The sequence below is a fragment of the Cottoperca gobio genome, chromosome 2 (assembly GCF_900634415.1).
Source record: "Cottoperca gobio chromosome 2, fCotGob3.1, whole genome shotgun sequence".
NCBI classification, from domain to species: Eukaryota; Metazoa; Chordata; class Actinopteri; order Perciformes; family Bovichtidae; genus Cottoperca; species Cottoperca gobio.
The window spans coordinates 1-242500 of record NC_041356.1 but is presented as its reverse complement, the minus strand read 5'-3'; the positions used below and the strand labels follow the sequence as shown (position 1 = coordinate 242500).

At 41.9% G+C, this 242500-nt stretch overlaps 5 protein-coding genes, 30 non-coding genes and 9 pseudogenes across 36 annotated transcripts; 39 read left to right on the top strand and 5 right to left on the bottom strand.

The window, feature by feature from the left end:
- Nucleotides 1-36161: 36161 nt before the first annotated feature.
- On the bottom strand, nucleotides 36162-41655 carry LOC115021323 (chloride intracellular channel protein 4). 2 transcript variants are annotated; one of them, XM_029451695.1, is made up of 6 exons: nucleotides 41541-41655; nucleotides 40404-40513; nucleotides 40024-40149; nucleotides 39832-39938; nucleotides 38193-38374; nucleotides 36162-38055 (listed from the first exon to the last, which is right to left on the bottom strand). In XM_029451695.1, exons 1-6 carry the CDS (start codon nucleotides 41580-41582, stop codon nucleotides 37894-37896), a joined length of 729 nt encoding a protein of 242 aa, XP_029307555.1. In that variant the 5' UTR covers nucleotides 41583-41655; the 3' UTR covers nucleotides 36162-37893. The 2 variants fall into 2 exon arrangements, with proteins under 2 accessions (XP_029307555.1, XP_029307547.1); XM_029451687.1 differs by having other exon boundaries at nucleotides 41429-41634.
- A 22059-nt stretch (nucleotides 41656-63714) lies between these two features.
- Nucleotides 63715-130175, bottom strand: LOC115021769 (double-stranded RNA-specific editase 1-like). Its single transcript, XM_029452417.1, has 11 exons — nucleotides 130059-130175; nucleotides 115293-115340; nucleotides 89556-89630; nucleotides 85962-86896; nucleotides 84757-84871; nucleotides 81140-81308; nucleotides 80593-80747; nucleotides 80300-80468; nucleotides 72009-72190; nucleotides 71405-71583; nucleotides 63715-64793 (listed from the first exon to the last, which is right to left on the bottom strand). The coding sequence occupies exons 3-11, from the start codon at nucleotides 89623-89625 to the stop codon at nucleotides 64617-64619; spliced, it is 2151 nt and encodes a 716-aa protein (XP_029308277.1). The 5' UTR covers nucleotides 89626-89630; nucleotides 115293-115340; nucleotides 130059-130175; the 3' UTR covers nucleotides 63715-64616.
- Nucleotides 130176-132403: 2228 nt separating this feature from the next.
- On the bottom strand, nucleotides 132404-148716 carry slx9 (SLX9 ribosome biogenesis factor). Its single transcript, XM_029446365.1, has 6 exons — nucleotides 148102-148716; nucleotides 147657-147777; nucleotides 140423-140491; nucleotides 135027-135201; nucleotides 134564-134629; nucleotides 132404-134462 (listed from the first exon to the last, which is right to left on the bottom strand). Exons 1-6 carry the CDS (start codon nucleotides 148300-148302, stop codon nucleotides 134336-134338), a joined length of 759 nt encoding a protein of 252 aa, XP_029302225.1. The 5' UTR covers nucleotides 148303-148716; the 3' UTR covers nucleotides 132404-134335.
- A 2303-nt stretch (nucleotides 148717-151019) lies between these two features.
- On the bottom strand, nucleotides 151020-176538 carry LOC115021826 (1-phosphatidylinositol 4,5-bisphosphate phosphodiesterase delta-4-like). The gene is made up of 15 exons (XM_029452526.1): nucleotides 176514-176538; nucleotides 175179-175337; nucleotides 174511-174739; nucleotides 173225-173354; nucleotides 172834-173065; nucleotides 171073-171274; nucleotides 169861-170005; nucleotides 169097-169249; nucleotides 167024-167191; nucleotides 154143-154299; nucleotides 153706-153822; nucleotides 152671-152849; nucleotides 152446-152578; nucleotides 152127-152276; nucleotides 151020-151129 (listed from the first exon to the last, which is right to left on the bottom strand). Exons 1-15 carry the CDS (start codon nucleotides 176536-176538, stop codon nucleotides 151020-151022), a joined length of 2289 nt encoding a protein of 762 aa, XP_029308386.1.
- A 4961-nt stretch (nucleotides 176539-181499) lies between these two features.
- carm1l (coactivator-associated arginine methyltransferase 1, like) lies at nucleotides 181500-218350 on the bottom strand. Its single transcript, XM_029447439.1, has 18 exons — nucleotides 218333-218350; nucleotides 216831-216849; nucleotides 216176-216348; nucleotides 214795-214942; nucleotides 213097-213245; nucleotides 201895-202006; nucleotides 196902-197027; nucleotides 196665-196804; nucleotides 196481-196585; nucleotides 192974-193084; nucleotides 188635-188812; nucleotides 187028-187118; nucleotides 186131-186212; nucleotides 185650-185735; nucleotides 183181-183270; nucleotides 182945-183082; nucleotides 182718-182807; nucleotides 181500-182314 (listed from the first exon to the last, which is right to left on the bottom strand). The coding sequence occupies exons 1-18, from the start codon at nucleotides 218348-218350 to the stop codon at nucleotides 182299-182301; spliced, it is 1872 nt and encodes a 623-aa protein (XP_029303299.1). The 3' UTR covers nucleotides 181500-182298.
- A 5328-nt stretch (nucleotides 218351-223678) lies between these two features.
- Nucleotides 223679-223751, top strand: trnak-cuu (transfer RNA lysine (anticodon CUU)). The gene has a single exon. It is a non-coding gene; the product is annotated as a tRNA-Lys (tRNA).
- An 8625-nt stretch (nucleotides 223752-232376) lies between these two features.
- On the top strand, nucleotides 232377-232449 carry trnak-cuu (transfer RNA lysine (anticodon CUU)). The gene has a single exon. It is a non-coding gene; the product is annotated as a tRNA-Lys (tRNA).
- Nucleotides 232450-233373: 924 nt separating this feature from the next.
- Nucleotides 233374-233482, top strand: LOC115022389 (uncharacterized; annotated as a pseudogene).
- Nucleotides 233483-233602: 120 nt separating this feature from the next.
- LOC115022363 (uncharacterized) lies at nucleotides 233603-233721 on the top strand (annotated as a pseudogene).
- Nucleotides 233722-233841: 120 nt separating this feature from the next.
- On the top strand, nucleotides 233842-233960 carry LOC115022395 (uncharacterized; annotated as a pseudogene).
- A 349-nt stretch (nucleotides 233961-234309) lies between these two features.
- Nucleotides 234310-234428, top strand: LOC115022368 (uncharacterized; annotated as a pseudogene).
- A 120-nt stretch (nucleotides 234429-234548) lies between these two features.
- On the top strand, nucleotides 234549-234667 carry LOC115022296 (5S ribosomal RNA). The gene has a single exon (XR_003833873.1). It is a non-coding gene; the product is annotated as a 5S ribosomal RNA (ribosomal RNA).
- Nucleotides 234668-234785: 118 nt separating this feature from the next.
- On the top strand, nucleotides 234786-234904 carry LOC115022334 (uncharacterized; annotated as a pseudogene).
- Nucleotides 234905-235024: 120 nt separating this feature from the next.
- Nucleotides 235025-235143, top strand: LOC115022342 (uncharacterized; annotated as a pseudogene).
- Nucleotides 235144-235263: 120 nt separating this feature from the next.
- LOC115022408 (uncharacterized) lies at nucleotides 235264-235372 on the top strand (annotated as a pseudogene).
- Nucleotides 235373-235492: 120 nt separating this feature from the next.
- LOC115022359 (uncharacterized) lies at nucleotides 235493-235611 on the top strand (annotated as a pseudogene).
- Nucleotides 235612-235732: 121 nt separating this feature from the next.
- LOC115022309 (5S ribosomal RNA) lies at nucleotides 235733-235851 on the top strand. Its single transcript, XR_003833875.1, has one exon. It is a non-coding gene; the product is annotated as a 5S ribosomal RNA (ribosomal RNA).
- A 120-nt stretch (nucleotides 235852-235971) lies between these two features.
- LOC115022483 (5S ribosomal RNA) lies at nucleotides 235972-236090 on the top strand. Its single transcript, XR_003833899.1, has one exon. It is a non-coding gene; the product is annotated as a 5S ribosomal RNA (ribosomal RNA).
- A 120-nt stretch (nucleotides 236091-236210) lies between these two features.
- Nucleotides 236211-236329, top strand: LOC115022275 (5S ribosomal RNA). The gene has a single exon (XR_003833868.1). It is a non-coding gene; the product is annotated as a 5S ribosomal RNA (ribosomal RNA).
- A 120-nt stretch (nucleotides 236330-236449) lies between these two features.
- LOC115022479 (5S ribosomal RNA) lies at nucleotides 236450-236568 on the top strand. Its single transcript, XR_003833897.1, has one exon. It is a non-coding gene; the product is annotated as a 5S ribosomal RNA (ribosomal RNA).
- Nucleotides 236569-236688: 120 nt separating this feature from the next.
- On the top strand, nucleotides 236689-236807 carry LOC115022473 (5S ribosomal RNA). The gene has a single exon (XR_003833896.1). It is a non-coding gene; the product is annotated as a 5S ribosomal RNA (ribosomal RNA).
- Nucleotides 236808-236928: 121 nt separating this feature from the next.
- Nucleotides 236929-237047, top strand: LOC115022467 (5S ribosomal RNA). The gene has a single exon (XR_003833894.1). It is a non-coding gene; the product is annotated as a 5S ribosomal RNA (ribosomal RNA).
- A 120-nt stretch (nucleotides 237048-237167) lies between these two features.
- LOC115022463 (5S ribosomal RNA) lies at nucleotides 237168-237286 on the top strand. The gene has a single exon (XR_003833893.1). It is a non-coding gene; the product is annotated as a 5S ribosomal RNA (ribosomal RNA).
- A 120-nt stretch (nucleotides 237287-237406) lies between these two features.
- On the top strand, nucleotides 237407-237525 carry LOC115022302 (5S ribosomal RNA). The gene has a single exon (XR_003833874.1). It is a non-coding gene; the product is annotated as a 5S ribosomal RNA (ribosomal RNA).
- Nucleotides 237526-237645: 120 nt separating this feature from the next.
- On the top strand, nucleotides 237646-237764 carry LOC115022458 (5S ribosomal RNA). Its single transcript, XR_003833892.1, has one exon. It is a non-coding gene; the product is annotated as a 5S ribosomal RNA (ribosomal RNA).
- Nucleotides 237765-237886: 122 nt separating this feature from the next.
- Nucleotides 237887-238005, top strand: LOC115022448 (5S ribosomal RNA). The gene has a single exon (XR_003833888.1). It is a non-coding gene; the product is annotated as a 5S ribosomal RNA (ribosomal RNA).
- Nucleotides 238006-238125: 120 nt separating this feature from the next.
- Nucleotides 238126-238244, top strand: LOC115022440 (5S ribosomal RNA). The gene has a single exon (XR_003833886.1). It is a non-coding gene; the product is annotated as a 5S ribosomal RNA (ribosomal RNA).
- Nucleotides 238245-238363: 119 nt separating this feature from the next.
- Nucleotides 238364-238482, top strand: LOC115022437 (5S ribosomal RNA). Its single transcript, XR_003833885.1, has one exon. It is a non-coding gene; the product is annotated as a 5S ribosomal RNA (ribosomal RNA).
- Nucleotides 238483-238602: 120 nt separating this feature from the next.
- Nucleotides 238603-238721, top strand: LOC115022416 (5S ribosomal RNA). The gene has a single exon (XR_003833882.1). It is a non-coding gene; the product is annotated as a 5S ribosomal RNA (ribosomal RNA).
- A 121-nt stretch (nucleotides 238722-238842) lies between these two features.
- Nucleotides 238843-238961, top strand: LOC115022352 (5S ribosomal RNA). Its single transcript, XR_003833878.1, has one exon. It is a non-coding gene; the product is annotated as a 5S ribosomal RNA (ribosomal RNA).
- A 120-nt stretch (nucleotides 238962-239081) lies between these two features.
- On the top strand, nucleotides 239082-239200 carry LOC115022282 (5S ribosomal RNA). The gene has a single exon (XR_003833871.1). It is a non-coding gene; the product is annotated as a 5S ribosomal RNA (ribosomal RNA).
- Nucleotides 239201-239321: 121 nt separating this feature from the next.
- On the top strand, nucleotides 239322-239441 carry LOC115022323 (5S ribosomal RNA). The gene has a single exon (XR_003833877.1). It is a non-coding gene; the product is annotated as a 5S ribosomal RNA (ribosomal RNA).
- A 118-nt stretch (nucleotides 239442-239559) lies between these two features.
- On the top strand, nucleotides 239560-239679 carry LOC115022329 (uncharacterized; annotated as a pseudogene).
- Nucleotides 239680-239800: 121 nt separating this feature from the next.
- LOC115022316 (5S ribosomal RNA) lies at nucleotides 239801-239920 on the top strand. Its single transcript, XR_003833876.1, has one exon. It is a non-coding gene; the product is annotated as a 5S ribosomal RNA (ribosomal RNA).
- Nucleotides 239921-240040: 120 nt separating this feature from the next.
- On the top strand, nucleotides 240041-240159 carry LOC115022227 (5S ribosomal RNA). Its single transcript, XR_003833853.1, has one exon. It is a non-coding gene; the product is annotated as a 5S ribosomal RNA (ribosomal RNA).
- A 120-nt stretch (nucleotides 240160-240279) lies between these two features.
- Nucleotides 240280-240398, top strand: LOC115022177 (5S ribosomal RNA). Its single transcript, XR_003833841.1, has one exon. It is a non-coding gene; the product is annotated as a 5S ribosomal RNA (ribosomal RNA).
- Nucleotides 240399-240518: 120 nt separating this feature from the next.
- On the top strand, nucleotides 240519-240637 carry LOC115022289 (5S ribosomal RNA). Its single transcript, XR_003833872.1, has one exon. It is a non-coding gene; the product is annotated as a 5S ribosomal RNA (ribosomal RNA).
- A 120-nt stretch (nucleotides 240638-240757) lies between these two features.
- LOC115022128 (5S ribosomal RNA) lies at nucleotides 240758-240876 on the top strand. The gene has a single exon (XR_003833825.1). It is a non-coding gene; the product is annotated as a 5S ribosomal RNA (ribosomal RNA).
- A 120-nt stretch (nucleotides 240877-240996) lies between these two features.
- Nucleotides 240997-241115, top strand: LOC115022078 (5S ribosomal RNA). The gene has a single exon (XR_003833814.1). It is a non-coding gene; the product is annotated as a 5S ribosomal RNA (ribosomal RNA).
- A 120-nt stretch (nucleotides 241116-241235) lies between these two features.
- On the top strand, nucleotides 241236-241354 carry LOC115022632 (5S ribosomal RNA). The gene has a single exon (XR_003833930.1). It is a non-coding gene; the product is annotated as a 5S ribosomal RNA (ribosomal RNA).
- A 119-nt stretch (nucleotides 241355-241473) lies between these two features.
- Nucleotides 241474-241592, top strand: LOC115022566 (5S ribosomal RNA). Its single transcript, XR_003833918.1, has one exon. It is a non-coding gene; the product is annotated as a 5S ribosomal RNA (ribosomal RNA).
- Nucleotides 241593-241712: 120 nt separating this feature from the next.
- LOC115022511 (5S ribosomal RNA) lies at nucleotides 241713-241831 on the top strand. The gene has a single exon (XR_003833905.1). It is a non-coding gene; the product is annotated as a 5S ribosomal RNA (ribosomal RNA).
- A 121-nt stretch (nucleotides 241832-241952) lies between these two features.
- On the top strand, nucleotides 241953-242071 carry LOC115022453 (5S ribosomal RNA). The gene has a single exon (XR_003833889.1). It is a non-coding gene; the product is annotated as a 5S ribosomal RNA (ribosomal RNA).
- A 119-nt stretch (nucleotides 242072-242190) lies between these two features.
- Nucleotides 242191-242309, top strand: LOC115022056 (5S ribosomal RNA). Its single transcript, XR_003833808.1, has one exon. It is a non-coding gene; the product is annotated as a 5S ribosomal RNA (ribosomal RNA).
- The last annotated feature ends 191 nt before the right edge of the window (nucleotides 242310-242500 follow it).

Below are 242500 nucleotides of genomic sequence, written 5' to 3'. Positions count from 1 at the left end.
GCGCAGATGAGGATGGGCTCCTGCTGTCCTCCCTTACGGTATGCTCTTTGTATCAATTCCATGTACTTCATTTTTTTTTCATGCTTATCTGTGATTGGCCAAAACACGTAAAATTGCGGTCCTCACTAACCAATGATCAACCAGAATACATTATTGTCATGGCTATTGTCCAATGATAATTTCCAAACGTGAGTGTGAGGAGTGAGGCAGTAAAGTGACATACATACATACAGCAAGTTAGAGAAAATTACAATGTGAAAATTGCAAACTACCTTTAAACACATCACTACAACATTTTATTTTATTAAGGATTTTTTAGACAGAGTCAATATTTCCTTTGTTCAAAGAAACGTTTCCCTTTTTAATCGAGCAGTAGATAGCTACCCAAGATAGCCAACGCAACAGTTAGCTTGTTGTAGCAGCCCTGAAAGACTGTAAGCTAACGGCGAGAATGGATTTCGACTGGGTGGTGCGGCAGCGGCAGCACTACATGGAAGTTGCTCCCACTGAAACGTACTGGGTTCTGAGCCCTCGTAGGAGTGACAACCTTCTAGCGACACACGAAGTTCATGCCCACGCAGAGCCCGCAAGGTTTGTTTTTAAGAAATCCTGTTTTACTGCTTATCCAAGGCAAGTCTGAGCCAGCCCTAACTAAAAGCTTTATCAAAGAGGAAATTATTTAGCCCGCTCTTAGATGTGGAGAGGGTGTCTGCCTCCCAGATGGAACCTGGTTCTATAGTAGAGGAACTTGATAGCTGAAGGCTCTGTCTCCCATTGTACTTTTAGAGACTCGAGGAACCACAAGTAACCCTGCATTTTGGGAGCAAAGTGCTCTAGTTGGGTCATAAGGTACTATGAGATCTTTAAGATAAGCTGGAGCCTGACCATTAATGGCTTTGTAGGTCAGGAGAAGGAGCCAGTGCAGAGCAGCTAATACAGGAGTAATATGATCCTGTTTCGTAGTTCTTGTCAATACACGTGCCGCAGCATTTTGGATCAACTGAAGAGTCTTAAGGGATTCTTTGGGACAACCTGATAATAATGAGTTGCAGTAATCCAGCCTTGAAGTAACAAATGCATGGACTAGTTTTTCTATATCATTTTGAGACAGAATGTGTCTTATTTTTGCAGATGAAAAATGGCGGTCCTTGAAATTAGTTTTATGTGGGAGTTAAAGGACATATCCTCCAAAGATAACGACAGATGTTTTACTGTGGAGCTGGAGGCCAGGTTAATGCCATCCAGAGTTTCTATGTCATTAGAAAATGTGTTTCGGAGGCGTTTGGGGACAAGTATGATAACTTCAGTTTTGTCTGTGTTTAACATCGTAATGTTGCAGGACATCCAAGTTGTTATAAGTTTAGGTAACTAATTGGTTTCATCTGGCTTGATTGATAGATATAATTGGGTATCAGCCGCATAACAATAAATGTTTATGGATTGGTACCTTATAATATTGCCTCAAGGAAGCATAAGGTGAATAGAATAGATCCAAGTACAGAACCTTGCGGGACTCCATGACTGACTTTAGCTTGCATAGAGGATTTATCGTTCAAACTGAGATCTCTCAGATACATAGGGCTTAAACCAGCTTAGTGCGGTTCCTTTTATGGCAATAAAATGTGTCATGTTTCCATCAATGATAAATACTTTGACTACCGCAAAGTCAGGAATGCCGATCGTAACTTTTTAGAGGAGGTTTAGTCTTTTTTTTCTTCCCAATGTAATAAATTATTAAAAGAAACGGGTAAAATGCATTTCTAAAAAGCTGAAAGCAGGACTGTTTCTTAGGTCATGAAAAGTTGATATTTTGATATTTCTTTTGGACAGCCACACACCTGCAAAGTCATATCATAATTGCTAAAACTTTGAAAAAATGTCTCTTGTCATGCAATATTATAGATGCTGTAAGTCAAAAATGAAGCCGATCGAGAAAAAAAGAAAGAAGGAGCAGTGATAAAGCGAGAGTGGTGAATGTCCTCCCCTCCTTCTCTTCCTTTCATCCATCCATACTTCCCTTCCACAACATGCATGCGTGGGTGTGTGTGTGTGTGTGTGTGTGTGTGTGTGTGTGTGTGTGTGTGTGTGTGTGTGTGTGTGTGTGTGTGTGTGTGTGTGTGACAGTCTCCATTGATCCCCTGTCATCCTGATCACATTACAAACCCCCTCCGATTAGATCTACATTTTTAATTTTCCTTCATGGATGACAAAAAAGATTTGAGCGCAGAATGGAGCAATGGAGGAATGGGAGGAGAATTCTAGATGTGGATGAATATAGAGAGTGGAAGGGGTCGTGGAGGTCAGCTGGGAGTGTGTGGGGGGGGACAGACAGATGGCAGTAAGGACAGCATATCATAGCTTACATTCATCTTTTAGCCCATTTGCTTCAGTTGTATAAAAATGTATACTTTACTGCCCATTACTTTCTAAAGCAAACCATAAGTTTTAAGACAACTTTTACTTTCACTTCATTTTCCACATTTGAAACAGTTTAAAGTCAGTTTGACAGCTGCTGGTGTAATAAGGTTAGAACCAGTCAATCCTAAAATGAAATATGGATTTTTATCCTCGATCAAATGTCCGCTGAGGGCTCTTGAACATATTGCAATTGTGATGTTATGTTAAATGTATGTATCCTTGCTTCTTGTCTTTGTTTTTGTTGATGTTGATGTCAAATGAAGCTGCTGTGATGCAAGAATCCTTTCAGACTTGACCTTCCAGTAAAGTATCATGGCATCGTGTCAGCTCCAGCCCCTGACCCTAAATCGCTGTAGTTTCTGTGGTTGCCATGATCACACAGCGAGCTGCAACTACAAGTTGAAAAAAGTTAACTTTGGGGAAAGATGGTTGTCATCTTCAAGCTCGGACCATTTATCCAACTGCACTGCTCAGGGGAATCTAAGCTTATTTTAATGCTGACCACATGCATTGTTTTCATGGTGAGAATGTCTCAGTATTAACATGCAAATAACAATCTGCTCTCCAGGAATGGATGCTTGCGATTGGTGACAAAGTGACACTATAAGAATGTTTCTGTCATTTCTTGGCTTAAAAAAACCTACCTCTTATCTCAGGGCAGGTTTGTATTAAATAAAATATAATAGATGCTGCTTTTCCATGTTGAGTTTTGACCCGGGGAACAGTGAGAAACGTCTTGCTTAATAAGTTATGTTTATGATAGTGTTTCATGCTTTTATATTGAAACAAGCCTACGTTGGGAGTGAAGCAGTGTGAGTCTGTGCTGCTTTTACAGACAGATGATCTGTGGAGGACACATCTACAGTACATCATCTCTCTGGGGTAAACATACCTCACTTTAACGTTATTAATAATCATATTTATTATCATTACAGTCTGTGGCCACTCTAACCCCCAACCCCTAACATACACACAAGTACATACGAGTAGAGGCATCAGACACAGTAAGTGATATAGATGACAACACTCGTCACTCCCTGCAGAATAAGAGTCACGACCTTGGACCAAATGTCATTAAGGAGCTGAATGTCTCTCCATTCTTGGTCTTGCATCCTCTTAACCTACTCTTCTTTCTCCTTTTCTGAAACTCATGCTTTTGCATGCATATTTAATCAAGTGTGCTAAGCCTGTGTTTATTAAAGGTTAGATATCTCGAACGTCATTGTACTTGATAATAATGACAAAAAAATTATTGTTGTACATGTACAAACAATATCTACATAAACGTTGTTTATCATGGGTCTGAATGCCAGAAGTTTAAGTATATGAAATTAATTTGTATCACGGACCATGTTCAATAACCTCAAAGAAATAAAAATATATACTTTGTACCAGAATTAGCTACTAGCTCATTTCCATCTGTAATCCCAGGACAGGTGAGGGGAAACCTATTATCTTCGATACCCATGGACCAACAAAATATTGATGCTCAAGCAGGTATATGCACAATCACACTGACACACACACACACACACACACACATAAAAAACCACACCAAAGTTATAAATACAGTTTGTCAAAATGTCAAATGAATGATGACAAGACTGGTTGCTTTAAATCTATTTGTTAACTTCATGGGAAAAAACATGGACATCTGTGCAGGTTTTCAGATTGACGGGGAGCTTATTCTATTCTTTAATGGCTTTAAAAGAGAAAGCTGATTGTTCAATCGAAGAGCATCTTTAAGAGACGCTACAATCTCCACCTGAGGTATACTTCATTTTCACAGTGCTTCATTATGAAGGACATCTGAATATAAAATTGAGAAGTCAAAGCTTAAAGTTTATATTAAACAGGTATATCACTGTGACCAACATGATACGTCTAAAACTAGCTTTTTTGCATTTCAATACATGGCACATTTTTTTTAAATGCCTTTTGAATGTAAGAATGGAATCTAGAGTGACACCTTAGTATTCAAACCTATCAACATTGTTTTACTTTTGTTAATTTAGGGATGTGTTACAGCCCAGCTCAAAGGCTGCACAGAGACCCCTAGTGGAGCGGAGGGGGTCATCACAATAAATATTTGGAAAAACCTTTGTTTTTGTTTATTCAAACAATACATGGTGACTGTTTTCTCTGTATTAAGAGTGACACATTAGAAAATGAGACACTTTGCAACTTGTTCCATTGTTGATGACAATTTGGCAGCAACTTGTTCAGTGTCTTTCCCATGTGCATATACAACTGTGTCATCTGCATACTCTATCACACATAGATGTAAGGTCATTGATGGAACCTTGCAAGACTCCCATAACACAGTCTGTTCATAATTGGTAGACAAGTATATGTACACTAATAAGCTTATGACATCCAGAGGATAATGCAGATCTATATGTTCCATTTGTTTACATTCACAATGTGTATCTGAGTGTGTATGTTTGTTTGTGATTGTTTCTTTTGTCGGGCATTTAAAAGCTTGTAATATGGTTAATGTCCTACTCACACACACACACACACACACACACACACACACACACACACACACACACACACACACACACACACACCTATCTTGGCCAGGACACTCTTCAAAAAGAGATTTTTAATCTCAATGAGACCTATCCTGGTAAAATAAAGGTTAAAAAAAATAATAATAATAATAATGAATCGTAATCACTTGTATTATTATCAGTGAAGCAAAAGTTGCTGTGATTAGGTTTTTCTGCATGACTACATTTATTTGAATATAACAGCCATGACTATTTCTCACGAGTTTTCCTTATTTTAATGTGTTTAGTAATAGTAATAGTAATAATTTTTAGTAAAATGTTAATAGCAATTAAAAGTTAGTTACATGATTACAATTTCACAAGTGCATATTAATCAGAAGGAGAAATTCAAAAACTAGTGGTCCATTTCCTCACTTGTTGTGGAGCTTTCTACTATCGGGCCCAAGTTTTTGTTGGTGATTAAATATTGTCTGCTGGATATTGATGGTTTCCTCAACACTCATACAATCTGGATAGTAGTACGGTAAAGTAAAAAAAATGTTATACAGCTCAAAACCACAATCACAAATTTGCCTCAGAAGCTTCATAGTATAATTCATACGCATCTTAAATATGGATCCAATCACCTTGTACCTACACATATTTACATTTTTAACATAATATGCCTGTTTTGTTGCTTTATTTTTAGCTGTGTCATTTGGTCCTGGCTTATTACAACTTCAGTCCACTATACATCATTTAATTCTACTTTCTGATGCTTCAATGAATACTGACTTTGTAGCATCCATGGAAAGTATAACCAAAGACATACATATACACATAAATTGGTAAACTAAATAAAAACAACTCAACAAACCACCATCTCTTCGCCACATAAACACTCAAGTTGGGACACCAAAGAAAATCTAAACTTTTCCTTCTTCTGCTCTTGTTCTCTCTCGCTTCTCTTCCTTACCTCATTGTCCCCTCCCATGTGCTCTGTCCTCTCCCTCCCCACAGATAATCCCTTGCTCTTCTTCTCCTCTCCGTCTGTCTTTCTCCTCTTCCTTATTTCTCCATCTGTCTCATCCTGGCAAGGCCATTAACTCATAAATCCAATACAGGCCACCTCAACACTATCTGTCTTCTGCCGATGGAGAGCGGGCTGGGATAGAGGGAGCAGAGAGGAGGATCAATGGCTGCTCTGACTGTCATTCCGCTCACTTTTTTTCACATCCATCTACCCATCGCCTCCTCCACCTCCTTCCTCCCTCTCTTTGTTTCTTGTTTTGTTCCAAACCCAATGGAATGCTGACCAAGGGACCAAATGCAGACACAGCTTCTCCACATACACTCACAAATGTTAGCAGTATGGCTCAGGGGCTCCTGGACAAAGTAACTTACAAAGGCAGTATTTCATATTATTTTTCAGCCTGGATTCTAAAATGGTAAGCATCAAAGACAAAAATATATGACAAAATAGTTATAGTATATTTACTGTGACTTACACTCGTCACGTTCATCACGTTCATGGTACCAAGAGAATGAATCCTGACTTTGCTGACTTTACCTCTAGCGCCACCATGAGGTTGGTAATGCATGGATGCACTTGCATTTATATAGCCGACCAGTTAGATAGCATTCACACTCACACACCAATGGTACAGCCGACATGCAAACTGGACTAAACCTCCGATTCATGGAACAGATCTTCCGATTAGTGGACGACCCGTTCTACCTCCGGAGCAACAGCCGCCCCCCTTGTGGTTGTGGTTTTGAGTGACTCTCTGCACCTATTGAAAGAATTGTCATGAACTTTTTGAATAACTGACTTTCCATCTAGTGCCATCATCAGGTCAAAGTTTGAGTCCAATTCTTATTGATGACAGTACAGAGTACTCACAGAGCAGCAGCTAGCATGGCAGGAGACTGTCAAACTGGATGTATCCTCCTGCGTGTGGAAGTTATTGTATATTACTGACTGGACTGGCAGTTTGTAGGCTCCGTATGCTACCAATGGAACCACATAGAGACAACAAGGACTGTAATTGGTTTGTTTGGACACCATGTGTTTTCTCATGCCTGTATAGAGTTTTGAGAGTGAAGACAACATGAAACAATGAATGAAAATTAAAGAATGTAAAAACAACTAATTTGGAGAATATTAGACAGACAGACAGACAGACAGACAGACAGACAGACATAGAGATGGAAAGACAGACGGACTGAGAGACAGACGCACGGACAGAGAGATGGACAGATGGTCGGACAGAGAGACAGACGGACGGACAGAGAGACAGACGGACAGAGAGACAGACGAACAGAGAGTCAGACAGACAGATGGAGAGAGAGACGGACAGACGGACAGAGAGAGAGACAGACGGACGGACAGAGAGACAGACGGACGGACAGAGAGATGGACAGAGAGACAGACGGACGGACAACCCATGAGATGACCAGATGCCTTCACAGCAAGGCTCAGCGGGCAACCTCACAGTGAGCGCAGAGAACATTTCTTATCATGTGAAGGTAGCTTAACAGGGGGGAAAATATTATACACCTCAGAGAGAGACTGAGGAGGATCCTCTCCCAAGACGGACATACGTGTGTACAGAACAAACAATATAGTAAAAATACAACATAGTGATACAAAATGATGATGTGAACATATGAAGAAGATGGTTCCAGGAGGATGTCCAGGTGCCACGATTCATGATCCAGATGTAATCTTTAACAGTACAATCTGCCGGATGAGAGACACAGAAACTCCGGGGCTGATGCTCTGGATGCTGAGTTAGTAACATTTAAGGGACATAAATGACGTAAAAAAACAGCATATGGTTGTGTGCATGTGTGTGTGTGTGTGTGTGTGTGTGTGTGTGTGTGTGTGTGTGTGTGTGTGTGTGTGTGTGTGTCAACTGTGTTTGAATATCTGGGATGTTACGAGGAGTGATTAGTTAGCCTCAAATCGCGTTTAGGAATTTTAATAAATATTATTTTACACAGAGTGGATCGCCAGCGTCCTACGGCTTTGGCACACACACACACACACACACACACACACACACACACACATACACACACACACACGCACACAGTGTGGTTAGAGTGTTTCAGCCCCCTGTGAACCACACTGGCCTCTGGTGAGCCACAGAATCCATGAGGTGTAGAGTGACGAGTTCTCTCTCTCTTACACACACACATAGTGTCTCATTCTTTCTCTCTCTCATAAACTCACATGTACAATGTTCAAGTTGCAAGCATTTCATCACACACACACACACACACACACACACACACACACACACACACACACACACACACTTTCAAACACATACAAACATACTTTTTAATGGAGGATTCACATTTCTTTAACTATTACATTTACTGTAGTGAACTTCTTTACAGTTCACAGAAGAGCCGTTAAAGTTAAATATGAGGGGAAATGATGTTATGATTTCGGAGTATCACGTCTGTTAAATTGAGCGATATGTGAAGGGAGTGTCGGAAGTAGTGAGGCTGGTGTGTTCTCACGCAGGTCGTCTCCGGAGGAAGATTCAGTCCGTCAGTTTGATTGACATTTATTTTATTTAGCTCATTTAACAGAGAAAGTGATTCAACTGAACACATCTAAGCTTACAGGAGTCTGTCTGTAAGTGTGTTTGTGTGATCTGCGGTGTGGATTGGGTGAGGCAACATGCTAACTCACTGGTTGTGTCTCGCATGTTTTAAGCGACTGCGACACTACGAGGCCCATCACTAGTTCTGATGTGATTGTCATTTCCCACCACAGTCTAACTGTGTGGCAAGTTTAGAGGATAATTCTGGTTTATTACAACTTGGGTCTTCATCTGGTAGTTTGTCCATCATCTCTAACAGTATTAATACTTCCGAGCTCACCGAGTTAATAGCTGACATCTGGGAACACACAGACAATCACACAGGTCATACACAGACCTTCGAGTTAGCCTCAGAAAATTAAAGTGAACAATACAATTATTACACAAAAAAAAACATACTTACACCATAAACACACACACACCTCCAAATGCACACACACACACACACACACACACACACACACACACACACACACACACACACACACACACACACTCAGGTCGTGCCCTTCTCGTGTTTCCTTTGACACATGGTAATAGATTCCGCTGTAGCTCTACGCCTCGGCTAAGTGGCCTCACCTTTCACTGAAAACAAATCACTCTCTCTCTCTCTCCCACACACACACTCACACACACACAAAGTCTTCCTCTCTTTCCATTTTCTCTTTCCCTCTTCTCTCTTCTTCATCCTCATCTCTGACCTTCCTCCTCTCCGTCCCGTGGGTGCTCTCCTCTTCCTCTCCGTCACTCAGCCCGCCATCCTAACTCTCCTTTTCTCACTTTCTTCTAGTCTCGTTTGAAATCGCTCTCAATTCTGTCACGTGTCAGATTATAAATCATCAAATTGACACATTTGTGATTTTGTGAAAAAAAAATGTTTTTTCTCGCGCTTTCCATCATAATAGGAAAAGGAAACAAAAATACATAAACTATTCTTCATTCGCACATTTCACATTTCTCAAGTAGCACAAATGTTTCAAATAAAAATCTAAATTTAGTAAGAGTGAATAAGAATGAAGTCGATTACTAAGTACTAACTAATAAGTATATTGGGATATATTCAAAATACTTTTTAATTATTATTACTGTATCAGACATTAGTATGATTGTTGAAGTAAAAGTAGTATTGTGTGTACAACACACAGATACAGTCGTGTATTACTATCTCTTTATCTGTGTGTCTACATACATAGAGGTAAATATAATTATCATAATTTCTTTTCATCATATCTGTACAATCCAGCTTGTACAAATATTAAAAAAAAAAAAAATTATATTGCTGTCATTATAATCTTGCCTTTATTTGTAATGTATATTGTAATTATTTGTATTACTTTATTTCTCATTCCTACTTTATCTTTTATCTTAGTATATTTAAAAAAGATACGTGATTTTTTGTATTATAAGTAAAGTATTTAGGAATAATTATTTATTATCTTACAGTCATTGTTTTATAGTTTAAAGTATGTTTACTGCATTTGATTTGATTCACTTTGTAATAGAATATGCTTTTTATTAAGCTAAAGAAGGAGGGGACTGCATGAATTCTCTTCATTCTTTCCCCTTTTCTCTTGTTCTTACGTCCAACATCTATTACAGCCCAGACTCCATGTTGTTACTGTCTGCGCCAGTCAAGTGGAAATGTTGTAAATATCTTAAGTGGAGCATCTTTTATTCCCATTTCTCCAAAATTAAACCTGACATATCTGGTCCAACTTTGTGAATAAAGCTTTAGGCTTCACACAGTATGAGTTCTAGTTGTTCTACATTACGTAAGGAACACATTTAACAATAAGACCGCCATGTTTGTTTTGCTTTGTACCATTATGCAGTATATTGTATGTGCTACAGGGAATCTTTAAAGGTCCACAAATTATTATATTGTTATAGTTCTTATTTCCTTATATAATATATATATATATATATATATATATATATATATATATATATATATATATATATATACACAGACATATACTATATATATATATATATATATATATGGAAGTTTGTCAAAGGATTAGCTTTGCTTTTAGAAGTGGGTTTTAATTCGATTAGATTTGTTGTATCATGCTCCACAAATGAATGGCAGAGTAATAAATCTGAATCTATATCTAATAAAGACATACATGATGTGTATGTGCTGTGGATAAAGACTCATACTTTATGAGTGGAGAATATTGACTATAAGAACTTAAAAATGTAAAGTTTAAAAAGAAAGACTTCTTTAGCCCTGAGTAGTGCCTGCAGGCCAGGCAGAAAGGTGAAATCACTCACACACACTGTAATGATGAATGATCACCTTCTCTCATCTGACTGTTGGAAATGTTAGTGAGGGTTTATATAGACATTACATGGACATATACAACACAGTGTAATATATGATGTATATATATATATATATATATATATATATATATATATATATATATATATACTGTAGGTCCAGTCAATTAGTGCATTTAGTCAATCAAGATGTGCTACAAAGGACCAGCTCTGTTCTCTGCAGCTGCACTGAGGCCATCTGTAGTGGAACACTGCCCTCTGGAGGTGCTGGTGCAAGAAAGTCTCTGTAGTTCATTGTTAAGGATAATATATATATTACATTATTACTATTATTATTATTATTATTATTATTATTGTTATTAGTATTATATATACATATATTATATATGTATATATGAGAGAATACAGCAGCTTTGGGATGAGCTGGAACACTGTGGCTCAGGCCTATCACGTGGGTTAGAAGAGTTGAGGCTGTTGAAAGGTGTAGGCTGAAGCATTAGCTAATTCAATTAATTATTTTGGAAAATTCTCATTAAATGTATACACTGAAAATGAAATAAAGAAACATCTGAGGCATCTGATTTTTTACATTACGTGTGCAATTTTTAAATCCACCAAATTTGAGAGCATGTGAGTTTATAAATGGTGTGCTGGTTGGTTCATGATAATCAGCTCAGTTTACAATTACTTTAGCTCTCTTCTGTAGCAATTAGAGTATTGATTGTTTTGTATGTATTTTCCCAATATTATAAATCTTGTTAATATCAAACATTTTAAAGGTTTCAATTCCGTTTCCACTGTATCGAGAAGCTGCTCAAAATATTTACGTTTGTATCGTATGCAAACAATACAAACTTCATTTTGGACACGTTGCAAATTACATCATTAATACAAACAACTTTGGACCCAGATCTGAACCCTGTGGGACCCCACATGTGACCCTCAGCATGTCAGATTTATCATTGTTTATTTGCACATACTTATGTCTATTATCGAGATATTTACTAATCCATGAGTATGCTACTTCTTTAATACCATATCTTACGTTTACTTAAGTTTCACGTTACAATGATCTATGATCAATACTGTCTAATGCCATTTTTAAATCTATTAGCACCCTACAGTATATTCCTTATTTTCATTTACTCTGGACATTTCTTCTATTAATTCCATCACTGCAGTGGATTGATTAGATCTAAAACCATGTTGATGGCTACGCAATAAGTTCTATTTTTCTATAAAATGAGGACGTTTTTGAAGATGTTGGAGAACTGAGGAAATTGGTCTATAGTTTGTAGATAGAAATTACCTTCTCTGTTTGGTGTGACTGGTCAGTGGTTTCACTATATATATATTTTTTTTTTGGTCATGTCACTAAAGTAATTTGGATAATAAAATGCTCCTACACTTTTTTTTAATTTTTGCAGCTAAGCACTTTCTTTGTACCTCGTGTGTTGCTTCTCTGCTGTTCCAATAGCTGGTTGTAATGATAGTCTCATTATACATTTTTTATATTTATTTTTAGCTTCCTTTGTTCTATATTTTAAGAATTGCTATTTTCTAGTCCCCTCATGATCCAGGTCTTGATTATATTCTTATAGAAATACATTCCAAGATATTTTTGATTTCTGTTGTTCTACTTTTTTGCATTGTATGTCATTATTCACAAATTCCTGGCACATGGTCTCAAATGGTCCTTTGGTTTTGTAAAGTTTCTATGAAGACCTTTACTGTTGAAGTGTATTATTGACAAAGTACCGTTAATCATAGCAATGCTTTAGAATTGTTCATCTGCAACTCACAGTTGCAGTTATAGTATAGGAGAAGAGATTCTCAGCATCACTCTCAATTTCATACATTGTGTCTTCTGTATAGTCAAAAGTCTTCAAATTCAGCTTTTCATAGTTCTCATGTCAAGGTAAATTATTGCCCATAAAGTCTGATCATCACATTTCTCCTAACATCATCATCATCCAGGTCTTTGAACGGGAAGGAATCATCCATGTCCGACCTCTTCATGGCAGTCATTTATAAAATTCCACTAAGTTCATGCTAATGTCTGTGTGAGAACGATCTGATAGCTCATGGTAAAGAAGACACTCATATACACATATCCACGGCAGTGATATAGAACGTTGGGAAAATAATCACACTGTGTTGTTTGTTAAGTCAGTCAGTTTATTCATACCCATCTCACAAGAAGTGTCATCATAATCTGATGTTCTTCTCCACCACAGTTCCAAACAGAGCTTTGTGTTCTTCCTCCTCCTCTTCTTCTTTGGTATTTTAATTCAGCCAGCAGCCACCTTCTGAAATTAGTTCATCACTGAGCCATCTTTAATCTAGATCAAGGGCTCTCAACGGGGGCGGTAGCGCCCGCCCAGGGGGCGTTCAGAGAACGGGGGGGGGTTTAATTCATAAAGACACGCAAAAAAACGACTCCAAAAAAATGTATCCAAATCTAGTCAGCAATAGAATAAAACAGGCGACTGCTGTTTTTCCTGGCCAAGGTCTGGGTCCTTGAACACCACATGAGCGGAACATGTCATCACGTCATGTCAAAAGTTCAATATCAAACTGTCATTGACATCAGCGAACGCAGCGTGTGTAAGTAGAGTGTAGAGTGTAAAAAAGAGAAAGGTGGATATGGAATGTTCCAGGAGAAATGGACGAACGATTATTTCTTTGTGAAAGTAAAAGGCCAGTATGTCTAGTTTGTGTGGACGCGCTTGCTGAAAGGACGAGTGCGTTTGGATAAAGTTAACGTTGTGTGTTTTTAGACTTTTTATTTTATTTTGCTGAGCGATAAAGTGCTGCTTGAAAAAATAAAAAATAAAGCGCCGCCTCCATCAGCCGCCACTGCTCAAAAGCATTAATGTCATTCCAAGGATACACCATGAATAAAACTGATCGGAATTAATGGTGAAGCACTACCGCTCTGGTCGGGATTTGGACCAGCAGCAGACGAGCTGCACTCTGGCTGCTCATAGTAGCAGAGTTAACATCTGCATCACTGGTGCTGATTCAGGCTGTGTGCGTTTAAAGAATGCGGATATTTTCGCCTAAGTTTCTGAACGTTGGGGTCGATGTCATTCCATTTATAATAATGTGTTGGATTTTTGACTTTTTTGCACTTTGTAGTTCTTTCCTCTCCTTTGCTCCGCTCTGTCTCTGACTGGAGAGAATGGGAATGCGCAAAGCAACGCAGTAGACACGGAAACGTGCACATAAATTAGATAAATAACATAAGCGTTTAGTTTATTTAATAAAAGAGCACCTGTTCAATGTGAAAAGTGACTTGTGATTTGGCACTATATATTTTTATATATATATATATATATATATATATATATATATATATATATATATATATATATATATATATAAAACTGAATTTCAGGAGGAACCGTTGGCAGGGCAGCGACTTGTTCCTTTGTTGGATGCTTGTTTATTGTTGGAACACTTAAGAGTGCAAATTGTTTCCCATTTCTGAGGCTGCTGTGTTTAACACCAATTAAAGTTTGAATCTCCAACTTCTTACTGTTGCATTTGTTTAACATTCCTGAATAAAAGGGCTTTGTTTGCTCCCTGGGTACATGGCGGATTAGGGCAATTGAAGGTAAAAACAACAACAACAAATTATTTTATAATATGTATAATTATTTAGAAATATTATTATGCAACTTCAATCTCAGAGAATTTTAGTTTTTATAATAACATACTATAGCAGTCTAATGATAAGAAAAATTGAAAGAATTGAAATATTAAATTAATATAATCAATATATAATATAAATAATAAATACTAAGAATAATGATGAGAATAATACAAATAGAATAATAATCAATATTAAAATTCAGGGGAGACAATTAGCCTACATTTTATTTGATGGAGGGGCGGTAAGGGACCTGGATAATGGATAGGGGGGCGCTGGCCCAAAAAAGGTTGAGAACCACTTATCTAGATCCTTTTTTCTAGACCTTGTGTCTCTGAAGAAGTCAAACAACCATTTTATTCCTTTCCCTTCCCTCTGTACTCTAGAATACTGTATGTATTACTGATGTTTCTGTTAACCATCCTTTTCTTTCTGCCCCACATCTCCTACAGGACACAAGTACATGCTGTAGTGTCTCTGTCTGCTGCCACTGCTCAGCCCAGTTGGGTCCTTCCCCAAGATGAATAGTGTTCTGTTCAGATTGGTGTGTCATTCTGCTCAACTTTACCTGTTCCCCCCACCCACTCACACACTGTATAAAATGTAAGGTGGATTGGTTGAGGGGACGGGCCACCAAGGCTTCAAGAGTCAGACACGTGATCAGAAAACCTCTTTGCAAACTGAATATATAATATAATCTTTCGGTTGTTGCTGTGGATGTCCAAGTATTTAGATTTTTCACTATTGTTGTAAATAAAAGCATCATAATCTATGTTTGCAACCCAAGCCATCTTGTTATCTCTTCTTAGACAGTTGAGCCACGTTTATTGTAACGTTTGTTTGTTCATCAACATCACCGTCTATTGGTGACTTCTGCTCCACGGGAGAGAGCAACTTGTATGCTATCATCTGTACGTATCTATTAAGCTCTTCGACCATAACCGCTTTTGTGGTTTCAGAAGATCTATTCTGCCGAATCATTCCCTAGAATGAGTGGCTGCCTTGCGGTGTCAGCATTCGATAGATAGATAGATAGATTAGATAGATAGATAGATAGATAGATAGATAGATAGATAGATAGATAGATAGATAGATAGATAGATAGATAGATAGATAGATAGATAGATAGATAGATAGATAGATAGATAGATAGATAGATAGATACTTTATTCATCCCAAGGGATATTTAGGCTTCCAGTAGCTTGAAGACATTATACATTATAACATTTTTAACATTACACCCCCCCCCCCCATCCATTAAAAAGTAAGCGAAGTATTTAAAATAAGCGATAAAGGCTGTACATTATAAATACAAATGTTAAAATACATACGTTATAAATAATTACAAAATACATTTTGCAACACTGCAACATTGACCACTGTTTTTTTTTTTTAATGGTTTGAAGTGTATGAAATGTTTAGAAAGTTTGAATTGTTGGAATGTTGGAATGCTGGAATCCCCCAGCCATCACCAAGAGGTGTTGTACAGTCTTATGGCCAGGGGGACAAAAGAGTTATTGAGCCTGTCTGTGGAACAGGACAGGGACAGCAGTCTGCCACTGAACACGCTCCTCTGCCGGGTGAATGTGCTGTGCAGAGGGTGGTGGGCGTTGTCCAGGATGGATGACAGTTTATCAAGGGTCCTTCTCTCTGCTACTGTCACCAGGGAGTCCAGCTCTGTGCCCACTACAGAGCCAGCCCTCCTCGCCAGCCGCCCAGCGTCCCTCTTCTTGTTGCTTCCTCCCCAACACACCATAGCATAGAGCGCTGGCCACCACAGACTGGTAGAACATCAACAGTAGTTTTTTGCAGGTTTTGAAGGACCCCAGCCTTCTCACGACTCTGCCCTTTCTTATGAAGAGTGTCCATATTTGCCGTCCAGTCCAGCTTGTCATCCAGCTGCAGGCCCAGATATTTGTAGGACCTGACCACCTCCACGTTGACCCCCTCAAGGGAGGTGCTGGGTGGGCAGCTCCTGGCTGCAACAGCTGGGATATCAAGCTGGTTTGCTCTCACAGCGTCCCCTTCTGTTGTGTTGCTGCCCTTCTTCTTGCAGCTTGTGATGGTTTTCATGCTTTCCCAGACCTCCCTCATGTTGTTGTCCCGCAGCTTCTGCTCTACTTTCCTTGTATATTCCTCCTTTGCCTCTCTCAGTTGAACCTTGAGCTCCCCCTGCATACGCTTCAGTTCTTCCCGGTCTCCTTCCTTGAATGCCCTCTTCTTCCTGTTAAGGATGTCCTTGACATTGCTGGGAATCCAGGGCTTATTGTTAGGGAAGTAGCGTACAGTTTTTATGGGAACCACAACATCCATACAGAAGTTCAGGTAGTCAGTGATGCAGTGCGACACCCCCTCAATATCCTCACCATGTGGCTCTTTGCAGGACGCTCCAGTCAGTAGACCCAAACAGTCTCTCAGAGACCACTTCCTAAAGGAATGTGTGGTTGTAGGTTGTGTCTGGATCCTTGGTTTGTATTGTGATTTCAGCAGCACTAGGTTGTGATCCAGTGGTGAGCCGTGCATTTCACACCTAGGCCTTCAGTGATGTCCTACACAGTCCTACCTGAATTAGTCCACCTCTTAATACCATCATTATGACCCCATGGCTCTAGATACTATACATTTAGACAGAAACACAGTATAACCGGGCATTGCATCACCTTAACATAGTCCAGTACAACAGAGTTATATTAATATTTCCGAAACATTTAGTTGTAAATAGCAGGCATTCCCAGCAGTACAATTTGCAGTGCCTCTCGGAGGCTGTGAGCCAGGGGTAGCGCTCGTAGTGATTTGAAAGTGGCGGACAAACCCTTTTCCTGGCTGTGATAGGCTCGCTAGCGTCGGGGTTGGCCGTTCTCTTCTCACAATGTCTAGCTTTTCTTGAAAAGTTTGTCTTGAAAATGGCGTTGTTATATCTGCGACCAAATCGATCTCTTCTCCTCCTTCAGCCATTGTGGGTTGAAAAAAAACTGCTTGTAGAAATCTACACAAATTAGCTAATTCAAGTTTGCTAGCTCTGAATAGCTCTGCCTCTCAATAGTGCGTATCCAATCAAAAGACGTGCACATGCTGACGTTATCGTACGCCTGCTAGTTGGCCCCGGCGTCGCCAACTCGAAATCTGATTGGTTAACACGACAGTTTTGTTTCCGTTCACTTTAAGCTACAGGTGCCCGCACCGTTGATTCTGAAGGCCTAAGGGCAGATTTTTTGGACCCTGGAAACACATTATGGCTGAAATATGATTGGATAAAAACTCTAACATAAAGGCCAGACCTCCAAATCTCGATCTGAGGCTGGAAGCAACGCAACCAAGAGGAAAGCTATGAAATGAAGAGAATAGACTATGGGGAATAATTTAATACATATTTGTGGAAAGAATATATAAAAATTAAATGTATATTCTGATGATGTTTAGGCCAGCAGAGAAGGCCTTGCTGGCCCTGACGGCCCACCACAGTTGTGATCAGACTTCCCCAGTGGGGGAAGGGGGTTGGCAGTGTAAGCACCCTTTACATACAGGAGGTCTAATGTCCTGTTCTTCCTGGTGGGGCAGCTTACAAACTGATGAAAGTCTGGTAGTGTGGAGTCTAGTGTTACATGATTGAAGTCTCCTGAGATGGCAATGAAAGCTTCTGGGTGTTGGGTTTGCAGTCTAGCGATGGTACAGTGAATGACGTCACATGCGGTCTCTGCGTGTGCACGTGGAGGGATGTAAGCACAAACAACAATAGTGTGCGAAAACACCTGAGGCATGTAATATGGTCTGAGACCTACAGCAAGCAGCTCAATGTCCCTGTCACAAGTAGTCTCCTTAACCGTAATATATCCTTGGTTACACCATCTGTTGTTAATAAATAGTGTGAGTCCCCCTCATTTACGCTTGCCACTGCGTTTAGCGTCCCTGTCCATTCTCACTGTGGTGAATCCCGGTAGGTCCACGTTAGCGTCCGGAGTGTTAGCTGTTAGCCATGTTTCAGAGAGACACAGTAAACTGCCCTCACTGAATGTCCTGTCGTTCCTCACAAGGACAGCCAACTCGTCAGTCTTGTTGGTTAAACAGTTAACATTCCCCACGACTATCGATGGAACAGAGAGCTTGTACTTCCACCGCTTCACCGTTAACTTAGCCTTTAGCTTCGCTCCAGCTCTGCAGCCTCGATACGCTCGTCTCAGCTCCTCCGGTATGGGGTGAACTATGCCGGCTTACCCCATTGTACGAAGTGAAAGCAGCTTCTCCCTTGAAAAAACAATTTTCCCGCCTCTTTGTTGCTTATCATAAGATACAATATCCATAGGATAGAGTTCTGTACTACAGAAAATTCTAATTAACTAAATCAACTAAAGTGCTAAAATAACACGAAAGTCACGGAGCTACTGGAGAGGCCGCCACTCCCGTCGAGGCCAACTACGGATATGTTTTATCCATTGTTTTATCCAAGTGATCAAACTTTCTTATCCGTTTCATTAATTAGCGTTTTAAAGGGTTTCACCTCGTGCCTTAGATCCATGAATTTAGTTTGTTGTTTGGCAACTTCACTTATCTTCTCCATTGATAAACCGAAGGTCAAAGCCACTTGGATTGGCTTTTCATTCAATGTCATGTTGAACAGTGAAGCAAAAACGTTCTCTCTGCTCCTCCTCCTGTGCTCTCACCGACACAAATAAGATCTTAAAGGATCTTTGTAGTGCACGAAACAGCTGAATCCACATTATTTAATGCACATGATTGTTTGATTGTTAAAGCAACTTTATTTATCTAGAGTACCTTAAAAGGGAGCTGCGCTGGCCAGAGCCAGTGCCATTAACGTTAGCAATATTAGCTGAATTGCTATGATTGTGTTGTTGCACTTGCTTCATGTTTGTGAACTTGCTAGTTTTTGTAAGTAATTTTAAGTGATGTAATCATAGCAAATGCACGAGTAACGTTACAGCCGTCCATATTCACGACAGAGGTGTATGAGTGAATTGTACTTTCAAGCGCTAAATTGCGAAAAAAAAAAGTGATTTATAGTTAATGGGATAAAACATGTAGCAGATATTCACGGAAATTATGACTTTTGTTAGTCAGGAGCAAAGGAGGAAGAATACATGTATGGATGGGTCGACAGAATCTCTGACCTCACAAGGATGTTTACTTAACCTCAACCAAGATCTATTCTAACCCAAACTTTCATCTTTCCCTAACCCCAACCAAACAATCATAGCATCGTCTTGGAAGGAACAGATCAACTATCCTGCTGATCGGGGTATCGGATCAGAACATGTTTCATTTGTTTGCTACTTTATACTTCTACTCCACTACATCCTGAAGGTACACATTGTGCTTTTTACTGCACTACATTTATCTGGCAGCTTTAGTTATTTTCAGATTACAGTTTTTCATTCCTTTCCTGTCCAGTGAAAAACATGAAGTGTTCCTTTATAAGTATTTGTCTCTACCTTAATGAATTTTGTACTGTATTACTTACTGTAATTTGGATGAACTGACCCTTTCATATTTTTTCATTAACTTCAGAACTTTAATTTACCTGAGAATACTACAATAATGTGCTGGCAGGAAACAACAGATTCTGATGCCGTCGTTTGTTTATTCAAAGGAAAAAGTTGCTGCTGCCTTGAGAAAGAGTGAATAAAGGAAAGAAAGATAAATAAGAAGACAAAGCGGCATGTGTAAAGACAGAGCGACACACAGACTGGAGGTTTGTAGAACAGAGAAGATGGATGAGCTTGAAGTAGAAGAAGAAGAAGAAAGAAGAAAATGCTTCTTTATTTTCCTCAAATTCCTTCACTTCCTGTCGCTCTCCCATCTCTCTCTCTCACACACACGCACGCACACACACAGTGTATTAGCGTCAATGCACGGCAGACAGACAGAGAGCAGTAATGACTGGATGTTCTCTGAATTCTTTTTGCCCAGCAACTGACACACAAACACACACACAAACACACTCACACACCCACACACACTCACACACCTCATATTATTCTCACTCCGCTGTGTTCAGTATTTTGTCCTCTGTACCTACCTCCCTAATTCATTCATCTTTATGTCATCTACCATCATGTGTTGGGGGGGTTTGGGTATTTGTGGTGGTTATTGGCAAGGTGGCGTCCCACCGTCATTCTGTCAACCTCCTGTCTGAGGGATTAGTTGCCACAATGCAGAACAAAAGAAAAAAGGCAAAAACCCTCTCTTCGTCTTTTGTCATTGGGACACGACTTCTTAGCCTTTCTGTGCCCTGTGATGTGCATCCCATGCTTTTTATAATCTGTGTGTGTCTTCCACCTTTTCTTCCAAGTTCAAACTGACCCAGGATTTTGTGTGTGTGTGTGTGTGAGTGTGTGCGTATATGAGTTTGCCATGTCTTTTTCTGTGTTTGAATGTTGTATTTGTGAGCTGTATGTGTGTGTGTGTGCAGTCAGTGTGGCTCCAGGCCCTCATGCGTCAGAGGCGCTTTCTCTCTCTGTGGCCCCTGAGCAAACATATTAAGAACTACCTTATCACTGCTTATACAGCCAGGGCCACACACACAACAAACACACGTTAAATACAAGCCTAAACACACACACACACACCACATTCACAAAAAGATAGGTTTGACTCCAAACACACAAAGCTCGCCGCCAAACTCCCCAAATGTCACTGATCCATCAATGAGGAAGAGGTGGGGCAAGGGTGCCTTCAGGCTAGTCATTGGTTGATGCTGAGCCATCAGTCATTCAGGGGCAAACTCAGGTTTATAAAGACAAGATTGGTTGGTGCATAAGGAAAAGGAACGCATCCCACATACTGTTGACAAGCCTTCTTCAAGAGGCGCATCCATGGAAAATGAACAGAGAGATTAACTTTGTTATACAGATAGAAAAAAAAGATTTAAACATTTTTTAGAAGACTTGGGATTATAGTAGACGAATACCATCGCCTGGTTGAAAAACAGAAGATGCTAAGAAACCTTTTGGACGACCACAACTGAAGACATTTTTGAGTATTTCAGTATCAACAGAGCTGCAAAGGACAAGTAACTAAAATAACTCAAAAACATCAGAAGAGCAGGTATCTAGAACAAGTTAATTGATTTGAGATCAACAGACCGACTTTAAAATCAACTCAGCAAACGTCTACACCCCCGGCAACATCTCCAACATCAATAGAAAGTCGGAAGGTTCAGAAGAATGAGTTGAGCATGAGAAGAAACAACACAGTTTGAGAATCTGTAAAGCAGAAATCTTCTGGGAACAAAATCCTGACTTCGAGTACAAAACTTCAGAAGAAACTCAACTCACTGTTAGTGATACTAGTTCTGTGCTACATAGATAACTTACTCATCTTTAAGTGCTCAGTAACCATGCTTAACAGCGCAGTACTAGTGTCTGTGATGAAGGTTGTCACGATGATGCTGATGATTCTTGGGACAGGAGTGGAGGCAGCACCCGCTGACAGAGGTAAGGAAGCTGTTGAGTTAAGAAGCTGATGGAATAAGCTGCTCTGAGCCACATACAAACAGTATGAAGAATATGGTATGGTTTAGGTCAGGGGAAATCCTGGTTATGGCAAACAAACTACAGTTTCCCTTACCTTGGTTAAGGTAAGGGAAATATCATGGTTGCCCATCTACCACCCTGACCTCCCTACCCTTAATTTCCAACTTATTACATAAAGGACACTACTGTACTTCCTGCATCGGCACTGAATGTAAATTGCACAAATGGTCCAATATGAACACATTTATGGACAGAGCAGGGCCAGAATGACCCATTATAGGCTACGCAAGTTGGTGCAGATCACGTAACAAGTCTCTACAAAAATCTTAAACAGATTTTAGCAGGATTTGTGAGCAGACATCCATTTAATAAGCCTCATTCACTTAGGTACAAGTACTGTTAGAAACTTTGCTGAAGTAGATGTACATTAGCTGTTTCCAAATGTATTTGAATATTCAGACGAGGAGAGAGGAGCCAGTGCATCATGGGAAGTCTCCCGGCAGTCAAAACCTATAGCAGCATAACTAAGAGATGATTCAGGGTTCACCTGAGCCAGCCCTAATTATAAGCTTTATCAAAGAGTAAAGTCTTAAGGAATTGCATTTGATTTTTTTTAATGGAAGATTTGATTTTATATGGTAGACTGCGTTAACATTTCCACAGGTAAGAAGGTGAATGTAGACTGCAGCAATTAAACCTTTTTCCACACTCAATGCCTTTAAGAAGAACATGGTTTGAATCAGTCATTTTTGGCTGATTGAAAATGAGTGATTCATATCTGTGTCATATTTATCATTTCTTTCAGCCAGAACTGGACTGTTCATGCTCAAAATATCAAAATGTCAAAAATGTGTGTGTGTGTGTGTGTGTGTGTGTTGTGTGTGTGTGTGTGTGTGTGTGTGTGTCATTTTGTGACACTGTGGCAGACACTTCTAAACGACACTGACACCACCAGAGGGGAATTTACCAACGCATCCCTCTGACACCCTTCATCTCACAATTCCAACTGATCAGTTACGTAAATAGTATGTTAAATAGTTTAAAAGACTGTTATGGCCACGCAACAGTTTATTTTCAACTGGCTTTGTATTGTTGCAATGTATGTGCTATGTGCAAATTAACAATGTTTGTCCATGCGAAAAAAAGCGATTAATTCGATTGAATAATCAGCATATCATGTAATTAACTTGATTTAAAACTGTTTGATCGATTGACAGCCCTACTATAAACACAAAGACACTGAGCTGCACTGTTTCAAAACCTCAGACGTCATTATGCACACATAAACACAATTCATACAACTCTTATATCACAGCTGAAGGTCCCATAGCAACTCTTCTAGCAACCAGCAAAGCAGTGGAATCCCACCAAAATAGCACATGTGTGTGTGTGTGTGTGTGTGTGTGTGTGTGTGTGTGTGTGTGTGTAGGACTATTTGAGGGACACGTTTTTTCAGGAGCTATACTACATGAAGAAAAGACAGACTGAAAATCCAAACAAATTAAAGACTACTGTAACCTGATTTAGTCGCAGGGAATGAATTTCTCTCTTTCCGTTACAAGCGTGAACAAGGCCCTTTCCTTGAGGCAAAAATACTTTAAAAAACAAAAAAGAAGTCCAACTGTAATGTTTTTTTCCCCAGGCTTTGTAAAACCTCTTCCCAGTCTCACTCATGCATCAGCTGTATCAGAGAAGACTTCAGTACTAAATCCAAGCCTGTACCTGAAGCACAGGCTTCTGGGTACGAAAGCAGCCGCAGTGGATGGAAGAATAACAGACAAAACCACTACAAGGACTATCACTGCGGGAATCAGTGAAGGGCTATTAAGGAGCAACCCAGGGACAGCCGGTACAGATAGACGAGCCCAGATGCTGAAGATGATCTCAGCACTGGAGGAGCTGCACAGGGCCTTCAACAGCACCCGGAGCTCACGGATCACCATCATGCCACGAGGTAAACATGTTAAATACTGATGGCATTTTGAAACTCAATAAAATAGTTCATGGCCTAGGGAGCAGGAAGTGTGAGATTAACAATGATTTCAGATAAAAAATAAAAAAAGTTGTATCAAAATGCATAATTACTGTAAGAAACATGAGTTGAGGTAAGGACACTATATTTGAACAACATTTATTATACACTTTATGACCAAACACCTGCAGAACTAATGACATTACCCTGAGCCTCAACCATACTGAGATGAAAATTGTAAACATTAAACTTGGTTAACATCAGCATATCAGCAAGCTGATGTTGGTATTTATGTACAGCCTCACGGAGAGGCCTGTTCTATTGTAGGAACGCCCCGATGACACTTACACTGTTCACACACATTCACACCCAGAAGCTACCCAGTACAACCCCACTCTAATTTAAAGGAAAATGAACAGCTCCACTTAGTGGTGGTAATGATGGGGGGCAGGCGCTGTTTTCCCTTTTGTCCACTGCTTTATCCTAAGTTAATCAGCGGTAGTGACAGATCACAACTATTTCTTAGGGGACGCCAGACATCCTCAGCCGGATTCAAACTTTGTACATCTCTGTTAACACTGTAAGGCATGCTCTCAGTTATACCTCCAGCCTTTCTCTCCTAATGTTGTCTTGGAAGCATTGCAATCCATATATCCCAGGAAATCAACTGGTGTGGATAAATTGGATCCTTTTTTTCTCAGGTTAGCTGCCCCATTAATTCTGAGCCAATAGCACATTTACTTAATCTTTCTTTATTAACAATCATAGTTCCAAAATATAGCACTATCTCAGCCACAAAATATTTCATAGGGATCAACCCTAGGCCCTGTCTTATTTACAATTTATATTTATTATATTGTCCCATTTTTAGGTAGCTGTCAAGTTCATCTGTTTGCAGATGATGCCACTATCTATTGTATTGCTGACTATGTGCAACATTCCATTAAAAAATCCTTCAATGCTTTACATGTTGCACTTATTAATCTCAAACTGGTTCTTAATACAAATAAAACTAAATTCATACTGTTCTGTAGAGCCATAAATACTGTTTACAATAATTTACATATGTCCACTGCGCATGGGTCTGTCATTGAGAGAGCTGGAGAATACAAATATTTTGGCATCTTGGAAATGGAAATTGGGGATTTTTTCAATCTTTTTACACAGCACACACAATGAAATCTAGAATCTGCATTTAACCCATCCTAGTATTAGGAACAGTTGGAAGCTATATATACTATATATATATATATATATATATATATATATATATATATATATATATATATATATATATATGCTGCTCCCCGGAAGTTGTGTGTGTATATATATATATATATATATATACATATACAATATACACAACTTCCGGGGAGCAGTGTGGAGAAGTTTATATTTAACTTCCAAATAGATGATCTTGTCTATAAACTACAGGAAATTGTCTTCTTGCACAGGATCAGAACCAGCTTCCCAATGATTTACAGAAATAGAGTTGTTGAAGCAATTTTCAGTCTTGGATTATGGAGATGTGGTCTATGGACATGCTGCCTATTCCACTCTCCAACACTTAGATTCTATACACCACTCTGCCCTCAGATTTATCATCAGGGATACTTATGGTACTCACCTTTGCAAGTTTGGGTGGGCCTCTCTGGCAGAAAGGTGTGATATGAACTGGACTAAACTGAACTAAAATCTAACAAAACCAAACATGGTGGAATACACCTGGCTGACGCCCATTTCTTACGAACTGGCCTAAGGTCAGTGACAAAAACAGGAAATCACACAGGAAATACAGTTTAAACAAATGAAGTTGTTTAAGTAGCTCAGTAATCAATGCAGTGCATATAGATGAGTGTACTGTGTGATGGTGCAAACAAAACACATCTCTGACATTTCTCATTGTATTGCAGGTTTATCAAGGAATCATATACAATATGTTTTGGAGCAATATTTTAGAAAGGAGGGCATTGTTGTTAAATTTAAGATAAAAAAAAAGAGCGAAGCAAAGTCCTTGTAAGTGTAAATTTACTTGGCAAGAAACCAAATTTGTTCAGACAACTTTGTGTGTTTTTAGACTTTTATTTTGCTGAGCGATAAAGTGCTGCTTAAAAAAAAAAAGCGCCGCCCCCTCAGCCGCCACTGCTCGAAAGCATTAATGTTTTTCTAAGGATACAGCATGAACGGCGTGTTATTGACGTGGTTACAGATTTACAAGAGGGGTGTTTCGCTGACGGGCTTGGCTTGGCTTGGCTTGGCTTGGCTTGGCTTGGCTTGGCGTGGCGTGGCGTGGCACTCCGTGGCGAAGAGTCATATTTATAAGTGTTCACATATTTTATTTTATAACAATTAATTCGATTTTTTTATCTAATCCGAATAAATGGTAAAACACTAACGCTCTGGTCGGGACTTGGACCAGCAGCAGCAGATATTTTTGCCTGAGTTTCCGAACGTTGGGGTCGACGTCGCTCCATTTAGAATTAATGTGCTAGATTCTTGACTTTCTTACGCTTCTCTCCTCTCCTTTCCTCCGCTCTGTCTCTGACTGTGTGTGTGTGTGTGTGTGTGTGTGTGTGTGTGTGTGTGTGTGTGTGTGTGTGTGTGTGTGTGTTGTCTGGAGCGAAGCCCTGCCCATCGCGAAACAGAGCAGAGGAGAGAATGTGAATGCGCAAAGCAGCAACGCAGTAAACATGGAAACGTGCACATAAATTAGATAAATAAAATAAGCGTTTAGTTTATTTAATAAAAGAGCACCCGTTCAATGTGAAAAGTGACTTGTGATTAGGCGCTCATTATAAATAAATAAAAAAACAGGGTTCTTGGGGGGGGGGGGGGGGGGTGTCAGCTTTGTGCTCATTTATCGTTGGAACACTTAAGAGTGCAAATTGTTTCACATTTCTGAGGCTGCTGTGTTTAACACTAATTACAGTTTGACTGTCTGACCCGTTACTGATTGGCTGCAGTCGATGACACCAATTAAAGTTTGAATCTCAAACTTCTTACCGTTGCATTTGTTTAACACCGGCCTTTGTTTGCTCCCTGGGTACATGGTGTATTAGGGCAATTGAAGGTAAAAACAACAACAACTAATTATTGAAATAATATAATATTTATTATTATTTAGAAATGTTATTATGTAACTTCAATTTCAGAGAATTTAAGTTTTGATAATAACATAATATAGCAGCCTAATAATAAATTAAAAAAATGTAAATACAAAATGAATATAATCAATGTGTAATACAAATAATAAATACTAAGAATAATAATCAGAATAATAAAAACAGAATAATAAACATTAAAATACAATTAGCCTACATTTTATTTGATGGGGGGGTGGGCGGTAAGGGACCTGGATAATGGATAGGGGGCACTGGCCCAGAAAAGGTTGAGAACCACTGCTCTAGTGTCTCTGCCTCTCTACTGTCCTGCACTTCATCAGCCGCATTTTCACTGAAGCATTCTTTGTTTTTCATTTCAGCAAATGGCAAAAATTCAGGAAGGAAAAATAAAGTGGTAAGTTCCTGAAAGATATTTACACTCAAATACATTTCAAAAGTAATACTTCAATACTACTGCAACTTTTTATTCTTGTGTACTTTTTTTGTACTTCTACTCTTATTTTAGGTACCTCTTATTATTTATCTTTACTTTCTCTATGTATCCTGTATTTCTGTATCTTGCAATGAATATTTTATCTTATCTGATTATTTATTTTTCTTTCTTGATGAAGGGTTATTGATTTTATTGATTTGTGTATTGATGTATCAACTTTGTAAACTAAGTTTAGAGGAACTTTTGATTCTTCACTAAGGGCGGAGTAAACCTTGATTATTGAAAATGATAATTGAAATTTAAAGAAAGGCACTGTGAAAGGACTAAAATATGTAATAAAGAAATGGTACAACCATATAAACAAACAAAAAGAGTCCGAGGGACGGAGAATGGATGCCATCATCAACTAAAGATGTTTTGTGGGTTTACAAGTATGCCGGCAGTCCATGATTCTTGGTTTTAATAATCATCTCCTCTCCGTTCTCCATTCCTTTCTTCTCCATTCTGTTGTTGAAGCTTCCTGCTGCTGAAGGAGGGGTGAAGCCCACTACTGCGGCCCAAACAGCACTCAACAGCACTGCGTCCAGAGCCAGTGCAGATGTTATCGTCCCCAATCTGACCGGTCGAAATTTCAAAAAGTCCCTCCCACCACAGAACAAGAAGACCAACAAAAGAGGTGAAAGGTCATGGGCTTAAACGTCGCCTCACTGTAGTATCTTTACGAGGAATTACAGCAGAATTTGTTGCCATGGATTGGTGTTGGTAGACCCTCACAGAACAGTACCAACACGGCGTCCACCTCAGCCACCCTAAGTGCCTTTTAAAATCAAAATCAGAATTCGGTTTATTGCCAAGTAGGTTTACACATACAAGGAATTTGCTTTGGTGTATGATGGTGCATACACAGGAAGGGAAATTTAAATGTAAAATAAGAAGATGATGGTTGAGGTTTTGAAGCAGGCTGGTACGTAAGTCTGATCAGCACAGTGCTTCAGTGTGGATGGTCATACAGAGTCTGGACCGACAGCCTGGTAACCTCTCTTTCCTGAATAGTTAGGGTCATTGTAGTGATGGGGGAGGAGGGGGCCTCTGGGAAGGCCGGTTGTGCGGGGAAGAAGATCCCTGATGAGGTTTGGGAGGGGTAGCTGTAGGACTGGAGCTGGTGGATGGGTTCAATTTATGGGTTCACCGATGGTGTCAGGATTGTCCCATTGCCTTTCAAAGCGACAGTAAAACTCAGGTCGTTTTCCAGATCGCTAATAGAGTGGGGGATGTAGACTTGTAGTTGGTGATCTGTCTGAGGGCCCTCCAGACAGAAGCAGAGTCATTGGCTGAGAACTGTTGTTGGAGCTTCTCAGAATACAGTCACTTAGCATCTCTCACCAGCTTGCTAAACCTGTATTTTGTCTCCATCCTAGTCCCCACTACTAAATGCCTCTTCCTTTTGCAACCTTAGGTGTCTGAGTTTTAGGTGTGAACCAGGGGTTTGTTGTTGTTATAACTCACCCTGGTGCGTGATGGTATACAGCTGTCCTCACTGACATCACAGCCTCTGTGTACTCATTCAGACTGTTGGTAATATTACTGAAAACATCTCAGTCAGTACAGTTAAATCATGCCTGAAGATCCTCCATAGCTTCACTGGTCCACTTCTTAGATGTCCTCACAACAGGTTTACAGAGCTTCAATTTCTACCTGGATGCAGGAATCATGTGGACCATAACGTATTCAAAATATTCTCATCTCTGGTCGGGCATTTAATAAACTTTCTGCGTTTGGGAAGTTCAAATAAAAATCTTTATTCAATCAGGATTTGTCCTGTGAGGGGAAAAAGTGGGGCCATGTATCTTTGGCCCAAGTGGTCCAAAGTGTCCCTGTGGTCTGCACATGCTTCTTCGCTCAGTTCAAGTGTGTCCTAGTGCCCCCCCATGATGGCAGTGAATGGTTTCCGCTTTCACAACTTCTTCTTATCGAGGCTTTTCACACTCTTGGGTTATTATCATGGGTTAGATATAAAAAAAAAGGGCAGACTGTCTAATGACAAAGTTGAAAGTGACTCAGGAACGCATTTTCTGAAGCAAGCAGCTTCAAACATATTACATCTGAAACTATTAAAACACTGTAAGATCCAAGTTGTAATGAACCAGAATTAGCCTTTATTTTTTTGTGGAATCAGAAGCAATCAGAAGGTGTACATTATTATCATGGTTGACAATGCCTCTTCAACTGTCACGCAAGTATTGTAAACGCTTTGTAACTGAATCTTCTTCTTCTTCTTCTTCTTCTTCTTCTTCTTCTTCTTCTTCTTCTTCTTCTTCTTCTTCTTCTTCTTCTTCTTCTTCTTCTTCTTTGTCTCCAACAGTGTGTTTCTGGAAGTACTGCTCCCAGAACTGATCGTATCTCAGCCAGCGTTGACCTCTCCCACTTTACTCTCCCACTTCTTCTTCCATCCATCCATCAATTCATCCTCATATATAATGATACTGCAGATAAACCCCCAAGACCTTACTTCCACTCTCCAGTGATGGTTAGATGATGTATTTTTCAGTGCGCAGGGCTGGTTTTCTTCAGCCATGATGTTTAACTGATGTGTATTTGCTCTTCCATGTTTTTTACTGCAAATGTGTGAATTTAAAGGGACAGTTCCGGATTTTTAAAGTATTTTACATATGTATGACATGTCAGTATTGAAATATCAGAGCCTGTCCTTTAATTTCTGAATCGAAGATGGCACTTCCCTGACATGGTTGTATCACAGCTGTCCTGTGATGTACTATAGTGCCACTCTCAACTACTCGTTAAAGATGTGCACCCAGTAGCCTAAGAGTGATCTGAAGGTATCAGGGAGTGTAATTTTAAAGAAATGGTTTGAGATTTTGAGAAATATCCACTTTCTCACCAAAGGTTGAAGAAAAACATTGATACTTTTGGTAAATAGGAAGGTGCTAAGCTTAGCTTAGCATAGCATAGCATAAAGAATTCAGTCTAAAGTCTTTATGCTAAGCTATAGCTTAGGTGGCTATGGCTTCATATTAACTGAACTTTTTAAACTATTCTTTTAATATTGCTGCTGTTGGGGTGAACAGACCTCAGTGATGTCTATAAAACCAGTTGATATGAAATATATGAGTATGAGTGCAAGCCTTCAGAAGCTCATGTTGCCTCATCCATACATCTATCCCTGCATCCCTCCATCTCCCTTCCTCTCCTCTGGCTCTTCTCGGAACTCTGAGTGCTAGGAGACTGTTGCCGTGACATCAGGAAGCGCCATAGCGGCGCCAGCCTTGACTCTGACCTTTTCATTCACCCATTAATTAACAACACTGACCAATCAAAGAAGACGATGTGTGCTCGTGGTCGGGCGCATGAACAAGCATCCCTGTTAACTCTTTCTTTTCCTTATAAGACAGAAACACGTCGTTTTTTGTATGTGTGCACCAAATTCAAAATAAAGTTAATTTCTAGCATGGCAAAACCCCACTGTGACAATAAAGATTGATATTTTATTTTTATACAATTACACGCTCTTAAGTTATTCATTATGCAGACAGACTTACACTCTCAGGTTACCTGCTACATCATGTTAGTGAGAATGATTGACAACTTCAATTCTACATGAAAAAGTGCAGAAACAGTATATAGTATATACGTACGTTAAATCACACATTGTGTGAGCCTGTGAGTCTTAATGCTCTTAAACAAGAGTTTGTGTTTTGGTAATTTGTTTAGTGAAATGACTCAACAAGAATTAAGTTTGACTTCATTAATTTGTTTTATAAAAATAAAGAAATAAGAAAATACAGAAAACGTACAAATGTAAATTAAAATGTTAACGTTCATCATTTATTCTCCTAGGCAACTGTTGGTGTGCCAAGATTCTATTAGTGAAATTAATATTTAAAATAGTTGTGGGTTTTTGAAAAATAATGTGCTTTCAAGTGTGGTAAATAGTAAAATGGTGTTGTATTTTACAAGTTCTTATTTTGTTTTGGAAAAAGAAAATTCCTGGGTGGTTTTGTTTATTCTTTTTTGCATTTTACTGCCACCATGCCGATGTGTAGCATAGATCATTCATCAGCTCTGACTACCGAACTTCATCTTTATACTGTGAGTGAGTGGAACATGGACTTCCATGTGACATCACTTCCTAATGGCTGCTAGATTGAAATCAGTTACTCCATTCAAATACTGACTGCTTGCGACTACACGTGAATCCGAACTAGAACTGAAAGATCAGGCCTTAATGATGAACGACTAATTATCTTATCTCTGTTGAGAAATATATATTGTGTTTTGCACGAGAACTCTATAATACTATTTGAGTTGTGAATTTACACAGTGTTATTAGTTCACGGTACCACAAGATGAAGAGGAGGACATTCCTCCTGGGGATGTTGCTACGTTGTGTGTTTGCTGTCTGGGTGTGCAAACTCTGGGTCATTACATTCAGAGGGTTTCCACAGAGGTCACTATTACTGTCGCCCCGGTGATCAGGGTGTGAGTCTGCACATGCTTCAGTGTCTACGTGTGCATATGTGTTAAATGTACAATTACAATTATTTCGAATTATTTGGCCGACGAGTACTCAAACTTTATCAGTATGAAGAGAAAGTACAAAGCGTTGGTAATGAACTTACAGTGAAATAAAAGATTCTTTAAGTTAAAAAAAAGGAAAGTGAATTTTAGTATTGAGTCAATTTTCAATGCAATTCATACTGTGCACACTATTTCTCGTCAAATAGGAAGATCAAAGATTCCCGTCCATTGCGATGGACATAACTTTTCTAGGATCTCTAGATTTAGGATTACTGTCATGTGACTGCCAAAATGAAGTAAACTTGATATGTTGTATAACTTGTACATGTCAAAATATCATAATAAGATTTATAACTTTTACGCACGTTTTCTTTCTTTGAAAAAGTCAAAAAGTATGGATGGAGGCTCTGGATGTTACCAGAGGGGAAATAGGGAGAAGAAAAGGGAAATGCTGTTTTATTTATTCCTACTGTTTGGTTTTGTAATCCATCCATCCATCGTCTACCGCTTATCCGGGATCGGGTCGCGGGGGCAGCAGCTCCAGTAAGGAACCCCAATCTTCCCTTCTCCGGGCCACATCCTCCAGCTCCGACTGGGGGATCCCGAGGCGTTCCCAGGCCAGAGAGGAGATATAATCTCTCCACCGAGTCCTGGGTCTTCCCCGGGGTCTCCTCCCAGCTGGACGTGCCTGGAACACCTCCCTAGGGAGGCGCCCAGGTGGCATCCTTACTAGATGCCCGAACCACCTCAACTGGCTCCTTTCAACGTAAAGGAGCAGCGGCTCTACTCCGAGTCTCTCACGGATGGCTGAGCTTCTCACCCTATCTCTAAGGGAGACGCCAGCCACCCGTCTGAGAAAACCCATTTCGGCCGCTTGTACCCGTGATCTCGTTCTTTCGGTCATGACCCAGCCTTCATGACCATAGGTGAGGGTAGGAACGAAGATCGACCGGTAGATTGAGAGCTTTGCCTTCTGGCTCAGCTCTCTTTTCATCACAACGGTGCGGTAAAGTGACTGTAATACCGCCCCCGCTGCTCCGATTCTCCGGCCAATCTCTCGCTCCATTGTCCCCTCACTCGCAAACAAGACCCCGAGGTACTTAAACTCCTTCACTTGGGGTAATGGCTCATTCCCTACCCGGAGTAGGCAAACCACCGGTTTCCTGCTGAGAGCCATGGCCTCAGATTTGGAGGTGCTGATCCTCATCCCAACCGCTTCACACTCGGCTGCGAACCGATCCAGTGACTGTTGAAGGTCACAGACCGATGATGCCATAAGGACCACATCATCTGCAAAGAGCAGCGATGAGATCCTCAGGTCACCGAACTGCAACCCCTCTCCTCCACGACTACGCCTCGATATCCTATCCATGAAAATCACGAACAGGATTGGTGATAAAGCGCAGCCCTGGCGGAGGCCAACATTCACTGGAAACGAGTCCGACTTACTGCCGAGTATTCGGACACAACTCTCGCTTTGGGCGTACAGGGATTGGATGGCCCTCAAAAGTGACCCCCTCACCCCATACTCCCGCAGCACCTCCCACAGTATCACCCGGGGGACCCGGTCATATGCCTTCTCCAGATCCACAAAACACATGTAGACCGGATGGGCGTACTCCCAGGCCCCCTCCAGGATCCTTGCGAGAGTGAAGAGTTGGTCCGTTGTTCCACGACCAGGACGGAATCCGCATTGTTCCTCTTCAATCAGAGGTTCGACTACCGGCCGAACCCTCCTTTCCAGTACCTTGGAGTAGACTTTACCAGGGAGGCTGAGAAGTGTGATACCCCTGTAGTTGGCACACACTCTCTGGTCCCCCTTTTTAAATAGGGGAACCACCACCCCGGTCTGCCAACCCCTAGGCACTGTCCCAGACTTCCACGCAATGTTGACGAGGCAAGTCAACCAAGACAGCCCCTCAACACCCAAAGCCTTCAGCATTTCTGGACGGATCTCATCAACCCCTGCAGCTTTGCCACTGTGGAGTTGTTTGACTACCTCAGTGACTTCCATCAGGGAAATTGACGATGATCCCCCATCAGCTTCCAGCTCTGCCTCAACCATAGAGGGCGTGTTAGTCGGATTCAGGAGTTCCTCAAAGTGCTCCTTCCACCGGCCGATAACCTTCTCAGTTGAAGTCAGCAGGGTCCCACCCTTGCTGTACACAGCTTGGATGGTTCCTCGCTTCCCCCTCCTGAGGTGCCGGATGGTTTTCCAGAAGCACCTTGGTGCCGACCGAAAGTCCTTCTCCATAGCTTCTCCGAACTTCTCCCACACCCGCTGCTTTGCCTCTGATACGGCAGAAGCTGCCGCCCTTCTAGTCCTTCGATACCCTGCAACTGTTTCCGGAGTCCTCCCGGATAACATAACCCGGAAGGACTCCTTCTTCAGTCGGACGGCTTCCCTGACCACCGGGGTCCACCACGGTGTTCGAGGGTTACCGCCCCTTGTGGCACCTAAGACCTTGAGACCACAGCTCATCACCGCAGCTTCAGCAATAGAGGTTTTGAACATCGCCCACTCAGGTTCAATGCCCCCAACCTCCACAGGGATGGCTGAAAAGCTCCGCCGGAGGTGTGAGTTAAAGATCCCCAGGACAGGGGCTTCCTCCAGACGTTCCCAGTTCACCCGCACTACCCGTTTGGGTTTACCAGGTCTGTCCAGAGTCTTCCCCCACCCCTTGATCCAACTCACCACCAGATGGTGATCAGTCGACAGCTCCGCCCCTCTCTTCACCCGAGTGTCCAAAACATGCGGCCTCAGGTCAGATGATACGATTACGAAATCGATCATTGACCTTTGGCCTAGGGTGCTCTGGTACCACGTGCACTTATGAGCATCCTTATGTTCGAACATGGTGTTTGTTATGGCCATTCCATGGCTAGCACAGAAGTCCAATAACAAACGACCGTTCGGGTTTAGATCAGGGAGGCCCTTCCTCCCAATCACGCCTCTCCAGGTGTCTCCATTGTTTCCCACGTGTGCGTTGAAGTCTCCCAGCAAGACTACGGAGTCCCCTACTGGAGCCCCCTGCAGGGCTCCATTCAGGGTCTCCAAGAAGGCCGAATACTCAGAACTGCGGTTTGGGGCATAGGCACAAACAACAGTCAGAGTTTTCCCCCCCATAACCCGAAGGCGTAGGGAGGCGACCCTCTCGTCCACCGGGATAAACTCCAACATAGCGGTGCTCAGCCGGGGGCTAGTGAGTATCCCCACCCCGGCCCGACGCCTCACACCTTGGGCAACTCCGGAGAAGAATAGAGTCCAACCCCTATCCAGGAGTACGGTTCCAGAGCCAAGACTGTGCGTGGAGGTAAGCCCCACCAGATCCAACTGGTAGCGCTCCACCTCCCGCACTAGTTCCGGCTCCTTCCCCCACAGAGAGGTGACGTTCCACGTCCCCAGAGCCAGTCTCTGCTGCCCGGGTCTGGTCCGTCGAGGTCCCTGACCATCACTGCCACCCATGTGACAGCGCACCCGACCCCAGCGGTTTTTCCCATGAGTGGTGGGCCCACAGGATGGATGGATGGGAGGCACCACGTGGCTTCTTCGGGCTGTACCCGACCGGGCTCCGTGGCAAACCCGGCCACCAGGCGCTCGCTGTCGGGCCCTCCCTCTGGGCCTGGCTCCAGACGGGGGCCCCGGGCTTCCTCCGGGCAGGGTCTCTCCTTTCCTTTTCCTTTCTTTCATGAAGTCGTTTTTGAACCATTCTTAGTCTGGCCCCTCACCTGAGACCAATTTGCCTTGGGAGACCCTACCAGGAGCACTAGGCTCCAGACAACACAGCTCTCAGGTTCATAGGGACACACAAACCTCTCCACCACGATAAGGTGATGGTTCCCAGAGAGGTAATGAGTCAATTATTTTATAATGCTGCATATTAATTATGTACACAGAATATACAACTCGGGAGACTATCCAGATTCTTTTCTGTAGATAATTTAATCAACAAAAAATGTATTATTTTCTAAACACAAAATAGATATGCAATGTGTTTTAAAGTATCAATGTATTCATAGATTTGAATGAACAATTCATTAATGAAGAAACTCGTGTTTTTTGTTGAAAACGTCTCTTAAGACCATTTATTGTCACTTTTGCTGTTGGTTAACTCAGACACTGACACTAGAATTTCAATGAAGTGATAATTACACAAACACAGAGACAACAAAATGATTGAAGACAATCCACATAGTGTTAAAATCAGTTTAATAAAAAATGCACTCAGAGAGGATATAAGGCCGGAACATAATAGGCTGGGGTCAGGGTTGGTTTAGTCTCTGACAAACACTGAATGGCTGAAAGACGTCTATCAAAAACATACTAAACAACTTCTGTCCAACAATCAAACCCTGCATTTAAATGAAATAAAGTTGCATTCAAGGGAACTAAAAAAGAAAAGACATCTGTGTCGTGTAGTTAGGACATAAAAATCAAATCAAACAATTGTTTTTTAAATGTTTCTACTCCCCAAATACCTTTAATAAAATACCAAATTAATTATTACAAAACTAACACTGAAATCAATTATTTTTTAATTGTACAGGACCATGGCAGGAGTCACTGATAAAGGTGTTTCTTGTGTGAAATACATTCAACTTTTTCACCCATGTTGTCCGAACTCATTTAAAGTCTCTTGGCTGTTGTCGACAACAGCCAAGAGACTTTAAATGAGTTCGGACAGTATTATAATGATGCTCACTACATAATGTGTCAATCAAACAGTCATCATCACCAGTTAAACCAGTGGTTCCCAAAGTGGGGGGCACAGAGCTATTGTAGAGGGAGGCGCAGCAATGCTTGAGCCCTGCTAGCATAACATGGACAAGTTTGTGACAGGGCTCCCAGGGGGGAATCGAAAATATTCTTATCTACAAAAGGGGGGCCCTGCAGAAAAGGTTTGGGAACCACTGAGTTAAACCAACCAGCACCAAGGCCTGCACACAGTCATCCCTCTGTCGGTCAAAGATAATCACATGTGGGTAAATATTCTCCTCGCATCTGCACAGAGAGTACACATTCATACAAGTCACTGTTGTACAATGAACCAGAAGGACAGGCTCATAGCTATTCGGGCCTTCAAATGAAACACTTTAACTTTTCATCTTGATTTGAACACTGATTTGTCATTAACATTAAGACAGAAGTATTCAGTGAATAAAATAGAACCAGATGGTGTATTTTATACACTGGCTAGAGCTAGCAGGCCATTAGCTTAGCTTAGCATAAAGACAGCTAGTCCAGCTCTGCCCAAACATAAAATAAAAGCTCACTGATGTGTTTGTGGTTTTACAGGGAGTGACTAATTGTTGGTCGGACGAGTGACTCTCAGGCTTCACAAGACCATGCTAGCTGTTTCCAGTCTTTGTGCTAGGCTAAGCTAACATACTCCTGGCTCTAGCTTCATATTTAGCGTAACCTTCACATATGAGAGTGGAAGTGTTAACATGATTTAAAATCAGTTTGAATAGCAGAATATAAGAATATAGAATATAGAATATTTGAAAGTTTCTGATTGAAATCATTACATCACAATATTAGTTAAACATTTACTAAATGGTTTCTAAAGCAGTAATACTGAAAAGCAATGCTTGTTCATTGTGCTATTTACTTAGTCTTTGCAATGAACCTGGCCCAGCCATCATCTGAAAAGTGGAAAAAAAATAATGGTTGTCATAATTTGTATGGATCGGCATAGAGCCTGGAGCTCTTTATTTTTATTAATTTAGACTCCAAAATTTTATTTAAATTCATCAGGATTCACCCACCAGTTGGACTTCTACCCTCTCATGTTGTCTACGTGTTATACTACAGATAGGCACGATAAAACTCTTCTCTCTGTTTTATCTCCTTTTTCAACTCTTCCTCTCATTTGATTTGTTTTGCAACATCCAGATAGGCGGAGTGGGTCTCCCTCTCAGCGGGGCAGGTGTTCGTGAACTCCTCCCTCTGATATGCGCAGTTTAAATACCTCCACACCCCTGTCATCTCCACTGGAATCTCAAAGCCTCTGTATTTCTTGGCAACGACCTGCAAACAGAAAAATGTGAGCAGAAGTGTTGGTCATCTGAGATATCCAAATATTCTCAAAATTGATTATCTCTTGAATTTGGAGCAAAAGAGAACCCATTCTCTTTCCTACAGTATGACCATGAAGCTGAATAAACCTTAAGGATGTGCAGTTTAGGCAGCAGGTTGCAGTCAGCCAGGGTGAGCTCCGAGCCATCTAGAAAGCTCCTGGAGGACTCGGGCAGATCTCCTGAGGCGTCAGCATCAATCTCCTCAGGCAAAGGAGTCCTCAGGAAGTTATCAAGATGCCGGAGAGACTTCAGCAAGGCATTCTCTAAGGCTGCAGATAGAGATACAGACAGAAAGAGCAGCAGACAAATAGATCAGAGGATATGTCTCCTTGAGGGACACTAAAGGGATAAATATCATCATTACAGAATCACAAGCTGTAAACTCAACACTGACACATCATCAGCGTGTGAAGTTAACATCCACATCCAACCTCACAGAGCAACCTTATCATTAATTTGGAGTTGTGTTTGTGTCCACCTGATAGCTCTGTTCTTGGTCTCTACCAACTCCTGAGAGAAACATCTGTCCCTTTAGCTGCTCAATGCTCTACAATGTTCACCAGATAGTTTCTAACTGTGTATGTTTGCTGCTGTGGGTTTATCAAAGCTTTTCAGCCCGCTGCCTATATTAAGGCCCTGTCACACATATCCGTATGACAAGAAACGTATGCCGGCGCATACGAATATTTGTCAGAGTCCAAATACGTCCAACTTTTCATCGGATCGGAAAAGTCAACATATACAGATACGCATGTCTAACCTATTGATAGCGCATCACTTACTAGTACAAAATGTATCAGACGAATGCCCAACGAATGTATAAGATATACAAAAATATGGCGTATACAAAATATCGGCAACACGCTGGTTTACGTTAATATAAGGTAAGATATAAGTAGTATTCGTTAAGAGCTCACTGTGTTACGCTGGGGTGTGTTTTTAAATGCTGATGTTTTGAACATGTTCAAAATTACCGGACGTACCCGATGTGTGCTTCATAAGATATGCAGACGTTAAGTGACGTAAGACTTACGTGAATACGGAATACGTAGGTGAATATTTACCTACGTAAATACAGTACGTGAATACTTACCTACGTAAATATAGTACGTAAATACCTACGTGAATACCAACCTGACTACGTTAGAGGTACGTTAGATGTCGGCTGACGGTGAATCCTACACCCAATTTATTGATAATGAGTGGATACCCTATTCCTACCCTATGTTAAGATTATTCCTGACGACGGAGTAATTTATTAAACGTGTTTCTACAGTACAGCTAGAGTTCAGCATTTTAGCCGTTCTCCAGCATCAGCATGACGTGAACCAAATGGTACTTTTTCAGCTCTGTTGGCCAGAAGCTCTGATACGTTTTAAATAGGTAAGTGATAAGCTATCAATGTTTGACATACGTATAATAATTCGTTATGTATTCGTTATGTATATGCATGTATGTATATACGCTGGCATAGGTTTCTGCCATACGGAACTGTGTATGTCTGGTGTGTTCGGCGTATCGTCTGCATCCTTCAAACGATCACAACTTACCCTTAATTTATATCAACCTATTGCCGATATTTCGTATGCGGCAGCATACGTTTCTGTCATATGGATATGTGTGACAGGGCCTTTAGCTGGTGGTCCACCACTTTGGTTGAAAGGAAAACACTTTTTCTGGGTGAAATGATTTGAAGTCAGCCCCTCACACAGACTCTCTCTCTTACCACAGTTGGTGTCTTTCCTCTGGTTTTTGATGTAAGCTGAGAACTTGGCGAACACATCGATTCCTGCTGTGTTGGATTCAGGATGTTTGGGAGCTAGTCGAGGGTAGCTGATGTGAAAGACAAGAAAAGAAGTCAGCTGGATACCTCTGCACACTTTTTTAAGTAATAGTGTGTAAATATGTTTGACTGTACCGGGGTGGGTTCAGTTTTTCCTCCAGGAACTCCTCGATCTTGTTGACATCGACCTTGACCTCGCCATTAAAGGTGACAAAAGGAGGGTTGGTTCCTGGAGCGAGGTCCTGCAGGTCAGCCGGCTTCCTGACAACAGACACACAATAGACACTTGAAAAGACTGTAATAAGTCTTTATTCATCTCAAATATAAGTTATCCTCATGCCACAGAGACTGAAGCAACCATAGACTTGTTTTACACAAATGTTATTTCAAGCATGAGAATGAATGTTCTGCATTGTGGGCCAAAAGGACAAAATGTATCCAACAAGAGGGAAAACAACATTAATGGCACTCCCAATAAAGAAATGTGTATATGTGTGTGTTGTATACTGTATTACCGTTTGAGGTCGACAGTGGTGACGTTGAAGATTACTCCTTTAAGCCATAGGATCATAAAGAGTCTCTGAGAAAATGGACAGTTACCAATGCTCTCCCCATCACTTCCCGCCTAAACACACACACACACACACACACACACACACACACACACACACATACACACACACACACACACACACACACACACACACACACACACACACACACACATACTTGTTAACAGTGTGCATGTATAGGAATGGTACAAGGACACAAATATTATAGATATTATATAGTACATCATGGACCTGTAACAGATCTTCACAATAGAACGCATCGTGGGTCTACTCAGGTCACAAAGACAGAAGCTTTAGAGAAAGTTATTTTGTTAAACTACTTTTCCCAAAGGTCATTCATGAGTTTTTACACTCAATGATAAAAGTATTTGCCTTGAGCACTGCTGTCACATCCCGTCTTTAGATAGATAGCAATGAATGAAAAGACTATGTGTAATATAATCTGCATACTGAGGGAGCAATAACTAACAGAGCGGATCGAGTGAAAGGTAAATAAAAAGGTTATATTTCTCTGTAGGCTCCTTCCCATAATGTTGTCAGACTTATAATAATAATCTGAGCTGTCAGTGCAGAAACAAATTTTTAGTGGATGAACATTAATGAAGTATTACGTTGCTGCAGCCCCATCAGACAGTCAGACACAAAACATGGGAACATAGGGTCCAGGTTGAAATGTATCATTGATTGGTACAGTCATAAAGATGTATAGATGCATTCACATTTTGACCCACATCATTCAACATCAATCATTTCTAAATTAGTTCTAAAACTGAACCTTTGGTGGCATTAAGAACACTGGAGGAGAGACCACTGAACTGCACAACATATGACCTTTTCTTAACCATAACCATGTAAATTCTGACCTTAACCATTCCCCAACCATACTATAGCTGCCATGCAGGGATACTGTATGAATATATCAATCAAACGAGATCTACAGTGACTGATCAGAAACATGCATCACTTACCTTTACAAACAGCTCAATGGTAGGGAAGCCCAATTGTTTAATTGCAATGTCACACCAGGACATGGTGAACAATTGAAAGGTTTGTCTAAAACACCATAAGACATCTTCTTACCCCAATAACAAAAACAAGGAGGGCCAATATAGTATAATCCATGTTGAGTCAAACCAGCACCAAGTCTGCATTTCTGTCTGTGTTCGTGTCTGTCTGCCGGCTCCTCGTACTGCTTGTTGTTTTTTTCCAGCTTTCTCTGGTATGTCAGTGTCTCGTCCACACACAGTCCCTCTTTGTCAGAACACATTTCAAACACAGTCTCAAGTAAAAATGTGTGTGTGTGTAGCAGTCACATTGTGGAGGTAAAATCTGTTACAGAGTCACAATATGGGAATTAAAAAGCAATTTAGGAACAAGAAACTAGGCTAGTGGTTGAAGGGTTGTGTTTAGCCCCTACACACACATTCATTGACTCTTGATAGAGAAAAGATGAGAGAGATGTTGTGACTGAATAGTGCTAGCATGTTCCCTGCCTACATGTTAGCCGTTACCTTGCTAGCTACAGTAGTTCATCTAGCCCTGCAAGAAGTCCCGATGTCACCGAGCTTCATCACTTGCCACTTTCATTTACACAAAGATTATAATCCGACATGAGGGCAGTGGTTGTGTGAAGTTGGGAGAAACTGAATTGTTCAGAAAAGTGGGTGGTGATGGAATCTCGGCTCCATCACAAACACACAATGTATCCAGTGTGTGTGTGTGGCAACAGAGATGGAAAGACTTTTCACACCCACAGCAGCTGAGATGTCTTTTTTGTTTTCTCTCTTTTATTTACACACTAAATACACTGGTAGGAAGTTCAACGCCAAATCAAAATCACTTAATAATAATAATAATAATAATAATAATAATAAACCCAACTGCACCAGTACCAGGAGGTTGTATCTCCCTGCAATCTCACAGCTCAAAGATCTGCTGGATCTTCAGCTGTCATCAGTTTCCCACTAATGTTTCCATGTTGCTCTGTACCTCCTCTCCTCATTACAGTATATATTGGTGCAATGTTGAACCTCATTGTTCATTTAAAATGTGTTCTTATCTCTGGGAATGAAGTCATTGTTTTCTTGAATCCATGCAAAGTAAAACCTTGCTATTCATTTGGGGGTACGATTGGATCCCTGGCCTTTCCCCTGTTGATTCAGTCAAACTCTGCATTCTCTTTAATTTGTGTTGTTTCCTGATTCAAATACAATATATTTGGTCAGAAAATATCAGAATCAGCCTTCAAACCCATCATGTGGGCTTGTTTCCTAAGACAAAGAAAAGCTTCACAACAATATTTATGGAAACATGAAAGAGAATTGACAGAAGTGACAGAAAGAAGGTCTTTGAAAAAGTCGAATAAAGGTTGTTTACAAGTTCCCAGGGAGGGGTTGAGGCTGAGCCGGAGTGTAAGTGGACGGGACAGCTCGGGTCATCAGATCAGCAGCGAAGCAGGGAGAGGAACCGATCTGATTCTAAATCAGTCCTGATATCCAAAACACACTAAACCTTTATTAGTCCACCCGTGTCCTCCTAGCTATCAAACATAATGTACATGCAGAACTTAGTTTGAGCTGAGTATGTGTTTCTTCCAGCAACACTGTGCCCAGAGCGCTAAGCAGCAAACAGCAGGCTAATGAGCTTACAGAGTGAGAATGTAGCGATTAACCCTGCATGCTACCTGCAGCAGCATAGCACTCTTATTCAGTCATTGCTGCCCGAAAACTAGCTGACAAGTGTCAAACACAACCATAAATTAACTGTACTTTAGGAAAAGTCCAAATCTAATAGAGAGTTTGGTGTAATGTTATCATGTGAACATCCTCTGTAGACGTTCTAGTTGGTTCATAGTGTCAGTAAATGAGGCCAGTCTAATCTGTGAACCTCAAGTGCTGTTGAGTCCAGTGACACCGGGAAGCTTGAACCTTTCCACACCATCTACCTCAGTCTGTGCTGCCAGCAGAGTCTCTGACAAAGGAAGCCGTTGTTTGAATGTGAGCTCCCACTGAGAACAGGCTTGTTGTGTGTGTGTGTGTGTGAAGCGGCTCTCAGATATTAGTGCATTTTTCCTTGCTGTTAAACCTCTGTTGGCTGACAGAAGGCTCTTTTATTTCCGCCTCAGTTAGGAATGTCTGCTGCTGAAACAGAGAGATAAACTGACGCCTGAATGTTTGCATGTGTGCAGTTTAGGATGAACCGTACAGTATCTCAATGTTGATTAAAGTTAAAGCACACACATAAAACACCAACAAAAACCTTTATAAGCTTCACAAAGGTCACATTATTTTTACGACAAATGATCGCATCATGTCTCCATAATGGCATCACTAGACATGTTGGGCAACCTGACAACAGCTTAACAGCAGCTCTGAAACACTAGCAAGTATATAGTAGACTGATGTATAAACGTGTATATATGTGCCAATACTAATACTTTATTAAGTATTAACTGTAAGCCACCTATTTTGATATTAGTATCATACGTACGTAGGTTATCAGTGACACATTTTCAGTTGTGGTTTTGTTTAAACTGCTAATGTTAAAATGAACTAATCGCTACATGTTGGATTATGTTGTTTATTTTTGTATCTTGTAGGTATCTATGTGTATTTGGCATGTGGGAAAGGATATATAAATATATATATATTAGGGCTGTCGAATTAGCACGTTAATTTCGATTAATTAATCACAGAAAAAATAACGCGACAAAACAGATTAATCGTGCTCTGAGATGCCTCTTGAGTCTTTACGTCACTGACGCGGCGCGGCCACAGCAGCCTCGTCAACATGATGAAGCGGATGAGAAAACGTTACTTGGCCCAGTGAATGGAAAGTTTACATTAATAAACTCCCGGATGTAACTGTTGATGCTCCGTTCTGTGCAATTCCTGCAGAAAATAATGTTCGTACCATCGGAGAACTTCAAGCCCGAAATATCACCTCAACGCAAAGCACTTAGCAGCTAGCTCAGAGCTAGCTAGCACTGCCGCTGATGCTAAAGTGAGCAACCCGTCTTGTCATACATCTCGATCAGGCGTTCAGACGCAGAATGAGTCCCCTGTATGACTTCGGTCAATATAGAAACAGCTCCATTTGGTCATTTTACGGTGCTATAACTATTAAAACTATAATTGTCTGTTACCTTGTTGTCTTTCAGTGTATATGAAGAGTTGACTCAGGGTGGATATACGGTATGTGCACAGTATGTGTCGGTTCATTACCTTGACATAGAGTGAGATCTCGTAATCCTGGCCTTGGGGTGTTCTGCTGTTCCTGTGCCCAGGGGGAAAAGAGCTCTCCACCCTCCTATGGGTGATCAGTTTCACCTCCTCTCTTGTCTCCTCAATCATCTCCTCTCGCTGGGGGATGTACGAATGGCTGTCCTCCAACAGCACCACTCGCTTTTTCTTCACCTGCTCATTCCTCTTTTTGGGCTGCGATTCGTGTTTGATCACTGACTTCAGCTCCTTTATCCAGTCCTCCTTCCTTGGAAGACTTTTGTCTTCTGGTGATGTTTCCTTCTTCAACCATTCTTGTCTTCCTTTCCCAGATTCCCAGACGTCTTTTTTCACAGGCCTCAGTTCTTTCCTCCACAGTTTCATTCCTGGTGCGCTCTTTTCCTCCCGTTGATCTTTTTTAATCCAGTCATTATCTTTTCTCCTGGGTGACAAAACGTTTGCCATACCACATTCTTCATCCCTGATCAGCTGCAGCTCAGGACACACAATCTCATTTTCCATTGCTTGCTTCAGTCCTTTAACTCTTCCATATATATCCAACTCTTCCTCTCTGTTGTCATCTTGTGGCGTCTCACCCTTCTCTATCTCTATGTCATCATATTTTTGCTTCTCATCCTCTTCTACCTTCCTGTTTTCATTTTGTGGCTTCTCGTCCTTCTCTACCTTTCCTTTTTCATCTTTCTGTTTCTCATCATTCTCCTTACCAAGTTCAAGCTTCTCTCCTCGCAGTTCTTGACACTCTCGATTCTTAGTCTCGGCTATTATTTCTTCAGAAGGGGATATAATGGTGGCATGCTTTTGTTCTTCAAGCTCTCTCCTCGGACTGTCCTCTATCTCTTCAATATCATCATCTAAAACAGTCACAGGCTCTACCGCCATATCTACCGCTCCCTCCATTGCTTCTTCTCCTCTTATTGGTCATCTTGAACATGCGGCGGTCGGGCCGGGCTCGTCACCGGTTCACCATCCCGAGTGGCCGGTCGTAGTAGCAGCTCCCACAGGAGAGCATGGTCCTCGCGTGCCAACATGAGACAAACCTGCTTCAAAAGCTACAGGGTAGTTGTTGGCAATGAAAATCTTAAATCCCTTTTATAGTTAGTCCATAGTACATACCTAGTAGTCAGACTCCACTTTGTCTCTATATTGTCTGCTAATAGCTTTCCAGAGCGCGTACCTGGAATTCCTGCACTCATCCAAATCACCACAGCTGTACGCGATAGTCCGTGCTTTAAGTTTAGCATGGACCTCGCCGTTTATCCAGGCCTTCTGATTTGGGAATGTCTGTGCAGTAATGTTGTAGAATGCGCTAATAGCCGAATCCTGAGTTATTTTCTATTTTCTCGCCTCCATTCATGTGACTGAACCGAGATCGGTCATGACGGATCGGATGGAAGACAGGATTTAAGGAAAACGCAAGTGCGCGTGCTCTAAGGGCCCCATGGATGTGGAAGAACCGGGAAGAACGCTGGAAGATTATAGTAATTGTATGCTCAAATGTTGAGCCATTTTGGCTTCATTGCACCACTGAGCAACTTTATAGGTTCCAACAGGTAATTCCTGTGTTATATACCTTTGTTCTCTCATGCTTATTCTTCAGCGTGTCTAAAGACAGCTGTGTGCCTACTGAGACGCTTTATGGAGGGTTGTTTGGCATTCTAAATCCTAGAATCTGGATACAGTGGATCCATTGTTAGTTTTAAACATAACACATCCACAAATTATAGTTATAATAATAATAATAATAATAATAATAATAATAATAATAATAATAATAATAATAATAATAATAATAATACATTTTATTTATAAGCGCACTTTTCATTTGCGTAAACAAAACTCAAAGTGCTATTTACAGGTTGTGAAGCAAAAAATGCCAGATTGGCCCAACAAAGTGGGAACTGCCCCGTCTTTCAGGAGTAACCGTTGCGAATATCTGGCCTTTAACTGTGTCCAGTTCAGGAAGCAGTCCTCTGTGAAATGCTAGGAACATAACGAAAGGTTTGGTTTGTACTGCTGAGGAATAGGGGTAAACATTTATTTTATCACCATATTCAACTTCATCAACTCCTCTAACCCAACAATTCAGCCTCCGCTCCAGCTAGTGGCTGAAACTCCCTCTGGCATGAACCCCAAAGCATAATATGTTTACTTTAAATTGTTTGGGTTTAGGCTGGGCTAAAACAATAATATAGAATATAGAAACAGAAAATGTATTTTGTCTCATTCAAAACTACACTAGTATTATGATGAGAAGAATAAACTGAACGGTAAGGGTCGAGGAAAAATCATTGTGTATGACGTAAGGTTGTAAAGGCTAGATTATAAAATAATCAATGGGTGTGCATTTTTCCAATATGGTTTTAAATCTCAGAGAAAAAGCAAACTGTGGTTGGAATATTTTTCTGAGCATCTGCTGAGTGCTGTACTGTATGTACATTAAGTTCATGCAGAGGCCCATGAAGTGGCTACTGGGATTTGATTGCAGTGGAAACCAGCTGCGACTAATGAAGAGATGTCCTAATGGATGGACAACTTCAGCCACTTAGCCAGAGAGTTTGATGAAGGGGAACGGGACACCTAGGATGTTCCAAATGAATGTGCTTCTTCAGCCATACAATTCTGGTTATAAAGACAAACAATCATTTATCTCAAGTTAGGTTTCAAATTAAAACTGACTGAGTTCTCAGAACAAAACCGACAGTAAGATAGTGCTATTTAATGGCATGATGATGAAAAGCATGATGTTGGTCTGCATCTATTGTATATTTAAAAAATAAATCCCATGTACATATACACAATCTGTCATGAGCCCTCTCCCTGCCTGGTAACACCACTAATTGTTTTCAATTACCTCCACCTGTCTCTGCTCCACCCTCGTTAACTTACCAGCTGCACTGCATTTACTACTCATCATGCCCTGTATAGAAAGCCCTGTTTTTCAGTCCACACTTGTCAGATCATCTGCAAGCCTACATCGGAAAGCCTGCCTGCCTGCCTGCCTGTCTGCTTGCCTGCCTGCCTGTCTGTCTGCCTGTCTGCTTTCAACTCTGACTCCTGATCTGTGATCTGTTACTACTATTCTGATCTCCAGCCCCGGTAAACCCGACTTGCCTTCCGCCTTACGACTACGAATTTAGAATATCCCTGAACTGTACTACTGCCGTGCCTCATTCGGCCCTGTTGTGTGTGTGTTTTCAATAAAACCTTGATCTCGAAATTGCGCTCCTGGGTCCTCGTCTGTCTGTCCTGACAGAATGATCTGACCATCATGGACCCAGCGCACGCTTAGACCAGCATGCAGGTAGAGACTGAGATGTCTGTCCTACAGCAACTGGAACGCACTGAGGGAGACATCAATCGGATGACCGGCGATATCGCTTCCCTGCTCCAACTCAGCCACCAACAACAACGACAATTTAACCTACAACCACTACTAGCCCACGTCCTGCTGCTACTCACCAATGCGGCCACTCCTGCTTCGTCTGTTCCAGTACCGTCTGCCCTACTCCATCCCGCTGTTGTGTCTTCTCCAGCTGCTTCAGGGTCCAACGCTGCAGTTCCGGCAGTACCGCCTCCAGAACCGAGGATTGGCCATCCGGAACGCTTTGACGGTGACCCGAAGCAGATTCGAGCCTTCCTGACCAGCTGCCGAGTGCAGTTCGCATTACAGCCCAGGACCTTCTCGACGGAGGGAGCCAGGGTGGGTTACGTCATTACCCATCTCACCGGCCGAGCTCGGTTGTAGGGAGCGGCAGAGTTCGACCGGCAGACCCCAGCCTGTGCCTCCTTCAGTGCCTTCGAAGAGGAGATGTTAAAGGTCTTTGACTTAGGTTCAACAACAACCGAAGCATCACAGGCACTGCTGACCACCCACCAGGGCAATCGGACGGTGGCAGACTTCTCCATAGACTTTCGTACCCTGGCAAGTCGCAGCTCGTGGAACTCCGAGGCACTGGTGTACGCCTTCCTCCACAGCCTGGCGGACTACATTAAAGACGAGCTCGTCTCTCATGAGCAGCCCAAGACACTTGATGACGCCATTGCCCTTGCCGTTCGCATTGATCGGCGTATACAGACCCGCAGAAGAGAGAGAGAGGGCGTCTGAGTCAACCAGCCATCCGCATTCGGGGGGAGTCCTCCACGTTCCACCCCCCGCCTGTCAAGCCCGTCAAAAGCCGCAGCTCACCAGGTGTAGGGGAGATCCGGGTGAGCTCAATACATCTTCAGTCTCCCCCCATCCGAAAACCCCTGCTTCAGCTCCGCCTTCGACTTTCCGACACAACTCACACCCTGGCCGCCCTAGTGGATTCTGGAGACGAAACAAACATAATGGACACAGAGCTCGCGCGGCAACTGGGCGTGAGTCGTCAACAACTCACTCAACCCGTTCCTGCACGAGCCCTGGATGGACACCGTCTCGGCACCATCACTCACATCACGGCCCCTGTGACAATTCCGCTGTCAGGAAACCACCAGGAGTCCATCCAGTTCCATCTCCTACCCTCACCCGGCCAACCACTCATCCTTGGATTTCCGTGGCTCCGTCTTCATAACCCCCAACTGGACTGGGAAACAGGCACAATACGCGAGTGGGGGAGGGGCTGCCATCGGACCTGCCTAAAGGGAGCCATCTTGCCAATCGACCGGGGAGCTTCCAGCACCACCCCCAACATATCCAATGTTCCTGCCTGTTATCACAACTTGAGAGAGGTGTTCAACAAGTCCAAGGCCACGTCTCTGCCACCACACAGACCATATGACTGCGCCATCGACCTTCTGCCTGGCACCACACCCCCGAAGGGCCGTCTCTACTCTCTGTCAGCCCCAGAAAGAAAAGCCATGGAGGACTACATAAACGACTCACTGGCCACCGGCATAATCCGTCCATCATCTTCCCCCGCGGGAGCGGGATTCTTCTTTATCGGAAAGAAGGATGGCTCTCTCCGTCCGTGCATCGATTACCGGGGCTTGAACGACATTACAGTGAAGAATCGTTATCCTCTACCCCTACTCTCCTCTGCCTTTGAACTGCTGCAAGGGGCCACAGTGTTCACCAAGCTAGACCTGCGGAATGCCTACCATCTGGTGCGGATGAGGGAGGGTGACGAGTGGAAGACTGCATTCAACACTCCAACAGGACACTACGAATATTTCGTCATCCCGTTCGGTCTCACCAATGCCCCGGGAGTGTTCCAGGCGCTGGTAAACGACATCCTCAGAGACATGCTCAATAAGTTTGTTTTCGTTTACCTTGACGACATTTTTATCTTTTCAAAAACTCAGACAGAACACACTCACCATGTCCAGTTGGTGCTACGCCGGTTGCTGGAGAACTCTCTCTTCGTGAAGGCAGAGAAGTGCGAGTTCCACGCCAAGTCTGTCTCATTCCTGGGTTATGTGGTGACCGAAGGCAGCGTTCAAATGGATCCTGCAAAGGTGTCTGCTGTGGTGTCGTGGCCGGTTCCAGAGACCCGTAAGAAACTGCAGCAGTTCCTGGGGTTCGCCAACTTTTATAGGAGATTCATCCGGGGTTACAGCACAGTGGCAGTACCACTCACTGCGCTGACCAGCGTGAAACAGCCGTTTCAGTGGACAGCAGCCGCTGACAGAGCCTTCAAGACCCTCAAAGCTCGTTTCACCTCAGGCCCTATTCTCCAAATGCCTGACGCTGGACGGCAGTTTGTGGTGGAGGTGGATGCTTCGGATGTAGGAGTTGGAGCGGTGCTTTCCCAACGAGCAGCAGAGGATGGCAAGATGCACCCCTGTGCCTTTTACTCCCGTAGACTGACTCCAGCAGAATGCAACTACGACATCGGCAACCGCGAGCTACTGGCCGTCAAGCTCGCCCTCGAGGAGTGGCGCCACTGGTTGGAGGGGTCTAAAGTTCCGTTTGTGGTCTGGACAGACCATAAAAACCTGGAGTATATCCAGACAGCCAGGAGGCTGAACTCCCGCCAGCGTCGGTGATCATTATTCTTCACCCGTTTTAACTTCACGCTCTCCTACCGTCCTGGCTCCCGCAATATCAAGCCCGACGCACTCTCCAGGATGTTTCAGAAGGATGAGGCATCCAATGAGGAGTCGACAACCAACCTCCCAAGCCCCTGTGTTGTTGCTGCCTTGACCTGGGACATTGAGGAGCAGGTCAGAGAAACCATCCGGAACCAGCCGGGCCCCAGTGCATGCCCCTCTAACCGTCTCTTTGTCCCAGCAGATCTGAGGTGATTCAGTGGGGGCACGACTCTCACCTGGCCTGTCACCCCGGAATCACACGCACCCTCCATCTGCTCTCCCAACGTTTCTGGTGGCCGTTGATGAGAAAAGATATCCAGGGGTTTGTTAGAGCTTGCCCCACTTGCAACCAGCACAAGACCCCCAGTCAGCCCCCAGCTGGGTTACTCCAGCCTCTGCCAGTGCCCATGCGACCCTGGTCCCATATCTCCCTGGACTTTGTTACGGGCCTTCCGCTATCTGAAGGAAACACTGTCGTCCTCACCATCGTTGACTGCTTCAGTAAAATGATCCACTTCGTGCCCCTCCCAAAGCTGCCAACTGCAAAGGAGACTGCCCGGGTGGTCTTGGAACATGTGTTTCGAGTCCATGGTCTGCCCAGGGATATTGTGTCAGACCGAGGCCCTCAATACTCTGCAGCCTTCTGGAAGGAATTCTGCAACCTTCTTGGGGCCACCGCCAGTCTGTCATCGGGATTCCACCCACAGTCGACTGGTCAAACGGAGCGCATGAACCAGGAGCTGGAGAAGGCACTGAGGTGTGTGTGACCTCACGCAACCCCCGTGCTTGGGCCCAACATCTTCTCTGGGTAGAATATGCCCACAACTCACTCACCAGTTCTGCCACCGGACTCTCCCCCTTTCAATGTGTTTATGGATATCAACCACCTCTGTCAGGAGGGAGATGCTACCTGTCCCTCTGCGCTCGCCTATGCCCGCCGCTGCCACCGCACATGGGCCCAGGCTCGCGCCACACTCCTGAAGTCCAGTGCAAGCTATGCTATCGGAGCTAACCGGAGGAGGACCCCAGCACCAGGTGGAGGTGGAGTCGCGGAAACTGGCGCCTCGCTTCATTGGACCCTTTCCCATACAGAGGGTCATCAGCCCTACGGCAGTCCGACTACTGCTACCCAAGACCATGAAGGTACATCCCACCTTCCACGTCTCCAAGCTCAGACCTGTACATGAGAGCCCACTGGTCCCAGCAGCACCACCGCCTCCTCCTCCGCGCTTCCTCGACGGTGGCCCCGTCTACACGGTCCGGCGACTGCTCCGCTCTCGACTAAGGGGTAGGGGCATCCAATATCTGGTGGACTGGGAGGGTTATGGTCCTGAAGAGAAGTCTTGGGTTCCCGCTGGAAGAATTGTGGATCCGGCCCTCACCACTGAATTCCATCGCCAACACCCTGACCAGCCATCTCTCCGACGGGGTCGGCGCAGGGCTTCTTGCCATGTAGATCCACTTCCAGGCCCTGCTGCCCCTGCTCCGGTGTCTAGTCCTGACCCTGAACCTGGTTCTGAGCTGGGGCCCTCGGATGTCGAGTCTTCTGATGGAGACGGTGCCGCTGAGGATATGGACTCTGACCGCTCAGAGGAATTCTGACCCTCCGCCGGCTTCCCCTCCTCCCGCCCGGCTTGGTGGTGTTTCTTGGGGACTTCTGGAGCCGTCCCTTGGGGGGGGGGGGGGGTCCTGTCATGAGCCCTCTCCCTGCCTGGTAACACCACTAATTGTTTTCAATTACCTCCACCTGTCTCTGCTCCACCCTCGTTAACTTACCAGCTGCACTGCATTTACTACTCATCATGCCCTGTATAGAAAGCCCTGTTTTTCAGTCCACACTTGTCAGATCATCTGCAAGCCTACATCGGAAATCTTGCCTGCCTGCCTGTCTGTCTGTCTGCTTTCAACTCTGACTCCTGATCTGTGATCTGTTACTACTACTCTGATCTCCAGCCCCGGTAAACCCGACTTGCCTTCCGCCTTACGACTACGAGTTTAGAATATCCCTGAACTGTGTGTGTGTGTGTGTGTGTGTGTGTGTGTGTGTGTAATAAAACCTTGATCTCGAAATTGCGCTCCTGGGTCCTCGTCTGTCTGTCCTGACACAATCAGTGATTGTATATACTACTAAAACGTTCTCACTCCCAACTTGTCAAATACGGACATTGATCGGATCCCTTGGCTTCACTTTTAAGTGCACTGGGTAACCCTTTAGCTCCATTTTTCATCGTGCAGGGTAGTCCTTCAAAACGCTGTTAACGTTGCGTACATGAGATAAGTATGTGACGTAAATTAAGAATATTACTTTACTTCCTGAGAAGGCTGGGGTCCTTCAAAATCTGCAAAAAACTACTGTTGATGTTCTACCAGTCTGTGGTTGCCAGCGCTCTCTTCTATGCTGTGGTGTGTTGGGGAGGAAGCAGCAAGTAGAGGGACGTTGGGCGGCTGGACAGACTGGTGAGGAGGGCGGCTGGACAGACTGGTGAGGAGGGCTGGCTCTGTAGTGGGCACAGAGCTGGACTCCCTGGTGACAGTAGCAGAGAGAAGGACTCTTGATAAACTGTCATCCATCCTGGACAATGCCCTGCACAGCACACTCACCCGGCAGAGGAGCGTGTTCAGTGGCAGGCTGCGGGCCCTGTCCTGCTCCACAGACAGGCTCAATAACTCTTTTGTCCAAGAATTCAAACTTTCCAAACATTTCATACACTTCAAACCATTAAACAAAAACAGTGGCAATGTTGCAGTGTTGTAAAATTACTTTTGTAATTATTTATAACAGTCTGTATTTTTACATTTGTATTTATAATGTACAGCCTTTATCGCTTATTTTAAATGTTATTAATACTCAATGGAGGGAGGGGAGGGGTGTGTAATGTTAAAAATTGTATAATGTCTTTTAAGCTACTGGATGCCTACATTTTCCTCGGGATGAATAAAGTATCTATCTACTATACTTAGGTTTAGGAAATGATCCTCGTTTGAGTTAAAATAACTGTTTGTTACATTACGTATGTTTAGTATGTTGCATACATGATGTAAGTTAAGTAGGTTAACCAACATACGTATTCTATCAGATATAAAACAATAGTTTTACATCTTTGGCTTTAACGATGCCATGGCACTACACTGCAAAGAAATTGCCATTTTATTAACCCTCAAGACATAAACGTCCTGCTTCTTGAGTACAGATCCAAACATGGTGTCAAAACAAAGCTGTACAGTGCCTCACACTGTTTAGTTTGTGTTTTTATTTGACCCGTCCATCCATTGCGACCATTACCCTACGCTGACTTTGTCTCTTTCTAACAGTGAAAATGTCACGGTACAGGGCAAACATGGCCAGGGAACTAAACTGGAAGGGGAAGTCCGGGCAGGAAGTCGGGGGAAGCCGGCGAGACGGGGCTGGAGGCCGGCTGTTGGAAAAATATTCTTAACACCACAAAGTCAGGATCCAAATCAAATAAGAGTTTTAATCAATATTCTTGCAAGAAGGAGCTGAGTTTATACATACAAAAGATGATCAAACTCACACATGTAAGCTTGTAAGACTGTCGTGTGCTGCTCAGAGGAGTAAATGTCTCTGCTGTAGTATTTATACTCAGTTCAAAAGTCAGGAAGTCAGGAGGTAGTTTAGGTCAGTCCTTTTGTTTACACAAGTGGGGGTTTACAGTAAAGACAGATGTGCTGATCAATCAACTGAGGAATGTTCTTTGATTGATCCATAGTTCAGCTGCAGTTCACATTCTTGTCCCCTGCTGTGCTAAACACTCAGTATCTGTATTTTTCCCATCACCGGCAAAGCGGGCATGGCTGCTTTGGAGGCAGACGGGGCGGGCGGAGCCACTCTGGAGGCAGATGAGGTCACTCTGGAGGACGCAGATGCGGGCGGTGCCGCTCTGATGGCAGATGAGGCCACTCTGGAGGCCGGCGAGGCGGCCGGTGCCGCTCTGGAGGCCGGTGCCGCTCTGGAGGCCTGTGCCGCTCTGGAGGCGGGCAGAGCCTCTCTGGAGGCAGATGAGGCCACTCTGGAGGACGGCGAGGCCGCTCTGGAGGCAGATGGGGGGAGCAGAGCCACTCAAGAGGCTGGGCTACCGGCGGAGGGAGCCACTCAGGAGGCCGGGCTGGAGGCGGGCAGAGCCGCTCAGGAGGTCGGCGGAGAGGACGGCAGCAGCGGGGACTGGGGTCTGCAGCGGTCCGGCAGCAACGGGGACTGGGGTCTGCAGCGGCCGGAACTGGGAAAAGTAGAGCAATAAATGGAGAATTATGAAAACTGGAAATTGTAAAAGCAATTACTTTTCCCCTTTTGAAGATGTTTCAGGAATCCTTCAGCAACAGTCTTCTCCCCACATCCATGAGCGGTGCCCTAATCACATTCCATTTAAAACCAGGAAAACCAAACACAAAATGTGAAAATATGCACCCAATTAGCCTTTTAAATTCAGATACAAAGATTATTTGCAAAGTTCTTGCAAGAAGAGTTGAGGGCCTGCTTCGTGGTAGATGACCAAAATGGATTTATACAAGTTTTTGTTTAAAGGGCTTTAACAATGTCAGACGAGCTCAAAATGTTACACAGCCAGAGAGGGCCAAACAACACCGCTTTACTCTCACTTGATGGGGAGAAGGCCTTCATCTGTTATCAGAATACATTTAGCAAATGAGTTAGATTGCTTTGTACTGGGCTCACTGCAGAAGTCTTGACCAATAGCTTGGTCTCTAAACCTTTTAACAGCTCTAGAAGTGGCCTTCAAGTAAGTCCTCACCATTGCTATTTATTCTTGCAATACAACCATGCGCTATAGCGGTGAGGATGCATACTGAGATTTATGGAATTCAAGAAGATCATTTAGAACAGGGGTGCCCAAAAGGTTGAGTGTAGTGAGGGTAGATCGTGCACCGTTAAAACAAATATACATATGTATTCCCCCTGAAATTCAAGTTTTTTGTTTTTTTCTTGCCTTGCGCATTCACCACTCTTTTGCTCTCGCACACACACCTCCGACAGCACCCCCCCTAAAACGTAGCTCATAAGCCCAAAAAGTGTGGGCACCCCTGATTTAGAACATAAAATAGCACTTTTTTGCAAATGATGTAATTTTGCTACTAGAAAATTAAGCAGATCTAAATACCTGATATAATATACAGACAACCTTATTGTATTGAATATGATTAACGTTTAGTTTGACACTTATAAGTATAAGAACTAAGATGAACTGGCAACGAGGGGAATAAACACACACGATTCAATAATCTGGGAGGGAGAGGATAATGACACACAGGTGAAACTGGGAAACACAACGAGGAGCTAACTTGCGGGACTCCCCTCGTAGGGGCAGATCCCGAGTGGAGAGCTATACCCTTTTGGCCTGGTCAATACGTGGGGGCAGGGATCCGTCAACAATCAGCCATCCTCTTGTACCAAGCTGAACTTCAGAGTAGCACCTGCCGGGCCCGGCTCCAGGTGCAATGATATTGGCAGACGAAGGCAGAGGGAACACTGGACTCCGTCTCAAGGTCAGGGAACCACGCCGGCTAATAAGCCATAGGCACACTGGGAGGGAGAGAGAGACCGAAACAGAGCCAGGCAAGGTGTTATGTGCATACTCCACCAAAATAAGATGTTTGCTCCAGGTGGCTGGGTTCTGGGAGGCAGATAGAGCTCAAGCTCCTGATTAAGCCGCTCCACCTGACCATTGGAGTAGGGGTGGTACCCCGAGGAGAGACCAAGGAGGGAGCAGAAAGTCCTCCAAAATGGTAAGATTAATTGTGGCCCCTGCTCTGACACCACGTCCTTAGGAAAACCATGGAGACAAAAAACATGGAACAGAATAGCCTCTGCCGTCTCCTTGGCAAATGGCAATTTGGGCAGAGGGATAAAGTGTACCATCTTGGAGAATCTGTCCACCATGATGGTGCTATCTTTAGATGGTGTGATCTTCTGTACGAAATTCAAGGAGATCTCAGACCATGGTCAATGATGCGACACAAGCAGCGGACGCAGGAAATCAGAAAGGGACCGGCTTGATGTGTTGTGGTACTTGTGTATGAATGCACTGGATTAATCAATCTTTAAAATGTAACTTTACAAATATATTTTAAATAATTAAAGCGTAGATAATGTCATTTTGTTGTTAATCCTGCAGTCTTTGATATTACTGCATAGGCTTGTGTGTGTGTGTGTGTGTGTGTGTGTGTGTGTGTGTGTGTGTTTGCGTGTGCAGATTCAATCTCAGTGAGCTACTGTAATACCATTGGCATCGGCATTTGCCTCCATAACCATGGTAACAAAACCTACACATCAACTTGCTCGATGGGGCCAAGTAGGAGAAACGGCGACAGCAGCAGATTATTTAGCTATACTTGAAACGGAGAGTGTGTTCTGACGTATTGATGCATATATAAGGTAGAAAATAGGTTTACGACTATTATTAGCAGTCTCATTAGTTTTGATTTGTGGATGTTTCCTCCTGTTTACTCCCCCTGTAGACTCATTTCATTACACTGGTTGTGCACTTTTTATGAGAAAATAAACTGGAATACTCACCAGAAGAGACAGAAGTGATGCAGTGGTGTGGCCTTGATTAAAATTAAAAATTGCTAAGAAATGACTACCCAAGTATTACATTTGTTGAGGACGAGGTCTGTTTTATGTTGCCCCCATCAGAGGCTTAGCCTGGGAACATAATTTGCAGATAAATTGGGGAAGGTGGAGAAGTATGAAGAGCTGTTTTCACTAATCCCATTTCACCTTGAAGCTGTTTGACTCTTTTCTCTCATTTGTAGCCAGACTCCATCAGCTCACAGCCCGGAAATCAAGTTCTAAACTTTGCTCTTGTATGTGGAGTAAGAAGAGGATTTGAGCCAGCGAATCTTGAAAAATTACAAAAAAACTGTCAATATAGAGTGGCCTGGGTTTTTTTGGGGGTTCTGGCTGTTCCCTGGTGACGCAGAGCAGACAGGTATGCACAGTGAGATTTTCTGGCTCTCTCATGTTGCACAGGTGCCGGAGGCTGATATGACACAAAGTAATAGGCCTCTAACAGCCCATGTGGAGATGGCGGTCAGAACAGCTTTAGATAGCAGCAGTTTAACAGCAGCTACCTGGGATTGTGTCAACAACACAATGATTTTACTCAATGCCATTATTTTGACATTACACCTGTCAATACACCTGTCACCCTTAAGTGATTTAAGACTTGGACATTGTGTGGCATCACCAAGATGTGTTAAAAACAAACTGGATCTTTATCCCCACTGATTTCAAGCCTTCTTTAGATGCAAAAGCAGAACGGGATAAAACAATTAGAGAAGGTGTTACCTCAGTCCCCAGCAGCAGGATTGTGAACTTATTTCTTTTACTGACTTTTACTGACTTGTACTTGTACAATTATGCAAGTAATTTCTTTTTTTTTATATAGTTAAAATAAGTACACGTTTTTATTCAGTAAGGAGAGAAATAGGACACCATTACTAGAAGCACAATGTTTGAAGGTAAATTTTATAATGTTCATGCATACATATTATTTTATTTATTTATAATCTTTTTTTAAACTTTTTTTAACTTTTTTTATAATCTTTCAAACGGCATTTTGATCTCCCTGTTTGTATCACACAGATAAATTGACAATAAAATTGACTTTGACTGACTTGAATTTGACTAAATTGGTGCCTTTGCCAGGGATAAAATCATGGCCAGAATGCACCAAATTGCACCATTAAAAAATAGCATTTTTGGGGGGTCCACAGGCCTTCCTCGGGAGATCACCCTTTTGTCACCTTTTTTACCCCTGATGAGTTTGCATGCATGATTTAGGTCATTGACTTCCTTTCATTGTGTTGAATAAGATACTTCACAACGGTGCAGAACACAGACTCGGGGAACAGAGTATGTTTGAACAGTTTATTGATGTGATACTCAAAAGCAGGCGATATGGTGAGGGTGGATGACAGGGAATGGCGTGGGAATGGAAAGGCAGGCAGGCAGGTGAGCCGAGACGAGTAGCGACCATCAGGTCCCAGCCTACTGAAAGAGACCAGAAGCATGTTACCACCACGCTTATATTGTGTGACTGATTACCTGACTCCGTCCAGCTGTCTGATCTCCAGCTGAGACACACCCATCTCTCCACCAGCAGCTGGTGCCGAAACTACACCCCTATATATATATATACACACACACACACATACATACAGGAACTTCATTCATCAATTAATTACTTAATTATAGCTACAGCGAGGGAGATAGCTTAAAGTGTGCACACCATGGTTATATTAAGGAGAAGAGGTAGACTGCGACGGTTACCACCACGGTTTAAGCTAATATCTCTCCGTGTGCAGCTGTCAACGAGCATAAGCTGACGTTGTTGATGCACCCCATCCTCGCCACCGTACAACAAAATAAAAAAAGTTGGCTCCAGTGTAGCTGTTAAAGTCAAATAAAAAGTACGGTTGCTAATATATTTGTATTAATATCGTATTACTCCAAAAGTCGTAAATAATAAAAGCCAGGGAAGCACATATAATAAAGCCTTGGAGGCGGAAGAGGTTGAATGAACCTGGTTAAAGGGCCTACGAAATGATATTTCGTCAATGTTATTGGGCTTGGTATATTGATGTATTCGTAATAAATCACGATCATAACAGCATAAAAAGGACTTCCGCTAACAATAATCGGTCGCTGCGCCGAGAGCATCCACTTCGGCAATGTTCGGGCGATGACTGTCACAAGTAGAATACAGCCGCCGCCAGTGTTCGTCTGCATTGAAGCGTCCAGCAAAGACTGCTATCAATTATTACGAGAAAGAATGGACAACAATCGATCGCCAAGGATAATTGTGAAGCGATGTATTGTATGGGGATGTGGGGCCGTCTCCAAATCTAGCTTTCTGTGTTTATGGACAAGACAAGTGCGTCGATGAAACTGATGATTTGTGGGCAGCACTTTGAGAGATCGTGTTTCGAACAAACTATGCTCGCCAAGGAAATGAGATTCAAAAATAATTTAAAACTGAACGCAGATGCTATGCCTACAATACTGCCGAGACCCCAGCCAGTGCAGAGTCCTCCACCAAAGAGACGACAAAATGCATTCGCCAAAAGGGAGAGAGCAAAGGTAAGCCGTGCTACTTGTTTACTTTATTTATTGTTTCAAGCATAAAGCCATAATCGGTCTAGGCCTACTGTATGTAACGAGTTTACACCAGGCCCTAGCCAATATCTGTGTGTTATTGTTTGTAGTAATAACTTTAGCTAATTACACTTCATTAGCTTAATTAAGTATAGATTCAATGTTTATAACAGACTTCCCCGTTTTATTCTGTAGTTTGAGTAAAGCTTGAGTCTATTTAACTTTTAACTATCACCCTATTATTACATAAGTATTGGAAACATTGTTGAATGAAGCCACTGACAGAACTGAGGATATGATGATCAGCGACAATCTATTAGACATCCACACTGGGGAGGAAGCTGTGTGTACACCAGTAAGTATACAGACTGTGCGTCATCTGTACATTACAGTTGTAGTACCAGTAGATCTGCACATGACGTGCTAAAAATACAATCACCACATGCATGTACATAATTCATATATTTGTTTAATTTGATATCATTGCTCTCTCAATCAATTCAACCACATCTTTTATTATGAATGTTATTAGATATTTTCTTTACGCAGACATGTATAAACATGCAATACAATTTCAAGCTGGTTTGAAAGATTTATTAGTAAAGTTGTGTTTTGTACATTTCAGACATGTCAGAAAGAAATTGCTGTGCAGACGGATCCCCCTCCATGGAAACACCACAAGTCCATGCAGGCGCGACCACGTGTCAGGTCAGCTGGACTGCAAGTTCCAATCCAAGTTGGTTGTTCCAAAGGTCAACATCATAATATATATATATATATATATATATATATATATATATATATATATATATATATATATATATATATATATATATTATATAATGCTTGATTATAAAACATCTTTTTTGCAGAGTATGTTACTGAACTCTTGACCGAGACTCAATGCTTTGTGCCAAGACAATGTTGATGAGGAACCGTTCGAAGTCCCAGCTCCACTCAGCAGTCGGTGGAAGAACCAAACAAGAGGGATGCTGTTGTGCTGTATAGACGCAGATTCAATCACTGAACTGACATTGTGTTTTGTTAGTGACTCTAATAAAGTGCTGATACTTGAACGACGTGTAGTTGTCAGATGGAAACGTAGCACAGATCTTTTGAATGGCACATGATGGCATTCTGTGGTTCTTACCAAGTATTCCCCAACAAAATCTCACCAGCTGGCGGTATGCCACATAGTGATACATTATGTAAAGTACAAGATAATACATGTCAAGGGTAATCACTTCAACCTTATTTGCTTATTTATCTATTTATTCTGTGACTGCCAGAGTGACCATTCGACTCCCCATAAATACATCAAAGTTTCTGCACTCTACACATTTGTGCACACTCATTACGTGGTTGATCACCTGCTTGTTGTCTGTCCCTCTTCGAATACCTTTGGTAGGCTGTCTGCAACACCCAAACATCCAGACACTTTGATTTGAATCCTGGGTGATCTGTTATGCAGGTTATGTTTGCACCATGTCCCTCATATTCATTGAATTCCTCCATGACATCCTTTTCTTGGCAGCAACTCTTCAATTGCTTCCATAACTGTACAGTTTTCACATGTACAGCTAATTGTACAAAAGAAGAATGGTAAGGACATCTACACAATATGCAATATCCAGAAAAAAGGCCAATGTTAACGTCATCTTAATTACATACTATTTATGTGCCTGTGTTTCACAACAGGCTCTTAAGCAGCTCATAAGTCTGTTATGATCGTATGGAGGTCGGATCTATCTAGTAGCAACTTGTTACCCGTTTCTTTACACGTAAGTCTCGTAAAGTTACGACATCGTAACTTCCATAAACATCTGGTAAGTGTTCCGGCTACTATAGGCAGCCGTGAGACGGTCAGTATACAGACTATACTTTATAAAACGCTGTCCTCCGGTCTGTTTGCTAGATAATAGCTAATGCTTTATATACAGCCACGTTAACCCTAACCCAAGAGCAGAGGAGAAATCTGAGAGAAGACGTTTCACACGTGCACAAAAGCAGCCTGAGAAGGGCTGAAGCTGGAGCGCAACAAATCTAAGTGCAAGCAGGGGCTATTACAAAATCTGAACGTGAAATCAAGGAGGGATGCTCTCAAATTGAAAAAAGCGCTCTTGAATAAAGATAGGAAAAAATCTCCATAACTCTCCATATATCTCCCGGTAACAAGCTGACAAAATGTCTAAGTAACAAAGCAAAGTAGCGGTACTGCCATTCCTAACTGTAATGTAATTAGTGAGTTTCAGATTGTAATCCCTTACATCCCCCCTGAGGATCGAGCCACAAACCTATCATCGGGGATGAATATTTGATACTACAAAAGATCCATTTTAATTTTTCTTCAACATTTATTCCAATGCTGGCCTAATTTAAGAGCAATGACGACCATACAAAATGACTGTATTAGCATTTTATTAAATCTCTAGCTCAGTGACTTGACTCAGTTTCTACATATTTTATATTCATAATTGTCATGCTTTACAGATAGAGCTCATGCATAAGGCCCCACAGTCTATCTTTTATGGGGCAAACGTAAAGTAGTGTATGGACCCATCATAAGTATGGAGGCTCACCAAGCACCAACATAAGAACAGGGAGGGATGACATACAGTTCACCATATGTGACCTTTCACCCATTCTGCTGTACCTCAAAGCCAATAGAAAAAAGCAACAGTTTCCCTTTTTAAAAAGTGCATATTACCAATTGGCCCCTCCAAAAACCCTGAGGGCCCGATTCTGGAGCCGAAAATATTGTATATATTATTATAACCTTTATTTAACCAGGATATGGCCTCAGGTAAGTCATATTTTTCGCAATTAAAAGAAGCAGAAGGATATATAAAAAAAAGAACTCAACCAATCAGTTAATTATGCCCTGTGTGTGTGTTTGAGGCTAGAGGTTTACTCCAAAGGATTTTTTGTTTTTACAGCAAATAAAGAATTTAGAAAATAAAACATATTTAAAAGTTTAAATAAAAGACAGAAAATTATTTTACAACAAGTACATTTAAAACAAAGTCCTAAATACAAGCTAGATCAGGACATGGAATAAAGATTATTTCTGTACTATAGAGGAAACAGGTCATCACACATAGAACACCACTTCACACATCGTTACAAGAGAAGAGGCCGATCACAGAAATAAAAAAACAACAACATTTAAATGTGTGGAAAACAACAGAGAAAATATAAAAACTGTCAAAGGTTTGACAGATGCTGACATCATCTTTGGTGAGCTTTTACTGGTGATAATAGTGACGGCACTAGCAGGGTGTGAGTTTACTGTACTGTGCATAGGGACTATCACTGAAGGAGAGATCACAGACTGTGAAATGTTTGAGTTTCATTGCATAAGGGTTGTTACCCTGGTCTAGTGCAACAGGGCTCATAAGAGGAGAGACGCGTTTATTTGGTCAGATGTGAACGAGGCTATTCATACTCAAATGTGTCACTCCGGTTCCGTGTCATCCAACTCAAGGAAATGATCAGTCAGCAAGTGAACCGCCCCACCAACTCCTTTCTCAATTTCTACAAAGTGAGCTAAAATAAAAATATATATTAGCACTTATATTGGTTTACATTTATATTAATGTTCCTTTACAATATTTCCAATTTTTATACAAAATAAAAATGTTTATGCTTTGCTTGTACCGTATCACTTCTAGCTACCTGGATTAGGAATGGTAATACATGCGGCAAATTTCACTTGAATCATTTCACCATCCTAATGGCATCACTGAGAATAGTCATCAATTTAAAACGACACTATGCAACTTTTAAAGGAGAAATAATGCAATATTCCTATATGTATATATATATATATATATATATATATATATATATATATATATATCTTTATCTTATATCTATATCTTCTGCTCTGCAAAAAGACTTTTCTACCTGAAACAAAAGACGTGTGATGTGTTTGCATGACATGTGATCTGAGCTCTTCTTTATATATACATATTTATATACTGTATATATATGTGTCAGCCTCTCCCAGTCCGCTGTGGTGGTTGTCACTTACCTCTCATCAAGTGCATGCTGCCTTTTGACCAAATTTAGATTTTCTGGCAAAATAGCAGTGCAGCCCTTAAAACATCTGTTTGTTATTTTACAAGCCACGTCCACCATGCACACCTACCTAATGTGGCGGGATGGTGAGTCCATTTGAATTTGTTTATACCACAGACACAAAAACCATCAGACTAAAGCAGTCTGAACGGAGGGCGGAGCTGAGGATGACTAAATGTCATTCTTAATTATTTTCTGTCATTTTGGACATCTGAGTGTGCGTACTTTGATAAAAATATCTTTGTGACCTCAGTCAAGAACTGTGACAAAGCAGAAAAAGGACATTCTCAAGTTATCACTACACTGATACATGATGACAAACCTTTTACTGTAGACTTCCAAAGAATTTGGTATAATCACACATGCAAAATTAATATATCACTATTTTTCATACAAACAAGTGCCATTTTACCTAACAATGCCGTTTACAAGTTCCCATTCCCAAAGTCTGTTTTTACATGTGTCCTTTGTATAAAGTTGCATAACTTATTAATAATCTTGTTTTACTGTGTAGTGCTGGCTGAGGGAGTAGCTTGAAGCTATAAAAATGGATGGGATTCTGACATCTGGATGTGGTGCCAGTAAAACACAGTCCATTCCATGACAACCCAGAGGGAAAGGATTCCACTACTTAAGCTGATCCAGGAAGTAAAGCGAGCAGTCGGACATGTTTTCTGTCAGCCCAGCACTCACTCAGGTAGTGAGTGCAAACTGGTCCTGCTCTATGGGTTTCTTCACCCAGGCGCCCAATGCGGCTTTGTGGAAGGCTCTGAAGAGCATCTGCTTGGCGCTGTGGTACTCCACCGCTGCCTGCTTGGCATCGTGGTAGCTGCCGAGCCTCAAAGTTCTGATCCGCAGGGTGGGGGAGAGCTACAGGACACAGACAGAAATTACACAACAACATTGTCTTAGCTGTAAAAAAAATTTGGTGGCCAGACGCTGACAACAATACGCTTAAACAAAGTGATCTCTTTCTGCATTTCACATTCTGATGAGATTAAGGTATTAGCTGATGTACAGTATACAGAAATAAATATACTGACACATATATGATAATTTAAGCAGTAAACATGTTATTAACAGCGTAGGGAAGTATTAGTAGTAGCAGTAGTAGGATTACTATTACTACTAGCGGTAGAAGTAGTAGTGTCACGACGGTGGATTTGCATTTCCTGTTTTATTTTGAAATGTTCCCTTCCCCTTGTGTCATGTCTTGTATTACTTCCTGCCCTTGTGTTTTTGCCTTTCTCCCCCAGGTGTGTCTCGTTCTCGTTCCCTCATTTAGTGTCTGTGTATATATCCCTGTCTGTCTCAGTGTTCTTTGTCGGTTCGTCATTTTTGTTACTCTCATGTTCTGCTCGTGCTATCCATGTTGCCTTGTGCTTCCCTCGTGTACCCTCGTGAATCTTCGTGCTATCCTGTCTCAACCCTGGTTCGTGTTTTTTGACTATACTTGTTGCCTTGTTTTGTTTTTGATTAGTTATTGGAAATAAAGCTTAGTGATGGAGAGATGAAGCTTCATGAAGCATTGAAGTTTTCCATCCAATTGGTTCACTCATGGGCCGAAGCTTCATGGTGCTTCATTTGCTCTACTGCGCCATCAAGTGGACAATAAATGTAAAACCGGCAGAGTGATTATAATGGCATGGCTTAGGTGTGTGAAGTAGTGATGGGCAAATGAAGCTTTTGTGAAGCACTGAACCACTTCAGCCAAATGTTTCGAGAATGGGTTCATTACTTGAAGCTTCTGCCGAAGTGCAAAGCTGCAGTGGATTTAAAGTATCTTTGCCTTGAAATTTTTTTGACACATCTACTGTATGAATATCATGTTCTATTTAACAATAAAGATTGATGATTGTGTGTACGTGTTATTGAGAAGAGAGTGCTGGGAAAAAATGTGGGCTTTTTACACCTTAAATTATATTATAGTTTAAGATTGGATGAAGGGGAATGACATGCAGCAAATGGCCACTGGTCGGATTCGAAACCCAGCAAGCTGCGGCAAGCCTTTGAAAGTGGGTCGCCTGCTCTACGAGCTGCACCACCGGGGCTGTTCTTTAATATGTAGGATGTACATTATTCTTTCAACAGATTTAGATTTGGTTTCTTTACTTGCTCAAAGGAAAGATGATGCTGGCGTGCATAACAATTGTTTCGCTAGTTGGCTGGCTCCATAATGATCCAATACAAATGCAATACCAACAACTCCACAGCAACAATGCATACTACGACAACAACCCACAAATTTGCGGTTATATAAAGTGTTGAGTCGGAAGTCCACAAATTATGAGGGGGCTTAATTACGGTTTGCTCCCCTTTATATTTCGAATCGCACGCCAAACCCGAACATCATCACATAAGTCATCAACACAAGCATTGATACGCGCTTCACAAAAATCTTCCGCGATTCCTCGACACACGCTTCGAAGCCTCGACACATCACTAATAAAGCTCTCTTTTTGTTTAACGTCATCTGGCACTGGCACTACTTGTGGTAGCACTGGCACTACTTGCGGTAGGCAGTAGTAGTAGTAGTAGTAGTAGTAGGAGTACTACTAGCAGTAGTAGGAGTATTACTACTAGCAGCAGTAGTAGTAGTAGTAGGAGTACTACTAGCAGTAGTAGTAGTACTACTAGTAGTAGTAGTAGTAGTAGTAGTAGGAGTACTACTAGCAGTAGTAGTAGTAGTAGGGTTACTACTAGCAGTAGTAGTAGTAGTAGTAGGGGTACTACTAGCAGTAGTAGTAGTAGGAGTACTACTAGTAGTAGTAGTAATAGGGGTACTACTAGCAGTAGTAGTAGTAGGAGTACTACTAGCAGTAGTAGTAGTAGGGGTACTACTAGCAGTAGGAGTACTACTAGCAGTAGTAGGAGTAGTAGGGTTACTACTAGCAGTAGTAGTAGTAGTAGTAGGGGTACTACTAGCAGTAGTAGTAGTAGGAGTACTACTAGTAGTAGTAGTAATAGGGGTACTACTAGCAGTAGTAGTAGTAGGAGTACTACTAGCAGTAGTAGTAGTAGGAGTACTACTAGCAGTAGTAGCAGTAGGAGTAGTAACAATAGCAGTAGTAGCAGTAGGTGTAGTAACAATAGCAGTAGTAGCAGTAGGAGTAGTAACAATAGCAATAGTAGTATTTGTAGTAGTAACAATAGCAGTACTAGTATTTGTAGTAGTAACAATATTAGATTACAATGACGAAGCAACTTTTCAATCCTCTTTTTTGCTCCTTTCTGGAATGCGAGTTCACCGCATTCTTTGTTGTGTCACTTTTATTTTTCTTTCTCATTCAGACCATCATATTATGTTTTTCTTCCTTTTACAAACAAAGTGTCGTTCTTACCGGGTGAAGCAGGTATGGGGTGAACTTGCAATAAAACAAAAACAACTTAAATCTACTTTTTCTCAGTGTAACGCAGCGGTCAAACAACCGTATAACTTCAAACCAAAAAAGATGCTGTCTTAATGACAACTCCCTGTTATATATACCAGCTGATACCATCAATCAGCTGATGGTCAAAAAAGGGGAGTGGCGTCTGCACTACACGTGCCGATAACAAACAATCAACACCATATTCTGAATATTACCATTTCTATTTCCAATACTTGACTGTTTCCACACCAATCAAAATCAAATAAATGCTTAACCCTCTATGGTACGCATGGTGATGCCAGTTTGGAAAAAAATGTTTGGAGTGTTTTTTTGTCATAGAATAGACCGAATAGACATAATCTAAAGATATTTCCAATAAATCATTTTGGGGGGTCTTCCTTGGGGTATGTTGCCTTGAGGCAACACTGTACCATAATGGTAAGTAATGAAAAAGAGTGTTATTGTTTCAAATTTGAACAACATTTATTTAAAAACACATGGAAAATACTAAATAGCCTCAACAGATTAAAATGCATGCCACTTAAAATATGAAAATAGTTATTTTTAATATTTGAACAAGATTACAGGTCTGAATGTTGCCTGCAGGCAGCATTGTACCGTTGTGGAACCACCCATTGGAATGAATGGGTCGAGAGTTTAAGCATATTTTATCTAACTATCTCACTATCTCACTGCTTATGGAAATTCATGAAGCAGTTCTTCTCAGCAGTGAAGTATAGATAAGTGACACACTTTGAACACTGCACTTTCCCTATACCCTTACAAACAGAATATTTGCACCGGCCCTTTTTCCCTACCCACAGAGGCCTAAGGTCAGGGTTGACCTGACACAGAGGCAGGGGCTCTGCCCTTCTTCTCATCCAGGTCTCAACATTCTGTGATGGTCAACCCTCTTCTTCAAGACTTTCCTATCGTTGCAAAGGCAACTTGCAACTTCAGCTTTGAATTTTAGCAAGCTGTACACTTTTTTCTTCAGGATGCCAAAGTCTTGCAGTCCCTACTGTACAGGAGCCACGCATTCACTAGAGTTAAATCCATCATTTATCCAATTTACCTTAACTTAACTTACCTTACATTTTAGCAAGTTTCCATTAATTAATTAGCAAATAAACTACATTAAACTATTAGAAATTAAGCTTTACTCATCTATTATTGTGAATATATTTTTTCCCAGATGGAAAAAGGGCAGGAAAAGATGCTTTCAGACCATGTTTGTACAGAGAAATGGCTGAGCTGATCCTTGTGCAACAGACTGCAAAAAATGTCTTCAGCATGGCCCCCAGAGACTCATGTGACAAATTTAAACACTGCAATTGGTTCCTTATAGTCCTTCCTCTTATTAAAAGTATTGCATTATACCTGGGGGTGTATTGTGTGAATGTAAAAAGCCAAAAGGTAGGTATGTTGCCTAGAGGCAACAAGGTACCATAGAGGGTTAAACTTATCATTTTGGCTCCAACATTCCGGCCCCTAATTGTTATACTTGTCATGTGTGATTCACACATGACAAGTATACATAGAATGGAGCCAATACAAACTGAACAGTCTGTTATTTACTTGTGGTTCCTAGAGTCTCTAAGAGTACAATGGGAGCCAGAGCCTTCAGCTATCAAGCTCCTCTCCAGTGGAACCAGCTTCCAGTTTGTGTTCGGGAGGCAGACACAGTCTCCACATTTAAGAGTAGGCTAAAGACTTTCCTTTTTGATAAAGCTTATAGTTAGGGCTGGCTCAGGTTTGCCCTGGATCAGCCCCTAGTTATGCTGCTATAGGCTTAGACTGCCGGGGGACACCTCCCTGCTCTCTTCCTCTCTCCTCCCCTCCCTCCCCTCTCTTCTTCTCCCTCTCTATCTGTATGCATTTATGTAAATGTATGTCACTAACTCATCATCCGGGGTATCATCCCCGGAGTGTCTGTCTCTCATGTGGCAGGTTGCCACTGATAAAGTTTACGTCAGGATCATGAATCGTGGCTGCGCCTGCTGCCCTGGTCCTGCTGGACACCGGGAAGCCTTTTTGACATTTTCCTGAATTCATCCATACTTTCTCTTTTTTTTTTCAACCCAACATCATTTCTGTCAAATGTTGTATTTGTACTATGTTGTTTATCCTGTACACACGACATCTATTGCACGTCTGTCCGTCCTGGGAGAGGGATCCCTCCTCAGTTGCTCTCCCTGAGGTTTCTTCCATTTTTCCCCCTTTAATTTTGGGGTTTCTTTTAGGAAGTTTTTCCTTGTGCGATGCGAGGGTCTAAGGACAGAGGGTGTCGTAACCTGTACAGTGTGTAAAGAACACTGAGACAAATGTATAATTTGTGATATTGGGCTATACAAATATGATTTGATTTGATTTATTCACAATAATTCATATAAATGACACTAAAGTGTACAGCACGTCAATGTCCATCTTCGGGGCTTCTGACCCTTTCTTTTGTAAATGTGTAATAACACATTAAAATTCCATATGTGTAATAGTGTGTTGGTGTGGTGAAAAAAGGGTGAGAAGGGGTTTAGAGTTCGTTTTGGGCCTCGACCAGCAGGACCAGCTTTGTGATGGGTCGACGGAGTGTGCTGGTTTTCTGCTTCTTCATATCCTTTGTCGGATTGCATATATTGGCAACTGCACACAAGTTCTCTTTGTTGGCCAATAGTGCATTGCTCCAAGAAGTAAAGCATGTCCTTACTGTTCTCAGTCTTCTCCTCGATACCGTGCTCAAATGGTCTTCTGAAGAATTGATAATCCAAAGTGTTTCCATTGAAAACAGGAATGCTGAGCGGTGGTAATGATGAATAGAAATAGGAATATACAGAATATGGTGTTGATTGCCTGTTATCGGCACGTGTAGTGCAGACACCACTCCCCTTTTTTGACCATCAGCTGATTGATGGTATCAGCTGGTGTATATAACAGGGAGTTGTCATTAAGACAGCGTCTTTTTTGGTTTGAAGTTATATGGTTTTTTGACCGCTGTGTTACACTGAGAAAAAGTAGATTTAAGTTGTTTTTGTTTTATTGCAAGTTCACCCCATACCTGCTTCACCCAGTAAGAACAACACTTGTTTGTAAAAGGAAGAAAAACATATGATGGAGTCTGAATCTGAGTCTGAAAGAAAAATAAAAGTGACACAACAAAGAATGCGGTGAACTCTGTGTAATGTTTGAGCGCATCAACCAAGACGCATTCCAGAAAGGACAGGAAGGAGCAAATATGAGGATTGAAAAGTTGCTTTATTGCAAGTAGTGGTAATAATAGTAGTAGTGGTAGTAGTAACAATAGTAGTAGTAGTAGTAGTAGTAGTAGTAGTAGTAGTAGTAGTAGTAGTAGTAGTAGTAGTAGTAGTAGTAGCAGTAGTAGTAGTAATAATAGTAGTAGTAGTAGTAGCAGTAGTAGTAGTACAAATAGTAGTAGCAGTAGTAGTAGTACAAATAGTAGTAGTAGTAGAAGTAGCAGTAGTAGAAGTAGCAGTAGTAGTACTAGTAGTAGTAGCACACACATTTTTAATGCATTATTCTTCATGGATAGCAGCTGTCTGTAAACAACAGAGAAAGTTCATCAGGCTTCATATGGTTACATTTTGTCTGTGTGGAGTTGTGCTTTTTTTTGTTTTGTTTACCCCTCCTCCTCATTATCATTCTGTGCAACTAGTGCTTTCACTCGTTTACTAGTAAACATGTTGGACCTAGTTAAGTCACAATGTCTCTTACTAGTAAACATTTTGAGCCTTGACTAGTTAACTAGTGCAGCAAATTGTATGTCACTAGTTAACTAGTAAGACTTTGAGTATAGCTGACGAGTTGGGACTTTGGTGGTACAAGTGCAGAGCCAGGCGTCTACATCACCCTTTGCTTCCTAGCTGGTAAAGTATTAGTATACAATGTATTATTTACATTCATATTTATTCATTTGGCAGATGCTTTTGTATAAAATGGCCTCAACACTCCATGTTCCACCTTACACAAGTGCACATATAAGTGCCGCGCAAATGATATTTTCCTAAGAGAGAGAAAGAGCATATCAGGTGGGGAAGTGGTCCTAGAAGAGGCAGTGCTTTATATACTACACAGTATTGTAAGTGTCAACAGTGTTACCTTGCAGTGCAGGCGCATCCAGCGGCTGTAGAGAGCGTGCTTACAGAGCCTGGAGGGTCGACTCAGGTCATCTTTCCCTGTGGTGGCATTGATCACCTCTAAGCCTTGGTCTCCCAGCGTCCAGTTCACACTGAAATTTGGTGCTTTTCCAGGCTGACGAGCCTCAGCGTTACTTATTCCTGTAGGCAGAGTTTCAGTTCACACTAGATATAAACTAGAATGGAAGGCCAAATCCATTTCATAAAAGGGTATAAAGGACCTTTTGAGATTGCAATGAATCACATATTACAAAGAATTTGAGGATCATCACACAGGGGCTCCACCACTGCCATTTCGAAAAACTACATTAAGTATTTTGTGATTTTAAAAGGCAATCTCTTAAAAACAATCCTGGTTCTTTTAATGCAATGAACTGAGAAAGAAAAATGAAAATATTGTGAATTTCTTTCTCACAGAATGTACATGACTATCTTTGCCTGGAATATTTCCCCTCAAACTTCTCTGATATTCCATAAAACCCCCGCGCAGTGAGAACCCTGCTTCTCAGACTTCTGAAGGACCTACAGATGTGTGTAAAAGAGATGAAGGGCATTCTGTGTCTCACCGCTGAGTAGCGGTCTGTTCAGGCTGAAGGACTGTGGCAGGTCCTCCATCTCAGTAATCCTCTGGTACATGGCTCTGGAGAGGTGGTCTGCGTGGTACAGGCTGCCCAGGATGATGCTGGAGAAGTAGATGGCATCAGTGAAGTAGCTCATCAGAGAACCTTGGAATCCAACCACGTTCCACCTGAAGAACAAACTATTTTTATTCAATTGGGAAAATACCCATCACGCTTGTCACAAATGTTTAGATTAGGGTCTTCTTAGCCAAAGAAGGTTAAACTTGAGGGACCCTGAACATATAAATCTGCAAAAATCTACATTATTGTTCCAGCTAATTCTCCTGCAAACACAAATGTGATTCCAGCTCAGAGGAGTCCCGAGCTGGAAGCAGCTTCCTGGAGATTCATCGAGTAGCTTAATCAAAGCTCCAGGGGCCTATTGACACCTGCAGTTCACAGCAGAGACTGAAATGGAGTGATTGCAGTATGACACAGAGATCATTCAGCCTCTTTACACAAGCACATAATCATCAAGATTCCTACTGATCTGCAGGGCTGAAAGAGAAAACTAAAGTATGTACTTCAGCTACATGCAAAGTTGATTCACTTACTCACAATGTATATTCTATACTAATCAATAGCAAACAGAAGAGGAATTACACATTAAACTTAATAAAAATGAACACTCCACAGTGGTGGAGGAGAGGGGTTGCAGTTCGGTGACCTGAGGATCTCATCGCTGCTCTTTGCAGATGATGTGGTCCTTATGGCATCATCGGTCTGTGACCTTCAACAGTCACTGGATCGGTTCGTAGCCGAGTGTGCAGCGGTTGGGATGAGGATCAGCACCTCCAAATCTGAGGCCATGGCTCTCAGCAGGAAACCGGTGGATTGCCTACTCCGGGTAGGGAATGAGCCATTACCCCAAGTGAAGGAGTTCAAATACCTCAGGGTCTTGTTCGCGAGTGAGGGGACAATGGAGCGAGAGATTGGCCGGAGAATCGGAGCAGCGGGGGCGGTATTACAGTCACTTTACCGCACCGTTGTGACGAAAAGAGAGCTGAGCCAGAAGGCAAAGCTCTCAATATACCGGTCGATCTTCGTTCCTACCCTCACCTATGGTCATGAAGGCTGGGTCATAACCGAAAGAACGAGATCACAGGTACAAGCGGCCGAAATGGGTTTTCTCAGACGGGTGGCTGGCGTCTCCCTTAGAGATAGGGTGAGAAGCTCAGCCATCCGTGAGAGACTCGGAGTAGAGCCGCTGCTCCTTTACGTTGAAAGGAGCCAGTTGAGGTGGTTCGGGCATCTAGTAAGGATGCCACCTGGGCGCCTCCCTAGGGAGGTGTTCCAGGCACGTCCAGCTGGGAGGAGACCCTGGGGAAGACCCAGGACTCGGTGGAGAGATTATATCTCCTCACTGGCCTGGGAACGCCTCAGGATCCCCCAGTCGGAGCTGGAGGATGTGGCCCGGAGAAGGGAAGATTGGGGTTCCTTACTGGGGCTGCTGCCCCCGTGACCCGATCCCGGATAAGGGGTAGACGATGGATGGATGGATGGATGGACCACCACTGCAAAAGTGCAACTGAATAGAACAAATAAATGTAATGAACTTTCAAAGTCCAGTTACTGAACTACAAGCCATCAGGCCAAATACCCTATGCTCAATGTCTATCTGAAAGTGCCGTAGCTAAATTTAAAGGGCCTACAAAATGATAAATATGAATTTCTACTGATGATAGTAAATGCTATTTGTGGTGTAAAATTATGTGTTATTAATGACACAATGATCGCAGTATTTAATAAATCATGATTTAGTATGTCGACCACCGATGTTTACATTGCCGCTACCGGAAACACCCGACGCTGCGTTCTGACATCACAAGTAGAACACAGTTCACCAGTTGAATACACAGACAGCACGGCAGACATGGCAATGTCGGACTCTGGCTTGGATATTTCGACAGAATCAAGTGACTTCGAATCGTTGAATCGTTGCACCTTCAAGAAGAGGAGTTTATTGAAGAGGATGCCGGTGTCGTGGATTTAGATCATGTGGGCGAGTTTAACGTGGTGGAAACAGAGCAGCTCGAGACACAGTATTCAAGATGGAGACACAGACGGGAGCGAACATGCGGATGATGGTGACGGTGATCCTGGATTTAGCGGAGATCCTCTGCGGCAACAGAACTCAGACAGGTATACACATTTGACTTTAATTCATAGAACTTAGTAAATACATCATAATAAATCGTAACATTATTCTCGTTCGTAAATAGATCACAAGCTATCCTATATCGAGTCGATAGCTTGGCTTCCTTGAATTGTTATGAACCCGACTAGTTGTCCGCAAATTGCTCAATCGCTAAATATTCAATTATTTCTCGACTTAGACACATCAACATCTGTAAAGATTGTTAACTTGATTATTTCTCGAAGTTTCTGCGATTGAGGTTCCATCGTTGTGTCTGATGTCAAACGTCATATATAATGAGCTGTATATAAAGCATTTGCTATTAGCTAATAAACAGACCGGAGGACAGCGCTGCTTCATAAAGTATAGTCTGCCTACTGACCGTCTTACGGCTGCCTATAGTAGCCGGAAAACTTACCAGATGTTCATGGAAGTTACGATGTCGTAACTTTACGAGAATTAAGTGAAAAGGGTAAAAAGTTGCTACTAGATAGATCCGACCTCCGGACGACCATAACAGGCTTATGAGCTGCTTACGAGCCTGTCGTGAAACACAGGCATATGCATAGTATGAAATTAAGATGACGTTAATATTGACCTTTTTTCTGGACATTGCATATTGTGTACATGTTCTTACCACTCTTCTTTTGTACAATTAGGTGCACGTGTGAAAACTGTACAATTGAAGAGCTGCTGCCAAAAAAAGGATGTCATGGAGGAATTCAATGAATATGAGGGAAATGGTGCAAACATAACCTGCATAACAGTTCACCCAGGATTCAAATCAAATTGTCTGGATGTTTGGGTGTTGCACACAGCCTACCAAAGGTATTCGAAGAGGGACAGACAACAAGCAGGTGATCAGCCACGTAATGAGTAAGTTACTTGTGTGCACAAATGTCTAGAGCTCAGAAAATTTGATGTATTTTTGGGAAGTCGAATGGTCACTCTGGCACAGTCACAGAATAAATAGATAAATAAGCAAATAAGGTTGGAGTGATTACCATTGACATGTATTATCTTTTATTTTACAGAATGTATCACGATGTGGCATACCGCCAGCTGGTGAGATTTTGTAGGGGAATACTTGGTAAGAACCACAGAATGCCATCATGTGCCATTCAAAAGATCTGTGCTACGTTTACATCTGACAACTACACGTCGTTCAAGTATCCAGCACTTTATTAGAGTCAATAACAAAACACAATGTCAGTTCAGTGATTGAAACTGCGTCTATACAGCACAACAGCATCCCTCTTGTTTGGTTCTTCCACCGACTGTTGAGTGGATCTGGGACTTCGAACGGTTCCTCATCAACATTGTCTTGGCACAAAGCATTGAGTCTCGGTCAAGAGTTCAGTAACATACTCTGCAAAAAAGATGTTTTATAATCAAGCATTATATATACTATATATATATATATGTATGTATGTATGTATGTATGTGTGTGTATATATATATATATATATATATTATGATGCTGACCTTTGGAACAACCAACCTGGATTGGAACTTGCAGTCCAGCTGACCTGACACTTGGTCGCGCCTGCATGGACTAGTGGTGTATCCATGGAGGGGATCCGTCTGCACAGCAATTTCTTTCTGACATGTCTGAAATGTACAAAACACAACTTTACTAATAAATCTTTCAAACCAGCTTGAAATTGTAATGTATGTTTATACATGTCTGCGTAAAGAAAATATCTAATAACATTCATAATAAAAGATATGGTTGAATTGATTGAGAGAGCAATGATATCAAATTAAACAAATATATGAATTATGTACATGCATTTGGGGATTGTATTTTTAACACGTCATGTGCAGGTCTACTGGTACTACAACTTTAATGTACAGATGACGTACAGTCTTTATAATTACTGGTGTACACACAGCTTCCTCCCCAGTCTGGATGTCCAATAGATTGTGACTGATCATACAGGTATCCTCAGTTCTGTTAGTGGCTTCATTCAACAATGTTTCAATACCTATGTAATAATAGGGTGATCGTTACAAGTTAAATAGACTCACGCTTTACTCAAACTACAGAATAAAATGGGGAAGCCTGCTATAAACATTGAATCTATACTTAATTAAGCTAATGAAGTGTAATTAGCTAAAGTTATTAATACTACAAACAATAACACACAGATATTGGCTAGGGCCTGGTGTAAACTCGTTACATACAGTAGGCCTAGACCGATTATGGCTTTATGCTTGTAACAATAAATAAATTAAACAAGTAGCACGGCTTACCTTCGCTCTCCCTTTTGGTGAATGCATTTCGTCATCTCTTTGGTGGAGGACTCTGCATCGGCGGAGGTGTTTGAATCGGCGTGATGGCTTGTGCTGGCTGGGGTCTTGGCAGTATTGTAGGCACAGCATCTGCGTTCGGTTTTAAATTCTTTTTGAATCTCATTTCCTTGGCGAGAATAGTTTGTTCGAAACACGATCTCTCAAAGTGCTGCCCACAAATCGTCGGTTTCATCGACGCACTTGTCGTGTCCATAAACGCAACATTTTATCATCTTTTGGCCACAGAAAGCTAGATTTGGAGCCCCACATCCCCACATCCCCTTACAACACATCGCTTGCCAATTATCCTTGGCGATCGATTGTTGTCCATTCTTTCTCGTAATAATTGACAGCAGTCTTTGCTGGAGGCTTCAACGCAGACAAACAGTGCTCTACTTGTGACGTCATCGCCCGAACATTGCCGAAGTGGATGTTCTCGGCGCAGCAATCGATTGTTGTTAGCGGAAGTCATTGTTATGCTGTTATGATCGTGATTTATTAAGAATACATCAATATTAAAAATATATATTTTTCTCTCTTCTCTCCTCTTTCTCTTCTTCAATTTCAGAAGCGAAAAGCACTTTCTTCCAACAAAAAATTCAATCCTCTTTCTCCAATCCCAAAAAACTTTTCTCTATCTTCTCCACCCTCCTCAACCCTTGCAGTCTCCTTCTTCCCTCCTCCCGTTACACTACTTTGTAAAAAAGACTTGCCGACTAACATCATTTGTTCACCATCCACATCACTTCCCCCCACTCTTACTTCTTTCTCCACTCTCTCTTCGAATGAAGTTCTATCTCTCATTACCTCTGCCCGTCCTACCACCTGCCCTCTGGACCCTATCCCCTCTCACCTTCTCCATTCTATTGCTCCTGACCTCCTTCCTTTTCTCACCCATCTCATCAACACCTCCTTAACATCTGGTTGCTTTCCTAACAATCTTAAGGAGGCAAGAGTGAACCCTCTCTTAAAGAAACCCTTACTCGATCCTTCTGAAGTCAACAACTACAGACCTGTTTCTCTTCTTTCTTTTCTTTCCAAAACACTTGAGCGTGCAGTCTTTAATCAACTCTCATCTTACCTTCACCAGAACAACCTTCTTGATCCGCACCAATCTGGCTTCAAGGCGTGCCACTCAACTGAGACTGCCCTCGTCGCTGTCACTGAGGAACTCCACGCTGCTAGACCTACCTAAAGGATCGCACCTACAGGGTAACTTGGAGAGGGGCTCTGTCGGACCCCTGTCAACTCACCACCGGGGTACCTCAGGGCTCTGTCCTGGGGCCTCTCCTCTTTTCACTGTACACCAACTCAATTGGCTCTGACACTCAACTGATTCTGTCTTTTCCCAGATCTGAAACCCAGGTTGAGGCACGGATCTCGGCTTGTCTGGCTGATATCTCTTGGTGGATGGCCGCAAATCACTTGAAACTCAACCTTGACAAGACCGAGCACCTTTTCCTTTCAGGTAAGCGCTCTACCATCCAAGACCTTACCATTAACATCGGCACCTCTGTTGTTTCCCCGACTCTGACTGCAAGGAATCTCGGTGTGACACTGGACAACCAACTGTCCTTCGGTCCCAACATCGCTGCAACAACCCTCTCCTGCAGATGCACTCTGTACAACATCAGGAGGATACGTCCCCTACTGACTCAGAAGGCGACGCAGGTTCTTGTTTAGGCTATTGTCATCTCACGCCTTGACTACTGCAACTCCCTCCTCGCTGGACTACCTGCATGTGCCATTCAACCTCTACAGCTCATCCAGAATGCAGCAGCCGGACTGGTCTTCAATCTACCCAAGTTCTCCCACACTACACCACTTCTCCGCTCCCTTCACTGGCTACCAGTGGCGGCCCGAATCTACTTCAAGACTCTGGTGTTAAATATGATCAACCTGTCTCTATTATCTGGCTACGTACCACAATCCTTTAAGGTAGCTGTAATAAAACCACTTCTTAAAAAGCCTAGTCTTAATCCTGAGGTTTTAGCCAGCTATAGAGCGTTATCTAACCTTCCCTTTCTTGCTAAGATCCCTGAGAGAGCAGTTGCGTGATTTTTTTATATAACAATAGTTTATTTGAAGTTTTTCAATCTGTATTTAGAATTCATCATAGCACAGAGACGGCACTGGTGAAAGTTACCGATGACCTTCGATTGGCATCGGACAAAGGACTTGTCACTGTTCTTGTCTTGTTAGACCTCAGTGCTGCTTTCGACACTGTTGATCATGACATTCTACTACAGAGACTGGAACATTATATTGGCATAAAAGGAACCGCACTACGATGGTTTAAGTCCTATTTATCTGAGTGATGTTTGTACCTGTTAACGATAAATCCTCCATGCCAGCCAAAGTCAGTCATGGAGTCCCACAAGGTTCTGTACTTGGATCTATTCTATTCTATTATATATGCTTCTTTTAGGCAATATTATAAGGAACCACTCCATAAACTTTCATTTGCTATGCGGATGATACCCAATTATATTTATCAATCAAGTCAGATGAAACCAATCAATTAGCTAAATTTCGAGCATAACAACAACAACGACATAACAACTTGGATGTCCTGCAACATTGTGATGATAAACACAGACAACACTGAAGTTATTATACCTGGCCCCAAACGCCTCCGAAATGCTTTTTTCTAATGACATAGTAACTCTGGATGGCATTCATTTGGCCTCCAGCACTACCGTAAGGAAACTTGGCGTTATCTTTGATCAGGATATATCCTTTAATTCAAACATAAAATTAATTTCAAGGACAAGGACTGCCTTGTTACTTCAAGGCTGGATTAGTGAAACTTCTATTAAATCATTAAATCCATGTGTTTGAGTATTCCTGGTAAGGTGAGTGGGCCCATCAATCATCTGATGGACATCAAATTTCATTATCAGATCTTAAAGTTTTTTTCTACAGTGTTTGTCCAGCCATTTTATATTAAAATCGCCAAGGACCAGAACCTTGCATATGCGATTGAAGCTTTTAAACAACTCTTCTAGTTCTTCATAGGATGTTACAGCACATCCTATGGGGGATATACACTACCAGAATATTAAATTCCATATGTGGGGACAGTTAAAATCTTTGATATATATCGAGGGAATTCCATCGCTCCGTCAGCAAGTTCAGCTGTCACCCCGCTGACATTTAGTATAGTCTGCCCGGCCTGTTTTCCATTGTAAAGTTAACCACACAATTGAATTGAGCCACCATTGACAGCCTGCATTGCTGTGGAGAAGCAGGGATTTGACTTGTATGGCGTTTTAATGAGAAGTGTATTCACCGGCGGCACATCTAACTGCACAACGGCTAAATCCCCTGCTTTCTCGGTTTTTGGTCTGAGATGGGATTCTGTAAACACAGACCATGCTTGTCTCCTTCGGTTTATTAATCCAGTTGAGCAATATCTATCTGGTATTTTGGCTGACAGTGAGGTAAAAGCTGAGCTGTCATTGTCGGGCAGTGGAGGGCAGCTTTGTTTTGCCCTTCAGGTGGGCGTTCCCAATAGGGGCTGTTACATCATGTGAAAACTATGAATACAGCTGTCGACACAGGCTGTTTAAAGGCTTGCAAGGCACGCTTGTGAGTGCTACCAAAAACACAGGTGACCTACACTCCACACTGTGCCTGAAGGCATCCTGTACAGACACAGATGGAGCCCTGCAGCTGCTGCTGATCTGCTACCGTGCTGCTCTGTGCACACAGTGTTATACCACACCTGTAGTGTCGCTGCTGACTGTGTGAGTGAATTTCCATCTGGACAGTGTGTGTGAACAGGTAGGGAAACAACACAAACCTGGCTATCTTGTCACTGCAGGACATGGTGAGCAGCCTCTCACCCTGAAGGACCCCATCCCACGTCTGAATGGTATTACTGGAGCGTACTGGGATAGTTCCTTCACCAGACTCAATTTTAGTGCGGAGTTGCCCCCGGGCTTTTCTGTTCGGGTGTCTATCCCCCTGATCTGAGACAGGAAGAAAATCAAAGACAGACACTTAACTTATGGTAAGAAATCAGTTTTCATGCAAAAAAAATGTATATTCATCAGGCTGGACATGTCCAGCCCTTCTCTTATTCTTCCTCCTCACCTTCCACTCCAGCTTCATGAGGAGAGAAGATACGTGCATCTCCACAGGGGGATGTGCTGATGTACAGATGGAACTGGACGTTTTCCTTCAGCCTGAAACCTTGTCTGTTGTCACATCTGGTAAAGATGGATTTTTGCTGCTCCTCTTCGTGGTTACTGGAGATACACAATGTGAATCAAGTGACATTACAGAATGCTACAAAACGTTTCTGATTGTCTGGCTTGTACCCTTTAAACTGTATATCAGAATGACCCACGACTCACACAGTTCTGGTCAAGGTTTGACATGAAGGAGTTAAAACCTGTGTTGCATGATAAGACTTTATTTTTGATGGATTTCAGACATTTAAATTCTCCAAGTGTTTGACATGTTTATAACCCCCAATGTGTGGGTAAGTTCTCCATAAATGTTATTCTCTCCTCATTTGGCACTGCTTTCTTGGTGAATAGTCAGGTCTTCACTCCAGTTTAGTAGGAAAACTAAAAAGTGCAATGCAATGCATATGTACATTAAGTTGTAAGAACAGCTCTCTGCTGTACTCACTCACCTGAGGAAGTGCTCCAGCTGGGAGTACAGGTACCTGATGAGCGAGCGGCGAGCCACAATCTCAGCATGACAGTCATTGAGGGCCAAACCTTTTTCACTCATGTATTCACCGTTGATGCACTTTGTCCCTGTGGACACGCAGATGACCAGAGCCTCTTTCACATCAGTACCTGTACAGCAAAGTATGAGTACCTTAAGATCAGTGACCTTTACTGTTTAGTCTCAACCAGACTAAAGGTTTTTGACTTTTCAGAAATCAAAAGCAACCCATTGTAGTGAAATACCCATAGAACCAAGAGCTAATGCAGGGTTTGTCCTGGTCCATGCTGGGCAGCTGTTGAAGTTGTTTTGGGGGTTCTCCACCATCAAAATGTAAAAGTTTTTTAATTAAAACTGCAATTTCACGCCCAAACAGCATAAAGACAAAACATAAAACATTAAAGACGTCTTAATTATGGTTAAATCATTATTTTATCTTACAAAATCGAAAATTATCGAAAGAGCAGATTCAGAAAACTGAAATGTTTTTAATAATATAAATTCACAAATTGGAGGAAAAGTTCAGTAACTATTTTACAAAAATGAGCTTGCTAATAATAATTATAATAATTATAACAACCTATTGCTTAGACCCTGGCTTACCAGCTCCAGACCTTCCAGCCCCCTAACTTCCCATTCACTACTTAACTACCTGGCAATTTGACAATCAGCTATTTTAATATCAGTAAGTGTGATGAACTCTTTATCATCTTTATCATCTTTATCATCGTGCATTAGTAAACCACGAGTTCTGACCACGCAGTCTAACAGAATGGCCCGCTAGATGATTCACTCTCATCTGCGTGTTCATGGTGTTCGTCAAGGTCTTGGCAAAATGTGACATTTTGGACAATTCTTTTTAATCGATTCCTGAGAAGTCAAAAAAGTTAACTCTTGCAACAAATCTGGGTAACAAAAGGTATCAACACAAACATTGCTGCAACAATTTATTACCTAACCCTATTAGAGCATAGGAATATCCATCATGTAATAATAATAATAATAATAAATTGTATTTATAAGCGCACTTTTCATTTGAATAAACAAAACTCAAAGTGCTACAGAGTAAAAACAATGAAGCAGAATATACATTTAAAAACATTAAGTAGACAGAAAAGGCAACAGATGGATTGTGTGCAAAAGGCTCTGTTAAAAAGATTGGTCATTAGGGCTGTTTTAAAAGCATCCACAGTCTGTGGTGTTCTCAGATGTTCAGGGAGAGCATTCAACAGTCTGGGAGCAGCGGAGTAGAAGGCTTAATCTCCCATGGTTTTGAGCTTGGTCCTGGGGGGATGGAGGAGGTTAGCCTTTCCAGAACGGAGGTTTCTTGTTGAGGTTTGTGGGATGAGCAGTTCTCTGAGGTAGAATGGAGCACTGATGGGTGTAAAAGGAGATTTTATAGGTGATGTGCTCAGTCCTCCCGGTGAGATATGAGGTGAACCAGTTTAAGGCCGAGTGAGAGAATCCAATTGTGGAGTGAAGACGGTGGAGGAGGATGTCATGATCAACGGTATCAAATGCTGCAGTTAGATCCAGGAGGATGAAGAGAGATGGTGATCTGGCGTCAGCTGTCATCAGCAGATCGTTGGTGACCCTAACCAAGGCAGTTTTTGTACTGTGGCCAGGGCGGAAACCAGACTGGAATTTTTCAAAGAGGTTATTGAAGTTGAGATGGTCCTGAATCTGAATGGCAACTTCTTTTCCAGCACCTTAGATAGAAATGGCAGGTTGGAGATTGGTCTGTAGTTGGCAAGGACATCTGGGTCTAAGGTGGGTTTTTTGAGGAGTGGTTTGATGACAGCAGTTTTTAAAGGGGATGGAACATGACCAGACTGGAGGGAGTGGTTTATCACGGTAGTGATCAGGGGATTTATGGCACAGGTGGAGGATTTCATCTTTTTGATGATGGCCTCAACCTCTTGCTGCGAGATGTCAGTGAAGCAGCAAAGAGGCTGGGTAGGTCCGGGCTGGGAGTTGACAGTCGGGACTGGCAGAGCAGCAGAGTTGGAGAGTAGAGAGCGGATGGTATCTACTTTTTTTCTTAAAAAATGCGATGAAATTATCACACTGCTCCTCTGTGGTGGGAGTTTAAGATTTGAGGAGATGATTTACAGTGGAAAAAAGATTCTTGGAATTGTCAGGGTTATTGTTGATGATGTTGGAGTGGAAATCTGACTGTGTGTTTCTGAGGGACTTTGCGTAGGCCTTTTGGTGGTCTTGGTATGCCTGTCTGTGAACAGTGAGTCCTGAAGCCTTGAGGCACCATTCGAGGATACGTACCGCTGTCTTAATCCTCCGCAGCTCGCAGGTGTACCAGGGGGCTGAGCGTGAGAAGGTGACTGTTCTGGTTTTGACAGGGGCATGGAGATCCAGGAGACTGCTCAGACTGATGTGAGATTTATAGAGGAGAGATGCTGGAGATCTGAGGTCATGGTGTACTTCCAGCATAATGCTTTTAGCTCTTATACACTCTAAATGTTCAACATTTGAATAGGCGCTTAACCAAAACACAATGTTTAAAACAGGTTTATGACTAGAAAAACCTAAGGTTAATCTTCAGGTTCCCAGCTTTAAGATCATGTACACATAGAGCTTTTATGGAACTGGACCACGCTTCCCCCCCCCAATTCAACAAACTGTGTCTCGTGAATTCTTCCACCTGTGCCTCACTAATTCAATCACCTGTGCAGACTATATAGGTGTGTCTAACCGTCTTCTGTCCCGTTCGTCTCAGTTTTCACAATCACTTCGTTCGTCCATTCAGACTGTTGCAGTGAACATTACTTGTGTTGTCAATTTAACTGTTGTAATTCGCTTACCATGGACTATGAGCTGCTTCCCACCCCCTCGGATTGTGATCTGTTTGACAATTTGACTTTGCTTTCTCCCTGTACCATGACACAAACTGATGACACCATGACACGATCCTTTCGCGTTTTCAGTGATGGCACCATTGCCCTAAAACAAGAAAGTCCTGGATTTGTACATGGGGGGTTGATAAATGAAGAAACTCATCGAGAAGTACACCCGCTCTGGGTATTGACTCCCGAGTTCCAGACTCTAGTTACACCACCTCCCCGATCTGCCTCGTTTATCCCCCTCTGATCAACCCCCATCGTCATCTTTCTATGTGGCATATAGTATTGACCTGCTATCTTCCCCTAAAGATCCTCTATTCCCCCTTAAAAAAGACAAAAATGTTTCTATGGTATGCAGGAGAAGAGTTTAAAGTTTTGTTTTTAGTGAGAGAAACTGTACCTTTGACTCTAAACACTGAGGTTTAAACTCAAAGAGAAACTGGAAACTGACTGAATGTGAAAGAAAAGCTGGGGTCTGCTTTAATATTTTTCATAAAAACACCAAACATCACAATCCCAGCTCAACAATATGAGAATGCAGCTGAATATCAACAGTTGATAGTTATTTTGTGCAGAACAAGCACAGTAAACTTCTCCTCTCTTGTTGCTCAGCTGCAGATGATAATTAGTGCTACAGCTTCAAATACACAGCTTATGAAATCTTCTTGGATGAGGGTGTTAAAGTTTTTAGAAAACGGTTTGACATACAAAAAGAAATCACCTGTTGTCATGACGACACCTGCCAATACTTTCCGCCGAGCGTGTGGAGACGTGAAGTTGTCTGTCAGTTCGCTGAACTTGTTGACGACCAGGCGAGAGACGGCATCTGCCAGGACCTGAGGTATCAACCCAAACAAATATGTGAAAAGGAAAATTAATTAGAGATGAAGCAAAATGGTAGAATGATATAAAGAAAAGCCTTTGGACAAAATAAACCAAGTTGAAAATGTGGACTCTCGTCATCAAATTCTATGTATTACAAATATGAGAAGACAACAATGCCCACGTGTGATAAAAGGAAAGGGAATGCTCTTCTTATCTGCACTGAAACTATTATTGAATATTTCAATTAGGAATGCTGCACTGGTGTGAATGACAGCTAGGGATCTGAGCATCTTAAAACAGTCAAATCCTCAGCTTCACTGACTGCTCTGGAAGTAAAGCAGAGTGACTTGGAAAGGCTGGTATAATGAACATCAGTGTTTGAATAGCACTCAGAGGGTGATGGTAATTAAGATAGCAGCTGTGTTATCAGTGTGCAGGGATTACTGACAGGGATTAGTTTATGTTTAAATAGATTCTCAGTGTATTGAACTTGTCTCTACTGAAGTCATCTCCATCTTCAATCACACTTTGTCAGGTTGGCCGTGAGTGGTCACATTTGTAGACAAGTCTCTTGTTAGACGACAGATTTAACAAGGAAACTACCGCAAATCTAGACATGCTGACTGCTTTTAGATTATTCACCCGTCTAGTTAATGACTAAACATCGGGTCAAGTTGCAGAGTTAGCAGATGACCTCATGAGCACGCTAAAACGTCCGGCCCAAAGACAATGTAGAAAACATAATCTCGGGTGCTTTTTTAAGTGATAGATATTGTGGGTTTCACAATACTAACATCCTTCAGCCCGTGTTTACGATTCATATTATGCCCCAGGAAAACAGGAACAGAACATTAAAGGTGCTCAACTGTTAGAAATTGCTTACTTCAATATGTCATTACATAATGGCCTTATTAACTTGCAGCACCCAGGGGATGCAGAGCAGAGAGAATAGTTGAAAAGAAAGGGATAACAGTCCTGCCATGCTATCATTAACTCTGTATACTCTCTTACTTTGATCATATCTTTTAACAAGACAAACCATGAAGTAAGCAACAAAGTAATGGGGCCTTTCAATACTCATTTAACTTTGTCCATGCTTACCTGTGGCAGGTGAAGCTGCAGTCCTTCTCTGGGTATAGGCTGTCTTGAAGGAGCCTGATCCAGCTGCATGTTGAACAGAGCATACAGAGCTGCCTGGGCGGCTCGGGCCTTGGCCAGCTTCTTGTTCCGCCCAGAACCCTGAAAGTTCTGATTATCTACCGTCACTGACATGACAAAGTTCTTGGCATGGCTCTCCCCGCTCTCTGACACAAAGTCATACTTGACGCCCGGCCGCAACTCGTTGAGAATCATGACAGGACTCTTGCCACTTGTAGGGGAGATGAAGGTGGAGGGGGCTGGATGTAAGGGGGCCTGGACCAGGTTTGGCACAGGGGAGGGTAGCAACGGGTACTCTATTCCCAATGAGCTGAAGGAACCATTACTGTTGGATGTGAGGTTAAACGGGTCATCTACAGGAGTGGATGTCTCAAAGGCATTGAAGAGCATGTCTGGAAAATCAGCCTGGTCTGAGGTGAAGTCTGTGTGAACAGACAGAGTCCGGCCCATGGCCATGTGGGCTTCAGACGCGTTGGGGAACTGGACGAAGGAGCGCAGGGCTTTCTCTGCTGCGTTCAGCTTGGCCTTCTTCTTAGTGGGACCAGACCCCTCAAAGAACTGCCCGTTGACCTCCACAGTCATCACAAAGACGGGTGCATGGACCGGCCCGGTCTGAGAGAGCAGTTTGTACTGCAGCCCTGGCTTGATCTCATTAAGCTGCATTAGGGCATTCTTAGGCAGAATGGGCCCAGGAACTTTCTTACGCTTCTTGGGCTTGTACTTGGAATGCGCATGCCCATTATTACCCTCCTCTAAGGGACGTTTCCTCCCACCCCCAGCACTCCCATTGGGGAGTTGAGCAGCCTCAGCTGCAACCCCCTTTTTGGAGAAGAGGTTGTCCAAGTTCCGATTTTCCTTAACATCTGTGCTGCATGAACCTGCGGTGCCCAGAAAGAGTAACTTACAAGGCCTTCGTTGCAGGATCTTGTAAATGTAAAATTTAGAGATTCCTTTACCTCTCTTTGCAACTGAACAAGTGATGTGTGTTCCTTAATCAATACTTACAAAAACATAGTGGCAGTAAATTATATTGGTACAAGTTTATTCTAATCACATTAATTAATTTATGAGGACAAAATTGTTACACACAATCTGTGTAATAAAAAAAAAAAATCTAATTACATTTTAACAATGAAAATTGGCAGCACTTCCCTGAGCAAAGTAAAATCTTGATTAGCATGAAAAGCAACAACTTAATTTCAGCTATTTGTTGCAAATTAGAGAACAAACTATATATACAAGGAGCTCTTTCAAAAGGTATTTTTACATTTCTTTCTCTGGACGATCTTGTGTTTTGGGAACACATATCACCAGGCCCTGTTAACAAAGCTGATGGAACTTAATGTAAATTTTCATTAATAACATCCTCCAGCAAAAGCTTGATAGGTTACTCCTTTCGGTGCTCAGGACAGAAAACAATGCAGGTTTAGAGAGGTTGTGGGGATGGGGGTGCAAACAAGGGTGTCAACTTTTCCAAAATATTACTGTACTTCAACTGAGCCTGAAGAGAAATACCACAGGAATTATATTACCTTTTAGCATTTCATTGATTAAATATGGTCACTTCAAACAGAAAAGCGGCAGCTACTAAATGTGGGTATAAATACAAAATAGTGTCTTATGTTTATTACCAAACACAGTTCAGCACTGCAGTGAAGTGTATTCAGGGATGGGTTTGAATCTCTTATTGAAGCTCTCATTCACAGTCTCTCTCTCTCTTTCTGACACTTCGGGCATCTGGGAAAAAACTGCGGATGCATAAAAAGACGTGCTAACTCTGCAACATCGCTGTGAACAATACTGACTGACCACACATGGCTGATACACTGGTTCACGCTGATTCTCCAAAATCCACCAAACTACTGTGAACTGCAATATTTGGGGAGGCTCTTCTCGATAAAGGGGGAACAACGAGTTCCTGCTTGAATATTTATCTCCTGTCTATCATGTTAAAGAAGGAACTTGAGGCATTTTAGAAAACGTGAGAAGGACCCAGCCTACTGCAGGTGTTCACCCTTTCAGCATAGCAGAATCCAAGTGGTTAAGGTATAGTGAGTGAAATACAAACTTGCTTTTTTAAACTAAAATGTCTTCATTCCCCACCAAACAAACTACCTGAGGAGATTAGATAAGGGATTCCAAAAGATTCCAAAGTGGATTCAGTTTTGAACCAACTGTCATGATAAGCCACGTCTAGCATTATGTGTTCCACTATGAAATCACTTCCTCCTGAACCAAAGTGTGCAGTGTGTGGACAGAGCTTAGTTTGGCGTTCAGTCACAGCCAGTTGACGACTGTAGGCAAAGCAAATAACCAGCATGCCAGAGGGGGATGAAACATGAAAAACACAATAGCAGATAATGCCCTGAGCAACATGAGGGGCATAATGATTATAGGTCTGTTGGGGAACAGGGAACATATTGTTATTGTTGCTGCGGCTCAGCAAGCAATCACTTGAAGCAGAAACAGACTTTATCTTCATTCATTGAGAAGTGACTCCATCGGGCTGCAAGGTCAACTGTCTGTGCATCTGAATGTGTCTTGGCATGTCTCATTGTAATGTCAGGGCTTAACGCGTTACCTGGCATCTGATATAAAAATAATTATATGACTTGCTTGTAATTCTAATAATTTATAGCAAACAGCCCTTGAATAACCTTGAGCACTTCCATCATCAGCCTGAGACCAACTCTCCCTACACTGTCAGCCATAATCCACATGTTCTCCTGGTTTCTCTTTGGCTTACATAGAGCAGGGACAGGATTACTGCTGTGTGGACACAAATAAAGAAGTATTTAAAGAGGCCTCTCAGTTAGCGTTGGGGCAAAACACCAGCACGCCGAATCACAATTCTAAATTGGCTATCTGGTTTACGTCTTCAAGCACACAGACCTTTCAGCCTGACAAACGGCCACATTTGTGCTCTCTTGAAAATGGAATGTCGTCTCAGCTCGAAGCTTGATCTTATCATTTTTTGCAAATAAATAGCGAACTTATCGAACCACACATCCTTTTTCCTATGAATGAACTTGCAAAACAGGCACATGAATGGCGTCTGATGAAAGTAAAGCTTTGTGTTGATTTGCTTTGACCTGCATTAACTTCACTTGGAGTCTTGCTATATCTATCTTTTCCATAAAATCCTATCGAGGCTTATCATGGGTCAGGTGGTTTTATGGCTGAAATAGAGCTACCTTACAAACCCAGAGGGAGCTCTCAGGGGGCTTTAGGGAGCTTTTTTGTTAAGAGCAAGGGGAGAATTTGCTCTGAAAATGGAGTGAAAGCTCACAGCAGATACACCCTGACCCTAGGATTAAGCTCTGATCCTACCTCCTGAGCTGGCCAAAAGGAATTGGATGGTACATTTTCAAGGACAGTCCCACAGTAATACATTGCACCAGGGATATTTAAGCTTAGGATTGTGTATTTCCTTTACCTATATGCATGCATCTCATACACAACCTGGAAAGAAGCTGGGGTCCAGTATAGAAAAAGATAATAAAACATGAACATGAAACTTGGATAGAATTGACTCACTCATGCTCTTTACTTCGCCCCCCTCTATGTTGAGCAGCCTCTGTTGGTTTCGAGCGAGCCGATCTCCCATTCGACCTGGAAGAAACACACAAAGTCAGACACGTGATTATGAAGGATGAGCTGATACGAGTATGATCAGTCTAAGGGGGGTTGTATTTTCTATCTATGACTGTTGGTAGGAAACATTGCCGCTCACATTAAAAACTCCTGCAGGGCCAATAGGTGGGCCCGCACACAGTAAGGGGTTTTAACTTGTCATGTCCCGGTCCCTTGTCTAACTTGTGTTCTCCTTGTTTTTCTGTCTTTAGTTGTCTTCCTGTTTTATTTTGGTAGAACATCCATTGTCTCTCGTTTCAGATACTTCACTTCCTGCCCTTGTGTGTTTCCTGCCTGTGTGATTACCTGTCCTGATCAGTTTAACCTGCTCCTAATTGCCTTCCTCTACTTGTGTATTAGTCTCTGCTTCCCCCTTTGTCTGTGCCAGTTCGTCTTATCTGTTCTAGTGAGCGTTCCAGCAGTAATCCAAGTGTTAAACTCTTAGTTCTTGTTACCTTACCTTGTCAATAAATGTATGTTTAGTCAAGTGTTTTGGTTCCACCTGATCCCCTGACTTTTTATCTAGTGCCATCATCTGGTCAACATGTGAATGTGTCCAATACTTTATCACCAAATACCTGCAGAAATAATGAATTGCATTTGCCTCTGCTCTTATTTAACATGTAAACATTGCTATAAACTAAGATGGTTTACATGGTCACTTTTATATTTGCTATATCTACATACGGGCATCGTCACTCTGAGAATGTCGCTAATGTTGCAGACATTAGCATTTTGATTGTTATTCTTTCTAACCTGTCTCTTATAAATCTCTAACTTTTTACTAAATCACTGGAGAACGCTTAGTGTAATGTGTAAAACAATAATATAACGTTACTTATTCTCAACATTTCTAATTTCTTCTTGTGTTTGATGCTTAGTTTATGTTTGTTATGCAAACACCGTTTACATTTGCTGCTTTGAACTGTTTTTGCATTGTGAAGAACTTCATAACTTAGTTTAGAGAAGTGGTAAATACATTTAAATACTCCTCATGTCCATAAACACAGAACAGAGGACAGACAGCTTGTCAGAGAAGACAAACACTAAGTGGCAGGTGAAACCGAGTTCCTGTTGAAAACATTAACATTCAGCAGACAGCACCCAGAGCAGCCTTCTGAGACTGATACATCTGACTAGCCTTCATATTCTAACAGCTTTTTATTCATTCCATATAACATGCTCAACCTTTAAAAGGGGAAATAGTTTGGAGAATGTATTAGCTTTATTAGATGTCACAGGAAACGAGAGGTAAAAACATGAAGTAGAGATCTATGAGCCTCTACACAAACACATTCTTCTTCCTTGCAAAACCTGGTGCCTACATTACCCAGAATGCATATTTTTGTTTAAATTGATCATATGTGTTAATATAGTTTATTATGCGGTATATTTAAACATGAATTAATTATATTTTTCTCTAATATTATCAGTATCAAGAGAAGAAATTTGAATTAAGATCCGATGAAGAGACACTTCTTTTCTTGATATTTGTCTTTATGAGATCCAGACAAACGACACAAAGTAGAACAATCCCTTCCATCATGCCATGAATACAGGCTCTGCTGCAGATGTGTCTACAAAACTTTAGAACACGTGTAACATGTAACGTCATCTTTACAAACCTTTACAACACGCGTAACATGTAACATCGTCTCTGACAAACCTTTAAACACGTGTAACGTTGTCATTCTCCCGTTAGAACCAGTCTAACCCTGCTCCCTCACACCTCCTGTGCTCATATGTCACAACTCATCACCCAGCTTATTCTCCACCTCCATTCGGCTCTAAGCTACAACTGTCAGACAGAGGTACTTGTCTGTCAGCTGATAAGAGACACTGAGCTGCCATAATTTCCTTCAGTCTAATCAGAAAGCCGTCACTCAGCTCGCCATTCCTGGACATAAATAATAATAACAATAATAATAATAATAATAATAATAATAATAATAATAATAAGCTTTATTTGTATAGCACCTTTCATGCAAGAATTGCAGCCCCAAGTGCTTCACAGCAAAAACATAACAAATAAGAGCATTTACAGTACAATAATCACAGTGTAGATGTAAATGAGTCTGAAGTACCATTATAAAAATAGCCGAATTAAAATAGCAGATAGAATAGCAGATAAAATAGTATAAAATAGCAGAATTAAAATAATATAAAATAGCAGAATTAAAATAGTATAAAATAACATTGGAATTCATGCCTAGTTTCCCTATCTGTGCCGTACTTAACGACCCTACTGCCGGGAAACCATATCCATCACACCATTCTTGTAAATGTTTTAAACTGTCAGAGCCATATTTTGAAAGCATGAGATCAACAATGCGCCCCTGTGGCCTTTCAACTGGTTTACTCCCTTCGGTTAAAGCCAGTGTTTCTCCAATACACATAAATAAACAAACTGAGGCCGCCAGAAAAGACGCAATAATTATCGTTGATTAACAAAGATAGCGGATGCGGGGTTTCACTCCTCTGGTCGGCTGCAGTGCTCTTAGACTACGCAGGGATCCAGCTGGTTGTCAGGTTTTAGACCAACACTGGCTTCTGATCTTGGTTGGAAGGGGACGGCCTGCAGCCTGGCTGATGGTCACACTTCAGGATTCTTACATCTCACCAGAAACTGACCTCACTACTTCCCTTTATGACCAAATTGCATAAACCTAAAGATCTGGGGTACATACAGTACACTGGTAGCTGAGTTTGTTGCATGAAAATGATTACTTTACTCTAATACACAGGACTTACTGAGTCAGCTTTACTCAAACCTCCAGAAGGGTCAGTCTCAAATGTTAGAGCCACTTAGGGAGAACCTAATTGTTTGAGTTGCTAAAACTGAACCCATTCATCCATATGGTGAAGAAAAATGTCCTAAATGTTCTGCAATATGTTGTCAGAGTTGAGCCTATTTCATGAAAAGCTATGGTTTCTTTTGTCTCTGTTGAAATCCAGTTAAATAAATTATTGCTTTACAATGTTTGCTATACTCAACTTGTGAGCGGACCTCAATTAGAGCCAATGAAATGGCTAATCAGCTTTCCTCTGGACGAAGAACAGAGCAAAACTTCCGGCCAATAGAATTGACAGGAAAGGCTTCCTGTGCGTAATCGCTCCTCCGCTGGCAGATATGGCCTCCTGCCCTGCTGCCACTCAGCTGTGTGCTCTAAACATTAGAAATGACAATGTTATCAGGCTCCTCGGGCTCTATTGTGTGAGACGATTGGAAGGAGAACAAGGCTTAGGTTGCCTTTCTCAAGATAATGGAAGAAGAAAATGAACTCAAAGGAAGTCAAATGTCAACAAATGTAGTTAAGCAAGGCTTGTGACAGAAACGGAAACTTTTGAGGGTTTGAATATTGCTCATTCAAAAACCTTGTTTACCTCGTTATTGACTGAATCACATATTGTAATCTGATTTATCTTGTGTTTTATATACACTGTTTCATATATACACACTGCTAAACATAAATATATAAATGTTTATTTTCTTTCCTACAATAATGTGTATTTGAAAAGAGATAAAAAAAATTATCATTCAGACACCACAGATGAAAGTGGATGTCCCCACAGTGTTGCATGATGGGAGAATACTGTTGAATATGGATTTAGAATTAGTTTTCTAGTCACAAAAGTGTAATATATCTATGTACAGCAGTGTACATACATATGGAACATTATTTGTTCCAAAGCGTCGTCAACAAATTGGAAAGACACTGAGGTTGTGTAGGGGTGTCCAAACCTTTTTCAAAGAGGGCCAGATTTGATAACGTGAAGATGTCCGGGGCCAAAAGTCCCTTCTGACATTTGTTTACTATGAAAGTTACATACAAATACACTGTTATATAACTATTTTCAATGTCACAATTATCTTTATTTTTCAAATGGCAATGTAACCAAATATAAGTCACTCAGGTGTGAACAACTCTAAAAACACAATTCTGCCTTTCATTCATATCTGGAGAGTCAGATAACATTGAACAAACTATATGGAATACCTTAAGCTTCCATGAAGTTGATAAATATCATAAGTAGTTATAAGTAATGTAAAGTTTTCTGTTATCATTAAAGTTTAAAACATGTGAATTTTGCTCTTGTCTTTTACAAGATCTTTCAGAAAGTAATAGTTTATTGTCACGTGTTCCACCCACTATTAGTTTGTTTTTATTTGGTTTTACATTGTCAGTAATTCTCTTATCATTTCAGATCCTGGTTCATCCTCACTGCGTGCAATCAACTTATTCCCCTCACCTGGTTTCCACAGCCCATCTCCTCACCTGCTTCTCATTCCCTCATTAGTTCTCTCAGAGGATATATACCAGTTCTCTCCCACTTGTTCCCTGCCAGATTGTCTTGTGTTTTCCTGCCAAGCTCTCCAGCGATCGTCTAGTTTACCTGTTTAGTTTTCCTGACCTGCCCGTTTTGACCCTGCCTGCCTGTTTCTGGACTCCGATTCTTCTGCCTGCCCCTTACTGTATTTGTTTGCCTTTTGGACTGATTTACTGGTATTTGACCCTGCCTGGATTACTGAGTAAACTGAACTATATTGTATTCTGCCTGTCTCTGTGTCGTGCTTTTGGGTTCAGTTCTGTCTGTTCCAGCAAACCTTACAGTACAATCTGGCTAACATGGACCCAGCACCATCCCAGACAGCGCTGCTGTTTGTACTGCGGTCAGGATGGTCATTTTGTTTCCTCCTGTCCTGTAAAAGACAGGGCTCACCAGTCATCCAGAGGGCGCTGGTGAGCCGACTTACTAACTTGGAAATGCCCTCTCGACCGTTGACACAGGCTCAGCTATATTGCTCGGGTATAAGACACACAGTTTCTGTCCTCATTGACTCTGGTGCTGATGCTAGTCTTTTGGACATGACTCTTGCCTCTCAGCTGGGACTAGGTCGGGAGGCTCTGGAGAGGCCCATTAATGCCACAGCACTAGATGGTCGTCTACTCTGCAGGGTTACACACCGCTCGACTCCAATCCAGATGACCTTGTCAGGTAATCACAGCGAGAGTCTCACCTTTCACCTTATCCATGCTCCACATCATGTAATTTTGGGGTTTCCTTGGCTAAGGAGACATAATCCACACATAGACTGATCTTCAGGAACTATATTACAGTGGAGTGCTCATTGTCATGCTATCTGTCTTAAATCTGCAACCCCATCTACTCCTAGTCTGCCTGTCACCTCTGAGTTTCCAGAGTTCCAGTTTCTGGAGTTCCCAAGGATTATCTGGATCTTAAGGAGGTGTTTAATAAGACCCGGGCCACCGCCTTGCCATCACATCGAATCTATGACTGCGCTATTGACCTGCGTCCAGGTACTTCCCCTCCCAGAGGTTGACCCTTCTCGCTATCGGCTCCTGAGACCAAGGCCATGGAGAGGTACATCAATGACTCCTTGGCTTCAGGAATTATCCGACCATCTTCATCTCCAGCCGGAGCTGGGTTTTTCTTCGTGGGAAAGAAGGACAAGACCCTGCGTCCGTGCATCGACTACAGAGGACTCAATAACATCACCATCAAGAACCGGTACCGTCTCCCGTTAGTTTCCTCTGCTTTCGAACTGTTACAAGGTGCTACTATGTTCTCCAAGCTCGACCTCCATTACCATTTGGTGAGAATCAGTGAGGGGGACGAGTGGAAGACGGCCTTCAATACTCCTATTGGACATTATGAATATCTAGTCATGCCATTTGGTCTCACCAATGTTCCTGCAGTCTTCCAGGGATTAGTCAATGATGTCCTTCGGGTTCTGCTCCATGTATGTGTCTTTGTGAACCTGGATGACATTCTGATTCTCTCCAAATGTAAGCAGGAGCATGTGACTCATGTACGCCAGTTCTCCAGAGGCTTTTGGAGAACAGTCTGTTTGTGAAGGCTGAGAAATGTGAATTCCACACATCAGAAGTATCATTCCTGGGATTCATCGTCAACGCAGGTAACATCCAGATGGACCTGACCAAGACCAAGGCTGTCACTGTCTCCTTCCACACGAAAGGAGCTTCAACGTTTCCTGGGTTTTGCCAACTTCTACCGGAGGTTCATCCGTAATTACAGCTCGGTGCTCTTCCGATGGTCCCCTGTGGCAGAGGAGGCCTTCTGTAAATTGAAGTTACGTTTCACTTCAGCTCCCATTCTCATATTCCCAGATCCCACTCACCAGTATATCGTGGAGGTGGATGCTTCGGACACCGGTGTAGGGGCAGTGCTTTCTCAGCGATCGGCTGAGGATCAGAAGGTTCCTCCTTGTGCCTTCTTCTCCCGGAAGCTGTCTCCTGCAGAGAGGAATTATGTTGGGAATAGGGAGTTGTTGGCAGTAAAACTGGCACTTGAGGAGTGGAGACACTGGTTGGAGGGAACAGAGCAGCCATTTGGGGTTTGGACAGACTACAAAAACCTGGAGTACATCCGTTCAGCCAGGCGGCTGAACTCTCTTCAAGCAAGGTGGGTTCTCTTCTTTAGCCGTTTTTACTTTTCACTTTCCTACAGACCGGGTTCAAAGAATGTGAAACCTGACGCCCTTTCCCATCAATTCCAGTCCGCAAGGTATCCTTCCTTCTGCATGTGTCATCGGTGCAGTAACTTGGGACGTGGAGGACAAGGTAAATCGCTCCCACGCTGAACATCCTGCTCCCAGTGCTTGTCCAGATGACAGTTTGTTTGTTCCTGCCAGTCTCCGTGCTCAGGTCCTCCAGTGGGGTCATTTGTCTCGCCTGGCTTGTCACCCTGGGCTGCTTCGTCAATGCTTCTGGTGGTCTTCCATGGAGGCGGACACCAGAGGATTTGTCGCGGCCTGTCCGGTCTGCTCTCAAAACAAGACCTCTCACCAGGCCCCCTCCGGTCTTCTCCATCCCTTGCCAGTTCCAGCTCGTCCATGGTCCCACATCTCGTTGGATTTCGTCACTGGCCTACCACTCTCTGACGGTAACACAGTCATACTCACTGTCGTTGATCAATTTTCCAAGTCTGCTCAATTCATTCCACTTACTAAATTGCCTACTGCCAAAGAAACCGGAGATTATGCTTCAAACAGGTGTTCCGACTTCATGGTCTGCCCTGTGATGTGGTCCCTGACCGTGGTCCATAATTCACCTCTCGCTTTTGGTCTGAGTTTTGCAGGCTGCTGGGGGCCACTGTCAGTCTGTCATCCGGTTTTCACCCCCAATCCAATGGTCAGCCAGAAAGAATGAACCAAGAGATGGAGACAGCTCTACGCTTCCCGCAACCCCTCCTCCTGGTCTAAGCAACTCTTGTGGATCGAGTATGCCCACAACACCCTTCCCAGCTCTGCCACTGGTCTCTCACCCTTCCAGTGCTCTCGGGGTTACCAGCCACCACTCTTCCTAGAGCAGGAACATGAGGCCAGTGTTCCCTCTGTGCAGGCGTTCGTAGGTCGGTGTCGACGCACATGGAGACAGGCTTGCCTCACACTCCTGCGCTCTTCAGAACGTTACCAACGATCCACCAACCGACGTCGCATTCCTGCCCCCCTGTACACGCCGGGGCAACGGGTCTGGTTATCTACAAAGGATCTACCCCTCAGAGTAGAATCCAAGAAGTTGGGTCCATTCCCCGTCTTGAGGGTCATGTCATCAATCCTGCTGCCAGTCTTCGTCTACCGCCTTCCATGAGGGTTCACCCCACATTCCATGTAGCCAAAGTCAAGCCTGTTAAAAAGGGCCTGTTTAAGCCATCCCACATGATGCTACACAGCCAATCAACTCTGTGCATTGCAAGTGGCAAACATTGCAACTCTGAATACAGACAGATGAGAGGTGAGTGACAGACGAAGAGACGAGTGAGCGGTATACAGGGAGTGAAAAATAACTACTCATGGCGCTCTCCAAGAGAAAAGTCAACAGAGCTTTCAACCCAGAATGGAAAGACTCATTCATGTTCATCCTTCCCACTGGGAGCACAAAACCATTGTCTCATATGCTCAGAGACCGTGGTGCTCATTAAAAGTGGTGATGTGAAACGCCACTATGAGAAAGCACAACGTTTTTGACCAAACCTACCCACTCTGAACATAAGCACTCAGAGCCCAAAATGATTTTGATTTGTGACAAAATAAAGCAAATAGGCCTACCTGTCAGCACCATCAGCCACAGAGAAAAGTTTAACCCAGGATGTGCTTGCCTGGGTTAAACTGTTCAATTGTTAAGCTGTGTTGAGACATTGGTTGAGACTGTTAAATCAAGATGTGAAACAGTTAAAGAAAAAGGCTGCTGCTACACTTTATTTTATTTTTCTAAGATTAAGCACTTTATTTTAAGATTCACAATTTTTCAAAAGCTATTTTTAAATGCAGCCCAAGAAGAACATTATACATATCTACAGTATTATTTCTTTCTATATCTAGCTATCTATCTATCGTGACAATAAATATTGTTGAAATGTTTTTAAATTGTACTTTCTTTATTAGATTTGACAGTCAGTTGTTGATGACGTGCAGACGTTGATCCAGCAACTAGGCTACTTCAATATATATCACACTAATTCATAACGAAAGTTAGACGTTATGATGCTCTGGACCTTTGCTTGTGGAAATTTTCTCTAACTGGACTTCTTAGAATTTTTGTTGAATACCCCTGTTGTAGAGGATAAATAGCTGGCAGGAATAGGAAGTGTCATGTTCATTAAAGGAATCCATGGCCTACCATCCATGCGATGTGGAGAATAAGTTTATAAGACAAGCAGGACAAAATAAATAAGAATCTATATACACTGCTTATTGCCTCAGATCCCACATCACAGCACACTAACCACTAAAGCCCTAACACATTTACATGCTGTGTACATTCAAACAAGGTTAGCAGCCGGCACAGGAGAAAATCTTGAGACGTGACGTAGTGATAGGAAGTGATGAGATGGTGGGTGAGAGGAACAGACTGCAGAAACATGGACACTTTAAGTGAAGTTTCTGGCTCCATCATGCAATCACAGCAGAGGGGGAAAATGGTGTTTGTCCTTTTTAATTTAGTACATTTAGTAAAACACTGGAGAGGGCTGACATTCCAACATTTAGGTTTGTAAATGTAACTCAACTTTGACAAAAATGTGACATGTGAGGAAGAATAAACATGTAAAACCAAGTAAAGGATCAATACATTACAACCAACACACACCTGTTCGATACACATGATAAACCCACACATTACAGTTCATTAGCTGACACTTTTGTCCAAAGCGACTTACAATAAGTGCAAACAATCATGAGGATACAACTCTGAACAGCAAGAATCTTGCAATAGCTTCAAATAAGCCAAACAAATGTAAGTGCAACATACAAAGAACAGAATTGATTTTTTCTTCATAAAAATAATCCAGCAGCGATGTCACCACAACATGAACACCAAACTAAAATGTTTTACTATATAAAGATAACTTATAGGAAACCAGGAACCACTTGGAGGTGCAGGTTCAAAGTGATGTGCTTCCCGTTCACTGTCTAGTCGGCATCCAATACTTCATTTCATTTCAACGTGCACTAGTTCACTACGGTCTGCTTGACGTAAAGACAGAATATTGACGACTAGGTGGAAAGGTACAAGGCCAGGGTTTGAATCCGACCTGTGGCCCTTTAGTTGGGTGTTGTCCCTTTCTCTCTTCCTTCCCAGTCTCTCTCTGTCTATCCAATCTAATCCATCCAACTCACATTAGTTGCATTCGTGTATTTCTACTCATCCATCACTTTTGATGCTACTATACTAATGTCATAAAGACTTGAGGTATTTAACTGTACTGATGATAAATACAACATGTATGTTGGAGATCCTTCAGAGCAGTGCTTGTGAACTTCGGTATACACAAGAGTGTATACCGAAGTTCACAAGCACTGCTCGACTAGAAAATATATTCCTCTCTGCTCCCCAAGGACACTCGCAGGCTTTAGTCATCTTTCTCACATTTCCACAGGGCTCTGTGAAATCTTTATGACGGCTTTAATTTGCCATGTGGCCCTGGCAGTAGCTGCAGGGGCCAACGCTGTATCAATTCCACACGCTAATGCCACTCACTTAACCAACAGGGCTCCCATGCAGACCCCCGCACAGCACACACACATTTCTGCTGCTGCTGACAGCAAACTATTCACATCACTGTAGTGGCATCTCACTGGGGGGGCCGACAAGCAGGAGTCACATGTGAAGTAAATTTCAAGGTCATCTGAGGTTTCTTTCCCACTCTGTCACAGGGTGTTCATATAGAGTAATACAAGGTGGCCGTTTTAGGTTATAATGTTTCAAACATGCATAACTGCAAAACAAGAAAGTGCAGCACATCGTTTATGGATGTACATCCCCGAACGCTGGTATGTAAGCTTTCAACCATTTAAATGAAGCTGTGAATACAGACATGTTGGCCCTCTGCTGTCTGCTGTCAGCCTAAATCCAGGCGACTCTGCGTATTTCTTTCACTTTTAAATTGAGCAACAAGGCCGAAGACTCATACTGTATGATATATACAATACATATATATATTATGAAGAAACTAACCAGGGGATAAATGTATATAAAATACTTATACAAAAACACAAACACACACACATATATAAACTTGAATAGAGAAAGTGTCACTAAGAGACCTCACACATATCTTCTCCGCGGACATTTCCTGTAACTTATAGTCTGATATATGTATACTGATATATCTACAATAAACTAACATCACAAACACTGTGATGCTGTGTATTATCAATGTTTGAACCTTTACGTCCCATAAATATGAAATTAAAAGAATTTTCCATAAATAACCTTTTGAGTTGAGACGTTTTGAAGGTTCAGAAAAGTAAAAACACTAAACCTGATTTTCATATTCAGAAATACAGTATAAAAAAGATCTTATGTGACAAGTTCCACAGTTCAACCGCTGACCATGCAATCTGAGGAGACAGGCAGAAGGTTCGGCATGAGAGATTTCAGGTTCTCCCTCACCCTCACTGACCCTCCTCCACCCCATTCTCTCTGCATCACTGGCCTCGCCGTGCACAAACAGATGGCTATCACTGTTCTCTGCAGAGGGCCAGCTCCTGCGCTATCTCCCATAGAGAGGGGGGGGGGGGGGTATACACGGGAATGGGCTGATGTTGAATTTCACACCCCATGGCATCAGGATTAGCTGGAGCTGATGGACAGGCAGGTGGAGGTGCAGGGTGGAAGGTTGGTGCTGTAACAAGCGGTGTGTGTTATGCACACTTCACAGTTACTGTCCATGCTCTCAGCTGTGATACACTTTTGACAGGTAGCACATAATGAACATGTCGTATAGTGTGTGTCCACTAATAATCAGGAGATGCTTTGTTATTGCTGATATATGGAATATGGTACTCCCACTCTTTGGAAAAGGGTAACCCACCTCTGAATGCAAGTAAACAAATTGGTTGTTCCCAAGCTGTCACACAAGAAACCTCTCATGATGGAGAGGCAAAGACCTGCCAACAACATAGAAATGGCACCGTTTACAGACTGACTTCTCAACTCCATTATCTGCAAGTGGAAGGAAGATCCCTCCTCCATCAGCCGACCATGTACAGAAGCTCTTCGTAAGAATTCCCACCGGGCAGTCAGAAGATGAGCCCAAGAGCCAAGAACCACTGTTACTGTTGTCACAGACAGAACAAGAGGCAATGCACTCCATCTATCGGATCTCCATACACAATCACCCCAGAAGACTCCATTACTGAAGAAAAGGCATATTGAAGCTTGTTAGTGACTCTGTATCTGTTTTCCTCAAAGACATTATCAACTGTAACCTCAGATTCTCCACCACGCAAGTTAATATATATAACTTTACGTTTTTAAATCAGTGTTAGAGCAGAGCAATCAGTCCTGTGTGCTATCAGACTCAACAGGGTGTAAAACCTGCAGCGAAATGTGCCTCAAGCAGCTGCCCAGTCCAAGGGAAGTACTGTGCAAGAGCTTCAGTCACGTGAGATTTCCTCCATTTGAAATAGTCTAGGGGAAAACATGTTGGCAACTGGAATACTTATTTAGTGTAAACATTCTGTTCTAATCTCCAGCTCCAGGTGAATCTTAACACCCACTTCATACTAACACCTTGACACTGGCACGGATCTGAATGGATCATTCGGGTATGCTTGCTCCTCTGATATATCAGACTGCTGTTTAATTCCTATCAAGAGACAATGTTTTATTTCTAAAGGGGCTAAATACGAAATTCGGAGCATATCTATGATTTAGGGATTGCATCCACACGGCTCTCAACATGGCGACAGATGAGCCAGCGGCTAGCAGCTAACAGTGCTAACAATGTCAACAGTGCTGACAGATCTGTCAGAGTGCGGCCGTTATTATATCATTATCATATGAGCATAGTCATTAGCTAGCCACTGGTCCCAAACAAGGACTCGCATGCTAAAAGTGCACATGTGGAGTGACTTCAATAGGTAGTGTGCAAACACGTGACAAAACTGTGTGACGTATGCGTTGGTTGGAAAGCAAATCAACAACAATATAACTCCGACTTCTTCAAAAGTATTCTGACTCTATGGAGTCCTCTGCAAAGGCAAGATTCAGAGAAAAAGTCCAAATTTGCGGCCTTGACCCGTAAACTCTAAAACCGTCGGATTATATTGAGGATTTAGAGTCATTACCGCCGATTGAATATCCGGATATTGTGAACTACCTTATGCTACAAATTTTGTGGGCAACCAACGCACAAATGAAGGCATACAAGAGCTTAGATGCTTTCTTTGTTTCTGGCTGGGTTGGTAGTCTTCTTACCAAACCAGTGAAAGCATGGTGCTCGTCCATGCCTGTGTAAATCACTCTCAAAGAGCTCGAGATACACCGCTCAAGCCGTGGTTTGTGAGTGAGAAGAGCGGCGATGTTATCCTCGCACACTGTGATTGTATGGCTGGGTTAAGCGAAGCAAGTGAAGTAGGATCAAGAATAAGCAAAACAAAAACATGCACAGAAGAAAAGAGCAAATAGCTGCTATCATAAAGCTTTGTCGCTTCTCCTAGTGACGAGAAGTAAGGTCTTAGTGTTCGGGTATATCATAAGCACAAATGTTTAACGTAAACATTGAAAACATAGCTTTAGCATGAGCTGTTACCAGATATAAAGTGGACGCCATACACACGGATGAATTGTGCTTTTTCTTCTGTTAAATCCTTACGATTTATGTTGCTAAACCACAGCTTACGGCGTTCCGTAGACAGCAATTCATCCCTCTTTTGTGGATCGTTGTTTTTGATGATTTTAGGAAATCTAAAGAACCGTTTCTCTGGGTCACAAGTAGCGTTATTACCACAATTATACACTGCGCACACGATTGGCATTTTCTTTCAATCTTAGACGTTTAAATACAAAGAAAATTACGAAGCGTTGCAGCAACTCACACATGAACGGCCGCAGTCTTGGTTGTGTATATACAACCAAGATGGCTGAATTCCGGGTTGGGAAATAAGCGTGACGTCACATGCACACGATCTATACCTATTTTGTAGTTTAATCTGAAAGATGTCTGGATATAGCAATTGTATAGTTCATGTAAGTGATTCCCGGACAAGAGTGGGCCAGAAAATGTATGGCCCATCAAGAGTGAGTCATATCTCGTTTTCCATCGAGATACTCAGACTAAAAGTTAATTTGGTACTAATTTTAGGTAATTCTGTTTAATAACTACACTACAGACTGCAGGTCTAATATGGAGAGGGAAGTATTTTGCTATTCATTACTACATACATAACATTTATTTAATTTTTTTGTGCCGAACATATGACGAAGATTTCTTCAGTCACATAAGAACATCTACAACAATCTAAAGACTTGTTCCACTACTGTAAAAGAATAGTAAAAGTGTATGTGGTGGTGCCGCGCTGAAGTACCTATCATGTAGCCAGTTTTGTAACTATTAGGATAAATAGTTTCCTGTAGATGCAGAAGATATGACACCTGACAGGATCATCAAATATGGTTCCTCTGGAAGGGGAGGGTTTTCTGTCCCGGCGCATCGGATTTTAGCTGATAAAATGAGTCTATTTAAATACAAATCCTACAATTGAATCTGGCTTAAATTAAAAGTCAATATTAGTAAAAGGGATACACAGGACTGCCCTTCATGCTTGGGGCGCTGCCTCCTTCGTCTGATTGGGTGTTGTGATGGACAGGGGGCGGAGCCTGAGGAGAGTCTGGGTTATCAGCAGAGCTTCAGGCCAAACCCTGGCTGCAGGGCGGAGGGTTAGGGGAGGTGGGGGCTGTATCAGATCCTCCACATCACAGAGCGCCGGCTGTTTGCCAGACAGAGATCTCCGGCTGCGGTCTTGGGCCGACAGACACATCCCTTAGCGGCAACGCGGCGTACACGCCTCAGAGAACACATCGGTTTATACCTCGTTTGAAATTCACTTTTGCTCCCAGTAGATTAAACTCACACTTCAGTTCATCTCACAACACCCCGCTTAGCAGAGAGCACGGAAATCATGGGCTTCTTACTCGCCCCGCATGCAAAGTATTTACAATGGCTCCATTTCTTTACACATTAATACTGTTTACCACACTCTCAATGAATAACAGTTAGGCTAAATTGAATATTCCAGAGTGGGATAAAAAAGCAGAAAACTCGCAGTTTTTTGCTTTAGCTTTTCATGCCGATAGCTGAAGTTTGAATTAATGTGAGGATTAAGTGCACTTGACTTTTGCAGCCAGTGAAAATATTAGCAGGCGTTTGCAATCATGCACAGGATGGAACCGAGTTGAGCTGTAGTGCTGCTCTGTGTCTCGGGAGGAGAGCAAGCACATGGTGAAGCAGGGACCCTACAACAAAGACTAAATACATACATGTTTACAACATTTATTGAGGCGCAAAATGCATTTTCATATAAACTGATTAATTTGACAAATGTCTGGCACAGTTATATGATGGGGCTGCAGGCTGTGCCTGGTTTGCCAAAAACGTACCGAAAACTTATTTGGATCAATGGCACAAAGGTGAAAAGTTTTACACAAGAAAAAACTTCACAGATGAGGACTAACTGCTTAGTTTGTCTGGTTTGTCTTAGCATGCCTTAAGGACATAAAAACTTGGATGTCCTTCAACTTTTAGATGTTATACACAGTCAAAGTTGGTCCCAAACGCCACCACCGTAAGGAATCTCAGCGTTATCTTTGATCAGGATATAATCCAAAATGCTGCGGCACGTGTATTGACAAGAACTAGGAAACAGGATCATATTACTGCTGTATTAGCTGCTCTGCACTGGCTACTGGTAAAATCCAGAAAATATTTTAAAATCCTTCTCCTGATTTACAAAGTAATTAATGGTCAGGCTCCATCTTATCTTAAAGATATCATAGTACCTTATATCCCAACAAGAGCATTGCGCTCCCAGAAAGCATTGTTCGTTGTAGTTCTGAGAGTCTCCAAAAGTACAATGGGAGCCAGAGCCTTCAGCTATCAAGCTCCTCTCCTGTGGAACCAGCTCCCAGTTTGTGTTCAGGAGGCAGACTGGAAGCTTTGTTGACATCATCCTGGATTCTATTTCAAAATACGATCACATCATCATTTCTGTCTTACATACCTGATTCACTCTCATTGTGAAAATGTTCCCCGTTTCATCTAAATACTGAAGTGCTTTATAAATAATGTGCTGCTGTTCTAAGTTGTACTCAGTGGGCACAGCTTCGGTGACTATAAAGACATGGACACTGAGGTGGACTGTAGCAACCCTACAACCATTCCTGTAAAACATATATTATTTATTTACGATCAAATAAAAAGGTTGAACTTATATATGTCTTTATACATCTTCAACAGCCGCAGAACATCGAGAGTCCACATTTATCATTGCTAAAGACTTTTATTTTAGTTAAGAAAGAACGCAGAAGCACTTAAAAACAAAGAGATGAAAAAAAATGTATATGAATAAAAATGACTTTAGAAGACCTTTTTTATCATAATTTTTCTATATTTTCTAATTCATCATGAATATCGTATTGTGGACTTTTTATCGTGATTTTTGGCATTGTTACATCCCTCTTATTATCGATGTATTTTTCTCTCTCGCTCTCATTTAAATTTCAGAGTTTTAATAAGAGTTTAGGTTCAAACGAGCCAAGTTTTATATTAAAGATTTCTTTAATCAGTATCAGCTCCGAAGTTCTGATCCATTTCTAATCACTTGTTCATTGTGAGGGATTATTGCACTGCACGCATGCCACCATTACATCTCATTCAAATGCCAAAACAAGTTCCCAGGATGCACTGCAGTTTCCAGGACCAGAACTAGTAAGTTTGTAACAGAACTCTGAGCACATGTCCTGTTTGTAGGACTTTGTGGAAAATTCTGTACTCATCGGCAGAAACGTTCATTAACAGTAAAGGTCGTATTACTAACTATTAATTAGTGAATATTACCTGCTGATAATAAACAATTATTATTATTTTTAATTGTACATTCCTCATTGTTAGAACATGTTGTCCCATCACACAGCTGAGCAGGTCAACACTGCACATCATATGACTCATTTTATGACTATAAGGTAATTTATATTGTATTTGTTTATCTTAATCTTACTGTAATATAAAAAAATTCAAGCGTTATACATTTATCTTGTCCATTAAAAGCGATTTGTAACTGTGTCTGTTATTGTTGAGATGCACTTTTACTGTAAATGGAGGGGTTTAACAGTGAGATGCTTTGTTATGTCTCACATCGTCCCAGAGATCTGTGGTGTGTTTCCCTTTGCTTCCAAAATCTGGCAGATTTCCTCACGCATCTCGAAAAATCTATTCAGCACTTTCCCTCGACTCAGCCATCGCACCGTCATGTTCCGAAAAGACTTACATTGACTCTTATAAAGTTTCCTTTCTGTGTTACGATGCTTATTACATGTTCCATCTCCAGAGCTTTGCAACACAGCGCTTCCTGGTGTGTGATGCAGTGATACACAGTCAGCTGCATCTTCTCCCGCATCCTGCCCACTAATCCGCTCTTTTAACCACATTGCAGGCGCTCCATCTGTCGTCAGTCCCATCAGTTTGTCCTGGGGCAGTTTAATTTCTCACACATTTAGATACTTCCTCAAATATGTATTTTCCCGTGGTTGTGCCATGCATTGATATAATTACCAAAACCGGCTGGGCCAGTTATGATAGTCATATGATATTTTCTCGCGGGCTGGATATAATTGCCTTGAGTTTGACACCCGTGCAGTACACACTGAAACGTGCTCATAAATTAGATAAATAACATAAGCATTTAGTTTATTTAATAAAAGAGCACCTGTTCAATGAAACACTGATACCGCTATTAGTATGCGGAGACGTGTTAAACTTAAAGATGCATGCATAAAATTGCATTCAATTTTATTAAATATATGGCTCTCAAGGAAATACATAAAAAAAATATTTGGCTTTTATGGCTCTCCCAGCCAAAAAAGGTTCCTGACCCCTGGTCTAGTGGTACAACTTCCAAATACAACACCAGATAGTTGTGAGTTCAATACCAGGGCTGTCACCATTGTGCCCCTGAGCTGCTCCAGGGAGACTGTCCCTGTAGTTAGTTCAAATCAAATCAAATCAAATGTATTTGTATTGCCCAATATCACAAATTATACATTTGTCTCAGTGTGCTTTACAGACTGTACAGGTTACGACACCCTCTGTCCTTAGACCCTCGCATCGCACAAGGAAAAACTTCCTAAAAGAAACCCCATAATTAAAGGGGGAAAATGGAAGAAACCTCAGGGAGAGCAACTGAGGAGGGATCCCTCTCCCAGGACGGACAGACGTGCAATAGATGTCGTATGTACAGGATAAACAACATAGTACAAATACAACATTTGACAGAAAGTTCACTGTAAGTCTCACTGGATAAGAGCGTCTGCTAAATGACCTGGAATGTAATGTAATATTTTTCCTCTTTAAATATCAATGCAATACACTTAAATCCCTTCAGGAGAGTTCTGTTTTGTTGTCAGATTTTTGGTTCACTCTTGGTTATTTCATATATCACTTATTGGTTACTTACTCACTAACAAAGTATTCAAGACATGTAAGAAATAATTGACAGAATATTGAAGTTGCATTGTTTTTGCCTCTCTTGTTTTGACATTGTTTTATTCCAGAAGCATATGTATCATCTAAATATTGTGTTATTCATCACAAGGGCATCATTTACACTTAAAATCTATTATCTCAGGAGCCCTGGTAGCTCACCTGGGTAGCACAGGAGACCCATATACACAAGGCTGAGTCCTTGCCGCAGTTGCCCGTGGTTCGAGTCAGACCTGTGGCCATTTGCTGTATGTCGTTCCCCTTCTCTCTCTCTCTCCCCCTTTCACAATCTTCCCTGCTATTTCCATAATAAAGTTTATGCCAATAGAGGTAAAATAAAAAAGATAACCACTGAAAAAGCAAACCAGTGATATGAGACATTACATTACAAGTCACATGTCAGAAACTTCAGAGTTTTGTCTTGTTCTTACCAGCACAGAAAGTGCAACAGGCAGCATGATGACCGTCAAAAAACAATCTAATCAGTCAGTACCTGACCCTGGTCTTCTAACACAAACACACACACACACACAGACGGTAGAGCAGCAGGTGCATGCCGAGGTGTACCTTTGCGCTCGGAGCGTTTCTTCCTCCTTCTCCTGCACCTGCGGCGGATCAGGCAGAAGTAGGCTGCTGTGGTGGGGGAGTCATCCCGCAGCAGAGCCATAGCTCTGATCTGTCCCCTCGGCTACTCTGCAGGCTCACAGCCTGATGCTCAGCAGAGACAGAGTGAGCCTGGACAACTTTAGACAGAGCAGGGGAGGCAGGGGGAGGGGCAGCCAGTCTACCATGAAGCAGACAGAGAGCTGCTGTGGTAAATGGCTGAGATAAATGGGCTGGGATGTCTCCTCCTCGCTCCTCTGTCTTTCCTCTCTTTTCACACAACCCCCCCCTCCCATCTCAAATCCACATTCTGGGCTATGATGAACTTGGATTGTGAGCACTCTTGAAAAAAGACCCAAAAAGTGCCTTTGAATTTGCATCTGACACTTGATGACACTCGAGTTTAGAGCAGCTGCTAAACACTGGGAACAAGAGCAACACACACTACTTAGTAACCGTGGATAAAGCAGAAAACAACTTTCACACATGACATTAAAGTGTTTGGTTCTGATGTCAAAGACCTGTACAGGCTTTAAGATCACTCATTCAACACTGGCAGAAAACAACAACACACATCCCACATTCATTTCAATGAGCACCGTGTGTCACACAAAAGGCTCTCGCACAATAATACAGCGTGCAGCAGTCACCTACGAGCAAAGAAACATTTATGAAGGGATGATCCAGAAGGTGTGTGTGTGAGTGTGAGTGTGTGTGTGTGTGTGTGTGTGTGCGTGTATGCGTGTGAGTGTGTGTGTGAGTGTGAGTGTGAGTGTGAGTGTGAGTGTGTGTGAGTATGTGTGAGTATGTGTGTGTGTTGGTATTAATGCTATTTCCTCTACATAGTGAATGAGTGTATCCTGTATGAAATATAAACGAGCTGTAACAGGATGATCACACATTAGACATGTTCAATAAAAACTAGAGGGACGCTACAACAGTTTGATAGTCAGCACTGCCCCCTGTTGGCTACAGTCAAGTTATACAGCACTTTTACATTTCACAGGTCTGATGATGATGATGATGATGATGATGATGATGATGATGATGATGATGATTCTCAGAGAGATGAATATTTAACTTCAATGATCCCGTTGGAAAACACACCTTTGGATATACATATATATATATATATATATGTGGATGTGTGTGTGTGTGTGTGTGTGTGTGTGTGTGTGTGTGTGTGTGTGTGTGTGTGTGTGTGTGTGTATAGACTCAGATCTAAGCTTTAAATCCCACATAAACAAGGTGACAAAAGCATCCTTCTTCCACCTTAGAAATATAGCTAGAATCCAACAATTAATATAATCAAAAGGATGCTGAAAAACTAATCCTTCAGCTCGCTGCAGCGAGGCTACTGACTAGAACCAAGAGGAGAGACCACATCAATCCAGTGTGAGCTGCTCTACACTGGCTTCCAGTAACTTTTAGAATTGACTTTAAGGTCCTCCTTCTTGTATACAAAGCCCTAAACGGAACCGCACCAAGTTACACTGCCAACTCTCTAATCAACTATGTGCCCCCAAGAACATTACGATCATCCACTACTGGTTTATTAAATGTTCCCAGAAACATCCAAAAGAAAATCAGGGATGCAGCCTTTTGCAATTATGCACCAAAACTATGGAACACTTTACCTGCAGACATTAGGGAAGCAAGCTCGCTCAATATCTTCAAAAACATATCTCTTTACTTTAGCCTTTTAATGGTGATATTTTATATCTCTTTACTTTAGCCTTTTAATGGTGATATTTTATATCTTTTTATCTTAGCCTTTTAATGGTGAATTATTATTATTATTTAATGCTGCTACTCTATGCCACTTTAAACTAATTTAAATGATTTCATAAATGTTTGCTATAACTGGTTTAACATTGAATGTGTAAAGGTAACTGAGATAAATTTCAGAGTGTGTATTTTTGAAAAACCTGAGATCAAATAGACTGTGTTACCACGGGAAAAAGAGGAAGTTTCTCTGATAAATGTGTATTGGAGAAAAACTGGCTTTAACCGAAGGGAGTAAACCAGTTGAAAGGCCACAGGGGCCCATTGTTGATGTCATGCTTTCAAAATATGGCTCTGATGGTTTAAAACATTTACAAGAATGGTGTAATGAATGTGATTTCCCGGCAGTAGGGTTGTTAAGTACGGCACAGATAGGGAAACTAGGCATGATTTCCAATGTTATTTTATACTATTTTAATTCTGCTATTTTATACTATTTTAATTCTGGCTATTTTAAGTCTGCTATTTTTATACTATTTTAATTCTGCTATTTTATACTATTTTAATTCTGCTATCTTTATAATGGTACTTCAGACTCATTTACATCAACACTGTGATTATTGTACTGTAAATGCTCTTATTCTGTCTAATCTTGTACTAATTGTTATGTTTTTGCTGTGAAGCACTTTGGGCTGCAATTCTTGTATGAAAGGTGTTATACAAATAAAGCTTATTATTATATACATATATATATATATATATATATATATATATATATATATATATATATGTGGGTGTATATATATATATATGTGGGTGTATATATATATATATATATATATATATATATATATATATATATATATATGTGTGTGTGTATATACAGTCAAGATGGAAAGTCTACACACTCCTTTCACCTTCTGCATGTTTTATTACGTTATCGACTTATTCTACAATAGATTGAGATCATTAACTCAAAATTTTGTGCTAATTGATTAAAAATCTAAATGTAAAATATCATATGTACACAAGTGTGCACACCCTTTTTATATGACTCCCAAAAGTGAGCTGAGGGGCATTTTGTTTTCACTGATACTGCTTGAGATGTTTCTACAACTTAATTGGAGTCCACCTGTGGTCAATTAAATTGATTGGACATGATTGGGGATGGACAACACCTGCCTATATAAGGTCTATAAGGTATATATATATATACACACACATACATATATAGATATATATATACATACATACATACATACATACATATACAGACACACACTATATACATATATATATATATATATATATATATATATATATATATATATATATATATATATAGTGTCTATGTATATATATTAGGGCTGTCAAGCCATTACATTTTTTCAAATTAATTACATGCTTTGTGATTAATTAATCTAAATTAATCGCATATATCAATATTTGCTGTGAGAAGCAAATATTCAAATTCAAATGGATTTGGAAGATGAGTGAATCAATGAGTAGGCATTATGAACTTAAAGGTCAACATGTCTTTTATTTCAATACTATTTCTCCAATATCTTGTATGCTACAATTATCTTAAACAACACAAATCATCAATTATACGTAAAGTGCAATTTAAAATTGGGCATATATTGGCAGCTAATTAAGTTAAAATACTGAATAAAGCATCAATAATTTGTCCGAACCACCTCAACTGGCTCCTTTCAACGCAAAGGAGCAGCGGCTCTACTCCGAGTCTCTCACGGATGGCTGAACTTCTCACCCTATCTCTAAGGGAGACGCCAGCCACACGTCTGAGAAAACCCATTTCGGCCGCTTGTACCTGTGATCTCGTTCTTTCGGTCATGACCCAGCCTTCATGACCATAGGTGAGGGTAGGAGCGAAGATCGCCCGGAACTTTGCCTTCTGGCTCTGCTCTCTTCGTCACAACGGTGCAGTAAAGCGAATGTAATACCGCCCCCGCTGCTCCGATTCTCCGGCCAATCTCTTGCTTCATCGTGCCCTCACTCGCGAACAAGACCCCAAGGTTCTTGAACTCCTTCACTTGGGGTAAGGGCTTATTCCCTACCCGGAGTAGGCAATCCACCGGTTTCCTGCTGAGAGCCATGGCCTCAGATTTTGAGGTGCTGATCCTCATCCCGACTGCTTCACACTCGGCTGCGAACCGATCCAGTGACTGCTGAAGGTCACAGACCGATGACGCCGTCAGGACGACATCATCTGCAAAGAGCAGTGATGAGATCCTCAGGCCACTGAACTGCAACCCCTCTCCTCCACGACTATGCCTCGATATCCTGTCCATGAAAATTACAAACAGGATTGGTGATAAAGCGCAGCCCTGGCGGAGGCCAACATTCACTGGGAACGAGTCCGACTTACTGCCGAGTATCCGGACACAACTCTCGCTTTGGGCGTACAGGGATTGGATGGCCCTCAGAAGTGACCCCCTCATCCCATACTCCCGCAGCACCTCCCAGCACCGGTCATACGCCTTTTCCAGATCCACAAAACACATGTAGACAGGTTGGCCGTACTTCCAGGCCCCCTCCAGGATCCTTACGAGAGTGAAGAGTTGGTCCGTTGTTCCACGACCAGGACGGAATCCGCATTGTTCCTCTTCAATCAGAGGTTCGACTATCGGCCGAACCCTCCTTTCCAGCACCTTGGTGTAGACTTTACCAGGGAGGCTGAGAAGTGTGATACCCCTGTAGTTGGCACACACTCTCTGGTCACCCTTTTTAAATAGGGGAACCACCACCCCGGTCTGCCACCCCCTAGGCACTGTCCCAGACTTCCACGCAATGTTGACGAGGCGTGTCAACCAAGACAGCCCCTAAACACCCAAAGCCTTCAGCATTTCTGGACGGATCTCATCAACCCCTGCGGCTTTGCCACTGTGGAGTTGTTTGACTACCTCAGTGACTTCCAACAGGGAAATTGACGATGGTCCCCCATCAGCTTCCAGCTCTGCCTCTACCATAGAGGGCGTGTTAGTTAGGATTCAGGAGTTCCTCAAAGTGCTCCTTCCACCGCCCAATAACCTTCTCAGTCGAAGTCAGCAGGGTGCCACCCTTGCTGTACACAGCTTGGATGGTTCCCCGCTTCCCCCTTCTGAGGTTCCGGACGGTTTTCCAGAAGCACCTTGGTGCCGACCGAAAGTCCTTCTCCATAGATTCTCCGTACTTCTCCCACACCCGCTGCTTTGTCTCTGCCACGGCAGAGGCTTCCGCCCTTCGAGTCCATCGGTACCCTGCAACTGTTTCCAGAGTCCTCCCGGATTACATAACCCGGAAGGACTCCTTTTTCAGTCGAACGGCTTCCCTGACCACCGGGGTCCACCACGGTGTTCGAGGGTTACCGCCCCTTGAGGCACCTAAGACCTTGAGACCACAGCTCCTCACCGCAGCTTCAGCAATAGAGGTTTTGAACATCGCACACTTAGGTTCAATGCCCCCAACCTCCACAGGGATGTCTGAAAAGCTCTGCCGGAGGTGTGAGTTGAAGATCTCCCGGACAGGGTCTTCCTCCAGACGTTCCCAGTTCACCCGCACTACCAGTTTGGGCTTACCAGGTCTGTCCAGAGTCTTCCCCCACCCCTTGATCCAACTCACCACCTGATGGTGATCAGTTGACAGCTCCGCCCCTCTCTTCACCCGAGTGTCCAAAACATGCGGCCTCAGATCAGATGATACGATCACAAAATCGGTCATCGACCTTTGGCCTAGGGTGCTCTGGTACCACGTACACTTATGAGCATCCTTATGTTCGAACATGGTGCTTGTTATGGCTATTCCGTGACTAGCACAGAAGTCCAACAACAAACAAGCCTCTCCAGGTGTCTCCATCGTTTCCCACGTGCACGTTAAAGTCTCCCAGCAAGACTACGGAGTCCCCTACTGGAGCCCCCTGCAGGGCTCCATTCAGGGTCTCCAAGAAAGCTGAATACTCCGAACTGCGGTTTGGATACGATGGGGCACTAGGTGTGTAAGAAAGAAAGAAAACGAAAATTTTCACAATGATTACGAGGAAGAATTCTGTTTTACAACAGTGAAAGAAAAGTGTGGATGTCTGATTTGCGGGGCGACGGCAAAGCGGCACATTGTAGAGACACTTCGGTACGTGTCACAGAAGCTATCATGCTAACTAATTAACTACCCATCTGCAGCACTGCGGGCAGAACAAGCCGTGAGTTAAAGGCAGCTTTGGACAAGCGGCAGTCTCTTTTCACGAGGCCGGTGAACAAGTCACAGAAACCAACGGAAGTGTCATTTAGAGCTGCACATTTCTTTAATAAAGAACAAGAAAGCCTTTTCGGACGGAGAGGTCTTGAAAGGTGCAATGATGTTATTGAAAACACTGTTCAAAGACGAGAAGAAAGGTTCCGATGTCATCTCCATTCTCTAATGTTACAAAGTTAGTGGTTTGTACAAACAGGATATGATTTGAAGATGTGAAAAGTTAATGATTTCCTTAATTTTTTCACAGAAGTGATACGTTGTACTAAAATATAACTGGTGTGATTTTGAACAAAATACTACAAATTTGCTCATTCATACAAAACTGTCAATAAAGATATTTACAAAAATATCAGAGATGTGATAACTCTGACTTTCAAATGTTGAAATAGATTGAGAACATGAATATTTCCTACAATGGTAAATCATTGTTAATAATCATTGTGAGGAATAATTAACATTAAAATGTGATCAGACAGTCTCTTCATATATATGAATATTATTATGATTATTATTATTAAATGATAATATTATCATTAAAGGTGAACCGTGCAACTATGTTATTCAGGACGTTTGTATCCAACAAGTAGCCCTTCGTATTATTCAGTACCTTGAAGTAGCTCTCAGTATCAAAAAGGTTGGTGACCCCTGTCCTAAAGCATGTATGGACTTTAGTAGCAGCAAATAAGTGCAACAAAAACGATGGAAGTACAAATGTATCAGTTCATCTCTGTTGCAGTCCTACTAAATTTAAGAAGTCAAAATAAACTTGAATGATTTAAAGGAGCACTTTAATTTATGATGAGTACTATCTTACCTGTTATATAATGTCAGAGTGATGTCAAGTTTAGAAGTTTAGAAGAGATGGACATTTTTTAGACATGGGATCTAAGCAATAGATGTATTATGGGAATTGTAGGTTCCAGTGTTTTGGGAGTTTGACTTACTCTGCTGCTTTAAGTGTGCCCACTTGTGAGGACCGTGACTCGCTTTAACATTACATTTGAACATAAACATACAGGAAAAGAGAAATAGTCAACCAACCTGGTTAATCTCTTCTTCGGGGTCTGGAAGGCCTTCACCAATATTGTTCTTTGAAATAAAGAAAGCATATTATTTTATGATGAAATTACAGTTCACAGACTGCATATTAGTGTGCAAACAAAGACAGCATTATACAGAATAAGAATAGCTTCATTGTGCCTGCAGCAGTGTTTACAGGCTGAGGTGATGGAGAGCGGCCTGTAGGTGGAGCAGCTGCACTTTACATCCCTTCTCTTTCGTAACATCTTAACATTCAGAACAGCTGAAGGTACTAGGAAGAAGCACATTCCAATATTTTAGCACACAAGAGGAAACAACAACTGTGACCAGCACACCTTCAGGGTGTCACAGCATCTCATAGAACAAGTTAATTCAGTTGAATCAACTTAAAAAAAAGACATGATGTCTTTTGTATACACTATGTTTCAGTTCTCAGCACTGAACTGAACAAGGGAAGATGCTAACAATGAAACTCAGAGGGGATATCCTGGAGCCAGGTCAGGGGGAGGGTGTGGTACATGGGATCATGACTGTGGGCTTCCACCTCTCTGTTCCAGTTGAGGTGTGATGGCAGGTGTGCAGGGTTACAACACTGACTGTCATGCAGAGACACAAAGCTGTGTCCCTTTGTTCCAACTTCCACTCTGGGTTATGAGTAACAGAACACTGATACAGAGCTTGTGTTAAAGTGTTACTGAGTTGGTTTACTTTAGGAAATGTCTGTTTTATTTGTACCTTGTTACAGAAGCCACACGAGAAGAAGACTGTACTCATCATCAGCCCATTTAATGCTAATGCATATAGAACACAATCCCTCTCCTCTAACACTAAGAGCCCAGCAGCAAGCTTCGTCAGCGAGAGCTTCGGCAGCGAGAACTTCGGCAGCGAGCTTTGGCAGCCCTTCAATTAGTCTAAAGGAAAGGAGACGAGCACAGCCAGGATTGCAAAAAAGATGTCACATTTAAACAAAGAAATCTTTGGTAGTGAGCAGATATGTGTTTGGCAGCTCACTGGACCACAGCTACACAAGGTGACAACAAAGTGGAGCCAAAAATGCATCTGCACTGTCAAGTATTTGAAGTGGACGTGGCTTCCTTGTCAGTGAACATCAACATTCAGTATCAACATCTCTGTTCGGAAACGATGCCGTGTCCTTCAACATACTGTGTATTAGTTCATCTTCTAGGAGACAATTTGTGGGACTGCTGCTGAAGACTCATGAACTTCTTACAGTGATAATAGTTACTGACTGCATGATTATAGACTTTCATTTAATACATGTCAATCACATTCAATTTGGATTTACTCACTTTTTAATTATATTTGTTATGTATTTCATTTATGTTTTACATTATATTGTATTCAACATGTGTGACACTGGATTAAAAGGAAATCATATCAGAGCCATAACAGGACTTTATAAGAGATCCAGTCTTCTTCACTAACCTTTCCTTGTATGTAGAACCTATTGAATACACAGTGAAGCTCTCACTAAAGGGTTAGGGTTAGTCCCTGTCTTCACCTAATCTGTACCCATGAATCACTGTTTTTGCATTTTGTACATTAATTCATAAAGCATTCTGAAAACATAGGATCTGGGAGTCAGGCAGTTGTGTTTGATTTGAATCAAAGCCAGGAATGGATTTCATAAAAATGCATGATAAGGTGAATTCAAATCATTGATGACCTATGCATGTGTATATTAAAGCTACGGCTCTAAAAGAATGATGTTGTCAGCCTCTTGGTTTTCACATAAAATATATGCTAATCAGTCTATTAACCTTATTTTCCTATTTTTCTTTCCAGATTTCCTGTACTATGGCACTCAAGCTTCAGCTTCACAGAGAAGGGCAGCTTCTGCAGTTTGTGTGTGGAAGTGTTTGTGAGGAGAACTGCTTAATAATGAAGAAACGAGGCATTTGTGTAACAGAAGCTATTGTCTACAGAAGCAGACCAGCTGATGGTCTTTAAAACACAATGGAACCTTTCAGTCAGGAGCTGAAATACCCACATTGCTCCTGACATACTGGAATATTCTCTGCAACCAATATACTGTATATCTTTCATTGGAACAATCCCCAGGTAAATAGTAAAAATACAGTGCTTACATTACAAAGTTATGTATCTGCATCTGTACAAGCAGCATTATCCTAAGAGCTTTCCAGAGGGTTAAAAATACGAATCTGGTTAGTGAATCTGTGAGGTCTATTAAGCCACCCGGTCGGAAAATCAAATGTCCGAATGTGATCCGACATTTGCAGGAGAAGAGAAGCAGCGGCGGCCCGGAGGCTGGAGGATGTGCGTTTCGTTCCTTTTTTCCAAATCCTACAGCACAGACGGATCAGAAGCAAACATGGGGGGATGTCTGTAACCTACTTTCAGACATTTGCATATTTTTCAGAGAGGGGAAGAGGCAGTTTTATAGAGAGGGGGGTTGAAGGGATGGGGGTGGGGGAGTTTAGGGGCCTGACTAGAAACCCAAAGTCAGCATTTCAAACCCCACTTGAGGTCACCTTGATCAAAAAATCTATTTCAAACCGAGTCAAATGTGTTCACACCTCTTGAAATTAGAGATGGTTATTTTTGCATTGATTAATGCATTCATGAACGTTGTCTTTTCAATGGCCCATGAACATTTCCGATCAGCACACAAAGAGGTCAATGCAGCCGATCCCATAATTTACTCTGTAGCTGGTAACTGTGGGGGAGCAGCTCTCACCCCACCCACCACCCAACCTTGCAGAGTGTGTTCCTGTTTCAGTGTGGTGTCACCTTCTTAACCTCCCCGTATGTATTTAATGTGGATCGCTCACGTCATGGCAGATCCAATCCATTTAATAAGGTCAGTATTAGAGCCGATACCAACCCTGGAGGCTGTAGGCTCCAGCACCAAATACGTTGGTATATATACACATAGCTCTGCTCAGACAGATTTATTGTAAATGTCACACAGAAATTGAATTAAACCTCTCCTACCAGTATTCAGAGGCCAGTTATTATCAACAATGAATATTGTGTGCACTCTCACACACAAACTCTGAGTAAAAAAATGTGGAAAAGTTTTTTATCTTCCTATGCATATTGCTTCTTTAAATTAGTGGGACTTCTGACATTCCTCCTCAAATCTGGCTTGTATTCCATTGTGGTCACTCGAAGCAATTCTTTCACATGTGTGTCAGTCAGAACAGATCGATACTTTGATTTCACGTGTTTCAGGGTAGATAACACCGACTCACAGATGTATGTTGACCCAAACATTGATAGTAGCTTGAGCGCAGCCCGTTTGACATTGGGATATTTTGCCATTGGCACAGTTTTCGTGCAGGGTTTCAACCAATGTTGCATATCAGGCTGTTTGCTTTTTCAGGGTGGCACCGGTGGCTTGTCCGCTTGCTTTTAGCAGAGGGAAAATGTGCTAATTCTCCCTTTTGAAGATGTGTCTTAAACAGTTTCAGTTTGTTAACGCAAATACACTTTGCACTAGGTCAGGCAGCATTTTTTACTTTCCCTGCAGATCCAGGTTCAGTCTGTCCATATGACACAGCATGTTGACCAAAAAGGCCAGATCCATAATCTACTTGGGGTCTGAGAGCTCGGAATAATCCTTGTCCTTCTCTTCCATGAACAGTTTCACATCATCCAAAAGCTCAAAGATGCGAGACAGCACTTTGCCTTTAGAAAGCCACCTCACAGTCTAGTGCAGCGGCATGTCTCCTGGAAGCCCTTGGTCGAGTTCAGTGATGAGATTCTTAAATTGCCTGTGGTTAAGAGCATGCGTGCGGATGTAAATTACGATTTCCATCACAGGCTTCATGACGTGGTCTAAATTCAGTGATTTAGACACAAGTTGCTCCTGGTGAATGATGCAGTGGAAATTCCAAAACTCTGGAAATGTGTTGTCAACTTTGCACAGCCCCACAAGCCCGTTCACAGATCCGACCATAGATGGCGCTCCATCCGTGGCTATTGCAGTTAGTTTCTGTTTGGGCACATTTGCTTTCACAAATACATTTATCATTGTTTCTTTCACATTGATGCCACAGGTTCTGTCTTTTAATGGCACAATATCAAGGAGTTCTTCTTCGATCTTCAATCGATGTTAGCATGGAGTGAGGTGAAATGGCGCTGAAGATTTGAAGCCTTGAAATGGGCTAAAGATGTCGGGCATATAAGGCTAAAAGTTTTGTGTCTCTCCCACTCTACTAAAAACGGCCTGTGTTCGTCTTCATATTTTCGCTTAGCTGTGCATTTTTTCCCTGCCATTTTAGGATGAAACTCAGATTGTCAGACAGTGTTTACTCAATGATAGGTTTTTCCCCCCTCAAAGGTGATTAGTTCACTGCATCGCAGGCATTTGTGTTATTGGCTCTTGGTCCACATCAAAATTAGACGCGCTGTCATGCTCTCATACTGACACCACACATACACACACACAAATAAAATTTGATATGAACTGAAGAGCCGCATGAAACTGGGCAAAGAGCCGCACATGGCTCGAGAGCCGCGGGTTGGCCACCCCTGGTCTAAACGATATGACGTGACAAGTGTAACTATGCTGCCCCTTGGCTAACATGTTAACTGACCAGCTACAGTTTTTTGCCAGCTAGACCTGCAAACTCTTCACTACATCACCAAAGCTTTAGCACCTATTTTGCCAAGACACAAGGAAGAAAGTTAGCTTTATACAGATGATGAATCAGAAACTGAATACCACATGTAACATTAACTTTCTATCTAAAGCCTCAGACGTACTCTAAGAGTTCCTCGTTTGCAGATGTGCACGCGGTTCCATTCATACTAAAATTGAGGGTCTCCTTTCCTTCTTCTTCTTCTTGTTTATCCTGTACACGACATCTATTGTACGTCTGTCCGAGAGGGATCCCTCCTCAGTTGCTCTCCCTGAGGTTTCTTCCATTTTCCCCCTTTAACTATGGGGTTTCTTTTAGGAAGTTGATTTAAAAACACTTATTTTAGGCTTTGATTCCAATATATTTTATAGAAGCAGCTTTTAGGTCTTCGTTGTATAGGAAATTAAATTTATACACACAGAATAATTGGATAAAATATGAAAAACCGTAGTATTGATTACTGATGTTACTTACAGATTTTAGAAGCAGTGTTTTATTGAAAATATATGTTGTATCTAAATGATACATTTATAAACCATTAAATCAAAAATATATCATTGTAAAATAAATACATAATTTACATGACATTTAGTTCCTCTGACCTGAGTGTGTTGTATCCTTCAGAATAAAGGTATCACTATCAAGCCCCTCTCCGTGTCTCTCGACCTTTAAGGATTTCTTTCTTCATGTTGGGAGCTTTTATCTGTGCAGCCACTCGGAAGAATGAGTCCCCAGAGCGTTGTTGAGTTACGCCGGCACACAGGCCGCTCGATTGACTGTCTCTTACTGTATTGTAAAATGCCTGTCTTGATGGAAGCGGCTGGCCGAGGGGACACTTTGCTGACACACAAACTGTAAACCCACACGCTCACACATTAACTGTACGCCATTTACTCTCCCACTCTCACTCCCATGCTTTATTGACATTGAGATGAAAATGAAAGTATGGGGGGCCCCGGGGGACACTGTGCACTAGGAAAAGGTCACATTCCTGCGACCTTCAACATTACAACACATCGATCACAGACTCACTTTCACTTATACACCAGAATAGTGTAATGATCGTGGTCACAGTTTTGTCCATCAGTTCTGATAACACTGTACTCCCCAAGGTATAATAATAATATACAATAAAAAAAGATTACAGATTAGTGACTCAACCAGATATCTTCTTTTCTTATTCCACATCCTTCTTCTTCGACAAAACCTGCTGCCTACATTACCCACAATGCAGCGTGACCGCTGACAGTGCGGTCAGATATCTGTGTTATGCTGTTAGCTGCTAATGCCTCCTGCAACAGAGACGAGCTGCAGAGTAACTCCGCACCTCCACAATCTTTTACTTTTACAACCTGTAGACTTCAGACCACAGTGACTCAAGTGACATCCCTCAAGGACATTTATCCGACTTAAAAGTCGTGTTTCATTCAAGGTATGCAGCAGCTAACTGGTGACACTCAGTGGCAGATATACAAAGCAAATATCATCTGCCAGAGCAAGCGATGGAAGTATATCAGAGTTGAATCAAACCTGAGCTAAGCAAAATAACTCAAATCAGCAGAATTTTCTATCACTTTGGACTCCGGTAACTTACTACACAACATGTCTTTCTCTTATGACTGTATGTCCAGCTGTCAAAGTGAGAAGCAGAGCAAGAGGAGCTGCTCTCGTACTGAAGGGACGAGACACAGCAGGTATAAGAATTGAGCAGCCCAACACCGTGTTTATCACCCTCAGAGAGGAATTATCTGCTGTTTTGCTTCCAGCGCCACCAGTTCTCAGAGCTAATTAATGCCGCTGAAGATAACCCTGAGTTACAATTCGACATGCTACACCCTCCACTGCACTCAGCTTCCTCTTCACCCCCAAACAAGCTTTTTACAGCCTTCAATTTAATCACAAAGCGCACCAAAGAGATTATCTGTTTATTAGCTATTAGCTGATGAGGCCCCCCAGACCACCTGGTGCACAGGTATCTAACAGACCCTCTTTAACACAACGCTGTTTGACACTAAACCTGCCACTGCATGTCTCCGCCCCCGTGTCCTGAAAAGAAGCAGTGACCACCATGGCTTAAAAACCCTGAACTCCACCCTCGTGTCTCTAATCATTAGAGCAGATTACGTGTTCTCTTTCCAATGTGTCTCTTTTTCAACTCTTCAATCAGTCGTAGCTCACAAAGCTGCTCAGTGACCTGGCGGCCTTCAATCCCTAGAATTCCCTTTGTTCTGACAAGATGTGAGGAACAGTTCAAACATGGTGACAGTGTGATGAAATAAGTGAGCTATATATATAGCATGTTCATTGGCTTTATGCTAAGCTAACACACAGGAGAGTGATATCCTGCTTCATGTGTAACTGTGACGAAGGCTCTTCTCCTTCAAGGGTTCAGTAAAGACACACACACACACACAAACACACACACACAAGTGGGTACAGAAGTTTGTTAATGACATATGGATCCACCCACTACAGCTACACCACATGACAAGAGGAGGCTACACTAACGCTTACGTTAACGCTTACGCTAACCTCAAACATTGCAGTCGTACGACAGTCAGTTGAGATGACTCAGTGCGTCTGGTATAAAGTCTTCTCGTCAGGGGGCCCGTCACAGTCGCGGCCTCTGCTGGCCCAATACTGTTCCCTTGTTCCCCAGCTCGTCCTAAAATAAGCTTCACGACATACAAGACACAGAGCCTCATGTGTGATGTGATTGCGGCTGACATCGTTCCACAGAGACACAATCATTACATTTTAGAATCAAGCTTGAGTTTATTTGGGTAAATCCTGTCCTGTTTGTTGTCATCAATGATTACGCCATCAAGTGGAGTCGGTTTCCGTGGGTTACGTAAGCAGCGCGTCTTGAATTCACCTCGTGCTCGCTGCTGTATCTGACTCCACACAGGAGGCTCTGCTTGACGTCCGACAACCTCACGTGGACAGACGACGGACGTAGTCATCTTTAAATACATAAGATCACATCCCACCAGTCAGAGGATGCTGATAGTGAACCCAAAGCAATGCCAGTTGAATTGTGCTCAACAATACAAAATCCCTATTACATCCCTATGCTTCTGAGTGACACACGCTTCCTGTAATGTTCGTCCTCATTTCGTCACTAAGTCTGTTTCTACTGCACATTTCCACCTCAGCCAAGTGAAAAAACCTTTTATCAATATTTCAACCTTTTCTTCTAATGTTTCCACTAAGGACGTAAAGACACATTTCAAATAAAAAAGTAAAATAAAGAGATTTAAACAAGAGTATAGAAAGCCACAGATAAACACTGAGGTCATCACGGTGCACCTGAACACAACTCTCAACACAAGATGTACAAGCTCCAGTGGGTGGACACAATAACAGAAACACACGACTTGTTAAGGGCAGTTTCACCTTGTACTTAAAGTACAAGTTACTTTGTGTTTAATATAGTTTAGTGTGTGCTGCCAAGGAGTCTCTTTGGAACAATAAGTGTTACATCTGTCGTACGTCAGCTTGAAAACATAATTTCTAGGGAATGCTCTTTGCTTTGTGTGTGGATTCTCTCTAATTTAGCTATTTCTGTTTAATACACTTAAATGTATTTCTCTTTTCATCTACATCAGGGGTGTCAATCTCAATCACAGAGATGGCCAAAATTTAAAACTTGGACTAAGTCAAGGGCCAAACACGGTCCACATTTATTGAACAGGATACACATATTGGATAAAGTGCAAAAAGATATGGAACATATTTAGGTAGGCCACATTCTCGGAGTATGCACATGTCAGAGCCAGATGTTTGGAATCTTTTCTTAGCTGCCAGTTTAATGTTTGGGGTTCTGTGGAAACCCTCAGTGAGTGAAGGTGTGCATCAGTGAGACGATTCCTGTGTAGGTTTTTGTTCATCTTCACCACAGAGAAAAGCTGCTCACACAGGTATGTGCTTCTAAACATGCAAAGCATCTGTGTGGCATGGAGCAGTTCAATTTTAATTTCTGAGCTGTCGGCAAATGCGCTCAGTTTATCAGCAGAATGCGCAGTCGGGAACACAGCGGTGGAGATGGTTTGTCAGTGTTTGGAAACACGTAGTGACCAAAGTTTCCTTCTGCATCAGAGTCTCCCACAGGCAGCTCGGCTTGGAACGCTCTCACTGCATCATATATGTCCGTGATCACACGGCCCTGAAGCTGGAGGTTTAACAGTGAGAAGCTTCATTATGTCGCACATAAAGCCAAGCTTACATCGCCACTTTTCGTCCCAGAGATCTGTGGTATCTTTCCCTTTGCGTTCCAAAACCTGGCAGATTTCCTCACGCAACTCGAAGAATCTATTTAGCACTTTCCCTCGACTCAGGCATCGCACCGCCATGTTCAGAATGCATCTCCTCAGGAAAAGACTTAAATTGGCGCTTATAAAGTTAACTATCTGTGTCACGCTGCTTATTACATGTTACATTTACAGAGCTTTAATACACAGCGCTTCCTGGTGTATGATGCAGTGATACACCGTTAGTTCACCTGCACAGGTCTCCCGCTGCATCTTCTCCTGCATCCTGCCCAGTCATCCGCTCTTTTCATCGTGCATCCATCTGTCGTCAGTCGCGTCAGTTTGTCCCGGGGCAGTTTCATTTCTCACACATTTAGATACTTCATCAAATGTATATATTTTCCCGTGGTTGTGCCATGCATTGATTTAATTACCAAAACCGGTGGGCCAGTTATGATAGATATGATATTATATAATCGTACCTCGGCCCTGAAGTGGCACGCAGGCCTTGAGTTTGACACCCGTGATCTACATGAAGGTATCAATAAGATAACAGAATGTTTAATGTTGGCATACACAGGAAACACAACAGAAACTGGATTTTGTTTCATTTCATCACTATTGTAACATATGAGCGTTCGAGACCCTATGTTCTTGCTTATCCACCATCTACTGCAGGAATATGAGATGCGTTTGATTTAGCCTGAGCAGATAACTAATAACTAACAGCTCACCGGGGAGGGGGGGGGGCTATGAAAAGCATTATATAATGTAAGAAATTGAAAGTGAAGAAAGTGCAGAAATATCAAAAAGACCAAACGTCCACACCAGACTGTTAACATGCTGAGTTCCCTTAAAGCCCAGTGGTGATGTGTTTAATATTAAACAATACATGTTGCCACCCTGCCTTCCTAAGGAAGCCCAGAGGAGAGCGGTGAGGAGTCACTACCTGTTCACCTGTTGGTTAGATTGTGTACCATTGAAAAAAAATGTGTTCTCTGACATCGTGATGGCGGTTTGAATTGAATTAATGGCTCAGCTCTACTGTGCACTGAAGGAGTTTTCACTGTTTAAGGCTCGAGAGAATAAGCAGCTGGTTCAGTCTGTACAGAAGCTTTTTCATGGCCACAAGGTGCTCTGCACTGATGATGATGACGATGATGTATGGTTAAAGTTAGCTTGTTATACAGTAATGGTCCAGTCATTGTTAGTGATCAACAATTCCCAGCAGATAGTAAAATAATTTTGTGCAGTGATGGTATTAATGCTTTTATTACATCTGTATACATCTGCTGCAGTCACACACACACACACACACACACACACAAACACACACACACACACCTGCATGTGTAAAAACACACAAGTGAAGTAACGTGAGTGTGAACGTTCACGCTGCTTCATCAAAGTGGCGACCTATGAAATATTAAAGAGATTTCGACAGCAGCACAACACAGAGCCACAACACTGACCTCCCGCAAAAAAAAGTGAGGAAGGGAACAAAAAAAAGAGAGAGAGAAAAGAGGGAGAAAGCAAAGGAAATAGTGCTGACTCGAGGAAGGATTCTGGGAAAATTCACGTCAGCGTCTCAGAAACTGAGGCAGCAAAACGAGTATCGACACAATCGGCTGCAAAGAAACGTCTGAAAATGGAGAAAAAGGAGTTTGACTTTAGCACCATCATCAGCTCAACATGGAAATCATCTGCAGATATAAGGACGTTCATCAGCTCGCTTAAACTAAGATGATGAACGCGGTCCACCAGAGGATGGAGGCAGAGCAGCGACTCCTGAGTTCTGAGACGTAAAATTACTGTTTTTATCAATGGAGTCTGTTTTTTTTTACTTTTAGAGCACTTCCACTTTTATAATAATCTGCTCTGAGGTTTTAGGAATTTCACAAATAAAGACCCAAACATCTTTGAAAGTGAGATCAAAATCTGTCAATTTGTATAATTTCTCCTTAACTTCAAACTGCCGCAATCGCAGTGCACATCTCCTCACCTGCTGCTGAGACATCCAATCACATCGGCCGAACATATTTCCAAAGCTTGCAGCACATACTGACGGTGCCGCCATGCCGTCAGGTTCTGCTTCCTGGTTCTCTGACTTCACAGCACACATCTAATATTAGCAGAGTCTAATGAAGCCTGGCTACATCATTGTGCTTTATGATGAGGAAGATAATCGTAAGGAACGAAAAAATACAAACAGTATTCTTCTCCTGCAGGACGGAGATCAGCAGATCCACCAACTTTATGCACATCCATCTCGCCGGTGCTAAGCAACCCTTCCGCTTGATTTCACAAAGCGTTCCACTTAGAACTCAAACTCACTGCAGCAAGAATGTGCAGTCGGTGCTTCAATCATTATGAGGAAAGCCTCGCAAACAATTCACTGATTAATAATTATAATGCAATTAATGAATTTGAATCTGCTTCAAGACTCTGGTGCTGGCCTACCGTGCTGTGAAAGGATCAGGTCCTTCCTACATCCAGGCCATGGTCAAACCATACACCACAGCATGTTCACTTCGCTCTGCATCGGCCAATCGGCTCGCTACTCCCTCAGATTCCCCTCAAATAAACCCGCCTGTTTGCTATCCTGGCTCCAAAATGGTGGAACGACCTCCACATTGATGTCAGGACAGTAGACAGTCTTCACACCTTCTGCAGACTGAAAACTCACCTGTTTCGACTGTTTCCTAAATTTCCCTCGGGATTAATATATATTATTTATATTACGGCGTAAGATATACATATATATATATATATATATATATATATATATATATATATATATATATATTAATATCTATCTCTGCGCCTCGGCCAATAATAAAAAATATAAAATAAAATGTTCTTGTTTATGTTTGTAGCACTTATTGGTTTGTCTTATTTAAAGCTATTGTTCTGCACTTAAATGATTTCACCTATTTGAAGATAATGTACTTGCTAGATTCTTGCTGTTCGGAGTTGTATCCTCATGATTGTTTGCACTTATTGTCGCTTTAGACAAAAGCGTCAGCTAAATGAACTGTAATGTAATGAATGAAGTTGGTCCAATTGCTTCTGAGAAAATAGACCTGCATTACATTTTTGGTCCACAACCCACCAGTTGGGCCTTTGTTTGATACTAAAAGTGGAAACAACTCGGCACACACTGGCCAACTTCTGCATCGTGTATATATATATATATATATATATATACACACACAGTATAAATATATATAATATATATTATAAGATATATATTATATATAAGATATATATATATATATATATATATATATATTTATATTATATATTATATATATATATATATATGTGTAATATATATATACTACATATATATTAAATATAAAATATATATAATATATTACATTACATTACAGTTCATTTAGCTGACGCTTTTGTCCAAAGCGACGTACAAAAAGTATATGGAATATATATATATATATATAATATACTGTATATTATATTAAACGTTTTTTTATATTTTCTTTTTCAGTCCACGTCGTCATGAATCTGATGTAAAAAATATGACTGTCTGACTCATGTAAGACACAGGGTAAAGCTGAAGACACATTAATTGTCTAAAAGAGGATTCAGCAGTCTTCAAAATGTCTGGCCTGCTAATCCCCGAAAGTGGAGCCTCGCAGCAGCCCGGCCCAGGATGAGATACCACAGAGTGACGATCACTAAGTACGTCTAATGTCTGAGAGTGGACGGCAGAAACACATTCAATCACTTTCAGCTCCTTGTATTCGTCCAGCACAGCCCTCCTTTTGCTCTAAATGTTGCAGTCTCCCCTGAAGTCAGATGTAGGGGTTATTAGATAAATTAATTAATCAGATGCAATTCCTCCACCACTGGCTGACAATAAGGTTGATATTGCAAAAAGGGTTGTGGTACATACGGCTGGAGGCTGCACACTGTCACTGCTCATTTCATACGGAGTAAGAAACTAAATATTCTTTATATCTTCACATGCTGACATGCTGTCTGCTACAGAGAAGTGAAACTAAAGACGGTGGTTGAAGGCTGATGAAGTGTTGCCAACATGCCGACTTTTCAGACCCTCTTAAAAAAATGTCCAGTGACACACTAAACTATGTTAACATACATGCACACAAATACAGAGTAATCCGATTACAAGCGTTTGATTTAACCGGAGTGCAGTCGTTAACCTCATTGAAGTGAGCGGCAAAGTGTGATGTAAGACTCATGACAATAGAACGAGATGAGTCCCACTTGACTGACTTTGAACACACATGCATGGAAGTGAACATGCATTCTGTCCGACGCCTTTTTACTTCTATTTTTGTGTATGTAGGCTAAGTGGAAGACGAGAGCAAAAAAAGCCCACGCCAATTCAAACCAATCCACGCTGAGGCCAGAAGTAAGCGCAGCACAAATTAATTTGTGCCAAATAGGCGTTCTGTTGCCGCCGAAGGCAGTTTCCCTCACGAGGGAATAACACGGGATGATCTGTCTTCATAGTAGAACAAGCTTTTAATGTGTTATGCATATTTAATGCATGTTTCCAAGGAAGTGGATGTTTAACACACCCATTCCTAAAGATACGAGTCAAGATTTTACACCTTTAACTACCTTGTCTTGCTGAGCGACAGGGAACGTGTCGTCATTTGGAATTGGAACATCTGAAGTCCAAGTATCAGCAGAAAGCTACAGGAGGCTGTGTTTGACACGACTAGTTCTGAGATGATTTAACATCGAGTCATTTTAACGACGCCTTAAGGCAAAAAGCACACAGATGAAAAACATGTGCACAACATGTTGCAGGATGTGGGCTGCATTAGGAAGAGAAGAGCCTGTGCTAACAACTAAGTGTATAGATGAGGTGTGATTTCAGCTTAGAGGCCTGATCATGTACTCACAACGTCGGAACCTTGGTTGCTTTTTGGTAAATTGAAATCCTTTATTTCCAAATAAAGTCATGAGGTTAGAAAGTGCAGCCTATGAAAGAAGCATTGATGCTTCCCTGGCAGCATCTGTTTCTACACAAATTCAACTTTTAACCCTAAATGGATTTTTTTTTTTTTTACTATTAAACTTGTGGGCTGATTTAATGTCTAGGTATTTTTGCTGATAGGAAAATTCACATTAAATGTTGAGGTTTTCATGGAGTTGTGTGTGAGACAGAATACAGATCGCACGACTCGGATTTTGACATTTGGGTTTTATGGTCAATTATTATGGTGTCCTTCGCGTTATAGCCTACATAAAGCTAATCTTGTTAATAAAGAGCTTATTCTAATAATATAATATATTTGATTGTTGTAATATTGCGATTTACAGTACCCTACATATTTTAGGAGTCGTGCTGGCTGCGCGTTCGCTCACGTCAAGAGCTCGCCAAATTGAATCAATTAAACTATTAATTTAAGAAAAACGTGATAGTCAGCCAATCGGAATTGACATATATCAATTTAACAGCCTGTATTTTTCATTCAGACTGAACCTTTAATTCGGCGTATAGATAACCCATATTGCAGCAGTGTGTTTAATAATACACTGCTTTGCCTGTTGTAGCCTAGCTATCGCCAGTTTTATTCCGCAAAGTGCAACGCGCTGTGGTGAAGCCTTAGCCTAGTAACGAAGTTGTCATTTAATCAACATACCCGCTGCTTTTTCATCTCAGACACAATGCCGTATCAATCGGTGGGCTTCATTTGTCAAACAAAGTGCTGTGCTGTGTTTCATGAGCTGTGTACCTAAAACCATGCCTCAAGAAAAGTTAAATTGACACATTTCACAAGGGAGTTTTGACTTGACGAAGACAGTCGCTGTACATGTGTGAACTCAAGCATCAACAAAAAAAAGAAGAGAAAATTATATATGAACGCAACCCATTAACGGGTACTTACGGTGGGCTTCTGTGTAACGATGCTTTCAGTCAGAAGTCTGCTAGAGCCAACCTCCTGTGGTGCAGGTGATGCTGCTGCGTCCGAGCTCCACAGCAGTGCTGGAGTGTAGCTGCGGGCTGTGGGAGGAATCACTGGGAAATATCAGACAGGCAAGGTCTTTCCTGGCTGCTCCAAAAGCTGCCTTTTCTTATTGGACAGGAGGAAAGAGGTGGGCGCAGAAAAATGAGGCCACATGGGCGCATTACGCACCAGCAGACACACCGAGTGGAAACAGTGCCGACACAGTGACAGAAAAACTAATTCGAGAGATTGTACAACACATTTCATATATTTTTTATAAATGCATAATATTATGCATATTTTAATATATATTTAAATTGCAATGTGTTTGCTGACAGGAGAAAGGAGACGGACACGACTGGGAATGTAATTAACCTGTTAAGAACAAAATGCCGATTTATTTAAAAGGACAATTACTTATAATGACTAGAATAAGTGCTGAGGTTGCACTCGCTGAAATGCACGTGCATCCTTGCAGCGACAGGGTTCACTAACAACACTAAGACCCTGAACCTGACATCTGTCATGTGATTGCTTTCATTTTTTATGCACGTTTCATAACAAGCACATTTCACATACAACATATACAATTGATGGTCATAATTAGAATGTGAGCAGTCAGATTTATAATTATTGTTACTACAATGTGACAGTTGAACATATATTTTCAACTGGACTGTCAGAAAGAATTGTAAGACATCATCACACTGATACATGTAGTCAGAACTGTACATTTAAATGTTACATTCTGATCAGTAAGGATGTCAGGAGAATGATATCATTTTATTTTATATTTATTCATCACAATTCTAAATAAAAAATCTAAAGATATCTGAAACTGGAGTTAGACTAGTTGACACTAAAAAGTGATTGTTTCATTCTGCATAAAGTGGATATTTCTCTATTATCCATCATAGAGAAAACACCTGACATTTTATTAATGTCAGGTGTTGTGACGATAATGAATGTAGGAGCACTACTCGTAAAAATATCAAATAGGAAGAAAATGACAATAATAAGAAGTGAACAATATGTCCAAACAGTATTGCACCAATATAATAAGATAAGTAAATGCGTGTTTGAAACAGAAAACATCTGAATTTACCAGTACTTACTAACATCCCTCCCTCTTCTGTAACTTGAATGTGGACTTTGAGAAAAGTCATTAGAATTGAAGAGCTCAGACGTTCCACAGGAACACTGAGGGCTTGTGCGGACTGTGACTGCAGTGAAGACACATCAGTCCTACACAGGTTAAAGTCACCTGACATGGAGCCTGTCGGTGTGCAAGAAGGAACATGTGAGGATATGTTACACACGTGCTGCATAAACGTTCGGAGGAGCTTCATTCGAGGTTACAGAATGACACTAAAGTGTCCCGCAGCTTCACTTCATATCCCATCGTGTCGGTCACTTGCTGTTACATTCGGAAAATGTCATTTGTATCTGAATGTTGTATTTCAATATACACTTTCAGGCGGATGTGGAGCTGTTGATGTCATCATCTAATGTCATTGATACATTTGTGTTTGTCTGAGACAGCTTCTGTCTGACTCCAACACATGTTTGATTATCAGTGTGTGTGAGCATAAGTTTATGACATAAACACATAAAGACGTGAGGAGAAGACTTATGAGGAGTCATATTTCATTCATCAGATGCATGCCAGAGCTTGATGCATGATTTGATAGTAATATCCCTGAAGATACACTCAATGCAGGGATGTAAAAAGAAAAGGAAAGAATATTTCTCATGACTTATATGTATTTTGCAAACACAAGCTATTAGCTGATAAGTGAAAAACAAAAGCAGAAAACATACATACATGACATTAAGGTTCTCCATTTAACCCTCGTCCTCCTGGGAATCTACACATTTATTCTAAGGCCAACAAATAACCAAGGAAAACCAAAGAGTTTCTGCTGATCGCCTCAAATCCCTTTAAAATGTCTGATATTTAAGATTAGTTTTCAATGTAAAACATAATTACAAAAATAAACATTTAAATTGAAAAACGTATTCCTCTCTACGAGCAACAATCAGGTGATAATTAAATGCTGAAAATATTCAAAACAAAGAAAAGGCAAAATAGACATTTCTAAATTAAATGTTTACGTTCAACATTTAATTATTGCTGGGTAATACAGTGAATCCAATGCAAAAACAATTCAACAGTAAAACATTTATTGTATGCATTTACTTTTTTCACCAACTACTTTGTAAAGTAAATAATAAATAAGCCCTCTGCTGCACTTCATTAAAGGCAAAAAAAAAAAGATCTAAAAAAACCAAAACAAACTGTGAAACACGTTGGGGCCTTTAATCCTGTGTTGTGTCAGACATTAGCGTCACTGGGACGTCCTCAGGTTAATCTGAGTGCAGAGTGACTCATTAAGCGTACGCTGTGTTTTAAAGGAGGCAGCCAGGCGGGAGGAAACCCTGCGGCAACTTTCATCTGCTTAATCACCTACACAGCACTCAGGAGGCGAAGGGAGGCTTTCTCAACATCCGCAGCTCTATTATTCACCAAACAGCTGTTGATCTGGAAAATACAGCGTGAAAATAGAGTCAAAAGAGCCGATCAATGTACGTTTTGTTCCCAGGTGTGCACTTTTCTGAGGAACTTTAATATTTCTATTTATCCTCCACTGTGTTTATCTCACAGCTTTAGTTCCTTTGCATATGAAAGGCTGGTGAGGAAGGATCTTTGACAATAACCTTGTCCTAACAACAAAATAACATCAGTCCATCACAGCTGTAATGATGCAACATGAGTGAAGACCTCTTCACACCTCTGAAGTGAAACCTCAACCAAAGTAAAGTTATTGTTCCGATACTACCAAGTACTGCGTGTATTAGCGCCTGATGTGTCTTCTGCCTCTGGTGTTTGTTAAACAGTCACCAGCGCTCCAAACTGCAGCACAGGGTGAACACACACACTCACTACAGCACCAAACGTGGATTCATCCACCGCTGAAAATAGTCCCCAATTTGTTTTTGTGAGATTTGTCCACGAAAAACAAATATATTATTCTAATATTAACCTTTAAGTCCTTCAATATTTTAGTTTGACATTGTGCTCACATGTTAGAGTGGAACATCTTCAGCTTCAGCACAGTCCAGTGACATGATGTAGAAACTACAACTATAAAGTCCGGAGATCTGAATCACAACACATAAATGTAATCTTTATATTTTCCGTCCATAGATACCACTTTCCCACTTTTAATAATATTACTTTAATATCTAATCTTTCCTGACTTTACACACCAGTGTTGTATAAAACCAGAGGAAGTCGGATAAATGTCCTCGAGTGATGTCACTTGAGTCAGCGTGGTCTGAAGTCTCCAGATTGCGGAGGTGCGGAGTTACAATGAGCTCTGATTACTTTTACTTTGACACTGTGCCCATCGTGTGCATTATTAATGAGTCCTAATGGCAGCACTGATGAGGCTCATCATATCTTCTTCCATGTATGGAGCAGAAGATCAAACCGGAGCCCTTCACAGATACTCCAGCACTGTACTTAAGTTCAGCTATGAGGTACTTGTACTACATTTTCAGAGGTGAATTAATATTCACATTTACAGTAGTGCAGTATAATTAGTGTATTAACACTCACAGTGACGCTGCTCTTCATACTGTAAGTACATTTTCCAGATACTACTTACATAGTTTTACATGCAGGACGTCCAAATCCATCAGGACGGACTTCTGATTATTGTCACATTACTGCTTTATTATAAGGATGCTTTTCTTATTTTCTCAAAATCATAAAATGAGAAAATGATGAGAAATCCAAATATGTGAAACAAGACAAACGTTTGAATGAAATGGAATCTTTTAAGTATGTGAAAAGATGGATTTTATTTGAAAATGGGCTCGTGTACAAACAGATGTTTCATAATAAAAGTCTCCAGAAAAACCAGGGTTGTTCATTTACATGGATCAGTGCAGTTGCCATGGTTATTGCTGATGAGTCACTGTTCTCGGCACAATGAGAAGACGGTGTTGACGGAATACAAGGCATGTGTGTTCGGGAGAAGACCTCCAACACGTAGGAAACACACAATAAGCTGATCGTTAACTCTGGTTTATTACTGAGTGAAACAGTCAACATGTACCAACACGACACTCGTTCTGCACCTCTGTGCGGAGCAGCGTGCTCCGTCAGTGGCACCTGGGATCTGTGGATGCACGTCTGGAGCTTGCTGCCGTTAGCTGGGGCCTTGCTCTTCTTCCTGCCTCATCCTCTTCCTCAGCTGCTCACCGATGTCAGCCAGAGGGTTCATCTTGGCCGAGAGGGTCTTCACCGCGCTGCTGAAGCGGCTGCTCTCGGTTTCCCTGCAGCAAAAAGGAAAACACACAGCTGTGTGAAGGAGAGTGTCGTATGTGCAATATGAATAACTATAATGATGACGATGATGATGTGAAAATGTGCTCACAGGAGTCTGCGTTTCTGTGACTGTTTCATCTGGCTGAAGTCTGTTGGCTCAGGCCTCTTCACCGGCCTGAAGGGACGACACGGGACAGAGACGTGAAGTTTAGAAAGGTTTGGACATGCAGGGTGCAAAGCAGTAAAAGTTGTGACGTGGGGGGCGGAGCTGCATCTCTCTTTAGTGCAGCGCACGTCATGATGATGGTGTAGCAGGGAAAACACTACATCTGGGATTCTGAGCAAAAAGTCAGAATATTTTGAGATTTCTTTTTAAATTGTAACTTTATCTCAAATTAAGATTTTTCTTTTCTCATTACAACATAATCTTGTGATATTGTGGCTTCTCTGTGTCCACACTTATATACAGGCAATAATGCGTGTACACAATTAAACATTTGACAAAGTGGAAGAATAGTGTCTGCAACCGTCATGACGCTGGATGACCTCCAGAGTGTCACCGTGGCACCTACACTTTGTTTTTCCTGCTCTTGCGGCGAGCGACAGGGGCTGTAGCTGCGGGGGCGATGAGCTGAGAGAGCTCCGGCAGTGCGTCGGCCAGCGGCCTCATGTCCCCCACCACGGGCGTGGCCTGCCTCCGCGCCTCGGCCGCCTGCTGTTCCTTGGCCTGTTTAATGGAGCCGATTTCTGAGAGAGGGGGGGAGAGAGACACAGACAGACAGACAGACAGACAGACAGACAGACAGAGAAAGAGAGATAAAGCAAGACACAGACAGACAGACAGGCAGAGACAGACAGACAGAGACAGACAGAGACAGACAGAGACAGACAGAGCGCGACAGAGAGACAGACATACAGAGAGAGGGAGAGAGTGGCACACAAGCTGAATGTTACACTTCTAATGTTGACATGATGAATACATTTCCCCAATCTGATGCAAACGTGAGCACACCAACATGTATGAATCTATGTTCAGGTCTGAGATGGTGCCTGAATCATGAAAGATTGTTTAAAAGCTGTTTGTGGAGGTTCTCCTCTGAGAGTAGGAAACAGTTTGCCTCATCAGTCATAAAAAATGTAAATGAACTTCAAAACAGAGTTTTGAACATGTTTTTAAAAGTATTGCTTGCACGTGTGGAACTCCATGATGTCAGACAGTAACGTTGTACATCTTACTTTTAGCTTATTCAACTTTTCTAGTTCACAGAAGAGCTGTTAAATACGAGAGGAAATGAAAAGTCATATATTATGATTTTGGAGTATCACGTGTGTTAAATTGAGCGATATGGGAAGGGAGTGTGGAAAGTAGTGAAGCTGGTGTTTATTTATTTTTGCTAGCTTTGTTTACGTGACATTTACAATTCATCCAGACGGGAACATGAATGATGAAGCACATCACATAGTTGAACTCACCAAAGACCATAATAAGAATATGTGCACGTCAAATGACCTCTCTGGGAACCATCACCTTATCGTGGTGGAGAGGTTTGTGTGTCCCTATGAACCTGAGAGCTGTGTTGTCTGGAGCCTAGTGCTCCTGGTAGGGTCTCCCAAGGCAAATTGGTCTCAGGTGAGGGGCCAGACTAAGAATGGTTCAAAAACGACTTCATGAAAGAAAGGAAAAGGAAAGGAGAGACCCTGCCCGGAGGAAGCCCGGGGCCCCCGTCTGGAGCCAGGCCCAGAGGGAGGGCCCGACAGCGAGCGCCTGGTGGCCGGGTTTGCCACGGAGCCCGGTCGGGCACAGCCCGAAGAAGCTACGTGGTGCCTCCCATCCATCCATCCTGTGGGCCCACCACTCATGGGAAAAACCGCTGGGGTCGGGTGCGCTGTCACATGGGTGGCAGTGATGGTCAGGGACCTCGACGGACCAGACCCGGGCAGCAGAGGCTGGCTCTGGGGACGTGGAACGTCACCTCTCTGTGGGGGAAGGAGCCGGAACTAGTGCGGGAGGTGGAGCGCTACCAGTTGGATCTGGTGGGGCTTACCTCCACGCACAGTCTTGGCTCTGGAACCGTACTCCTGGATAGGGGTTGGACTCTATTCTTCTCCGGAGTTGCCCAAGGTGTGAGGCGTCGGGCTGGGGTGGGGATACTCACTAGCCCCCGGCTGAGCACCGCTATGTTGGAGTTTATCCCGGTGGACGAGAGGGTCGCCTCCCTACGCCTTCGGGTTATGGGGGGGAAAACTCTGACTGTTGTTTGTGCCTATGCCCCAAACCGCAGTTCTGAGTATTCGGCCTTCTTGGAGACCCTGAATGGAGCCCTGCAGGGGGCTCCAGTAGGGGACTCCGTAGTCTTGCTGGGAGACTTCAACGCACACGTGGGAAACGATGGAGACACCTGGAGAGGCGTGATTGGGAGGAAGGGCCTCCCTGATCTAAACCCGAGCGGTCGTTTGTTATTGGACTTCTGTGCTAGCCATGGAATGGCCATAACAAACACCATGTTCGAACATAAGGATGCTCATAAGTGCACGTGGTACCAGAGCACCCTAGGCCAAAGGTCAATGATCGATTTCGTAATCGTATCATCTGACCTGAGGCCGCATGTTTTGGACACTCGGGTGAAGAGAGGGGCGGAGCTGTCGACTGATCACCATCTGGTGGTGAGTTGGATCAAGGGGTGGGGGAAGACTCTGGACAGACCTGGTAAACCCAAACGGGTAGTGCGGGTGAACTGGGAACGTCTGGAGGAAGCCCCTGTCCTGGGGATCTTTAACTCACACCTCCGGCGGAGCTTTTCAGCCATCCATGTGGAGGTTGGGGGCATTGAACCTGAGTGGGCGATGTTCAAAACCTCTATTGCTGAAGCTGCGGTGATGAGCTGTGGTCTCAAGGTCTTAGGTGCCTCAAGGGGCGGTAACCCTCGAACACCGTGGTGGACCCCGGTGGTCAGGGAAGCCGTCCGACTGAAGAAGGAGTCCTTCCGGGTTATGTTATCCGGGAGGACTCCAGAAACAGTTGCAGGGTATCGAAGGACTAGAAGGGCGGCAGCTTCTGCCGTGTCAGAGGCAAAGCAGCGGGTGTGGGAGAAGTTCGGAGAAGCTATGGAGAAGGACTTTCGGTCGGCACCAAGGTGATTCTGGAAAACCATCCGGCACCTCAGGAGGGGGAAGCGAGGAACCATCCAAGCTGTGTACAGCAAGGGTGGGACCCTGCTGACTTCAACTGAGAAGGTTATCGGCCGGTGGAAGGAGCACTTTGAGGAACTCCTGAATCCGACTAACACGCCCTCTATGGTTGAGGCAGAGCTGGAAGCTGATGGGGGATCATCGTCAATTTCCCTGATGGAAGTCACTGAGGTAGTCAAACAACTCCACAGTGGCAAAGCCGCAGGGGTTGATGAGATCCGTCCAGAAATGCTGAAGGCTTTGGGTGTTGAGGGGCTGTCTTGGTTGACACGCCTCGTCAACATTGCGTGGAAGTCTGGGACAGTGCCTAGGGGTTGGCAGACCGGGGTGGTGGTTCCCCTATTTAAAAAGGGGGACCAGAGAGTGTGTGCCAACTACAGGGGTATCACACTTCTCAGCCTCCCTGGTAAAGTCTACTCCAAGGTACTGGAAAGGAGGGTTCGGCCGGTAGTCGAACCTCTGATTGAAGAGGAACAATGCGGATTCCGTCCTGGTCGTGGAACAACGGACCAACTCTTCACTCTCGCAAGGATCCTGGAGGGGGCCTGGGAGTACGCCCATCCGGTCTACATGTGTTTTGTGGATCTGGAGAAGGCGTATGACCAGGTCCCCCGGGTGATACTGTGGGAGGTGCTGCGGGAGTATGGGGTGAGGGGGTCACTTTTGAGGGCCATCCAATCCCTGTACGCCCAAAGCGAGAGTTGTGTCCGGATACTCGGCAGTAAGTCGAACTCGTTTCCAGTGAATGTTGGCCTCCGCCAGGGCTGCGCTTTATCACCAATCCTGTTCGTGATTTTCATGTATAGGATATCGAGGCGTAGTCGTGGAGGAGAGGGTTTGCAGTTCGGTGACCTGAGGATCTCATCGCTGCTCTTTGCAGATGATGTGGTCCTTATGGCATCTTCGGTCTGTGACCTTCAACAGTCACTGGATCGGTTCGCAGCCGAGTGTGAAGCGGTTGGGATGAGGATCATCACCTCCAAATCTGAGGCCATGGCTCTCAGCAGGAAACCGGTGGATTGCCTACTCCAGGTAGGGAATGAGCCATTACCCCAAGTGAAGGAGTTCAAGTACCTCGGGGTCTTGTTTGCGAGTGAGGGGACAATGGAGCGAGAGATTGGCCGGAGAATCGGAGCAGCGGGGGCGGTATTACAGTCACTTTACAGCACCGTTGTGACGAAAAGAGAGCTGAGCCAGAAGGCAAAGCTCTCAATCTACCGGTCGATCTTCGTTCCTACCCTCACCTATGGTCATGAAGGCTGGGTCATGACCGAAAGAACGAGATCACGGGTACAAGCGGCCGAAATGGGTTTTCTCAGACGGGTGGCTGGCGTCTCCCTTAGAGATAGGGTGAGAAGCTCAGCCATCCGTGAGAGACTCTGAGTAGAGCCGCTGCTCCTTTACGTTGAAAGGAGCCAGTTGAGGTGGTTCGGGCATCTAGTAAGGATGCCACCTGGGCGCCTCCCTAGGGAGGTGTTCCAGGCACGTCCAGCTGGGAGGAGACCCCGGGGAAGACCCAGGACTCGGTGGAGAGATTATATCTCCTCTCTGGCCTGGGAACGCCTCAGGATCCCCCAGTCGGAGCTGGAGGATGTGGCCCGGAGAAGGGAAGATTGGGGTTCCTTACTGGAGCTGCTGCCCCCGCGACCCGATCTCGGATAAGCGGTAGACGATGGATGGATGGATGGCACGTCAAATGAGCAAACATGGATGAAAGTCATTTGTTTGTAGGCTTAGTTAAGATCAGATGTGTGCGTGTGATTGGGTCATGAATGATGATGTCAGTAGACTTGCTCCCCAGGTGTGGAAGGAACAAGCAGGAACTAGTGTCAGGACATTTTGTCAACACGTTAGAGTGTGTGTAAAGATAAGGAGATATGCTTAGCTGGGACTAAAGAACAATGAAAACTTGCATTGCTGTGCAAACTATTAACAATCACAAGCCCCTTAAATACTGCTATCACTGCCCCTACCCTGTGTCCATAATCTGAAAATAGCTCATGTTTCTTTCTAACTTCTAATTCCTGAAAACTGTCGGCCATGGAGCTGCTCTTGAGTTTCAGCGGGATTGAGTCCCGCAGCCATTAGCACCTAATTATACTTCGAACAGGATACGTGTTGTGTTACTCAGGAATTGATTGGCTCAGCAGAAGGTTCGGTTACAGGCCCGAATCTAAATTATGGGAGATGATGGGCGGAGTGATGATGTTGGGGGGAGGGGAGTTATTAATGCAGAGACACCCAAAGATGGACCTTCAGCCAAAAAAGCCCAAAACTCAGTGAGTCACTCGTGGCCAACAGCGATGCATACCTCCAATGGCTGCCAGGGAGGCTTGGTGGCACAGCTGCTGTTTTAATCAAACGTTACTAAAACAGGGGGAAAACAGCGCATTGTTGGGGACTATTTTCAGAGGTGGATGAATCCACATTTCAGGCTCTGATACACACAGGGGAAGGTTTGTTTGTTATGGTTGGCCTGTTCTTATTATTATTCCTGTTTGTGTACACACATCAGCACATGTTCAGGAGTCAGAGCTCATGTTTTTATCACTTAATCACAGTCCTAGAGCAATAACTGGGAATGTCTGCGAAAAAACTAAAATTGATTATTAGAATTAAATAGTAAGACGGGGTGATTCACAGACAGCAGGTGATTGTAATGTTTTAAATATGTGTGTCCGTCTTTCTTTTCTTAAATATATGTCTTTTTTGATGGAGCTGCATGATAACATAATCAACGGTGATCGTTAATAATGTGGACACGAAGAGATGAACTTACTGTTTAGCCACCTGTCCCTCCTCTCCTTCATCTTCTCTTTCTTTGACTGGACTCTCTTCTGCTCTGGGCCTGTAAACCCACACACACACACACACACACACACACACACACACACACACACACACACACACACACACACACACACACACACACACACACACACACACACACACACACACACACACACACATACACACACCTTATTAACCATGAAGAGAGGCAAATTCATAAATGTTACAGAAACATGAAAGATGTGGAGGGAGCAAGTTTCACGAATGTCATGTGGACTAAATGACGCAAATGTGGTGCCGAGCCTCGTTTCTATGCATTGATTGGTGTCACTCCAGCTCTGTGGAGATCAAAGGTCAGAGGCAGCAGACAAGGCACTTGTCATTTCAATGAGCGCAGCGGGGTGTGACGAGTCCTGCCCTGCTCTGTGTGCTGCTCTATTGATCACATTTAGACGACTCTCAGTGGATCAGCAGCTTAGCTTTATTTCAGCCCGGAGAAAGCAAGACATGGACTGGGTTTAATTTAGTCTAATGCACCAAACATTTTTTCATCTCAAAAACATCACTCATGTCACCACCTTAACCCTAACACAGAGACCACATCACCCCACCTGAAACCTCAGATCTGCTGACGTGAGTCTCCTCACCCCTCTCACCGCGCCCCCTCCCTCTGAACTCTCTCCCACAACACCGCAGATATTCCAGCTCACCCCCCCTTTCAAAACGTCACTCACTGTCCTTTACAGTAAGTGCATACACAGTGGACTGAGAGCAACATGTGTAAAGGTTAAAAAGGTGTCGGATTCTAATACATTATGCAAAGATCTCCTCGCGGCCCACTAACGGTCCTTTCTGTGTAAGTGCTGAAAATACATTTCATGTTCATAAACATGTTCATAAACAGCCACAAACAAACTAAGAGGACTGTAAGATGTACTGTAAACCTGTCCGTACAATATATCCAATAATGAAACTCTCATGTTTCGTCACAGAGGTCGACATATCACAGGATACACAGGAATCTGTTCAATGATTAAACTATTCACAACTTTAGTCTGGCCACACTTCACCGCAGAGTCAAAACGGCCTCAGCTCGGTGAGGTTGGTGAGCGTAGCAGCTCACTTCCCCCCCGCTGGTGTGATTTCTGCGTTAAAGCCAACAAATGGCATGAAATAACACAAACCAACAATGTGTTAGTGCATTGGCTGAAGACATAAACCTTTGGAAACAGTTTCAGTAATTTCCTCATTGAAATATTTCAGCCATTGTCATCTCTGGAGTCCTCCGTCTACCGAGCCTCCGTCTACCGAGCCTCCGCCTACCGAGACCACGTCTACCGAACCTACATCTACCGAGCCTCCGTCTACCGAGCCTATGTCTACCGATCCTATGTCTACGTCTACTGAAGTGAATGTTCAGAGATAAACCACGTTTTCTGGAGCAGAGTCATCATGTTTTTAAAGCTTTCAGAGGTAAATGTTAACCAACAGAATGAGAACAGAATGTTCCTTTGATGAGCTTCAACTTCCATGGTACAAACAATATATGTGCAAATATTTGATTGAAATCCTAACAGGTCGGCGGTGTGTTCAGACGAGCACATTATCTCCAGAGACCCTGGCAGGCCTTTATCTGCAGCCCGCCGTGTTTCTGCTGCTGTTTGCAGGAAGACAACAGGCAAAGATAGGCATCTGCTGCCGACTACAATGTGGGTAGAGGTGGAGAAATCTAATCTCTCATGAGTGGGTGGGGGTGTTATTTGTGTATGTGTGTGGGGGAGGCGGGGTGCGAGGGTGCTTTACCACCACTCCCATCGGGAGCATCGTCTTCCCGCTGTTAGATGAAATGGAGAGCTGTGCTTACGGCTGGAGGCTCACAGCGGACAGGTTGGAGCACAGAGGGGTTTCTCCACTTTTAGGATGTAAAGCTAGGTAGAGGTCAGTGATGAGAAGAAACTAAAGACACTTAAAAAAAGGACAGGGATTCCTTGTTCATACTTTATTTAGGCTTTTAAAATGACTGTCGGGTCAGGGGGTGACAGCATGTTTTCAAAATGACCAAAATAATAAAAAAAATCCTGTTGAAATCAGTTTTGAGTGGCAGCAGCATCAATGTGCACAACCTGAACACGAGATGAGAACGTGTGCATGCAAAGACCCTGTCTGGTTGTTACTTCATGAACCCTTTTGTGCAGCTGCTAGCTAGCAAGTTAAGCTTGTTCAAATCATCTTATTCCACTTCGTTTATTCTGGATCACCTTGTTCCAGTTCCTCAACCCGTACGGTCCATGAGAAGTGAAACAGTGACTCCACAGTGGGACCTCCGAGAAGACTTCTGTCTCTCCTGCTATATCATCATCATAACGTGGTCCATTTGCAGTGTAATGATGCTAATCACGCAGATCATCAGTTACTGCGCCCCGATGACTCTGTACTGCGGGGACATGAAATCCAAAATGAGATCAAGACATCCTGAAAGTGATAAGAAGTAAATGTTGTATGTTTAATATCACTTTGTTGGGCTCTCTCAGAATGGATTTGTCACTTAAACGCTGTCGGTGCTGACAAATCTGCAACACACGTAGTAACGCAGGAATAAGCCGCCGCGCTCTGACAATGACACACGACTGCGGAGTGTTTTCCCAATGAGGCGTGAAAGTCATGAGGCGTGGAGCCACCCTACTGCAAGCCAATGACAAGCCTTCCGTCTGTCTCCACGTCCTCACGCGTCAGAGGAAAAACAACAGACTGCTGGAGTCCATGCACACACAGACCGTAGTGTGTCAGTGTGACCTTTCAAATCACCTGCGACCACAATGGTATCTCTGGAGCTCCATCTTCATAGAGATGCAAGTAAACTTGGCTCATCAGCCATGTACCAAAGAGGAGGGATAACAACGGAGAGGGCTAAAAAGAAAAATGAGGACAAACATGCAGATACATGCAGATAAAATGAACATCCAGGAGAAATGGTAACGAGATGGGAGAAGAAAGACGTTGAGGGTAGAGGAAGAGGAGAGTCTTCAGGGAGCTGACCTCAGATTACAGGAGGAGCCGGGGTCTTCCCTCCAGGGTCCGCCGGTGATACGATACCTCTAATTAGAGTGCAGACAGAGCGCTTTGTCAGGAGGCCAGGGGCCGTCTGATCCACCTCCAGTCAGGGCTTTATGAAGGGCTCAGGACAACACACACACACACACACACACACACGAACACACACACACACACACACACACACACACACACACACACACACACACACACACACTCTCGGACAAAAGTGTCACACTGTACTTCTGTAAAGTGTCCTGTTGCGCGCTTACTGTGGCCACAAAAATCCATCTAAGATTTACTTACATGATCATATTTAAAGTCCAAACTCATCTCTCAGATCTTTCAGAATGTGTTTTTATTGCCGTAGCTACGGTTCCACCTTTTGAAAGAACTCCCAGCCCTTAATGCTGCGAACCTCACCGGAAAGATCAAACAGAAAAAGGGGGCTTCGGAATATACAGTACCTTTTCAAATTCAAACACAGTAAGCCAAGAAGAAATAAAGTCTGACAAATCAATGACAGATAGTTAATCTACAAACTGAAAGCCAGTGTAGATGATGACAGAGTAATACAAAGGATCATTAGTTGAACACAACTATTTAAATGATCCATTCAGAATTCCAGGCATCGAGACACATTATGTAGCTTTCTTGGTCCTTTATCTTTTTCCCTTTCTTACATTTTATACACAAAAATAACAAAACAATCAAATATTCCACAGAAATGATGTTCAGTGAGATGGAGCAGCTCATTGACACAAGTTTCTTCTTCCCATGGGAAAGTCATCACATCATTACACTGAGACAGCAGCAGCAGGCAAACACTGATGCAGCTAAACCTTGATATCATGCATGAGCTAAATTTATATCACGCCTGGTCTATAAATAGCAGCGGGCCGTTGTCTGGTGAGGCTTCATGCAGCACGGCGTGCTTAGCAACTAGGTCCACGTCCCTCCCTTCTCCAGACACAGGGATGGCACACAGCGCCGCGGCTTGGATCAGCTTTAAACAGCTCTGCAAACATTTCTGCAGGAGATGCAGCAGTGATTAGTGCCACAGAAATGCCCAACAAACCTTCCCTGTCATGTGCGCTGGAGCGGCTGCAGCAGGACCACTATCACAAGTCTGAGACGCCATCTAGTGGCCAGTGAAGGCACCGCTTGCAGCACAGTAATCTGTCTTTCTCTACATCAGTGGTCTTCACTATTTATTACGTGAGAGCCACATTGATAGGACAAAGTCAATAGGAGAGCCACTTTTACCGCAAAGTATGAAAAGCTATATCCAGTCATAAAAATCACTCTGCTTATTAATCTGTCATCCCACCCAGAACATACAAGCCATACGAGCCAAAATCCATGCGATCTCAAAAGATGCCTCAGTTAATCGTTCAGCTGTATTAGTTGTCCTGTGTACGAGCCTTTGTTGTCCAGAAAAAGCAGAAAGCTGCTCTATTTAATTTATTTCTTACTAATTTATCTTCCAGGTCGTAGTATCCTCCAATTTAAATGTTTGATTTTAGCGATATAAATACTTTTTTTTTTAGCAAATGTCCATATTCGTAAGCATGCTTATGTTAACATATTTTGAATGAGCTTAAGTTTATTTATTTATATACTAGCCCATCATCTATCTACCCGTCCAAGAGCACATTCACCATTGTAGTGCTGATAGACCGTCAAAACTCGCAACTCCGCAGTGAGTCAGTGTTCCGGCCGATCAAGTTTAAATATCTTGTTTCTAGTCTATATTTGCATCTTTTATCAATTATTATTATCTATTATTTGTAGGCTAATAGAGCAGACACTGTGTTTTAATGGGTTGTATGTAATAGTCCTGCTTGTTTTTATGAAATATCTGTATTGACTCCATAATCATATCTATCACCCCTTTATTTAGCCTACTGCCATGCGAGCCATCAATTAAAGCTTGGCGAGCCGCAGGAGGCTCGCGAGCCGCGCAATGAGTAACACTGGTCTACAATGTTGATTGGAAGCACATTTTCAGGTGCACAGCATATGTAATTTCTTTCATTAATCAGATCATTTTATACAAATAAAAAGACGGCAGAATAAAGACTTTTAAAAAATATATTTCTTACTCCATCGCTACTGCTGTGGCTGTAAAACTGGATAAATTGTGTCGAGCGTCACAACTCCCGCAGAATAACTCCTTTTCTATTATTATAAATTAGTGAGTTGTATAGACTATACATATGTATAGTTGTATGTACTGTACACATCAACTGTTCTGATCATACATTATTATATTTCTGGACTACCTCACCAATCGTCCACAGTATGCGAGGACCCGGGAGTGTCACTCGGACACGATTGTCTGCAGCACGGACGCCCCTCAGGGAACGATTCTGGCGCCGTTTCTCTTCACCCACAACACAGCAAAGTGTCACCTGCAGAAGTTCTCTGATCACTCTGCTATTGTCGGCCTCATCTCTAGTTCCTTTCTTCCTGCAGTGGTCAGACTGTACAATCACCATGGCCCCTGGTAGACCACCACACCAACAACACACTATTCCACCACTGTGTGCAATTATCACTGCCATGTGCAATAATCACTTTGTATAACTTCTGTAATTATCACTGCCATGTGCAACTTTTTATCAACGACTTTGTACTTATACTACTTTTACTCTGTGTGCATTTTAATTTCTTGATATTTTGTTGTAACAAGGTAAATTTCTCCGTTGTGGGACTAATAAAGGATATCTGACTGTTAAAACTGGAAATTATTTATTTATTATACTTATTATGATGATTATCGACATCAACAAATATTTTAGAAACGCATCGTGATAGCATTTTTTTCGCCAAATCGTTCAACCCTAATTATAAGTATTTCCATAATTTTTTGGCTTTGGCTCCTTCATTACAGGACGATACATCAGGAAGTCACAGCACAGACCTTTGAACTGTCAATCATAGCAAATCGAGTCTCTTTTTGTTGCATGTGCCAAATATCAAGAGAGATTTTAATTATCCCATAATGTTAGGCCTTGTTTTTATGATGGAATGCAAAGAGCACATCACATAACAGTTAGATTACCAGACATGTGGTAAGTAACTCAAAAACATTTAAATAAATTAAGATAAATCAGTCAGTCAGGGTCATTTCACCCAAATTACAAAAACACATTTTCTCACTTGACTGTACGGGGACGTCCCTTTCCAAACACACGCTGGAGACATGCGGTAGAGAGAAGCTTTAATAACTAATGCGTTATGGAAATATATGTGTCTCAGTATCGTCAGTGTGAACAGATCAACGATCTGTGTGTAAATGTAACACCTTCCAAAAAAATAAATAAAAATAATTTGTAAACCCCAACTTTTTTGTTGTAAAAGTAAAGCACTTTGTGACTTTTACCACCTGAAAGAATAAATGAAAAAAAAAGAATGACTTTTCTGGCCCTCAGTAGCTGAATAACTGACAACACAAACTAAATGCATTCACATCTACAGCCACAACACAGACGATTTCCCTGCAGAAATACATCAATGAGATGAGCAAGATCCAGGAAAGGCTGTGCTGAGAGAGGCAGCAGGTGATGGATCAGATTAAAGATCTCACGAATGATCAAGAACTGCATCAAACCCAACGACATGGACATCCTCGAGCAGAGGCCCAAGCACGAGCTGTGCCTCAACCAGTCTCATGCTGGACAGACATGACTGCAGAGAAACGCCAGGACCATGAACCCTGGACCACCTACACCAGAGTCTCTGCCCGTGTGGACCTTCAGAGTGGTTGTAGTCTTACATCATTCTTCTATTGCTCATCCGTACTGTTCAGAATATTCATCAGTCATTACACTTTCATACATTAGATTACACTTACACTGATTATTATCATCAGTTATCAGGCGTGGCTCTGCTTCGGCTTGGAGATGGAACATTTATATGAGAAAGCACAAGTTAACATCGCGAGGAGTACATTACCGTATGGAACATGTAACATCCAGTGTTTTTGGAGCTTACCTTGACATACTATGGGATGTCTTGATTGTTGGTTTTGTCCATTCTTTCGTCAGTCCCCCATATTCATATCAATCATACTTCAATGCACCTTACACAACACATACCTGACATCCCTGTTAGCATCTACTACAGTGAGCACGAGCACACACACTGACCTCCAAGTAAAGTCTTACCTGTCTTAGCAGGTACGGGTACATGTGGAGCTTCCTCAAACTTCAATGTTTGTACCAGCGCCTCTGGAGCGATGTGAGTGCCCGCGAAGATCCCCGAGGGGAAGCAGCTCTCCCCCGGAGCCTGTGACGGTCCACAGACAAGTCCATGAGTTCTCGACCAACCAAAGCATTATGCAACAACTTTTGATCTGCTACTAGTTGTTTCGGTAACATTGTAGGTTTGACATTTGATGTATCTCAAAGGAGTGGGACTTCCAAATGTCACATGTGTCACATACTGAGTTTACATAACTGCTACCGCCACCGAGCCCATTCATAAAATGCCTGCAAAATACGTGTTTTAGCACAACCTGAAGAGTGAAACATATTGACTCCATTCACAGATTTGGAATTTAATTCTGAACATAACTGTATTCTTATTAATCGAGCCGTTCTTATAACAGACCTGTTTGACATTGTTCTTGTTATTTTCCAGAAGTGGAGGACTTGTTTTGTGTAGTCCTGCGGCGGCCGCAGCAGCGGCAGCGGCGGCGGCAGCGGCAGGCTTCTCTGCCGTTACACTCGGAGGTAATAACACAGACTGTGTGTGGAGCTTCACGGCCTCCTGGTGAAGCTTCTGGCGGACATGTTTGATCTTTCCCACCATGTTAATATAAATTAGCCTGGAGAGATTTACATTCAACTTAATCTAAGATGTTCCCCGTGTCGACAGCGTGTGACGTTGACAAGTCAGCGACACTACTACCGGAAGTGAATCTCTTTCACCTTCAAATGTAAACGCCAAACTAACTTTTAGGTGTTTTGTGTTTAGCAGCCGTCGTGGTTTTAATAAACACATTTACGGTAGAGAAGTCGCTCTTCTACGTTGTTTAGTGTTTTCTTCGCTTACTTGTTTTCGGTCCCACGTGTATAGCAGTTTAGGCTATGGCTTACTTGGCTAATGCTATGCTATTCTGAGAAAAAATATATTTGGGAGAAAAGTAGCTGCAATTTACTTTGAACATTTACTACGACCCATGTGCCCAATTTATTTTTCAGTTATGGACGTTGTATTGCAAACAGCTGTACATAACACATGAATGTCTTAATAAAAGTTTTAGTCTGAAAGTAAAATCCAGAAGTACATGTTTATACTCAGGGTAACTTGACATTGTTGACATGACAAGCGTGACTGGTGTCCCGGTTAAGTGGGTCGGTGGAAAACGTTACAGAGCGAAAGTTCCGCATACCAATAATCGCCGTATGGTTCCGCTGTCCAGTTTAGTTTGATTTACTTTGGCCTCAAATAGTTTAATAACCTGATCAAATCGGTATCAGCGGTATATTACTTGATATAAAGATGTCAGAAATATGAACTGTTTTGCACCTGGATTTGATCAAATACATATGGGAAACAAACTGATTCTGTTTTGTCCCCTGAGTTGGTTTAAAGAGCAGGAAGCAGATGCTAACCCTAACCCAAATTTAGCTATACATTTGAAATACAAAGAGAATAGGCAAACCTATTTACAGTTTAATCTCATCTGAAAGGTTAGATGCATGAGGTCAAACAGGCAGGTATTGCCTTTTCATGGAGTGCGCTGATATTTGCTTAGTGAATGTTGTTTTAGTCAAATATTGAAAAATAACAACTCAGTTCAATAAGAAGAGCAGTAACTGCATTATGGTATGAAGGATAACAATAATTGCATCATTACATTTAAATCATATTTATTTGCAGATATAAGTGGCAAATGAATATGAGGTCTTCTACAATAAAAAACAAGCAAATGAACACTACGATGTGCTAGTCTGTACAGTACATATAAATGTTTCCATGTATACAAAAATAGACATATCAAAACACATTTACACAAATGGGTAATATGTACATACAGTACCACAAAACCATGAGATAACACAAGACTACTCGTAAGTAAATTATCTCTATAGCTTGAGATTTATAATCATGTTATTATAGACAGTCACGCGTGCCTCTTCTAAAACAACGACATGCAGAAGAGTCGGGGTGATAATAGAAAAGAGAAGAAAAGCTGATAAAATCTCTTGAAATCTGGGAACATTGTGAGGCGCTGAACACATCCAGCCAGCTGATCCACCGCAGCTGCTCGGCTGTGGTTGCAATTGGAATTCCAAGTGTAAATGTGAGAGCGTGAAAGTGAAAAAGTATCAGATTTTAAATTGGGTCAACCTACATTTGTGTTTTTATCAATTTGAATGGTATGAATAAAACATGACCTCATAAAATAAAACCTGACATTACAATGTTATATTACAAACAAGGACATATTCTGTTGATTCAGCCAATCCTACCACGTCCTAGTTCAATTGTGCATACTGAGACTATAAACTAATATACTGTAGCACATGTACCATTTTCCTAAATTAATTTTTCATTTTATTTGTTTTGCAAGTTGTCATCAGGGCCATGGCAATGTCCACAATGAATTAGTCTTTAGTCTTATCTCTTACGAACCAAGATTTGTTTTTAGGATTCAGTGATGGGAAGATACATTTAGTTTTAGTTGATGTTTTTCTTTCTCAATTGAAATCTTTTAATTTATTTGTCGTATATATTACATATTTTAATAATCTAAAGAGGTTATTTGACCTCTAAACTGTAAACTCCTCACACTGTAAATAATTGTTTTCTTTAGCCTATGTTTAATATTTATGGTAATAATGTTAACTCAGCTCAAAAACAAGGAATTTGTAATGCACTTGATAAAGATGTATATGATACATCTATATAATACAGGCTGATTTATTAGCATATTATCAACTGATTTTAGCTTATCATATATATTAGTATCAGCCTATAAGATATATTTGGTGTTTATGTTTTGTATAACCACAGTTTGGACCTCAATGTTGTTATCCTTTTTTTTTTTTACTTAACTGTCTGTGTCGCTGGAGGAGAATTGTATTTCAAGCTTTGCATGTTGGCCAAAGTGAAAGCTGAGGACTTGTAGCGCTCAGAAAGAAGTGAAAGGAAAAATACTGCCAGAAAATATACATCCTGATTTAAACATAGTGGTGGCACATTCTTCTCTACAACACAATATTTCAACAGAAACACATCTTTGTGCTGCAGACGCCGTACACCAAACATGAGCAGCAAGTCAATCACAGGAACAAGTTACACACAGTGAACAAAACAGAAAACATGCATATCTCATATACATCTGCTGCAGAAGAAGCACTAAAGATTTGGCGTAGTATTTATTCACATCAAATAATAATAATAATAATAATAATAATAATAATAATATTAAATACTGTTTTTAAGAGCTACAAGTATGTTGGATAAGAAGGAATGACTCTATTCTCTAAAAAATATGTTCTTTCAATACCGCCGCTGTATTAGGAGAGTGAAGAAGGTTCTTCCAGTTCTGTGATCCTGATGTGTACGAATAAGGAGGAGGGAGGAATACTGGTTCCATCTTTGGACAAAAGGTGAATGTGACGATAACCTGAGAACACAAAATAAAGCCAGAGGATTAGGAGAATACGCTTTGTTGTATTAGCTGATCACAAGAAGAAGTTCTGGGTTAAATTGAAAAAGAAAACAAAGAGAAATATAGCCAAAAGCGGCCATGTTCGAGAGGAAGCAGCTCGATTGGGGCAGATGCAAGCGGCAGCGAGAGGGTTTGGCTTCGCAAAGCTTACGTTTCAGTAAAGTCCATTCATTTAACAGTTTTTCACATTATGCAAATTAGCCAATGTCATGTGCCAAATGTCAAGTCAATGGGACTCACAGTGTGGAGGGGCTGGTTATTTATCAGGTCCCCATCAGGCCGATTGAGATCATATTTTATAGGATCCATTAGGGCATCATTTCCAGTTATGGTACCAAGTTTCATGTCTCTAGCTCCCAGCTAATAGAGCAAACGCATAAAATGGCATATAATGCTACTTAGGGCACACCCACATTAATCAATCATTATGACACTTTAGATCTTGGTTAATTCTTGCCCCCAGAGTATTTGCATCAAATCTGGTGAAATTCTGTCCACCGGGTTTTGAGGTACACATTTATGATATTGTGGCGAGCAAACATATCCAGCAAAGTTTATGATGATTCAACACAATTTCAATGAGTAACTAGCATTTCCTTCTAAGCCCCGCCTTTTGTGAAGACCTTTTTTTTCGACCAATCCTGCTCATTTATAGGAGAAATGTGTATCCCCCTTCTCTTTTTTGGTGTTGATAGTCAAAATTTCTAAAGTTCTATTTATACAACCGTTTTCCCAATATGCTAATTACCTTCAGGTTTGAACCCCAAAAATAAATCTTAATATGTTGAGAATAAGTTGAGACAAAAATACTTTGTGATCAACTTGTGAAAATAAATTAAAACTTAAAAATTGGTTGGCGTGAAAATGGACATTCTAAGTTAATATATTAACTAAATATTAGACAGTAAATGCACTAAGCAAAATTTGCTAGAAGCTATAGAAGTATCCTTACCTTGCTGCATGCAGCTGAAAGGGAGTGTATACTGCCCCACAAAGTCATTCTTAGATGTCTTGTCATAGTCTTCCACTACAAAGCGCACCATGGCCAGCTCAGCAGTGTGGATGGTGAAGCGCAGAGTATCATACCACACAGGGTTGAACCCTGCAGAGAGGACACATCTTCAGTTTCAGCACCCATGCTTCTCAGAAACAAAGTCCTTAATTTTGTGTGGAACTAAGCCAAACCTGACATATTAAAAGTTACACATCCTGTCCTGTTTATTCCTTCCTTCATGTATTTCTGCAGGGGTGAGTGTGTGGGCCTCTCGTACCATTGTTCTCGATGTATCTGGTCTCCTGCTTGGCCTGGTCCATAGGAACACCATGGACCTCCACTCTGACCAGAGGGTCCACAATAGAATCCTCTTTGATATTGACTTTGGGCAGCTGCTGACCACTGATCACCTTAAACACATTCATACAATGTCTTCAATAAAGCAATAATTAGCTGGTAAACTGCAGGGATACACTTTTCCTACTTTCTTCATGGTTTGCACCTGTATGGTGAGGACAACAGGTTGGTAGCCATCCCGTTCTTGGGGTGTCTCAGGGTCAAATCCTTTCTCTGCCTCCCTCATGAAATTGGGCTTTAGGATATAACCACAGCTGCTATTCTGACTAAACAGTCCGTCATTCAGATCCATACCCTCCCCGGCAGTCTGGAAATTCAATGCAACTGAAGGAAAAGGAAAAGAAACAAGATCCACTTTTTTGACTCAAGCTGTTCTTGCCAATACATTTAAATTCACAGCACACTTTATTCAGGCACTTTGAGAGAATGTTATTAAAGCTGCACGGGACAACTTTGCACACCGCTTCAATATAAAACATGACCATTCCTGCTGTCATCTACTAAATAATAAAAGACAAAAAAATAAATCTACGCTGCATGTATTTGGCTTTTGTCCGATGTATAGTTATATATGTATACAGTACTGTGCAAAATGTATTAATTAAGCAGGGGCTTCAGCAAGGAGGCAACTGCTGTAGTCCAGGAAGGAGATGACAAACACCTGAATGACACCTGGGCTTCCTCCCTGCTGAGGAAAGGATGAATCCTAATGATGTTGTGAAGGAGGATGTTTGCAGAGAACAACAGTTGGTCATCCAGAGTCTCTCCCAGGTACCCTGCCATCCGAGTTGGCACTACCATAATGTTGTAAGTTGTGATGGACAGGTCTCTCCAGGTTGAGCTTTAGGCGGTGCCTAAGCCAGGCAATGCTTTTTTCACATCTGTAGCTTATCTGCCTCTGTTGTCATCAAACCTATTAGCTTGTGTACCTTATTTTCCAAGCATTTTCATTTTATTTGGGTTGGATCAAAGGGAGGTGGACATTTTGGGAGCTAAAGTTTTTTTTTTTTACTGTAAAACCCTGTTTAATGTATTTCCTATTTTTGTGATAGCAAACCTGCCTCCATTTAAGTGGGCTAAATTGTCCATTGCAGCATTAATAGTGAAAGAAATATGACAGAAATGCAAATACAGAAAGCTATTTGAGATAAAGTCAAGTCTGTCTTTCAGTTGTAATCACCAATTTGGCTCCCAGCATTCCACATTTCCTGAGGATTGAAATTGGAGGAGTCAGTTCGGAAGCCACTGGGATAAACCCTGGTCAGCTGCCGTGAGTTATGGTGCACAAACTCGGCACCTGAAATGGAGATAGGGTGTGAGTGAAGCATATAAGATACATATTATTGTGTATAAACACAGCACAAAAATGATTACATTTCATACTGAAAAGGCCTTCTAATTTACAAGTATTCATTGCTTTACCTTGACACAAAATGTATTACTGCTGTTGAAAACTGAAACAAAAGATGGTCTTGATAGAGCTAAAATCCCAGACTACAAATATCAAATACCTATATCTACATACAAACTGTATTAGTCAAACCTTAGCTTTTACATCACCTATCATAAGCCACACATTTTGTCTAAAGCAGAGAGAAAGGCTGAAGCTGGACTCACCAGCCTCTCTCAGGTGTTTGCGGGCCTTGGACTCTGTGAAAGAGGCCACTTCATAGAACTTTGAGTGGATGCGGGAATGTTTGAAGTTACTGAAGTGGACGCTTTTGCAGTAAACGACACAGTCTGAAAGCTCCTTGGACAGACGTTGCTTTGACTTCTTTGAAAATAAGAAGATAGAGGAAAAAATAAATGAACAGATGGCCAAGTCATGGGAGCTCAAACATGTTGTACAGTAAACTATATTTTTACAATAAAAATAAAAGCAGGGGACGCATAAAAGTTGCAGTCTTTCACAGTTCAGGTATGAAACCAACAGATGACTGGACCCTGGCAGAGCAGTTTCTACTAAAGGGGCTTCATTAGAATGGATTGTCACACGGTGTATTAAATTGAGTTTATATGCAGGGTTGAGGGTGAGTTTAAAAGGGCTAAAAGCGTGGCTACGCACCATGGAAAGTCAGTGGTTAGCTACTGTAGCTGTTAGCAAGCCCCCTGTAGCCGGTGCGGGCCGACCAAAGGTAACTGTCACCCGGCAGGGTCCGAGCAGCCGGGAGACTGGATGACTGTCCTTCAGAAGTGCAAACAGAAGTCTACGGTTCACCACTTAGCGACACACCCGCAGAGAAACCAACTCTGGTTATCGGTAGCTCAATTCTGAGATACGTGAGGTTTGAGACACCAGCGACCATAGTCACGTGCATTCCTGGGGCCAGAGCAGTCGACATAGTAGCACATTTAAAACTGCTGACTAAGGCTAAATGTAAATACAGTAAGATTGTTATTCACGTTGGCGGTAATGACACCTTATTGCATCAATAGGAGTGCACTAAAATTAACGTGGAGTCGGTGTGTACATATGCTGCTCGGTGTGTTTCATGTTTAGCTATTGCTCGGCCTCCTTTAGTGATAATGGTACGTGTATTAAATGTAGTTTATACGCAGGGTTGGAGGCGAGTTCTTTGGTCCTCTGCCAAATCTTTTGAATGATGACATGTTTAGCCACATGTCATCATTCCGTCGCTGGCTCTCACGGTGGTGTCCAGATAATGATGTGGGCTTCGTAGACAATTGGCGGACTTTCTGGGGAAGACCTGGTCTGATTAGGAGTGACGGCATCCATCCTACTTTGGCTGGAGCAGATCTCATATCCAATAATATTACACAGTCTATTAGTGGACCTAATCCATGACAACCCAGAGTTGAGACCAGGACAAAGAGTTGCAGTCTTACACACTTCTCTGTGCTTCTTTCCGGGCAGTCACCCACTCAAATCCCCATAGTGACTGTGTCTGCCCCACGACCACTGAAACTAATCAAGTCTATGGTTAACAGAAGAGGAGTTATACATGAAAACCTAATTAAAATAAACACCATCGCTGCAAAAATACAACTAAATCGAAAAATTAAATGTGGGCTCTTAAACATCAGATCTTTATCAACGAAAGCTGGATTGGTAAATGATTTAATATCAGATAATAAGATTTATTTATTTTGTCTCACTGAAACCTGGCTGAGACATGAAGAATATGTCAGTCTAAATGAATCTACTCCACCTGGTCATATTAATACTCACATTCCTCGAGGTACTGGCCGAGGAGGTGGAGTTGCGGCCATATTTGACTCAAACCTCTTGATCAATCCTAAGCCTAAACTAAACTATAACTCTTTTGAAAGCCTTGTTCTTACGCTCTCAAACCCAACATGGAAAACAATAAAGCCAGTTTTATTTGTTACTGTGTACCGCCCTCCTGGTCCGTATTCTGAATTTCTATCTGAATTCTCAGAATTTTTATCAAATTTAGTCCTTAAAACAGATAAAGTAATTATTGTAGGTGACTTTAATATTCATGTGGATGTTGATAGTGACAGCCTTAATAATGCATTTATCTCAATATTAGATTCAATAGGGTTCAGTCAAAATGTACATGAACCAACTCACTGTTTAAACCACACTCTGGACCTTGTTCTGGGATATGGTGTTGAAATTGAAAGTTTATTAGTGTGTCCACATAATCCTCTTTTATCAGACCATTTTTTAATAACTTTTGAAGTCCTGTTACTGGACTACAAGCCAGTAGACAAAATATCCTACGCTCGATGTTTATCTGAAAGTGCTGTGACTAAATTTAAGGAAGTGATTCCATCAGCACTTAATTCAATACCAGGACTCAATATCAATATAACGGAGGACTCCAATGCTAACTTTAGTCCCTCCCAAATTAATCATCTTGTTGATAGCGCTGCAGCCTCACTGCGAATAACACTCGACTCTGTCGCTCCTCTAAAGAAGAAGATCATAAAACAGAAAAAGAAAGCTCCATGGCTTAATTTAGAAATCCGCAAACTAAAACAAAAGTCGAGAAATCTTGAAAGTAAATGGCGTTCCACTAAATTGGAAGAATCTCGTTTAGTCTGGTTAGATCATCTTAAAACTTATAAGAAGGCTCTCCGTAATGCCAGAGCAGCTTATTACTCTTCCTTAATAGAAGAAAATAAGAACAACCCCAGGTTTCTTTTCAGCACTGTAGCCAGGCTGACAGAGAGCCACAGCTCTACAGAGCCTTCTGTTCCTATATCTCTCAGTAGTGACGACTTCATGAGTTTCTTTAACGATAAAATTATAATTATTAGAGACAAAATTAATCTCCTCCTGACCTCAATTGGTAATGACTTAACTTCAACTGTTGGAATTTTAAAAACATCTGTAACTCCTGAAATATATCTAGACTGTTTTACTCCAATCAACCTTAACCAACTAACTTCAACAATCTCATCGTCTAAACCATCAACCTGTCTTTTAGACCCGATTCCAACTAAACTGTTTAAAGAAGTTTTACCCTTAATTAACACTTCGTTATTAAATATGATCAACCTGTCTCTATTATCTGGCTACGTACCAAAATCCTTTAAAGTAGCTGTAATAAAACCACTTCTTAAAAAGCCTAGTCTTGATCCAGAGGTTTTAGCCAACTATAGGCCGATATCTAACCTACCCTTTCTCGCTAAAATCCTTGAGAAAGCAGTCGCAAAACAGTTGTGTGACTTTTTACATAATAATAGTTTATTTGAGGTTTTTCAATCTGGATTTAGAGTTCATCATAGCACAGAGATGGCACTGGTGAAAGTTACCAATGACCTTCTATTGGCATCAGACAAAGGACTTGTCTCTGTTCTTGTCTTGTTAGACCTCAGTGCTGCTTTCGACACTTTGATCATGACATTCTACTACAGAGACTGGAACATTGTGTTGGCATAAAAGGAACCGCACTAAGCTGGTTCAAGTCCTATTTATCTGAGCGATCTCAATTTGTACTTGTTAACGATAAATCCTCCATGACAGCCAAAGTCAGTCTTGGAGTTCCGCAGGGTTCTGTACTTGGACCGATTCTATTCACCTTATATATGCTTCCTTTGGGCAATATTATAAGGAACCACTCAATAAACTTTCATTGTTATGCGGATGATACCCAATTATATCTATCAATTAAACCAGATGAAACCAATCAATTGGCTAAACTTCAAGCATGCCTTAAGGACATAAAAACTTGGATGTCTAGCAACTTTTTGATGTTAAACACAGACAAAACTGAAGTTATTATACTTGGCCCTAAACGCCTCCGAAACGCATTTTCTAATGACATAGAAGCTCTGGATGGCATTAACTTGGCCTCCAGCACCACTGTAAGGAATCTTGGCGTCATCTTTGATCAAGATCTGTCGTTTAACTCCCACATAAAACAAATCTCAAGGACTGCCTTCTTTCATCTACTTAACATTGCAAAAATAAGACACATCCTGTCTCAAAATGATGCAGAAAAACTAGTCCATGCATTTGTTACTTCAAGGCTGGATTACTGCAACTCATTGTTATCAGGTTGTCCCAAAAAGTCGCTTAAGACTCTTCAGTTGATCCAAAATGCAGCGGCACGTGTATTGACTAGAACAAGGAAACGGGATCATATTACTCCTGTATTAGCTGCACTGCACTGACTCCCGGTAAAATACAGAATATAATTCAAAATCCTTCTCCTGACTTACAAATCAATTAATGGTCAGGCTCCAGCATATCTTAAAGATCTCATAGTACCTTTTAAACCAACTAGAGCATTACGCTCCCAGACTGCAGGGTTACTTGTGGTTCCTAGAGTCTCTAAGAGTACAATGGGAGCCAGAGCCTTCAGCTATCAAGCTCCTCTCCAGTGGAACCAGCTTCCAGTTTGTGTTCGGGAGGCAGACTCACTCTTCACATTTAAGAGTAGGCTAAAGACTTTCCTTTTTGATAAAGCTTATAGTTAGGGCTGGCTCAGGTTTGCCCTGGATCAGCCCCTAGTTATGCTGCTATAGGCTTAGACTGCCGGGGGACACCTCCCTGCTCTCTTCCTTCTCTTCCTCTCTCCTCCCCTCCCTCTCTCTTCTTCTCCCTCTCTATCTGTATGCATTTATGTAAATGTATGTTACTAACTCACCATCCGGGGTATCATCCCCGGAGTGTCTGTCTCTCATGTGGCAGGTTGCCACTGATAAAGTTTACGTCAGGATCATGAATCGTGACAGCGCCTGCTGACCTGGTCCTGCTGGACACCGGGAAGCCTTATTGACATTTTCCTGGATTCATCCATTCTTTCTATTTCTTTTTTTTCCAATACAACATCATTTCTGTCAAATGTTGTATTTGTACTATGTTGTTTATCCTGTACACACGACATCTATTGCACGTCTGTCCGTCCTGGGAGAGGGATCCCTCCTCAGTTGCTCTCCCTGAGGTTTCTTCCATTTTTTCCCCTTTAATTTTGGGGTTTCTTTTAGGAAGTTTTTCCTTGTGCGATGCGAGGGTCTAAGGACAGAGGATGTCGTAACCTGTACAGTCTGTAAAGCACACTGAGACAAATGTATAATTTGTGATATTGGGCTATACAAATAAATTTGATTTGATTTGATTTGATATGCAAAGACAATGTCGGACTCCGTATTTTCTCTGGTCCCCTGCAAAATCTAACAAATGATGACATGTTTAGCCGCATGTCATCATTCTGTCACTGGCTCTCATGGTGGTGTCCAGATAATGAATAATCCGGCTGGTCATATTAATAATCACGTTCCTCAAGACACAGGCTGAGGAGTTGGAGCTACTGCCATATTCCACTCAAGCCTATTATGCTAATCCTAAACTAAAATTATTTTGAAAGCCTTGTTCTTACGATTTCAAACCCAACATGGAAAACCATAAAGCCAATTTTATTTGTTGAAGTGTATCGCCCTCCTGGTCCGTATTCTGAATTTCTATCTGAATTCTCAGAATTCTTATCAAGTTTAGTCCTTAAAACAGAATAATTATTGTAGGTGACTTCAATATTCATGCGGACATCGATAATGAAAGTCTTAATACTGCATTTATCTCATCATTAGATTTACTATATGATAGTGCTGTAGCTAAATTTAAGGAAGTGATTCCATCTGCACTTAATTCAATATTATATCTCAATATCAATGTAACCCCCAAACCCGCAAACTATAACAAAAGTCAACTTCAACAATTTCTTTGTCCAACCCATCAACCTGTCTCTTAAACCTGATTCAAACTAAGCTGTTTAAAGGGCCTACGAAATTATAAACATTCATTTCTACTGATGATAGTAAATGCTATTTGTGGTGTAAAATTATGTGTTATGTGACACAATGATCGCAGTATTTAATAAATCATGATTTAGTATGTCGACCACCAATGTTGACATTGCCGCTACCAGAAACCGTGTTCTGACGTCACAAGTAGAAAACAGTCCACCAGTTGAATACACAGACATACACAGGCAGAAGCGGCAGAAGCGGCAGACGTGGTGATGTCGGACTCTGGCTCGGATATTTCGACAGAATCGAGTAACAGTGAGTCGTCAATAGACTTGTTGCACCTTCAAGAAGAGGAGTTTATTGAAGAGGATGCCGGTGTCGTGAATTTAGATCAAGCGGGCAAGTTTAACGTGGTGGAAACAGAGCAGCGCGAGAGACAGTATTCAAAATAGAGACGCAGACGGGAGTGGACAGGCGGATGAACGTGACGGTGAATCTGGATTTGGCGGAGATCCTGTGCGACAACAGAACACAGACAGGTATATACATTTGACTATAGTTCATAGAACTTATCAATATATAGTAAATACATCACAATAAAACGTAACATTATCCTCGATCGTAAATAGATCGATAGCTATCGATAGCTTGCTTGTGAGAATTGTTATGAACCGACTAGTTGTCCGCAAATTGCTCGATCCCTACATATTCAATTACTTCTCTACTTGGACACATCGACGTCTGTAAAGCTTGATAACTTGATTCTTTCTCGAAGTTTCTACGGTTGTGGTTCTATCGTTGTGTGCATTAGCTATGAGCTAACAAACAGACCGGAGGAAAGCGCTGTTTTATAAAGTATAGTCTGTATACTGACCGTCTCACCTATAGTGCTTACGAGCCTGTTGTCAAACACAGGCATATAAATAGTATGACATTAAGATGACATTAATATTGGCCTTTTTCTGGATATTGCATATTGTGTACATGTCTTTACCACTCTTCTTTTGTACATTTAGGTGTACATGTGAAAACTGTACAATTATGGAAGCAATTGAAGAGCTGCTGCCAAGAAAAAGATGTCATGGAGGAATTCAATGAATATGAGTGACATGGTGCAAACATAACCTGCATAACAGATCACCCAGGATTCAAATCAAATTGTCTGGATGTTTGGGTGTTGCAGACAGCCTACCACAGGTATTCAAAGAGAGACAGACCACAAGCAGGTGATCAGCCACGTAATGAACAAGTTACTTGTGTAATGTGTAGAGCTCAGAAACTTTGATGTATTTTTGGGAAATCGAATTGTCACTCTGGCAAAGTTACAGAATACATATATGAATAAGTGATTACCATTGACATAACCATAACGCGTTAACTGCTATTTTAATTCAGCTATTATACAATTTTAATTCTGCTATATATTATTTTAATTCTGCTATTTTATCTACTATTTTATCTGCTATTTTATACTATTTTAATTTGGCTATTTTTATAATGGTACTTCAAACTCATTTACATCCACACCTTGATTATTGTACTGTAAATGCTCTTATTCTGTCCTTGTACTAATTGTTATGTTTTTGCTGTGAAGCACTTTGGGCTGCAATTCTTGTATGAAAGGTGCTATACAAATAAAGCTTATTATTAGTATTATTATGTATTACCTTATATTTTACAGAATGTATCACTATATGGCATACCGCCAGCTGGTGAGATTCTGCTGGGGAATACTTGGTAAGAACCACAGAATGCCATCATGTGCCATTCAAAAGATCTGTGCTACATTTCCATCTGACAACTACACGTCGTTCAAGTATCAGCACTTTATTAGAGTCAATAGTAAAACACAATGTCAGTTCAGTGATTGAATCTGCTTCTATACAGCACAACAGCATCCCTCTTGTTTGGTTCTTCCACCGACTGCTGAGTGGAGCTGGGACTTCGAAAGGTTCCTCATCAACATTGTCTTGGCACAAAGCATTGAGTCTCGGTCAAGAGTTCAGTAACATACTCTGCAAGAAAATATGTTTTATAATCATATGTATATGTATATATGTATATATATATATTATATTATATTTATATATATTATATATATATTATATTTATATATATATTTATATTATGATGCTGACCTTTGGAACAACCAACTTGGATTGGAACTTGCAGTCCAGCTGACCTGACACGTGGTCGCGCCTGCATGGACTTGTGGTGTGTCCTCGGCGCAGCGATCGATTGTTGTTAACGGAAGTCATTTTTATGCTGTTATGATCGTGATTTATTATGAATACATCAATATTAAAAATATATATATGGCACATTTCACAATAGATATGCAACCTCTATCATATACCAAGGCCAATAACACTGACAAAATATCATTTCGTAGGCCCTTTAAAGAAGTTTTACCCTTAATTAACACCATGTTATTAAATCTTTGGAGTCCGGGGCTAGTTTGGCCGTTTTTGCATACTTTTGATTCTGCCTTACTAAACCCTATTAAGAGTCTTCAGTTGATCCAAAATGCTGCGGCATGTGTATTGACAAGAAATAGGAAACAGGATCATATTACTCCTGTATTAGCTGCTCTGCACTGGCTCACGGTAAAATCCAGAATAGAATTTAAAGTCCTTTTCCTGATATACAAGGCCATTAATCATCAGGTTCCAGCTTATTTTAAAGATCTCATAGTACCTTTTAACCCAAATAGAGCATTGTGATCCCAGAATTCAGGGTGTACATGTGCATGTGGTTCCTAGAGTCTCTAAAAGTACAATGGGAACCAGAGCCTTTAGCCATAAAGCTCCTCTACTGTGGAACCAGCTCCCAGTTTGTGTTCGGGAGGCAGACACCCTCTCCCCATTTAAGAGCAGGCTAATGACTTTACTCTTTGATAAAGCTTATAGTTAGGGCTGGCTCAGGCTTGCCTTGGACCAGCCCCTAGTTATGCTGCTATAGGCTTAGACTGCCGGGGGACTTACACCTCTCTCCTCCTCCTCTCCCTATCTCTTGCTCCTCCTCTCCCTCTCTATCAGTATGCATTCATATCCCTTAAATATCCGGTGCATCATCCCCGGAATTTCTGTGTCTCTCATCTGGCCTGTTTCCCTGTTCCTGCCTGATGCCCACATTTTTTTCTTTATTATTATTATTATTATTTTTGGAGGCACCGGGAAGCCTATTTTGACATCTTTCTGGATTCATCTTTTTCATATATATATAAATTGAAGTGCCCTGAACGCCGCAAGAAGGACTCAATGTCCTAGCTATTGGTTACTGTATGGTCTAATTTTGACATTTTAAATGCTATAAATTATAATTATTAATTTTGGGTAACACTTTTGTAGCACTAATGGGGGAGACCAACGCATCAAACTTCCTGAACTTACAAGTCCCCGGTGGATGAGAGGGTCGCCTCCCTACGCCTTCGGGAAAACTCTGACTGTTATTTGTGCCTATGCTATGTAATGCTATGCCTATGTAACCCTCGAACACGTGTAATAAAGGATTTCTGATTCTGATTGCATTCGCTTTACCGCACTGTTGTGACAAAAAGAGAGTTGAGCCAAAAGGCGAAGCTCTCGATCTACCGGTCGATCTTCGTTCCTACCCTCACATATGGTCATGAAGGCTGGGTCATGACCGAAAGAACGAGATTGCGGGTACAAGCAGTCAAAATGGGTTTTCTCAGGCGGATGGCTGGCGTCTCCCTTAGAGATATGATGAGAAGCTCAGCCATCCGTGAGAGACTCAGATTAGAGCCGATGGCTCTTTGCGTTGAAAGGAGTCAGTTGAGGTGGTTCGGGCATCTAGTAAGGATGCTACCTGGGCGCCTCCCTAGGGAGATGTTCCAGGCACGTCCAGCTGGGAGGAGACCCCGGGAAAGACCCAAGACTCGGTGGAGAGATTATATCTCCTCACTGACCTGGGAACGCCTTGGGATCCCCCAGTTGGAGCTGGAGGATGTGGCCCGGAGAAGGGAAGTTTGGGGTTCCTAACTGGAGCTGCTGCCCCTGCGACCCGCGACCCGACCCCGGATAAGCGGTAGACGATGGATGGATGGATTGATGGATTGATGGATGGATTAATGCATTAATGCATTAATGCATTTTATTGCAGGTTGGGCGGTGCGTACTGGCTCTCATAACGGGAAGGATGGATGCAGGTATTAAAAAACCCTGACCCACGCATCACTAATGAGCAGGATTATGGGAGCAGGTAACAGGCAGACAGGAATAGAATACAAATACAGGACAGGTTCTGTGTGGACAACTGGTGGACAGGTGTGCAATGACATGAATCACTTTTCCAAGAGGCTTCAGCAGTTCTGCCGACTTGTAGGAAGAGGCCCAAACCGAATGATCCATTTATGCATCTTCGGGAAAACGACCATGCGATAAGGCAAACCCCTGCGCTGCAAAGGAATCCTGTCATTGATGGATGCACTGGGCTCATCAAAACCTTGTGACAACCCCCTCCTGAATGTTGTAATTGATACTTGACTACGCTGCCAAGCAAAAGCTGGCGTACTGCCAGGGGAGCTTCCATGACTTTAGAGATCAGAGGTGTGGTAGGCCCAAACAACACAATGACAGTGTAACCTGCAGAGCACCTCTGCATGCCTGCCTGCTTCCTCATGAAAACTGATCTGGCAGGTCTACCCAGGCTTCAGAGTCCCCCCTCCCACCTTCATCCCTCTACCAGACAGCAAGACGGTCATCTCTCCAGACACCTACACCATCAACAGGGGCACCTCCGAGCTCACATCTCTGCCAAACTTGCCACTGGCCTCACCTCTGTTGACCGTGGTCACAGGAGTTCCAGTGTGGCGTTTCATGCTTCTCAGATGCTTATAAATAAACATGACTCTAAGTGCCCAATGATTCCTTTTGCACACTTAGTTTGCTTGGGACATTGATGCACATTCAACATCAAACATTTTTCTCTAAAGCCTTATGCCCTAAAGCCTGTACCACCAGTACAATCTATATTACCAAAACAGTGCACATGGCAATGAGGGATGTAAAAAGTAGTAGCATGAATTATGTTGCATGTGTTCCTTGTGATGCAGTGGTATGAATGAAAAGAGCTTTTGGGGCTCCCATCCCCAACTTTTCCATTAAAACCAAATTGATTGGCCTACGCAGCACCTTGCTGGACAATGTTGTGTTGCCTTGCAGAGCCCCCTCGTTGGAACCCCCATAGCGCCACCAGGATGGCTGCGTTTCTTTCATGCAGGGCTGAAGTCTGTCTGATAAAACTCATCTGTTGATAAAGATAGCAAGAAACAATAATGCTCTGGAAAAAGCTTGAAAGTGGACCTTGAGTCAATTTTTTTTTGTCAAATACAATTATTTTTTTTAAGTCAAGGTTCCTGATGCAAATGTTATTTGTTTGTTTCAGTTTCTGCCACTGAAGGAACTTGAGAACCTCACTAAAGAACTATATTTCATTGTACAATAAACACACAGAGCTTTTAAAATTAAAATTTAGATGAGCAGAATTTCCCCAAAGGCCACTCGAATATTGTTCAAATGATGATAGAGTTGATATTTGGAATATCAAAATATAAAAAAAAAAAAAAGTTTAAGATGTACTTACACAGTATTTGAAAGTTAGCATTTTAAATTTGCCTTTTAAATCTGCAGTATCATACTGCCAGGTCAAATGATTATATAATATTTAGTATTAAGTCTTTTAGCGACCCCTGTTTACATTTAATTTCCCAATGAAATATAGTTGATACTTGGTATTACATTCTAACCCTATATGGAGACTCTACAACTCAAGGGATGAGGAGAGGAGATGCAGAGCGCAGATAACTGAACAATTTAGGGTTAATTGCCTTGCTCAGGGGCACAATGGTGGCAGCCCTGATATTGAACTCAGACCACAAGGCCACCACCATCTTAGGTTGTCCCCATGCAATTGTCACTTTGGTTCAATGTGGTCACAATGCGTCTCTGACAGGTGGTTTGGCCAAACGCACCACAATCAGTCCTCAATGCGTTACACCTGTACTGTCATGTACTGCTATCTGATTGAAATCCCAAAATGCATTTTAATGCAAAGTGTAGAGAAGGTATATCTGTCTTGACTACTTGAACATTTGATATTCACAGTGGTGGAAGATGTGTCTATCCTTTGGTTTAAGTATTAAAAGTAAGTTTGTTCACTTCAGATCTGGATGGCTGAGGTAGAAGATACACGTGTCACGAGTGGTTGACAATGTTGAAGCCTTGTTCTGTCCTTCTTACCTGTCCCTACCTGCCTCTGTCTTTCTCTGCTATCACATTGTAAACAGATCAGCTTATCTAACACCCAGTGTCTGCTCCCTGACCTTAAATCCGATCTATTTTTCATGAAGGATGACAGAAGTTTATGCAATCCTTTTCCGCTGGATAAAAAGGCGACCAGATTTCTGGTAAGTAAATACGTACTATATGTTACAACTAGGGTGTCACGATTCTCTAAGTCCACTATTAGATTTGACTTTCGATTTTAAGGTCATGAGTCAATTTGATTAAAACAATTAAAAAACTAGCACTGACGGCTGTGCCATTGTTCGAGTCTGGATTTGTTAACATAGTAAGCTGTGCTGTGTTGTTGGTGTTGTTTTTTTCTTCGGTTGAGAAAAACTAATTCTGGGAGAATCGTCTATCCTGCTTTTGATTCCAATGATTTTATTTTACAATCGAAATCGTGACACCCCTAGGTACAAGAAGACAAAAGTAATAGTAATAGTAGAAATGGCAGATGCAGTAAAAAGCTTGATCTCAACAGTTAAAAGAATCTGACTAAACATTATAAGGTAGAGAGAACTGATACTATGGTTGTTTTTTCATACAGTACAACAAGAATATCCTGTGAATGGTGCGAGGTTAAGCTTGTTACAATCAATAGTAATATTCTGCAGTGACTGTGAGCATACACCCACTACATTTCTCTTTCACAATGACACACTTAGTCAGTGCATTGATGAAATAAATGATTGTGCCAAAAAACTGAAAACCTTTCAGTACATCCCATAGTTGTTGGAAGTGTATTCAGTAAATAACCTGGAATGCACAGTGAAAGGAATGTTCTTCTGCAATTAACATTAGTATTTAATCAAAAGGAGTGCCTTCATGTTGGGTTAGTCAGCTTAATCTATTAGGCTAAGTGTTCCAATCATGCATTGAAATCTTCCTCAAATCTGCATAATCAGCCTAAAAAAGACTGAACCAGAGGATCTTGGTTCTATAGCAGACTGGCTCATCAGACTGTGTATAATAGGCGTTCTGGATCTGACGACAAAAAGCAACCTGACATACCTTAACCCTGTGGCGCACACTCTCACGGTAGAGGTTATCTTCGTCCATTTCGGCCACCTCGTCTTCATCACTGATCTCTCCGGTCTGAGAGTCCTCTGCCATCCCGTTGAAACTCTCCTCCAGACCACCGATTTTCTTCGCTTTCAGCAGAATCTTCCCCTTAAGAGCCTGACAGGAAGTTCAAATAAACCCTGTCGTAATCTCTCAGTAGAATTTTCAAATAATTCATGTGTAAAACAATAGTCAGATGGTCGTTTTGAGAGTTGTTAAAACAGCTTCACAAAATGGTTTGTGGACTATTTGAGAGGGGGAAAGCCTGTTATATTGTCCAACATTGTAAGAAGGGAAAATATTGTGATGCTGAATAATTCAGGGTGCCAGTGTTGCATGTAGACACAGATCATAAGGCCGGGGAGGCTCTGACAGGCTTTGAAGGGGAAAGTGAAGGTGCCCTCTTCCTACCTGAGCTCTGACAAGCTCTAAGGCCGCCTAACCAAGCAGAAGCTAACCACTGTTAAGACCACTGCCACTGTTTTTGTTTTTACAGAAAACTAGTGGGACCTCATTTATTGGTTGGTGCTAGTCTGCTGCTCAGTAAGGTACACCTAAGCTAACTTTAACTTGCTACTGATGTCACTGAATGCAGATTGCTATCCCTTGTTACAGCATATTCACTTTGGCAATGGTCAAAATCAATGGGCATAATTCAGCATCACACAAACATCCATGAACTGCTTTGCATTGACATTTGATAACTAGAAACTTATTTGAGTATTACCTTGACAAGAATACAGTACAAAAGACCAAGCTGTTAACATGAACATGGTAATGCTATTTCTTGCTAGCCGTGCTATTGAGAAAAAGAGTTGAGACAGTTTGTTGTGGTGTGCGACTGGAACATTCCTGTAACTCATTTCTATATTAAAGTGAGACAGTCTATCTGTTCTGAATTATAGCTAAGTGTTGCCTTTATTTGATAGCTGATCCACCAGTAGATTGTGTTCAAAGTGAGGAGTGTTACATTTAAATGCCATAGCACTCACAGTGATGGTTAGCGGACAATATTGTATTGTCACTATTACTATCACAATTCGATTTGATTCAGGCGCGATTTACATGAGACAATATCATATGCACATTTAACAAAATTACTTACATTTATATCAACTTACAAAATCCACTAAAATATGATTTGACAATTTTAGTACTGGGCCTTAAAGGACAGTCCACCTTAAGTGAGCCTGTGCTGTTGTAGCTAACTTGGAGGCTAACCCTCTTCACTTCAATCAGCAAATGGCTAAAGACACGGGAGCTGAGCTTGGGTCATGTTTTTCTTGACAAATAAATGTAGGGACACATGTGTCACTGCCCATCACACAGTTATAATGCTATTGCTACTCACGTTACCCAGAACGTCTATCGTGTCCTATCTTTATGTGAGAAAAGGAAAATAGAACTCAATCATAGAATCTGAGCTATTTCTTTCTTAGCGCCTCGGCTATGGTCGAGAATCTACCCTCTGTCTCTCTCTCAGACGTCTCTCTTTTATCACTATCTGTATCTGTCCCTATCTCTGATCCTATTCTATCTCTAGCTGTCTCTCTCTCCCTTTACTGTTTCTCTCTCTCCCTCCCTGTCTCTTTCTCCTATCTGTCTCTGTCCTTCCTCTCTCTTCTCTCTGTCCCTCTATCTTTCTCTCTATCTATCCTCTCTTGCTCTCTCTCTCCTCTTCTCTCTCTCTCTCTCTCTCTCTATCTCTCGCTCTCTCTCTCTCTCTCCCCTCGCTCTCTGTCTCTCTCTAACGACTGCACACTTTGCAACATTATGCCTCTAGTACCACTTGATAACAGCACTGTGTATCTTCAAAATCTTCACTTTGCATCGATTATATTGGATCGATATATCGATCCAGATCAATGGATCGTTACACCCCTAGTGTGTTGGTGCTTCCAAGTCCTAAAGTGCATGTTTACTAAATGACAGAGCTTGACTTAACCAGTTTTTGTTTACTGTCGAGCCGACGAGTGGCACATAGACTGGGGTAAGGTTAGGACGACGGACTGCACTGCTCACCTCAGGAGACGGCAGCCCGATGGGGAACTTGCCATCTAATGTGCTTTTCAGCAGCTTGTCACCAAGGATGTGGTTGAGGTGTTGGGCCATGACTCTCTGTTGCTCAACACCGCAGTGGTTCTCGATTGACAGGATGACTGGATATTCCGATGCCTGCATGGGGGAGAGGTGGAGGCCGTGAGTTTGTAATTTAACACTGGAGAGCATTATTAGGGGAAAGCTAATACGCTTGCTGCTATATACCTGTGGGTTGTGGCTGGCTGGTAGAAAGACCAGCAGATGGATGGACAAGGGGTCATGATATTCAGTTGTGGACGGATGCTCAAACACAACAGGCTCTGTCATGCATGTGAACCCAGCACGAGGCTGGCACTCTGTGGCAGATCCCTGGCTAGCTGACTTTATAGGGCTTTCAGATTAAGTCTTGGATGTCATTGTTTTCCCTCTCATAAATGTACAATGAGATGCTGAGCGATTTGTTGATACAGCTTTACTTGACAATGAAAGCAAAAATAATTGCAATGCCAGCACGAGGGGATTATATACCATGCTAGCATGGCTAGGTCTATTTGAAAAGCCACATTTGGACCAATGTGATCATCTCTCCACTCGGGCTGTGAGAGTGTGACCTGTGCAATATAAAACAAATCAAGAATGTTCTTCCAAACAGAACTGTCTTCAAAAATAAAAAATATTTTGTTACATCAGAAATCCACCATACTCAAAATAATTCTGCATATTGCTTTTTGAAACCAGACAGCTACCTTGAAGGCATAGTTCCCGACTGCGTTGACCACATCCTTGAAGAGTATCTTGGAGGTAAAAGTGTGTCCATGATAGACGATGGGCTCTCCGTTGGCACCATCCCAGCAGTCCACTTCCACACACCGACAGCCACGACTCAGAGCCCTGAGCAGCAAAACAAATCCAATCTAAATTTAAGTAATTTGTTAATGGCATTATCAGACTTAAAAATAATTTGACGTCAGGAATCCCGTTTTATTCTATTAATGAAACTGATGAACAGAGAGAGATTAAGGCAGGGCAACATCCCCTGGGAGGCTTAATGAAGCATAGTAGAGAACACATTAGGTCAGAGATTTATGCTGATGGTTAATGCTGAAATCTATAAAATGGTTTAGAAGTGGATTTGGAAATGGTTAAGTGACAGTTGCAGTGATGTTCCTGGATATATGCCTTAGGCAAATTCTAGTTAAGGTGTAATCAGTTGAGCCTCTTTTTTCTATGATATCCCAGCAGATGTATGGGTGTTCATGTGCATATGGACACCAGAGATACCACTATCCCTGTAAAATGTAAATTGCGCTCCAGGACTGCCCCCCACTCATTGGCACCCTATGCAATAGCCCAGGGGTCTTCAATGTTTTTCAGGCCAAGGACCCCCAAACTGGTGTAGCATGGAGCAGGGGGGGGGGGTGCTGTCAGAGTTCTGTGCGACGGGGGGTGGGGAGGATGTGAATGTGCAAACATTTTTAAATTAAAATGTTTTGCTTTATCTACAAAAACGTTTTGCGACCCCCCTGCAGTACCTCCTGGGGGTCCCGGACCCCCTGTTGAAGACCTATACAATAGCCTATGTCACCTAGTCTGCAGACTGCCACTGGATAGTTGATCTGGCAGTTTTGCCATTGAGCATTGCTTTTGTGGAGAGTTCAAGTTTGGTAAACTTTAACACGTTAATTTGAATCACTAATAAATTCCACACCATTATAAGAGTGCTAACATTTGAACGAACAGAGAAATGGGAAACTGGGCTCGCCAATGAGCCCCGCAAGTAATCTTCTAGTTCCACTTGTTTCGCAAGGCTGTGAAAATGAATTTTGCTGTGACACATTTTGCTGTGACACATTTTGCTGTAAATGGTCACTTATTTTGGTCATTTGAACACCGCAAAGACATTTCTCGCAGAGCCACATGATCAAACCTGTCTGAACTTAGAAAGTTTGCAGCATTACCTGATGTATCCCTCCACACTGCTCTGTCCTCGGAGCTGGTCCTCCATCAGGTAGGTGTTGTGGGAGGAGGAGATGAAGTAATGGCACAGCGGCTGGCTCATGTCCTGGAAGGCGCCCAGCCACTGTGGGTTGAAGATGGAGCCATCAGCTGACCCGAGGTACATCAAGAAACCGTCAAATGTCATGGCATTCAGCAGCTTTGCTGAAAATACAGCAGGATGGAGTCAGAACCTTCTGATATAGTGCTAGCATCAACCTTTCATAATACATTAACCCCAAATGGAACCCTGTTTATTTTAATATATATATAGTGCCAAATCACAACTCACTTTTGACATTGTTATGTGTTATATTTTATATTTTTGGGCTTTTCATGCCTTTATGATAGTGGGAAGTGCAGATTGGGGGAATGACATACAGCAAATGGCTGCAGGTTGGACTTGAACCAGAGGGTGCTGAGGCAAGGACTCAGCCTTTATATATGGGTTGCTTGTGCTACCTGGTGAGCTACCGGGACGCCCCAGGTGCTCTTTTATTAAATAAACTAAACGCTTATGTTATTTATCTAATTTATGTGCACGTTTCCGTGTCTACTGGGTTGCTGCTTTTCGCATTCATATTCTCCTCTGCTTTGTTTCGCAAAGGGCGGGGCTCCGCTCCAGACACACACACACGTGCGCGCGCACACCTACAATCAGAGAGAGAGCGGAGGAAAGGAAAGGAGAGAGAACTACAATGTGCAAAAAAGTCAAAAATCCAACACATTAATTATAAATGGAGCAACGTCGATCCCAACGTAAACTCAGGAACAGGAACTCAGGCAAAAATATCCGCGTTTTTTAAATGCACACAGCCTGAATCAGCAGCAGAGATGTTAATTTATTGCAGCTCGTCTGCTGCTGGATCCAAGTCCCGACCAGAGCGTTAGTTTTTTTTTTTACCATTAATTCCAATTAGTTTTATTCATGATGTATCCTTGGAAAAACATTCATGCTTTCGAGCATAATTAGCAACTAATTATTGAACTAATTATTGCTAAAGATTTTAAGACACAGCCCATTCATTTCACCTTTCTTTCATGCTGTGCAAAAAAAGAAACTTTTTCATCCATGTATCTTTCTGTTTTATCTTTCCATGTTATTATGTTATGCTCTGGAGAGAGCTGCTTGTTGGGCAACCAAACTCCGCCGAAGAGCGTTAACTTCATCCAAACACACTCGTCCTTTCAACTTGTCCAGTTTGGCATGTTTTGTTTTGTAATGACGCCCGAGAGCCTTTTTCATCACCGCAAGCGCGTCTGCACAAACTAGGCACACTGGCCTTTTACTTCCACAAAGAAATAATCGACATTCCGCATCCACCTTTCTCTTTTTTACACTCGCCATGCTGCGTTCGCTGATGTCAATGAAGTTTTTTGACATGACGTGACCACGTAATGACACATTCCTCTTATGCTGTGTTCAAGGACCCTAACCTTGGCCAGTTGGTCAGTTGCCCGTTTTATTCTATTGCTGACTAGATTTGGATAAATGTTTTTGGAGTTGATTTTTTGCGTGTGTTTATGAATTACCTTGAGTGCCAGATCAAATTTTCCGGAGGTTCCCCACCCCTGTTATAAAACAAACGACCCCCCAAAACACATGAACGTCCCTCTTTCTAAAATAATGCTTCCAGTGCCCCCCCGACATTCTCTGAATGCCCCCTGGGGGCCACTACCGCCCACGTTGAGAACCCCTGCTATAGAAAGTATACAAACTGTACCTGTGTCAGAGGGCTCGTAGTGCTCAATAAGCTGCTTGGCATGCTGCTGGATGTTGTCTCCCTCCAGCTGCTCCTCTCTCAGGAAGTCCTCCAAGTCACTTCGGGATAACTTCTGGCCATCAACTGAGTACTCCTGAAAAACCCTCAGTACATCCTCTCGCTGGGTCAACATCTTGTAGAAAAGTACAAACTCGTCATCCTCCAGGGTACCTGACTGGGACTTATCAGCCATCTGAGAGAAGAGAAAGGAACATGCTGTAGATCTATGCATAGACAGATGCATCAAAACCAAAGAGGTCTTACAGAGGCTTCTGTAAAATGGCCATAGAAACCAAACACTCTATGTTGAACGTTTCTCTGTAGTTTATGTTTATAGCTCAAAGGCTCTTACTGTGAAGAGATGATGAGCATGGTGCTCGTTCATGTCCACATTCATCATCTTCAGTAAATCTCGCACTTCCTTGAAGTTCATCCTGCCGTCGTTGTTCTTGTCGGCCTTCTTGAACCAGTCACCAATCCATCTGGGTTACGCCACTTAACGAAAGTGTCACATTCAATAGTGGCAGAAACACTCTATTGTATTTATAAGCGCTTTGGAAGAGATCCTCGATGAGTACTGACAAGATGACTGTTCAGGTACACTGCACAACTTTACAGTAAGTAATCTCCGCCAAAGGGGTGAATCCAAAGGGGCCTTTGCCAAGAAGGTGCCCTGGGAACCATTTTTGCTGCGGGTAAATGTATTCCTTGCACTATAGATTTACTCATTTCATTCTGAGGAATTGATCTTCCACATTGATATGAGCTATGGCTTGGTGAATCCCCAACCCGTCCTCTAGCACCACGGACATGTCAAAGTTTGCCATTGACCTTTTGTCCTTCCCAAGGTATCTCAAGAACTAACAGATGTATTTCCATTGAATTTACTGTAGATATTTATTGCCCCCCATAGGATTAATTATTTTCTATGGGCACCATAAGGTCAAATGAATTGTAGCCTACCTAAAAAGTATTAAACCCTTTGACCAGACATAAAACGTTTTTATAAGTCTGTTAAACCCTAGCCATTTTAAAATCTAAATAAAAAACGTTGCTGTTCTCCTGTGCCTTTGATTGATTAGTTTTAATCCTGCACTTTTACTTTCTTTATTGCATGTGTGGCAATTTAAGACGACACTTTAACTGTATATTTGGTCTATTTGTATTTTCTATATTTAGTTTAATTTTATAAAATCTTTTAATTTCTTTTAATCTCACGTTAATGGTTGGTCTGGAGGTGAATGTGCTACACACCTATTCACCACCATAACCGCCACACCCTTACATTCTATCTCACATAAATGACAATTTACATCTACAATGGCACTGAATATAGGCATTGGACATAAATCTGGAGGTGCAGAATCTTCCAATATGCATATGTTGTAATTACAAGGATACTGGGGTATCAATAAACAATGGTGGGGTGGCCACGTGGACCTTCATGCTACCATGGGGGTAACATCATTGATTGTATGACTCACAGACTCAACAATGCAGTCTTAATTTTGCTAATGAGCACAGCTCAAATAAATAAAAAAATTAAAATATCTTGTGTAGATTTTGGTCAGAATGCAAACCAGCTAACACTTTGAATGCATTGACGGCACATGACTGAAAACACTGAGTGAAGGATACTGGTCAAGTTTCTCCCGCTCCCCCATGTTCTCCAGGTTCTCAATCAGCTTCCTCATGCCTCTGATCCAGGACTGTGCTTCCTCGGCTGACTCGGCCACAAGGTCCAGGTTGCCCTTGCGACCGCGGAAGACCAGTGTGAAGCATCGGTCAGCTGGGAACTCATCACCGATGCTGAGCAGCACCTCAGACTGGTGGCCCTCTCGTATTGCCTCCACATCACTCACTGAAACTGGGCATGAAGACCAACACACGATGGAAAACTGGTTTTTATTGTATATGACATTAGTTAATCAATCAGTGATGATCAGTTATTAATCAAAAAACTAGGTGAATTACACTATGATGGTGGTGATGATCATAAGATAAACAACAATTATATTAGACAAACATTAATTATATTGCTCTGAGAAAGGCTACCATAATCAGCTTCTTAGAACAGCTCCTCAGGAACACAACTCATGCCCTATGTTTTTACATCATGGGTGTATATATATCAGGTACCATGTTTTTGGGTAAACTGAGTTCTGTTGGGTTTATCTGGCTCTGCTTTGTACCATGATGAATGTGCTAATGTCTTTCAACATCAGTCTTTGTGTTATCATAATGGACATGCTGGGCTCAGTGTCTGAGCAGGAGGTCCGTTACATCAGTAGATCATGTGTTCTTACATGTGGAGTGGGTGTTGCCAGCCTTCTTGGACTTGTACCAGATGGTCATGCAGTCGTCCTGCAGTTTGAAGTAGCGCTGCTTCTTCCAGGTACGAGACTTGATTTTCCTCATTATAGTCCCCACCATCATTGACTGGAGGTTGTCATCCCCCTGGATGCCTGAAAAGAGAAGGACACTTAGTATTTGAGGATGATTAGATGGATATTAGCCTACTTTTGCTCTAATGTATCCATTGTAAACATTCCAAATGTGATTCCAAGTTTTGGTTGCACATTGTTTACCAATTTCAACATGAAAAGTCCATTTCACATTCAGTTTGATTAAGTTTGCTTCATTTGAGTTTAAATGGTTGTCTTTTTGTCTCCTTACATATGACAGAGTCTCATTAACATCGGTGAAGGAAGAGATAATTGGTGATTGGATTAAGTGCGGTGGACCTTGAGACGATCACCGCCTGCTCCATCCTCCGACCACCCCGCGGGCCTAACACCACCATGGACAGAGTGACTATGAGGAGAGGGAGTAGAGCCGAGAGGGAATCTAAGCTCCTGAACTGTCTGGACTGTGTGGCCCCATCGTGGGATCCTGGATAAAGCTGTTGCATTTGACGGGTGGAGCAGAGGACGGAGCACAGGACGGAGCACAGGATGGAGTGCAGGACTCCGGTGAGACGAGAGGAGGCGGAGTTTACATCAAAGATGCTTCGTGCTCAATGATAAAAGTTGATGGACAATGTTTCCATCATATACATTTTTTATGTACAAAATTCCGGCCATGTTTTTGGCCCAGACAATTTACCATTTTTGTGTGTTTACATTCCTCCTGTTGCAAATTGAAAAGATGTACTGCTGTTTTTGTTCTGTTCTGTTCTGTCTTTCTTTTCATGTGTAGTATAATGGACGAAGCTACAACTGCAGCAAATTATCCTTGGGGAACATTGACAATTATTTGTCAGTGGAATTTTGAATTTAATGTTCTTATTTTGGCAGTAATTATGCCATTTCAACCATGGAAATTAAAATGTAATTTTCTTACATTTTAATTAAAGTTTTGCTAACTAAAATGAAGAATTAGATTTCTACTGGATGCAGTGAATATATCTTACTATTGCATGGACTTCCATATAAAAATGTGCTTTATGTTTTGTATGCCTTGGACGCCCACACTAGAGGTTGATAGCACTGAGTAGATCATCAGTCCGATATTGTATATAACACTAACACAAATGTACATCCACAAAACAATGAGCTGTTCTATATCAACTCAGTGAACTAGTGGACAACTTGTATATGTTTTGATATTTTGAAAAGTAAACCATAAGAAAACAGACTTACGGAGGCCGCTCCCTGTGGAAGCCATTCGTTGTTGTCTCACACTTCTGCCATCTAAAAAAAATACGTTAGTTATTCATGTAGGTTTACAGTTCCAAGCCAAAGACATTAACACATGACGGTGAGTTCATCAGCAAAACTAATTGTTGCTTATTTGTATTTGACAGTCCAAGCTGCATAACATTAATGCAAGACTTTAACTACTACAGGTCCATATGTTTCCTTTATCTTCATGAAATGTTCAAGCAGCAGTATAAGAACTGTCTAGGTGTAGCTGCATTAGATGCTCCACGCTGCACCAGCAGCCTCATTATTCAACCTTCATGCCGCTCAGTAAGCTGCCCTGGATGTTCTCTGCTGACCTGCACTTTTTGTTCTGTCTCTGTGTCTGCGCTCACTAAGCCAACTAATCTTCCCAAATCCCTGTCATGGTCTCAGCATTCCTTTCACTTATGACCTGAACGAATTTGGTCCGACTCATGCTCCAAACACTGAAAGCAGAGATTTCATTCTTATGTACAGAATCTGGGCAGTAAACTATATCATTTTCTCAGCCTGCAGTAATGCTGTTTGATTGGCTCAGCTTCTACTGGGTCACTAACTTGAAATAAAGGCCAAGACAATAGATACACTACAGTAAATACATTATAATAACACACAGACAATGCATTATATAGACAAAGATACATCATTTTAGATTCAATAAATAATGGACAAGGACAGTCCTGGGGTCAGATATAAAGGAAGAGCAGTGCTGCTGTGTGCTACATCTATAATAAAGGACTGACAGTATATTGTGTACCAGGACATTTCCAATCATTATCATGTTATTTCTCAAACATCGTCACATATTAAAGGTCCAACTATTACTGCAAGTACATGGAATAGCTATGCCGTGATCCCCTATAGCCCTTTATAAGTAGAGTACAATAAGCCAAGCAAGAAACAAGCAGCTGCATAATAAGGAAGAGTCTGACCTGTTGCAGGATCATCCCTGGTGCTGTGGCTGTTGCAGAGCTGAAACCGATCGTATGTCCCTCTGCATGCCGCGCTGCAACGACTGAAGACAGAGTGGACTCTGTGACGCTCCCCCGCCCCTCCTCCCCATCCCATCTGCACTGTGACACTCTTCAGAGAGTTGTATCTGCATTAGCTGCCTTGGACAAAGAGTAGTGCAGGTTAAGAGGGACTATTGAGTAGGCTGTATAAAGATCATTGTGTGAGTTTATGTGACACTTCCTGTAGAAGGGAAAATAAAACTCCATACGTATTTCGGATGTGTCGAAGTGTGAAGTGTGCCCTTTGTTTTTGAAACTCTATTCCGCTTCTCTGTGGCTTTAGAGAACAGGCCAATCCTTACAAATCTAAAAGCAATTTTAGGTCGTAGATAAATTCTCTGTGAATTCATATATTTACTGAAAATTATGCTTTATTTTAAGACTCGCAGCATATAATTCAAAGAGCCTTCATGGTCGGTTTGTTGCCATATTAAATGTTAACACACACATTAGAAAACACACTCAGTGGCATTACAATCAGCCTGTTCACCCACATTTGGTGCTGGACCACGTTTGCTCCATCATGCAGGTGGAGGAGCAGCAGAGTCTCGTGTAATGTTACTAAGCCCCATTCATCAAACTTTGATGAGGAACAGCAGGGACAGATTCACCATCAAATGAACAAAGTGCCCCCACATTCCCTCTGCAGTCATTACTGACATCACTGATGCACCTGAAAGCTCACACACATACGTTTGTCACTTTTGAATATTAATATTGTGTCTGTGGTCTTCATCTGTGTCCCTGCTCAGGTTCTGAGGCATTAATAATCCACAGCTTCAGATCGGCTTCCAGCTCAAATGACACAGACTGAGCCGAGGCTGAAATGGAGGGGCTCCCTCACAATGACCTGACCTCCTCTCAAGAAGGTAAAAACACTACAGTACCCAGCAGCACCCTCTTCAGCAGGTGACATGAACTCATTAACAGTGGCTTGTTTGTGATCCAAAACTAGAGACCATCATGTGATGGGATCCCAGCAGACGGGAGGGCAGATCGAATGGTGCAAAGTGGGTGGTGGGAGGGGGGGTGTTCCTTGCTTGGAACGTCTTTGAACTACACTCCTGTAAAGTTTCCTGACTGCATCTTGCACATTCACAATCGCAGTGACAAAATCTGTCCAGACAGACAGACAGACAAACACCGACAGACAGACAGAGAGACGGACAGAGAGAGAGAGAGAAGGACAGAGAGAGAGAGAGACGGACAGAGACAGACAGACAGACAGACAGAGACAAACAGACAAACAGACAGACAGAGACAGACAGATAGATGGAGACAGATAAACAGACGGACAGAGAGACAGACAGACACACACACACACACACACACTCTGTGACGACCCTTGTTAGTATGGCTGCATATCTAACTTGGCTCTCTTACAGTTATGGTTGAGCTGGAAGGGAATATCAGCTGGTACCTGCAATCTGGGCGGGGCCTACAGAAGCCATAAAGGACGGCCCACTTCTAATCAGAGCTCTCTCTCACAGCTGGCCCTCTCTCATAGCTGGCATGCTGAAGCCTTGTTACATTTGTTTGGTTTGTTGCACCTTACAACACACATTACACAATATTTTCACCCATCCACACACTGCTAACACAACTGATGACCGACCTGGTTACACATCCCATTAGTTGCTTTGTCATGCTTATTTTGTTAGTTAAATAAACCTTTTTTGATGGTTATACCTGTGTGTGGCCTCCCTCTTTGTTGCCGGCCTTGAGCTAGGCGGTAACAACTCTCACACACACAAACACACCACAACTTTTCATTGTACTAGAATCTCTGAAGTGCTGCAACTCATTGATGAATTTTCCTTTTAATTGTATCATCTGCGTCTCAATAGCAGAAGTTTTACAATCAGGGTAGATGCTTCCTAGAACAGAATAACTGAATGGTGAGCCCATCATATTGTGTAATCTAGCGATGGTGCGCTGCTGTGTTTTCCACCCATTTATTCTCTACATTAGGAAAGTGTAGGATTAGCTTTAAATAGCATCTGGGAACATTTGGGTCTACATTGATTTGACTTGCCTCGTACATGTACATGTATCTCAAAAGCTTCTCCAGAACATGACTGGATTAGTAAAACAGCTCTCTATTCAGAAAGCATCACACACCATAATAAATACATAGCTAATATATCTAGTAATGGCAGTGTACCTGAAGCAGAATGAAGGCACTGAAGCTGTTGTTTGTTGAGCACCAATTTATTGCAGATGTGTAAATGAAATGCGAGGCAACACATGTGAGTGTCTTTGAGACCATGGGAATAATTGGGACAATTGGGATTGTGTTAGATCAGCACTTTCATGACATGTACAATGACACAGAAGGCCTTAAAATAAAGAGCTGAGTGCTATCAGACGTCCCTACAACCACTCACTGCTAAAGTCTCCACAATATCTTTACACATTCCAATGACAATTCATCGTCAGTGTTGTACTTGTACCTTGTGCCTTTATTTTACCTTATTATATAGTCATACCTGTTCTGTTGAAGGTACTGAATGGTTTAATTTAACATAGTTACAGGGAGTGTGCATCCTGCCCATCATGGGGAAGGTTGGTGATTTGCTTTTCAAAGTTGAGTCGGTGCAGTATTCATGACCCAGCTCAGTGTGGATCAGCACTCACAGGACTCACCTGTGGACGTTGATTGATGGGTAGATGTTGACGATTTCCTAGTAATGATAGAGATTAAAAAGCAGCAGGTAAAGCATGTACTACCATGTGCTTTCTTCATTTTTGGAAGATATTGCAGGAAAAGAAAGAAAGGTGTCTGAAGCTGTGTGTGTGTGTGCTTCTCTTGCTCCTGCACATGTAACCTGACCTGTGGAAGACACTGGGCCAACCCCCCTGGCCCCTCTCCTGCAGCGGGGCCACTATGGTACCACACGAGTGCCACAGCATGGGTGAAAGGTCCGGGACAGACTCCCTCTTCTCCCTGGTCTCTGGGCTGGACAGCTCATTGATCCAATGATAGATCTTTTCCCTGTTTCCTTGTGAACGTCACCGAAGGCATGCCGAGTTCAAGAGCACAGTGTACTTTAAAGACTTTAAAGCTTTAGCTCAAGTTAGCTTTATTTTCTTATCTTGTATATCTTTATTTTCAAAGTTAATAGTTGTATACAGCTCCTGTAGTCAACATTGTGTGCAACGCGTGGATCAAATGCAGCTAAGAGCCTCTATCACAAATGCTATTAATTATTTCAGAATTATACATTATATTAGCTGAGATTGGCTTCCATGTTCCAACACTTCTGGCTTAAGATTCACAATTTTAAAGCACAATTAATGCAAAATAGTGCTACACATTTATTTTGAACCACACAGACACATGTTTGTTTTCTTCGGTTGTGATAGTTCTAACCAAATATGCTCTATAACTAAGCGTCTCTTTACAGTTTAGACAATCCCATCAATAACTGCCTTTTAAATTCTTGTGAATTATTATACTTCAAATATCTGAAATGAGAGTACAGTTGTGTGAACTACAATAACACCTGTCTGTTTAAATGTATTACACAGGGATGCTGTGCTTGAGTGATCTCTTGGAATAAAAGTTTCATACCATGAGTCTGACAGTGGTGGCTGCACCAGCACTGGCGACCTGCAGAGGGTGCCACTGCTGGTGCAGTTCTATGAATCAGACAACAACGTAAATGTTGTTTTACATCATTTTGAGCCTATGTTTTGATGGAGTTCGACAGATTCAAATTGTATTTTTTCATTTGTAGTATCCCACATAGTTAGGCAAATGTTTTATATTCAATCAAGGTAAAGCGTTGCAGTGTGGAGACACCTTAACAAAGCCTCTAAATGTAACTACTGTACTGTAGTTCAGATACACAATGACTGCAGCTTGTATAGCAAGAGTGCTTTATACTATGCATTCAACAGAAAGGTAATACAGTTTGAGAGGCCAACATTTTATTACAACACCACAAAAGCTAACAACAGTTAGTGTCCTTGTACATGCTTGATCACATCAGATATGTGTGTATTGATGTGTATGGATACTAAATGGATTAATTTTTTAGTAAAGTCAACTTTGCCTTTACATTCATTACAAACTGTACTAAAGAAGAAGAAAACAAATCAAAGTGTGTGGATGTGTGACATCTGAGGATCCCTTATGAGGCTCCTGAGATGAAAGAGATGGTAAAACATAATAATGATTATAAACGTTTGATTACTAAATGGATTTCTTAAAAAGAAATACAACAAACCATCCACAGTCAGAACAGAATAAATCACCTTAAAGATGTTTCAGTGCAACTAAAACAACGACAAATGTATTGTTTAACTTCAGTTTTTCAAAATGAGGTGACTCCCTCTTTTTCTTTTTTTCTTTTTCATTTAATCAGTTTGAACAGGAATTTATTTATTCATCCATTAAAGATAAAACGATTAAAGAGATGTTTTTTAATGTGGAATCTAAATTCAATTCTAATAAATCTGTATTTTATGTTGATTAGAAAATGTTCCCCATTACATTCCAGATATCCATATCGTCCACATCATCGTGAATGTTTGACAGTACATGTTGTTATTCCAGGTAATTGAGTAGAATCTGGAATAACAGTGCTGCTGCCCTCATGTGGATCCGTCTCTCTGGCTGCATGTTTGGAAGCTGTGTACGTCGTGATCGTTGGTTAACCTGCACGTAGGATGTGTTTACCCCCCCCCCCCATGAGGAGAGAGGGCTCCCTCCCTGGACCTCCTACTCACCACGACGCTATCCTGCACACAGTTACTTCACACTTAATGTCTCAAACATGAAGCATTGTTAATGCAAGATTATGAAATAAAGTTCTCTAAGAGTTGGATTGTGATGGGGAAACACTTGCTGCCGCTCTGGTAAATTTCTGCTGCTCCTTTAATCTGACTGATGTGAAATTTGAAGAGAACACATGCTAAACAATAGGATTTACTTAATGAAATAAATAGTAAATGCGCTAATGTTCAGTATCAATATTCTTCTCATTTATTACTGAAATAAGCCTGGCTTAAACTGGCTTTATGAAACCCCTCTCTGGTCTTAAACGGCCATGTGCAATATAGAGTAGAATTCCCTGTGTTTGATACGTCACTGTGGGGAAAGAAAATAACGTGTTCAATGCATCTGATAGGAAAAAGGAGTAACCTGAAGAAAGGGTTCTTGAGGTCCAGGACGTTTCCCGATGTGAAGCCTGACTGGTCAACTGTGGCGCTGATGTGGATGTCATAGCTCTGCCTGGATGTGGAACATGTCGATGATTATTCGTTCTTCCATGATGGATGATGGACGTGTAAAATATATCAACTTACAGCAGGGTAAGGCTTTCTAAAATTTCAGAGGAAACATTTTGAAGAACAGGAAAGGAAAAGCACCTGTTGTTCACAGCCAGCAGGACCGTCCCAGACAGAGTTTGTCCCAGCTTGGCGAAGAGCGGCGTCTGAAGCAAACATCTGACCTGATACCAGCGGGTCAGAGGCTCGGTGGGAGCTGTGGACAGCCACACTGTGGACCTGCAAAGAAAAATTAACAAATGTGCCAGCTAATATGATACAGCTATGATGATATGATGACACACAATGTCAAACCACAACAGTTGTGAATTTCTTACTTGGATCCCAAATAGGCCACATCGAACCAGAAGGCCAGGCCATGGACCAGACCAGACTGCTGCAGTGTGAACACAAAGGGAATCTCTATTCTGGAACAGACACACACATTTGAGTCAGAAGGACCTTTCTCATTTCCTCGTTTTGTTAAACCGCTGTATTTTAGGATATCTGCCAGATGTACACACACCTACACACACACACACTTACACATGTATACTCACACCTACACACACCTACTCACACACTTACACCGTGCACTCTGTATCTCGGCCATTAATTGTTTTCTAAAAGCTTGAACTGAGGGGGTATGGATTTATTTTTACACACAATATATATTATATTATAAATAGTATTATATTATAATAATATATATTATATTATATATAATATATATACTGTATATATTATATATATATATACTGTATGTCTATGTCTAAGATATGCTCAGTTACCCCAGTCATTATTTCTGCACAGACGTTAGCAGCTGTTTGTTGGTTGCACTTGTCAACATCATGTCATGTTATAGCAGTTGATTTAAAAACATCAGTAATATCCGGCTGAAATGTCTTTCATGAACATGGTTAGTACAGCGCCATACGAGGCGCAACAACCAGGGGTGCCGAAAAGGTTGAGTGTAGTGCAGGTAGATCACGCACCATTAAAAATATATTCAAGCAATAGCTCACGACAGGCCGTGGTATATGCTCATTATATCACAGTTAAGGGGCGTGGTTCGGCCCAACGCAATATAATGTGTGATATAATGAGCATATATCACGGTCTGAAGTGAGCTATTGCTTTTATAAAACGGTTACCAAGTGGGGCAATATAAAAGAAAAATACACACTCCAATTTAAATAGTTTTTATTATTAAATAATGATGTTCAAAATAAAATAGTCCCTCCGTTGCCTTCTGCACAAAACATAGTGCTAACAGCTAGCGTGCTAACAGCTAGCACGCTAACAGCTAGGTGTTCTGTTCGTTTCGTTTTTTTTCCATTTGGTCTACCTGCTCTTCAAGTAGGTCTGCATGTCGTCTTTTAGGGATTTTTTTCTCTGGAGATAGGCACTGATCAATCCACTCCAGAGTAGAGAACATTGTACTATACGGATTGCATAAATGGACGGTCCCTTGTATTGGCGCATGAGCGACCGGAACCTGGGACCAGATTGAACTGTAAACACGTCTGTGTTTCAGCCTGTATAGTACGTGTTTGATTATTGTCATTTCACGCTGATATTATTTATAATAAAAGCAACCGAACGAATGGAACTCTGTTCTTATTTACATAGTAAAGCTTTGTAAGTTTGTTTCTTAACGGACGTAATTTAACAGCTGTAACGGTTGTAGCTTTTTCTCAGACGCGGAGGGATACTGACTTGTTGTGAAAAGTAACTACAATTCTACCCGTGATATACGCTCATTATATCACGGCTAAGAACCAATCAGATTGCTTGATTTGACATGTCCGTTTTATAAATATATATATATTCCCCCAGCGGAACCCCGTGCCCCCTGAAATGAAAGTTTTTTTTATTTTTCTTGCCTTGCGCATTCACAATCCCTCCTCCGCTGTGTTCAGGTTGTAGGGCCATGGTATTTGCTCTCCATTTTCTACTACATAGTTTTAGAGGTTAGTCTACTTAGTAGTTTCTTAGTAGAAGCATCTGAAGCCTCTTTCAACAACAACACTAACAAACAGGAAGTGTATAAGTCAATCATTTAGTTATGGATATTTTACCTCTTAACGGGTGGACGGCCCGCCGTCCAACTGAGTTTTATTGCGCCATGTACATGTACATTTTCTAATTCTGAAAAAAGAAAGACATTTCTTTTATATTTTTGGAAAGCTTAGAATCTCGTCTATTTAGATATTGAGATGAAAATCACAACAGCAGGTAGAATCAGCTCTTCAAACTAGCAAGTACACTCAAAATCAAAATCATAACTTTGAGCCCACTTACCTATAAAGCCTCATAAATATTCTCTTTTCAGCAATATTTAAAAAAAAGACGCTCATAAGCAATTGCCAGATGTCCACACGTTCGTCTCCGGTAAAAAGATATCCACTGTGAACATCGTCACATCGATAAAAGCCCATGTACAGCTGTTGCAATCTGTGAAATCAGCTGATCGATTTTTACATTGTGTGATCATAAACAGTCATAACGTAATATCTTGTGCGCTCATTGTGGTTCAGACATTTCCTTGTTGTAGCGCGGAATCTTAGCGTTAGATTGACACTTAAGGATATTGAGAACTACATCATTAAATAAAGGATTACCATAAAATGATATTCAAATAGTGCTGATGGTTTGTTGAGTATCCATCTCCCGACTGTGATGTAACTCACTAACTCCCAATGTAAACAACCTGATGGGGACCGTTGGCTTTCTTTGCACCTTATATCTGCTTTAGAGTCCTTGGTAACACAGCCTTGGTAATAAACCATGATTATGGATGTAACCTGTGTAAATCTTCTGCTTTAGCCTCCATGAAGTTGATGCAGTGCTTGACAGACCTGGCCATCAGAACCTGCACATCAAATGTGTCCTGAAAATTATATAAAATAAAGAATCTGTTAAAAATTAAATAAAAAATAGAACCTGGTATAACTGATGTTATGGGCTGTTACTATAACTGTGATTGAATAGAAGATAATTTTTCATCCCTGAGTAACAGCTGTCAGGCAGCAGTGTTCTGTGGCTTCCAATCACTTGTATCAGCCAATCAGCCAATCAGCAAGCAAACATTCAGAACACTTGTGACTGCCCTGATAAACAAAACCCAATACGATGTTCTGGAAATATTTCAGATGCCAACTACAATATTTACACACATGTTTTGTGTCTTTAGAAACTTTGGAATCTCCAGAATATGAAATAATTGTTGTAACATGCATCAAAACATGTTGTGACATACAGTGAATTAAGTTTTACTTCACGTACCACAATAGGCTGCCTGAAGAACTCATCCATTGCAGCACTGTAGAGAGCACTCAGGTTAACTCCATATAAGCTTTTCTGCTGCCTGAAGAAAGAAGAGTTCATGAGCAGATTCCTTTGTTCCACAAAGGTCTTTGTTGTCATTGTGATCTCCTGTGGATTCTGTTGCATGCTGCTTGTGTGTGTTTGTGGAGGTAGTGTACATGTGCTGCTTCATGTGTTCAATAAAAAGTGTATGTAGCATTTTAAAATGATGATATATCTGTTTATTGCAATTAATTGATAGTCTGAACATACACACAAACACACACACACACACACACACACACACACACACACACACACACACACACACACAAACACATGCAAACAATACTTATGATTACATTACTTACTTACTTACACGTTTGCTAACACAGCTGTTAAAACAGATGGACAGAGACACAATTTCCCGTATTACTAGTCAGTGTAGCATCCAAATATTAGAAGCTGTTATTTTAAGGTAGAATACTTACATAATGTTGCTATAAGATTAATGCACCAAATCCTCTTTCAAAGAATACAAAAATATCCGCTTTAACCCTAACTTATTGGCCTACAAAAACACATATTAGTCAAACCCTTGGTTGGTCTGTATGAGTCAGGATTGGACTGAAACGAAGCGTTTCACACTCAACAGGAAACATGCCTGACTGAGGTCAAGCACGAGAAACATATGTGTCTGTGTGAGAGAGACAGAGGCAGAGGGAAAGAAAAGGAGCCTGTGTGTTTGCGTGCTCATGCATGGATTTATGCCTGTGCATGCTTGTGTGTGTGTGTGTGTGTGTGTGTGTGTGTGTGTGTGTGTGTGTGTGTGTGTGTGTGTGTGTGTGTGTGTGTGTGTGTGTGTGAAAGAGAGACCAGAAACTAGCTTGTGCGTAGTGTTCGAAGTAGAGCTGCTCATCACTGAAGGGAGCTAGATGAATATCACCAAAGGAGGGAAACATCAGACCTGGAGAGAGAAAGAAAGAGAGAGAGAGAGAGACACACACACACACACACACACACACACACACACACACACACACACACACACACACACACACACACACACACACAGAGCGAACAGAGAGAGTTAGTAAGACAAACAGCCAAATGAACAGTGAAAAACCATCGGTAAACATGAGAGATAGAAATTCAATCAGAAAGGTAAGTTCCAAGTCAACACAAACAAGTCAAGACAGGTAAGTACTAGGTCTCAAGTCAGGATTGGCAGATCACAAAGCAAGTAGCAAGTCAAAAAACTACTCAATTCAAGACATGTAAGTCCAAAGTCCTGCCTCAAGTCAATATCAGTATGTCCCAAGTCAAGACAGGTAAGTCCCAAAGCAAGACCAGAGTCATCACAAACTTGTCCCAAGTCTGACGGGTAAGTCGCAAAGCAAGTCAAAACAAGTTTTTTTCAAGGTTAATTTATTGTCATTGGACAACACAGGGTTGCGCAACAAAATACAGTTGTAGTCCATTCATGCTACATAGAAAAAATTAAGAAACTTTGGTATCACTTGCCAGATGGCAGCAGGATGAACAGGCATTGGTATTGTCCATTTAAAACCATTTGGGCTTTGCATAGGCACCTATTTTCACCAAATATCACTGATATTCTGTAAATGGGTATCAATGAAGTTCTGGACGGTTTCTCCTGGGCTATCCCATGGCAGTTTGTACTGTTTTCAGTCAGGATGCTTTCTATTGCCCCTCAGTAAAAGTTAACAATAATTTGGCTGGGGATATGCCTTATTAAAAAATGCAGCCCCTTTTGAGCTTTTTACTTATTTTTTTTCCACAAAGCAAGTCCCAAGTCAACACAAATGTCAAGTCAAGACGGGTAAGTCCCAGGGCAAATCCCAAGTCAAGATACACAGGTTGCAAGTCAAGACATGTTATTCCAAAGGCAAATCCCATGTCAAGAAAGGCAAGTCCCAAGTCAAGTCCAAGTTGTTAACTCTGTATTTCAAGACATAAACAGCCATTATTTTACGTCTGCTGGTCTGCACTAATGCATTTTCCCCTCCAACTCTCAGGCCTAGTAATACCTCAAACTAGAGTTTAACATAGGGGCCCAAAACAAGACAAGGCCTCATGATTTGGAAATGATGTATGATTAAACCAAAGGCCTTTTTAATTTTAGGTGATAACAACTCAACTCAACTGTCGCATATTCTCAACCAAATTTATAAGTTCTTCAAATGGACCACACATACAGCATTCAGAGCCCCTTGGAGGACGCTGCCTGCTGGGTTGATATCCAAGACTTCCAAGAAAGAAAAGAAAAACTATAAAATAAATTCCAGGGAAGATTTTGGAGGAACTAGTCTGAATTAAATAAGTATATGTAGTGATAGCGTTAAACAAAAATGTGGAGTACTCAAAATTCAAAATACAAGCAATTTTCCGAATACCTTACATACATTACTACCAATTAAAATGACAGAGATTTGTCATGATTCAATTTTTTCTACTCCTACCATTGGGTTTGAGCCATTTCCTTGCATGTAAGAAGCTCTCCATGAGTCTATCATTGAGCAGCATGTATCCCATTGGCTCCGAGACAATGACGTCTACCAATTCAGGACAGCTGACCTCCTCCACCTTGCCTTCTAGGACCTTGATCCGCTCAGACAGACAGTTACTCTGGACCAGGATCTGCACAGGAGACATAAACATGTGCTGCATTAGATAACACACTGTAAAACCACATAACTACGAAAGAATCTCCATGACAAATGCATTGGGCCATGATGAGAAGGCAGTAAATGTTTAATTGTTGTGAAAAGATATAGTACATCTATCTACTACAACCAGGTCTATCTATAGTGCTGGACAACAACATAAATAAGTCATTTCAGGTTTCCAGTTGCTGTTATTTGTGCAATGCAAAACACACTTGATATGCTGTTCACATGGAGGCTTAATTTACACTAATTATCTGAATAAGAGCCCAATTCAGGGAGGATTCCCCCAAATGCAGAGTTAGTAACATGCATTTGTGGTACATTAATGTATTCAGATTTAGAGGACATGAATGCATACAGATAGAGAGGGAGAGGAGTAGATTGATGTAAGTCCCCTGGTAGTCTAAACCTATAGCAGCATAACTAGGGGCTGGACCAAGGCAAGCATTAGCCAGCCCTAACTATAAGCTTTATCAAAGAGGAAAGTCTTTACCCTGCTCTTAAATGTGGAGAGGGTGTCTGCTTCCTGAGCACAAACTGGGAGCTGATTCCACAGTAGAGGAGCTTGATAGCTTTTAGAGCAGGGGTGGGGAACCTTTTTCCTATCATGGGCCATTTTATTTTTTACAACATCCTTCGAGGGCCATACTAATTATTGAACTCATAACCTCTGCACATTTTTTTAAGATGCAGTCCATTAATTTCACCTTTCTTTTATGCTGTGTAAAAAAGCAACTTTTTTATCCATGCATCTTTCTGTTTTATCAGAAATCTGAAATCCTTTATTAGTCCCACAACGAGGAAATTTATCTTGTCACAGTAAAAGAACATATGAAGTAAAAAGGCAGTACACAATAATTAAATAGAATAAAAAATAATATAAGTACCAAGTGGTTGATAGAAAATAAAGTGAGTATTGTAAATGGCAGTGATAATTGCACAAATTATAAAAAGTGAGTATTGTAAATGGCAGTGATAATTGCACAGCAGCGGTGCAACAGTCTGTTCTTGGTGTGGTGGTCTAGCTATCTATCTTTCCATGTTTGTATGTTACGCTCTGCAGAGAGCTGCTTTTTGGGCCAAACTCCACCGAAGAGCGTTAACTTTATCCAAACGCACTCGTCCTTTCAGCTCGGAAAGGAAAAGAGCATCTGTTCAATGTGAAAACTGAGTTCTGAATATAAAAAAAACCCCAAAAGTGTAATTTCTCTCACTGACTCAAACAGGCTCAACATGACAGAAGTCAGTTCTATAGGACTATAGGAGTACATCACCTGACTCAGGCATGTAATGCATTCTTAGTGTAAATGTAAAGACAGATCTGCTTTATGATTCAAACAAGCCTACTTACTGTTAAATTGTAAAAATGTATAAGATATGTATGTTATTGTGAGTCTGATGCTACTGTGCTACTATGTTCTATTTGCATTTAGTATTTCATTTTATGATATGGACTTGTTTTCAAAGCACCTTATGTATGCTTGGAATGGTTGAGGATATTATAAACAGGGCTACTTACTGGCAAAGTGATGAATACTGTTTTATTATATTCATCTTTTTTTCTACATTAGTGGACATGGACCTTTTGGGAAAATAACTCTTGTCTCCTTGGTTTTAAAGATGCAACATTTTGTACTTTTCTGTGGAGCCTTGTAGCCATAGCTTTCCTACTGTTTTGAATGGACTGGTTGCTTTCTGTAATGAATTAAGGTGATACAATACAATAAAGTGAAAAAAGGGGATGCACGTGACTAGTTCATTTAATTTATTAGTAACTATCAACACTACTGTAAGTAAGAGTTATTTGTAGTGATTCATTGACAAAGTATTGTGTGGCCCACAAACCCCCAGTGATTTTCCTATTCGGCCCACTTGCTAATGAAGTTGAATAGCCCTGCGGTAGACGATGGATGGATGGATGGATGGATGGATGGATGGATGTTAAGTCTAGAGGTGAAAGTTAACAAAGAAAAAGGCAAACTCAAAAAATGAGCTGTAACTGTAAAAACTGCTGCTACACTTTATTTTATTTTTCTAAAATTAAGGACTATATTTTATATATTATATTTTAATACGGCCACTATGTCACTTATACTAAAACATAACAAAGGCTCAACACACCCTTCTAATTATCTCTTTAATCAATACAGACTTAATTACCAAAGATTTAGCCGCAAGGATTGAAACAGCAACCTCCATTTTAATCCACCCAGACTAAACAGGCTTGCTTCATCAAAAACAGACACGCTTCCGATAATACTCGTAGACTGTTAAACCTGATCAATCTATCACAGCAAACAAAAGAAAAACAAAAAAAACACTGTAATTGTATCCCTAGATGCCGAAAAAGCTCTGTGACTGTTCTGACAATTTAAAAGGGATTTTGTGTCTGTGAGTCTTTGTCATATAATCTGTTTGTGTGTCAACAGGGCTCAGATTGCCAGGGCACAAATTTGCCTAAAATTGACCGCTGGAGAACACCACATGAGATAAAGTTATTTTTGGAGCTATTTTGGACAAACACTCAATAAAATAAATGCAACAATTCGACAATCTATCTAACTGCAGGTGAGCTAATGCCAAAACTAAAATCTAAATCTAAATGTATACAGGTACCTAGGGGAGGATTAACATGTAAGTGTGTATGTACAAACAGAATACTAATAATACTAAACCAAACCCATCCTGCAAAACTAGTCTGAAATGCATCCAAACCCAAACAGATCACGCCCTCTGCTTATTTTATTTGTATTTCCCTCTCGCTTATCTTTTCTCTTAGCCTTCTCTTCCTCATTTTAAAAAATGTAGTTATAACCTTTTATTTATTTATTAATTAATAAATGTTTTCTTATTTCTTGTGTCCTTTTTATGTTTTGTAAATCAATGACGTCTGTTTTTGCCTTTCAATTTGTCCAAATACCAAGCCCTGGTTCTGCTGCTATAGGGTTAGACTGCCGGGGACTTACACCAAGCTCCTCTCTCCTCCTCTCGCTCGCTATCTGTATACAATCAGTTCCTTTCTATCTGAATGCGCTCGTCAGTGAAGGGGGTGGGGGGCAGCGATTGTATTAGGATGGCCCTGGCTCCCCTGTTGGCCACCCCTTGGCGGCACTGGTTTGGTCCTCCTTGTCCTCTCTGTTTTGGCCTTCTGGCAGCGGTCTGTTGCTGGTGTGATGGAGGTCTTTTATGGTGTAAAATTGACTTGACAAGAACATCTGATTCAAAGTTTTTTTAAGCTTTTGTAAGAATGAAAAGTTGTCATGTAAATGCTCTTTCTAATAACTTTGAATTTTAAGAACATCTATGTTTGAGTTGAGTCAAAGATATCCCGCTAAGAAGATGCACCACTATATTGTAATTGTGCTGGTGCTGAGTTCTTTCAAGGATATCCTCAATGATCAATGATCAAAAAAAATAATTGAGATTTTTAAGTCGAAAACCATCGGTTCTTTTTTTCCAGGTGTCAAGACATCTGTCTCTGAGATAGCTGCCTCCACCCCAACACAGTGGAGATCAATATAATTTAGTTTGTGGTGTCCACAGCATTGAAAACTGGGGACAGTTCTGTGGATTAGACTTTATAACAGATTTTGGAAGTGTTTTTAGAAACAGATCTCAAAACCTGAAAAAATATAACTAGAAGTATTCAAATCCATTTATATTATCATCTCTTTGGACTTTTGGTAAGCATCTCCTTCTGATTACGTGCTGTGGAGCAGGTAAATCTGACTCAATGCAGATATGATCCTCATATATCGGTCTATGCAGTACTGTACTGTATGCCTCAGCATCTGTGCAGCCCCAATCCATCTGAACTTTGGGCCAGATGTTGCCGCAACCCATTAACTCCCCAGAATGCCACGCTCTGCATGAGAAGTATGTACTCTGTGTTTGTGAGTGTGCTATCTAGAACATTACTGTGGCTTCTCTTCAGGCTCTTTTTAGGCCAACACACACATAACATTACTCTCCAAACTTCACATTTGAGCTCACAGTTTAGGTTAATTACAGGGACTCACTCAATGCTTTATTTTCTGAAGAGGAAAAGCCCAGTTTTAAAACCTAGGTACAAACTATGTGCAGACTTAATATTCACAGAGATGGAGGATGGAGGCTACAAACTACGACTGACCTGTGTATATTTGGCCATAGGGCTGGACTCAACAGCGTACACTTTGGTGGCTCCTGCCTGGACTGCAAAGAAAGACAGAATAGAAGAACCACAACACACATCCAGAACCACCTACAGAGACATGAAGAGAAAGCGAGAACTGGTTAGGCTTGTGTGATCTTTTAATGACAGTTAGAACACTTTTAAAAAACATATCTACTGTATATACGTATATTTAAGCAATAGCTCACGACAGGCCATGGTATATGGTCATTATATCACAGTTAAGGGGCATGGTTTGGCCCGACGCGAATCAACCCCCTTAACTGTGATATAATGACCATATATGAAGGTCTGAAGTGAGCTATTGCTTTCATAAAACGGTTATCACGTGTGGCAATATGAAAGAAAAATACACACTCCAATTTAAATAGTTTTTATTATTAAATAATGATGTTCAAAATAAAATAGTCCCTCCGTTGCCTTCTGCACAAAACATAGTGCGAGGACACCTGGCCATCATCGATTAATCTGCGTTAATATTTTTAACACGTTCTTTTTTCTGTGATTAATTCATCGAAATGAACGCGTTAATTCGATAGCCCTACTGACCTCCAACAAACCTAACTCCCCTAACACTGCACCTGTCCAGCGTAATCTTTGCTCTCTCTCTCCCTCCTCTCTTGCCTCAGCTGTCCTCTCAGCCCTCCCTTCATCTGAATCCTTCTCACTCATGCTTGCTAACTCTACCACAGACACTCTCCTCACTACTCTGTCCTCGTCTCTGGACTCTCTCTGTCCTCTCATCTTGCAGCAGGTTCGCCAGTCCCCTCCAGCTCTCAGTACGTGCTGACAGAGCCATCCTACGGGCAGCTGAAAGAAAATGGTTGAAATCAAAGCACCCTGACAACCTCCTTAACTTTCAATCTCTTCTCTCCTCTTTCTCTTCTTCTATTTCTGAAGCAAAATGTGCTTTATTCTAATCTAAAATTCAATCCTCTTTCTCCTGTTTGCTATTGTCACAAGCTGGTTTTCGTGTTTCCTGTTTTATTTTGAAATGTTCACTTCCCCTTGTGTCTTGTTTTGTTTTACTTCCTTTTGTGTTTTTTCCCTGTCTCTGATTGTTAATTTGACCCTCCTGTGTCCACTCATCATGCCCTTGTGCTTTTGCCTTTCTCCCCAGCTTTGTCTTGTTTCCTCGTTTGGTGTCTGTGTGTATATATCCTGGTCTGTCTCATTGTTCCTTGTCGGTTTGTCAGTAATGTTACCTGGTGTCCCTCTAGTGTCCTTCCCTGTGTCTTCCCTGTGTCTTCCTCGGTTTGGTTTGTGTTACTTTGTATTTTTATACTTTTGTACTTTTGCACTTTGGATTCAGCTTTTGTTATATTAAAGGCTCGCTTTTTGTTATATCAAACAAGGTGTGGTCCACTCCTACACCACAACGTGACAGTACAAACCGACCAGGTATGGACCCAGCAGTAACCATGGAGGAGGAACTCTATGACCTCTCGTACACCCTGATGTGTATCCACGGGGAGTGGAGGAGTTTCCTGTTGGAATGTCAAACAGGCTGCCTTAAGATTGGCGCACAGAGAAGTGGCTGCTAAATCCGGTCTAAAGAGCCTTTTGCCTGGGTGACTTCAGGATTTTGTTAACACTCCTCAAGTTCAGCCTAATTATGAACCGGCTAGCCTCCGTTCCGAGGAGGTTCAGCAGACTAGTCCGTACAGGGGGAACCTGTAGCCTGCCGATCCTCCTGCTCCAGCCCCTGACCCATTCCTGGGCACTCGCCTGGCCCTGGGAGGTCCTCTGAGTGTTCAGAGGGCCTTCAGGCCTTTAAGGAGGCGATTTGGCAATACCAGCCGCCGTCAGGTCGGCCGTGTTCCTGTTGCCGGACCTTCGCAAACTACAGTTTAGACTCCCGCTGCCGGACCTCCGCGGACTCCCGCTGCCGGACCTCCGCGGACTCCCGCTGCGGACTCCCGCTGCCGGACCTCCGCGGACTCCCGCTGCCGGACCTCCGCAGACTCCCGCTGCCGGACCTCGGCAGACATCCGCTCCAGCTCCTGCCGGACAGCTGCAGACCCCAGCTGTTCCCCAGCTGCCCCTCGAGGCTCCAGCTGTTCCCCAGCTTTCCCCCGAGACCCAAGCTCCTGTGCTCCCTTTGTCCCTCAAGACTCCAGCCCCTGTACTCCCTCTGTCCGCCTTCAGCCCGGTCTCTCCGCCGGCTTCCAGCCCAGCCTCCTGAACGGCTTTGCCCGCCTTCAGCCCAGTCTTTCCTCCGGCCTCCAGCCCGGACTCCACGCCGGCCTCCTGATCGGCTCCGCCCACATCCATTCCGGCCTCCTGAGCGGCTCCACCCCCATCCATCCCGGCCTCCACGCAGGCCTCCTGAGTGGCTCCGCCCGCATCCAGCCCGGCCTCCTGATCGGCACCACCGGCCTCGTCTGCATTCAGAGCAGCCCTGGCGGCTTCGCCGGTCTCCAGCCCTGTCTCGTCGACCTCTCTACTCCCTGCCTGGACTTTCCCCATCAGTTTTGTTCTCCCCAGCTGTGTCTTGTTCCTCGTTTGGTGTCTGTGTGTATATATCCTGGTCTGTCTTATTATCCCTTGTCGGTTTGTCAGTAATGTTACCTGGTGTCTTCTTCGTGTCTTGCCCGTGCCTACTTTTGTTACTTTGTATTTTTGTACTTTGGATTCAGCTTTTGTTATATTAAAGGCTCGCTTTTTGTTATATCATCGTCTGCTGAACTGCTTTTGGGTCCTCTCCTACACCACAATATGACAGCTATCCTGGCTCCAAAATGGTGTAACGACCTCCCCACTGATATCCGGTCAGCGGAAAGTTTTCACGCCTTCTGTCGCAGACTGAATACATCTTTTTCAACTGCACCAATAAAACGAAATTCATAATAATAATTTATAAGAAATTCTGTATGTAGCACTCAAATTGGTTTGGCCTATTTGAAGCTAATGTACTCGCAAGATTCTTGCTGTTCTGAGTTTGTATCATTATGGTTGTTTGCACTTATTGTAAGTCGCTTTGGACAAAAGCGTCAGCTAAATGAAATATAATGTTATGTCTGTCGCGTGACCCACAACAACTTCCTTTTAAGTGATGTAGTTGTACAGTAGGATTGTCCATTAATTGTAGGGTTGGCTAATTGAAGTATCTTTCAGTATGCTGAAATGCAAATGACTCAATGTGTGTAGGGAAAAATGTAAGTAGCTTTGGACCAAATCAATGTTACAGGTCATTCAGCAATTACTTATGGGCGTGTATGTTATCATAACCCATAGAAATAATTTAAAATCCTTTAAGTGTTCCATGTATTACTGACTTCATTGAATAGATTTCAAAACAATACTACTTAATATTTGTACTAAATTGTACTTTACTATACTATGTTGCTGTACCCATATATTAACAAGAACAGGGGAAACCAATGGGCTGTAGCATTTATACAGTATATGTGAAATGGATGGACATTTATGTCCTGGGAAGCCTGTGAACACATATGCTTTCACCTTGTCTCTGAAGTCACTCTCATTGACTAAAATGGCTCTCTGGTAAGTGGCAGTCCTCTGGTAGTCCTGAAGCAAGGTCTGCTGCTGGGACAGACAGCTGTGGAACTACACATAACAGTGACAAAGTTTAAGTTCTTTTTCAAGCATATCTATTTACCAAAGTCAGAATTATTGAGCGGTTTACCTGGTAGCCCTGTGTAGGGGCATTTTCAATCCTTGTTTCAAACATAGTGGGATTTCTCCTAGAATGTGTTTGGCCTCTCTCTGCACCCATATTTCCGCCTTCATCCCCTGTCTTCAATAACTGCTGGAAGTTCTTCATATCTGAGAGTTAGAAAGAACAGGATGTTTCACATGTTTGAACTCCTAACTAAACCCCAGAATGATAAGCAATATGAACTTAAGCATATACTGTACAAACCAGTTGGAGTTTTGAACTGCAGAAGAAGACTCAGCTTGCCCGAGGTAACCAGGAAGGACTGTCCTCCCACCTGGCAACAGTCCATCTCCTTGGAAACGGTAAACTGGAAGACTGCTGCTCTGTTGGCTGAACACATATTGGTTTAGACCTCACACGAACAGACTCTTAAAGGGATGACAGCATCACAGCAAGGGTCCTGAAGACATGCGCACTGGAACTCTCAACAATTCTTCATTCAATATTTTGTAAACCAGACCGCCACAATACCTACTCTCTGGAGAACTGCTTCCATAATCAAAATAAACCCAGGAACTCAACCACTGCCGCTCCATCTCATGCACAATTTCCTGAGTTACAGATTGGGCAGAATCACATCACTTGCACTCGCCACTAGTGCCATAGGGTTGTGTATTGAGCCCATTCCTGTACACACTTCACACCAATTATTCCACCAGTCTGTCACTGATCACTACTCACTTCAAATAATCAGAGAAACCCAGCCATTTTTTCATAGATAAACACTCTGCTCTACTACTACTACTACTACTACTACTACTACTACTACTACTACTACTACTACTACTACTACTACTACTACTACTACTATCACACCATGGTTGCACATATGGGCAGCAATAGCTCAGTCCGTAGGGACTTGGCTTTGGAACAGGAAACATTATTGTTCTCACCTCAGCATCCCATCCTCATCAATAACCAAACAGTTGAAATGGTTGACAGTTTCAATTAGACTCAGCTTCGACCAGCAGACTACTGACGTCCAAGAAAAAGCAATCAAAGTATATCAGTCATCCGCAAGGTTAAAGGACTTTATGTTTCCCCCCATCTCCACCTTTTGTAGTATGAGCATTTTTATGCCCATTCTACTGAGCTGTTCCACTTGCTTCTTTCACATGTTATCCGTTTATAATCGGGCCAACATCACATGCATAACCTACATCGCTGCATTGATTATTGGTTGATATTGATTACACACAACCTTGCAGAGCTAAACAATAAGGCCATTGCATATAATGCAATCTCAAAAGAACAGGACATCAAACACCTACTCATTCACCACCTACAGAGAACTGAGATTAAATCCAGTATCATTTATCTTTCATCAGCCTGAGACTCAATGCTTAAAAACTCTTGAAACAAGTTGATTCATATTCATACTTACTGCACTGCCAGATATTATGTTTACTTATTTTAAGACATTAAGTAATTAATAAATACAATTACTCGTTGAGATGGATATTTATGATCATGGTCATTATGGTGTAGGAGTTGATATACTTTATCATGATATAACACTCTGCATAATCACTTTTGTTTTTAATACTCAAGTACAATTAGCTTATGTTGCATGAATGCATTCAGGACTTTTACTTGTAAAGCAGTATTTGAACATTCTGGTGTTTCTAACTTTACTTAAGTAATGGTTATGCTAAGATCCATCCATCCATCCATCGTCTACCGCTTATCCGGGATCGGGTCGCGGGGGCAGCAGCTCCAGTAAGGAACCCCAATCTTCCCTTCTCCGGGCCACATCCTCCAGCTCCGACTGGGGGATCCTGAGGCGTTCCCAGGCCAGTGAGGAGATATAATCTCTCCACCGAGTCCTGGGTCTTCCCCGGGGTCTCCTCCCAGCTGGACGTGCCTGGAACACCTCCCTAGGGAGGCGCCCAGGTGGCATCCTTACTAGATGCCCGAACCACCTCAACTGGCTCCTTTCAACGTAAAGGAGCAGCGGCTCTACTCCGAGTCTCTCACGGATGGCTGAGCTTCTCACCCTATCTCTAAGGGAGACGCCAGCCACCCGTCTGAGAAAACCCATTTCGGCCGCTTGTACCCGTGATCTCGTTCTTTCGGTCATGACCCAGCCTTCATGACCATAGGTGAGGGTAGGAACGAAGATCGACCGGTATATTGAGAGCTTTGCCTTCTGGCTCAGCTCTCTTTTCGTCACAACGGTGCGGTAAAGTGACTGTAATACCGCCCCCGCTGCGCCGATTCTCCGGCCAATCTCTCGCTCCATTGTCCCCTCACTCGCGAACAAGACCCCGAGGTACTTGAACTCCTTCACTTGGGGTAATGGCTCATTCCCTACCCGGAGTAGGCAATCCACCGGTTTCCTGCTGAGAGCCATGGCCTCAGATTTGGAGGTGCTGATCCTCATCCCAACCGCTGCACACTCGGCTGCGAACCGATCCAGTGAGTGTTGAAGGTCACAGACCGATGATGCCATAAGGACCACATCATCTGCAAAGAGCAGCGATGAGATCCTCAGGTCACCGAACTGCAACCCCTCTCCTCCACGACTACGCCTTGATATCCTATCCATGAACATCACGAACAGGATTGGTGATAAAGCGCAGCCCTGGCGGAGGCCAACATTCACGGGAAACGAGTCCGACTTACTGCCGAGTATCCGGACACAACTCTCGCTTTGGGCGTACAGGGATTGGATGGCCCTCAAAAGTGACCCCCTCACCCCATACTCCCGCAGCACCTCCCACAGTATCACCCGGGGGACCCGGTCATACGCCTTCTCCAGATCCACAAAACACATGTAGACCGGATGGGCGTACTCCCAGGCCCCCTCCAGGATCCTTGCAAGAGTAAAGAGTTGGTCTGTTGTTCCACGACCAGGACGGAATCCGCATTGTTCCTCTTCAATCAGAGGTTCGACTACCGGCCGAACCCTCCTTTCCAGTACCTTGGAGTAGACTTTACCAGGGAGGCTGAGAAGTGTGATACCCCTGTAGTTGGCACACACTCTCTGGTCCCCCTTTTTAAATAGGGGAACCACCACCCCGGTCTGCCAACCCCTAGGCACTGTCCCAGACTTCCACGCAATGTTGACGAGGCGTGTCAACCAAGACAGCCCCTCAACACCCAAAGCCTTCAGCATTTCTGGACGGATCTCATCAACCCCTGCGGCTTTGCCACTGTGGAGTTGTTTGACTACCTCAGTGACTTCCATCAGGGAAATTGACGATGATCCCCCATCAGCTTCCAGCTCTGCCTCAACCATAGAGGGCGTGTTAGTCGGATTCAGGAGTTCCTCAAAGTGCTCCTTCCAGCGGCCGATAACCTTCTCAGTTGAAGTCAGCAGGGTCCCACCCTTGCTGTACACAGCTTGGATGGTTCCTCGCTTCCCCCTCCTGAGGTGCCGGATGGTTTTCCAGAAGCACCTTGGTGCCGACCGAAAGTCCTTCTCCATAGCTTCTCCGAACTTCTCCCACACCCGCTGCTTTGCCTCTGACACGGCAGAAGCTGCCGCCCTTCTAGTCCTTCGATACCCTGCAACTGTTTCCGGAGTCCTCCCGGATAACATAACCCGGAAGGACTCCTTCTTCAGTCTTCCCTGACCACCGGGGTCCACCACGGTGTTCGAGGGTTACCGCCCCTTGAGGCACCTAAGACCTTGAGACCACAGCTCATCACCGCAGCTTCAGCAATAGAGGTTTTGAACATCGCCCACTCAGGTTCAATGCCCCCAACCTCCACAGGGATGGCTGAAAAGCTCCGCCGGAGGTGTGAGTTAAAGATCCCCAGGACAGGGGCTTCCTCCAGACGTTCCCAGTTCACCCGCACTACCCGTTTGGGTTTACCAGGTCTGTCCAGAGTCTTCCCCCACCCCTTGATCCAACTCACCACCAGATGGTGATCAGTCGACAGCTCCGCCCCTCTCTTCACCCAAGTGTCCAAAACATGCGGCCTCAGATCAGATGATACGATTACGAAATCGATCATTGACCTTTGGTCTAGGGTGCTCTGGTACCACGTGCACTTATGAGCATCCTTATGTTCGAACATGGTGTTTGTTATGGCCATTCCATGACTAGCACAGAAGTCCAACAACAAACGACCGTTCGGGTTTAGATCAGGGAGGCCCTTCCTCCCAATCACGCCTCTCCAGGTGTCTCCATCATTTCCCACGTGTGCGTTGAAGTCTCCCAGCAAGACTACGGAGTCCCCTACTGGAGCCACCTGCAGGGCTCCATTCAGGGTCTCCAAGAAGGCCGAATACTCAGAACTGCGGTTTGGGGCATAGGCACAAACAACAGTCAGAGTTTTCCCCCCCATAACCCGAAGGCGTAGGGAGGCGACCCTCTCGTCCACCGGGATAAACTCCAACGTGGCGGCGCTCAGCCGGGGGCTAGTGAGTATCCCCACCCCGGCCCGAGGCCTCACACCTTGGGCAACTCCGGAGAAGAATAGAGTCCAACCCCTATCCAGGAGTACGGTTCCAGAGCCAAGACTGTGCGTGGAGGTAAGCCCCACCAGATCCAACTGGTAGCGATCCACCTCCCGCACTAGTTCCGGCTCCTTCCCCCACAGAGAGGTGACGTTCCACGTCCCCAGAGCCAGCCTCTGCTGCCCGGGTCTGGTCCGTCGAGGTCCCTGACCATCACTGCCACCCGTGTGACAGCGCACCCGACCCCAGCGGTTTTTCCCATGAGTGGTGGGCCCACAGGATGGATGGATGGGAGGCACCACGTAGCTTCTTCGGGCTGTGCCCGACCGGGCTCCGTGGCAAACCCGGCCACCAGGCGCTCGCTGTCGGGCCCTCCCTCTGGGCCTGGCTCCAGACGGGGGCCCCGGGCTTCCTCCGGGCAGGGTCTCTCCTTTCCTTTCCCTTTCTTTCATGAAGTCGTTTTTGAACCATTCTTAGTCTGGCCCCTCGCCTGAGACCAATTTGCCTTGGGAGACCCTACCAGGAGCACTAGGCTCCAGACAACACAGCTCTCAGGTTCATAGGGACACACAAACCTCTCCACCACGATAAGGTGATGGTTCCCAGAGAGGTGCTAAGATAAGTCATGTAAATACTGGATATTAATGATCAGTTGTCCATTATGATTCTAAGATTCCATTCCTAGTTGGGTCCTTAGCTTTATCCAAACACTGCACTGTTGGCACACATTTATTTCTGCAACTACAGCCTCTGTAGTGTTTGTGTGTGTGTGTGTGTGTGTGAGCTCACCATCCTGCACAGTGAGCTGCTGAGCCTCCAGTCCTGTGGTGAGGAGCAGAGTGAGCTCCTGCTCTGCTCTCTGTCTGCACACACTGACCTGCTGTCCTTTGGTCACCTCCTCCTGGACCTCATTCAGAGCACAACACACTGGATTATATTACTGCACACTGGATAAAACCAAACTACAACAGACCAGATGCAATATGATGTCATTTGTGAAGCTACTTTAATGAACCATCTACACTATACAAATGGATGGATGGATAGTTGGATGGATAAGTGGTGAGATTGATGGATGGATGGATAGGTGGATGTGTATATAGATGGATGGATGGTTGGATAGGTGGCTGGATGAATGGGTGGATAGATGGATGGATGGATGGATGGATTGATTGATGGATGGATTGATTGGTAGATTTGTATATAGATGGATGGCTGGATGGATGGACCTTCAGAAATCAGAAGAAGCTCTCAAACTCTTAAATCAAAAATATTTCTTCATTCAACATGACAAACCTCTTCTTTGTTAAGGCCAACCACAAAAAAATGTCATATTTACATGTACATGATGTCAGAATTAATAATGCCGTGTAAACAAAAAGGACATTTAGTCAGTAATAATTGATTATCAGGCTAAGAAAGCCAGAAAGATCCTGTTAATTACTTAATCATATAAAGTAAATCAACTGAGTCAGCAGGAAAAAAAAATTGCAAAACCAAGGATACGTTGATTTTCAACGTTTCTGAACCAAAAATAAGTTTCATATGAGCAGGAATGCTCAATGCCACGTGATTAATGTTGTGGAACGGTTGGTTAAGTTTAGGCAAAAACCTTAGCGCTTGTTGTACTAGCTTGATTGCAAAAACTTTGACCTTCAACGTTTCCATGATTTGCAGAAACGCACAATGCTAACATTTTCTCTTCGTCACTGGCCGATTTCGCAAATCGTAATTTTTGTAAACAAGATACCTCAGAAATCAGATTCCATCTAATGGCAGGGAATAATCAAATCAAATCAATCAAATCAAAAAACTTTATTGTCATTTCGAGATTATACAATGTACAATTCAAATGAAATTTCATTTGTCCTGGCTTACTGTAAAAGTGACTGGTCATAAATATTTAAAAGTGTCGTGGTGCTGATGCATAAATATAAAATTAAATGTGTACTTAAAATATAAATGTACTTTATATAAATAACATATATACACTCTATAAAATATATACATTTAGGAGTTCTTAGAGTGGAGTTCACATCACATTGCTCAGGAGAAAAAGTTATTTTTGGTTCAACAGTCTGACGGTTTGGGGAAAGAAACTGTTGTAGAATCTGGCTGTTCTGCTCCTTATGCTGCGGAACCTCTTGCCAGAGGGCAGCAGGGAGAACAGGCCGTGGTGGGGGTGAGTGTGGTCTTTTATAATGTTCTGGGCTCTGGTGAGGCAGCGTTTATTAGCAGTGTCTCTGATGGAAGGAAGAGACGTCATACTTCATTATAATATAATATATAATATAATCATACTTCCTTAGTGCATATAAACACATTGCTGAACACATCTGCTGCCTTTGGCTTAGCATGTTTTTTTTTTCTCATTCCTTTTTCATTTTGGTGGGTTAGGATCAAAGTGCATTAAACCAGAAGAGATTAGTTTCAGAGCTGTGCAAATTAGAACTGCATACTTTTTGATAAATAAGAGAATCTGGAACCTTAAACCACAGATTATTTACTTAAAATGCATTTTTAAAAATCACACCCCAGTTAAGAAAAGTATTATATACTGCATATACAGTGCTCCCCGTGCAGTAAACCTCCACTGTTACCTCCTCATGTGTGTCCATGTGCTCCTCCTCAGCCCTCAACTCCTCCTCCTGCAGAGAGAAGACCCTGACAAAGAAAGCCATGGACTCCTCACTCCTCTCCTCCATTCTTCAATGTGAAATGAAACTACTTTTTGGGAAAAAAGAAGAGGAGAGAGCTGAGGGGTGGAGATGGAGGAAAAGGGGAGGAGATATGGAAGAGGAAGAATTAGAGGGGAGAAGAGGGGGAAACGTTTGGAACACAAGTTGTGAAGAAACAGAAATCAACAGAATATCTGTGAAAAACATTCAATGTATATTGTAGTTTCTAAATAGAAAAGATTAAAGACAGCCAAGTGATTTCTCATAACCTGGCAACATGAGATATGTGTGTGTTTGGCACAATGATGGTCAGGTATAATTTTTATATCATGTTCACCATCTTAGGTTAACATTTGCTAATTAGGAATAAACACTACTTTAGCATGTTACCATGCTCACATTTGCTAGTAGGAATAAACACACAGCTAGGGCTGATGGGAATGTCACTGATGTTGGACAATTCCAACATCAGTCCAAAATGGACAAATTTAACCTTTTACATGATTATCACGCTAGATGAAGAGTCATCAAGGATCACTAAAGTTATTAGGACACATCATGGGTACCTTGGATATCTGTACCAAATATCATCAATCCATCCAACAGTTGTCAAGATAATTCTTTAAAGAGTAAAAGTTAGGGGATCACGGGTGGAGGTGGCCTAGTGGTTCAGCTTCCACTTACATCACAGGAATTTTGTGAGTTCAATACCAGGGCTGCCACCATTGTACCCCTGAGCAAGGTACTTAACCCCAAGTTGTTCCTGGTGGACTGTCCCTGTAGTTAATTCACTGTAATTCACTCTGGATAAGAGCATCTGCTAAATGACCTGTAATGTAATCACTAAAATCAGTAGGATTTCATTTAGAAATAAAGCCATTTCGGTCTTTCTACAGAAAAAGGTCTCCGGGACTTGGTTTAGGTTAGGATCAAAGCCAAGCTTTGTTTTACAAAGAAGATTGTCAGACAATTAATGTTAGAAACAAAATAAAATATAAATTTGTCTAACACATCATGGTGGAAGGTCAGTCGATTTACAATAACAACACTCCCTCTGCTGGATGTATAACATTACTACAAGATAACAGATGAAACATTGACACATGTCATTTTGCAAGAACATTACATTAGATAAGGAAATGCTACCAACTTCAAAGTACACATACACAGGGTGATGTAATAGTATTTCCAGCCTGTAGTACTGCATGTCTGCTATGTGTGCAAAATAGTTGTGGAACCCTTCTCCCAGTCCGTTCCTAAAAAGGTGACAGTAAAAACAATCCGGGGGAAATAATTATAATTGTGTTAATAGTTTTATTAATATTAATTATCATTAATATTTGTTAATAATCAGACTTGCTAATACCAGAACCCCAACAACTCCGCCCAGTAAAAGACATGATGGTAAGTTTAGGAGAAAAACACAAACATGCTCCTGCAGGTCCATGTTTTTTTTTTCAGAACAGTTTGAAAAGTAACTGACTTGTTTATACAGGGAAGTCTGGACCCCACTAGTTCTGTGGTGTATACCAAGCCGCGGAGCTAGATACTATAACACATGCTATTAATATTCATAGGCTACATAATGTCCTTGCTAAATATAGAAGTTCATCCGAGGTTGGCTATTTACCATCTTGTTTTTTAAAACAGGGCATTGATTCCACTTCGAGATGGCAAGTTAAGCCACATTTAACGGCTCAAATGATAGTGCTGTTTAAGATTGGACAGAGAGAAGGGGAATGACATGCAGCAAATAGCAGCAGGTCTGTTTCGAACCCCGGGCCACTGCAGCAAGCATTGGAATGTGGGTCACCTGCTCTATGAGCCACGCCACCAGGGATGTGTAATGTACACGTTGGATGTACATTTTCTTTTTAACAGATTTAGATTTGGTATCTTTACTTGCTCACAAGGAAGATGATGCTGGTGTGCATAACAATTGTTTCGCTAGTTGGCTGGCTCCATAATGATCCAATACATACGCAATACCAACAACTCAACAGCAACAATGCAATACTACGACAACAACAACCCACAAATTTGCGGTTATATATAGTGTTGATTATGAGGGGGCTCAATTGCGGTTCGCTCCCCCTTATATTTTGAATCGCACGCCAAACCTGTTCCTGAATAAGTCACAGGGTACGGCAGGTTCGGGAGGCTTCGAACGTCATCACATATGTCATCGACACAAGCCTCGATACGCGCTTCGAAGCCTCGACACGAAAGGACACATCACTAGTGTAAACTGCAGGAATGAATGTCAGGATGTGTGTATGATCTCATATGTGTGACAATGATCAAATGTGTAATGCTAAGCTAGGCTAACCACATCCTGACTCCAAGTCCCAATTTCTTATAAGAGAATGTATTTTTATTCTACTTCTGCAGAAATGCATTTGGGATAAACATATACATGATTATGATAATGATAAATGATAAATGATAAAAACTATGATAAAACTCAGCTCTTTATAGTGAGTGTATTATTAAGCCGTATTGTGACAGTGACTCGAGAGCAGGTTTGGTGCTGAAGTTTACATGGCTTATATGATTGCCTTATACAGCAGTTTGGCACAGATTCCTTTCTATATTGAATTTCACCTGTCCCTCATTCCTAACCAGAGAGGGGTGAGAAGCTCCGATCTTCTACTCATGGACCCTGTAGACACACAGTCCAGTGTGAAGCAAACATCAACGTAATCAATACACAGACACTCACTTGGCATTAATATACAGTAAAATGTATCCATGGGTGCCAATGCTTACAAAGGTCTAATTTAATCTTTTTTGTAAGGGATGAAGTAGTTTAATAGTTGGAAGAAATTAATGAATAAATACAGACAGTCTGCCTTATAAAGGAGTTTTGGGACTTCAACTATCATCATTCATGAGCCTGGATAACCTCGTAAATTCCAGAAATTCTCAAATAATAGTGAGGGCCTTCCCGTTCCTTGGCTAAAGAACCACATATTTATTGGATTATTATTAGAGACAGGCTGTCAGTTCAATTTGATTATATATATTATATAATAATGGACCATATGTTGTTGAGAAGTCTTCCCGTTTTCTAACCTGTGCTGTTGCTGCTGTTGGCTGGTATTGCAACACTTTCTCAACACTAAGCAGTCCAGTTAGCAGAATGGCTTCAGTCACACATCTAAAGGAAGCGCTTTTATTTAAGAATCTGTTGTAAATGATGATTCCTAAAAGGTACAATTGTCATGAGTTCATCCCAATCTTTTTATTTGCTGTTGCACATGTCATGGACAAACAAAGGAGACACCAAGCAGTTGAACATCCTGAATCCTGTCCACATGGACATGTATAGCTTTCCTTTCAAACTTCTGCAGCAGCCATTTTCAAGTGTACCAAACAAATGTAACCATGATCCAGAACATCAACGTTCCTCTGGACTTGGGTCAACAACATCGCAATATTTTCACACCAACAAACTCTCTCAAGGATCAACGTTTCTGTTTGCATACAGGTTCCTGTTCCTCACGCAGTAGGTCAGAAACCTGAATCTTGTATATTGTCCTCATTCACAATTCACGGTCTAGTTTTAACTCCAGATCATGTGTGGTGAGCCCAACTGCTGTTAGACTTCTTTAAACAAGGAAGCTCTTCCTTGGCACATAGCTCAGAAGCCACTCAAACCTGTCACGTAGACCGGTCGAGGGAGGACTCCAGCCATCTTGCTGCATCTTTCAGATTCTCTGTGCAGCTTTGAGAATGCACAGCACCACCGCGGTGCCCAGCAAGACTCCGGCGATGAGCCCAATCCGAATCCATGGGATAGTGTCCCACTGTGATGTCTCTCGGGTGCCTTGAAGAAGCGGAGATGGAGGGCACACATTAAAGTTTAAGTTGGTATTTACTCCTGCAACAGAAACATGACCAGTGTCGTCCGATAGCCTCTTTTCTACTTTTTTTAATATATTATAACCATATATTAATATATATTTTCATTCTTACTGAGCAAGGTTCACCTTTAATTGGTTGCGTAGAATCTTCAGGTATAATATCACTGACATTCACCTCTTCTGTCCAAAAAATGATAGGCCAGTGTGAGGTAGTGACCCAGTCCTCTGTTGTTCTGGTTGGCTCATCAGGGTGAACAACTGTATAACAAAGTAACCAAAATATGTTTTTAGTTCACTGGATTTGTAACTGTAAGATCAGCAGTTGCCTGACTATGTGTTTAACATTACACCAGTCCACAGGATTTCCCACTGAAGGGCTCTGTGATATTGCATCATTCTCTCATAATGAAAATATATTGTGCTGCAGCAGTTAGAAGAATAAGAAAGAAGATTACCAATACCTGTAGGGTTTGTTTCCAGAACAGTCAATGTGATACTCTCTGGTGTCCCAGGCCTGGGATCATCAGAATCCCTGAAAATACCATTAATAATGGTTATTACTTGCAGTAATAGTAGTAAAAGCCCATTTTATCACTGCATTCTCAATGATTTTCTTCATGCACTTACATGATGAAAGTAACTCATTCTGTCCAGAATTACTGTAATTGTAACGTCCAGTGGACAGATGTAGAAAAAGCAAAAGTGTTTTTGGTCCTGAAAGCCTTTGAAATATTTAAATAAATATGTATTTGTTAATGTCAAACAAGTGTTTATTTTTTTACACTAAAAGGCAAGATATCTCGGCCTTGGCTGCTTTGATTCCTAACATTTCATTCTCTCACAAATCCTCTAACTTTAAGAAGTTGAAATATTATATTTCTAGAGTACCCCTTTAAGGTATGAATATGAAATTGTACTTTATCAAAGCAATATATTTAAAGGCCATAACCATATTTTTCAACAGTAATAAGGAGCCAGAGATGTGACTCACACAGGTCTTATGCAAAAACTAAAAGAAACAACAGCTAATCAACCAAATATTCTCCTTAACCTATTACGTATTGTGGTAAATAGACGATCATTTTCCACCACAAATCTAACCTACTTTAAATGTTGCGCATAAAGCAGTGAACTAACCTGGTTTTATACAAACAGTGGTATTCTCCACTGTCACTCATCATTGTTGGGTTCATATGAAGATGAAATGCTTCTTTTGTGTCAAACAATAAAGTAATCCTTTGCATATCCTCAGAGTTAGACTCCTCAGCTGTAGAGAATAAATCAAAGAAAGAGATGATCCCATGAGAGACATATTATGCATATTATGTTCTTCCTTTTACTTTTGGGTTTCTATTGGAACATGTTCACATGCTTTAATGAAGACATTTTTTTCTCATACTATCTGCCTGCATACACCTGTATTCACCCTCTCTCTGAAAAGCTCTGCTTTAGCTCCCTGGTAGGCTTAAACGACATTTAATACTTTAATTTTCTTGAAACAACATTATCTAACACAGTTATTAAGCCCATTCATTCACTTATATGTAACAGTAACTATATTCTAACATCTAACATCCAAAAGTAATTATTTGACATCTGTAGTTTGAAGCTTCTTTCATAATCCTGCACTTTGAGCTTTACGTCTGTGCTTTACGGTAAGTGCGTCATTTCCGGTTGTTAATGTTTCTGTGTTGCTGGTAGTATACTTCGGCAGCTCCAGCTTGACTCAGTTAATGTTGTTATATTCTTGATCACATCGGCTAATTTCCTGTCTACCTGTCTATCTAAACATATGCTTGTACATCCTAAGCACTTACAACTCTCTCCTTATCCTCCTTCTCTTAGCGACTCTCGCTAAATCCTCAATTCTTTACGCTCCTTTCGGCTCTGCTAACGTTAGCTGCTGTAGCTTGGCAGCTAGAGATGGCATCTTCCTCTTCCTGTTATGCTCTCTCCTGCTCGGTGTGTTTCATGTTTAGCTATTGCTCTGCCTCCTTTAGTCATACTAGTATGTGTATTAAATGTAGTTTATACGTAGGGTTGGAGGCGAGTTTTAAAGGGATAGATGAGCGGCTCCGCACCATGGTTAGTCAGCGATTAGCAACTGTAGCTGTTAGCAAGCTCTCTATAGCCGGTGCGGGCCGACCAGTGGTATCTCCTGTTAGCTGTCCCCCGGCGGGGCCCGAGACCGGGTGACTGTCCGAAAGAAGTGTTATCAGAAGCCCACGGTTCAATACCAACCGCTTGCTGTTTCTAACAGGTTCTCCCCACTCAGTGACACACCAGTTGAGAAGCCAACTCTGGTTATCGGTAGCTCAATTTTGAGATACGTTCATTTTGAGACACCAGCGACGACAGTCACGTGCATTCCGGGGGCCAGAGCGGGCGACATAGAAGCACATTTGAAACTGCTGGCTAAGGCTAAACGTAAATACAGTAAGATTGTTATTCACGTCGGCGGTAATGACACGCGACTGCGTCAATCGGAGTGTACTAAAGTTAATGTGGAATCGGTGTGTACATTTGCCAAAGCAATGTCGGACTCCGTAGTTTTCTCTGGTCCTCTGCCAAATCTTCTGAATGTTTATGCCGTATGCCATCATTCCGTCGCTGGCTCTCATGGTGGTGTCCAGATAATGATGTGGGCTTCGTAGACAATTGGCGGACTTTCTGGGGAAGACCTGGTCTGATTAGGAGTGACGGCATCCATCTTACTTTGGATGGAGCAGATCTCATATCCAATAATATTACAAAGTTTATTAGTGGACCTGATCCATGACAACTCAGAGTTGAGACCAGGAGACAGAGTTGCAGTCTTACACACTTCTCTGTGCTTCTTTCCGGGCAGTCACCCACTCAAATCCCCATAGTTACTGTGTCTGCCCCACGACCACTGAAATGAATAAAATCTATGGTTAACAGAAGAGGAGTTATACATGAAAACCTAATTCAAATAAACACCACCGCTGCAAAAGTGCAACTAAATAAAAAAATTAAATGTGGGCTCTTTACATCAGATCTTTATCAACGAAAGCTGGATTGGTTAATGATTTAATATCATGAAGAATATGTCAGTCTAAATGAATCCACTCCTCCTGGTCATATTAATACTACCATTCCTCGAGGCACTGGCCGAGGAGGTGGAGTTGCGGCCATATTTCAAACCTCTTGATCAATCCTAAACCTAAACTAAATTATAACTCTTTTGAAAGCCTTGTTCTTACACTTTCAAACCCAACATGGAAAACAATAAAACCAATTTTATTTGTTACTGTGTACCGCCCTCCTGGTCCGTATTCTGAATTTTTATCTGAATTCTCAGAATTTTTATCAAGTTTAGTCCTTTAAACAGATAAAGTAATTATTGTAGGTGACTTTAATATTCATGTCGGTGTTGATAGTGACAGCCTTAATAATGCATTTATCTCAATATTAGATTCAATTGGGTTCAGTCAAAATGTACATCATCCAACTCACTGTTTAAACCACACTCTGGACCTTGTTCTGGGATATGGTGTTGAAGTTGAAGGTTTATCAGTGTGTCCGCATAATCCTCTTTTATCAGACCATTTTTTAATAACTTTTGAAGTCCTGTTATTAGGCTACAAGCCAGTAGGCAAAATATCCTACGCTCGATGTCTATGTGAAAGTGTTGTGACTAAATTGAAGGAAGTGATTCCATCAGCACTTAATTCAATACCAGGACTCAATATCAATATAACGGAGGACTCCAATGCTAACTTTAGTCCCTCCCAAATTAATCATCTTGTTGATAGCGCTGTAGCCTCACTGCAAATAACACTCGACTCTGTCGCTCCTCTAAAGAAGAAGATCATAAAACAGAAAAAGAAAGCTCCATGGCATAATTTACAAATCCGCAAACTAAAAGAAAAGTCGAGAAATCTTGAAAGTAAATGGCGTTCCACTAAATTGGAAGAATCTTGTTTAGTCTGGTTAGATCATCTTAAAACGTATAAGAAGGCTCTCTGTAATGTCAGAGCAGCTTATTACTCTTACTTAATAGAAGAAAATAAGAACAACCCCAGGTTTCTTTTCAGCACTGTAGCCAGGCTGACAGAGAGCCACAGCTCTACAGAGCCTTCTATTCCTATATCTCTCAGTAGTGACGACTTCATGAGCTTCTTTACGATAAAATTCTAATTATTAGAGACAAAATTAATCTCCTCCTGCCCTCAATTGGTAATGACTTAACTTCAACCTCCGGAATTTCAAAAACATCTGTAACTCCTGAAATATATCTAGACTGTTTTACTCCAATCAACCTTAACCAACTAACTTCAACAATCTCATCGTCTAAACCATCAAGACCCGATTCCAACTAAACTGTTTAAAGAAGTTTTACCCTTAATTAACACCTCCTTATTAAATATGATCAACCTGTCTCTATTATCTGGCTACGTACCACAATCCTTTAAAGTAGCTGTAATAAAACCACTTCTTAAAAAGCCTAGTCTTGATCCAGAGGTTTTAGCCAACTATAGACCGATATCTAACCTTCCCTTTCTCGCTAAGATCCTTGAGAAAGCAGTTGCAAAACAGTTGTGTGATTTTTTACATAATAATAGTTTATTTGAGGTTTTTCAATCTGGATTTAGAGTTCATCATAGTACAGAGACGGCACTGGTGAAAGCTAGTGTTTCTTATCAACCTGCACTATCTGCTGGCGGGAATATGAGATGCATTAAATGTATTTAGTCTAAGCCGAAACAAGGATGAAACTATGAATATACACACACAAAGAATGACCACAGGGGGGATATCAAAAGCAGAGAGCAACATTTCGCAACCAGGTAGTATTTGTGTATGTGTACATATGTGTATATATTAAAGCATAGCTAACTGCCTATAAGTGTGAAGTATATCAATAGAGAAGAAAATGGAGTGAAAGTGTAAATACATTTTAAAATAATAATAAATAAGGTCTAATGATTCTTATTACAAAAGTTCAGATCAGTCAGGAATAGGCATGATTTTTAATATTAAAGCTATTTATAGACTGTAAGAAGACTCCTTTACAGTAATATAATTCACTACATGATTACAATTGGGTAGGTAAACTGATTGAAATATGCAATAACTAAGATCAGTGTTTATGATGGAACACTAGAGCATGGAGCATTAGAATGTGCCGCCAGAGACCACCAAATGTGGGCTTTTACGGCGAGAAATGTTCTACGGTGGTGCATGCCCCCCAACCCACCTAGCTGGATACTTTTTCCCCACAGACTGGCTGCTCCATATCCTTGTTGAAATCCATAATTAATGTACATAGCCTGTCTGTACTCGTACATCTGTACATCTCTTACTCATACACATGCAAGTAATCTTTCTCTTTATTACATCAGATAATAGGTCAAATATACCTGGACATTTATGAAAATATATTTGCATCTAGGACATGATTATCCATTTGCAGTATACAGTACCTCCTTTTCTGTTGACACTATAGTGATGCCGTTCCTGGTCCACCAGATTTGCAGGTCGTTGAGGGACTGGCTTCTGGAGATCTGAACATAGCATGATAGATCCACCATGTCTCCTGCAGGCACCACTATGGAGCCCTCGACGTGTGGAACTTGTGAGAAAAGCGGAGAAAGTGGATAGCTGATTTGAAGAAGAACAACAAAGATAAAAACTTGAACTTAAGGTGTGGAAGAATTCCCTCCAGTGTGGAAGGGACTTTCTGTTGGAGACCTCATCAGGAAGCAGCCTGTTGCCTAGAATACTTAGCTGGTGCCAAACTGGTGAAAACGCAAAAACAAAAAAACTTTGAGGAATGAGGGGAAAACGCCTCTAGATACACCTGCTATTTGTTCAGAAAATGTGTATATAGGTTCATGCTACCTCAATAAAACTTTTACATTATCATAATGACATCCCATGTATATATTTCCAGCTTTCAAAATGTTTCAATGTGCATGTTTGTGTTACCCATAGTAAAAATAAAATCATTTTCAAAATCCGTTTTTACGTTTTTTGTGTGGTTTTGGGTCATATAGTTTGTCAAAATTTTAAAATAACTATCAGGTTATATACAGTAGGTGAGGTTGTGCTGAAGAAAAATACCAAACATTGACATGCTAAACATTTCTTAATGGGGTTTAGGAAGGCAGAATCAAAAGTATGCGAAAACGCCCAAATTAGCCCCGGACTCCAAAGGGTTAATAGTGTGATTCTACATACTGCTCTTTTGTCATTACCCCATATCACTAATCTTAATGATTTTAGCTATGTATGATTAATTCATACTACCAGAGGACACTACAAAATGTCAACCGTCAACCGCCAGCTTCCGCTGAGAAGCCTCTATATGCTTAGTTTAAGCACATCAAACCCTTTTTCCAGGCAAGATATTGAAGGGTTTTGCAAGGTGTTTGGAGATGTGTGAAGAATTAAATTAGAGCTTTAAGATCTCTCCTTCTTCCCCAACTACTACTCAAAAAATAATGGATTATGTGAACAACTTGGTGTTTTCCTATCCTTATTCAAGAGCAATTTTTATTTCAATTTGAGAGCATGCCTCCTTGATTTTAATGTTCAGATTTTGTAATGCTTTCATCCAAAACCATGCGCTCACACTCAAATTGCCCCTGCTTGTGCTCTGCCTCTCCTCAAACTGTATGCTCGCATTCAGATATATTGTTGCGACCACAGATTTCCTGCCCTCCAGCATTCCCCCTCTCCTCACCCTCAGCTGTTTGATATTGAACTTTATTTGAACCAGACTGACCTCTTTACAACAATCTCTACAGCTGTGTCAAATTTATCCATGCTTTTCATCATTTTTGTGGGCATTGTTCATTATAAAAATAACAAGTTAACATTTGGGCTTTAATGGGGGTTGTGCATTTTTTAACATTTTATGTGGAACTAAATGGGGCCCAAGACTATATCACACATTCGGCAAGCTGTTGGATTTGGGGAACACACACACACACCTCTGGACAAGTTGATTTTAGGAAGCTGTTTTAACACCATTCACACAGATTTTGGATTTTGTAAGATTCGGATGAATCTTACAAAAAACTAAACAGAGTCAGAGCAAATATGAAGTTGTAAAGTGTAGTTAGTCTTACACATCCATGACAGTAGCTGAGAACCACCCCTTATTCTCTCCAACTCACCCACGACTGTGAGCCATACAGTTGATATGGTTTTTCTTCCTCGCCAAATGCACTCGTACATATCAGTGTCACTGAGCAACATGCGCTGAAGGACCACAGACCAGTCTCCTTCCCTCAGTTTCTCCTCTGAGGGCATCTGGACTCGGCCCTGGAAGAAATTATGGACAGTAAATTACAAGCGTCCTCATATGGTATGAAGTGAACTTGCAATCTGTTACAGTAAAGTTCAAACAATGGCTGGTTTTGATATTTTTGATTTACAGTTAATGCATTGCTGTATATTTTAGCTGTAAATAATAAATAATAATTACAATTGAAGGGCTCTTTTTTCGTGCTTCATGCAGGTATGATATGCCACAGGGAAGTGGACCATGACTTCTCTGCATATAAATTATCTTCCAACACAGCTGACAAATCACAGAATCCACATGTATGCAGATGACAAATGTCTTCACTACTCAGTGAGAGCAACAGAGGAATATTTTGCCTTTTAGAGTGAATAAACTGTCCCTGAACCCTCAAAAACTAAATATATATTCCTTGGGCTTTCTCAGTAACTCCTGGACAATTAGCGATGGGGTTAATATCTATGAGCAGGTTGTGATTTACACATATACGTGTGATACTGGATACTTTCCTATAATCGAAAATGGAGTGCTGAAAGCATTTACAGATCAGCTGACAGGTGTTTACTAGAATATGCAACCTCTCATTACCACAAGCTGCTCTTCCAATATGTCTTAAGTGCTCCATAATCATCCCGGTCACACATCAGAATTATCAGCCCACCTGATATCATGTAGAAATCCCACAGGGCTCTGTGCTGGGCCCTATGCCCTTCACAGCCCCAAGCATTTCATACAATCATTTCATTCGGGCCCAATTAAATGATTGGACGGATTTGTAACTTTCTTGTGACAGCCACAGATATCAGATTTTTTTCTCAGAGCTTTGCTGTCGGGATGTAAAAAGTATTTGAACAAATATAACAACAAATCTTTTTGAAATACTTCAATCACCCTAGCCTTAAACATATGCTTAAAGGCATTTGACTAAGTTTGTAGGAGTTTGTGTTATTCAAAAATGTTTGTGCAACTGTTATAATCTAATAATCTGTATTGGCACTGAGAAAACATTATTAGTCAGCCATACCTCAGTCATTTAGTGTTAAATATGCCGTGTCCTTGAAGGTAGCTCCTTTATTCTTTCTACCCCATATCACAAACTTTTCATAATATGAAATCACTTCAGGTAAGTGAGTCAACATTTTACACTAAAATGAAATGATTTATAGTGTAAACCCGCACTCCACTAAACCATAGCCAACTTGATTAAACAACTGTAGATTTCAGACTGTAAATGACAGAAGGACTGCACTAACCTTATATTTGTCTCCCTCTCTTAACTCTTCTCCCCGCAGAATTGCCACATCTTCCCCCATCGCCTCCCAGTGGAAACTCCCCTCCTCCTCTCGATAGGCTGAGCCATTACAGGGCAAGATGGCCGACTCTCCGTACTCCACCAGAAGGTTCTGTGTCTGCGCTATGTGCAGAGCTGGTCAAATAGAAGTGATAAAAAAAACAGATATTAAAGTTCTGCCTTTCTGCTGCTTACAGTTCTGAAATGCAATGAAAAATGAAAGGAAATTATTTGCAACATTATTTTATTGAACAAATTAAACATTAACTGAGCACAAAAGCACCAATAAAAAAAAGGGTGACGGCTATATTTTAAAGTGCAAAGTGCAGTTTTCCGTGTTTATCCCGCAAGTTGACATCGCAATGATTATTAAAAAAACAATATTTTGTGCAGCCCTAGAGATGTCTGAAGAGGCATGGAAAAGAAAGGATGATATGGGGAGGAAGAAAAAAAGAAAGAAAAGAAGACAAAATGGGTGACGGGAAGAGAAAGAGATGGAGATGGAAGGAAGAGGGTGCAGGAGGAGAGAGATCGAGAGAAACATCAAAGGAGATGTGTCATAAAAGATGATACTTAAGTAAACTTGTGTCTGTCTCCTGTGGAACATAAAGACTCACCATTGCAGAGCCGTCCACACTGAAGACACAGCAACATGAACAACAGAGGGAGCATCGTGTACAGCGCTGAAACACAAAAGCCTCGTTCAGGATGCATTACACTCCTGCTGATTTTAAACAACAAAAGACACATCGTGTAAATAGAGTCTAAGTAGCACTAACCACTATACTTTATTTAGAGCATCTCATAAAGGAACATTCGGCGATTTGCTGCATTGTCGTCAGTTTATCACTGAACGTTAGTCATAATAATGCATTGCCGTTTAGCAATGGTTACGTTAGAAACCATTGCTTTTAAAAGTGGATATATGGTATGTGGCCAACCAACCAAAGCTCTTTACTTGCCAACATTCACACCTACACACACACACACCTACACACACACACCTACACACACACACACACACACACACACACACAGTATCACAGCCTTCAGGAGCAATTTGGGTTCAGTCCTGCCCAACGACACTTGGACTCAAATACATTTTCTGCTGGTCCATTTGTAACACTTTCCTAAAAATAAAACAAAGTCAGAAGTCCTACATAGCGTACGTTTATTTGTTAGAGGCTCCAGATTAGCGTGACTTCTATGCTCAACATTATTTAACTGGAGTTAGAAGGGTAAACATTAAACTGACGGATTCTTGAATGAAGTTGGCCGCATTTTTGTCCCACAGAAGACAGAGGTGGGCACACCAACATGAAGGTCAAACAAAAAATCTTGGCTTACCGGAAAATGTTGGTGAGATGTAAGAAGATGTGAGCAGATGATGCCTGTCACACACAGCTTGGTGTGCGTGTGTATCTGTGTGTGTGTGCTCCTGTTACAAGACAACCTCTAAATGTCAACGTGCCGCCTTCAAGTGCTGTGGGAAATTTAATAGTCAATAATGATTAATTTCTCTCATAGCGCTCGGTTATTTTTTATTTAGTATTCATTTGAACATACTATAGTGTTACTAACATGTTATAACCAACATGCTTTAGTTATGTAACATGTTACAGTTACTGTTCTCTATCCTTTAAGCGCCATTGCAACTGATAATAACAATAACAATAATAATAATAATAATAATAATAATAATAATAATAATAATAATAATAATAATAATAATAATAATAATAATACTCATAATAACAATAGTGTAATTCCGTGATACCCTTATAATTATTGAGACGTTATTGTACCATGAGAATCTCATAGCGTGTAGATAAAGACATAGAGTGAGAAGTTATGTGTTATGTATCATATGTACGTACACCTGATCAGTTTTCTAAAATATTAGACAGCACACGTGCTGAGCTGCCTCTGAGTGGGCTTCCACCACATCATGGGAACTCACTGATGATGCTTTCAGGCTCCATGGGAAAAACTAGGTTACTGCTCACCTTATTTAGGGCTATTATAGGTATTGCTGCTATTTTATATTTTTTTATTGTAGCCTGTCTGAACTCTTACTATTATAGTTATTATATTGAAGCTTACACTCATATCTTCTAACCTTGGTTTGGTTAGCCATGATACCCGTATGTGTGCAGCTTCACAGAAACGTTTACGTGTTTCTTCAGGAAGTATTATTCTAGCTAAAGCACATGTGTTAAATACAGGGTCGATAGGGGAGTTTAGTCTCGGAACGGTGAAAGGAAGTCTCATATTGTAACTCTGAAGATGGCGCCTGGCCGTAGGTTGTGTGCACTCTCGATGAACACACCTGGTGCCACAGGAGACATTAATAACAGACGCTCTTCCTGAGTCCAACGAAAAAGAAATTGTTGAACCAGGTGGTGTAGCTGCCCAAACACCATTCACAACACTTTTAAACTCAAATTGTAGGAAGTATGCTTGGAAGGAGCTGGGTTTGAGGTGCCTTATCATATCAACTCCTCTGTCAGAATCTTTGCCAACATACATTAAAGGCTGTAAGGCCACGTCTCCACTGGAAAAGCAGCAGCACCCTCTGCTGTTTGGAGACTGAAGTGAAAATGCTGACAACTGTCTGAGTCATTATGGTAATTTTCTATTCTCAGTCCATCTCTGTAATAAACACAATATCCTAGTTTCACTACTTGTAATGCAGTAAAGATTATTGCAATTGCATGAAAGTGCAATACACTCTATTTACAACAACAATGTAACATTATGATGAAGCATGTATCAATATGTACTTCACTTTACTAACACATACAATGAGAATGTATGATACTGCAGGGACTATGATGGCATACTATGAGGTATAGGTTGAAGTGAGTATATGTACATATGTCAACATTTATTAAAAGCTGCATTAGTCAACCTCTAGTTCATAACTAGTCAAAAGCATCCATAAGACACTTATAATTCATTATAAATTACAGAGATAATGTTTCATGACTGTTAGTGCATGACCTCATTAGACCTCATGAGCACTTAGATCAGGGGTGTCCAACTGCGGCCCGTGGTCCATTTTGAATTGGCCCGCAGCAAATTCTAAAATTATAATGGAATATGGCCCAGATAAAAACTTGCGTTTCAATGTTTTGTACTTCTTAGTTCGAACACAGAAACACAGTTTTGACTTGTCAGCTAACTTAAAACATCAAGTGTCAGATAAAGCTTGTGCTTTAGATTTTTACTCGATTGCATGTGATGAGAGCACAGCTGTTAATTTTTTTTAGGGGAGTTGACGATAACTTTTGTGTTACAGAAGAGCTGCTTGGTCTTAGGAGTCTAAAGGGCACAACATAATTCGAGCACGAGGACTTTACCACAGAGAATTTCAAGCTTTCCTGTCTGATTTCGATGCTGAATACGGGGACGCACTCAACCATTCTGATGTGCGCTGGCTCAGTCGCAGCTCCGTGCTGAAGTGGTTTTATTCCCTGTTCCCTGTTTTTGAAAGAGAAGGACTGACCTATTCATGACCATCCATATTTGGCAGACCTGGAATTTTTAGTTGATTTTACTGGTCATCTCAACAGTGAACTACTACTGTGCACATGAAAGCATTCTGTGTGAAGCTCCGTCTCTTTGAGACACAACTACGCAACTTCAATGTTGTGCACTTCCCCACACTGTACGAAATCAAATGTGCTTTTCCAAATGTCAATCGGTTCTCATGACGTCCCTTGTTGCTAGTACGATTTATTTGGTTGGTAAAATTCAGAATCTCTCCACAGACTTATTTCCTTTGGGATTTTAAACTTCTATTTTTTGGTTGAGGTCCATTGGGAGACCACGGCGTGGTCGGCTTAGGTCCATTCTCAGAATGGACAGCGAGTATCGTGATTGGACGATGAAAATGGAAATCCAGTAGATCCCGCGCCAGATAGTAGAGAAAGAAGAGGGAAAGAGAAGGAAATATAATTATGTAGCACACAGTTTCACCCCTGTGGGATTTTTACATACCCTAGTATTTCTTTTAAAACAAAAAGTTTTCAGAATTACAGGCCCGGCTAGCTCAGTCAGTAGAGGATAAGACGTTGGGCGTTGGCCTTTTCGAGTGTATTCACACCTATATCGTTTGCACCAGTTGTTTCAAAATCTGGTTTGTTTCGCCACCTGGTGGTCAAAGGTGAACGCAGCTGTTCCACACTCAGATTCAGGATACATCAAGTTAGCCGAGAGGTCCTAGACCGGGTGTATTCACACCTAGCCAGTTGGTACAAGTAGTTTCGAAACCTGCATTATAAAAAACATGGTTTTATTCATCTGGGCCAAGGTGAACACAACAATCTCACCCAAGGATGCTGAGCAAAACAAGTGGGCCGAGATGTCCTCGAGAGGGTTCATTGTATGTTGTATCACCGAAGGTAACCTTTTCTTTGAAACCTGGACCATTTTGTCCCCAGCCGTAGTTAGTCTGGGTGTGGTTTGGTTACTCACAGCAATCTCACCCTTGGATATGGTCGAAAACAAGTGAGCCGAGATGGTCTCAAGATGGTGGATTCACATTTAGCACGTCTGGACCTGTTTTTACACATTCTGGGTTCGAGCCCCACGTTGGGCGTTGGCCTTTTCAAGTGTATTCACACCTATATCGTTTGCACCAGTTGTTTCAAAATCTGGTTTGTTTCATTCAGCCAAGATGTCCTAGAACGGGTGTATTCACACCTAGCCAGTTGGTACAAGTAGTTTCGAAACCTGCATCATAGCACGTCTGGACCTTTTTTTTCACACATTCTGGAGTGTTTCACTAACAGGTTTGGTTCTTTGGATCAAAGTTAACCCTTGAGCAGAGCTGTCCACAGTACAAAATACCATCTCCCATGGATCGGCTCGAACCGACGACCCAATTTTTCAGAATTACAGGCCCGGCTAGCTCAGTCGGTAGAGCATGAGACTCTTAACCTCAGGGTCGTTGGGCATTGGCCTTTTCGAGTGTATTCACACCTATATCGTTTGCACCAGTTGTTTCAAAATCTGGTTTGTTTCACCACCTGGTGGTCAAAGGTGAACGCAGCTGTTCCACACTCAGATTCAGGATACATCAAGTTAGCCGAGATGTCCTAGAGCGGGTGTATTCACACCTAGCCAGTTGGTACAAGTAGTTTCGAAACCTGCATTATAAAAAACATGGTTTTATTCATCTGGGCCAAGGTGAACACAACAATCTCACCCAAGGATGCTGAGCAAAACAAGTGGGCCGAGATGTCCTCGAGAGGGTTCATTGTATGTTGTAGCACCGAATGTAACCTTTTCTTTGAAACCTGGACCATTTTGTTCCCAGCCATAGTTAGTTTGGGTGTGGTTTGGTTACTCACAGCAATCTCACCCTTGGAAATGGTCGAAAACAAGTGAGCCGAGATGGTCTCAAGATGGTGGATTCACATTTAGCACGTCTGGACCTGTTTTTACACATTCTGGAGTGTTTCACTAACAGGTTTGGTTCTTTGGATCAAAGTTAACCCTTGAGCAGAGCTGTCCACAGTACAAAATACCATCTCCCATGGAGCGGCTCGAACCGACGACCCAATTTTTCAGAATTACAGGCCCGGCTAGCTCAGTCAATAGAGCATGAGACTCTTAATCTCAGGGTCGTTGCGCATTGGCCTTTTCGAGTGTATTCACACCTATATCGTTTGCACCAGTTGTTTCAAAATCTGGTTTGTTTCACCACCTGGTGGTCAAAGGTGAACGCAGCTGTTCCACACTCAGATTCAGGATACATCAAGTTAGCCGAGATGTCTTAGAGCGGGTGAATTCACACCTACCATTTTGGTACAAGTAGTTTCGAAACCTGCATCATAAAAATCATGGTTTTATTCATCTGGGCCAAGGTGAACACAACAATCTCACCCAGGAATGCTGAGCAAAACAAGTGGGCCGAGATGTCCTCGAGAGGGTTCATTGTATGTTGTAGCACCGAAGGTAACCTTTTCTTTGAAACTTGGACCATTTTGTTCCCAGCCGTAGTTAGTTTGGGTGTGGTTTGGTTACTCACAGCAATCTCACCCTTGGAAATGGTCGAAAACAAGTGAGCCGAGATGGTCTCAAGATGGTGGATTCACATTTAGCACGTCTGGACCTGTTTTTACACATTCTGGATTCGAGCCCCACGTTGGGCGTTGGCCTTTTCAAGTGTATTCACACCTATATCGTTTGCACCAGTTGTTTCAAAATCTGGTTTGTTTCACCACCTGGTGGTCAAAGGTGAACGCAGCTGTTCCACACTCAGATTCAGGATACATCAAGTTAGCCGAGATGTCCTAGAGCGGGTGAATTCACACCTACCATTTTGGTACAAGTAGTTTCGAAACCTGCATCATAAAAATCATGGTTTTATTCATCTGGGCCAAGGTGAACACAACAATCTCACCCAAGGATGCTGAGCAAAACAAGTGGGCCGAGATGTCCTCGAGAGGGTTCATTGTATGTTGTAGCACCGAAGGTAACCTTTTCTTTGAAACCTGGACCATTTTTTCCCCAGCCGTAGTTAGTCTGGGTGTGGTTTGGTTACTCACAGCAATCTCACCCTTGGATATGGTCGAAAACAAGTGAGCCGAGATGGTCTCAAGATGGTGGATTCACATTTAGCACGTCTGGACCTGTTTTTACACATTCTGGAGTGTTTCACTAACAGGTTTGGTTCTTTGGATCAAAGTTAACCCTTGAGCAGAGCTGTCCACAGTACAAAATACCATCTCCCATGGAGCGGCTCGAACCGACGACCCAATTTTTCAGAATTACAGGCCCGGCTAGCTCAGTCGGTAGAGCATGAGACTCTTAATCTCAGGGTCGTTGGGCATTGGCCTTTTCGAGTGTATTCACACCTATATCGTTTGCACCAGTTGTTTCAAAATCTGGTTTGTTTCACCACCTGGTGGTCAAAGGTGAACGCAGCTGTTCCACACTCAGATTCAGGATACATCAAGTTAGCCGAGATGTCCTAGAGCGGGTGTATTCACACCTTGCCAGTTGGTACAAGTAGTTTCGAAACCTGCATCATAAAAAAAATGGTTTTATTCATCTGGGCCAAGGTGAACACAACAATCTCACCCAGGGATGCTGAGCAAAACAAGTGGGCCGAGATGTCCTCGAGAGGGTTCATTGTATGTTGTAGCACCGAAGGTAACCTTTTCTTTGAAACTTGGACCATTTTGTTCCCAGCCGTAGTTAGTTTGGGTGTGGTTTGGTTACTCACAGCAATCTCACCCTTGGAAATGGTCGAAAACAAGTGAGCCGAGATGGTCTCAAGATGGTGGATTCACATTTAGCACGTCTGGACCTGTTTTTACACATTCTGGAGTGTTTCACTAACAGGTTTGATTCTTTGGATCAAAGTTAACCCTTGAGCAGAGCTGTCCACTGTACAAAATACCATCTCCCATGGAGCGGCTCGAACCGACGACCCAATTTTTCAGAGTTACAGGCCCGGCTAGCACAGTCGGTAGAGCATGAGACTCTTACTCTCAGGGTCGTGGGTTCAAGCCCCAAGTTGGGCGTTGGCCTTTTCAATTGTATTCACTCCTATATCGTTTGCACCAGTTGTTTCAAAATCTGGTTTGTTTCACCACCTGGTTGTCAAAGGTGAACGCAGCTGTTCCACACTCAGATTCAGGATACATCAAGTTAGCCGAGATGTCCTAGAGCTGGTGTATTCACACCTAGCGAGTTGGTACAAGTAGTTTAGAAACCTGCATCATAAAAAACATGGTTTTATTCATCTGGGCCAAGGTGAACACAACAATCTCACCCAAGGATGCTGAGCAAAACAAGTGGGCCGAGATGTCCTCGAGAGGGTTCATTGTATGTTGTAGCACCGAAGGTAACCTTTTCTTTGAAACCTGGACCATTTTGTCCCCAGCCGTAGTTAGTTTGGGTGTGGTTTGGTTACTCACAGCAATCTCACCCTTGGATATGGTCGAAAACAAGTGAGCCGAGATGGTCTCAAGATGGTGGTAAAGGGTGGAAAAAGTTGAAGAACTCGGAGCTTGAATGTCGAATCAAAACAGCAATCTTCTGGTGCAATCGATATATTTATTTAACGTGATAAGTCAAACATAGAAAATATTCTCAGCTGAGGACACAATTCGCATCGCCGTTTTCTCAGACTGCATGGCTTAAAAGCCCCCATGTTGCTGTCTCACGGCTCCGCTCCAGTGTGTACAAAGGGTCGTAAAACATGTGACTAAATACATGGAGTAGGCGTTGACCTTCTCCTTATTGGTCCCAGTTTGGCGCCAACACGCTCCTCCGTCAGCAGTCAGGAAGTAATGGTTTGTTGACCCGTTTTCTTAAAGGGGAAGTGCCCCTATTATGTTTGTAATACACTCAGTGCAGCAAATACATAATTGTGCAGAAACATATTCGTAGTGTAGATATATATATATATTGATTGAGGTAAACAAATACATATGATAGTCTTTCCAATGTGGATTAATACAATTTAGGATTAATTTACCTGACAATTCCCCCTCCAGTAAATATAAGGCACCGAGTGGTGTACAAATTCAGCATATGGTATACAAGAATACATTCATAGTGCACTTGTTTTTATTCCAGTCATAAAAAGTACCTTCTGTATAAAACATCAACTTTAATAAAAAATACCTTCTGTATAAAACCAAAGAACTTTTAGCTTCAGTATCATACAAAACACTTCCAGTAAAAGACAGTAAATATTAGTGAACTTTTAATGTCTGTATTAGACTAATATCTGTATACGACTGTGCGACTGTGACTACAGTAAGAGACTGTAACTACAATAAAGTCAGTGGCTTCGGTATGGCAGCAAAAAAACACTTTGTAGAGTTATTCACATGAAATCATCTTCCTCCTGGCTGTCGTGTTCCTGCTCTATATCATAGTCTATGAGTAACTTGGTTTGCTCTTGCATAAAAAACTGACCTTTCTCAGTCTCTTTCTCTTTGGTCAGGGCAGTAGTGATCAGTCTAGTGGTCAGGGTGTGGATACATGGAATGCAACAGCATCCACATAGGATTAGTATTCCTATCATTATCGGTATGAACAACACCAACATCTTATACTGACCAAACCAACGCTCCAGGGAGCCTGTGAAGTAATTCTCTACCCCACTGTTTGATGCTAGCTCTTTGCTGAGTCTGTCAAGTCCTTTCAAAGCTCTGGTAAAGGATCCATCAGGGGCTGTGTTATTTGGGATGAAAGTACAACACAGAGCCAAACAATTTACAGACACCCCCTTTTTCAGCTAGCAACATGTCTAATGCAATTCTGTTCTGTAATCAGGCTAGTTCTATCAAATTGCATAAATCTGTGGAGAGGGGATTGTACTCGTATACATTTGTTTTGTTATTGTGGAATCAATCAATCTCGTCATGCGGCTTCTAATTTATGGTATAGAACAACATCCACATACAGTAAGTATTCAGAATCAGAATAATCTTTCTTGTCATGTAGGTTTTCACCTACAAAGAATTTGCTCTGGGTTAGCTGGTACATGAATATAAAAAGTGCATAAATATTTACAAAATATAAACTGTGGAGATAATGTACAAATTGATATTGATATAGCTATTAATGCTGAAGATACCAGTTACATGAGAACTCTCCATCTCCCGAACCTTCTTTCCATAGCATCACCAGACTAATTATCTACTCCTGAATTCTCTGCTGATTCTTTATCTAATGTTGTCAATCTTTGTAAGGCTCTAGTAACTGATCTCTTTGAAACAGTATTATTTGATATAATTGTGCAACAGGATGATCCAAACATGGCACACACACCTCCTTTCTCTGCTCGGAGCATGTCTAAAGACATTCTATCATGTCAATACGCTGGAAGCTGCTTGTTGTTTAGCTTGTCCCTTAACGGCATCCCTTGTAATAATTAATAAACCTCTGTTAGATGCAATGAATGTATTTAATCCACATTCTTATTGGTAGTTGCCCATCATAAAAACAATGAGTCAAAACCTGCTCCAATTTGATCTCTGGCACTCCCCGGGGCACTCCTACTGCATCTCTTGTATGCTGTGGAGCTGAAGCTCTCCCCAGGTGCTGTGTTTCTCTTCCACCGAGTTCAAGCTCACAAGAGTTTGACCTGTTGTGGGCCAAACATAGAAACGCTCGACCAGTGTCATCAATGCACATATTTCAGTCTTGTGCTATTGGTTCTGTGAGTTGGATATCTCTTATGGAAATTTTTGCAAATTGGGCTGAGTGGTTCTGTTACACTGTGCATCATTGTTAACAGAAAGGTTTACTCTGTTATTGGTCCGAGTATTACTGGGACTGGGCTTAAAGCAAGGAGGGGCCTGACTGGTACACACACACACACAATATATTTACTGAGCTAGTGGTATACAGTTTGCAGTCAAGCCACATATTCTTCCCCACATATCCTGTCTCCATGCCTACTCTATTTCTTACTGTAGTAACTTTATATCCTTTCCTACTGACTGCTTTGAGATTGCAGTCTTCTTGTTTTCTACCTTTATCCTAAAGTGTCCTTGTGGACCTGCTCCTAAAACCTCTGCTGCCTAAAACAGTCTCTAATCTCTGGGATGCGATGAAACGATGGTGAGGAATAATGGATCACAATAATTTATTTTCTTACATGTCACTCCTCTCCGTGGCGCAGATGTGTTCCTCTGCCCACCTGATCTGTTCTGCATATTGTTAGGGGAGAGGGACAGGTTATTACGTCACAGAAATCAAATTTGATGTGGTTGTGCAGTCTCAGGTGTACAGGGCTATACTCACCCTCCTGTGATGACTCTGACCCCCATTTCACAGTCCCCTTCTAAAACTTCGGGTTGTTGAATCTTCACTGATGGTGAGACAAGCGCCCTTATGGGTACCACCTCCCTGTGTAGTCAGACTTCACCACGAAGAGGTCCAGTTTCTGCTTTATGGAGTCAGTGTCTCTCACAGGAGTGGTGATATATTTATGTGTCAGGTGTCACCAGGATTCTCTCTCTCTCTCTCTACCTTTCTTTCTTTCTTCCTTCCTTCCTTTCTTCCCAAATGGTGGTATATTTCTAAATATGGCTCTGATAGTTTTCCCGGCACAGATAGGGAAACTTGGCATGATTTCCAGTGTTCTTTTATACCATTAGTCTTTCACACTTATTTACATCAACACTGATTATTGTACCGTAAATGTTCTTATTCTGTCTAATGTTTTATGTCTTTGCAGTGAAGCACTTTGGCCTGCAATTCTTACATAAAGCTTATTATTATCATTATTATTATTATCCTTTACCCACATTACCTTATTTTACAGTTCATTTAGCTGTAAACACTTTAGCTACTGTCATAGCGTCTACTGTATGTGTTGGAAATACTTCAGCTCATTTTATATACGTCTATAATCGTTAAACTATATTTATTTCCTTCATATTTATTTAGTTCAGAATATCCGTTTCCGCACATCTGCATGGATTCTATTGGAGTCGGCATTCGAATCAAATGCTATGAATATACTCTATTAATATAATACTTAATATAATACTCAATATAATACTCCCCCTTTTGAGACATGGTCAAATACCGTGTCTCAATACACACATTTATATATGTTCTTGGTAGTACTGAGTTCTTCTCTGGTCAAGTGTTCTTTCATCAGTCGTCTCTGTCTTGTATGTAATTATTCTTAGTCCCAACGGCTTGTTCTTACTTTGTAGCTGCATTCTGCATCTCTTTCAATATCTCTGTCTTGTGTTCTGGCGTGTTTGTCTTCTCATTTACATATTGTTGTCTACTGAAACTGGATCAGTTCTTATCATATGTGTTGTGCCTTTATATAAAGCAATATACTTTGGTAGCTGTACTGCCTTCAATAAGTCTTCTATTAGAGTGAGTAATATTAGTCAATTAATTAGTTAGTAATATTAGTCAATTAGTCAGTTAGTAATATTAGTCAATTAGTCAGTTAGTCAATGTTACCCTACCGCTATTATGTACTTGTTGAGCAAACACATGTTGTTGAACATGCATAGTTACCGTCTGTGTAGATATCTACAACTTTATCTTTCTTTTATCTGCATGCCTCTGTCAACGCTATCAGTTCTGCTGCTCTGCTGACAGATGATTAGGAAGAGCTTCTGCTTTTAATATGTCTGTCTGTGTCACTACAGAGATCTTGTCACATTCGGATCCTCTAGGTTACTTTACATGATCCGTTAACAAACATTTCTATCTCTGGTTCCTCTTAGGGAATGTCAGTCAAGTCTGGTCTTGGTGAAGTTCCTTGTCCGTCTCTGTCGTTCAGTCATGTGGTTCTCCGTCTTCAGCTGTTGGTAATAATGTAGATGGATCAAAGTTGTACATTATTCTATAGTCAGATGCGGTTGTGAAAACAAGACTTGACACTGCATGCCTGGTGTTAAAGTCAATGGCCTGAATAACACTTGATGCAGAGGCCTGACCTGCCATTGAAGCTGCAGTTACTGCTCATGTGCGGTCAGGCATCGCCTTATCTACTGGGTCTAATTGTGAAGAGTAGTGAACCACTGGTCTCCTCTTATCTCCATGGTTCTGTGTTAATTCTAATGTCATGAAGTTTAGATAAAAGGTTTCTTATAGTCTGGTATTTCTAAAACAGATGAGTTTACCAAAACTTTATTTTCTTAAATAATTCGTCAGCTGTTTCAATCCCTATTATCTTATCAGATACTGATATAGGGTTTTTAGAAATCCGTTTTGACAGAGGATTAATTAATAGTGCATCATTTGGCACTCAGCTTCTACAGAAATTACACAATTTATCTCTTAATCTGGTTTAGGTGCTTCTAATTAAGTTATTCCTCTCCTCTTCAAGTGCTCTGCCTGATTGTGAAATGTTGTAACTCAAATTCTTTACTATTGATTTGAACAATTGTAGTTTATTATATCAAGGCGCTCACCATATCCTTATGGGATTATTATGTAAATGCACACTTCTTTCCCTCAAACTAGATTCAAACTAAATCTGACTTTCTTTTACCACTTAGCTGGAAAAGAATGCGTGTGCTATATCTATTATTAAAAATGTGCTCTCTGGATCTCTGGATGCTCTTGGTACTACAACTTTATTTACTACCTGTAACTCTGGTACCATCAGCCATCCTATATATGGCAGTTTTCCTTACTGGAAATATGGATTGCTCCTGACACTTGATCTAATTCACTCTGACACTTCTTGCTTAAACAGATACCATCTCCAATATGGCCTGATACTAAAATCTTTTATTATTATTTTTTATTCTGAACGTAATCTATCATTAGCTGATTGTTTTTATTTTACACTCTTTATTCTGAGTATTTTGCGGCTCTGTTCTGCTCTAATCATTTCTGTCTGCTCCAGAATTACACAAAAAGTCTACATATCTGTCATCCACACACTTATTAAACATGTTTTCTCAAAAACATATAAGAGACAGTTTTCTACACTTTACAATTCAGCCTCCTTTAATTGACTATGATAGTGTGTGTGAATGCAGATATACGACCTGGTTCCGGAAGTGTGGATCCCCGTTGCTGGGGAGTCATGTTCTCTTGTCAGTCCTTTTTCTGACGTCCGGTCTACAGTCTCCCTCTGGGGTTCTGGTTTCACATTTTTCTTCTCTTTAGCTTTCCTCAATTCAATTGGATTTTTAATTGTAATTTACCAATTTGTCTGCTGGTGCACAATTTTAAATATAGGTGCACTTTAATTGCCGTCCTACAGGTGGAGGTGTTTAAATTTTGTAAAGTTTCTATAAACTTTTAGTTGTAGTCTCAATTTTGTCCACCAGAGGCATTTAGCCATCAACCGGATGTGGGTTCTTTGTTGAATTCCCACCGGATGAAGAAGGATAGAAAATGGAGGTTTCTTTGTTCTAAATTTTCTCTCCTTTCAGTTTGGAGAAAACTTGCATCTTTGGTTTAATCACTCGGTCACTACATCACTTATGCATTTTATTTCCACCCACACTGCTCCAGCATAAGATTCAAGGTTTAGTTTATCACAATTTTACTTTCTCATGCCTCGTAACATCAAGTAGGCGGAATTAGCGACCCAGCATCAATTGGCCACAGTTAGCTGGTCCTAATCTCTGAGGCCTTTCACAAAAACGTCTCCTTCTTTCACGTTTTTCCAACTCAAAACTACTTCACATACACTCCACGGTTCTCTTTGATTTCACAACCGTCCACCAGTCAGTTTGAACAGTTTTTACCCGTTCTACAAACTCCAATGCATTAGCTAAATATCAGCTCTAGCTTAGCCTCGCCTTAGGCCTGCTTGAGACACACTTTACTCACAACAATACAACAATACAACAAATCTTAACATGTTTTACACTATGCTTGCCCAAAGGAGATGATATATAACATCTGAGACTATGAGACCGGACACCCACCTTGGGATTTCTTTGATTAAATATGAGCTCTCGGCCCTAACCAGTCTACGCTGGAACCCTCCATAGGCTTTTTTAATAAATATCGTGAAACACAATTAATATCTTCAATGCTTGCTCTTATCACATGTATTTCAACATTCAGGATTGCTTTCTATCGTTTAACAGCAGTTGTATTAGCTATGACCGTCGAACATTGTTGCTGGCATTCATTAATAAATTTTCCTAATCTACCTGCAGTGAATATTTGATTTAACCGGTGTTCACTCTCACCTGATCTTTTGCACGTGCAATGAATACCAGACAACGATACTCGGCGATCGTTCTTCACTTCTCCTTCCGGGAGCCCACCCAGGGACGCCAATTAAAGGGTGGAAAAAGTTGAAGAACTCGGAGCTTGAATGTCGAATCAAAACAGCAATCTTCTGGTGCAATCGATATATTTATTTAACGTGATAAGTCAAACATAGAAAATATTCTCAGCTGAGGACACAATTCGCATCGCCGTTTTCTCAGACTGCATGGCTTAAAAGCCCCCATGTTGCTGTCTCACGGCTCCGCTCCAGTGTGTACAAAGGGTCGTAAAACATGTGGCTAAATACATGGAGTAGGCGTTGACCTTCTCCTCATTGGTCCCAGTTTGGCGCCAACACGCTCCTCCGTCAGCAGTCAGGAAGTAATGGTTTGTTGACCCGTTTTCTTAAAGGGGAAGTGCCCCTATTATGTTTGTAATACACTCAGTGCAGCAAATACATAATTGCGCAGAAACATATTCGTAGTGTAGATATATATATATATATATATATATATATATATATATATATATATATATATATATATATATTGAGGTAAACAAATACATATGATAGTCTTTCCAATGTGGATTAATACAATTTAGGATTAATTTACCTGACAGTGGATTCACATTTAGCACGTCTGGACCTGTTTTTACACATTCTGGAGTGTTTCACTAACAGGTTTGGTTCTTTGGATCAAAGTTAACCCTTGAGCAGAGCTGTCCACAGTACAAAATACCATCTCCCATGGATCGGCTCGAACCGACGACCCAATTTTTCAGAATTACAGGCCCGGCTAGCTCAGTCGGTAGAGCATGAGACTCTTAACCTCAGGGTCGTTGGGCATTGGCCTTTTCGAGTGTATTCACACCTATATCGTTTGCACCAGTTGTTTCAAAATCTGGTTTGTTTCACCACCTGGTGGTCAAAGGTGAACGCAGCTGTTCCACACTCAGATTCAGGATACATCAAGTTAGCCGAGAGGTCCTAGACCGGGTGTATTCACACCTAGCCAGTTGGTACAAGTAGTTTCGAAACCTGCATTATAAAAAACATGGTTTTATTCATCTGGGCCAAGGTGAACACAACAATCTCACCCAAGGATGCTGAGCAAAACAAGTGGGCCGAGATGTCCTCGAGAGGGTTCATTGTATGTTGTAGCACCGAAGGTAACCTTTTCTTTGAAACCTGGACCATTTTGTCCCCAGCCGTAGTTAGTCTAGGTGTGGTTTGGTTACTCACAGCAATCTCACCCTTGAATATGGTCGAAAACAAGTGAGCCGAGATGGTCTCAAGATGGTGGATTCACATTTAGCACGTCTGGACCTGTTTTTACACATTCTGGAGTGTTTCACTAACAGGTTTGGTTCTTTTGGATCAAAGTTAACCCTTGAGCAGAGCTGTCCACAGTACAATATACCATCTCCCATGGAGAGGCTCGAACCGACGACCCAATTTTTCAGAATTACAGGCCCGGCTAGCTCTGTCGGTAGAGCATGAAACTCTTAATCTCAGGGTCGTGGGTTCGAGCACCACGTTGGGCGTTGGCCTTTTCGACTTTATATGTATTTGTCCCCTGTTGCTAGTACAATTGATTTGGTTGGTAAAATTCTGAATCTCTGCACATTCTTATTTCCTTTGGGATTTTAAACTTCTATTTTTTGCTCTTACCAAAATGCACAAAGACTTTAACTGTATTTGACACTGTAACCATTACCTGAAATATGATCTTGGGAGGTATCGGTTCTAATGACGTCCCCTGTTGCTAGTACAATTGATTTGGTTGGTAAAATTCAGAATCTCTGCACAGACTTATTTCCTTTGGGATTTTAAACTTCTATCTTTTGCTCTTATCAAAATGCACAAAGACTTTAACTGTATTTGTTCTTTTTTTAAGATTTTTTTCTACTGTAGATAATGATTTTATAGTCAGGATGGCCGAGCAGTCTAAGGCGCTGCGTTAAGGTCGCAGTCTCCTCTGGAGGCATGTGTTCAAATCCCACTTCTGACAGCCAGTTCTTTTCACTGTAACCATTACCTGAAATATGATCTCGGGAAGAATCGGTTCTCAATAGGTCCATTGTTGCGAGTACAATTTATTTGGTTGGTAAAATTCAGAATCTCTGCACAGACTTATTTCCTTTGGGATTTTAAACTTTTATTTTTTGATCTTCCCAAAATGCACAAAGACTTTAACTTTATTTGTTCTGTAGATAATGATTTTATAGTCAGGATGGCTGATCAGACTAAGGCGCTGCGTTAAGGTAGCAGTCTCCTCTGGAGGCGTGGGTTCAAATCCCACTTCTGACAGCCATTTCTTTTCACTGTGAGTACGATTTATTTGGTTGGTAAAATTCAGAATTTTGTCTGTTCGGTTTCTGCTGGAAAGTTTTTCTTTTTTATGTTTTGGCAAGACAATTCATTGTGTTTTACCTTCAATAAATTGCAAGTGTATATGCTCTATTTCAGATTACGGCCATACCACACTGACAACGCCTGATCTCGGAAGCTAAGCAGAGTTGGGCTGGGTCAGTACTTGGATGGGTGACCGCCTGGGAATACCCCGTGCTGTAAGCATTTTGTTTCCTTCTTAATTCGCAAAATGAAGACATGAATAGAACTGTCCGCGTATATTAAGAAAAGACAATTCATTGTGTTTTACCTTCAATATAAAGCAAGTGTATATGCTCTATTTTAGATTACGGCCATACCACCCTGACAACGCCCGATCTCGTCTGATCTCGGAAGGTAAGCAGAGTTGGGCTGGGTCAGTACTTGGGAGGATGACTGCCTGGGAATACCCCGTGCTGTAAGCATTTTGTTTCCTTCTTAATTAGCAAAATAAAGACATGAATAGAACTGTCCGCGTATATTAAGAAAAGACAATTCATTGTGTTTTACCTTCAATAAACAGCAAGTGTATATGCTCTATTTTAGATTACGGCCATACCACACTGACAATGCCCGGTCTCGCCTGATCTCGGAAGCTAAGCAGAGTTGGGTTGGGTCAGTACTTGGATGGGTGAATGCCTGGGAATACCCGGTGCTGTAAGCATTTTGTTTCCTTCTTAATTAGCAAAATGAAGACATGAATAGAACTGTCCGCGTATATTAAGAAAAGACATTTCATTGTGTTTTACCTTCAATAAACAGCAAGTGTATATGCTCTATTTCAGATTACGGCCATACCACACTGACAACGCCTGATGTCGGAAGCTAAGCAGAGTTAGGCTGGGTCAGTACTTGGATGTGTGACCGCCTGGGAATACCTGGTGCTGTAAGCATTTTGTTTCCTTCTTAATTCGTAAAATGAAGACATGAATAGAACTATCCGCGTATATTAAGAAAAGACAATTCATTGGGTTTTACCTTCAATAAACGGCAAGTGTATATGCTCTTTTTCAGATTACGGCCATACCACACAGACAATGCCCGATCTCGTCTGATCTCGGAAGTTAAGCAGAGTTGGGCTGGGTCAGTACTTGGATGGGTGAATGCCTGGAAATACCTGGTGCTGTAAGCATTTTGTTTCCTTCTTAATTCGCAAAATGAAGACATGAATAGAACTATCCGCGTATATTAAGAAAAGACAATTCATTGGGTTTTACCTTCAATAAACAGCAAGTGTATATGCTCTATTTCAGATTACGGCCATACCACACTGACAACGCCCGATCTCGTATGATCTCGGAAGCTAAACAGAGTTGGGCTGGGTCAGTACTTGGATGGGTGACCGCCTGGGAATACCCGGTGCTGTAAGCATTTTGTTTCCTTCTTAATTAGCAAAATGAAGACATAATTAGAACAGTCCGCGTATATTAAGAAAAGACAATTCATTGTGTTTTACTTTAATAAACAGCAAGTGTATATGCTCTATTTAGATTACGGCCATACCACCCTGACAACGCCCGATCTCGTCTGATCTCGGAAGCTAAGCAGAGTTGGGCTGGGTCAGTACTTGGGTGGATGACTGCCTGGGAATACCCCGTGCTGTAAGCATTTTGTTTCCTTCTTAATTAGCTAAATGAAGACATGAATAGAACTGTCCGCGTATATTAAGAAAAGACAATTCATTGTGTTTTACCTTCAATAAACAGCAAGTGTATATGCTGTATTTCAGATTACGGCCATACCACACTGACAATGCCCGATCTCGTCTGATCTCGGAAGCTAAGCAGAGTTGGGCTAGGTCAGTACTTGGATGGGTGAATGCCTGGGAATACCCGGTGCTGTAAGCATTTTGTTTCCTTCTTAATTAGCAAAATGAAGACATGAATAGAACTGTCCGCGTATATTAAGAAAAGACAATTCATTGTGTTTTACCTTCAATAAACAGCAAGTGTATATGCTCTATTTCAGATTACGGCCATACCACACTGACAACGCCTGATCTCGGAAGCTAAGCAGAGTTAGGCTGGGTCAGTACTTGGATGTGTGACCGCCTGGGAATACCTGGTGCTGTAAGCATTTTGTTTCCTTCTTAATTCGTAAAATGAAGACATGAATAGAACTATCCGCGTATATTAAGAAAAGACAATTCATTGGGTTTTACCTTCAATAAACGGCAAGTGTATATGCTCTTTTTCAGATTACGGCCATACCACACAGACAACGCCCGATCTCGTCTGATCTCGGAAGTTAAGCAGAGTTGGGCTGGGTCAGTACTTGGATGGGTGAACGCCTGGAAATACCTGGTGCTGTAAGCATTTTGTTTCCTTCTTAATTCGCAAAATGAAGACATGAATAGAACTATCCGCGTATATTAAGAAAAAACAATTCATTGGGTTTTACCTTCAATAAACAGGCAAGTGTATATGCTCTATTTCAGATTACGGCAATACCACACAGACAACGCCCGATCTCGTCTGATCTCGGAAGTTAAGCAGAGTTGGGCTGGGTCAGTACTTGGATGGGTGACCGCCTGGGAATACCCGGTGCTGTAAGCATTTTGTTTCCTTCTTAATTAGCAAAATGAAGACATGAATAGAACTGTCCGCGTATATTAAGAAAAGACAATTCATTGTGTTTTACCTTCAATAAACAGCAAGTGTATATGCTCTATTTCAGATTACGGCCATACCACACTGACAACGCCCGATCTCGTCTGATCTCGGAAGCTAAGCAGAGTTGGGCTGGGTCAGTACTTGGATGGGTGACCGCCTGGGAATACCCGGTGCTGTAAGCATTTTGTTTCCTTCTTAATTAGCAAAATGAAGACATGAATAGAACTGTCCGCGTATATTAAGAAAAGACAATTCATTGTGTTTTACCTTCAATAAACAGCAAGTGTATATGCTCTATTTCAGATTACGGCCATACCACACTGACAATGCCCGATCTCGTCTGATCTCGGAAGCTAAGCAGAGTTGGGCTGGGTCAGTACTTGGATGGGTGACCGCCTGGGAATACCCGGTGCTGTAAGCATTTTGTTTCCTTCTTAATTAGCAAAATGAAGACATGAATAGAACTGTCCGCGTATATTAAGAAAAGACAATTCATTGTGTTTTACCTTCAATAAACAGCAAGTGTATATGCTCTATTTCAGATTACGGCCATACCACACTGACAACGCCCGATCTCGTCTGATCTCGGAAGCTAAGCAGAGTTGGGCTGGGTCAGTACTTGGATGGGTGACCGCCTGGGAATACCCGGTGCTGTAAGCATTTTGTTTCCTTCTTAATTAGCAAAATGAAGACATGAATAGAACTGTCCGCGTATATTAAGAAAAGACAATTCATTGTGTTTTACCTTCAATAAACAGCAAGTGTATATGCTCTATTTCAGATTACGGCCATACCACACTGACAACGCCCGATCTCGTCTGATCTCGGAAGCTAAGCAGAGTTGGGCTGGGTCAGTACTTGGATGGGTGACCGCCTGGGAATACCCGGTGCTGTAAGCATTTTGTTTCCTTCTTAATTAGCAAAATGAAGACATGAATAGAACTGTCCGCAGTATATTAAGAAAAGACAATTCATTGTGTTTTACCTTCAATAAACAGCAAGTGTATATGCTCTATTTCAGATTACGGCCATACCACACTGACAACGCCCGATCTCGTCTGATCTCGGAAGCTAAGCAGAGTTGGGCTGGGTCAGTACTTGGATGGGTGACCGCCTGGGAATACCCGGTGCTGTAAGCATTTTGTTTCCTTCTTAATTAGCAAAATGAAGACATGAATAGAACTGTCCGCGTATATTAAGAAAAGACAATTCATTGTGTTTTACCTTCAATAAACAGCAAGTGTATATGCTATATTTTAGATTACGGCCATACCACACTGACAACGCCCGATCTCGTCTGATCTCGGAAGCTAAGCAGAGTTGGGCTGGGTCAGTACTTGGATGGGTGACCGCCTGGGAATACCCGGTGCTGTAAGCATTTTGTTTCCTTCTTAATTAGCAAAATGAAGACATGAATAGAACTGTCCGCGTATATTAAGAAAAGACAATTCATTGTGTTTTACCTTCAATATAAAGCAAGTGTATATGCTCTATTTCAGATTACGGCCATACCACACTGACAACGCCCGATCTCGTCTGATCTCGGAAGCTAAGCAGAGTTGGGCTGGGTCAGTACTTGGATGGGTGACCGCCTGGGAATACCCGGTGCAGTAAGCATTTTGTTTCCTTCTTAATTAGCAAAATGAAGACATGAATAGAACTGTCCACGTATATTAAGAAAAGACAATTCATTGTGTTTTACCTTCAATAAACAGCAAGTGTATATGCTCTATTTCAGATTACGGCCATACCACACTGACAACGCCCGATCTCGTCTGATCTCGGAAGCTAAGCAGAGTTGGGCTGGGTCAGTACTTGGATGGGTGACCGCCTGGGAATACCCGGTGCTGTAAGCATTTTGTTTCCTTCTTAATTAGCAAAATGAAGACATTGAATAGAACTGTCCGCGTATATTAAGAAAAGACAATTCATTGTGTTTTACCTTCAATATAACAGCAAGTGTATATGCTCTATTTCAGATTACGGCCATACCACACTGACAACGCCCGATCTCGTCTGATCTCGGAAGCTAAGCAGAGTTGGGCTGGGTCAGTACTTGGATGGGTGACCGCCTGGGAATACCCGGTGCTGTAAGCATTTTGTTTCCTTCTTAATTAGCAAAATGAAGACATGAATAGAACTGTCCGCGTATATTAAGAAAAGACAATTCATTGTGTTTTACCTTCAATAAACAGCAAGTGTATATGCTCTATTTCAGATTACGGCCATACCACACTGACAACGCCCGATCTCGTCTGATCTCGGAAGCTAAGCAGAGTTGGGCTGGGTCAGTACTTGGATGGGTGACCGCCTGGGAATACCCGGTGCTGTAAGCATTTTGTTTCCTTCTTAATTAGCAAAATGAAGACATGAATAGAACTGTCCGCGTATATTAAGAAAAGACAATTCATTGTGTTTTACCTTCAATAAACAGCAAGTGTATATGCTCTATTTAGATTACGGCCATACCACACTGACAACGCCCGATCTCGTCTGATCTCGGAAGCTAAGCAGAGTTGGGCTGGGTCAGTACTTGGATGGGTGACCGCCTGGGAATACCCGGTGCTGTAAGCATTTTGTTTCCTTCTTAATTAGCAAAATGAAGACATGAATAGAACTGTCCGCGTATATTAAGAAAAGACAATTCATTGTGTTTTACCTTCAATATAAAGCAAGTGTATATGCTCTATTTTAGATTACGGCCATACCACACTGACAACGCCCGATCTCGTCTGATCTCGGAAGCTAAGCAGAGTTGGGCTGGGTCAGTACTTGGATGGGTGACCGCCTGGGAATACCCGGTGCTGTAAGCATTTTGTTTCCTTCTTAATTAGCAAAATGAAGACATGAATAGAACTGTCCAGCGTATATTAAGAAAAGACAATTCATTGTGTTTTACCTTCAATAAACAGCAAGTGTATATGCTCTATTTCAGATTACGGCCATACCACACTGACAACGCCCGATCTCGTCTGATCTCGGAAGCTAAGCAGAGTTGGGCTGGGTCAGTACTTGGATGGGTGACCGCCTGGGAATACCCGGTGCTGTAAGCATTTTGTTTCCTTCTTAATTAGCAAAATGAAGACATGAATAGAACTGTCCGCGTATATTAAGAAAAGACAATTCATTGTGTTTTACCTTCAATAAACAGCAAGTGTATATGCTCTATTTCAGATTACGGCCATACCACACTGACAACGCCCGATCTCGTCTGATCTCGGAAGCTAAGCAGAGTTGGGCTGGGTCAGTACTTGGATGGGTGACCGCCTGGGAATACCCGGTGCTGTAAGCATTTTGTTTCCTTCTTAATTAGCAAAATGAAGACATTGAATAGAACTGTCCGCGTATATTAAGAAAAGACAATTCATTGTGTTTTACCTTCAATATAAAGCAAGTGTATATGCTCTATTTTAGATTACGGCCATACCACACTGACAACGCCCGATCTCGTCTGATTCTCGGAAGCTAAGCAGAGTTGGGCTGGGTCAGTACTTGGATGGGTGACCGCCTGGGAATACCCGGTGCTGTAAGCATTTTGTTTCCTTCTAATTAGCAAAATGAAGACATGAATAGAACTGTCCGCGTATATTAAGAAAAGACAATTCATTGTGTTTTACCTTCAATAAACAGCAAGTGTATATGCTCTATTTAGATTACGGCCATACCACACTGACAATGCCCGATCTCGTCTGATCTCGGCAAGCTAAGCAGAGTTGGGCTGGGTCAGTACTTGGATGGGTGACCGCCTGGGAATACCCGGTGCTGTAAGCATTTTGTTTCCTTCTTAATTAGCAAAATGAAGACATTGAATAGAACTGTCCGCGTATATTAAGAAAAGACAATTCATTGTGTTTTACCTTCAATATAAAGCAAGTGTATATGCTCTATTTTAGATTACGGCCATACCACACTGACAACGCCCGATCTCGTCTGATTCTCGGAAGCTAAGCAGAGTTGGGCTGGGTCAGTACTTGGATGGGTGACCGCCTGGGAATACCTGGTGCTGTAAGCATTTTGTTTCCTTCTTAATTAGCAAAATGAAGACATGAATAGAACTGTCCGCGTATATTAAGAAAAGACAATTCATTGTGTTTTACCTTCAATAAACAGCAAGTGTATATGCTCTATTTCAGATTACGGCCATACCACACTGACAACGCCCGATCTCGTCTGATCTCGGAAGCTAAGCAGAGTTGGGCTGGGTCAGTACTTGGATGGGTGACCGCCTGGGAATACCCGGTGCTGTAAGCATTTTGTTTCCTTCTTAATTAGCAAAATGAAGACATGAATAGAACTGTCCGCGTATATTAAGAAAAGACAATTCATTGTGTTTTACCTTCAATATAAAGCAAGTGTATATGCTCTATTTTAGATTACGGCCATACCACACTGACAACGCCCGATCTCGTCTGATCTCGGAAGCTAAGCAGAGTTGGGCTGGGTCAGTACTTGGATGGGTGACCGCCTGGGAATACCCGGTGCTGTAAGCATTTTGTTTCCTTCTTAATTAGCAAAATGAAGACATGAATAGAACTGTCCGCGTATATTAAGAAAAGACAATTCATTGTGTTTTACCTTCAATATAAAGCAAGTGTATATGCTCTATTTTAGATTACGGCCATACCACACTGACAACGCCCGATCTCGTCTGATCTCGGAAGCTAAGCAGAGTTGGGCTGGGTCAGTACTTGGATGGGTGACTGCCTGGGAATACCCGGTGCTGTAAGCATTTTGTTTCCTTCTTAATTAGCAAAATGAAGACATGAATAGAACTGTCCGCGTATATTAAGAAAAGACAATTCATTGTGTTTTACCTTCAATAAACAGCAAGTGTATATGCTCTATTTCAGATTACGGCCATACCACACTGACAACGCCCGATCTCGTCTGATCTCGGAAGCTAAGCAGAGTTGGGCTGGGTCAGTACTTGGATGGGTGACCGCCTGGGAATACCCGGTGCTGTAAGCATTTTGTTTCCTTCTTAATTAGCAAAATGAAGACATGAATAGAACTGTCCGCGTATATTAAGAAAAGACAATTCATTGTGTTTTACCTTCAATATAAAGCAAGTGTATATGCTCTATTTTAGATTACGGCCATACCACACTGACAACGCCCGATCTCGTCTGATCTCGGAAGCTAAGCAGAGTTGGGCTGGGTCAGTACTTGGATGGGTGACCGCCTGGGAATACCCGGTGCTGTAAGCATTTTGTTTCCTTCTTAATTAGCAAAATGAAGACATGAATAGAACTGTCCGCGTATATTAAGAAAAGACAATTCATTGTGTTTTACCTTCAATAAACAGCAAGTGTATATGCTCTATTTCAGATTACGGCCATACCACACTGACAACGCCCGATCTCGTCTGATCTCGGAAGCTAAGCAGAGTTGGGCTGGGTCAGTACTTGGATGGGTGACCGCCTGGGAATACCCGGTGCTGTAAGCATTTTGTTTCCTTCTTAATTAGCAAAATGAAGACATGAATAGAACTGTCCGCGTATATTAAGAAAAGACAATTCATTGTGTTTTACCTTCAATAAACAGCAAGTGTATATGCTCTATTTAGATTACGGCCATACCACACTGACAACGCCCGATCTCGTCTGATCTCGGAAGCTAAGCAGAGTTGGGCTGGGTCAGTACTTGGATGGGTGACCGCCTGGGAATACCCGGTGCTGTAAGCATTTTGTTTCCTTCTTAATTAGCAAAATGAAGACATGAATAGAACTGTCCGCGTATATTAAGAAAAGACAATTCATTGTGTTTTACCTTCAATAAACAGCAAGTGTATATGCTCTATTTCAGATTACGGCCATACCACACTGACAACGCCCGATCTCGTCTGATCTCGGAAGCTAAGCAGAGTTGGGCTGGGTCAGTACTTGGATGGGTGACCGCCTGGGAATACCCGGTGCTGTAAGCATTTTGTTTCCTTCTTAATTAGCAAAATGAAGACATGAATAGAACTGTCCGCGTATATTAAGAAAAGACAATTCATTGTGTTTTACCTTCATATAACAGCAAGTGTATATGCTCTATTTTCAGATTACGGCCATACCACACTGACAACGCCCGATCTCGTCTGATCTCGGAAGCTAAGCAGAGTTGGGCTGGGTCAGTACTTGGATGGGTGACCGCCTGGGAATACCCGGTGCTGTAAGCATTTTGTTAACCTTCTTAATTAGCAAAATGAAGACATGAATAGAACTGTCCGCGTATATTAAGAAAAGACAATTCATTGGTTTTACCTTCATATAACAGCAAGTGTATATGCTCTATTTAGATTACGGCCATACCACACTGACAACGCCCGATCTCGTCTGATCTCGGAAGCTAAGCAGAGTTGGGCTGGGTCAGTACTTGGATGGGTGACCGCCTGGGAATACCCGGTGCTGTAAGCATTTTGTTTACCTTCTTAATTAGCAAAATGAAGACATGAATAGACTGTCCGCGTATATTAAGAAAGACAATTCATTGTGTTTTACCTTCATATAAACAGCAAGTGTATATGCTCTACTTTAGAATTACGGCCATACCACACTGACAACACCCGATCTCATCTGATCTCGGAAGCTAAGCAGAGTGGGCTGAG

What these genes read in the sequence shown, in the direction of transcription:
- LOC115021323 (XM_029451687.1), bottom strand. Translation starts at nt 41,491, where the DNA reads ATGTCCTGGTGTGACATTGCAATTAAACAATTGGGCTTCCCTACCATT. An exon ending in GAAAAACTGAACCCACCCCG is followed by an intron (nt 39,939 to 40,023) that starts GTACAGTCAAAC and finishes CTTTCACATCAG; the next exon opens with CTACCCTCGACTAGCTCCCA. An exon ending in GAGGAAAGACACCAACTGTG is followed by an intron (nt 38,375 to 39,831) that starts GTAAGAGAGAGA and finishes CTCTATCTGCAG; the next exon opens with CCTTAGAGAATGCCTTGCTG.
- LOC115021769 (XM_029452417.1), bottom strand. Translation starts at nt 89,625, where the DNA reads ATGGGAGATCGGCTCGCTCGAAACCAACAGAGGCTGCTCAACATAGAG. An exon ending in AGGTGTCGTCATGACAACAG is followed by an intron (nt 81,309 to 84,756) that starts GTGATTTCTTTT and finishes TTTGCTGTACAG; the next exon opens with GTACTGATGTGAAAGAGGCT. An exon ending in TCATGAAGCTGGAGTGGAAG is followed by an intron (nt 80,469 to 80,592) that starts GTGAGGAGGAAG and finishes TTCCTGTCTCAG; the next exon opens with ATCAGGGGGATAGACACCCG.
- slx9 (XM_029446365.1), bottom strand. Translation starts at nt 148,302, where the DNA reads ATGGTGGGAAAGATCAAACATGTCCGCCAGAAGCTTCACCAGGAGGCC. An exon ending in GAGGGACAGGTGGCTAAACA is followed by an intron (nt 135,202 to 140,422) that starts GTAAGTTCATCT and finishes CCCCTCTCTCAG; the next exon opens with AAATCGGCTCCATTAAACAG. An exon ending in TCACAGAAACGCAGACTCCT is followed by an intron (nt 134,463 to 134,563) that starts GTGAGCACATTT and finishes TTTTTGCTGCAG; the next exon opens with GGAAACCGAGAGCAGCCGCT.
- LOC115021826 (XM_029452526.1), bottom strand. Translation starts at nt 176,538, where the DNA reads ATGGCTTCCACAGGGAGCGGCCTCC. An exon ending in CTACGAGCCCTCTGACACAG is followed by an intron (nt 171,275 to 172,833) that starts GTACAGTTTGTA and finishes CTGTATTTTCAG; the next exon opens with CAAAGCTGCTGAATGCCATG. An exon ending in GTGTGCGCCACAGGGTTAAG is followed by an intron (nt 154,300 to 167,023) that starts GTATGTCAGGTT and finishes TTATTTTCAAAG; the next exon opens with AAGTCAAAGCAACGTCTGTC.
- carm1l (XM_029447439.1), bottom strand. An exon ending in CCCCTACACAGGGCTACCAG is followed by an intron (nt 196,586 to 196,664) that starts GTAAACCGCTCA and finishes TGTTATGTGTAG; the next exon opens with TTCCACAGCTGTCTGTCCCA. An exon ending in GAAATGGCTCAAACCCAATG is followed by an intron (nt 187,119 to 188,634) that starts GTAGGAGTAGAA and finishes TTCTCTCTCCAG; the next exon opens with GTCTGATGTTTCCCTCCTTT.